This window comes from Homo sapiens, chromosome 19, assembly GCF_000001405.40.
Source record: "Homo sapiens chromosome 19, GRCh38.p14 Primary Assembly".
In the NCBI taxonomy this organism is placed as follows: Eukaryota; Metazoa; Chordata; class Mammalia; order Primates; family Hominidae; genus Homo; species Homo sapiens.
In genome coordinates, this window is record NC_000019.10 from 8,047,054 (window position 1) to 8,269,893 (window position 222,840).

General features: G+C 51.5%; 3 protein-coding genes, 1 long non-coding RNA gene and 1 pseudogene across 33 annotated transcripts, besides 30 other annotated features; 3 read left to right on the forward strand and 2 right to left on the reverse strand.

The window, feature by feature from the left end:
- Nucleotides 3,260–3,349: a silencer, noted in NCBI's record as "silent region_10009". NCBI's record gives its function as "represses an Ori minimal core promoter by ATAC-STARR-seq in GM12878 lymphoblastoid cells {active_cell/tissue: GM12878}" and the evidence as "EXISTENCE:reporter gene assay evidence [ECO:0000049][PMID:35858748]".
- Nucleotides 3,650–3,709: a silencer, noted in NCBI's record as "silent region_10010". NCBI's record gives its function as "represses an Ori minimal core promoter by ATAC-STARR-seq in GM12878 lymphoblastoid cells {active_cell/tissue: GM12878}" and the evidence as "EXISTENCE:reporter gene assay evidence [ECO:0000049][PMID:35858748]".
- On the forward strand, nt 5,288–15,597 carry CCL25 (C-C motif chemokine ligand 25). Of its 10 annotated transcripts, none has more exons than NM_001394637.1 (7): nt 5,288–5,467; nt 5,711–5,769; nt 5,947–6,069; nt 9,099–9,216; nt 9,313–9,446; nt 10,748–10,867; nt 15,165–15,597. In NM_001394637.1, exons 3-7 carry the CDS (start codon nt 5,997–5,999, stop codon nt 15,170–15,172), a joined length of 453 nt encoding a protein of 150 aa, NP_001381566.1. In that variant the 5' UTR covers nt 5,288–5,467; nt 5,711–5,769; nt 5,947–5,996; the 3' UTR covers nt 15,173–15,597. The 10 variants fall into 10 exon arrangements, with proteins under 10 accessions (NP_001381566.1, NP_001381567.1, NP_001381565.1 ...); NM_001394638.1 differs by having other exon boundaries at nt 10,751–10,867; NM_001394636.1 differs by having other exon boundaries at nt 5,288–5,457.
- Nucleotides 15,598–18,348: 2,751 nt separating this feature from the next.
- On the reverse strand, nt 18,349–102,539 carry FBN3 (fibrillin 3). Of its 10 annotated transcripts, XM_017027379.2 has the most exons (65): nt 101,694–101,816; nt 100,261–100,444; nt 100,051–100,133; nt 99,074–99,172; nt 98,790–98,885; nt 97,824–97,919; nt 94,887–95,084; nt 94,664–94,789; nt 94,404–94,529; nt 91,359–91,511; nt 91,088–91,270; nt 89,335–89,478; nt 89,137–89,256; nt 88,908–89,033; nt 85,931–86,053; nt 84,501–84,776; nt 84,182–84,235; nt 82,187–82,312; nt 81,975–82,100; nt 79,660–79,779; nt 79,415–79,552; nt 79,244–79,294; nt 78,839–78,964; nt 76,731–76,955; nt 76,411–76,536; nt 74,205–74,333; nt 71,844–71,969; nt 70,411–70,536; nt 70,116–70,238; nt 69,621–69,746; nt 68,462–68,587; nt 64,924–65,046; nt 64,595–64,717; nt 64,005–64,130; nt 63,792–63,914; nt 62,578–62,700; nt 62,174–62,335; nt 61,117–61,185; nt 59,055–59,180; nt 56,509–56,634; nt 55,671–55,820; nt 53,848–53,919; nt 50,236–50,361; nt 49,828–49,953; nt 49,391–49,516; nt 48,911–49,027; nt 48,322–48,450; nt 47,393–47,512; nt 44,412–44,537; nt 43,046–43,198; nt 42,841–42,906; nt 42,492–42,617; nt 41,007–41,126; nt 40,772–40,894; nt 40,024–40,158; nt 39,147–39,272; nt 38,310–38,516; nt 36,194–36,319; nt 34,305–34,427; nt 33,950–34,066; nt 28,230–28,358; nt 28,018–28,137; nt 26,010–26,244; nt 24,995–25,145; nt 18,349–19,207 (listed from the first exon to the last, which is right to left on the reverse strand). In XM_017027379.2, the coding sequence occupies exons 2-65, from the start codon at nt 100,425–100,427 to the stop codon at nt 18,866–18,868; spliced, it is 8,556 nt and encodes a 2,851-aa protein (XP_016882868.1). In that variant the 5' UTR covers nt 100,428–100,444; nt 101,694–101,816; the 3' UTR covers nt 18,349–18,865. The 10 variants fall into 10 exon arrangements, with proteins under 10 accessions (XP_016882868.1, NP_115823.3, XP_016882861.1 ...); NM_032447.5 differs by lacking the exons at nt 94,404–94,529; nt 101,694–101,816 and adding an exon at nt 102,396–102,539; XM_017027372.2 differs by lacking the exons at nt 94,404–94,529; nt 101,694–101,816 and adding an exon at nt 101,953–102,069.
- Nucleotides 46,119–46,319: a silencer, noted in NCBI's record as "peak3327 fragment used in MPRA reporter construct". NCBI's record gives its function as "represses an SCP1 promoter by STARR-seq MPRAs in K562 erythroleukemia cells {active_cell/tissue: K562}" and the evidence as "EXISTENCE:reporter gene assay evidence [ECO:0000049][PMID:32103011]".
- Nucleotides 63,865–64,365: an enhancer, noted in NCBI's record as "H3K4me1 hESC enhancer chr19:8175802-8176302 (GRCh37/hg19 assembly coordinates)". NCBI's record gives its function as "activates a minimal SCP1, AML or CMV promoter by ChIP-STARR-seq in primed H9 embryonic stem cells {active_cell/tissue: H9 hESC(primed)}" and the evidence as "EXISTENCE:reporter gene assay evidence [ECO:0000049][PMID:30033119]".
- Nucleotides 68,480–68,980: an enhancer, noted in NCBI's record as "H3K4me1 hESC enhancer chr19:8180417-8180917 (GRCh37/hg19 assembly coordinates)". NCBI's record gives its function as "activates a minimal SCP1, AML or CMV promoter by ChIP-STARR-seq in naive H9 embryonic stem cells {active_cell/tissue: H9 hESC(naive)}" and the evidence as "EXISTENCE:reporter gene assay evidence [ECO:0000049][PMID:30033119]".
- Nucleotides 71,807–72,624: an enhancer, noted in NCBI's record as "H3K4me1 hESC enhancer chr19:8183744-8184561 (GRCh37/hg19 assembly coordinates)". NCBI's record gives its function as "activates a minimal SCP1, AML or CMV promoter by ChIP-STARR-seq in naive and primed H9 embryonic stem cells {active_cell/tissue: H9 hESC(naive and primed)}" and the evidence as "EXISTENCE:reporter gene assay evidence [ECO:0000049][PMID:30033119]".
- Nucleotides 73,411–74,001: an enhancer, noted in NCBI's record as "OCT4-NANOG-H3K27ac-H3K4me1 hESC enhancer chr19:8185348-8185938 (GRCh37/hg19 assembly coordinates)". NCBI's record gives its function as "activates a minimal SCP1, AML or CMV promoter by ChIP-STARR-seq in naive H9 embryonic stem cells {active_cell/tissue: H9 hESC(naive)}" and the evidence as "EXISTENCE:reporter gene assay evidence [ECO:0000049][PMID:30033119]".
- Nucleotides 74,002–74,592: an enhancer, noted in NCBI's record as "OCT4-NANOG-H3K27ac-H3K4me1 hESC enhancer chr19:8185939-8186529 (GRCh37/hg19 assembly coordinates)". NCBI's record gives its function as "activates a minimal SCP1, AML or CMV promoter by ChIP-STARR-seq in primed H9 embryonic stem cells {active_cell/tissue: H9 hESC(primed)}" and the evidence as "EXISTENCE:reporter gene assay evidence [ECO:0000049][PMID:30033119]".
- Nucleotides 81,754–82,255: an enhancer, noted in NCBI's record as "H3K4me1 hESC enhancer chr19:8193691-8194192 (GRCh37/hg19 assembly coordinates)". NCBI's record gives its function as "activates a minimal SCP1, AML or CMV promoter by ChIP-STARR-seq in naive H9 embryonic stem cells {active_cell/tissue: H9 hESC(naive)}" and the evidence as "EXISTENCE:reporter gene assay evidence [ECO:0000049][PMID:30033119]".
- Nucleotides 94,358–94,859: an enhancer, noted in NCBI's record as "H3K4me1 hESC enhancer chr19:8206295-8206796 (GRCh37/hg19 assembly coordinates)". NCBI's record gives its function as "activates a minimal SCP1, AML or CMV promoter by ChIP-STARR-seq in naive H9 embryonic stem cells {active_cell/tissue: H9 hESC(naive)}" and the evidence as "EXISTENCE:reporter gene assay evidence [ECO:0000049][PMID:30033119]".
- Nucleotides 96,164–96,708: an enhancer, noted in NCBI's record as "H3K4me1 hESC enhancer chr19:8208101-8208645 (GRCh37/hg19 assembly coordinates)". NCBI's record gives its function as "activates a minimal SCP1, AML or CMV promoter by ChIP-STARR-seq in primed H9 embryonic stem cells {active_cell/tissue: H9 hESC(primed)}" and the evidence as "EXISTENCE:reporter gene assay evidence [ECO:0000049][PMID:30033119]".
- Nucleotides 99,754–100,725: an enhancer, noted in NCBI's record as "H3K27ac-H3K4me1 hESC enhancer chr19:8211691-8212662 (GRCh37/hg19 assembly coordinates)". NCBI's record gives its function as "activates a minimal SCP1, AML or CMV promoter by ChIP-STARR-seq in naive H9 embryonic stem cells {active_cell/tissue: H9 hESC(naive)}" and the evidence as "EXISTENCE:reporter gene assay evidence [ECO:0000049][PMID:30033119]".
- Nucleotides 100,726–101,696: an enhancer, noted in NCBI's record as "H3K27ac-H3K4me1 hESC enhancer chr19:8212663-8213633 (GRCh37/hg19 assembly coordinates)". NCBI's record gives its function as "activates a minimal SCP1, AML or CMV promoter by ChIP-STARR-seq in naive H9 embryonic stem cells {active_cell/tissue: H9 hESC(naive)}" and the evidence as "EXISTENCE:reporter gene assay evidence [ECO:0000049][PMID:30033119]".
- Nucleotides 107,037–107,086: a silencer, noted in NCBI's record as "silent region_10011". NCBI's record gives its function as "represses an Ori minimal core promoter by ATAC-STARR-seq in GM12878 lymphoblastoid cells {active_cell/tissue: GM12878}" and the evidence as "EXISTENCE:reporter gene assay evidence [ECO:0000049][PMID:35858748]".
- Nucleotides 107,207–107,256: a silencer, noted in NCBI's record as "silent region_10012". NCBI's record gives its function as "represses an Ori minimal core promoter by ATAC-STARR-seq in GM12878 lymphoblastoid cells {active_cell/tissue: GM12878}" and the evidence as "EXISTENCE:reporter gene assay evidence [ECO:0000049][PMID:35858748]".
- Nucleotides 111,512–111,806: a silencer, noted in NCBI's record as "tiled region #3488; HepG2 Repressive DNase matched - State 12:CtcfO". NCBI's record gives its function as "represses a minimal TATA promoter and a strong SV40 promoter by Sharpr-MPRA in HepG2 cells {active_cell/tissue: HepG2}" and the evidence as "EXISTENCE:reporter gene assay evidence [ECO:0000049][PMID:27701403]".
- Nucleotides 114,138–114,639: an enhancer, noted in NCBI's record as "H3K27ac hESC enhancer chr19:8226075-8226576 (GRCh37/hg19 assembly coordinates)". NCBI's record gives its function as "activates a minimal SCP1, AML or CMV promoter by ChIP-STARR-seq in primed H9 embryonic stem cells {active_cell/tissue: H9 hESC(primed)}" and the evidence as "EXISTENCE:reporter gene assay evidence [ECO:0000049][PMID:30033119]".
- Nucleotides 116,284–117,089: an enhancer, noted in NCBI's record as "H3K27ac hESC enhancer chr19:8228221-8229026 (GRCh37/hg19 assembly coordinates)". NCBI's record gives its function as "activates a minimal SCP1, AML or CMV promoter by ChIP-STARR-seq in primed H9 embryonic stem cells {active_cell/tissue: H9 hESC(primed)}" and the evidence as "EXISTENCE:reporter gene assay evidence [ECO:0000049][PMID:30033119]".
- Nucleotides 126,185–128,504, forward strand: LOC100422633 (ALG11, alpha-1,2-mannosyltransferase pseudogene; annotated as a pseudogene).
- Nucleotides 146,803–146,892: an enhancer, noted in NCBI's record as "active region_13906". NCBI's record gives its function as "activates an Ori minimal core promoter by ATAC-STARR-seq in GM12878 lymphoblastoid cells {active_cell/tissue: GM12878}" and the evidence as "EXISTENCE:reporter gene assay evidence [ECO:0000049][PMID:35858748]".
- Nucleotides 147,183–147,302: an enhancer, noted in NCBI's record as "active region_13907". NCBI's record gives its function as "activates an Ori minimal core promoter by ATAC-STARR-seq in GM12878 lymphoblastoid cells {active_cell/tissue: GM12878}" and the evidence as "EXISTENCE:reporter gene assay evidence [ECO:0000049][PMID:35858748]".
- Nucleotides 147,743–147,792: an enhancer, noted in NCBI's record as "active region_13908". NCBI's record gives its function as "activates an Ori minimal core promoter by ATAC-STARR-seq in GM12878 lymphoblastoid cells {active_cell/tissue: GM12878}" and the evidence as "EXISTENCE:reporter gene assay evidence [ECO:0000049][PMID:35858748]".
- Nucleotides 148,167–149,020: an enhancer, noted in NCBI's record as "H3K4me1 hESC enhancer chr19:8260104-8260957 (GRCh37/hg19 assembly coordinates)". NCBI's record gives its function as "activates a minimal SCP1, AML or CMV promoter by ChIP-STARR-seq in naive H9 embryonic stem cells {active_cell/tissue: H9 hESC(naive)}" and the evidence as "EXISTENCE:reporter gene assay evidence [ECO:0000049][PMID:30033119]".
- Nucleotides 148,403–148,502: an enhancer, noted in NCBI's record as "active region_13909". NCBI's record gives its function as "activates an Ori minimal core promoter by ATAC-STARR-seq in GM12878 lymphoblastoid cells {active_cell/tissue: GM12878}" and the evidence as "EXISTENCE:reporter gene assay evidence [ECO:0000049][PMID:35858748]".
- Nucleotides 149,021–149,873: an enhancer, noted in NCBI's record as "H3K4me1 hESC enhancer chr19:8260958-8261810 (GRCh37/hg19 assembly coordinates)". NCBI's record gives its function as "activates a minimal SCP1, AML or CMV promoter by ChIP-STARR-seq in naive H9 embryonic stem cells {active_cell/tissue: H9 hESC(naive)}" and the evidence as "EXISTENCE:reporter gene assay evidence [ECO:0000049][PMID:30033119]".
- Nucleotides 156,681–157,651: an enhancer, noted in NCBI's record as "NANOG-H3K27ac-H3K4me1 hESC enhancer chr19:8268618-8269588 (GRCh37/hg19 assembly coordinates)". NCBI's record gives its function as "activates a minimal SCP1, AML or CMV promoter by ChIP-STARR-seq in primed H9 embryonic stem cells {active_cell/tissue: H9 hESC(primed)}" and the evidence as "EXISTENCE:reporter gene assay evidence [ECO:0000049][PMID:30033119]".
- Nucleotides 161,998–162,917: a silencer, noted in NCBI's record as "silent region_10013". NCBI's record gives its function as "represses an Ori minimal core promoter by ATAC-STARR-seq in GM12878 lymphoblastoid cells {active_cell/tissue: GM12878}" and the evidence as "EXISTENCE:reporter gene assay evidence [ECO:0000049][PMID:35858748]".
- CERS4 (ceramide synthase 4) lies at nt 162,317–215,368 on the forward strand. 12 transcript variants are annotated; one of them, XM_017027304.2, is made up of 14 exons: nt 162,317–162,441; nt 163,653–163,809; nt 193,433–193,510; nt 194,288–194,404; nt 203,991–204,196; nt 207,446–207,563; nt 208,554–208,672; nt 208,769–208,826; nt 209,183–209,233; nt 209,565–209,657; nt 209,896–210,024; nt 210,826–210,932; nt 214,635–214,791; nt 214,877–215,368. In XM_017027304.2, the coding sequence occupies exons 5-14, from the start codon at nt 204,024–204,026 to the stop codon at nt 215,054–215,056; spliced, it is 1,185 nt and encodes a 394-aa protein (XP_016882793.1). In that variant the 5' UTR covers nt 162,317–162,441; nt 163,653–163,809; nt 193,433–193,510; nt 194,288–194,404; nt 203,991–204,023; the 3' UTR covers nt 215,057–215,368. The 12 variants fall into 12 exon arrangements, with proteins under 12 accessions (XP_016882793.1, XP_047295391.1, XP_047295389.1 ...); XM_047439435.1 differs by having other exon boundaries at nt 204,023–204,196; XM_047439434.1 differs by lacking the exon at nt 162,317–162,441 and adding an exon at nt 162,584–162,895.
- Nucleotides 168,126–168,627: an enhancer, noted in NCBI's record as "H3K4me1 hESC enhancer chr19:8280063-8280564 (GRCh37/hg19 assembly coordinates)". NCBI's record gives its function as "activates a minimal SCP1, AML or CMV promoter by ChIP-STARR-seq in primed H9 embryonic stem cells {active_cell/tissue: H9 hESC(primed)}" and the evidence as "EXISTENCE:reporter gene assay evidence [ECO:0000049][PMID:30033119]".
- Nucleotides 173,075–173,581: an enhancer, noted in NCBI's record as "H3K27ac-H3K4me1 hESC enhancer chr19:8285012-8285518 (GRCh37/hg19 assembly coordinates)". NCBI's record gives its function as "activates a minimal SCP1, AML or CMV promoter by ChIP-STARR-seq in primed H9 embryonic stem cells {active_cell/tissue: H9 hESC(primed)}" and the evidence as "EXISTENCE:reporter gene assay evidence [ECO:0000049][PMID:30033119]".
- Nucleotides 192,850–193,441, reverse strand: LOC107985282 (uncharacterized). Its single transcript, XR_001753859.2, has 2 exons — nt 193,281–193,441; nt 192,850–193,032 (listed from the first exon to the last, which is right to left on the reverse strand). It is a non-coding gene; the product is annotated as an uncharacterized LOC107985282 (long non-coding RNA).
- Nucleotides 193,463–193,512: a silencer, noted in NCBI's record as "silent region_10014". NCBI's record gives its function as "represses an Ori minimal core promoter by ATAC-STARR-seq in GM12878 lymphoblastoid cells {active_cell/tissue: GM12878}" and the evidence as "EXISTENCE:reporter gene assay evidence [ECO:0000049][PMID:35858748]".
- Nucleotides 221,923–222,252: an enhancer, noted in NCBI's record as "active region_13910". NCBI's record gives its function as "activates an Ori minimal core promoter by ATAC-STARR-seq in GM12878 lymphoblastoid cells {active_cell/tissue: GM12878}" and the evidence as "EXISTENCE:reporter gene assay evidence [ECO:0000049][PMID:35858748]".

Below are 222,840 nucleotides of genomic sequence, written 5' to 3' on the forward strand. Positions count from 1 at the left end.
AGATATTCTTTGAAAATGAAAACCGAAAGAGATCAGGGGTAGCTGTACTTGTATCAGATAAAATATTTTTTAAGTCAAAACTCTAACATGAGAGGAAGAAGGTCATTATAGAATGAAAAAGGGGTCAGTTCATCAAGAGGATAAAACAATTATATATATATGCACCTAACATCAGAGCACCTAAATATATAAAGGAAATATATATAAAGGAAATATGAACAGATCTGAACTGCAATACAGGAATAGTACTGCACTTTCAACAATGAACACCAGCCTGGGCAACAGGCCACAAAATTAAAAATATACATTTGTGGGTTGTGGTGGTGCATATCTGTAGTCCCAGCTACTTGGGAGGCTGAGGCAGGAGGATTGCTGGAGCCCAGGAGTTCAAGGCTGCAGTGAGCCATAACAACATCACTGTACTCCAGCCTGGTGGACAAACTGAGACTCTGTCTAAAAAAAAAAAAAAAAAAAAAAAAGGCAACGAACAGATCCAGGCAGATAATCAGTAAGGAAACATTGGATTTGAAATGCACTGTAGATCAAATGGAACTAATGACATATGTAGAACATTCCATTTGACAGCAGCGGAACGCACATTCTCCTCAAGTGCACAGGGGACATACTCCAGGATAGATCATGTTAGACCACAAAGCAAGCCTGAACAAATGTAAGATTGCCAGGTGCGGTGGCTCACACTTGTAATCCCAGCACTTTGGGAGGTCAAGGCGGGTGGATGACGAGGTCAGGAGATCGAGACCAGCCTGACCAACATGGTGAAACCCCGTCTCTACTAAAAATACAAAAAATTAGCCAGGTGTGGTGGTGGCGGGCGCCTGTAGTCCCAGCTACTTGGGAGGCTGAGGCAGGAGAATGGCGTGAACCCGGGAGGTGGAGCTTGCAGTGAGCCGAGATGGTGCCACTGCACTCCAGCCTGGGCAACAGAGTGAGACTCCGTCTCAACAACAACAACAAAAAAACAAATGTAAGATTGCGATTGTATCAAGTATCTTTTCTGACCACAGTGATACGAAACTAGAGATCAATAACAGGAGGAATTCTGGAAAATTCACACGTGAGAATTCAACAACACTCTCCTAAACAACCAATGTGTCAAAGAAGAAATTAAAACGAAATTAAAAAATATCTTGAGGCCAGGTGCAGTGGCTCACGCCTGTAATCCCAACACTTTGGTGGCTGAGGCAGGAGGATCACCTGAAGCCAGGAGTTCAAGACCAGCCTGGGCAACATAGTGAGACGCTCCCCCCATCTCTACAAAAAATAAAAATAATTAGCCAGGCATGGTGATGCTCACCTGTAGTCCCAGTTATTTGGGAGGCTAAGGTGGGAGGAACACTTGAGTTGGAGGCTGCAGTGAGCTACGATTGTGCCACTGCACTCAGCCTGGGTGATAGAGGGAGATGTTTCTAAAAACAAAATAAAACAAACAGAAACAACAACAACAAAAAACTTGAGACAAACTGAAATGGACATACAATATACCTAAACCAATGAATGCAGCAAAAGTGGTTCTAAGAGGGAAGTTTATAGCAATAAATAAATGCCTACATAAAAAAGAAGAAAGATCTTTCAAATAACCAAATTCTCTTTAAAAAGAGGTAACTGGAGGCTGGGCATGGTGGCTCAAGCCTGTAATCCCAGCACTTTGGGAGGCCAAGGCCAGCAGGTCACTTGAGGTCAGGAGTTCGAGACCAGCCTGGGCAACATAGTGAAATGTAGTCTCTCCTAAAAATACAAAAATTAGCCAGACATGGTGGTAGGCGCCTGTAGTCCCAGCTACTCGGGAGGCTGAGGCAGGAGAATCGCTTCAACCCGGGAGGTGGAGGTTGCAGTAAGCCAAGATCCTGCCACTGCACTCCAGCCTGGGCAACAGAGCAAGACTCTGTCTCGAAAAAAAAAAAAAAAAGAGGCAGCTGTGGGTACAACAGGAGTCCAGGCCTGGCAGACGGGGCTCCTGGGGTGTGGATTGCTCCCTACAAGACTCGTGACCATGCAGGGCAGTGGGGGCCCATCAGAAGCCAAGAGTCTCATCAGGGACCTGGAGGCACCAGAGTTCAGGAGAGCTGCAGGCAGCTGGGGTCTGATATGCAAAAGTGACTACAGGAGGACCCCCACTTCTGCCCATAGTGTTCTCCCAGTGCCCCTGAGCCTTTGCCGATGACCTCCCAGTCATCTGCTCTATGGCGCTTCCCCATTGGGGGACTGTCCTTTTCTTCACAGTATTTAAGAAATAAAAATTAGATTTTCCTGGCCAACAAAAAAAGTAAGTAACTTGGCTTCTCTGACCCTCAATCTCCTCCTTTGCACAGTTGGGCCAATGGTGAGCACCCAGGAGCATCCTTCATCCCACTAGAGGTGCCTGCCACTGGGTAGGGCAGATGTGGTGGTGGCTGGTGCAGGCTTCCCAGAACATCTCATCGCCCCTGCCCACCACCTGGCCACTGCAACCAACTGGGCTTGTCTAGAAAGACACCTGCCTACCCACCCAACCCTGCAGGCTCTGGGGTATTGGTCTCTGAATTTGGCTGAGCTACAGGATGGAGACCACCCTCAACTGCTCCCATCATCAGAGGTGCAGAACAGAAGTCGGTGTGGGGGGCACTTGTTCCCCCCAGCTGTGCTGATTTCACACTGGCGGAGAAGAGGACCCTTGCTGATAGCGGACTGCTCTTTTATTTTTTTATGAGATGGAGTTTTGCTCTTGTTGCCCAGGCTGGAGTGCAATGGCAAGATCTTGGCTCACTGCAACTTCCACTTCCTGGGTTCAAGCAATTCTCCTGCCTCAGCCTCCCAAGTAGCTGGGATTACAGGTGCGCACCACCATGCCCGGCTATTTTTTTTTTTTTTTTGTATTTTTAGTAGAGATGGGGTTTCACCATGTTGGCCAGGCTGATCTCGAACTCCTGACCTCAGGTGATCCGCCCGCCTCGGCCTCCCAAAGTGCTGGGATTACAAGTGTGAACCACTGCTCCCGGCCGATAGCGGATTACTCTTAATGCCCCCAGCTGCTGCAGGAGTGGAAGAGGCCAGTCCAGCCCCGACTGTGAAGGTCTGGCCTTTACTCAAAGCAACTGTGGTCCTCAGAACTCCGGGATCATCCCGTTTCTTGCTCCAACCCCTGGGTCCCAGGTCCCCAGCGCGCCCACCCCAGTGCTCCGTGCTTGCTGGTCCCTGGAGGGCCCCCTTACTGGGAACCCTTCCTCCCCGTGAAGGCTGCCGGCGGGACAAACAGTGAGGGGTGAGGCAGGGAGGGAGACTCACGTTGGGGACCTCCCCCAAGTCTGGGTAACACCGTCTTGGCCGCGGCCCGCGGGTTGGGAAGGTAGGGGGCAGTGAGCCGTAGCGGAGAGGCTGGCCCCAGCCCGCCACGCCGCTTCCCCACGCTCGCAGCCACGCGGAGCCGCGTCCTGGTCCAGCCTCACCCACCCAGAGCAAGAGGCGGAGGAACTGGAACAGCGCCCCGGCCCGTGGGCTGCCACTGGCCGCAGCAACGGGACGGGTGAGAGCACCTGCCCCCGACGCGTCTTAACTGCTCTGGTGGGGCGGGGCTGACCGTGCAAGCCCCGCCCCAGTCTAAGCCCCTCCTACAAAGCCCGGCCCCTTACCATAAGCGCCATCTGTCAGGCTCCGCCCACTGTCTTAAATCCCACTCACTCTGCCCTGCCCCTGACTCGGAGCCATATAGCAAGCCCCGCCCATAGCCATAAGCCACGCCCACCCAGCCCTGCCCCTGGGCTCTAAGTGTCATTTATCTAGTCACGTCCCCGGCTAGAAGCCACACCCACCAGGCCCGGCCCCACCTCTAAGCCCCACTCACCCGGCCATGTGGTTTGGGACAGGGAAGTAGGCTAGGGGCCGCCGCCTCTGGGCTCCCAGTGGAAGGGGAGAAATGAGAAAGGAGTTTAGGATGTGATAAATACCCACAGAGGTCAGATGTAGCTATGGATGCAGGCGATAAAAAGTTTAAAGCAATCAGCTGTGCGGCCTCTGCAGCGCTCCTTTCGCCCTCCCTAATCTTCACCTCGTGTCTCCCCCAGTCCCTGTGTCCTGGCTGGGTCCTGCTGCCCCAGGGAAAGAAGACATGCCTTCTCCCATCCTGGCTAACATGGTGAAACCCCGTCTCTACTAAAAATACAAAAAATTAGCCAGGCGTGGTGGCGGGAGCCTGTAGTCCCAGCTACTCGGGAGGCTGAGGCAGGAGAATGGCGTGAACCCGGGAGACGGAGCTTGCAGTGAGCCGAGACAGCGCCACCGCACTCCAGCCTGGGCAAAAGAGCAAGACTCCGTCTCAGAAGAAAAAAAAAAAAGACATGCCTTCTCGGTGAATGTTGCTTTGCTTCCTGAGGGCATGGCTACCCGGGGCTCCTGGCTTTTCTTCCAAAAACAAAACATTTCTTCCATTTTTTCTTTTTCTTTTGTTTTTTTTTTTTTTTTTTTTTTTGAGACAGAGTTTCACTCTTGTCGCCCAGGCTGGAATGCAGTGGCCCAATCTCGGCTCACTGCAACCTCCGCCTCCCGGGTTCAAGCGATTCTCCTGCCTCAGCCTCCTGAGTAGCTGGAATTACAGGTGCCCCCCCACCACACTCGGCTAATTTTTGTAATTTTAGTAGAGATGGGGTTTTGCCATGTTGGCCAGGCTGGTCTCGAACTCCTGACCTCAGAGGATCCGCCTGCCTCGGCCTCCCAAAGTGCTGGTATTACAGGTGTGAGCCACTGTGTCCGGCCACCGTTTTTTTTTCCATTTTTTGAGACAGGGTCTTGCTCTGTTGCCCAGGCTGGAGTGCAGTGGCATGATCACAGCTCACTGCAGCCTCAACCTCCAAGGCTCAAGCAATCCTCACACCTCAGCCTCCTGAGTGGCTGGGACTACAGGTATGCACTACTACGTCAGGCTAATTTTTTAAAAAATTTTTGTAGTGACGCAGGTCTCTCTATATTGCCCGGGGTGGTCTTGAGCTCCTGGGCTCAAGCAATCCTCTGGCCTCGGCCTCCCAAAGTGTTGGGCTTACAGACATGAGCCACCATGCCTGGCCTAGAGAGTTTCTTTCTTGTTGGGGTTGTTCACCGGTGGGAGGTGCACCATTGTGCCGTGCTGACTATATTCATAGAGTTATGTAACCATCACTCTCATCTAATTTCAGAACAAAAGGAAACCCATACCCTCTCACAGTCAGTCCTTCATTCTCCCCTCCCCCCATCCTGTGGCCACCGCTAATTTACTTTCTGTTTCTATGGATTTGCCTGTGATCACAACCAGAGGATTTCTGTGACATGCTAAGTTACCTAACCATGGTGTGGAAGGAGAGGGAAATGGAGTGAAGTTGGGGACCCACCAGGGAACAGGTGGCTTGAGGGCGGGGGGAGCATGAAGGTAAGGGCTTGTTTGGGGGCTCAAGGCAGTCTGAGCCTTGTTCGCAGGCAGCCAGTGTCCACCAGGTGTGTGCAGGTGAGGGAAACAGGGGAAAAGGCCCTTTCTGGAGACAGTAGGGGTGCTGGCTGGGAGGCCTGGGATGGGGAGTGGGGAGGCAAGGGGGCCTGTGGGTCGAGGTTGGAGCTTGCTGTAGAAGAGGGAGAATTCCAGAGGCTGAGAGTGCAGGTGGAGAGGAGGAGGAAGGGAGGAGGGCGGGCAGGGGGTGGCTGGGTGGGGCTCTGTCTATAAAGAGTGAAGCTCAGCGTGTTGGTCCTGCAGATGGGACAGCTTGGCCTACAGCCCGGCGGGCATCAGCTCCCTTGACCCAGTGGATATCGGTGAGTCTTTTCCTTGAACATGACTGAGATGAACAGCTTTTCCCTCCAGCACAACTTGTTCCTACTTTATACAACCTCCTTCCCTTGCCATATGCCTGGGGCTTAAGAGGGGGGATGTTCCCAGTACCCACTCCCCTCCTCTTCCTCAGTCCTTACCACTTCCCTCCACGACCCCAGGTGGCCCCGTTATTCGTCCAGGTGCCCAGGGAGGAGGACCCGCCTGCAGCATGAACCTGTGGCTCCTGGCCTGCCTGGTGGCCGGCTTCCTGGGAGCCTGGGCCCCCGCTGTCCACACCCAAGGTACTGTGTTCGGCAATGCCTACCACCAAGTGCCCCTCTCCCCATGCCCCCACCCCACCCCTTTTGTCTCTTATCTCCTCCGGAAGTCTCCCCAATCCCATCTCCACTGAATTCTCCCGCTCCTGACATGCAGGAACTCCTGGTGTTTGGTTAGCTCTTGGGATGGGGTCGGGGAGATGGAGAGTCCCCAGTTCCTTCTTCGAGAGCCCCATGGAGTCTTTTGCAAGACTCCTAAAGATGTGAGGGAGCAGAGGGTGGCTTCCAGCTGTGGGCAAAGCCAGTTACTGCCAGGGATGTATTGTAGAATCCTAATCCTGCCGAGCCAGGGGTGGGGTTGGAGATCAGGGCCCTGGAGACTGACAAGAGTGGATTCCCATCCTGGTCCCTCCATGCAGTCCAGCTGAGAGTTAGTTGCTCCTAAACCATTTTTTTTTTTTTTTTTTTGAGACAGAGTCTCACTCTGTCACCCTGGCTGGAGTGCAGTGGCGCGATCTTGGCTCACTGCAACCTCCGCCTCCTGGGCTCAAGCGATCCTTCTGCCTCAGCCTCCCAAGTAGCTGGGACTACAGGCGTGTGTACCATGCCCGGCTAATTTTTGTATTTTTTAGTAGAGATGGGGTTTCACTATGTTGGCCAGAGTAGTCTCGATCTCCTGATCTCAGGCGATCCGCCTGCCTCAGCCTCCCAAAGTGCTAGGATTACAGGTTTGAGCCACTGTGCCCGGCTTCCTAAACCTTTAGGAGCCTCCGTTTCCTCAGCTGCAAAGTGGGAATCTAAAATTCCCACTGCATGGCTCTGACTTGAGGGTCCAGTGAGCTCATGCCTGCAAAAGACTAGGCCTCATGTCTGGCGGCGGCAATAGTAACTGTTCCTGTTATTAATAGGGAACTCTTTCCTTCTTCCCCACTCCCTACCGCAGAGCAAGCACTTGAGGATTTCAGTCGCCAAAGGACAATTCCTGGGCCTGGGGTGTCCCCACGGGAGCCCTGACACTGGGTCCTACATCCTCTGAGTTTCAGCAGCTGGCCAAAGCAGGGTCCCTGGCTGGGCGGCAGACCCAGGGTCCCACCCTCCTTCCCTGTCTGCCCCCACCTGACCCACCTGCCCCTCGGCTGGGTCTGATGGGTCCAAGTCCTTGGCCTTTGCCTGGGAAGGGGGTTGGGCTGTGGTCTGATTGTTTTGCTATCAGAGCCAGGCCCAGCCCAGCCCTTCGATCCTGGCCTCCAGCCTTGGGAACTACCTGCCTGGCACTGCAGTCCGAGGTTCCAACAGAATGCGCTGCCCCTTGCCCTCAGAGGCCGCGGTTGGGAGACACCTGGAGGGCTCGAGTCCTCCCTTTCCCTGCTCCTGCTGGGCTGGGCTCTGCAGGGACTCAGACTCGGCCTCTGGAGGTTAGTTCTGGCAGAGGTGAGATTGCAGAGAACTCCAAAGGCCATTTAGGCAGAGAATTGCACCCCAGCTTCCTCCACTATCTCATCAGCTCATCCTCGGCTCATTCATTCCACCTGCTCATCCCCCCAGAACTTTCTGGCATCACCTCCTCCTCCTCTGGGCACCCCCCACAGTGCCTGTGCTTCCCCCTTTCTGCAGAGATCAGTTTCCCGGGAGCTCCCTGAAGACAACACTAGGTCTAATTCATCTGTGTGTTTCATCTCTGCTTGTCTAGACATTGACATTTACTGAGAGCTCTTTACTTTGTATTAAAACAATTTTTTGTTTGTTTGGTTGGTGTTTTGTTTTGTTTCATTGAGACAGAGTTTTGCTATTGTCGCCCAGGCTGGAGTGCAATGGCGTGATCTCGGCTCACTGCAACCTCCACCTCCTGGGTTCAAGTGATTCTCCTGCCTCAGCCTCCAGAGTAGCTGGGATTAAAAGCGCCCACTATCAGCCAGGCACAGTGGCTCACGCCTGTAATCCCAGCACTTTGAGAGGCCAAGGCGGGTGGATCACAAGGTCAAGAGATCAAGACCATCCTGGCCAACATGGTGAAACCCCGTCTCTACTAAAAATACAAAAATTAGCTGGTCGTGGTGGCGGGCGCCTGTAATCCCAGCTACTCGGGAGGCTGAGGCAGGAGAATCGCTTGAACCCGGGAGGCAGAGGTTGCAGTGAGCTGAAATTGAGCCACTGCACTCCAGCCTGGGTGACAGAGTGAGACTCTGGAAAAAAAAAAAAAAAAGGCGCCCACCACCATGCCTGGCTAATTTTTGTTTTTTGTTTTGTTTTGTTTTGAGACGGTGTCTCACTCTGTCGCCCAGGCTGGAGTGCAGTGGCGCGATCTCGGCTCACTGCAAGCTCTGCCTCCCGGGTTCACGCCATTCTCCTGCCTCAGCCTCCCGAGTAGCTGGGACTCCAGGCGCCCACCACCACACCCGGCTAATTTTTATATTTTTAGTAGAGACGGGGTTTCACCGTGTTAGCCAGGATGGTCTCAATCTCCTGACCTCGTGATCCGCCCACCTTGGCCTCCCAAAGTGCTGGGATTAAAGGCATGAGCCACCGCGCCCGGCCTAATTTTTATATTTTTTAGTAGAGACGGGGTTTCACCATATTGGCCAGGCTAGTCTCAAACTCCTGACCTCAGGTGATCCACCCACCTCAGCCTCCCAAAGTGCTGGGTTTACAGGCATGAGCCACTGTGCTGAGCTGCCAATCAGCTCATTTTTAGGAGGGAAGAACTTGGCTGGGGAGGGGTGGTGTTGGCCCCTCCTCACAGTGCACCTGCACTCCGAGTCACCCTTTTCCCCAGAGCAGGAGTAGAGGTGGCCTTGGTCCGTTCATTTGCTGGTTCCACACCCTTCCCAGCCGGGACCCAAGGGTCCTCTCCAACCTCTGGCTGTCCCAATATCCAGGGATAAGGGGTGAGCCAGGAGGCTTTTTCTTTCCTAAGGCTGTTCCTCAGCCTCTGCCGGGCCTGGAAGGGTTGTGGTATGAGCAGACAGGTATGCAGACAGGTGCCCTTGCCTGTGGCTGGCCCTGCCAAGTTAACATGCAAGGGTGCGAGTATCTGGGCGGCTGTGTGGTTGCAGGTGTCTTTGAGGACTGCTGCCTGGCCTACCACTACCCCATTGGGTGGGCTGTGCTCCGGCGCGCCTGGACTTACCGGATCCAGGAGGTGAGCGGGAGCTGCAATCTGCCTGCTGCGATGTGAGTGGGGCCGTGGGGGCTGGGGGGGTGGGGTGCACACACAGCCTTGCTGCCAGCCTACACCCTAACCTGGGCACCCCCCTCTGCTCACCACAGATTCTACCTCCCCAAGAGACACAGGAAGGTGTGTGGGAACCCCAAAAGCAGGGAGGTGCAGAGAGCCATGAAGCTCCTGGATGCTCGAAATAAGGTTTTTGCAAAGCTCCACCACAACACGCAGACCTTCCAAGGTGGGCAAGACCTCTGCTGGGCATCTAGGGGGCCTGCCCTCCCTGCCTGCAAGCCCATGTGTGGTTCAGACCCCGAGGGAGGGAATTGGAGACCAGAATACTGACACCTGCCTGAACCCCAAACAAAGCCAGTTGCTGGTGAGTGGGGCACCAAGTGAATGACCAACTGATTGAGTCATTGTCCAGTTTTTGTTTCTGGAGATGGGGTCTTGCTCTGTTGCCCAGGCTGGAGTGCAGTAGCATGATCATAGCTCACTGCGGCCTCAAACTTGTGGGTTCAAGCAATCCTCCCACTTCAGATTCCCCAAGTAGCTGGGATTACAAGTGTGTGCCACCAGTCCAGCTCTTTTATTATTATTTTGAGACAGAGTCTTACTGTGTCACCCACGCTGGAGTGCAATGGCGCCATCACAGCTCACTGAAGCCTTGACCTCCCAGGCTCAAGCAATCCTCCTACCTCAGCCTCCTGAGTAGCTGGGACTACAGGCATGCTCCACTAATCCAGCTCATTGTTATTTTATTTTTTATTTTTATTTTTTGAGATGGAGTCTTGCTGTGTCATCCAGGCTGGAGTGCAGTGGCACGATCTCGGCTCACTGCAACCTCTGCCTCCTGAATTCAAGCGATTCTCCCGCCTCAGCCCCCTAAGTAGCAGGAGCACAGGCCCACGCCACCACGCCTGGCTAATTTTTGTATTTTTAGTAGAGACGGGGTTTCACCATGTTGGCCAGGCTGGTCTCGAACTCCTGACCTCAGATGATCTGCCCGCCTTGGCCTCCCAAAGCACTGGGATTATAGGCATGAACCACCATGCCTGGCTCCAGCTCATTATTATTATTATTATTTTGAGACAGGGTTTTACTCTTGTCACCCAGGCTGGAGTGCAGTGGCACAATCACATCTCACTGCAGCCTTGTGTTCCTGGGCTCAAGCAATCCTCCCACGTCAGCCTCCCAAGTAGCTGGGATTACAGGCACACACCACCATGCCTGGGTAATTTTTTATTTTCATTTTGCAGAGACAGGTTGTGCCATGTTGCCCAGGCTGGACTTGAACCCCTGGACTCAAGCAATCCACCTGCCTTGGCCTCCCAAAGTGCTGGGACTACAGGCATGAGCCACTGCACCCAGCCAGTCCAGCTCTTTTAATCAGGACACTTTCCACTGGTACAGATGGAAAGCTCAAGCACATGGGAGACTCATTGGCTTAAATAACCAGTCAACAGCTTCAGGCTCAGCTGGATCCAGGAGCTCAAAGGATGATGGCAGAGCTCTTGCTTATTTCTCTCTCCATTTCTCCAGCAGGCCCTCATGCTGTAAAGAAGTTGAGTTCTGGAAACTCCAAGTTATCATCGTCCAAGTTTAGCAATCCCATCAGCAGCAGTAAGAGGAATGTCTCCCTCCTGATATCAGCTAATTCAGGTAAGGACTCTTGGTCATGTGACTGTCTCCCATCCATCACCTTTGCTGAGGGTTGAGGGCTCGTGATTGGCTCACACTGGGACAGGAGATTCACCTCCAGGACCCAGGAGAGGTGGTTGTGCGGTCAGTGCCGCAGATTCACAGGGGAGGGTCCTCGGTGGCTGTCCACTGCTGTGACTCAGCGCAAAGACACCACAGCAAGTGAGAAAGTAAAGCCCCAGGGGAGTGGCCCAAGAGCTCCAGGGCCCCCCAAAGCCAGCAATTCTCCAGCAGGGACCGGGTGGTTGTCCTGTAATTCTACTGAATTCTGACATTGTGTGTGTGTGTCTCTCTCTATATATACATATAAAATATATATAAGTAAATATATAATATATAAACATATATAATATATAAGTAAATATATAATATATAAATATATATAATATATATAAGTAAATATATAATATATAAATATATATAATATATAAGTAAATATATAATATATAAATATATATAATATATAAGTAAATATATAATATATAAATATATATAATATATATAAGTAAATATATAATATATAAATATATAATATATATAAGTAAATATATTATATATAATATATAAATAATATATAATATATAAATACATATAATATATAAAAATAATATATAATATATAAATATATAATATATAAATAATATATAATATAAAGTATATATAATGTATAAATAATATATAATATATAAATATATATATTTATTATTATTTTTTTTTGAGATGGAGTCTCACTCTGTTGCCCAGGCTGGAGTGCAGTGGCGCGATCTTGGCTCACTGCAAGCTCCACCTTCCGGGTTCACGCCATTCTCCTGCCTCAGCCTCCCGAGTAGCTGGGACTACAGGCGCCCGCCACCACGCTGGGCTAATTTTTTGTATTTTTAGTAGAGACGGGGTTTCACCATGTTAGCCAGGATGGTCTCGATCTCCTGACTTCGTGACCCACCCGCCTTGGCCTCCCAAAGTGCTAAGATTACAGGCGTGAGCCACCGCGCCCAGCCTAAATATATAAATATATAATATAAATATATAAATATATAATATAAATATATAAATATATAATATAAATATATGTAATATATAAACATATATGTAATATATAAATATATATAATATATAATATATATAATATATATAATGTATATATTTATATATAATATATAAATATATATAAATATATATTATATAATATATAATATATATAATATATAATATATATAATATATAAATATATATATTATATATAATTAATATTTTTTTATGGCAGGGTCTCACTCTGTTGCTGAGGCTGGAGTGCAGTGGTGCCATCTCGGCTCACTGCAACCTCCGCCTCCAGGGTTCAGGCGATTCTTGTGCCTCAGCCACCCAAGTAGCTGGGATTACAGGCATGCATCACCACGTCTGGCTAATTTTCATATATTTATTAGAGATGGGGTTTCGTCATGTTGCTTAGGCTGGTCTCTAACTTCTGGCCTCAAGCAATTCTCCCACCTCGGCCCCCCAAAGTGCTGGGATTGCAGGCATGAGCCACTGTGTCCAGCTGACATTGTCTATCTGGAGGTAGTGACACAATCCACAGGTTAAGGACTCAGTCCCACAAGACTGCCCCCATTTCAGATGCTGGTTGCAAGTAGCAAGTTGTCACTTTATTTCTGACTGATTGTCTGTAAGTCAGGGCTTCCACCTCTGGTTGGATCATTCGATAGAACAGCTCACAGGACTCATGGAAGCGCTCTACTTGTGTTTACCATTTTATTGTAAAAGATTACAAAGGGGCTGGGCATGGTGGCTCACGCCTGTAATCCTAGCACTTTGAGAGGCTGAGGCAGAAGGATCAATTGAGCCCAGGATGGCCGGGCGCGGTGGCTCATGCCTGTAATCCCAGCACTTTGGGAGGCGGAGGTGGGTGGATCACGAGGTCAGGAGATCGAGACCATCCAGGCTAACATGGTGAAACCCCAACTCTACTAAAAATACAAAAAATTAGCCGGGCGTGGTGGCAGGCATCTGTAGTCCCAGTTACTCTGGAGGCTGAGGCAGGAGAATGGCATGAACCTGGGAGGCGGGCCTTGAAGTAAGCCGAGATCAAGCCACTGCACTCCAGCCTGGGCAAAAGAGCGAGACTCTGTCTCTAAATAAATAAATAAATAATAAAAAAATTGAGCCCAGGAGTTTGAGACCAGCCTGGGAAACATAGCGGGACCCTGTCTCAAGAAAAAAAAAAACAAATTTAAATTAGCTAGTTGTGGTGGCATGCACCTGTAGTTTCAGCTGCTTGGGAGGCTGAGGTGAGAGGATTACTTGAGCCCAGGAGGTAGAGGTTGCAGTGAGCTATGATCATACCATTGGAACTTCAGCCTGGGGGACAAAATGAGACCCTGTCTCGAAAAAAGAATAAAAAGATATTACAAAGGATAGGGATGAATAAGCCAGATGGAAGAGATGCTTAGGTAGGCAAAGACTGGAAGGGACTCAAGTGTAGAAGCTTCTGTTCCCGTGGAGTTGCAGTACACCACCCCTCCCACACACGGATATGGTCACAAGACCCTGAACCCCATAGTTCAGGCTTTCTTTTTTTCAGAGATGAGGTCTCACTCTCTCCGCCAGGCTGGAGTGCAGTGGCGCAATTGTAGCTCACTGCCTAATTGAGCAGCTAGGACTACATAGCTCACCGCCTCAGCCTCCCGAGTAGCTGGGACTGCAGGCCAGTACCCTCAGCTTACCAGGGATTTTTTTTTTTTTGAGATGGAGTCTTGCTCTGTCACCCAGGCTGGAGTGCAGTGGCATGATCTCGGCTCACTGCAAGCTCTGCCTCCCGGGTTCACGCCATTCTCCTGGCTCAGCCTCTGGAGTAGCTGGGACTACAGGCGCCCGCCACCACGCCTGGCTAATTTTTTGTATTTTTAGTAGAGACGGGGTTTCACTGTGTTAGCCAGGATGGTCTCGATCTCCTGACTTCATGATCCACCAGCCTCAGCCTCCCAAAGTGCTGGGATTACAGGTGTGAGCCACCATGCCCGGCCTAATTTTTTTTTTTTTTTTTTTTTGAGACAGAGTCTCACTCTGTCACCCAGGTTGGAGTGCATGGTGCAATCATAGCTCACTGCAACCTCTGCCTCCAGGGTGGGTTCAGGTGATTCTCCTATCTCAGCCTCCTGAGTAGCTGGGATCATAGGCATGCACCACCACTGCCGACTAATTTTTGTATTTTTAGTAGAGATGGGGTTTTGCCATGTTGGGCAGGCTGGTCTTGAACTCCTGACCTCAAGTGATCTGCCCACCTCAACTGTCCAAAGTGCTGGGATTACAGGCGTGAGCCACCACGCCTGGCCTTCACCAGCAATTTTTTTGTTTATTTGTTTTTATTTTTAGTAGAGACGGCGTTTCACTATGTTGGCCAGGCTGGTCTCAAACTCCTGACCTTGTGATCCACCTGCCTTGGCCTCCCAAAGTTCTGGGATGACAGGCGTGAGCCACCATGCCCAGCCAACCAGGGAATTTTTTAGAAGCTTCATCACATAGGAGTGAAGGATGATTAACTCCATTGCCAACCTTCTTCCCCTTCCTGGAGAATGGGACCAAAAGCTCCAAGTTTCTAATCAATGGCTTGGTCTTGCTGGTGACCAGCCCCCACCCAGAAGCCAACCAAGAGTCACCTCATTAGAATAAAATATGTCCCCATTACCCAGGACACTCCAAGGGATCCAGAGCTCTGTGTCAGAAACAGAATTCAAAGACCAAATATTAGCACAAAAGGCCAGGTGCGGTGGCTCACACCTGTAATCCCAGCACTTTGGGAGGCCGAGGTGGGCAGATCACAAGGTCAAGAGATCAAGACCATCCTGGCTAACACGGTGAAACCCTGTCTCTAAAATACAAAATTAGCTACTAAAAATACAAAATACAAAAATACTAAAAATACAAAAATACAAAAAATACAAAAATTAGCCGGGCATGGTGGTACTCGCCTGTAGTTGCAGCTACTAGGGAGGCTGAGGCAGGAGAATCGCTTGAGTCCTGGAGGCGGAGGTTGCATTGAGCCGAGATTGCGCCACTGCACTCCAGTCTGGCGACAGAGCGAGACTGTCTCAAAAAAAAAAAAAAAAAAAAAAGTTAGCATAAAAGATTCTAGCACTCCTATTACTCAGAAATTCACAAGGGTTTTAGGAGCTGTAGGGACTGGAGGTAGAGACAAATGCATATAGTTACTATTATTTTACAGCCGTCAATTTTACTTCGGCCTCTCTCATTGCTTCTGCAGGACTGTGAGCCGGCTCATTTCTGGGCTCCATCGGCACAGGAGGGGCCGGATCTTTCTCCGATAAAACCGTCGCCCTACAGACCCAGCTGTCCCCACGCCTCTGTCTTTTGGGTCAAGTCTTAATCCCTGCACCTGAGTTGGTCCTCCCTCTGCACCCCCACCACCTCCTGCCCGTCTGGCAACTGGAAAGAGGGAGTTGGCCTGATTTTAAGCCTTTTGCCGCTCCGGGGACCAGCAGCAATCCTGGGCAGCCAGTGGCTCTTGTAGAGAAGACTTAGGATACCTCTCTCACTTTCTGTTTCTTGCCGTCCACCCCGGGCCATGCCAGTGTGTCCCTCTGGGTCCCTCCAAAACTCTGGTCAGTTCAAGGATGCCCCTCCCAGGCTATGCTTTTCTATAACTTTTAAATAAACCTTGGGGGGTGATGGAGTCATTCCTGCCTGTTACATTTCTTTTTTCTTTTTTTTTCTTGCCTGTTACATTTCATGATGAGGTGCAAGTTGCTGCTGCCCTGCCCTGGGGTGAAGCCAATGCGATCTTTGCCACCCCAAGCTCTCCTAACAGACGGCTCTCCAGGGGCCAAGCATTGGTCACTGGTTGCAGAATGCACTTCCCAGCTGGTGACCTTAAACCAATTGCTGACTCTCTGGGTACCTCTCAGCTTGTCTGTAGAATAAGAGTCACTGTGCTTGCTCTACTTAGATTCCAGGGCTGTGGTGAGTCCAGCCGATGGACACAGAAGCCCTCTGCAAGCTCTTATAGGCTGCCTGGAGGCCACTGGTAAGCCAGGACCAGACCAGGGACAGAGCTCTGGTACCAGGCGCTAGTGACAATTCTGCAGGTGGAGGCCTGAGTCACCACCCGATGATGCTGTCTTCAGTCCTTGGCAACCTCAGTTTCCATCACAACAGAGAATGATCTGGATGAAAACCAATGCACATTGGGCCGGGCACCGTGGCTCACTCTGTCATCCCAGCACTTTGGGAGACCAAGGCGGGTGGATCACCTGAAGTCAGGAGTTCAAGGCCAGCCTGGTCAATATGGTGAAACCCCATCTCTACTAAAAATGCAAAAATTAGTCGGGCGTGGTGGCAGGCACCTGTCATCCCAGCTACTCGGGAGGCTGAGGCAGGAGAATTGTTTGAACCCGGGAAGCAGAGGTTGCAGTGAGCCGAGATCACGCCACTGCACTCCAGCCTGGGTGACAGAGTGAGAGTTTGTCTCAAAAAAAAGAAAGAAAGAAAGAAAGAAAACCAAGCACATCATCTCTTAGGGGACACCCTGGTGGTTTGGGATCAGGGACCGGGATGAAGTTGCAGAAGAAACGGAGTCACGTTCAGTGTTCGGGCTCTACCGCGCACTATGTGGGTGACCCGGACAGGTTCCACAAGCTCTCTAAGCCTCAATTTTGCCCCCCTGGAAAATGGGGGTGATAATACTGCCTGCCTCATAGCGCTTTGTTGGAGACCAAAGACACTGTGATGTGTGACACGCACAGCACACAGTACATGCTAACTGTGTGTTTATTAACACAATGAGTACCCTGGCCATCGAATTGGAGTCCGCCTGGAACCATGCATGGTGGTGTGGGGGCTGATGGCCTGGGAACATGCCCACCTTTTTTTTTTTTTTTTTTTGAGAGAGTCTTGCTGTGTCGCCCAGGCTGGAGTGCAATGGCACGATCTCCGCTCACTGCAACCTCCGCTTCCCGGGTTCAAGTGATTCTCCTGCCTCAGCCTCCTGAGTAACTGGGATTACAGGCACGTACCACCACCCCTGGCTAATTTTGGTATTTTTAGTAGAGATGGGGTTTCACCAAGTTGGCCAGGCTGGTCTTGAACTCCTGACTTCAAGTGATCCAGCCTCCTTGGCCTCTCAAAGCACTGAGGTTATAGGCGTGAGCCACTGCACCTGGCTGCCCAACTTCCTCCCCTCCCCTCCCCTCCTCTTTTTTTTTTTTTTTTTTTGGTGGAGTCTTGCTCTGTTGCCCAGGCTGGAGTGCAGTGGCATGATCTCAGCTCACTGCAACCTCTACCTCCTAGGTTCAAGCGATTCTCCTGCTTCACTCTCCTGAGTAGCTGGGATTACAGGCGCCCACGACCACGCCTGGCTTTTTTTTTTTTTTTTTTTTTGTATTTTCAGTACAGATGGGGTTTCGCCATGTTGGCCGGGCTGGTCTCAAACTCCTGACCTCAGGTGATCTGCTCACCTCAGCCTCCCAAAGTGCTGGGATTACAGGTGTGAGCCACCACACCCCGCCAGGCCACCCAACTTTCAACCTGGCCTGACCTTGGCCAAAGTGTTTAACTTCTCTGAGCCTCAGTTTTCCCTGTAAAATGGGGATGGTAATAGCATCTATTCCGTGAGGTTGTAGTGACAATCAAAGTGGTCAATAATGGTAAAATACTTGGATACTAACACCTGTAATTCCAGCACTTTGGGAGGCCAAGGCAGTAAGACCACTTGAGCCCAGGAGCTCAAGATCAGCCTGGGCAGTATAGGGACATCCCCATCTCTAAGAAAAATAAATGTTAGGCCAGGTGTGGTAGCTCATGCCTGTAATCCCGGCACTTTGGGAGGCCGAAGCGGGCCGATCACCTGAGGTCAGGAGTTTGAGACCAGCCTGGACAACATGGTGAAACCCCGTCTCTACTAAAAATACACAAATTAGCCAGGTATGGTGGCACACATCTGTAGTCCCAGCTACTCGAGAGGCTGAGGCACGAGAATCACTTGAACTCGGGAGGCAGAGGTTGCAGTGATCCAAGACAGCGCCACTGCAGTCCAGCCTGGGTGACAGGGTGAGACTCTGTCTCAAAAAGAAAGAGAAAGAAAAAGAAATTTAAAAAAATTAGCTGGGTGTGGTGGCGTGCACCTTTGGTCCCAGCTACTTGGGAGAGGCTGAGGTGGGAGGATTGCTCGAGCCCGGAAAGTGGCGACCACAGGGAGCCACGATCGCGCCACTGCACTCCAACCTAGGCAACAGAGCAAGACCCTGCCTCAGAAAAAATAAAAAAAAAATCGAATGGTGTCTGGTATGTAGTACGTGGTCAGGAAGCGTGAGCCATTATTACCATTCTGGGGAGCCCATAAGGCCTTCTGCTTCCCCAGGCACAAGATCTGCCTCGCCCAGTCCAAGGGCAGCATCTACTTACTTCAAGAACTTGCCAAAGGGCAGGCAGACTTAACCCAAAATAACTTTATTATCGTCTCCACTTTTGATATAAAAGCATTCTCCAAATGGGGGGCAAATGTGGCAAGTCACTGTGGAGTCTGGGCCCCCTGTACACCCTTCTACTCCGAGGAATAAGCCCTGTGCCCACCCCAGTTGCCCATTGCCATGTCCTGCCAACCCCCTGCCCCCCGCCAGGGCAAGCCACAGTGCAGTACAGAAGTGAAAGCCTGAGATTGGCCAGACACGGTGACCACAGGGCCTCTTCCTGACCTTGGCTGTGGGGGCAGGGGGATTGCACATTGCAGCTTCTTGCTGTCTCCAGGAAAGACTGAGTAACTGGGGGGCCCCCGGGGCTGGCACAGAGGCCCAGGCAGAGGCCGGGCTTGCCTGAGGTTGTCGTGTAGCATTTCACTCTTCCTGAGTTTCGGGGTTCAATCTGGTCAGCCATCGCTTCTGGGGATCAGTCCTTCCCAGTTCCAGAATCCCCCTTCTCTGGACAGCTGGGGCCCACTGAGGCTCCTCCCAACTAAAGCAACTGCAGCTGCACCTTCAGCCTCAAGGCCTGGCCCCATGGCCCTGGCTGCCCCTCTGGCTGGACACCCCAGGGTCCTGCCATGTGGCTCACCACCTCCAGCCGGTAGGTTCCAGGCCCCGGCCGCCTCCGCCCCAGCTGCAGGGAGCTGACGCCACGGAGGTGATGCATGCGAAAGAAACCTTGCTCGTTTCCGCGGACGATGACGTAGCGGATCCGGCCCTCTAGACCCTCCAGGGCCGGCCGGAGCTCCAGGATGCGCTCGGCCCGGCCCAGGTGTGAGAGGTTCAGGCCCAAGGTCAGCAGGGCCTCGGAGTCAAGGGTGGCCAGGTTCACCTGGGAAGAAAGGCCAGGTGTGTGGTCAGAGCCCAGGAGAATCGGGATGTGGTGTGGGTAGGGGGTCCTCGGATTGTGGCCAAAGAGGAGATTCTGGCCAATCTCTAAAGTGAAGGAAAGAGCCATAAAAAGGAATGAAATCATGCCATTTGCAGCAACGTGGATGCAGCTGGAGGTCATTATCCTAAGCTAATTAATGCAGAAACAGAAGACCAAATACGGCATGTTCTCAGTTATAAGTGGGAGCTAAAAATTGCATACCCATGGACATAAAGATGGGAAGCACAGACACTAGGACTACTAGAGCAGGGAGAGAGGGAGGGAGACAAGAGTTGGGAGGCCGGGCGCAGTGGCTCACGCCTGTAATCCCAGCACTTTGGGAGGCCGAGGCGGGTGGATCACAAGGTCAGGAGTTCGAGACCATCCTGACCAATATGGTGAAACCCAGTCGCTACTAAAAATACAAAAATTAGCTGGGCGTGGTGGCGGGCGCCTGTAGTCCCAGCTACTTGGGAGGCTGAGGCAGGAGAATCGCTTGAACCCGGGAGGTGGAGGTTGCAGTGAGCTGAGATCACGCTACTGCACTCCAGCCTGGGCAACAGAGGAAGACTGTCTCAAAACAAATAAATAAATAAATAAAAGGAAAACTACCTATTGGGAACTATGTTCACTGTTTGGATGATGGGATCAGCAGAAGCCCAAACTGCCTCATCATGCAATATATCCATTTATTAATAACAAACCTGTACCCTCTCAATCTAAAAAAATAGGATGGGCACAGGGGCTCATGCCTATAATCCCAGCACTTTTGGAGGCTGTGGCAGGAGGATTGCTTGAGGACAGGATTTCTTTGTTTCTTCTTCTTTTTCTTTTTTTTTTTTTTTTGAGATGGAGTCTTGCTGTCGCCCAGGCTGGAGTGCAGTGACACGATCTCGGCTCACTGCAACCTCTGCCTCCTGGGTTCAAGTGATTATCCTGCCTCAGCCTCCCAAGTAGCTGGAATTACAGGTGCCTGCCATCATGCCTGGCTAATTTTTGTATTTTCAGTAGAGACAGGGTTTCACTATGTTGGCCAGGCTGGTCTCAAACTCCTGGCCTCAAGTGATCCGCTCACCTCAGCCTCCCAAAGTGCTGGGATTACAGGCGTGAGCCATTGTGCCTGGCCAAGGCCAGGATTTTGAGGTCAGCATGGGCAACATAGTGAGACCTCATCCACCCACAAGAAGTGAAAATATTAGTACTGGTGTGCACCTGTAGTCCCAGCTACTTAGGAGGCTGATGTGGGAGGTCCCAGGAGTTCGAAGCAGCAGTGAGCTGTGATCACACCTCTGCACTCCAGCCTGGGTAACAGACTGAGACCCTGTCTCAAAAATATATATATGTTTATTAGGCACCTACTGAATTCCTGGCAATCTTTGAGGCACTGGGGATTTAGCAATGAGCAGATAAAAATCCTTCCCCTCAGGGAGTTTACCTTCTAGTAAAGCAAAGCAGATAGTAGACAAATAAATGGAAAATGTAAAAGTGACAAGATGTGCTACGAAAAGACATGAAGTTGGCTGAGGGCCAAGGTGGACAGATTGCTTGAGCCCAGGAGTTCGAGACCAGCCTGAGTAACCTGGTGAAACTCTGTCTCTACTAAAAATACAAGAAATTAACCAGGTGTGGTGTTGCACACCTGTAGTCCCAGCTACTAGGGAGGCTGAGGTGGGAGGATCCCTTGAGCCTGGGAGTTCAAGCTGCAGTGAGCTATGATTGCACTGCTGCATTCTAGCCTGGGTGACAGAGTGAGACCCTGCTCCCCAAAAAAAAGAAAATAAATTGATTTTAAAAATCAATAAATAGGCTGGGCGCAGTGGCTCACACCTGTAATCCCAGCACTTTGGGAGGCTCAGGCAGGTGGATCACGAGGTCAGGAGATTGAGACCATCCTGGCTAACAAGGTGAAACCCCATCTCTACTAAAAATACAAAAAAAAAAATTAGCTAGGCGTAGTGTCAGGTGCCTGTAGTCCCAGCTACTCCAGAGGCTGAGCCAGGAGAATGGCATGAACCCAGGAGGCGGAGCTTGCAGTGAGTGGAGATCACGCTGCTGCACTCCAGCCTGGGCGACAGAGCAAGACTCCGTCTCAAAAAAAAAAAAAATCAATAAATAGGGTGGGCACGGTGGCTCATGCCTGTACTCCCAGCACTTTGGGAAGCTGAAGTGGGTGGATCACTTGAGCCCAGGAGTTTGAGACCAGCCTGGGCAACATGGTGAACCCCGTCTCTACAAAAAATACAAAAATTAGCTGGGCAGGTGTGGTGGTACATGTACCTGTGGTCTCAGCTACTTGGGGGATTGAGGCGGGAGGATTGCTTGAGCCCAGGAGTTCAAGGCTGCAGTGAGCTATGATTGCGCCACTGCATTCCAGCCTGGGTGACAGAGTGAGACCTTGTCTCAAATAAATAAATAAATAAATAAATAATAAATCAATAAAAAAATAAAGTGGAGGAAAATACTGCTTCCCTTGGCATCTCAAGTCTGGTTGTTCATCCGCAAGGTCAGCTGGATCTGTAGACTCAGTGGCATAAGGCTGAGGCTGCTTCTGAGAGAGGCAGGGAAACGGCCACTGTTACACACTACAGACCCCTAGTCCCAGCTGAGGGACCTTGCTCAGACCCCTGCCAGCCTGGGCCAAAGGTATCAAAGATTTGCTCTCAGAGACCCAGCAGCCAGGGGATTATTCAGATGACATTGCGACCCAGAGCCCTAAGGTCACTCAGAAATGTCTTGGGATGGCTGGTGTTAGGAACAAGGGCCTTTCAGCAGAAGCCAGCCCCTAAAAGAATGCCAGAGCTGACAGTGAGAGAAACGGGATGCCAAGCAGGGCTGGAGAGGAGAGCGTAAAGGACCAGACAGAAGAGCCGCCTGATAGCTTCCGCTGTGCTTCCTGCATCTGGCCCTCTTTGAGAGCCCCTTGTGTGCCAATGACAAACCCTTCTTTATTTAAGCTCCTCTGAAGTGCCTTCCTGGTCTTGGCAGCTGGACAGGGCCCTGAATAAGACAGCGAGCCTCAATGGCAGGCTACCCCAGGGCTGGGTGACGTATCCAACCCCACAGAAAGTCATCTGTGTTTTCTTTGCCTTTGTTTTAGGGAGCACTGTGTTGGTTTGGCCTCATTTACATGCCGACGGAGTGTTTTGCTGTTGCATTCAAGTGAAAGTTATTCCTGTTCCCCAGCCCCTCAGTTCTGGAGATCTCAGGCCTTCTTCCCACGGAATGTTGTTAAGACTTATGCTCTTACTGACCCCTGCTGGCAGTCAGTGGGTATTGCAGGCAAAGGCACAATACAGCCCTATTTTTGAGACAGGGTCTGTCTGTCACCCAGGCTGGAGTGCAGAGGTGTGATCACAGCTCTCTGCCGCTTTGAACTCCTGGGTTCAAGCAATCCTCCCGCCTCAGCCTCCCAAGTAGCTGGGACTACAGGCACATGGCACCACAGCTGGCTAATATTTTTACTTTTTGTAGGTGGAGGGGGTCTCACTATGTTACCCGGGCTGGTCTCAAAATCCTGGCCTTGACTGGGCACAGTGGCACACACCTGTAATCCCAGCACTCTGGGAGTCTGAGGTGGGCTGATCACTTGAGGCCAGGAGTTTGAGACCAGCCTGGCCAACATGGCGAAACCCCATCTCTACTAAAAATACAAAAATTAGCCCTTCTCTGTCTTGATCTACTTCTGCCCTGGGACCCTGACAACCACTCACTCACTCTTATTGAGTACCAAGGGGTACCAATACAGTAGTAAATCCTACAGACACAGCTCTACCCTTATGAAGTTTACAGAAAATATCAGTAACTATGGGATAATATATACATCCACAGTTTTTCCTAGCAAGGGGGAAAAAATAACTAGAGGGGAAAAAGGGCCTTTCAGTAATACAAAGTAATACACTCACATTTTATCTAATATAGAAAGCCTCTCAAGCCCAATAACCCTATCCCATGTCTCACTTTGTTTTTCCCCATAGCACTTATCATGTATCATATTTGTCATGTGTTATAAAAGATGATATGTTTTACATGTTGATTTCTTGTGTGTCTCCCTTTTAGAATATCAGCCTCACGAGGGCAGGTGTTTTTGTTGTTGTTGTTGTTCACTGTTGCTCCATTACAGTGCCCAGCAGTGGTATTCAGTAAAATCTGTGGAGTGAAGAAGCTTCGACCTAAATGTCTGCAGTGGGGGTGAGTTTGGGGTAATGGTTTCCATGCTCAGTGATAATTGTTTGGGAAACAATGTAAAGTGATGGCTTCGGAAGACAGAGGGGCCCAGGATGGCTGGCCATGGATGCCAAGGCTGCTTGTAAAGAGAAGTCCACGTGCCATATCCATGGAATCTCTGAACCACCACGTTCAAGTTCTGTAACTTGGGCATGTGCCCTAACCTCTCAGAGCCTCAGTTCCTCCATCTGTAAAATAGGGATAATAGTGGCATCTAGGCTGGGTGCAGTGCTTCATGCCTGTAATCCCAGCACTTTGGGAGGCCGAGCCGGGTGGATCACCTGAGGTCAGGAGTTCAAGACCAGCCTGACCAACATGAAGAAACCCCGTCTCTACTAAAAATACAGAATTAGCTGGGCGTGGTGGTGCACGCCTGTAATCCCAGCTACTCGGGCGGCTGAGGCAGGAGAATCGCCTGAACCCAAGAGGCAGAGATTGCGGTCAGCCGAGATCACGCCATTGCATTCCAGCCTGGGCAACAAGAGTGAGACTCTGTCTCAAAAAAAAAAAAAAAAAATAGTGGCATCTACACCTCCCAGGGTTGTCATAAACATTGAGAGGCTGTGAACAGAGAGCACTTGGAGTGATACCTGCATACAGCAGGTGTTTAATACATTTTTGGCTTTCAGATCCCTTGGGTGATGGCTGCAGGACTGACCCATAGTCAGGGACTCTTCAGTTGAGGGGCAAGCAGCTGGCATCTGTGGCAAAAATGCCCTCTCTGCACACCTTGATGGGGTGGCCCGAGAGGGAAGGAGGGATGGAGCCATAGGCCTGCCCTACGGCTACTGAGTGGTGTGTTGAAGATCCCTGAGATTCCTAGAGACAAGGCAGGTTCAGGAACTCCAGGAGCACCTCAGGCACAAGAGGGGTACAGGGCAGATGCTGAGTGGGTATGTCAGGTTGGGGCCCTGGGGCTCCTAAGGGGAGCCTCTGCTGGGGTCCCCAGAGAAAAGACTCACCTCCCCAAGGCTCAGACAGGGAAGGGGCTTGGGCTTAACTTGGCCTAAGGGTTTGTGAGAACAGCCCAGAGGGATGCACAGAAGAGTTGAGATGGGCAGAGCTGTGGTACAAAGGCCACTTAGGGCCCCATTGGAACTAAATCCCAAAAGGTCCCAAGGGAGGCCTTCACCAACCAGGAGGTGAGGGGGTGACAGATTCCAGGGTGCAGGCAGGGTTGGAGGGGCCCAGGTATTTCCCTGCATCCAAGTGCCTTTATAAAAGGGACCCATAGAAAGCATCACAGCCCGGCCAGGGTCTGTATGGAAGACGCCTGACTTGTCACCAGGAGTGAGGCAGAGTGTCCGGGAGATGTGTCCCCCAGAGACCCCCCCCAAGAAAAATCCCAGGGCTGAGAAAGCACAAGAAGGCCCTAAGCCGGCACCATGACATGGGGAACCTGTTGGGATCTGGAGCCTGGTGCTCCTTCTTGGGGGGGCTGACATGACTAAGTCGGGTCCACAGCCTCTTTCCCACACTCACCCATTCCCTGGCCACCCCTGCCTAGTGCAGCACCCATGTCACCTGGTGGTCCCTGTGGGCACTGCGTCGTGGCCGGTCCCGAGGGGAGAGGCCATTGATCTTGCATTCGTAGCAGGCTTCAGACGAGAGCAGCTCCTCTTTGTCCGGGGTGTCCTGGGGTCCGGGGCTGAAGCCCAGGCCGGAGACACAGTGCCTGGGCCAGGATGGGCAGGGTGGAGGGGTTTCAGAGGCGGGCTGATGGGACCTCCCCAGCCACGCCGCTCCACCCCATACTCCGTTCTGAGTCATGCTGCAAATGCCCACGCACACAAATGCCTCTGAGCATGTGCTGGTGTGGCTCCGTGTGCACGAGTGTGTGTGCACCACATAAGGGTGTGCATGTGTGTCCCTTGGTTCATTTGGGCATAGGTGTGAACACAGGAGTGAGAGGACGTGCACAGGCTGGGATGGATGAATGGACATGAGCATACCCAGGGGCATGTGCGTGTGCCAACCTGTGTGTTCACATGGGGAATAACTCATGCAGGCACATGTGTGCTCGTAGGAATGTGTGAATCTCCCTGAGTGTGCCTGGGGATGTGTGTATAGTGTGAGCACTCACAGATGGCTGACGCGTGCTTCCTCACCTGTGCAAACCAGGATGTAGCAATGGCACTGTGCCCCCAGGGATGTGGGCATGCATGAGCCTGAGTGCACACTGGGACATGCGCGCGTGCACACACACACACACACACACACGTGTGCATGCTGGGATCTGTAAATGCACAAGGGTGCCCACGCATGCTGGTACGGGTGTGTGCCATGTGGACAACTACATGTGAGTGCTGTGAGGATGTGTGTGAATAGATACAGGTGCCACTGTACCTCTGCGTGTCCAGGACTCTGTGCATATGTGGGCAAATGCCTGCATGCACAGGCTGAAGGAGCTCTTCTGGTAAATTCTTGGCATGCACAAAGCCCCGTGTGTGTGTGTGTGTGTGTGTGTGTGTGTGTGTGTGCGTGCGTGCATGGACGCTTGCGGGGCATGGAGTCTGCTTGCCCCACTCCAGCCTCTCACCCTTGCCCAGCCCGGAAGTAGCCTTGAGGACAGCCGCACAGGAAGCCACCAGGCGTGTTGGCACAGCTGTAGCTACAGGGGCCACGCCGTCCGGCGCACTCATCCACCTCCTGGCAGCCCCCGAGGGCCTGATCAAAGTCAAAGCCAGAGGGGCAGACGCAGCGGAAGCCACCAAGAGTGTTGCGACAGGAGGCGCTCCCGCAGGTGGGGGGCGACAGGGCACACTCATTCTCATCTGTGGGAGGAAAGGAGGAGGAGAGGGAGGACGCAGAGGTGGGGCAGTGCAGCCTTCACACCCCCAGAGCCCTCCACCTGGAATGCTGTATGTTCAGAGCCCAAGTCCAATGCCAAACTCTTCAGCAAGCTGGCAGTGAGCCCTGAGACTAGATCGGCCCCATAGCCCCGCTGCCCCAAACCCTGTGGTTCTCCTTCACAACATCTCTCAACACTTCCCCTAAACCCCAAAATGTGGGATGATCTAGAACAAGCTTTCTCACCCTCAGTGCTATTGACACTTGGGGCCAGATCATTCTCTAGGGAGGAGGCCTCCTTGCACTGTGGGACATTGAACAGCATCCCTGGCTTCCACCCGCTTGACACCAGGAAAACCTATCCGCCTCCAATTGTCTGTTTGGAGTTGGGAGTCTCACTCTGTTGCCCAGGCTGGAGTGCAGTGGTGCAACCATAGTGCACTGCAGCCTTGACGTCCTGGGCTCAAGGGATCCTCCTGCCTCAGCCTCCTGAGTAGCTGGGACTACAGGTGTGCACCAACATGCCTGGCTAATCTTTTAACTTTTTGTAGAGATGGGGGGTCTTGCTATGTTGCCTAGGCTGGTCTTGAACTCCTGGCCTCAAATGATCCCCCTACCTCAATATCCCACAAGAGTGAACTACCATGGCGGATCCCAATTGTGATGATCAAAAATGTCTCGCAGACACTTCAAAATGTACTATGGGGGTAAAATGGTCCTCTGTTGAGAACCTAGTTAGGGGTCTAATTAATCTCTGTTTCCTTTGCTGGACTGAAAAACTCAAGGCAGAAATGGTTTTTCAGCTCACTTCTGCATCTGAGCTCAGGGCCTAGTGAAAGGCAGGTCCTTGGCAAACAGTTGGGGAAAGAATGAATGAGTCAGTACGGGGGGAGGAAACAAGTTGAGGAAGAGTTGCCAGCAAAGGCCAATGGTCTGTGGGATCCCCAAGATCCCCAGGGGACAAGCAGCTTGCCTGGGGGGTGGGGTCGTGTGGTGTGGGAAGCCCAAGAAGAACTTAGCTAAAGACCCACCATGACAGACAAAAGGAGGGGGCAGAGAAGGCAGTGCCTGTGAGGCAGTGGGAGAGCAGGGATAGCCACATCACAAAGGCCACAGGAGAGAGTGTCCAGGAGCCTGAAGGGGCAGACTGTGGTGCCCAGAGCAGTGGAGGTAGAGGATGGAGGCCGAGGAGAGGTCTCAGGAGAGAGCAAGTGGGCCTGAAAATGGTAGAGGGTGAAAGCTGCACTGCAGTGGAGGAATGAAAAGAGCAGTGAAAGAGGCTGCTAGGAGGTCCTAGAGCAGCCAGAAGATGGGGGAAGGTTGGGGGGCAGAAGGCTAGCCCCCCAAATGGAGGGCCTCTGCAACAGCTATGGCAATGACATAGCATGCACACCTCCATTGCCCCTTGCAGCATCCATAGCAGACATCACTAATCACACTCGTGGCAGACATCACTAATCAATCACAGCACTCTTTCCCTGTGATCACAAAATTGCAGACTTCAGGTCTCAGAATCTTTCTCAACTGAGTCCTCCAGGCCACCATGCCCTAAGGAATGAACTCAGACACTTTTTGATGCTTATTCTGCTGCACCTTGACTCCCCAGCAGTGGGGAACTCACTACCTTCTGGGCTGGCCTGTTCAATCTTTAGATAATTGTGCTTGTCACATCATCTTGCAGGGTGGCGTCTGTTAGTCGCCTGCTCTGAGCAGATTCTGGTGGAGGGCCCAGCTTCTTCCCAGCCCTTTTCACTCACCCACACACTGGGCCCACTGGGAGTGCTGGGTGAAACCCTGGGGGCAGCTGCAGCGGTAGCCCCCTAGCTGGTTCTGACAGCCATGCTGGCAGCGGTGGGGCCCATCACATTCATTCACATCTGAGACATAGAGAGAGGGAGAGAGGGTTTACCAGACGGCTCTCAGGACCAACACCCCCAAACACTAGACCCCAGCCAAAGCTGGGCTGTACCTTCACAGCCATGGCCTGAGCTGACCAGGGTGAAGCCTTGGTGGCATTCACAGCGGAAGCTGCCCGGGGTGTTGTGGCAGTGCCCGTGGGCACCACATGGGCCAGGCTGGGCTGAGCACTCATCATTGTCTGCAGAGGAGAGAGATCAGGCAGGGTTGCCTGCTGGTTAAGGAACTCGTGTCAGGTGACACAATGCCAGTCCCACCACTGTGTGGCTTCAGGCAAGTTGCTCACCCTCTCTGTGCCTGTTTCCCACTCTGTGAAATGAGATCTGTAACAGTTCCTGACTCAGAATAGGCACCAATGTTTGAGATCCTGCACATAAAGAATCTCATCTCCACCGCCTCGAAGCTGTGTGTCCTTGGGCAACTTACCTACCCTCTCTGTGCCTCGATGTCCTCAGCTGTATATGGAGATGATAATGTCTACCTCATTGCATTTTTGTGTGCATGCGAGAATTAAATTAACCTAATCATGTAAAAGGCTTAGGGCAGTGCCCGGTAAAAGAGTAAAAGATAAACAAAGCCTCTTTTCCTTCTCCCATGGAAAAATGACATAGGGTTGCCTGTTGAGTTTTGTTCCCATGGAAACCTGACAATAGTGTGAGGTCAGCCGGTGCCATGGATTGAATGTTCGTGTCTCTCCAAAATCCTATGTTGAAGCCCTAACCCCCAGTGGGCTGGTATTTGGATATTAGGTCTTTGGGAGGTGATCAGGGTTAGATAAGGTCATGAGGGTAGGGCTTTTATGATGAGAATAGTGCCCTTATAAGAGACACCAGAAAGCTTGCTCTGTCTCTGCCAAGTGAGGACACAGCAAAAAGGTGGCTGTCTGCAAACCAAGAAGAGAGCCCTCACAGAACCAGCCGTGCTGCCACCTTGATCTTGAACTGCCCAGCTTCCAGAATGGAAAAAAAAATAAATCTCTGTAGTTTAAGCCAACCAGTGTATGGGTTGTCCGTGTGCGTGTGTGTGTGTGTGTGTGTGTGTGTGTGTGTAAGCTATTGTTTTAAACTGAATAGTCTGTGATCATCTTTCTATGTCTTTAAATATTCTTACTATTCTTGGGGGCTGGGTACAGTGGCTCATGCCTGTAATCCCAGTGCTTTGGGAGGCCTAGGGAGCCTCCGGATCACCTGAAGTCAGGAGTTCGAGATCAGCCTGACCAACATGGTGAAGCCCCATCTCTACTAAAAATACAAAACAATTTAGCCAGGTGTGGTGGTACACGCCTGTAGTCCCAGCTACTCGGGAGGCTGAGGCAGAAGAATCGCTTGAACCCGGGAGGCGGAGGTTGCGATGAGCCAAGATTGTTCCACTGCACTCCAGTCTGGGTGACTGACAGAGTGAGATTCCATCTTAAAAATATATGTATACATACACATATATATATATTTTTCTTACTATTCTTATTTGCATAATTTTAAATGGCCACCACATCTTCACTTGGTGTGGATTTGCTCTGCTTCATTTAACCAACTGTTAATTTTGGTTTTTTTAGATAGGATCTCATTCTGTCCCCTGGGCTGGAGTGAAGTGGCACAGTCTCAGCTCACTGCAACCTCCGCCTCCTGGGCTCAGGTGAGCCTCCTACCTCAGCCTCCTGGGTAGCTGGGACTACAGGTGCACAAGACCATGCCTGGCTAATTTTTGTATTTTTAGTGGGGACTACGTTGTCCACTATGTTGCCCAGGCTGGTCGCAAACTCCTGGGCACAAGAGATCCTCCCAACTCAGCCTCCCAAAGTGCTGGGATTACAGGTGCAAACCACTGCGCCCGGCCCAGTTTTTGGATTTGAATTTGCTAAATCCCACACTTGCAGTCTATGGTATTTTGTTATGGCAGCCTGAGCTGGCTAAAATGGCCAGGTTGCTACGATGGTAGGAGGGCATTGGTACAATGGCCAGAGAGCATTGCTACAATGGTGGGAGCCCATGGCTGGTATACTGCATTTGAACTGGGATTTTGAGGAATGAACAACAAATTCCTGGTGGAAAATCCTGCTTTTAGCTTCCTTGAGTACAGAGATTCTTGACACTAAGCACATATCTATGGAGATGTAGAGTCTCTCTTGGGGTCGGGCACAGTGGCTTATGCCTGTAATCCCAGCACTTTGGGAGGCCGAGGCGGGCAGATCACCTGAGCATGGGAGTTTGAGACCAGCCTGACCAGCATAGTGAAACCCCATCTCTACTAAAAATACAAAAATTAGCTGGATGTGGTGCTGCATGCCTGTAATCCCAGCTACTTGGGAGGCTGAGGTGGGAGAATCGTTTGAACCCAGGAGGCAGAGGATGCAGTGAGCCACGATCACGCCCCTGCGCTCCAGCCTGGGCGACAGAGTGAGACTCTGTCTCAAAAAACAAAAACGAGCAAACAAAAAGTGAATATCTCTTGGGAACAACAGACATGGGAACATGAAGCTTCTAAGTAGGAGTGGCCCCTGCGGCTGCCTGAGCTGTCACTTGAGGGGCCACAGAGAATAGCTCTAGACTCTGGCCAGAAGAAATGTCTGGCACAGCCAGGCACCGTGGCCTGCAATCCCAGCACTTTGGAAGGCCGAGATGGGCAGATTGCTTGAGCCCAGGAGTTTAAGACCAGCCCGGGCAACATGGCAAAACCCCGTCTCTACAAAAAATACAAAAATTAGCCGGGCGTGGTGGCACACACCTGTAGTCCTAGCTACTTGGGAAGCTGAGGCAGGAGGATCGCTTGAACCTGGGAGGTGAGATTGCAGTGAGCTGAGATTGCACCACTGCAATCTCCAGCCTGGGCGACAGAGCAAGACTCCATCTCAAAAATTAAAAACAGAAATGTCTGCCACCACCCACAATTTCTTTCCCTTACATCTAGCAAAGCAAACCAAGTGTCAGGCTGGCCTACTGTGGCCATGTGAGTTTGCTCTTCTATTAACAGTTTAGTCATTAGCAGACAGGAACACCCTGAGACAAAATCCAAGCCACTGTCTGTTGTATCAATAAAGTTTATTGGGACACAGACACGGTCTTTCATTTACGTATCTCTCCAGCTGCTTTGATGCTAGCATGGTAGAGTCCAATCGTGGCGACAGAGACCATCTCAACTACAAAGCTGAAAATATTTACTCCTCTTGAGCCCTTTGCAGAAAAAGTTTGTGACTTTTGATCAAGTTGAGCCTCACACCACCATCTGCCTGGCTGAGAATTTAAACTCATTTCTAGTGAGAGAAGCAGTCACGTGTGACCTTGCTCCACGGATGTTACCCATGTGATGCACGGCCCTGGTCCATGCAGCTGCTCACACATCCAGTGAAAACCTTACTTTTTTTTTTTTTAATAGAGATGGGGTCTCACTGTGTTGCCCAGGCTGGTCTCAAACTCCTGAGCTGAAGCAATCCTCCTGCCTCAGCCTCCCAAAATGCTGGGATTACAGGTGTGAGCCATTATGCCTGGCCACAGACTTTAATGTTGCAGAGAAACAGAAATGCCTCTTGTTTCAAGAGTCTTTGTTCAAATGTTCTCTCTCTCTCTCTTTTTTTTTTTTTTGAGTCTTGCTCTGTCCCCTAGGCTGGACTGCAGTGGTATGAACACTGCTCACTGCAGCCTCAACCTCCTGGGTTCAAGAGATCCTCCCACCTCAGCCTCCTAAGTAGCTAAGACTACAGGCAGGTGTCACCACCTCTAGCTAATTTTGTATTTTTTGTAGAGATGGAGTCTTGCCATGTTGCCTGGGCTGGTCTCGAACTCCTGGCCCTAAGCCATCCTCCCAAAGTGCTGGGATTACAGGCATGAGCCACAGTGCCCAGCCAAATGTTCTCTTTTGGTGATACTTGACCTGATCCCTCTCTTAAAACTGAAGCCCTCTCAGGAGGCTGAGGTGGGAGGATCACTTGACACCAGGAGTTTGAGGCTTCAGTGTGCTGTGATCACATTTGTGAATAGCCACTGTACTCCAGCCCGGGCAACAGAGTCATTAAGAGACTCCATCTCTAAGAAACAAAAAACAAAACAAAAAACCCAGATGTGGTGAGCCTGTAGTCCCAAGTACTAGGGAAGCTGAAGTGGGAGAATTGCTTGAGCCCAGGAATTTGAAGTTTCAGTGAGCTGCGATCACATTGCTGTATTCCAGCCTGGGTGATGGAGCAAGACTCCATCTCTAAAACAAACAAACAAACAAACAGACAGACAACATAACCAAAAACAACCACCACCAAACCTCTCCCTACCCTCCAAAACAACCCTGTGGCCCTCTCCTTCTTTCCTGAACTCCTGCTTTTACTTTTTCTTTCTTTCATGACACACATCACCTTTGAACACACTATTCTGTTAATTGTTTGTTTGTTTGTTTGTTTGTTTTCGAGACAGAGTCTTGCTGTGTCTGAGTGCACTGGCACGATCTCGGCTCACTGCAATCTCCACCTCCCAGGTTCAAGTGATTCTCTTGCCTCAGCCTCCCAAGTAGTTGGGATTACAGGCGCCACCACCACACCCGGCTAATTTTTGTATTTTTAGTAGAAACGGGGTTTTGTCATGTTGGCCAGGCTGGTCTCGAATTCCTGGCCTCAAGTGATCTGCCAGCCTCAGCCTCCCAAAGTGATGGGATTACAGGCATGAGCTACCACACCCAACCACACCATTCTGTTAATTTCTTGTTATGTCTGCCTCTAGTCTTGATTCTGTGCTAGAAGGAAAGTTCCATGATGGAAGATCCCTGCCTTTTATGTTTGTTGCTGTACCCCCAGGGTCTATAACAGGGCCCGACAAACCATTTCTGTTTCTGTAACAGGCTCTGTCCCAAGACTCTTCTCTGCCAATATAGTGCAAAAGCAGCCACAGGTGATTGTAAGCAAGCGGGCTTGGCTGTGTGTCAATCAAACTTTATTAACAAAAGCAAGCAGGGGGCCGGGCTTGGCTGGCAGCCTGGAGTTTGCCACCCTTTGGTCTAGAGCACTGCCTGGTACACAGTAGGTGCTGTCTGGGCAGATTAGTGGGCGCGTGAAAGGGGCCACCCTTGACTAGGCTCTGCCTTTGGGGAAGATTGTGTTCCCTGGGGGCCACGAGACACTAAGAAACAATGATGGTAGCAGATGCCCTTGTGGCTTTAGCTGTTGAACTGATTTCCTCCTGGGACTATGTGAGACCTGGGATTTCAGGAGCGCTCTGGGGAGGCTCTGGGAGGGAGATCCAGCAGGGACTTGTCAGGGGGAAGGCAAGATGCCATAAGCCAAGGCGAGAGGGCCTCTCTCCTCCCAAAGGAGAGGAAGGAGGTTCTAGATGCCTCCAGGAAGCGAGCACTAAGGAAGTAACGACTTTGTTCTGATCACCCCCATGTCCCCAATGTCCAATACACACCGGGTGCTTGATACTATTTTTTTTGAGACAGAGTTTCGCTCTTGTTGCCCAGGCTGGAGTGCAGTGGCATGATCTCAGCTCACTGCAACCTCTGCCTCCCGAGTTCAAGCGATTCTCCTGCCTCAGCTTCTCGGAGTTGCTGGGATTACAGGCACCTGCCACCATGCCAGGCTAATTTTTTTGTATTTTTAGTAGAGACGGGTTTTCACCATGTTGGCCAGGCTGGTCTTGAACTCCTGACCTCAGATGATCCACCCGCTTCAGCTTTCCAAAGTGCTGGGATTACAGGCGTGAGCCATTGCGCCTGGCCAACTTGATATTTTTTTGGTGAGCAAAATAACTAATGCTGGGGTCATGGGTCACCTCCCGGTGAGGGGCAAGGGTCACTCACCGAAGCAGGCCTGGTGGTGCTGGGTGAAGCCGGGCGGACAGCGGCAGGTGAAGGCGCCCACAGTGTTGACACAGAGGAACTGACAGTTGTGCTGCCGGGAGGTGCATTCGTCCAGGTCTGCAGCACGGATGGTCCAGCAGGCTCAGGGCAGGGCCCAGTGGGGGATTAGGGGCTTCCCAGGGGCTGCCCTTGCCACCTCCAGGCAGAGGGGTGACAAGAGAAAGACCTCGGAGATGGTGCTTGACTCCATGCAGATGGGAGGGGGTGAGATTGCAGGGGACATGTCTTGGGCATCCCTTTGGGGCCCTAGACTGCATGCAGTGGTGGGAGTGGGGGAGAGTTGAAAGGACATCACCTTTGCAGGTCCTGCCATCCTCCTCCAGCAGGTAGCCTCGGGGACAGCTGCACAGGAAACTGCCCTTCGTGTTTTTGCAGAGGAAGGTACATGGCTTGGGGACCTGGCTGCACTCATCCATATCTGGGGAAGGACAGCGTGGGTAGTGGGGCGGGGTTAGACAGACATTCCCTGGGGGTGTTCAGGGACTGAGGTCTCCACCAGACCCCGACCATCTGAAATCTGTGGACTTACACAGGAATGAACACTTCTTTCTGCAAAAAGCCAGGTGGGAAATACATTTGGTTTTGCAGGCCACACCATCTCAGATACAACTACTCCATGTGGCCTTTGTACTAGCAAAGCAGCCATTGAGGGTAAGCAGACAAATGTGCATGGCTGTGTGCTAATAAAACTTTATTGACAAGAACAAATGGAGGGCCAGACTTGACCCTCGGGCTAGAGTTTTCTTCCCGCTGACTTAGATGTACGCTTGCTACAAAACACAACTGAAAAATATCAGGATGTGCAAAATAAAAGGAAGAAATAACAGCAGGAAAGTGGCCCAAACAGGGTGGGGGTGGGAGAACGAAAGGATCCTCCCTCCCTCCCTCCCTCCCTTCCTTGTTTCTCTCTTTCTTTCTTGAGACGGAGTCTCGTTTCATCACCCAGGCTGGAATGCGATGGCGCAATCTCAGCTCACTGCACCCTCCGCCTCCCAGGTTCAAACAATTCTCCTGCCTCAGCCTCCCAAGCAGCTGGGATTACAGGCACATAACACCTGGCTAATTTTTTTTCTTTTTTTCTTTTTTTTAGTAGAGACGGTTTCATGATGTTGGCCAGGCTGGTCTCAAACTCCTGGCCTCAAGTGATCCTTCTGCCTCAGCCTCCCAAAGTGTGCTGGGATTACAGGCGTGAGCCACCTCACTTGGCCTTCCTTCCCTTCCTTCCTCTCCCTTTCTCTCTTTCTCCCTTTCTCTTTCTTTCTTTCTGTTTCTTTCTCTTTCTTTTTGTCTCTCTCTCTTTCTTTTTTCTTTCTTTCTCTTCTTTCTTCTCTTTTTTCTCTTTCTCCCCTTTCTCTTTGTTTCTTTCTCTCTCTCTCTCTTCCTTCCTTCCCTTCCCTTCCTTCCTTCCTTCCTTCCTTCCTTCCTTCCCTTTCTTTCTCTCTTTCTTTCTTGACAGAGTCTCACTCTGTTGTCCAGACTAAACTGCAGTGGCATGATCTCAGCTCACTACAACCTCCACTTCCTGGGTTCAAACGATTCTCCTGCCTCAGCCTCCCGCGTAGCTGGGATTATAGGCATGCACCAGCACGTGCAGCTAATTTTCGTATTTTTAGCAGAGATGGGGTTTCACCATCTTGGCCAGGCTGGTCTTGAAATCCTGGCTTCAAATGATGTGCCCACCTTGGCCTCCCAAAGTGCTGGGATTACAAGCATGAGCTACTATGCCTGGCCTGTTTTTTTTTTTCTTTCTTTCTTTTCTTTTGTTTTTCATTTTTTAAGAGACAGGGTCTCACTCTGTCACCCAGGCTGGACTGCAGTGGCACAATCAGCTCACTGCAGCCTCAGACTCCTGAGCTCAAGCAGCCTCCCAAGTAGCTGGGGCTACAGGCGCATGTGGGACTACAGGCCACCATCCTGGCTAATTTTTTTTAGCGATGGGGTCTTGCTATGTTGCTATGGAACTCCTGGTCTCAAGTGATCCTCCCACCTCGACCTCCCAAAATACTGGGATTACAGTAGCGAGCCATCACACCTGGCCCTCAGTTGTCTGTATGGTTTGGGCACCACTTTGTAAATGAAAGCCTAACATTGCAAAGTGGAAAGTCTCAGGGAAGTTGAGTTCAGGGGCTGCACAGAAGGTGGCCAGGCTGGGCCAAGGGTGCAGGTGCAGAGGGCTGGGCTCACCCAGGCAGGTAGTAGCAGTAGCATCCGGTGTGTACCCGGCCTGACAGTGGCAGCGGAAGGAGCCAAGGCTGTTGATGCACTCCCCATGAGCACACAGGTGAGCAAGCATACGGCATTCATCTACATCTGGGAAAAAGTAGGGTGCAAATGGGGCTGGCTGGCTGCTTCGCGCCTCCACCGAGGAATGTCTCCTTCTCTCTGCCCAGCAGCCGTCTCCTCGGAGGAAAGTCCAGCCTCCCTTCCACACCGGCCACTGCACCCCAGCCCACGTGGACCCCATCCTCAGGCTGCGGATGACACCTGAGCCCGCAGGACACGCCCATGAAGCTTCCAGGGAAGGGGACTCACACCCACCCCTCCCCAGCCTCAACAGCGACACCTCCTCAGTGCACCAACATGCAGAACAGAGACACACAGTGCATGCAACATGATACACTAGCCACACACCTAGATGCTCCTGCAGAAACACGGGAACACACGCCAACACTCAGGGACTCCCGAGTCTCCCCCCAGCCACACCCCCAAAAAGCCATTTCCTCCCCAGTCCTACTATTTTTTCTTTTTTTTTTTTTTTGAGACAGAGTCTCGCTCTGTCGCCCAGGCTGGAGTGCAGTGACACGATCTCTGCTCACTGCAAGCTCCGCCTCCCGGGTTCACGCCATTCTCCTGCCTCAGCCTCCCAAGTAGCTGGGACTACAGGCACCTGCCACCACGCCCGGCTAATTTTTTGTATTTTTAATAGAGACAGGGTTTCACCGTGTCAGCCAGGATGGTCTCAATCTCCTGACCTCGTGATCTGCCCGCCTCAGCCTCCCAAAGTGCTGGGATTACAGGCGTGAGCCACCGCGGCCCTCCCCAGTCCTGTTGATGCCACTGCTGGTCACATGGATAACCCATCTCACTATCAGTGACACACTCAGTGAGACGCACTGATGTCCTTATGCTCGCTCACACGCAGACACTCACATACCTGCCCTTGTACACTCACCCAAGTCCACAACACACAGGCCGCTGGCTCCCTCTCACTGCCTTCTACTTCACAGATGAACATGGTGTATACTTCTCACCCAGCTGACACACACAGACACACACCAGCTCCCACGCAGTCCGGAACGAGCTCTCACTCACAAAGAACACACACTGGGCCGGGCGCGGTGGCTCATGCCTGTAATCCCAGCATTTTGGGAGGCTGAGGTGGGCGGATCACTTGAGGCCAGGAGTTCGAGACCAGCCTGGCCAGCATGGCAAAACCTCATCTTTACTGGCCATGGGAGAGCCAGCCTCTCCCACGGCCCCAAAGAGATCCTTTGGGTCTGTTAAGGCCCTCTTGCTTTTTATTTTTATTTATTTATTTTTTTGGGACAGAGTTTCTCTCTGTTGCCCAGGCTGGAGTGCAATGGCGTGATCTCGTCTCACTGCAAGCTCTGCCTCCCGGATTCAAGGGATTCTCCTGCCTCAGCCTCCCGAGTAACTGGGATTACAGACACACGCCACCAAATCCAGCTAATTTTTTGTATTTTTAGTAGAGATGAGGTTTCACCATGTTGACCAGGGTGGTCTCAAACTCCTGACCTCAGGTGATCCGGCCGCCTCAGCCTCCCAAAGTGCTGGGATTACAAGTGTGAGCCACTGTGCCCGGCCTATTTTTATTGCTTTTGGAGACGAGGTCTTGCTCTATCACCCAGGCTGGAGTGCAGTGGCACTATCTTAGCTCATTGCAGCCTCAAATTCCTGGGCTTAAGCAATCCTCCTTCTTCAGCCTCCCAAAGTGCTGGGATGACAGGTATGCTACTGGGAGGCAGAGGTTGCAGTGAGCTGAGATTGCACCACTGCACTCCAGCCTGGGTGTCAAAGTGAGACTCTGTCTCAGAACACATACACACACATTGGCTCACACAACTGCTCCCTCAACCCCCCGAGTTCTTCCATGCATATGGTGCACACGTACTGGTTCTCATATCTGCTAGCACAAAGACACACACACACACACACACACACACACACACACACAGTGTGGCTCACACATTCCAGCACCTGCTGCAGTACAGACACATGACCCTGAGCAAACTCCCCCGTTTCTTGCCTCCCTGGGGGTCCTGAGGGCATGGGCACCCACCTCGGCCCTCAGCAGTGTAGCCTGAGCCATGGGGGCACAGCTTCCTGTAGGCAGAGGTGCCGGGCAGGGGACAGAGCTCGCAGCGGGGCCCCCAGCCCCGGCCACCCCCACAGCAGCACTCGGCCCTGGTGACAGCCTCACTGCTGCTGGACAGAGACCGGCACATGGTCTGCAGCACCTCGGCAAAGCAGGGCCCCTGCCGGATGTCTGCAGAGAACAATGGGAAAGACAACGGTCACTCCAGGAGGCTGGTTTGGGGGCAAAGACTGAGCTTGCTTTGGGGCAAGCTGTATTTTGGGGGTGTTGGGGACAGGGGTGTCCAGGAGGGAGTTGGATACACAGGACAGATGGCCCTAGTGGGTCACCGGCTGGGGTTAGCTCCCCAGAAGTGGGAGATCTGGGGAAGGTTGGTTCCGGGGTGTGGCGCCAGTAAGTTGGAGGAGGCATGGAGGGAGCGTCCCGCTCTTCCAGTATTTAACAGAAGGGACAGAGGGAAGAGGGGCAGCAGGGGAGCACTGGACATGTGTGTCCGGATTAGCTCAGCAACCCCCTGGGTTGCCCGTCAGTGCCGCAGGCCCCGTCCCTGCCTTGGAGGGCTCCCAGACAGTGGGAGGGACAGGCAGTGGGAGGGACAGGCAGTGGGGGGACAGGCAGTGGGAGGGACAGGCAGTGGGAGGGACAGGCAGTGGGGGGAACAGGCAGTGGAGGGAACAGGCAGTGGGAGGGACAGGGAGTGAAGGGGGCAGGCAGTGGGGGGAACAGGCAGTGGGGGGGGACAGGCAGTGGGTGCCACATGGTAGGTGGTTGCAACCACTGTGCGTGTCCAGCCACACTCACCGTGGCACTCGGTAAGGGTGGGGCTGGGCTGGAATCCCTCATCACAGTCGCACCGGAAGCTGCCCGCGGTGTTGACACAGCGGCCGTTGACACAGAGGTCAGGCTGAGCGTGGCATTCATTGTCATCTGAGATGGGAGGGGTGAGGCAGGTGGGCGGGGAGGCCACAGGCAGCCAGCCTCTCCCACAGCCCCAAAGGGCCCCTTTGGATCTGCCCAGGCCCTCTTGCTTATTTTTATTTTATTTATTTTTATTATTATTATTATTATTATTTTTTGAGACAGAGTCTCGCTCCGTTTCCCAGGCTGGAGTGCAATTGCCTGATCTTGGGTCACTACAACGTCCACCTCCCGGGTTCAAGAAATTCTTCTGCCTCAGCTTCCCAAGTAGCTGGGATTACAGGTGCCCGCCGCCACGCCCAGCTATTTTTTTTTTTTTTTTTGTATTTTTAGTAGAGACGGGGTTTCGCCGTGTTGTCCACCCTGTTCTCAAACTCCTAACCTCAGATGATCCAACCGCCTTGGTCTCCCAAAGTGCTAGGATTACAGGCGTGAGGCACCGTGCCCAGCCTTATTTTCATTTTTATTGTTTTTGGAGATGGGGTCTCACTCTGTCGTCCAGGCTGGAGTGCAGCGGCACTGTCCTCCCACTGCCTGTCACCTCCACTACCTGTCCCTCCCACTGCCTGTCCCCCCCCACTGCCTGTCCCTCCCATTCATTGAAGCCTCAAATTCCTGGGCTCAAGCGATCCTCTCGCCTCAGCCTCCCAAAGTGCTGGGATGACAGGTATGAGTCACCGTGCCCGGTCCAACCCTCTTGCTTTGACCTCTCCCTTCCACAAGGAGTTTCCTGCACCCATGAAGCTCCAGTGCCCCATACCTGTGCAGCCCTCCCCAGAGCCAGGCAGGGGCCGCATGCCTGGGGGACAGACGCACGCGAAGGTACCGATGAGGTTCTTGCACTCCATGCCCCGGGCGTGGCAGTCCTGCTGACCATCTGCACACTCGTCCACATCTTCGGATGACCAGAGACAGATGGTCAGTCAAGGCCAGGCACCCTATGGCTGTGGGGACCTGGATTCCACCCTGCGTCAGCCCTGTGGGACCTGAGTGAGTTCCCTGCAGACCCTGTCAAATGTCTATCCCTCTTAGGAAGGGAGCCCCCAGCTCCTGCCCAGCCCCAGCCTCCAAGAAGCTGAGGGAATCAGGAATTGTCCCCCAAAGCTTGCATCCCCTGCCCATGTCAGGGTCTGTGAGTCTGCTCATGGCCCCTGGAACACTGACCCTGAAACAGCCCCAGAGACACTGAGTCCCAGACCAGGGTCTCCCACGCTTGACACTATGAACATTTGGGATAGGAAAGTTCTTTGCGGTGGGCGGCTGTTCTGTGTGCATTGCAGGATTTTTTTTTTTTTTTTTTTTTTTTTGAGGCGGAGTTTTGCTCTTGTCGCCCAGGCTGGAGTGCAGTGGCATGATCTCGGCTCACTGCAACCTCCGCCTCCCAGGTTCAAGCGATTCTCCTGTCTCTCAGCCTCCCAAGTAGCTGGGATTACAGGCGTGTGCCACCATGCCCAGCTAATTTTGTATTTTTAGTAGAGACAGGGTTTTACCATATTAGTCAGGCCTACCTCGACACATGGCCCCATCCTCCCGCAGGGTGTAGCCGGCTGGACAGGTGCACAGGTAGGAGCCCTCGGTATTGTGGCAGCGGAAGGCACAGAGCAGCGGGTTCAGGGAGCATTCGTCGATGTCTGGGGAGGCCAGTGGAGGTGCCAGCTGGGTAGGGACTGAGGGCGGGACCTCCACTCCCTCCCCCAGGCATCTCCGTCACACGGCCCAGGTCCTGGGCAAGCAGAGTTGTACCCTCGCAGGTCATCATGAGGCCAGGCTCAAAGCCGTCAGCACAGGCACATTCGAAGCCTCCGATGACATTGGTGCATGTCCCTTGCCCACAGGGGTGGCCGACAGAGCACTCGTCTGTGTCTGGGTGGGAGTAAGGGGGTGGTCAGCACCTGCAGAGGGTCCCCCATCCTCAGTAGCATCCCATCTGCCTGCCTGTTGACCACCACAGATCGGAGGGGGCCAGATCGAATGCACCTCTAGTCTGGCTATGGGGCAGGCAAGCGGTATGTGTTTAGTGAATGAATGAGTGAATGTGTGAGCAAGTGGGCAGGTAAAGGAATGCATGAGTGAGCAAGGGAGTGAGTGAATGAGCAAGAAGTGAATGAATGAGCCAGTGAATGAAGGAGTGATTAAACCAGTAACTGAAACTGAGGCAGGAGGGTCATTTGAGCCCAGGAGTTCCAAAAGAGCCTGGGTAACATAGCAAGACTTCATCTCTAAAAAACATATAAATGAGTAAGTGAATGAATGGTTAAATGAATAAGGGAATGAGTGAGTAAAGGGGTGAATGAGTGGGTGAATTACTGAGTGAGTGAATGGAGAAATCAGCAAGGAAGTGAATGAATGAACAAGAGGGCAAATGAGGAAACGAATGAGTGACTGAATAAGTGAGTGAAAGCATGAATGAATGAGCAAAGGAATGAGTGAGTAAATGAATAAATGAGTGATTGAATGGGTGAATGAGCAAGGAGACAAATGAAGGAACAAATGAATGAGTGAACAAACAAGCAAGTGAATGAATGAGGGAGCAAACGAGTGAATGAGTGAATGAGTAAATGAATGAGTGAGTGAATGAATGAGCCAGTGAATAAATGAGGTGTGAATGAATGAGGGAGTGATTGAATGAACAAGTGAATGAATGAACAAGCGAAGGAATGAGTGAGCAAAGGAGTGAATGAGTGAGAGAATTAGCAAGTGAATGAGTGAGGGGGCAAATGAGTGAATGAGTGAATAAGTGAGTAAATGAATAAGTGAGTAAATGAATAAGTGAGTGAATGAGCAAGTGAATGAATGACGTGTGAATGAATGAGGGAGTTAGTGAATTAATAAGTGAATGAATGAACAAGTGAAGGAATGAGTGAGCCAAGGAGTGAATGAGTGAGTGAATTGGTAAGTGAATGAATAAGGGAGTAAATGAGTGAGTGAATGAGTGAATGAATGAGAAAATGAGTAAGTGAGTGAGCAAGTGAATGAATGAGTCAGTAAATGAATAAGTGAATGAGTAAATGAATAAGTGAGTGAGTGAATGAATGAGCAAGAAAATGAGTGAGCAAGTGAATTAATGAGTGAATGAAGCACAGAGGGAGAAAAAGTGAATGGGGGAGAGAGGCAGTGGTTAAGGACAGGATCTCACCCACTGCCTGGGGGTGTCTTCCCTGCCCTGCTCTGCTCCTTCCTGTCCTGGGAGGGGCCTGGGACAGAGCTGGGGAAGGGCTGGCCACTCACCCACACAGTTGATGCCAGTGAAGTCCAGGCTGTAGCCAAAGGGACACTCACAGCGGAAGGATCCATCGGTGTTGACACAGACGCCGTTAGTGCAGACGCCAGGGTTCTCTGCACACTCATTCACGTCTGCGGATGGCAGGCGTTGCAGACATGGCTTCTGTCACCACACAATCGCCAGAGCCCTGGCCACACTCAAGGCCCCAAGGGGACAAAAGCCCAAGCCCCAGGCTGGCAGGGTCCAGGGCCACCCAGGCTCTCAGGGGGAGCCTGAAACTCAGAGACCCAGGCAGTGCGGAGATGGATCTGGGTGGCCCAGAAGGGGCTCTTAGCATGTGGGTGAGGGGCTCACCTTCTCGGGAGTCATCCGGGCCTGGGACTGCCCCGTGGCCAAAGGGGCAGAGCTCCTGAAAGGCAGCTGGACGGAGAGGGGGAGGGGAGTCAGAGTCAGGGCCTAGGTGCAGCCCCCAGGTGTGTGCAGGGAAGGATGAGAGAAGAATGAGAGAGGAAGGTGAGGGCACATCATCCAGGGAGCCTGGACAGGGGTGGGCACTCACCGCTGCCCTCCTGGGGACACAGTTCGCAGGGGTCTCCCCAGCCCTCCCCAGGCCTCTTACTGCAGCAGCAGCGGGTCTTGGTGGTGTTGAAAGCTTTGGGCACCGAGCACTTCCCAGCCTCAAAACGGGTGAAGCAGAAACTCTGCCGTGTGTCTGTGGGGTGGGGGCTCCATTACCCTGATTGAAAGCCGCTGGCAGTGCCCACCTGCCCCTGTGACCTCCCGCACCCCAGTCCTGGTGAATGGGTTGTGCTGATCCTGCCAGTGGCCAATCAGAACATGCCATGCCCCTGGTCATGGTGATTGGTTTGAGTATGGACATGTGACCTACTCTGGGCCAATGAGGATCTGCCCTGGGTTTTTAGTTGTTGTTGTTGGTGGTGGTGGTGGTTTTTTTTTTTTTTCAGATGGAGTCTTCCTCTGTTGACCAGGCTGGAGTGCAGTGGCACGATCTCAGCTCACTGCAACCTCTACCTCCCAGGTTCGAGTGATTCTCCTGCCTCAGCCTCCCAAGTAGCTGGGATTACAGGCATGTGCCACCACACCCGGCTAATTTTTGTATTTTTAGTAGAGACGGGGTTTCACCACATTGGCTAGGCTGGTCTCAAACTCCTGACCTCAGGTGATCAGCCTGCCTCAGCCTCCCAAAGTGCTGGTATTACAGTCATGAGCCACCGCCCCTGGCCTGCCCTGGGGTTTTGAGGGGACAGCTGGAATCCCACCCCACTTCATTGCTTTGGGGTGTTCTCATGCCAGGAAGAAAGATCAAACTTGGTGGTTACTCTTGGATCAAAAACCCCTTCCTGGAGAGGCAAAACGACTGATTCCAGAAAGCCCGAGGATCCAAACCCCCAATCCTTGGCTCTGGACACCTATCAAGTCCTCACCAGCAGGCTGGGGTCCCAGCCTCCCAGAACAGCAAATATTCGCTGAGGTGAACTGCATGCTCTGCTCTCACCCTTATTGCCCCTGACCTGTGAGAGAACAGGCTGGCTCAAGCTGGGTGAGGTTAGCCCACAGTAGACAAGGCTAGCCCAGCTGAAACGGAGCCAGCCCAGAGTAGTCTAGGCTAGCTCAAACTGGACAAAACCAGCCCATTGACAGCCTACAGTCATGTGACCAATACAAGGAAAACCTAAATAAGCACACACCTAGCTCAGAATGGACCAGGTTAGCCCTCCATAGACATGACCTCTATAGCCAAGAGGTTGCTGGCACTAGGATAACTCTGCTAATGCAAACAGACACCTCTGCCTGGTCAGAGCTCCCAAAGGGTCACACAAGAAACCACAGCCCTCTTTTCTGGGCAATCTGACCCTTCCCCGCCCCACTTCCCACCCTCTTCCCTAAGCCCTGTGTGGACTTACCAAAGCAACGGTGCCCATTGTCAGAGAGGACAAAGCCAGGTGGGCAGAGGCACTGGAAGCTCCCAGGGCTGTTGGTACAGGTGCCAAAGAGGCAGAGGTTGGGCTCCTCTGAGCACTCGTCGATATCTGGAAGGGCAGGGACATGAGCTGGGTGGGGGGCAAGTAGGACCTCCATCAGTGGGGAGAGGACTCAGCTGTGAGAAGGGACAGATGGAGTGCAGGTCCAGCCAGGGGCTGCAGTGGGGCTGGGGTCCTGAGAGCTCAGTATGAGCTTCAGCACGAGGTGGGCATTGTGTGTGCACGTAGGTCCTTCCCGGAAGGCATCTCCAGAGTAAAGGTCATGGTCAGGAATAGTTCATGATTGGAGACTGAAACTGCACATAGTACAACCTCTATGGAAAACAGTGTGGCGATTCCTTAAAGAACTAAAAGTAAGGCCGGGCGCGGTGGCTCATGCCTGTAATCCCAGCACTTTGGGAGGTGGAGGCGGGTGGATCACCAGGTCAGGAGATTGAGACTATCCTGGCTAACATGGTGAAACCATCTACTAACAATACAAAAAAATTAGCCGGGTGTGGTGGTGGGCGCCTGTAGTCCCAGCTATTCTGGAGGCTGAGGTAGGAGAATGGCATGAACCCGGGAGGCAGAGCTTGCAGTGAGCTGAGCTCATACCACTGCACTTGAGCCTGGGTGACAGAGCGAGACTCTGTCTCAAAAAAAAAAAACCAAAAAACTAAAAGTAGAACTACCATTCAATCCAGCAATCCTACTACTGGGTATCTACCCAAAGGAAAGTAAGTCATTATATGAAAAAGACACACGCACATGCATGTTTATAGCAACACAATTCACAATCGCAAAAATCTGGAGCCATCATATTTATAAATGCCCATCAGCCAACGAGTAGATAAAGAAAATGTGGTATATAATACACCATGGAATACTACTCAGCCACAAAATGGAACGAAATAGGCACAGTGGCTCACACCTGTAATCCCAGCACTTTGGGAGGCCAAGGCTGGTGGATCACTTGAGATCAGGAGCTGGAGACCAGCTTGGCCAACATGGTGAAACCCTGTCTCTACTGAAAATACAGAAATTAGCTGGGCATTGTGGCGGGGCGCACCTGTAATCCCAGCTACCAGGAGGGTGAGGCAGGAGAATCGCTTGAACCCGGGAGGTGGATATTGCAGTGAGCTGAGACTGTGCCACTCCAGTCTGGGTGACAGAGTGAGACTCCACCAAAAAAAAAAAAAAAAAAAAAAAAAAGGAACAAAATAATGTCCTTTGCAGCAACTTGGATGGGGCTGGAGGCCGTTATTCTAAGTGAAGTAACTCAGGAATGGAAAACCAAATATCGTATGTTCTCACTTATAAGTGGGAGCTAATCTATGAGGATGCAAAGGCATAATAATGATATAAAGGACTTTGGGGACCCCCAGGGAAGGATGGGAGGGGGGTGAGGGATAAAAGACTACATACTGGGTACAGTGTATACTACTTAGGTGACAGGTGCACCAAAATCTCAGAAATCACCACTGAAGAACTTATCCATGTAACCAAAAACCACCTGTTCCCCCATAACTATTGAAATTAAAATAAGAAAAAATAGAAAAAAAAAATTTAAACCTTAAAAAAAGAAAATTGCACAAAGCTAACTGAGACTGGATATATTTACCCTACACCGGACAGGGTTAACTCATGTTGTACTAAGCTAGCCCAAATAGAATAGATCAGAATAGGCCGGGCATGGTGACTCATGCCTGCAATCCCAGCACTTTGGTAGGCTGAGGTGGGAGGATCGCTTGAGGTCAGGAGTTTGACACCAGCCTGGCCATCATGGTGAAACCCCGTTTCTACTAAAAATACAAAAATTGGGCCTGGCGCAATGGCTCATGCCTGTAATCCCAGCACTTTGGGAGGCCAAGGCGGGCAGATCACGAGGTCAGGAGATCGAGAGCATCCTGGCTAACATGGTGAAACCCCGTCTCTACTAAAAATACAAAAAAATAGCCGGGCATGGTGGCGGGCGCCTGTAGTCCCAGCTATTTGGGAGGTTGAGGCAGGAGAATGGCGTGAACCTGGGAGGCGGAGCTTGCAGTGAGCCGAGATTGTGCCACTGCACTCCAGCCTGGGGGATAGAGTGAGACTCCGTCTCAAAAAAAATAAACAATTAGCCAGGCATGGTGATGAGTGACTGTAATCCCAGCTACTCAGGAGGCTGAGGCAGGAGAATCTCTTGAACCCGGGAGGTGGCGGTTGCAGTGAGCTGAGAGTGAGACTCCTCTCAAAACAAAACAAACAAAAAACAAACAAACAAACAAAACAAAACAACAACAAAAAAAGGATAGATCAGAAGAGCCCAGGCCAGACTGGTCCACGTTAGCTCAGGTTATACAAGGCTAGCCCAGATGGAAGCCTGGATCAGAGGTATTCAGGCCAGACTGGTTCAGGTTAGCCCAGGCTAGCCCATCTGCTCAAGCCAGACTGGTCCAGGTTAGACCACAGTGAACAAAGCAGCCCATCTGCTCAGCCCAGGCTGGTCCAGGTTAGCCCACACTCTCTGAGGCTAGTCCAAGTGGATAAATGGACCAAAGGAGATTAGGCCAGACTTGTTAGTCCAGACTGCATGAAATCATCTCTATGGGTGATTACACCGGTGAAGCTTAGGCCAGACTGGTCCTTGATCTCCAGTTAGCAAGTGAGGAGCTCTACATTTGGGTGCACTGAGAAACGGTGAGACCCCACACCCATGTCAATTTATAGGATTCATGAGGAAGCCTGTGGGCACTAGAGACAAAGTCCTGAGTGCAGAGTCCAGAAACAATCAGAATGACAATAATAGTTTATGAAGCTGTGTTTGACGCTGCGTTAAGTACATCTCCACCTTCATCACAACCCTAGCTGGTATTCCCATTTTATGGATGGAGAAAGAGAGGCACTCCCTGGCGCCAGAAACGGGAGTGGGGCTGGACACTCACCAATGCAGTGGTCACTCTGCACCTGGAAGCCAGGGGGACAGATGCAGCGGAAGGAGCCCTCGAGGTTCTGGCAAGTGCCGGGTAGGCAGGTTCCTGCAAGGCTGAGGCACTCATTGGTGTCTGTGAAAAGGAGGAAGAAAGGTCCTTGTGCCAGCCAGGATGCAGGGGGCTCACTTGGGACTGGGACCAACACCTGCAATCACTGTGTGATCACTGAGGGCCCCAGGACAAGCCCTCCCAGTGGCAATTCTGGCTCCAGGGCAAGGGCTGAGACTCAGGACGACAGGGACAGCTGGGGAAGGATTATCTGACTCTCGTGGGGTTATAGGTGGGGCAGATGGTGTCCAGTGGAAAGAGGTAGCAAGATTCCTAATCTGGCACCACCAGCAGATTCCTTCCATGGTATCTATTTAGCGCTTCTACTATTCTTTGCTTCTGGAAAGTTACATTTTCAAGACAGCCTCACCCTACACAACAAACCCCATACATAGAAACATAGGTTTGATGTGCTGATTTTATAATTATTTTATTTATTTATTTATTTTGAGATAGGATCTTTCCCTGTTGCCCAGGCTGGATGCGGTGGTGTGATCATAGCTCACTGCATCCTCAAACTCCTGGGCTCAAGTGATTCTCCTGCCCCAGCCTCCTGAGTAGCTAGGACTACAGGCAATAGCCACCACTCCTGGCTAATTTAAATTTCTTTGTAGAGACGAGGACTCACTATGTTGCCCAGGCTAGTCTCAAACTCCTGGCCTCAAGCAATCCTTCTGCCTCAGCCTCCCAAAGTGCTGGGTATTTTTTTTTTTAAATCTTAAAATAAATGCTTGGGTAGTAAATGGATCTATGCTCACCCAGAAGTACCAAACTGTGGTGTACATGGAGCAGGGGCTGGCTGAGATGCCTCCGAGCACCATAGGCAGACTCACCCACACAGTTCTTCCCATCAGCTGTGAGCTCAAAGCCATCCTGGCAGAGGCAGTGGAAGGAACCAGCTGTGTTGAGGCAATGGCCAAATCGGCACACCTGCCCCACCAGGGTAGTACACTCATCAAAATCTGTAGAGGGGAGATGGGCAGGCCAGTTCACCCACAAAACTTGAAGGGATCAAACCTTCCTTGTACTTCTGTCCACAACTGAGTTGAGCTGACAGCATTGGCTTCAACTTGAGCACTCATGTATAGACTATGTATATTAGCCTTCTACCTATCTTATGAGGTAGTTGCTGATATTTTCTAATATAACCATGTAATGCTATGAATTTGCCTCTAAGTGCCCCCTTAGCTGCATCCTATGTATTTTCATATGTTATGCTTTCATTTTCATTTTCTTTTACTTCAAAATATTTTCTAATTTTCCTTATGATTTATTTGACCTATGGATTATTTAGGAGTATGTTATTTAATTTCTAAATAATCGGGGACTTTCTGGGCATCTTTCTGTGGCCAATTTCTAGATTCACTTCCTTAGATTCTGAGAACCCACTTTGTGGCCAGCCTGCCACCTGAGCCGACTCACCCACACAATCCCCATTGTGTGTCACCACAAAGCCAGGGAAGCAGAGGCAGTTGTAGGAGCCAATGATGTTCTTGCAGGTCCCATTTCCACAAGGCTGCCGGTCACACTCGTCAATGTCTGCAGAAGCAAAGCCGAGAGCCCAACCCAGCTCACCCAGGGCATTGGGGAACTTGGGGAGTGAGAGGCCAGCTGGACCTAGCACTCCTCCCCTGCACCTAGCCCTGCCTAGATGACTGGGCAGTGACCCCTGGCGGTGATGGCTGGGAAGTACTCCTGGTATGATATATCACCCCCATTTTACAGATGGGAAAACTGAGGCACAGGGAGGCAGATCAACCATTTACCCAAGATCTTAATCTCAGGACCCAAACTTGGATCTCTTTGTGAACTAGGATGGACAGAAACACCACTTCCATCCCAGGGGAGGTTTAGACCCCAGGCAGCCTGGCTTGAAAAGGAGGGGGAAGATAAGGGTCTCACCCATGCACAGGGTCTGGTCTGCAGAGGCCTGGAATCCACGGTGACACAGACACATGTAGCTGCCTTCTGTGTCCATGCAGTCACCATGGCTACAGACATTCGGGATCTCCCGACACTCATTCCGTCCTGGGGGTGCAGAGAGCATGGTGTTCCCAGGGCTCCTACCACAGTGTTTGCCTGAGCTCTCCCTACTGCAATGGGGAAGCCAGAATCTGCCTTGAAGTTCCCCACTCAAACTTCCACCAGGGGCGTCAGGCTGTCTGCATGGACCTGAGCTCTCACCTCTATCACATCCTATTAACAGACACTCTCAATACATCCCCCACCCCCCTAATAGTATAGAAAAGGAGAAAGACCTGGACAGAGCCATACCCCATCTAAGTCCCCATGGGTGACAGAGCCCAGCTCCCTCACCTCCTCCCAGGGACCCTGCTCACCCACACAAGCCCCGCCTGGCGACAGTTTGTACCCTCGGGTGCACTTGCAGCGGTAGCTACCGGGGATGTTGATGCAGTCAGCATTCTGCTGGCAGGGACTCTCCCTGCTGCCACACTCATCGACATCTGGGAAAATACAGCAAATGAGGTGGGGGTGACAGAGAAGCCCATCCTGACAGAATCAAACGTGAAACCCAGTCCACTGCTTCGGAGCAGGTGGTTTCTCTGGAAGCAGCCAGAGCTGGAGTAAGGGTGGTTATATGAGATGGAGGCCCTTGGAAAGGTGTTAGCCCATTATACATACAGGGAAATGGAGGCTTACAGAGTTTTAGTTACTCGCCCAGATTGCACAGTGGCGGACATGCATCCCACCCAGGCCCCAGGGCTGGGAACAGGGAGAGGTGGCACCTTCACAAGCCAGCAGGATGCTGTTGTAGTTGAAGCCTGCGGGGCACTCGCAGCGGAAACTCCCGATCTGGTTTATGCAGATGCCATTGGCACAGATGGCGGGGATCTCCCCACACTCATCAATGTCTGCAGAAGGCATCTGCCATCAGGGGCAGCCCAGCCCCCTGGGACTTCCAGCGATGCTGAGCGAAGGGACCCACTAGCCCTGCAATCTGGTTGAGGCTGTTGTGGCCACAAACCAGCACACACTCAAGAAAATCTTGCTGTGACCAAAATACATCCGCTCACACCAGAAAGAGGTGAGGAGTGGGAGGAAAGACAAGAGCAGAGAGACTGTGTGTGTTTTTCTCAATTAAAAATACACACTTCCTGTGACCCAGCAACCCTGCTGGAAAGAAATGGCCTTAAGCGTAAGCAGGACAGCGGTATGAGATGCTATTTAGCAAGAAACTGGAAACATCAACTGATGAATGCAGAGCAAAATATGGGATGTCTGTACCATGGAATATTCTTCAGCCTTATTAAGGAGTAAAGCCCTGTAACATGTGACAATGTGGTTGAAACCTAAAATCATTCTGCTAAGAGAAGCCAGACATGAAAGAACAATATTGCATGACTCCATTTAAAGGAAATGTCCAGAAGTAGCAAATCAATAGAGACAGAAAGTCGATTTGTGGTTGCCAGGGGCAGAAGGGAGGGGCTAAAGGGAGAGACTGCTAATAGGCACAGGGTTTACTTTTGTGTGATGAAAATGTTTTAAACTTAGATTGAGGCGATGGTTGTGTAACACTGTGAATGTACTCAAAACCACTAAAGAGGGCACTTTAAATGGGTGAAGTGTGTGGTATGTGAATTATATCTCAATAAAGCTGTTATATATAAACAATCTAAATGTCCATCAGTAGGGGACTGGAAACAACCTAAGTGTCCATCAAAAGGGGACTTGAAAGAACCTAAGTGTCCATCAATGGGGGACTGAAAACAATATAAGTGTCCATCAGTAGGGGACTGGAAACAAACTAAGTGTCAATCAATGGGGGACAGGAAACAACCTAAGTGTCAATCAATGGGGGACTGGAAATAACCTAAGTGCCCATCAATAGGGGACGGGAAACAACCTAAACAGGCATCAGTGGGGGACTGGAAACAAACTAAGTGTCCATCAGTGGGGGACTGGAAACAAACTAAGTGTCCATCAGTGGGGGACTGGAAACAAACTAAGTGTCCATCAGTGGGGGACTGGGAACAAACTAAGTGTCCATCAGTGGGGGACTGGAAACAACCTAAATATCCATCAGTGGGGGACTGGAAACATACTAAGTGTCCATCAATGGGGGACTGTGATGAAAATGTTCTTTTTGTGTGATGAAAATGAGTTCTAAACTTATACTGAGGTGATGGTTGCATAACTCTGTGAATGTATTCAAAACCACTAAACAGGGCACTTTAAATGGGTGAAGTGTGTGGTATGTGAATTATCTCTCAATAAAACTGTTATAAACAATATAAGTGTCCATCCAAAGGGGACTGGAAACAATCCACCTATCTATCAATAGGGGACTGGAAACAATCCAAGTGTCCATCAAAAGGAGATCTGAAACAACCTAAGTGTCCATCAGTGGGGGACTGGAAATTACCTAAGTTCCCATCACTGGGGGACCTGGGATGTATCTGCACCATGAAACACTTTTAGGCAGGGCAAAGAGAGAGGCTGCACAGCAGATAGTAACCTGGCCGGTTCTTCAAGACACAATTTGGACGAAAAAAGCAAGTTGTAACCAACATGTCAAGCATTACATCATTTACGTAAAATGCCCCAGAAACCAATGTCATATATTTTCAGTGGGGGACCTATTATGTAATGAAGGAAGAAAAAACTAGAAAGAAATATTCCAGCCATAAAGCATAAGAACGTCCAGAGAGGGAGAAAAGAGACAGAGTTGAGGTGATGACTGGAGGAGAAGTGGGTTTTATTTGTCATGGTTTGATTTTTTTTTTTTTTTTTTTTTTGCAACGGAGTCTTGCTCTGTCGCCCAGGCTAGAGTACAGTGGCACGATCTCGGCTCACTGCAAGCTCCATCTCCTGGGTTCACGCCATTCTCCTGCCTCAGCCTCCCGAGTAGCTGGGACTACAGGCGCCCGCCACCACGCCCGGCTAATTTTTTGTATTTTTAGTAGAGACGGGGTTTCACCTTGTTAGCCAGGATGGTCTCGATCTCCTGACCTCGTGATCCGCCTGCCTCGGCCTCCCAAAGTGCTGGGATTACAGGTGTGAGCCACCACGCCCGGCCGCCATGGTTTGATTTTTTTAAAAAATAAGGAGAATATATTCAGAGGATTAAAACAAATGAAAATGAATTCATCAGTTAAACACTGCATAGTTGACATTTGGGATGCAGGTGTTAAATTATGCAATACGTTGTTAAAAAGGGAGTATTCTGGCCAGGCTCAGTGGCTCACACCTGTAATCCCAGCACTTTGGGAGGCTGAGGTGGGTGGATCACCTGAGATCAGGAGTTCGAGACCAGCCTGACCAACATGGTGAAACCCTGCCTCTATTAAAATACAAAAATTAGCCAGGCATGGTGGCAGGTGCCTATAATCTCAGCTACTCGGGAGGCTGAGGCAGGAGAATCGCTTGAACCCAGGAGGCAGAGGTTGCAGTAAGTTGAGATAGTGCCATTGCACTCCAGCCTGGGCAACAAGAGAGAAACTCCATCTCAAAAAAAAAAAAAAAGGGCATGGAGCAATTTGACACAAACTGCAACACGGATGCACCTTGAGGACATCATGTTCAGTGAAATAAGCCTGACACAAAACAACAAATCCTACGTGGTTCCACTCACAGGAGGTCCCTAGAACCGTCAGATTCACAGAGTCAGAAAGTAGAATGGTGGGTTCCAGGGACTGAGGGGGATGGGGAGTGAGAGTTTCATGGGGACAGAGTTTCAGTGGGAGGAGATGAGAAAGTTCCGGATGGTGATAGTTGCAAAACAGTGAAAGTGTACTTAATGCCACTGAACTGCACACTAAAAATGGTTCAAATGATACTTTCTCGGAGACAAAAAAAAAAAAGTCTTACTCTATCCCTCAGGCTGGAGTGCAATGGCGAGATATCGGCTCACTGCAACCTTTGCCTCCTGGGTTCAAGCAATTCTCATGCCTCAGCCTCCCGAGTAGCTGGGATTACAGGCATGCACCACCATGCCCAGCTAATTTTTGTATTTTTAGTAGAGACACGGTTTCACCATGTTGGCTAGGCTGGTCTCAAACTCCTGACCTCAGGTGATCCACCCACCTCGGCCTCCCAAAGTGCTGGGATGACAGGCATGAGCCACTGTGCATGGCTCGAATGGTAAATTTTATGTTGCATATATTTTACTATCATTTTAAAAAATGGATAATGGTTTAATAAAAATAGTGTCATTCTTTTTTTAAAAAGAAGTGTTATTGAGGGCAGGATTCCTGGGGAGTTGGAGGTGTGTGGAGCGAGGAGGAGGGGAGGATGGAGGAGTGGATGTAAGGAAAAGAGCTGTTGAGGAGGGGAGGGGTGGGAGGAAGCAGACCCAGGTGGATGGGTGCCCAGGGATAGAGCAGGGACCACTCACTCACCAAGGGGCTTCCCCGTGTGGATGTCAGTGAGGAATCCCGGGGCCTGATTTCCACACAGGATCTGGTAGTCAGCTGCGCAAAGGGGAACAAAGCTGAGTCTGGGGCTGCAGGCCTGACCCCAGCCCGCTCCCAATCTGGAGGGGACACCTCATCCCTGGAGCCCAGCCCTCACCTGGCCACCTTGAACTTTTTTTGCTCTCCCCACCCTTTCCCTCCTTCCACTTATTTAATTTAATTTTTTTGAGACAAAGTCTCGTTCTGTCACCCAGGCTGGAGTGCACTGGTGCAATCACGGCTCACTGCAGCCTTAACCTCCCAGGTTCAGGTGACCCTCCCACCTTAGCCTCCCAAGTAGCTGGGATTACAGGCGTGAGCCACGACGTCTGGTTTTTAAAGCCACCTAGTTTGCAGTAATGTTTTGCAGCAGCTCTGGGGAATGAATACAGCTATAAGCCCCTAGAAGTCCCCTTCCCATCACTGTCCCATTCCTGCAGCTCCTCCTGGTGCCTGGGCTGGCTGCTAGATCATTCCAACAGGACTCATTCCTGCTGTCAACACACTCTGTTCAGTCCTGCCTCCAGGCCTTGGCTCCTGCTGTGCCCCTGCCTAGAACGCCTTCCCTCATCCTGACCGATGTTCCCATCAGGGTCCCAATCTTGGCTCTGAGCTTCTCCAGGTCTGCCCCTTCCCCAGCCCAGGAGGTCTATGGTATCTCTAACCAGCTGTGCTTTCCTCCCTGGCCTGGGACATTTACCGACCCCCTCCCACCCTATCCCAGCCCAGGAGGTCTATGGTATCTCTAACCAGCGGTGCTTTCCTCCCTGGCCTGGGACATTTACCGACCCCCTCCCACTTTATCCCAGCCCCAGCTACTCCTGTGAATCTTCAAGGGCCTTTCCCACCAATGAAAACTCCATTGATCCATCCTGAATTCTCGAAATCTGCAAAATGGAAGAAAAGCTGCCTTGCTCACTTTAAAATATTGCCTTCCATACATGGGGACTGACACAGTTTGGCTGTGTCCCCACCTAAACCTCAACTTGAACTGTAGCTCCCATATCCCCACATGTCACGGGAGGGACCCGGTGGGAGGTAACTGAGTCATGGGGGTGGGTCTTTCCCATGCTATTCTCGTGATAGTGAATAAATCTCGTGAGATCTGACAGTTTTATAAAGGGCAGTTCCCCTGCACGCGCTCTCTTGCCTGCCACCATGTAAGACGTGCTTTTGCTCCTCCTTCACCTTCTGCCATGATTGTGAGGCCTTCCCAGTTATGTGGAACTGCGAGTCCATTAAAGTCCTCCTTTTTTTTTATTTTTTTATTTTTTTTTTGAGATGGAGTCTTGCTCTGTCACCCAGGCTGGAGCGCAGTGGCATGATCGCGGCTCACTGGAAACCCCACTTCCCGGGTTCAAGCGATTCTCTTGCCTCAGCCTCCCAAGTAGCTGGGATTACGGGCCTGCGCCACCACACCCAGCTAATTTTTTTGGTATTTTTAGTAGAGACAGGGTTTCACTGTGTTGGCCAGGCTGTTTTCGAATGCCTGACCTCAAGTGATCCACCCGCCTCGGCCTCCCAAAATGCTGGGATTATAGGTGTGAGCCACCACACCCAGCCAAACCTCTTTTTCTTTATAAATTACCCAGTATCCAGTATTTCTTCACAGCAGTATGAGAATGGACTAATAGAGGGACAAAACTTCAACTCTCTGGCTCTCATCAGAACAAGGAGGATTAATCTAAGAACCCTAAGGGCACTGTGTTTCCTTAACCATTATGCTAGGAGGGGCCAGGCTGGGAAGAAGGTTGGGGAGGGTTACTCACGACTGATGGGAGTGGGGCAGGCCTCACAGGGTCTATTCCAGGCCTGGCCAATGTTGTAGGAGCAGCAACACATTTTCCGGGTCACGTTGAAGGCCAGCTCATTTTGACATGTGCCGTTATAGTGCCGGAAGCAGACACTCTTCCTCATATCTGTAGTTGGCACAAAGGAGAAGAATGTGGGTAAGGGTCACCTAAATCAGTGGAAGAGGGAGCCAAAGAGATAGGAACTCCTTAACTGATTCATTTGAAGATTACTGGCTTGTCCAGGCACAGTGGCTCATGCCTGTAATCCCAGCACTTTGGGAGGCGGAGGCGGGCGGATCACTTGAGGTCAGGAGTTTGAGACCAGCCTGGCCAACATGGTGAAACCCTGTCTCTACTAAAAATACAAAAATTAGCTAGGTGTGGTGGCACACGCCTGTAATCCCAGCTACTTGGGAGGCTGAGGCAGGAGAATCGCTTGAACCTGGGAGGTGGAGGTTGCAGTGAGCCGAGATTGTGCCACTGCACTCCAGCCTGGGTGACAGAGTGAGACTCTATCTCAAAAAAAAAAAAAAAAAAAGATTACTGGCTGGCTTGATTGGCTTGATGTCTCTCCCCCAACACACTTGGGGGATCCATTCACTTTTTTCAGCCTTTTTTGAGCAGTGCACAACCTGAGCAACTGTTCATGGCAGCTCTGGGCTCCTGAGTCCTGCAGCTTTGTTTACTGCCACATGTCAGCACTTCATATATGCTTACCCTCCCTCTCCATAGGCTTGAAGGCTCCCAGCAGTTCCTCCCATGCCCAGGTGCTGCTTCTGTGACTGCCAGTTCCCTAGGTCATCACGCTTCTTACCCATGCAGTTGTTGCCACCATTGACTTGGAGGTACTCTGCAGGGCAGACACAGGTGTAGTTCCCCAGGGTGTTGTAGCAGGTGCCAGGGCCACAGATGCCGGAGTGTGTGGAGCATTCGTCAATATCTGCAGGGAAAGAAGGGGTGGAGGGGAACAGTGGGCAGCGTCCAGGAATTGTCTGAATAACTCCACTCCAGAGACCCAGCAAGGCCACTTCACCAGGGACCTAAGTTTGGTTTCAAAATCAGTTTAAAACGCACACACATCTTAGTGATGAAGAAAGCTATAATATGGGCTGGGCATGGTGGCTCATGCCTGTAATCTGAGCACTTTGTGATGCTGAGGTGGGAGGATCATTTGAGCCCGGAGTTCGAGACCAGTCTGGGCAACATAGCAAGACCCCATCTCTACTAAAAATTTTAAAAAATTAGCTGGGCATGGTGGTGCATGCCTGCAGTCCCAGCCACTTGGGAGGATCACTTGAGTCCAGGAGGTTAAGGTTGCAGTGAGCCGTGATCACGCCTCTGCACTCCAGCCTGGGTGCAGAATGAGATCCTGGCTCTAAAAAACAAACAAACGAACAAAAACAATATGACATTAAGTGAAAAAAAAAAAAAAAAAACATTTACAAGCTGGATGCAGTGGCTCATGCCTATCATCCCTGCTTTGGGAGGCCAAGGCAGGAGGATCATTTGAGGTCAAGAGTTTGAGACCAGCCTGGGCAACATAGTGAGGTCCCATCTCTACAAAAAATGAAAATTTAGCTGGGCATGGTGGCACACGCCTGTGGTCCCAGCTACTTGAGAGGCAGAGGTGGGAGGATCACCTGAGTCCAGGAGGTCAAGACTACAGCAAGCTGTGATTACACCACTGCACTCCAGCCTGGACAACAGAGTGAGACACTGGCTCTAAAAAAAAAAAAAAAAATTCCTAAAAATAAAGTTGATGATGATACTGCTTCTATTAGGAACAAAATGACCTGAGTTCATGAGTCAGTTTTATAATCACCAAGAAAGGATCATCCATGTCTTCCTAATATGATATGATAGGAATCAAGGACCTTATGGATAAAGTATTCTTGGGGGAAAAAAATTGATTCTCAATCTGGTCATTACTCTAGTCCAGGGGTAGTAAGCTTTTTCTGTAAAGGGCCAGAACATTTTGGTTTTGCGGGCCAAACTACAGTGTGCCATGATTATTCAATCTGCCAATGTAGCAAGAAAGCAGACACAAACAATATGCAAACACACTGTGGCACTGGCTGTGCTCCAAGGAAATTTTATTTATGGACCCCTGAAATTTGAATTTTATATAACTTTCTTTTCTTTTCTTCTTTCTTCCTTCTTCTCTTTCTTTCTTTCTTCTCTTTCTTTCTCTCTCTTTCTCTCTCTTTCTTTCTTTTATTTTTTTTGAGACAGAGTCTCACTCTGTTGCCCAGGCTAGAGTGCAGTGGCCTCATCTTGGCTCACTGCAACCTCCGCCTCCCAGGTTCAAGTGATTCTCCTGCCTCAGCCTCCCGAGTAGCTGGGACTATAGGCATGTGTCACTATGCCCGGCTAATTTTTGTATTTTTAGTAGAGATGGGGTTTCACTATGTTGGCCAGGCTGGTCTCGAACTCCTGACCTCGTGATCTGCCCACCTCGGCCTCCCAAAGAGCTGGGATTACAAGCATGAGCCACTGTGCCCAGTCTTTTTTTTCTTTTTTTTTTTTTTAAGACAGGGTCTCGTTCTGTCACCCAGGCTGGAGTACAGTGGCACAATCACGGCTCACTGCAGCCTCGACTTCCGAGGCTCAAGTGATCCTCCTGCCTCAGCCTCCCAAGTAGCTGGGATTACAGGCGTGAGTCACCATGCCCAGCTATTTTTTTAATTTTTTGTAGAGACAAGGTTTTGCCATGTTGCCCAGGTGGGTCTTAAACTCCTGGCCTCAAGCAATCCTCCCACTTCAGCCTCCCAAAGTACTGGGATTACCAGCTTGAGCTGCCACGCACCCAGCCTTGAATTTCATATAATTTTCATGTGTCACAAAATGTTATTCTTCTTTTGGTTTTTTCAACCGTTGAGAAAAGTGTAATAAAGTATTCTTAGCTAGCAGGCAAAAATAGGTAGTGGAATATTAGCATGGTAAGAGTGATGTCACCAAAAATAGCAGAGCAGGGAACTCCAGGGCTCCATTCCTCCACAAAAGCAACTATTGAGCTGGCAAAACAGACAAAAATAAACTTTTGCAGAACTCTGGAATCAGTCAAAAGCTTACAACATCCAGACAAAGATATGGTGAAGAAGGAAGCTGCTGTACTTCATAAGGGAGTGTCGTGGCATTTTAAAGGGTCTATCTACCATCCCCCACACCACAGATCCACAGCAGCCATGAACATCTTAAAGGCAGCAAGAGAGAACTGACAGATCATGACAAAAGAGGAGGCAGGGGGCAGAAGCCTTTCCATGAGGCCTTCCCTCCTCTACCCTTGTGAGGCTTGGCAGGGCAGGAAGGCAGGGAGAGAGCGGAAGAGCCTGACCCACCCCAAAGAGAATCCATGCTCACCCTCACAGATGCGGGTGTGCTCACTGAGGTGGTAGCCAGGTGGGCACTCACACTGGAAACTGCCAAACGTGTTGACGCAGTCACCCCCCTGACACAGCCCTGGCAGCTCTTGGCACTCGTCGATGTCTGTCAGGAAGTAAGGAAGCCAAGCTTGGGAGCTAAACCCATGCAGAGGACTTAAGGGGCACCCACACCATGCTCTGGGTTCTCCAGGGCCCTCTCGAGGATCCCCAAGTGCTGTCCATGACTGATAGACATTTAAAGGGTCTATCTTGATGGCTGGACACAGATTCTCTTGAGTTAATGTTACCCTAAATTCAACTCCATTCCCTTCATCTGTTAGTCCATTCTCCCATCCACCACATAGTTTCCTCTAGATAGAGAAATAGATAGTTTTCTTCCTCTAGATGGAGAATAGTCTTCTCCAACCTTGTCACTCCCTATAGAAAGGATGGATGGGAGGATGGATGAATGGATGGATGAGTGGATGGATGCATGGATATGAAACAGTGGATGGGTAAATAAGCAAGTGGGTCAATGAATAAGATGATGAGTGAGTGGATGGATAGGAAGGTGGATGGATAGGTGAGTAGACAGGCAAATGAGTGAATGGGTGGATAAGTGGATGGATGGATGGATGGATGAATGGATGAATAGATGGGAGATAGAAGATGGATGGAAGGGTGGATGAATGGGGGAATAGAAAGGGAGTAGGGAACGGGTGGATGGGAAATGGGTGGATGGATGAGTGGATGGATGGATGTATTGAGGATGGATGGGTGAATGGGGGATAGATGGATGGGTGAATAGATGGATAGAAGAATGAGAGATAGGTGGGTGGGAGATGGATGGATGGGAGAGTGGGAAATAGGTTAATGGATGGGTGAATGCGGGCTAGATGAAGGATGGGGGGTGGATGGATGGGTGAATGGATGGATACAAGGATAGCAGAGGGATGAGTGATGAATGGATGAATGGGTGGATGGGGCATGGTTGGATGGAAGGATGGAGGGATGGATGGAAGGATGGATGAATGGAAGGATGGATGAATGGGTAGATAAAGGATAGTTGGATGGAAGGAAGGATAGATGAATGGGTAGATGGGGGATGGTTGGGTGGAAGGATGGATGGATGGAAGGATGGGTGGATGGAAGGATAAATGGACAGAAGGAGGGGGGATGGATGAAAGGATGGAGGATAGATGAAGGATGGGGGATAAATGGGTGAATGGATGGATAGAAGGATAGGAGGGGAATAAGTGGGGGGATGGATGAATGGGTAGATGGAGAATGGTTGGATGGGTGGAAGGATGAATGGATGAAAGGATGAGTGGAAGGATAGATGAATGGATGGATGGTCGAGTGGAAGGATGGATGGATGGATGGATGGATGGATGAATGGATGGAAGGATGAGTGGAAGGATGGATGAATGGATGGATGGTCGGGTGGAAGGATGGATGGATGGATGGATGGATGGAGGGATGAATGGACAGAAAGATGGGGGATAGATGAAGGATGGGGAATGAATGGTTGACTAGATGGATGGATAAAAGGATAAGAGAGGGATGAGTGGAGGATGGATGAATGGGTAGATGGAGGATGGTTGAATGGAAGTATGGAAGTATGGAAGGAAGAATGGATGGAGGATGGCTGGATGGAAGGATGTATGGATGTACTGGATGGATGGAAAAAATGGAAGGATGGATGGATGGATGGATAGATGGATGAATGGCTGGATGGATGGGTAGAAGGATGGATGAATGGATGGAAGGATGGGTGGATGGAAGGATAAATGGACAGAAGGATGGAGGATGAATGGAAGGATGGGGGACAAATGAAAAGATCAATAAACCAACAAGTGGAAGAAATGGCTGAAAGAACAGATAAAAAAAATTAAACACAAACTAAAAGCATAGTGTGGTCCTGCTGCTCAGCCTCCAGGTGGAAAGATCTGCCCCATCCCAGGACAAAACTACTCAACTCTACACTTTGGTGAGGTGGGGATGAGAGAAAAGTCAGTCTCTAGGCAGACAGATGGATGGATGATCTGCCAGGAACTCACCTTCCAGAATGACAGTGATGCGGTTAGGCTGGAAGCCCTCACCACCCGGGCACAGGGTTCTGTACTCAGCTGTAAAGGGAAACAGGCTCCTGTGAGGTGGGGTATTGGGGCAAAGCTTAGGGGAAACAGGGGAGCAACAGCAGGAAGCCTGAAAAGGGCTCAAGAGTGGGCTCCCATCCTTCTACTGTACTAACGACATCCCCATATCTCTTTAGCCTCTTGGGGCCAAGAGACTTTGGCCAGTCCTGGGGCTGCTTGCGTGTGTGTGTGCATGTGCGTGTGCATGCGTGTGTGTGTGTAAATGTGGGTTCCCATTCAACATGTGAGCAGAGTTATGTGGTAGTGGCTGGGGGTAGGAGGGAGAGAAGATTATTCCTTCTGATCCAAAACCATATCCTAGTGTAACTGCAAGTTTTCCCCATGCAAGGAAGACCTTGGACATTCACACACGCATACACCTGAATAGGTGGACAGGTACCTCCCTGTTTCACACCTGAGGCCTTTGCACATACTGTTCTCACTGCATTGCACATCATTCCCCCTACTCTGCTAGGAAAACTCCTACACATCCTTCAAAACCTCACTCAAGCCTCCTCCCCTGGAAAGCCTTCCCCAGAGCTTTCACTTCCCCACAGCTTTCTCCTGAGCTATGGGTATGCCTCAAAGAAAACCCTTAGGACAGTTCTACTCTCACAGTCCTGAAACTGTTGATTTAAGGGTGAGGGAGAAGCAGCGTGCAGAGGCTGTGGCTCATCCTTCTCTGAGTCCCCAGTCCCCAGCACATGACACAGAGGAACTCTCAATATTTGTTGACTGACTGAGTGATCAAGTGACTATAAACACAGAGAATTTACAGAAAGCGACCTTGGAGAGAGGCCCAGCCAATGAACTACCAAGACGTACACTGTGTGACCCAGGATGAGCCCCTCTCCTCCCCCAGTTCTTGGTTTTCCTGTCGCCTAAGCCCCCCACCACCGCCATTAGCAGAGGTGACCCCCTAAGCTCCCGGGCCTCGGTGGCTTAGGTCACGGTGTTCAACTGCCCCGCAGGGACTCACTGGTGTTGGCCATAGGGCACAGCTCACAGGGATTGCCCCAAGCCCGGCCCAGGGAGCAACAGCAGGAAGCTCGGGTGACACCAACTCCGATCTCGGCACTGCAGGAAATGCCACTGTCCCCTCGGTCATGCGTCTCCAGGAAACAGTTCCCGGCCCGAGTGTCTGAACAGGCAGAAGGGGATGGTTAGTAGGTGTCAGAGGGAAAGCTGTATGTGTGCGTGTGCATGCATGTGTCTATTTCAACAGGTGACAAGGACAACCACTCTTGCAGGAGACCAGCAGATGTCCCGTTTGTCAGGAGCAGGTAGATTTGAACACGTTGACATCTGAGTTAACCCAGTGGGGCAATCCCACCCACCTCTGCTGACCCCAGAACCCTGATCTGGAGTTGAGCATGGACTCACCCACGCAGCCCACTCCGCTGGGGTTCAGCTCAAAATCCTGGGGGCAGCTGCAGAGGTAGCTGCCGGGGGTGTTAATGCACACGCCGTTGATGCAGTTTACTGGGTCTGCACACTCGTTGATGTCTGTAGGGAGGAAGCGCGGTCCTCAGCAGGGAGCCCCTTCCTCGGCCCCCCTCCCTCCTAGCTTCATCCTGGGAAGCTACAGCCCTCGCTCAAGGTCAACTCCTGGGCACCAGATTGTGGGACAATGTCATGTCCTTCCCTGGGAAGAAACCTAAGGGGACAGGAGCCTCCAGTCTGTCCTGTCCCCTCCAACCCCATTCCCTCTCCTGCTCTGTTCTGCCTGGCAGAGTTTTGTTCATTGAACTCTACCTGCCCTGGGTTCCATGCAGTCAACATATGAAAATCATATCTATTTTATTTCCGTAATTTATTGATGTTTAGAGACAGGGTCTTGCTGTGTCGACCAGGCTGGAGTGCAGTTGCACAATCACGGCTCACTGCAGCCTCAAACTCCTGGGCTCAAGCGATCCTTCTGCCTCAGCCTTTGGAGTAGCTGGGACTACAGGTGTGCACCACAATGCCCAGCTAATTTTTTATTTTTACTTTTTAGAGATGAGGTCTCGCTATGTTGCTCAGGCTGGTCTCCAACTCCTGGCCTGGAGTGATCCTCCCACCTCAGCCTCCCAAAGTGCTGAGATTATGGGCATGAGCCACCACTCCCAGCCAAAACCCATATATAGAAAATACTTTCAAACCATGGGTTAGCAAATTCCAACCTGTAGGTCAAATCCGGTCCACCACCTGTTTGTGTCAATAAAGTTTTATTGGTACAGGGGCCACATTCATTCATTTACATATTGCTTGTGGCTGCTTTTGAGCTACAATGGCAGAGTTGAATCATTGTGACAGAGACTGACTGTGTGGCCTGCAAAGCCAAAAATATTTACCACCTGCCCATTTCTAAAACACACAGAGGTAGGAGACCCTTTCAGCAGCTAGCGTGGAGGGGCCACTTCAATCACAGAACTTATTTAGCAGGCGAACAGGAACGGGAAATGATGGGGACATCAGGCAAGGCGCCCCCCACCCCCCAGCAAGACTGCAGGGGAGGATGCTTGAAAAGAGATCTGAGGGCAGTGAGGGAGTGAGCCATGTCCCCTGCCCCAACTCCTGCTCTCTCCTCTCCCCTTCCAGCCCAGATGACCTCACACCTGTGCAGTTGCCACCCCCTCGGTCCAGTTCGTAGCCACCATTGCAGATGCAGCGGAACATTCCAGGCAGGTTCTCACAGCTCCCAAATGCACAGAGGTTCCCTTGCGCACACTCGTCCACATCTGCGGGGACCCTGGGTCAGCCTGCCCCACCCAGAGTCTGCAGGGGGGACCTACCCACTCTGTCCTCTGCCCTGGCGGGCCCAACCTTACCCTGGCAGGCCCGGTGGTCCTCGGTGGGGTCAAAGCCCATCTCACATTCACAGCGGTACCCGCCGGGCGCATTGAGGCACTGCCCGTTGTCACAGAGGTCCACGTTCTCGGCACATTCATCCCTGTCTGAGGGGCCCCAAGATTCGGAGGGCTGGAGGCCGGTGGACCAGGACCCACACAGGGTGGGCAGGAGGCCCCAGTCACTGGAACACTTCGCTGTCAGCCAGAGTCCCAGGCAAGTAGCCCTGGGGACTCAGTCCCTGACTTGGGGGTGGGAGGCGAGTGACCGAGGCAGGGACAGGGAGGGGAGAGGTGGTCTGGACTCTTGGACTCCAGAGAGGGGACCCAGTCTCTCTGGATCCAGGGAGGAGGGCAGCCAGGAAGGAAGCGTCTCATGCACTTAAGTGTTCAAGGGAGCCGTGGGCAGGCCGCAGCACCGCCTGGGCCGAGGACACAGCCTCTCCAGCACCCACAGAGCGGCGATTGAGTCAGAAGGAGTCAGGAGGTCGAGTGACCATGGCAGCCACCGTGAATTCAGCCCCCGTGGCTGTCCCTCTAGGGCCCCTGCCCTCCCACCCCTCTAATCTCACCTTCGCAGAAGAAGCCATCCCCGGCAAAGCCCTGGCGGCAGGTGCAGCGGTAGGAGCCAGGGACATTGAGACAGTCACCTCTTGGGCTGCACCGGTGCTCCTGGGAGACGCATTCATCCAGGTCTGCAGGAGATGGAGCCCAGACCCCCCACCCCATGGTGTGTGCATTGGGTGGGCGCAGAAGGGAGAAAGACCCATCAACCCTCCAACCCTGACTGCCCCCCTGCAGACACTCCCGGATCCCACCCTCCCACTGCCTTGCCCCCCACCGCCTTGCCCCCCACCTACCTCTACTGCTTTGCCCCCACTCCCTGCCCCCAGGTACTCACCGTGACATTCGAAGCCATCCCCCACCCAGCCTGGCAGGCACCTACAGCTGAAACTCCCCGGGATGTTGAGACAGGAGGCGTGACTGTCACAGTTGTGTCCTCCAACCTCGCATTCATCCACATCTAAAGGGAGAGGAGGCACGACGCCAAGACCCAGTCACAGAAGGAAAGACTCGATGCAATAGCAGCGGAAAGGGCAGGGACTCTTCCTCTCTAGGGGAGAGCTGGCCCAGAAAGCCTCCTCCCATTCACCTGGGGAGCTTCCATCTTTACCCAGAGCCCAAGAGGAAAACCCCGAAACCCAACAGACATGACTCTCAGCAGCCCTCAGAAATGGCCTGAAATAGCAGCATGAAAGACTTGGGGTAGATATTAAGAGTGACTGTCCAGCCGGGTGCGGTGGCTCACGCCTGTAATCCCAGCACTTTGGGAGGCCGAGGCGGGTGGATCACGAGGTCAGGAGATCGAGACCATCCTGGCTAATGCGGTGAAACCCTGTCTCTACTAAAAATACAAAAAAAAAATTAGCCAGGCGTGGTGGCAGGTGCCTGTAGTCCCAGCTACTCAGGACGCTGAGGCAGGAGAATGGCGTGAACCCGAGAGGCGGAGCTTGCAGTGAGCAGAGGTTGTGCCACTGCACTCTAGCCTGGGCGACAGAGTGAGACTCCGTCTCAAAAAAATAAATAAATAAAAAAATAAAAAAGTGACTGTCCGTATGAACACGCCCCTTTTCCAAGCCAGGATTTCCCTGTCCACCAGCATTTCCAATCCAGAGTCAATTATGCCTCACCCTTATGATCTCTGCCATGTTAAACCTTGGTGAGCTGCTGTTACTAAACATTTCTTTCCCACACTTCTGTTTTCCCTGACATAAATTGTGTTTTAAAAGACAATTTTGGATCAACATCAACAACCTCTAAGAAGTCATAGGCTTGATGCTCTGTTATGTAACACTTGTTTCTAATACACATTAAAATAACCATGTAACTGGAGTGGATAGAATTGTGTCCCCTTAAAAGGTATGCTCAAGTCCTAAACCCTGAAACTGGTGAATGTGACCTTATTTGGAAACAGGGTCTTCGTAGATGTAACTAAGTTAAGATGAGGTCATCCCGGATTAGTGTAGGCTCCCATCCAGTGATGAGTGTTCTTTTGAGAAGGCTGTGTAGCCAGATGCAATGGCTTACACCTGTAATCCCAACTACTTGGGAGGCCAAGGTGGGAGGATCGCTTGAGGCAAGGAGTTTGAGACGAGGTTGGGCAACATAGTGAGAACCTGTTTCTACAAAAACACTTTTTTTTCCCCCTGAGGCATGGTTTCACTCTGTCACCCAGGCTGGAGTGCAGTGCAATGGTGCAATCATAGCTCACTGCAGCCTGGATCTCCTGGTCTTAAGCAATCCTCAGCCTCTTGAGTAGCTAAGACTACAGGTGAGCGCCAGCATGCCTGGCTATTTTTTAAAATTTTTATCTCAAACACCTGAGCTCAAGAATCCTTCCACCTCAATCTCCCAAAGTGCTGGCATTACAGAAATGAGTCACCATGCCTGATCAACAAACACTTTTTTAAAAATTAGCCCAGCTTGGTGGCATGCACCTGTAGTCCCAGATACTCAGGAGGCTGAGGCTGGGAGGATTGCTTGAACCCAGGAGTTTAAGGCTATGAACTAGTTCATGAGCTATGATCACACCACTGCACTATAGCCTGGGCGACACAGCGAGACCTCATCTTTACAAATTAGATACTACTGGGTGCAGTGACTCGTGCCTGTAATCCCAACAAATTGGGAGGCCGAGGCAAGAGGATTACTTGAGTCCAGGAGTTCAAGACCAACCCGGGCGACATAGTAAAACACTATCTCTACAAAAAAAAAAAAAAAAATTAGCTGAGTGTGGCGGCACGTGTGGGAGGCTGAGGTGGGAAGATCACCTGAGCCTGGAGAGGTGGAGGCTGCAGTGAGCTATGATTGTGTCACTGCACTCCAGCCTGGGAGACAGAGTGAGACACTATCTCACAAAAATAAATAAATAATAAATAAAATGTAAAACATGAAAAATAAAAAAAAATAGATACACAGAGAGAAGAAGGCCGTGTGAAGATGGAGACAGAGACTGGAATGACACATCTACAAGCTGAGGAACAGCAAGGAGGCATGGAACACTTTCTGCCTCTGAGCCCCCAAGAAGGTACTAACCCTGTAGACACCTTGATTTCAGACTTCTGGCTTCCAGAACTATTATTCTAGAAGGAGAATCAATTTCTTTTTAATTAAAAAAAAGTTTGTTTTTTTGAGATGGAGTCTTGCTCTGTGGCCCAAGCTGGAGTGCAGTGGTGTGATCTTGGCTCACTGCAACCTCCGCCTCCTGGATTCAAGTGATGCTCCTGCCTCAGCCTCCCAAGCAGCTGGGATTACAGGCGTGCGCCACCACGCCCAGCTAATTTTGTATTTTTAGTAGTGACGGGGTTTCACCATGTTGGCCAGGCTGGTCTCAAACTCCTGACCTCAGGTAATCCACCCACCTCAGCCCCCAAAGTGCTGGGATTACAGGTGTGAGCTACCCTGCCCAGGCTAATTTTTAAAATTTTTAATATAGATGGGGTTGCTGTCTCTATTAATGTTGCCATATGGCCGTGTTGTGATGTATCCATGTCACCCAGGCTGGTCTCGAACCCATGGGCTCAAGCAGTCCTCCTGCTTTGGCCTCCCAAAGTGCTGGGATTACAAAAGTGTGAGCCACTGCACCAGGCGGAGAATCATTTTACTTATTTTCTTTTTTTTTTTGAGACGGAGTCTGGCTCTGTCACCCAGGCTGGAGTGCAGTGGCTCGACCTCGGCTCACTGCAAGCTTCGCCTCCTGGGTTCACGCCATTCTCCTGCCTCAGCCTCCTGAATTTACTTATTTTCTTTTGAGACGGGGTCTCACTCTGTTGCCCAGGCTAGAATGCAGTGGTGCTATCTTGGCTCACTGCCACCTCTGCCTCCCGGGTTCAAATGATTCTCCTGCCCCAGCCTCCCGAGTAGCTGGGATTACTATGCCTGGCTAATTTTTGTATTTTTAGTAGAGATGGGTTTCACCATGTTGACCAGACTGGTCTCGAACTCCTGACCTCAGGTGATCTGCCCGCCTCGGCCTCCCAAAGTGCTGGGATTACAGGCATGAGCCACCGCGCCCGGCCCAGAGAATCAATTTCTAAGCCACCAATTGTGTGATCATTTGTTATGGCAGCCACAGGGAACTAACACAGTCACTATTCAAATGTTTAAGTGTTCATCCCTGTATTGCATCAAATTATGAGGGATTCACGTTTCAGAAATGCTGCTGCAGACACTTGGGGCTTCCCTTCCTGAGCTGTTCAGGGGACCCCCCGGGGCACTGTATAGGACTCTGTTCTTGCTTTAACACAAGAAGCCATCCGTGGAAATCTATGAGAATGAATTCTGGCTGTGCTCTGCCCTGGGGGATGGAAACAGACCCCATGATTCCCAAAATGGCCCCGGGGAGTCCCCTCTGCCTGCACCGCTGACCGCCGGCTCACCAGAGCAGCCTGTGGCCCCCTTCCTGACCATGTAGCCCAGCTGACAGTGGCAGACAAAGGAACCCTTCGTGTTCTCGCAGTCCCCATGGAGGCAGATGTGAGGGTTCAGGTCACACTCATCCACATCTGTTGGGGAAGAGAGCATGAGGTCTGAGGACTGGGTGCAGGGGTGACAGGAGAGGAAGTAGGTGAGGGTGGGAGGGAGATCACCAGCATTCCTGACTGTCCCGCCGCACAGGTCCTCTCTGCTAGGACTCTCTTTCTTTTCTCCAGGGGCGGGGAGCTCCCTCTATGTCCACTACTGGGCAATTGGGAATGTTCTGTGAGCGTTTCACAGTGTACATTCCAAGGAACACACCAGGAATGTGTTTCCAAAAGTATTTTATGGTCAAATATATTTAGAGAAGGCTGAGATCCACAAAGCTAACCAGGGTTTCCTCCTGCAGGACTTTTCAGAGCCTTTATGCCAATATGCACAGTGGGTCTGCAACAGGGGCATGGAGCAGACTGCATTCCCTAAATGCATTTGTTCACAAGGCCCATCGCTGAAGCACTTGCTCTCTGAGACTCCTATAAACTGCAACTCTCTAAGCTCTTTAAGCTTCACTCGGTTTCTTGGCCGGGAGTTACATTGTTACTTCCCGGAACTTCCACACTCTGGCCTCAGCTTTGTCCTGATAGGGTATGCAGTACACATCTGCTCCCCAGGCCCTAGGACAACCTGTAGCCAGGTGAGGACAGCAGTCGCCACCTTAGAGAACAGAGTTCTGAGTCTCTTTCCTGCCTTGTCCACTGTCCTCTGCCAGAAACCCCTTTGTCTTCAGTGATCTTAAAGCACAGCCCTTGAACAGGACACAATCCTCTGATAGATGTTGGGTATGTCATATTAAACAAATGCCATTTAAAAGAGCAAGGTTTGGGGAATTCTGCTTCTGTTATATAAATGGGATCTCATGGGCTTTGGAGAGCAGACTTGGGGTGCTGGGGACCCTTATGTGGAGAAGCAAGTGCTGTTACAAAGCCTCATCTTCCTACCTGCGAATGGCAGGGGTGGGGCCTGGCATTTTTCATGCCTATGTGCCACCTTGTGGAAGACCTGGTGTGTGAATTCTGACACTGCCTCCTCCACCCGCCCCGCCCCACCGTCCCGGCTCCTCACCAACACATGTCCTCATGTCTGGCGTGGCCATGAAGCCATCATAGCACAGGCAGCGGTGACCCCCTGGCATGTTGGTGCAGTGGCCTTGGTCACAAACGCGGGGGTTCTCTTCACACTCGTCCACGTCTGGGGGAGCAGGGTTGGGGACTGTGCTTAGCTTTGCCCTGATAGACCACCCAGTACACATCTGCTCCCCAGGCCCCAGGACGACCTGTAGCCAGGTGAGGATAGCGATGGTCACTCGAGTAGTCTGGGGGCGCTCAAGCAGTTCTGAGGTTCTTTTCCACCTTATTCACCCTCCTCTGCAAAAATCCCAGGGGCTCTCCCACAGGGTGAGCAGCCTGCCTGGGGCCAGGACCACAGGCCAGGCAGGGGGTGCCTCGGGTCTGGCTGGCTTCACTATGCTGTGCTGGGCTCTGGGCCAGTGCAGGACCCAGCCAACACCTCCTCCTCACCCTCCACACCAGGCAGTGGGAAGAAGTTGTGCCCACCTACCTGCACATGCCCTTCCGTCGGGCATCAGCGAGTAGCCCTGCCCACAGCTGCACCGGTAGCTGCCCTCAGTGTTAATACAGTGCACGTCACACCCACCATTCTGGACCCGGCATTCGTTGATGTCTGCAGGATGCAGGGCAGACAGGGGCTGGGGCTGGGGGGAGGGGTCCAGGATGGGGAGGGGGCTGGTTTGGGGGTGGGAGCAGAGTGGAGTTGAGGTGAGGACAGGAGGAGCTACCACTATGTCTGGGACTGTGGTTGGTGCCCAGGGGCCAGCAGGTGGGCACAGTCTCACCCACGCAGCCCTGGCGGTCAGGTGTGCTCTGGAAGCCGGCATGGCAGGAGCACTGGAAGGCACCGATGACATTGACACACTGGCCATGGGGACACAGGCCATCACTCAGGGAGCACTCATCGATGTCTGTGGGGGAGTGCAGGTGAAAGACGGGCCTGTGCCCCATCTGCCGTCTGTGTGACCATGAGACACACTGGGGGCACACATGCATGCTAAGGAGCTCACACTGCCAGCATTGGCACAGCCCCGCATGTGCCTATCCGTACACTTGCATTCACTCACATGCAAATACACTCACTCTCCTATAAGCACAGACACCCATATACACACCCCACGTGCCCGCTCACACAGACTCACAAACACACCCTGGCACCCACTCACGTGTGAACACACTCACCCTTGACAGACACACACAGGCACACTCAGATACACACTCACACTCAAGTGCACACTCCTAAATTCACAACACACCTTATATCCACTTGCACACAAATACACTCACCCATGTGTAAATACACATCCACACCCAGGGGCACACTCACACCCATGTGCACACACAGACACACAAACACCCAATGCACACTCACACATACACACACACCCATGTGCACACTCACACAGACACACACATAAACACACCCTCAAACATACCTGTCCTTGTGCAAACACATGTCCACACCCAGACACCCACACCCAGAGGTACACCCACACAGACCCACTCAAACACATTCTCACACCCACTCACACACAAACACACCTCTATAAACATGCATTTGCATCCAACTACACATCACATTCTCTTACACACACACACACAGACTTACGTACAAACACACCCACTCAGAAATTAGCCAGGCATAGTGGCGCATGCCTGTAGTCCCACCTACTTGGGAGGCTGAGATGGGAGGATCACCTGAGCCCAGGAGGTGGAGGCTGCAGTGAGCTGTGATTGTGCCACTGCACCCCAGCCTGGACAACAGACTGGGACCCTGTCTCAAACAAAACAAAATGAAACACACCTACGCACATGCAAACACACTTGCCCTTGGTAGAGACATTCATAGCCAAATACACACTCAAACCCTCTTGTGTGTTCACACAGACGCACACACACACTCACTCCTCACATACAAACACTCCCCCTTGTACAGACACACAGTCACACAAATGCACAAACGCTTGCCCTTGTACAGACACTCACACATGTGCGTGTTCATCTAGACACACAAACACACTCCCGCCATCTTGCATATAAACCCACTTACACACACAGATACACACACACACTTGCACGCTCACACATAGGTATGGCCTCAGAAAGACAGATACACATGCCCACCCTCTCACTCATCCAGCCCACATTCACCAGACATCCACTCACTTTCACACACATGGGCTAACACTCACACTTGCACACCCAGATGCACACTTACCCTCACAGGCAGTGCCCTTGGCCGTCAGCTCATGCCCAGGGGGACACTGGCACTTGTAGCTCCCATCCGTGTTGGTGCAAGTGCCTCCCCGGCAGAGCAGCGGGTCCCTTGCACACTCGTCCACGTCTGAAGGTTTGTGTGGAAAGAGAGAGCAGGCATGAAGGTGCTGATGCAGGGAGGGGGTGATGAGGCTCATGCTGGCTTCTCTCCGCCACCTCCCCAGCCCCCTTCACCCCAGCGGGAGCCAGGAGAGCCTGGAGGCTCCGGGTTGGGATGACCCAGGGGAGTGGGGTCTGCACCAGGAGCAGAGACCAGCCAGATGGGGAGGGAGGCTGAGATTCTCAGAAGAACAAAGGCCACGAAGCTGACACTCTTGGGGCCACTAGAAACGGCACTAAGAGGCCTTCCTCCACTCCCTGCAGGACACGCCAGAAAGCTGAGGCTCAGTCCCGCCAGGACTCAGGGCAGGGAGCAGGCAGCCTCGCCATGGCCTCATCACTCTTCAGCCACAGAGGCATCATCCTTCCATCCCTCAGGCCCACCCCAGGGCCTTTGCACATGCTGTTCTCCAGTGTCTTCACCCTTTTCACCCCCACTCCATTCTTTCTTTCTTTCCTTTTGTTGTTGTTGTTTTTGAGATGGAGTCTCGCTCTGTTGCCCAAGCTGGAGTGCAGTGACACGATCTCGGCTCACTGCAACCTCCGCCTCCTGGGTTCATGCAATTCTCCTGCCTCAGCCTCCCAAGTAGCTGGGATTACAGGCATGCATCACCAAGCCCAGCTAATTTTTGTATTTTTAGTAGAGACAGCGTTTCACCATGTTGGCCAGGCTGGTCTCAAAATCCTGACCTCAAGTGATTCACCTGCCTCAGCCTCCCAAATTGCCAGGATTACAGGTATGAGCCACCGAGCCCAGCCTTTTTTTTTTTTTTTTTTTTTTTTTGAGACAGATTTTCACACTGTTACCCAGCCTGGAGTGCAGTGACACGATCACAGCTCCCTGCAGCCTCCACCTCCTGTGTTCAAACTATCCTCCCACTTCAGCCTCCTGAGTAGCTGGGACTACAGGCAGGCACCACCATGCCCGGCTAATTTTTAAATTTTGTGTAGAGACGGGGCCTCTCTATGTTGACCAAGCTGGTCTTAAACTCCTGGTCTCAAGCAATCCTGTCTCAGCCATCTCTCATCAGATCATGTGGCCCTTTTAAGGGCTTCTGACAGTGGCAATTTTGCATTTTTTTCTTTTCTTTTCTTTTTCTTTCTTTCTTTCTTTTTTTTTTTTTTTTAATTTGGAGACAGAATCTCGCTCTGTCGCCCAGGCTGGAGTGCAGTGGCGCGATCTCGGCTCACTGCAACCTCCACCTCCTGGGTTCAAGCAATTCTCCTGCCTCAGCCTCCTGAGTAGCTGGACCTACAGGTGCACGCCACCACACCCAGCTAATTTTTTGTATTTTAATAGAGACGGGGTTTCACCATGTTGCCCAGGCTGGTTTCAAACTCCTGAACTCAGGCAATCTGCCCACCTCAGCCTCCCAAAGTGCTGGGATTACAGGCATGAGCCACCATGCCTGGCTTTTTCCTCTTCCTTCCTTCCTTCCTTCCTTTTTTCTTTAGACAGGGTCTCACTCTGTCACCCAGGCTGGAGTGCAAAAGTGCGATTATGGTTCACTGCAGCCTCAACCTCCTGGGCTCAAGGGATCCTCCCTCCTCAGCCTCCCGAGTAGCACGCGCCACCATGCCTAGCTAATTTTTAAAAAACTTTATAGTGACAGGGTCTTGTTATGTTGCCCAGGCTGGCCTCGAACTCCTGGACTCAAGCAATCCTACTGCCTCAGCCTCTCAAAATGCTGGGATTACAGGCGAGGGCCACTGCACCCAGCCCAGTTTTGCATTTCCTCAGCGATTCATGTTATTCATGTCTGTCTTCCTGTTAGGCTGTGAGCTCCAAGGAAAGAGGGCTCCCTGGAGCTAGAGCTCCCTGCAGTGCCTCTAGCTCAGAGGATGCATGTGAAATGCTCATCAAATGAATAACGAAGTCAATGATGGGGACGAGAGGCCTCATAACCGGCAGTATTTCCCAGGCTTCTCTGAGGGTCCCTGTCCTCTACCCAAGCTACACACCCTCCCTGGGAGACCACACCCCAGTGTGCCGGCCACCCCCAGGTCTCAGGCCCCAGGTCTCTCTCCTAAGGACGAGGCCTCATGGAGCCCAGACTCACTGTACCTCAGCTAATTTACAGCTCCTCCCTCCTCCTGCCCCCTCCATCCACGTCCACACAGCAACAGCCGTCCCCACCCTCCCTCTCCTCAATGCCCTCCCTGCCCAGGGCGCCCACCACACCCCTGCCCGGCAGTCACCGACCCATGCAGTTCTTCATCAGCATGAAGCCACTCTCGTAGCCGGGAAAACACTCGCACTCAAAGCTGCCCGGCGTGTTGACACAGGTGCCCTGGCCGCAGAGGTCAGGAGAGATGCGACACTCGTCGATATCTGTGGGGAGAGGGGGCAGAGGCCGGAGGCGCCATGTGGGCCGCATCATGGGGCACGAGGCAGGGGGGTCCCTGTCCTTTGATGGAGGTGTGGGCTAGAGGAAGCCCATCTGCAGACATAAGGAGGCACAGGCCAAGAGGGGAGGCATGATGCAGGCATGATGGGGTGCCGTATGGGGTCATCGAATCTGTAGATATGACAGGCAGAACAGAAGCCCCCAAAAGGAGCCGAGGAAATGGAGGAACCCCAAACTAAACATGACAAGGGCAGGCAGTTTTCTCACAGACGGGAGTTCTCCATTTTCTTTATTTTGATGGTAGATTTGTTTGTTTGTTTTATTTTATTTTATTTTTATTACTTATTTATTTATTTACTTTTTTAGAGACAGAGTCTTGCTCTGTCACCCAGGATGGAGTGCAGTGATGCAATCTCGGCTCACTGCAACTTCTGCCTCCCAGGATCAAGCGATTCTCCTGCCTCAGCCTCCCGAGTAGCTGGGATTACAGGTGTGTGCCACCATGCCCGGCTAATTTTGTATTTTTAGTAGAGATGGTGTTTCGCCATGTTGGCCAGGCTGGTCTCAAACTCCTGACCTAAAGCAGTCCACCCGCCTTGGCCTCCCAAAGTGCTAGGATTATAGGTGTGAGCCACTGAGCCTGGCCTGTTTGTTTTTCACTCAGGCTGGAGTGCAGTGGTGTGATCACAGCTCACTGCAGCCTCAACCTCCCAGGGCCTCAAGGGATCCTTCTACCTCAGCCTCTCGAATAGCTGGGACTACAGTTAATGCAATAATAATTTTTTTATTTTTTGCAGAGATGGAGGTCTCGCTGTGTTACCCAGGATAGTCTCAAACTCTTGGGCTCAAGCAATCCTCCCACCTTGGCCTCCAAAAGTGCTGGGATCACAGGCGTGAGCCACCATGCTGGCCCTGGAGGCCTCTAAAGGTCACCTTTGCCAGCCCCTTCTTTTATGTTTTATTTACTTATTTATTTATATTTGAGACACAGTCTCGTTCTGTCACCCAGGCTGGAGTGCAATGGCACAATCTTGGCTTACTGCAACCTCCGCCTCCCGGGTTCAAGTGATTCTCCTGCCTCGGCCTCCCGAGTAGCTGGGATTACAGGCGCCCGCCACCAGGCCCAGCTAATTTTTGTATCTTTAGTAGAGACGGGGTATTGCCATGTTGGCCAGGCTGGTCTCGAACTCTTGACCTCAAGTGATCCATCTGCCTTGGCCTCCCAAAGTGCTGGGATTACAGGTGTGATCCATCGCACCTGGCCCAGCGCCCCCTTTTTTTTTTGAGATGGAGTCTCTGTCGCCCAGGCTGGAGTGCAGTGGCATGATCTCAGCTCACTGCAAGCTCTGCATCCCGGGTTCACGCCATTCTCCTGCCTCAGCCTCCCGAGTAGCTGGGACTACAGGTGCCTGCCACCACGCTGGGCTAATTTTTGTATTTTTAGTAGAGACAGGGTTTCACCGTGTTAGCCAGGATGGTCTCGATCTCCTGACATCGTGATCCGCCCGCCTCAGCCTCCCAAAGTGCTGGGATTACAAATGTGAGCCACCGCGCCCAGCCCAGCCCCTTCTTTTATAGTCAGGGTCCCTGCAGCCCAAGGAGGGCAATCACCTGCCCTAGGTCACACAGCACAGAGGCAGACACAAGAAGTGCCCAAAGAACAGGTGTTCGCCAGGCACAGTGGCTCACACCTGTAATCCCAGCACTTTGGGAGGCCGAGGTGGGCGGATCACCTGAGGTCGGGAGTTCAAGTCCAGCCTGACCAACACGGAGAAACACTATCACTACTGAAAAATACAAAATTAGCCAGGCATGGTGGCACATGCCTGTAATCCCAGCTACTTAGGAGGCTGAGGCAGGAGAGTCGCTTGAACCTGGGAGGCGGAGGTTGCAGTGAGCCGAGATCGTGCCATTGCACTCCAGCCTGGATAACAAGAGTAAAACTCCGTCTCGAAAAAAAAAAGAAGAAGAAAAAGAACAGGTGTTGTCTCTACGTCTTATTTGAGGCCCCTATCCCTGCCAAGGATCACGCTCTCTCCAAGAGGCAGAGGTGGCACCTACCTGTGCAGTTCCGTTCCTGGGCATCCAGGGCGAAGCCCCCCGCACAGGCGCAGTGGAAGCTGCCCACCGTGTTTCTGCAGGTACCGTGCGTGCAGAGGCCAGGGAACACCTTGCATTCATTCACATCTGAAGTACAGGGGCATCAAACCACCCTGACGTCCCCAAGCTCAGGATCCATACACCAAGCCCTCCCTGGGTTCTTAGTGCCTCGCCTTACCCACATCCCCTTTTCCCCCAAACACACTTCCCATCTCCAGGCTTTTGCCTATGCCGTGCCCCTCCCCATCCTTCCAGGGGCCTGACCCCTTCCCCAACCGCACCTTTATAGAATGGTCGGCCAGACAGGAAGTCCCGGCTGGCGAAGCCCAGCCCCCGCGGGCACAGGCTGGCGAACTCCAGAGACTCGGGATCCGGGCAGGCCTCGCACTCGACTCCCCACACGGCCCCGATGGAGCAGCAGCAGACGTCCATCCGGTACTTGCCAGGCAGGGTGACCCCACACTCATCCTCATCCCATCGCAGGAAACATGGTTCCAATCTCACATCTGCACGGGGGACAGTCACTGCGTCCCCACCCCTGCCACACTGTGCCCACTGCGGGACAGGCGTGCCGCTCAGTCACTCCCATCGGAAACTTTCTCCCGGACGTAGTCAGGTCGAGGGCCAGAGTGGAAAGGGGTGACTTCCTCCAGGCACTGTCTGGGAGGGTACTATGTGTACTGTTCTGTAGCACTGTTCTAAGCCCCTCTATCCATATTTTTTTTACGTGATTGATTCATTGGTTGATTGATTTCTTTTGAGACATAGTCTTGCTCTGTCACTCAGGCTGGAGTGCAGTGGCACAATCTCAGCTCACCATAACCTCCACCTCCCAGGTTCAAGCAATTCTCCGGCCTCAGCCTCCCGAGGAGCTGGGATTACAGGTGTGTGCCACCACACCCGGCTGACTTTTGTTATTTTTTAGTAGAGACTCGGTTTCACCACGTTGGCCAGGCTGATCTCGAACTCAAGTGATCTGCCCGCCTCAGCCTCCCAAAGTGCTGGGATTACAGGTGTGAGCTACCGTGCCTGGCCAATTTTTTTTTTTTTTTTTAGACGGAGTCTTGCTCTGTCCCCCAGGCTGTAGTGCAGCGGCACAATCTCAGCTCACTGCAACCTCCGCCTCCCGGGTTCAAGCGATTCTCCTGCCTCAGCCTCCCGAGTAGCTGGGATTACAGACACCGCTACCACGCTCACCTAATTTTTGTATTTTAGTAGAGATGGGGTTTCACCATGTTTACCAGGCTGGTCTTGAACTCCTAACCTCAAGCAATCCACCTGCCTCGGCCTCCCAAAGTGCTGGCATTACAGGCGTGAGCCACCATGCCCGGCCACTAAGGATTTTTAGGGCAGAGAAACTACCCTGTATGACACTACAATGGTGAACATACGTCATTATACGTTCGTCCAAACCCATAGAATGTCCAATACACCAAGGGTAAACCCTAAGGTGCTCTATGGACTTAGAGATGACAATGCTGTACCCGTGCAGTTTCATCCATCGTAACAAATGCACCTTCTAACCCCAGTGCAAGATGTTGAGAGTTGGGGAGGCTGTACGTGTGTGGAGGTGGGGGCTATGTGTTCATATTTGCTGTGAACCTAATACTGTCCTCAAAGATAAATCCTGGCTGGACTTCCAGCACTCCGGGATGCTGAGGTAGGGGGATCCCTTGAGGCCAGGAGTTTGAGACCAGCCTAGGCAAGAGAGTGAGACCCTGTCCCTACAAAAATATATATAGATATACCAATAAATAAATAAATTAGCGGGTGTGGTGGTGCACACCTGTAGTCCCAGCTGCTCAGGAGATCAAGGTACAAAAATCAGTTGAACCCAGGAAGTGCAAGTTGTAGTGAGATGAGATTGCGCCACTGCACTCCTGCCTGGGTGACAGAGTGAGACCCTGTCTCAAGAAAAAAGAAAAAAAAACCCACCCAAATGTCTTTCATGATATGTTAGCCAGAGGCAGAGGATCCCAAAGGATGCCTGAAATCTCTCCTGTTCAGGCCAGGCGTGGTGGCTCACGCCTGTAATCCCAACACTTTGGGAGGCCGAGGCGGGCAGATCACCTGAGGTCAGAAGTTCGAGACCATCCTAGCCAACATGGTGAAACCCCATCTCTACTAAAAATACAAAAATTAGCTGGGCGTGGTGGTATGTGCCTGTAATCCCAGCTACTCAGGAGGCTGAGGCAGGAGAATCGCTTGAACCCGGGAGGCGGAAGTTACAGTGAGCCGAGATTGCGCCACTGCACTCCAGCCTGGGCGACAGAGCGAGACTCCATCTCAAAAAAAAAAAAAAAAATCTCTCCTGTTCCTCAAGTCACTGCGGGTGGAGGGAACAAAGGAAGAACGTGTGGCCCTGTATGCGGACCTCGCCTGGACTCACCCACGCACAGCCGGCCTGAGGCGTCCAGCATCAGGCCCTCTGGACACTCACAGCGGAAAGACCCAGCAGTGTTGACGCAACGCCCGTTGGGACAGACTCCCGGGAAGGACTCACACTCGTTCACATCTGGGTAAGGAGGAGGGAAAGCCGGAGGGTCCAGGGAGGGGAAGGGTGCTGGCTGGCCATTCCCCTGGGGTCTCAAGTTGTCCTTGAGGAGGAAGGAAGGGGACGGGGACACGGGGACTGGGGACTTTCAAGAAGGCCTGGGGACCAGGTAGGGAGAACGTCTGTCCCCATCGCAAAAGACTCCAGGGCGGGGCCGGAGGTGGCACCCATGAGGGTGGTGCGCCTGGTTGTGTGCGGGCTCTGGAGTAGGGGGTGAGCTGGACACGGGCAGGCAGTTACCATCGCAGGTGACACCCGTCATCCGGGCAAAGCCCCGGGCACAGGCAGGGTCTGCAACTGGGAGAACAAGAGTGAAGAGAGGAGTCATTTTCTCATGCCAGCCCAAGGGGGGACCCGCCCCATGGAGGGCTTTTCCCATGGGTGCCTGGGAGGCCTCAAGGAGGATACTACCGATCTCGCAGCGTTCGCAGGGGCTCCCCCAGGCTGCCCCGAGGGTGGCGCAGCACTCAGACCGCAGGCTGGCTCCCTGAAGGTTCACCTCACAGCGGCTCTCCTGGATCTTCAGCCAGCAGGTGCCCTTGGTGCTGTCTGGGGAGAAGAGGCGGGTCACCTGTCTCACCTGCCGGCCCTACACCTGCACCCTGACCCATAGACGCCCAGCCTCTGGAACGCCGTCGGGCTCCGGGGCCGCTCACCTAGACAGAAGGTACCAGAGGGGTCCAGCCGGCTGCCAGGGCCACATTTGCAGGTGTAGGAGCCGGCCAGGTTCCGACAGACGCCACTCACACACGGGCTGGACAGGCATTCGTCGACATCTGTGGGGACAGCCCCCCACCAGGTCCTGAGCTGCAGGAGGAGTTGCCTTACCTGGCCAGGACCCCTCCTCCCCAAGGGGCCGCCGCAACCGGTGGCACGGGGTGCACCCAGATGCACAAGCATGCAGAGGGCACTGGAATCAAATGTGCATGCAAGCACATGTGTGTGCTGAGCTGTGTGTGTACATGCTGTAAGAGACAGGAAATGCCAAACTGTTTTTTTTTTGTTTTTTTTTTTTTTTTGAGACAGAGTCTCGCTCTGTCACCCAGGTTGGAGTGCAGTGGCACCATCCCGGCTCACTGCAACCTCCGTCTCCCGGGTTCAAGCGATTCTCGTGCCTCAGCCTCCCAAGTAGCTGGGACTACAGGCATGTGCCACCATGCCTGGCTAACTTTTTTTGTATTTTTAGTAGAGACAGGATTTCATGATGTTGGCCAGGCTGGTCTCAAACTCCCAACCTCAGGTGGTCCGCCCGCCTCAGCCTCCCAAAGTGCTGGGATTATAGGCGTGAGTCACTGCACCCAGCCAAAACTGTATTCTTACTCTCACCTTCAACACAACACAGAATACATCAGTGATCAGACATGGGGTTTTTTGTTTGTTTGCTTTTGCCAAGCTGCCCAATTCTCCGACACCAGCAGGGTGCCCTATAATTCAATTCTGACGCTTTCTGCCTGGAGTTAAAGTCTGACTCCACAGGTTGAGGGCTCAGTCCCACAAGACTGTCTTCCACACCAGATGCCAGTTGCAAATCGGGGCCTCCAGAATTTCTGCCTTCTCCTCGGGCTTGATCATCCGCTAGAGGGGCTCACAGGACTCAGGGAAATACTTAACTTACGTTTACTAGTTTATTATAAAGGATATCACAGGCTGGGCGCTGTGGCTTACGCCTGTCATCCCACCTCTTTGGGAGGCAGAGGCGGGTGGATCACTGAGGTCAGGAGTTCGAGACCAGCCTGGCCAACACGATGAAACACCATCTCTATTAAAAATACAAATTAGCTGGGCGTGATGGCACACGCCTGTAGTCCGGGCTACTTGGGAGGCAGAGACAGGATAATCTCTTAAACGGCGGGAGAATTGCTTGAACCCAGGAGGTGGAGGTTGCAGTGAGCCGAGATCGCCCCATTGCACTCCAGCCTGGGTGACAGAGCGAGACTCTGTCTCAAAAAGATAAAATAAAAAAAATAAAGGATATTACAAATGATGAACAGCCAGATGGAAGAGATGCACGGTGCAGGGTATCTGGGAGGAGATGTGGAACTTCCGTGCCTGCTCTCGGCATGCCGCCCTGCCAGCACACAGATATGTCCATCCACCTAGAAGCTCTCCAAACTCTGTAGTTCGAGTAGGACTTCTGGGATGTGTGTATAACTGTGTGCCCCTGAGTGTGTACAACCATGTGTGACTGGGACTGCAAGTGTGGGAAGTGTGAGAATGAGTGTATGGGCCAGGTGTAGTGGCTCGCGCCTATAATCCCAGCACTTTGGGAGGCTGAAGCAGGTGGATCACTTGAGGTCAGGAGTTCGAGACCAGCCTGGCGAACATGGTGAAACCCTGTCTCTACTAAAAATACAAAAATTATCTGGGCTTGGTGACGGACGCCTGTAATCCCAGCTACTTGGGAGGCTGAGGCAGGAGAATCGCTTGAACTAGGAGGCAGAGGTTGCAGTGAGCTGAGATCGTGCCACTGCACTCCAGCCTGGGTGATAGAGCAAGACTCTGTCTCAAAAAAAAAAAAAAAGAATACGTGTGTATGTAAATGTGAGTATATATGTGTCTTTGAGTGTGTATGTGTGAATGTAGGTACATATGCAAGTGTCTTTGAGTATGCATGTCTGTGTACACATGCACACAGCATGTCTGAATGTGTGTCTGTGTATACACGGCATGTGCAGCGTGTCTGGGTGTATGTATGCATGACACATGCAACGTGCATGTCTGAGTGTGGTTGTGTACAGGATGTTTCTGAGCGTGTGCATGTGTGTCTTGTGTACACACCTCATGCAACATGTGAGTATCTGAGCGTGTGCATATATGTGTGTGTGCACACTACATATAGCATGCGTGTGTGAATAGAGGTAACATGTAAGCATCTTTGAGCGTGTGCATGCCTGTGCGTGCACACGCCACATGCCAAGTATGTTGGAGCATATGTGTGTGTGCAAACCCACGTGAGCCCGGGACCCAGTACCTTTGCAGATCTCCGTGTCCTGCCAGAAGTGGAAGCCGGGGGGGCAGGAGCAGCTGTAGCTGCCAGGGCTATTCTGGCACCACCCGTTGTCACACAGGAGGCTGTTGAGGGCACACTCATCCACGTCTGTGGGGTGGGGGTGGGAGAGAGGGGTGAGGGGTCTGCAGTGGGAGAGGCTGCCCACACATCCGCCCGCCAGGTGGCATGCTCACCTGTGCAGTCCTTGCCTGAGGCACCTGCCTCATAACCCAGGTTGCAGACACAGCGGTAGCTGCCCCGAAGGTTCTCGCACACGCCATTGGCACAAACCTCAGGATCCAGAGCACACTCGTTGATGTCTGCGGCAGGAGGAGGGTGTGTCAGCAGCAGCAGAAGGAGGGTGTGTCCGAGGCAGGAGGAGGGTGTGTCGCGGCGCACCAGGGGTCTCTAGAAGTCAGATTCCCCAAGGCCATAGCTCCAGCCCAGACCCGGCCTCATTCTGCTCTAAACCGAGGTTTCTCAGCCTGGACACTGCTGACATTTGGGGCCAGATCATTTTTTGCTGTGAGGGGCCATCCCACGCATTTTAGGATGTCGAGCAGCTCCCGTGGCCTCCACCCATGAGATGTCAGTAGCACCCACCGCCCCAGTATTACTCCAGACATTGTCAAATGACCTCGGTGGGGCAGGGGCCAAATTATCTCCAGTTTGGAAATAGTGGAGCAGACATCCATACAGTGGCACTGTCATAAAAATAAAAGCAATTATAGGCCAGATATGATGGCTGTCACCTATAATCCCACCACTTTGGGAGGCTGAGGTGGGAGGATTGCTTGAGCCCAGGAGTTTGAGACCAGCCTGGGCAACATAGCGAGACCCATGTCTATAAAAAGCAATTTTTTTTTTTTTGAGATAGGGTCTCACTCTGTCGCACAGGCTGGAGTGCAGTGGTGCGATCTCGGCTCACTGCAACCTCCACCTCCCTCGTTCAAGTGATTCTCATGACTCAGCCCCCCAAGTAGCTGGGATTACAGCCGCCTGCCACCACGGCTGGCTAATTTTTCTATTTTTAGTAGAGATGGGGTTTCACCATGTTGGCCAGGCTGGTGTGGAACTCCTGACCTCAAGTGATCCACCTCCCTCAGCCTCCCAAAGTGCTGGAATTACAGGCGTGAGCCACCGCATCTGGCCATAAAGTAAATGTTTTAAAAATTGGCTGGGCATGGCAGCTCGTGTCTGTAATCACAGCACTTTGGGAGGCCAAGGTGGGTGGATCACTTGAGGCTAGAAGTTTGAGACAAGCCTGGGCAACATGGCAAAATCTCATCTCTACTAAAAAAAAAAAAATACAAAAATTAGCCGGGCATGGAGCTGCATGCCTGTAATCCCAGCTATTTGGGAGGCTGAGGCAGGAGAATTGCTTGAACCCAGGAGGTGGAGGTTGCAGTGAGCCAAGATCACGCCACTGCACTCCAGCCTGGGTAACAGAGCAAGACTCTGTCAAAAAAAAAAGAAAGAAAGAAAGAAAAGAAAGAGAAAGAAAGAGAGAGAGAGAGAGAAGGAAAGAAAGAAAGAATGAAAGAAAGAAAGAAAGAAAGAAAGAAAGAAAGAAAGAAAGAAAGAAAGAAAGAAAGAAAGGAAAGGAAAGGAAAGGAAAAGAAAAGAAAAGAAAAGAAAAGAAAAGAAAAGAAAAGAAAAGGAAGAAAAACAAATGAGCAGGTCATGGTGGTGAGTGCCTGTAGTCCCAGCTACTCAGGTGGTATCACTTGAGCCCAAGAGGTCGAGTTTGCAGTGAGCCGTGATTGCACCACATCACTCGAGCCTGGGCAATAGAGTGAGATCTCACCTCTAAAAAAGGGTGGGGGGAGTTTTGGACACAGACACGCATACAGGGAGAACACCATGTGAAGATGGAGGCAGAGATGGGGTGACGCCTCTATGAGCCAAGAAATGCCAAAGATTGCTGGAGCCACCACCAGAAGCTGGAGAGAGGTCCGGGACAGATTCTCCCTCAAAGCCTCCAAGGGAACCAGCCCTGCCCGCACCTTGATCTCCGACCTCTGGCCTGCAGGAGTGTGAGAGAATCAGCTTCTGTTGTTGAAGCCGTCTGGTCTGGGGCACTTTGTTACGGGAACCCCGGGCCAACTCCTACAGCCTCCCACCACAGCTCTCCCCACATCTGGTAGGGGCAGGCTGGCTGCTGTTTGGAGGGGCTGGGCTCCACTTACCTCGACCATCCGTGGTAATGCCAAGCCCACTGCTGCACAGTGCCTGGAACTCAGCTGGGGATGGAGGGACAGAGTGAGACGGGTCAGGGAGCTTAGCCATGGCTCGGATTCAGCCACAGGCAAGGATGAGGCCCTCTGGTCTTGGGCAAGAGTTTGGGACTAAGACACAACTCCAACCCCGGGGAGGGAGCAACTCCCTTCAGCCTCTTTTTGGGAAGAGCCCCCACTCCATGGCAGCCATGACCCCCCACCAGAAGCGAGAACCGATGGAGGCATTCAGACCAAGGAGGCGATGGGGACCGGGCAGCCGGATGCTCACCGGAGTCTTTGGCAGGACAAAGCTGGCAGGGCTCCCCAAAACCGTGGTCCGGATTGGCACAGCAGCACTCGGACTTGGTGACAGTGCCAGGGAAGGGGCGGGCACAGGAGCCCTTCTCGATGGCCCCATAGCAGGTGCTGCGCACGTGGGTGTCCACGCACACGCGGCCATCCGTGCCTACCGCCAGCCCCCCCAGGCACTGGCAGCGGAAGGAGCCCTCGGTGTTGGTACAGTGGCCGTTCACGCAGATGCCGGGCGTCTGGCACTCGTCAATGTCTGCAGAAGCAGTGGCGGCACGGGGATGGGTTCCAGCGTGCTCCCTTCCTCTCTCCCCTCCCCATCTCCCAACATTTCCATCTTCCCAGCCATTCTATTTCTTTCCTTTCCAGTTTCTTGTCTTTCCAGTTTCCTGTTGTCTGTGTCTCTGTCCTCTCCTCCTCTTGTCTCCTTCCTCTTCTCCTCTCCCATTATTCCCCATCTTTCTATCTTTCTCTCCACCTTTAAACAAATTTTTTAAACGCAGGGTCTGACTTCCAGACTGGAGTGCAGTGGCGTGATCATAGCTCACTGCGGCCTCCAACTCCAGGGCTCAAGTGATCCTGCTGCCTCAGCCTCCCGAGTAGGAGGGACTACAGGGGTTCATCTCCATGTTCGGCTAATTTTTAAAAATTTTTTATAGAGACGGAGTCTCATCATGTTGCCCAGGCTGGTCTCAAACTCCTGAGCTCAAGTGATCCTTCTGCCTCAGCCTTCCAAAGTGCTGGGATTACAGGTGCATGCTACCATGCCCAGCTAATTTTTTTTTTAGGTAGAAATGGCGTCTGACTATGTTGCTCAGGCTGGTCTCGAACTCCTGTCCTCAAGTGATCCTCTAACCTCAGCCTCCCAAAGTGCTGGGATCACAGATGAACCTGGCCCCTCCCCACCTTATAATGCATCACTTTTTTTTTCTTCTGAGACGGAGTCTCACTCTTGTCACCCAGGCTGGAGTGCAATGGCGCGATCTCGGCTCACTGCAACCTCTACCTCCCAGGATCAAGTAATTCTCCTGCCTCAGCCTCCCAAGTAGCTGGGATTACAGGTGCCCACCACCATACCTGGCTAATTTTTGTATTTTTAGTAGAGATGGGGTTTCACCATTTTGGCCAGGCTGGTCTTGAACTCCTGACCTCAAATGATCCATCTGCCTCGGCCTCCCAAGGTGCTGGGACTACAGGCGTGAGCCACGGCACCTGCCTCTTCTTTTCTTCCTTTTCTTCTTCTTCGCTTCTCCCCTTTTCCCTCCTCCTCCTCTTTTTCTCCCTGCCCCTTCTCTTCTCCTTCTCTCATGCTCGTCCCATCCCCGTCCGGTCCCTCTCCTCTTCCTCGCCGTCCCTCTGCTTCCCCATCTCCCTTCTCCCCTCCGCTGGCCAGTCTGGCTCCAGGCTCACCCATGCAGTAGTGGCCGCCAGGCGCCAGCAGGAAGCCGGGTTTGCAGAGGCAGGAGAAGCTGCCATCCTCGTTGAGACACACGCCGTTGACGCACATGGTGCTGGTGGCACACTCGTTGTGGTCTGGGGACAACAGCAGAGGCTGGGTCCAGGCAGGGACCACACTGGGACCCTCTCTCTCCCTCCTCCAGGCTCCAGGGCTGACCCCCCAGGATCCCTCCCTGGAGTGTGGGAGGCAAACAAGCTGTGGTTGTCTGTGACTGTGTGAGCTTGTATATTAGTCCGTCCGCTGGGACGTTGAGTTCCCCGGGGCACGACCCCTGTCTTACTCAGGCTGCAATACAGTAGGTGCTGCATAAATAATTGCTCAAAGCTGAATAAACGTGGTGGTTTTTGCACAACATTGGAAATTTATTAAATATCAGTGAATTGTTCATTTTAAAATGTTTAAATATTTTTTAAAAGACAACAATTTTTTTTTTTTTGAGACAGAGTCTCGCTCTGTCGCCCAGGCTGGAGCACAGTGGTGTGATCTCAGCTCCCTGCAACCTCCGCCTCGCGGGTTCAAGCGATTCTCCTGCTTCAGCCTCCTGAGTAGCTGGGATTACAGGCATGTACCACCACGCCCGGCTAATTGTTTTTGTATTTTTAGTAGAGACGGGGTTTCACCATGTTGGCCAGGCTAGTCTTGAACTCCTGACCTCGTGATAAGCCCGCCTCGTCCTCCCAAAGTGCTGGGATTACAGGCGTGAGCCACCGCGCCCAACCTCTTGTTCACTTTTAAATGATTAAATTTAGGTTGTGTGAATCTTACTTCAATTTCATAAAAAGGAAATGGAAATAAAGTTAGTAAGACCATGGTCTAATTTAATGGAAGGTGGCAGGGGCAGAAATGAGTTGTTTTCCAAAATGTCAGTTTTAAACAATAAAGGACTGAACATACATTTAAAAAAAAAAATGTGGCTGGGTGCGGTGGTTCACGCCCGTAATCCCAGCACTTTGGGAGGCCGAGATGGGCAGATCACGAGGTCAGGAGATCGAGACCATCCTGGCTAACATGGTGAAACCCCATCTCTACTAAAAATACAAAAAAAAAAAGAAAAAAAAAATCAGCCGGGCGTGGTGGTGGGTGCCTGTGGTCCCAGTTACTCGGGAGGCTGAGGCAGGGGAATGATGTGAACCCGGGAGGTGGAGGTTGCAGTGAGCCAGGATCACGCCACTGCACTCCAGCCTGGGTGACAGAGTGAGACTCCATCTCAAAATAAATAAATAAATAAAATAAATAAATGCATGAAATGCCACCACAAAAATATGCACATGAGCATTCACAGAAGCATTATGCCTAACAGCAAAAAGTGAAAACGAACCAGTGTCCTACTGAATGGATCGACACACTGTGGTCTATTCATGTAATGGAACATTATTCGGCCATGAAAAAGAATGAAGAAGCCAGGTATGCTGGCTCATGCCTGTAGTCCCAGCTACTCAAGTGGCTGAGGCGGGGACATTGCTTGAGCCCCCCAGGGCCCCTCCCTGGGGTGTGGGAGGCAAAGAAGCTGTGGTTGTCTGTGGCTGTGTTTGCTTGCATATTAGTCTGTCTGCTGGGATATGAGTTAAAGTCCAGCCTAGGCAACACAGTGAGACCCAATCACAAAAAAATAAATACATGGCCGGGCGCAATGGCTCACGCCTGTAATCTCAGCACTTTGGGAGGCCAAGGCGGGCGGATCACCTGAGGTCAGGAGTTCGAGACCAGCCTGGCCAACATGGTGAAACCCCATCTCTACTAAAAATACAAACGTTAGCCGGGCACAGTGGCGCACACCTGTAATCCCAGCTACTCAGGAGGCTGAGGCAGGAGAATCACTTGAACCCGGGCAGCAGAGGTTGCAGTGAGCCAAGATGGCACCACTGCACTCCAGCCTGGGAGATAGAGACTCAAAATGAATAAATGAATAAATATATAAATAAATATAAATATATATATTTTACATATATATATATATATTTTTTGAAACAAGGTCTAGGTCTGTCACCTAGGCTAGAGTGCAGTGATGCAATCACAGCTCACTGCAGCCCCGAACTCCTGGGCTCAAGTGATCCTCCTGCCTCAGCCTCCTGAGTAGCTGGGACTACAGGCACCTGCCACCATGCCAGGCTAATTTTTGGGTTTTCTGTAGAGACAGGGTCTTGCTGTGTTGCTCAGGCTGATCTTGAACTCCTGGCCTCAAGCGATCCTCCTGCCTTCCAAAGTACTGGGATTACAGTTGTGAGCCACCAAGCTTGGCATAAAAAAAAATTTTTTTTTTTTTGAGACTGAGTCTCTCTCTGTCACCCACACTGGAGAGCAGTGGTGTGATCTTGGCTCATTGCAGCCTCCGTCTCCTGGGTTCAGGCAATTCTCCTGCCTCAGCCTCCCGAGTAGCTGGGATTACAGGTGTCTGCCACCACGCCCAGCTAATTTTTTTGTATTTAGTAGAGATGGGGTTTCACCGTGTTGGTCAGGCTGGTCTCGAACTCCTGACCTCGGCCTCCCAAAGTGCTGGGATTACAGGCGTGATCCACTACACTCGGACTTCTTTTTTTTTTTAGGAGATGGAGTCTCGCTCTATCAGCCAGGCTGGAGTGCAGGGGCACGATCACAGCTCACTGCAGCCTCAACCTTTTCAGCTCAAGAGATTCTCCTGCCTCAGCCCCGCAAAGTGCTGGGATTACAGGCATAAGGCACCAAGACTGGCTCCAAAAGGTCCTTTTTTGTGATTCACGGAATAAATTCAGGAAGGAGGAAATGAAGGGGAGAGTCAGGGTGGTCAGGGGATAAGAAGAGTCTCAGGTGGGCTGCTGGGTTCAGAGGTGAGCAGAGGAGACGTCGTAGGGAGGGAGGTGGGTTTGGGGGCACAGTGAAGATTTGAGGTGGCTGTAAAAGGCAGCTAGTGGGGCCCGGAAGCCCCTGCCCACCCGCCCACCCCCAACTCACCCACACAGTTCTTGCCGTCAGGGCTGAGCTCGAAGCCTGCATTGCAGACACACTGGAAGCTGCCCTCTGTGTTGACACAGCGGCCCAGGTGACAAAGGCCACCACTGACAATGCACTCGTCCACATCTGCGGGGAAGGCAGGCGGGCAGTCAAGAGGTGCTCCCCACCCTCCAAGCCTGGGCCAGAACCCCCAACAACATCACCCCTACTCTTGGATGGACAGCCGTACCCACGCATGCCTGCCTGGTGGGCGTGGCCTGGAAGCCCGGGTAGCACCGGCAGTGGTAGGTGCCGGGGATGTTGACGCAGTCACCGTGGTGGCAGGGGCTGCTGGTGCATTCGTCTACATCTGAGGGGAGAGGACCCTGAGCCCTAGCACGAGCAGGGCAGTGAGAACCGCCCCCCCTTCCACCTGGCCGCGGCTCACCAATGCACTCGCCGCGCACGTCCTGGGTGTAGCCCACGTTACACTCGCAGCGGTAGCTGGAAGGCGTGGGCAGGCAGCGGCCATTCAGACACAGGTTGGTGAAGTGTCGGCAGATGTCAATGGTCTGGTTCAGGGTAGCAGTGCCTACGGGTGGGGCCGGCAGAGGCATCTGAGCAGTGGCTGGCCCCGCCCCAGTCTGGAGCCTGGGCTTCACCTCTCTAGGCCCAGATACCCCCTCTAAGGCTGGGACCCTGCCCTGGCTCAGATCCTGCCCTCTTTCTCATGGAGAGTCCTGCCTTAGATTCAGAACTCCAACCTGGGATCTAGATCCCTCCAACCTGGGACCTAGATCCCTCCAACCTGGGCCTGGATCCCTCCAACCTGGGGCCTGGATCCCTCCAACCTGGGCCTGGATCCCTCCAACCTGGGGTCTAGATACCTCCAACCTGGGGCCTGGATCCCTCCAACCTGGGACCTGGATCCCTCCAACCTGGGCCTGGATCCCTCCAACCTGGGGCCTGGATCCCTCCAACCTGGGCCTGGATCCCTCCAACCTGGGGTCTAGATACCTCCAACCTGGGGCCTGGATCCCTCCAACCTGGGGCCTGGATCCCTCCAACCTGAAGCCTAGATCCCTCCAAACTGGCACCTCGATCCCTTCAACCTGGGACCTGGATCCCTCCAACCTGGGGCCTAGATCTCTCCAACCTGGTGCCTAGATCCCTCCAACCTGGAACCCAGATTCCTCCAACCTGGTGCCTAGATCCCTCCAACCTGGAACCCAGATTCCTCCAACCTGGGGTCTAGATCCCTCCAACCTGGGGCCTAGATATCTCCAACCTGGGGCTTAGATCCCACCAACCTGAAGCCTAGATCCCTCCAACCTGGGACCTGGATCCCTCCAACCTGGGCCCTAGATCCCTCCAACCTGGGGCCTTAGATCCCTCCAACCTGGGGCCTTAGATCCCTCCAACCTGGAGCCTAGATCCCTCCAACCTGGAGCCTAGATCCCTCCAACCTGGGGCCTAGATCCCTCCAAAATGGAGCCTTAGATCCCTTCAATCTGGAGCCTAGATCCCTCTAACCTGGTCCCAGAGATGCCCAGACTCCCACTCTGGGCCCAAATCCTCATTATGGGGCAAGAACCCACCCCAGGCCTAAATCCTACATGACAGACCCCCACACCAGGCCCAAACTCCCCACCCAAAGCCCGAACTCTGACTTATTTATTTATTTATTTATTTATTTATTTATTTTTAGAGACAGGGTCTCACTCTGTCACCCAGGTTGGAGGGCAGTGACACAATCACAGCTCACTGCAGCTTCCAACTCCTGGGCTCCAGCAATCCTCCTGCCTCTTCCTCCTGAGTGGCAGGGACTACTGGTGGGCATCACCACACCTAGCTAATTTTCAATTTGCTGTAGAGACAGGGTCTTGCTATGTCACCCAGGCTGGTCTCGAACTCCTGGCCTCAAGTGATCCTTCCACCTCGGCCTCCCAAAGTACTGGGATTATAGGCATGAGTCGCTGTGTCCAGCCCAAAACCTAACTCTGAGGACCAGATTCTCCAGTTACCTCCATCCCCATCCACTACTAGCACTGTCATCCCTACTAGCCAGGCCAGGAGTTCCCCCTCCAAAGCCCTAACCCTCTCTCTGAGGCCTGGACACCGTCCCCTGTTTGGAGCTCTCTCCCCAGATCCAGGACCATCCTTCAAGTCTTGGAATGTTCCTCCCAAGCCCCAGGCCTCACCAATATTAGAGTTGCCAGGGCCCAGGCTGGGGATCCCACGCGCATCAGAGCCATGGGGGTTGAGTCGCGCTGGCCCAAGAGGGGGACCCATGCCATTGGATCCGAAGCCCAGGAGGCCAGGGAAGAGGCCAGGGTGGCCGGGTAGCAGCGGCAGCCGCTGGGCGCACAGTTGCTGGAATTCATCTGCAAGGAAGCAGGGTTGAGGCCAGGCCCTTGGCCCTCCCCTGTCCCCTCCTCACCCACAGCCCTGCAGGCTGCAGCTCTTACTCACTGGAGCCCCGAGGAGGACACAGCTCAGGGACCGGGCCAGCTGCCCAGCACCTGCCCCTGTCACAGCAGCACTGCCTGCGAGTGTAGTGGCCGGCGAGGTCTCCAGCACAGCGGCCCCCGAAAAGCACTGAGAAGCAGGCGCCGGCCCGGTAGTCTGCAAAAGATCAGAGGGTGAGCCCATGAGCACAGGACATCAGTGACCAGACCTGGATCCAAATTCCAGCTGTAGCAGCACTGCCTGTAGGACGGGTCTGTTTGCCGCTCTGTGCCTCAGTTTCCTCTCCATAAAATGGGGATGCTTGGAGCATCCACCTCACCCGGGAAAAGTATTACCTGGATGAAAAGTCTGACATAGTCCAGATGCAGTAGCTCACACCTGTAATCCCAGCACTTTGGGAGGCTGGGGCGGGAGGATCTCTTAAGGTCAGGAGTGCAAGACCAGCCTGACCAACATGGCGAAACCTCATGTCTACTAAAAATACAAAAATTAGCCAAGGGTGGTGGCAGGCACTTGTAATCACAGCTACTTGGGAGGCTGAGGCAGGAGAATCACTAATTGCTTGAACCCAGGAGACAAAGATTGCAGTGAGCTGAGATCATGCCACTGCACTCCGGCCTGGGCAACAGAGCGAGACTCCGTCTCAAAAAAAATAAAGGGCCGGGCGCAGTGGCTCACGCCTGTAATCTCAGCACTTTGGGAGGCTGAGGCGGGTAGATCATGAGGTCAGGAGTTCAAGAAGAGCCTGGCCAACATGACGAAACCCAGTCTCTACTAAAAATACAAAAATTAGCCGGGTGCGGTGGCGCACACCTGTAATCCCAGCTACTTGGGAGGCTGAGGCAGGAGAATCACTTCAACCTGGGAGGCAGAGGTTGTAGTGAGCCAAGATTGTGCCACTGCACTCCAGCCTGGGCCACAGACCAAGATTCCGCCTCAAAAATAAATAAATAAATAAATAGAAAAGTTTGACATATGGCCAATGCTCGCTCAGTGCCATCTCTTGTTACCAAGATTCCAAGTTATCGCACAGAGGTAGTGAGCTCCCCGTCGCTGCAGGCATCCAACCACACTAAGGAAGACCCATTGGCGGGGAAGGACTACCCCAGTGGGATACCAGGCAGGGACACGGAGATCTGCAGCTGTGTGTCTTTGCTTGCTGGCTTCAGGCATTATGCAGAAGCCTACGAGACTGTGAATTTCAGAGAGGGGCCCCAAGGAGTCGAGGGGTGGATTGACGGCTACAGCCCCCGGGGTGACTGAGGCAGACAGGCTCCCCAGGTATGAGAACCACCAACACTCTTCCACTTCCCACTGCGCCCTCAAGGTCAATGGCTTTATGCAGCGATCAGATTTCTCAGGCTCTGGCTTAAAGAGCATATTTTTAGGCTTAAAAATGCACAAACCTTGGCTGGTGGCCCACAGTTTAAAAAACTCCTCCCAGCAGCTGGGAGGGCCACTGAGAGCCACCCCTGACCTGCCCCGAGCTGGGAAAACATGCAAATGTTTCTACCTCCCTGGTCCCCTCCCCTTGCACCTGGGGGCCCCCCAGGTACGTGCGTGGGAGTCAGGGTTTTTCGTTCTCAGCCTTATCATAGCCCCTCAAAGGGGACTGGGCCTGCCCAGACGAGGAGAGATCAACAGACTCCTCCAAAGTCACACAGCTGCAAAAGCAAGAGGAGGACGGGAAACTCGATTTCCCAATCTCAGGGGACCCAACAGGCAACAGTCCCTCAAGCAAGAGAGACAGAATATAAGAATTTCAACAAAAATGCTCAGCCACAGTGGCTCATGCCTGTAATCCCAGCACTTTGGGAGGCTGAGGCGGGTGGATCACCTGAGGTCAAGAGTTTGAGACCAGCCTGGCCAACACAGTGAAACCCCGTCTCTACTAAAAATGCAAAAATTAGCCGGGCATGGTGGTGGGTGCCTGTAATCCCAGCTACTGGGGAGGCTGAGGCAGGAGAATCACTTGAACCCCGGAGGCGGAGGTTGCAGTGAGCCGAGATCGTGCCATTGCACTCCAGCCTGGGGGACAGAGTAAGAATGTGTTAAAAGAATTTTAACAAAAATGATCCTGTCATTGCTGTAAGTACATACTGTGAGCTAAGTGGCCACAGCCCCAACATTACCTGGTGTCCATGAATGTGTATTAAGTATCCTCTAGGTACCAGCCCTCTGCAAATTACTCCCCAAATGATATCTTACTCAATCTTCATTGAGCTAGGTACTGCTATTATCTACCATTTTACAGATGGGGAAACTGAGGCACAGAGCGGTTAAGTCACTTGCCCAAGGCCACAGGGTCTGTGAGCAGCTCTGGGTGGGAGCCCCAGACTGATTCCAAAGCCTATGTTCAGAGGCTGGTTTGTCCAATCCAAGGACTGGTCTTTAGCAGCTGAGAGAGGACCCCCCGCAGTCCAGGGGATGTATCCACAGCTACCCCCAATGCCAGCTGTGATGGCCCCCAGTGGTGGAGACCTAGAAAGTCTGGAGTTGGCCAGCCGGGCGCGGTGGCTCACGCCTGTAATCCCAGCACTTTGGGAGGCCGAGGCGGGCGGATCACGAGGTCAGGAGATCGAGACCATCCTGGCTAACACGGTGAAACCCCGTCTCTACTAAAAAAATACAAAAAAATTATCCGGGCGTGGTAGCGGGCGCCTGTAGTCCCAGCTACTCGGGAGGCTGAGGCAGGGGAATGGCGTGAACCCAGGAGGCGGAGCTTGCAGTGAGCCGAGATCGCGCCACTGCACTCCAGCCTGGGCGACAGAGCGAGACTCCGTCTCAAAAAAAAAAAAAAAAAAAAAAATTAGCTAGGCGTGGTGGCGTGCGCCTGTACTCCCAGCTACTTGGGAGGCTGAGGCAGGAGGATCTCTTGAACTGGGAGGCAGAGGTTGCAGTGAGCTGAGATCACACCACTGCACTCCAGCCTGGGTAACAGAGTGAGACTCTGTCTCAAAAAAAAAAAAAAAAAAAAGAGAGAGACAGACAGCTGAACAAGGGGTCTCTCTCCTACCCACTCTCTCCCGCTCCAGCCCCTCGGTTCACTCAGGCAGTGGGTGCCATCCAGGCTGCTGGCAAAACCTTGGGAACAGGTGCACACGTAGCTCCCGACAGTGTTGGTGCAGTCACCCCCAGAACAGAGGCCGGACAGGCTGAGACACTCATTCACATCTACATAAACAGGGACAAGGTCAGAACTGGGCACCTCACCAGCCTGACCCCTCTGCCTTCCTGCAGGGGAGCCTGAGCCCCCCAGGTCATGAGTCACAGAGGAGGTCTCAGGTTGTCCCCCTCCAGTCACCCACCTTCACATGCGGCGCTGCTGTCACTGAGCCGGTGTCCAACTGGACAGCGGCAATGGAAGGAGCCCACCATGTTGACGCAGCTGCCTCCCTGGCACAGGCCTGGCACAGCCTGGCACTCATCCACATCTGCAAGGACAAAGCCCGGCAGGGGAGTGAGAGGCCCATCGGAGGGAAGAACCAAGGCAGCTAAGGCCTCCCACTCAGCCCTGACCCCACTATTCACCTTGGCAGGCCCCCGTGTGGATATTGGGGATGAAGCCGCGGCGGCAGGGGTGTGGCTGTGCAGGGCAAAGTTCACATGGAAGGCCCCAGGCACGGCCCACAGTGGCACAGCAAAGTGCCTTGGTGCACACGAGGCCCGTCAGCTGATGCTGGCACCCCTCGGGGCCTACTTGGCCAAAGCAGGGTCCCGTCCGGTAATCTGCAGGGCAGACAGATGTGGGTACCTGGCTGAGGGCTGCCCCTGTCTGGAGATCTCTGCGTCTCTAACACCTTCTCAGCGGCCCCTGCACCCACAGACCAGGCTTTACTTATGCTGCTCCCTTACTAAATAGAATATCTTTCCTCCCCTTTCCCTACCTAACGAACTCCTATTCACCCTTCAAAACCCTTTTTCTTCAAAGCATTTCCTGACCAACTTCCAAGAGACCAGCACCTCCAAGCCAATAAAGCTCAGGGCCTGTGTGAACACCCTGTCTGAACTGATGGGACTCCTTCCCCAGGCCTATCCTCCCTTCAGGCCTGGGCAGGGACCCACGGATGCCCAGCTAAAAAGCATGTCTAGTCCTTGAGCACACGCCTGGCCCTGCCATATCGCCCAGATTTGGGGAAGGATCTGTTATCTGCCTAAATTCTCTGGACCCCCAACATCACATCCCCAATCCCCATCAGGCCCAGCCCAAGGTGACCGCATTGGTTCCCCCAACCCCAGTACATGAGCCCAGATGTGACTTCTTGGCTCTCTTCTCCCAGATGTTTCCAATAAAGGAGTTAGCTCTCAAACAAGGGCAGCCGCTCCCAAGAGAAGAAGCCAAACTCACCCCCAACTCAGGCCCCGTAAGGAGGAGGGGCTTCACAGAGACCCCCACCCCCCAGCTGTCCTGATGCCCCAAGCCAAAACGTAATTCCTGGCAGCTCCCCCACTCCCCCTCCCCCTCACTCTTCTGCCACCCAGAGCTTGGCCCGCCTCCAACAAGCCCATGTTCTAATTCTGCAGTTTCCAGAAGCCCACCCTCAAACCCAGGTCACTTCCCCAGCCCCTCCAGCTTCTAGTCCCCGGGTCGTGCCCATCCTCACCTTCCTGGGCTGAAACACCACATTAGGCACCCAGATGCCTCTGCATCTGAAAATCTCACAAGCCTGGATGTCCCTGACGCCACCCACTCCGGTTCTCTTTCTCTTTCTCAGCCTCCTGTGGGCTCGGTTTTTTCTGTCCAGGCTTAAATGCCCAGGTGGCTGTCTCTGCTGGCCCTTCCTTCTCTCACGGGGATCCTCAGCGGCACCCTGGGCTTCAGTCCCCATGGATGGGGCAGCCCACGCCGCCATCTCAGCCCCAGGCCTGAGTGTCCAGCTGCTTCCCAGACAACTTGCAAGTCCCTCGGCCAACACTGAGCTCAGAGTCCTCCTCCTCCCTGCCAGGGTGCGCCACTACCTTCCCTCCAGTTTTCACCAGGTCTTGGGTTCATCCTGACTCCCTCCTTCTTCTCTCCCCGTCCCTGCCACACCTCACTGCTCACAAGAAAGACATCACTGTGTCCGTTCTCCTTTTTTCTTTTCTTTTCTTTTTTTTTTTTTTTTTGAGACAGGGTTTCGCTCTGTCTTCCAGGCTGGAGTACAGTGGTGCGATCTTGGCTCACTGCCTCCCAGGTTCAAAAAATTCTCATGCCTCAGCCTTCCAAGTAGCTGGGACTACAGGCACGCGCTACCACACCCAGTTACATTTTTTTGTGTATTTTTAGTAGAGATGGCTTTTGCCATGTTGGCCATGGCTGGTCTCAAACTCCTGGCCTCGAGTGATCTGCCCGCCTCGGCCTCCCAAAATGCTAGAATTGCAGGCATGAGCCACAGTGCCTGGCCTCTTTTCTTTCTTTCTTTCTTTCTTTCTTTTTTTTTTTTAAGAGACAGAGGGTCTGGTTCTGTCACCCAGGCTGGAATGCAGTGGCACCACCACGGCTCACTGCAGCCTTGAACTCCTGGGCTCATGCAATCCTCCCACTTCAGCCTGAGACTACAGATATGCACCACCATGCCAGGCTAATTTTTTACTTTTTTTAGAGAGGGGGGGTGTCTCACTATGCTACCCAGGTTGATCTCAAACTCCTGGTACATCCACCCTCTTAATTTTGGTAACAACCTCTCAGCAGGTGACCCCACCTATCTTAGCCGTCTTAAAAATGGGATCATTTTTAAGAGTTAGGGTGACTGGGTGTGGTGGCTCATTTTGGGAGGCTGAGACAGGCAGATCACTTGAGGCCAGGAGTTCGAGGCCAGCCTGGCCAACATGGCAAAACCTCATCTCTACTAAAATTACAAAAATTAGCTGAGCGTGGGGATGCCTGTAATCCCAGCTACTCGGGAGGCTGAAGCGGGAGGATTGGTTGAACCTGGGAGGCAGAGGTTGCAGTGAGCCGAGATCATATCACTGCACTCTAGCCCGAAAGAGCAAAACTTTGTCTCAAAAAAAAAAGAGAGAATTAGGGTGCAATAAAGAGGGGGTTTGCCCATCTCATGAAGTCCAGTCCACCCTACCAGATCCAGCTGAGGGGTCCCCTCCTCCAGGAAGCCCTCCCTGACTCCCTTCCATGGAGCAGATGGTTTCTCTGTCCTTCACATGCTCCAGGGCTGCCCCAACCCTTGTCTTAGCCTTGACACCCCCAGATAAGAATCTTCTGCTTGCAGTTTCTTCTCCCTGCCCCTCAGACTGGCACATCCTCTCTCTTTCCTACCAGACTCCAACACAGGTGCTCGCTCAGAGCCAGTGAATAGCAGATGTTTTGGAGAACAGATGAGCAAATGAAAGAAATGTCCTCAGACTGCCCCAAATGCGGGAAGGAGGCCAGCTGGTTCCTTTCAAGGCCTGGCCATGTCTCAGGGACTTCCAGGAAACCCCCTTTCCTCCATCGAGTCCCCTGTCTACCTCCCACCCGCGCATGCTTGGTACCTCTCTCACATTGAGGTCCCATGAAGCCATACACACAGGCGCAGCGGTTGGGCCCAATGCAGCGACCCCCATTGTGGCAGCCGCGGTCACAGATGGCTGTGGAGGAGAGAGGGTGATGGCTGGAGGTCCCCCAGCAGCAGAGAGAGCTGGGGTTCACAGCAAGCCTGTCTTCACCCAGGAATCCCCAGGATCTGGCCCAGGTTGAATAAGACTGAGGCTGAGCTGAGTGGCTAGCGCCTGTAATCCGAGCGCTTTGGGAGGCCAAGGCAGGTGGATCACCTGAGGTCAGGGGTTCGAGACCAGCCTGTCCAATATAGTGAAACCCCATCTTTACTAAAAATACAAAAATTAGCCAGGCATGGTGGCCGGCTCTTTTAATCCCAGCTACTCAGGAGGCTGACACAGAAGAATTGTTCAAACCTGGGAGGCGGAGGTTGCAGTGAGCTGAGATGGTGCCACTGCATTCCAGCCTGGGCAACAGAGCAAAACTCCATCTCAAAAAAAAAAAAAAAAAAAAAAAAGGGCCGGGCACGGTAGCTCACGCCTGTAATCCCAGCACTTTGGGAGGCTGAGGCGGGCGGATCACGAGGTCAGGAGATCAAGACCATCCTGGCTAACACAGTGAAACCCCATCTCTACTAAAAATACAAAAAAATTAGTCAGGCAAGGTGGCGGGCACCTGTAGTCCCAGCTACTCGGGAGGCTGAGGCAGGAGAATGGCGTGAACCTGGGAGGCGGAGCTTGCAGTAAGCCGAGATCTTGCCACTGCACTCCAGCCTGAGTGACACAGCGAGACTCTGTCTCAAAAAAAAAAAAAAAAAAAAGAGACTGTGGCAATAAACGTCCCCTGCAATCTCCAGTCCAGGAAGAAGGAACCCTGGGCAGTGGGCAGGTGGCAGCAGAGACTAATACTCTGGGATCACAGTCCCAGGTGTGCAAAGAGGGGAGTCCCATGGGGATACTCACGCTGCCCACACACGGTGCCTGTGTAGCCCTTCTGACACAGACAGGACGCCCCCCGGCAGGTGCCCCCATTCATACAGCTCACACTGCACCCTGACCCTGGGGACAGGAAGGCAGGACGCATAGTAATGTGGAGATGGGCCCCGAGATGCCCTCCTAGGAAGGCTGCAGGACTAGGCATGCTCAGCCCCGCTCCTGTCCTTCAACAAAAGCAGCCCAGGCTCCTCGTGGCAACCAGAACCCTGTGAACTTCTTCTCCCTCCCGCAAGAGGCCGCTTCCCGCTCACCTCGGCTCACCCCGCAGCTGGGAGCCAGCGTCCCATCCGCACAGGTGCACAGGTTGGGCTGGGAGCAGAAGCCTTCACCGCAGGCGCGCCTACAGATGGCTGGATGAGTGCAGCGGGTGGCAGTCAAGACCAGGACCGAGCCTGGGCCGTCCCTGCTCCATTGGTGTCCGGGCTGGCCGGAACACCTCAGTGGACGCTGCTGGTCATCTGCATCCCCGGCTCTGCTCATAGCACACCCCACCCCTGTTTTCATGGGATGTCCCCCCACTCTCGGGCTGGGCTGGGCAGGGTGTGTGACCCAGGCTGTGGGTTGGGGACTCTGCTAGAGCCATGGGGAGAGAATGCTCTTTGGGCCAGAGCTGCTGAGCTGTGAGGACAGAGCTGGAGGTGCTGGGGTCCTGGATACTGAGGTTGGGTGTCTCCTGGGAAGTGGAGTCAGATTCCAGAGACAGAAACAGAAAGAGAGGGTGAGGCCAGAGAGAGACAAACAGAGAGAGACTCAGAGAAACAGAGAGAGAGAGAATCAGTTAGATAGAGAGACAGTAACCAACAGAGAGAGGCCAGGTGCAGTGGCTCACACCTGGAATCCTAGCACTTTGGGAGGCTGAGATGGGAAAATCGCTTGAGGCCAGAGTTTGAGACCAGCCTGAGCAACACAGAGACCCCCATCTCTAAAAATAATAATAATAAAGAAAAGAAACCAACAGAGAGAGACATGAGCAGAGATGAATAGAGAGAGGCAGAGACAAAGCAAGGGAACCAGAGAGACAGACAGACACAAGGAGGTTGTAGGGCAAAGGAAATGAACATGGCAGGTTGGCCTGGAACCCTGAGGACAGACGCAGATGCAAGGGCCATTCCTGTGGTTCAGCCAGAGGTCCCTGGCTAAGTCCCCGTGTAAACAGAGCTGAACCTGCAGGCAGGTAAGAGTGTCCCCGGCCTGTGCCCCCCCACCTCCAGACGGCGGTAGCACTCACGTACGACACACTGGCTCCTGCCAGGGAATGTCCTCCAGCCTGGACAGCAGTAGGCATGGAACCGGGAGCCGCACACATTCGGCCTTCGGGGACAGCGAGATGGGTCTGGTGAGCCCCTGCCCGTGTGGACATCCCCCCGGGTATTCCGCTGGCCCCAGGACAGCCCAATCCACACCGAAGGGGTCTCCCAGCATCCCAGGTACCACGCACCCCTGCAAGATGCCTGGGCTGCCCCGCCTCCGCACACGTCCAGGACCTGCAGCCTCCAAGGCCCCGTCCCAGCGGCCTTGGCCACCTGCCATGCACAACAGGGCCGACCAGGCCAGCAGGAGCCGGGCCAGGGGGCCCCTTGCCAAATACAGACCCTCCAGAGTCATGGCGTGTCCCCTGGAGGCTGCGGAGAGGAAGCAGAGTCAGCCCTAGATGAGCCCCCCACCCTAGCCATGGGGGACCCAACACAACGAGGAGGGCAGGGTGGTTGCCAAATGGGGCAGCCCCGGGGCCTCTGGGAGCCCAAGGAGGCATCCAGCCCCAACCGGGAAGCGGTGAACAGTCAGAGGAGGCTTCCTGGAGGAGGTGTGATGTTAGAGAAGGGTCTTGGGGCTGAGGGTGCACAGCCAAGGCAAGACGGGAGTGGGAAGTGGAAGGGAGGGGAGAGAGGGCCAGGTGGGGCCAGGTGGGGCCAGGCGTTGCAGGAGTGGGCATAGCAGTGTCATGCAGCTTTTGCTCATTCGTCAAGGACAATGAAGAGCCCTTGAAAAGCTTTGAGTGGGAGGAGCAAGGTCAGAAATGCATGTTAGGTGGTGTGGGGAAGGGCAGCAGGGTCCCGGGGGGGAAACAGGGTGTCAGAAGGCTGGGGGCTGTCCAGATGGGAGAGAGAGGAGAGGAATGGGAGGCTCATGTCGTGGGAGGTGGAGGGCATTGAGGAGATTCCCAAAGTTCTAGCTGGGACGGTGGAGCCCAGAGAGCGTCCAGGGTAGGAGGAAGATGGTAAGTCGTGGAAGGCAACAACCCCACTGTCCCTCTGTGACACAGATACCCCCACTCCTGCAATGCCTGGCCCCACCTGGCCCTGTGTCCCCTCGCCTCCACATCCCACGCCGGTCTTGCCTGGGCTGTGCACCCTTAGCCGCAAGACCCTTTTCTAACATCACACCTCCTCCAGGAAGCCTCCTCTGACTGTTCACTGCTCCCAGGTCAGGGCTGGATGCCTCCCTGGGCAGGGGGCCCAGGCAGGGGCTGGAACTTCCCAATGCAGAGAGTAACCCTGTGCCCAGCAGGGAAGGGACCGCTTCTGTGCCCATTTCACAGATGCACAAACTAAGGCCATCACACCATGAGTGAGGGGCTAAGCCGGAGCTTAAGCCCACGAAGAGAAGAAGGAGGGGAAGAAGATCAGGAACGGAACTCGCTCCTGCCCCCCTTGGCTGGGTCTTTCCTGGGCCATGAAGGACGGGAGGGAGAAGACCGGGACAGGAGACGACCGTTTGGAGGGTGGAGGCAAAATACTTGAGGGAGAGAAGCCAGACCAAGTGGCCTTCCTGTTCCATTCAGGTTCCAGGGAGGAAAGGAACCGGCCCTAGGTGGAGAATGGGCGGGGAGCCCTGCTGTGTGGTCTTGGCCACGCCCCTCTCTGGGCCAACCTGGTTGTCCAAAGGCCCCGGAGAAGGGAGAGACCCCTGTCAACGTTGGAGGGTTGGCTGGCTGGAGAGGGGCGCCCTCTTTTTCTTCTCAGTTGTCCGGGTCAGTCCGCACTCTGAGGCTCCGTGGACTCCAAGCAGCCTCGGGGCTTGCAAGCCCTCCTCCCCCACTCCCTCCGCCCCAGCCCCCTGCCTCGGGTCGGGTGGGGGAATTAGGTGGGGGGAGTCTCTGGCCTGATTTGCCTCGGTCCCCCCTACACACCGCTGCTTCTGCGAGCCACACCCTGGAGTTTGTGGAATGAATGAGCAGAGAAGGCGCGCCCGGCACGGGGTGTGGAGGCTGAGGGCCAAACAGCGAGGGATACCAAGCTTCGCCGACGGGGAGGGGGCGCCCCCGGAGCCCGCGGGGCGCGATCTCCACCCGGCAGGGCCCCCGGCCGCGACCACGCTTGGCTCCGCCCTCACCTGTGGGGTCAGGGGCCCCGCGCCCCGGCCGAGCCCCTCCCGCCGGGTCCCCGCGCCCCCACTCCCCACTGCGGCGGGCGCCACTAGAAGGCGGAGAGGGGAGGGGGCTGGGCCCGGGGCTGCCCGGCTGCGAACAAAGGAATCCTCTCCCCCTCCCCCTGCCGGCCCCCCCGCCCCCGCCTTCTCCACCCTTCAGCGCCCGCGATCTCGCCCCGCCGCTGGCCCCGCGCCTTCACCTACCTGCGAGGCGGCGCGCGTGGAGGCGGGCACGGCAGGCGGACGCGCGGGACTCAGCGCTGCAGGGCGGGCTCCTGCGGCGCCGGGGACCCGGGGCGGGAACGCAAAGCCGAGAGGCCGACCCCGCCGCGTTCCCAGCCCAGAGCTGCCACTCGGGGGGGAGTTGGGGGCGGGAGGAGTTGGAGGAGGGCGCGTTTGCACCTCTTAGCTCCCGGGGCGGGGACGGGGGGCTCCGATCCGGGGCGGGGAGAGAGGCTGCGGCTCGGGGGAGGGTCCGGGGCTCCGAGTGAAAAACTCCGATGGACTGGAGGGATGTGAGGGCGGGCTGGGGGCGCCTAGTAGGGGCTGCCGGGGCCGCGTTTTCGGATCGAGACTAAGGTGGAGGTGGGGCTCTGACTTTTGGAGGGCCTGGACGACAGCCTGGGCAGAGAAGTCCCGGGACTCACCTGGGCGGCCCTCTCAGGGCCTCCCAAGCCGCCACCCCCTCCCTCGAGCAAGGAGAATTGCGAGAGTGACGTTGGAAACTCACCTGGCTCTTGGAGCCTGGATTCTTAACTAGGCTGAGATCAGGGGCCCCTAAATATGTTGACAAAACATTGGGCAAAGCTGTATTTCCCAGGGAGAAGGGCCCAGGTTTTTCATCTGGTTCTCAAAATGAAGAGGTTAACAATTCAAACGGTGTAAACTTTCAAATCTCTTTGAACCTGTTTGTCCACCTACCAAAGGGACCAGACAAGAATTTTGGCTCCCTATCTGTTGTCAGTACTCCAAACAAAAATTTCTAGGCTTTTCCACTACCTTCATACCTTTGAGAATAGACCCTTAACATGGGGATCTGTCAGAAGCTGTGCGTTGGGCCTGAAGCTGTTACTCCATCCAGCAAACTCCTACGCATCTGTCAAAGTCCAGTTCAAAAATTCCCTCCCTATCCGCAAATTGTGAGTTTACTCTATTGAACTCCCAAAGCTGATTGTGCTGAATATCCCCCCACCACAGTACTTCCGGAATCTAATAAATAAGTAAGCCCAGTGGGCTTGAAACCAGGAGTTCGAGACTAACCTGGGTAACATAGTGAGACCCCATCTCTAAAAAAAAAAAAAAAAAAAAAATTAAAAAGAATTAGCCAGGCCTGGTGGCATGCATCTATAGTCCCAGCTACTCAGGAGGCTGAGGCAGGAGGACTGCTTCAGCCTAGGAGGTTGAGGCTGCAGTGAGTTATGATTGTGCCACTGCACTCCAGCCTGGGCAACTGAGCAAGACCCTATCTCCAAAAATTGGAGACCCTGTCTCCATTCCGGAAGTGCTATGGTGGGAGTATATTCAGCAAGTCAGCTTTGGGAGTTCAATAGGGTAAACTCACAATTTGCAGGGAGGGAGAGGATTTTGTTTATGTTTTGTTTTGTTTGTTTTTTGAGACAAAGTCTTGCCCTGTCACCCAGGCTGGAGTGCAATGGCACGATCTTGGCTCACTACAACCTCCACCTCCCAGGTTCAAGCAATTCTCCTGCTTCAGCCTTCCGAGTAGCTGGGATTACGGGCTTGTGCCATCATGCCCGGTAAATTTTTTGTATCTTTAGTAGAGACGGGGATTCACCATGTTGGCCAGGCTGGTCTCGAACTCCTAACATCGTGATCCACCTGCCTCGGCCTCCCAAAGTGCTGAGATTACAGGCGTGAGCCACCGAGTCTGGCCCAGAAGGGGATTTTTGAAGTAGGTTTTGACAGTTGCATAGGAGTTTGCTGGAGGAAACAGAACAGGCAAAGGCCTGGAGAAGGAGAGAACTTAGAACAAACATGCCTGGATGGAGTGAGGTTGGAACTTTAGGAGAGAGGAGAAGGGGAGGGAGCAAGAGGAAAGCAGGAAACATAAGAAGAGGCTAGAAGCACCGAGGAGCCCTCAGCAGGCTCCCCCCCCACCTCTGAGGGGAGACACGGTGGACTCACAGAAAGGGGAGGTTCTCCCAAGGCTCCACTTCCAGGTCTTAGACTGTGTCCGGGGAGCATTGAGGGCCCCAGGGCTGGGCTCGGGGAGCATGGGACAGACGCCGACTTCAGGGACAAGATCCAGTCATCCTGGCCAAGGGAGGGGCCCGTGGACCCTGTGAGAAGGGTCAGGTGGGGTGCTGGGGCATGGGGAGGGTGGACTGGGGAGGGAACCCCAGGATGGAGGTGGCCCAGCAGAGACAGGGGGGTGGGGTTCCTGTTGGAGGGTGGGCCCAGGGGCTATTGTGGACAAACCAGTTTCCCCGGCCACCTTGGACACCTCTTTCCAGGCTCCTCTGCCAAGGTCCACCCAGATTTGTTCTGCAACAAATGAATCTTACATGGGCACGGGGACAAGCACCGGGTGCCCTAGAAGCAGCCCAGCATAGGTGCAAAAGGTGGGGAGAGATTGTCCCATCCCAGGGACACTGCACAGCCACTGTTGCCATGGCTAAGTCTGGAGGAGGGCTTTCCTGGAAGAACTGTGGGCCAGGGAGCGACTCAGTCCTAGAAGTCTCCCTACCTGCCCTCCAGAAGAGAGGGGAGAAGGAAGCCGGAGGGTGTGGCAAGACCAGGATGTGGAGCTGTTGGAAGTCACCGCAACTGAAGTGCTCGAAAACGGCAGATAGTGGGCATTGGTTGTTCACAGCCCCCAACCCAAGCTACTGTCCACACCGCGTGCTGTAGTTTCAGACTTCCCATGGTGCCACCCTGGTCTGTTATGTTATTGCCAGTTATTGATGTGGTATCACAGACAGTGTCACCCCCCACTGTACCCTTATTACATCACACTGTTAAGAAGGGACATTTAGGCTGGGCATGGTGGCTCACGCCTGTAATCCCAACGCTTTGGGAGGCCGAGTTGGGCATATCACGAGGTCAGGAGATCAAGACCATCCTGGCTAACACAGTGAAACCCCATCTCTACTAAAAATATAAAAAATTGCTGGGCGCGGTGGGTCACACCTGTAATCCCAGCACTTTGGGAGGCTGAGGCGGGCGGATCACGAGCTCAGGAGATCAAAACCATCCTGGCTAACATGGTGAAACCCCGTCTCTACTAAAAATACAAAAAATTAGCTGGGCATGGTGGTGGGCGCCTGCAGTTCCAGCTACTCGGGAGGCTGAGGCAGGAGAATGGTGTGAACCCGGGAGGCAGAGCTTGCAGTGAGCCGAGATGGTGCCACTGCACTCCAGTATGGGCGACAGAGCGAGACTCCATCTCAAAAAAAAAATAAATAAAATAAAAATAAATAAAAAAATTAGCCAGGCACGGGGGCACACACCTGTAGTTCCAGGTACTTGGGAGGCTGAGGCAGGAGAATCGCTTGAACCTGGGAGGCAGAGGCTGCAATGAGCCAAGATCACGCCACTGCGCTCTAGCCTAGGCGACAGAGCGAGACTCCATCTCAAAAAAAAAAAAAGAAGGGACATTTAGGCTTTAAATCCTACCGCATATCACAGTCCCCCCACCCAGGACTGTACAAAACACATGCATGGTCTCTCCGTCAAAACTGCATCATCAGCCAGGCGCTGTGCCTCACGCCTGTAATGTCAACACTTTGGGAAGCCAAGGTGGAGGATCCTTTGAGGCCAAGAGTTCAAGGCAAGCCTGGGCAACATAGCAAGACCCCATCTCTACAAAAAAATAGAAAAATTAGCTGGGCATGGTGGCATGTACCTGTAGTCCCAGCTACTTGGGAGGCTGAGGTGGGAGGAGTGCTTGAACCCAGGAGTTTGAGGCTGCAGTGAGCTATGATGTTGCCACTGGACTCCAGCCTGGATAACAGATCATGAACCTGTCTCTAAATATGTATGTATATCATCATCATCACCATGTTCCTATTCTACAGTCACTTGTCCCTATGACCCTGTCTCATTGTCACCTGTCCATGTGACACCCTGCTCTTTTCTGGTTGCTCCGCTACCTGGGACATGCATGTCTCCTGTCACCTTTACACCTTCACCTTTCTGCTGTGACACAGTCCCCGGCTCATGGTCATACCATTACCCAGAATGTCAGGGTTCTTAACATCACAATTCACTGGCATCAGCAACAACCGGGCTCAGCAGAAAGAGTGACCAAGCGTGGTGGTGCCGCAGCCAACCACATTCACACACATCACATGCAGATCGGGCCCCAGGAAGACACCATTCATTACCATCTGGCACCCTAAGCCCTGATGCTGCTCAGTGATCCGAGATGCTGGCACCAGTTCCCCCCACCCTCAGTAAAATGAGGTCCATGGGGGCTCCAATGGGGATCTGGTGTTTTAAAGTTTTTGTTTTTGTTTTTTTGACAGAATCTTGCTCTGTCGCCCAGGCTGGAGTGCAGTGGTGCAATCTCAGCTCACTGCAACCGCCTCCCAGGTTCAAGCCATTCTCCTGCCTCAGCCTCCCAAGTAGCTGGGACTACAGGCACACATCACCATCTAGTTTTTTTTTTTTCTTTTTCTTTTTCCTTTTTTTTTTTTTTTTTTTTTTTTTAGATGGAGTCTTGCTCTGTCTCCCAGGCTGGAGTGCAGTGGTGCCATCTCGGCTCACTGCAACCTCCACCTCCCAGTTTAAGTGATTCTCCTGTTTTAGCCTCCTGAGTAGCTGGGATTACAGGTGCCTGCCACCACGTCTGGCTAATTTTGTATTTTTAGTAGAGATGGGGTTTCACCACATTGGCCAGTCTGGTCTTGAACTCCAGACCTCAGGTGATCCACCTGCCTCGGTCCCAAACTGTGGGGATTACAAGTGTGAGCCACCGCGCCTGACCCCTAGTGGATGTTCTCTTTTTTTGGTTTTTGTCCTCCCCGGACCGCCCCCGCCCCGAGATGCAGTCTTGCTCTGTCACCCAGGCTGGAGTGCAGTGGTGGGATCTTGGCTCACTGCAACCTCCTCCTCCTGGGTTCAAGGAATTCTCCTGCCTCAGCCTCCTAAGTAGCTGGGATTACAGGCGTGTGCCACCACACCCGGCTATTTTTTTTTTTTTTTTTTTGTATTTTTAGTAGAGATGGGGTTTCACCATGTTGGTCAGGCTGGTCTCGAATTCCTGACCTCATGATATGTCCGCCTTGGCCTCCCAAAGTGCTGGGATTACAGGTGTGAGCCACTGCACCTGGCCCCTAGTGGGTTTTAAAATTACAGTGTCACCTGTTGCTGTCACCTGTTGCCTTCCCATCATTCCCAGTTCCTGTGACGTTGTCACCTGTTGCTGTCACATTGTCACACTATTAATGTCCCCCAGAACTGTCCCCCCCCGCTGCTGCCACTGTCATCCCGTTAAGGTCACTGTGAGTCACGCCAGCCCCACCCTCCGTTTGACTTTCTGAGCAGCCATGGAGCCCCCCCTCATAGGCGGGACTTGACTGTGTGCACCCAGAGCCAGCAGACCCCAGATGTTCATTAGCATGAGCTCGAGGAAGGCATGGAGACAGGAGTGGGCAGGGTGTGCCCAGGAGCACAGGGTCAAGGCTGGGGACAAGGAGATGGGAGGAGGGACGGGGAGATGCCTGCAGTCTATGGTGTGTGGAGTGCGCTGGGCCAGCCTAGGCCAGGGTGGCTTGGGGACAGAGCCCTCTTTGTATAAGCACAGGAAGCAGCTGGGAGTCAAAGCATTGCATACAACGCCAGGAGTTTGGCCACGTGCCCAGGAATGAGGCTTGGAGCGGGGAGGGAAGCCGCAGAGGACCCAGGAAAGCTCTGAGGAAGAGATCAAGCTGGATCCTCACAAGAGACCCTGAAGACAGGCTCTGATATCATCCCATTACACAGATGAGGAAACTGAGGCACAGAGCCACCACATCGCCCACTGGGACCCCACCACCAGGAAAGAATACAGGCAAATCTGAACCCAGGCCACAAAGCTGGAACCTTCCCCGTGGCCTTGGGCCCCCAGCCACACCCTCACCCCATTGCCTTGATGTTCTAGCTGGGGGACCTGTCTAGGGTCCATATACAATATATTATTTCTCTTTCTAATAAACACACATGTTTGCACCTTTATACATTGTTCTGTATTTGCCCTATTTCCTCTTTGTAAAAATAATTAAAAACAAACAAACAAACAAAAAAACAGGGTCTCCCTCTGTCACCCAGGCTAAAGTGCAGTGGGGAAGATAACAGCTCACTGCAGCCTCGAATTGGGCTTAAGCAATCCTCCCACCTCAGCCTCCAGAGTAGCTAGGACTACAGGCACATACTACCTGTCTAATTTAAAAAAATTTTTTTTTTTAGAGATAGAGTCTCACTATGTTGCCCAGGCTGGTCTCGAACTCTGGGATCAAGTGATCCTCCCAACTCATCCTCCCAAAGTGCTGAGATTACAGGCATGAGCCGTCACACCTGGCCTCTTTCTCTTTCTTTCTTTCTTTCTTTCTTTCTTTCTTTCTTTTTTTTTCTTTTTTTGTTCAGACAGAGTCTCGCTCTGTCGCCCAGGCTGGAGTGCAGTGGTACACTCTCAGCTCACTGCAACCTCCACCTCCCAAGTTTAAGCGATTCTCCTGCCTCAGCCTCCTGAGTAGCTGGGAGTACAGGCGCCCACCCCACACCCTAATTTTTGTAGTTTTAGTAGAGACGGGGTTTCACCATATTGGCCAGGCTGGTCTCGAACTCCTGACCATGTGATCTGCCCGCCTCCGCCTCCCAAAGTGCTGGGATTACAGGCGTGAGCCACGGTGCCTGGCCTCTTTCTCTTTCTAATAAACACAAATGTTAGCACCTTTGTATCTTGTTCTGTATTTGCTTTTTCTCATCTTTGTAAAAAAAATATATTTTTTTCTTGCAAACTAAATCAATCCCTCTCAATTACCATCTTCTTTTTACTGTTTTCTTTTACTGAGATCAATTTCACACAACATAGCACTTACTATGTTCAAGTGTACAATTCAGTAGCGTTCAGTACACGCAGTATGTGCAGCCACCCCCTCTATCTAGTTCCAAAACGTACTCATCACCCCAGAATGAAATCCTGTCCCCATTAGCAGTTGCTCCCCATTCCCCATACCCCAGTCCCTGGCAAACACTAATCCACTTTCTATTCTCTGTGGATTTGCCTGTTCCGGACATTGCACGTATTTATTTTATTTTATTTTATTTTATTTTATTTTATTTTATTTTATTTTGAGATGAAGTCTCCCTCTGTCACCCAGGCTGGAGTGCGGTAGTATGATCTTGGCTTACTGCAACCTCCACCTCCCAGGTTCGAATGTTTCCCTGCCTCAGCCTTCCGAGTAGCAGGGATTACAGGTGCACACGGCACCGCGTCTGGCTATTTTTTTTTTTTTTGGTATTTTTAGTAGAAACGGGATTTCATCATGTTAGCCAGGCTGGTCTTGAACTCTTGGCCTCAAGTGATCCATCTGCCTTGACCTCCCAAAGTGCTGGGATTACAGGCATGAGCCACCGTGCCTGGCCTAGACGTTTCACGTAAATGGAATCACACACTAGGTGGCCCTTTATTTTATTTTACTTTTTTTTTTTTTTTTTTTTGTGACAGAGTTTCTCTCTGTCACCCAGGCTGCAGTGCAGTGGCGCGATCTCGGCTCACTGCAACTTCCGCCTCCCCTGTTCAAGCAGTTCCCCTGCCTCAGCCTCCCAAGTAGCTGGGACTACAGGCACACGCCACCACACCTGGCAATTTTTTTTTTTTTTTTTTGTATTTTAATAGAGACGGGGTTTCACCATGTTGGCCAAGATGGTCTCTATCTCCTGACCTCATGATCTGCCTGCCTCGGTCTCCGAAAGTGGTGGGATCACAGGCGTGAGCCACCACGCCCAGCCTCTTTTAACTTCTTATTACATCTTGGCAATATTTCCATGTCGAGCCGGGAGCGGGGGATCACACCTGTAATCCCAGCACTTTGGGAGGCCAAGGCAGGCAGATCCCTTGAGTGCAAGAGTTAGAGACCAGCTGGGGCAACATGGCAAGCTCCGTCTCTACAAACAACACAAAGATTAGCCAGGCCTGGTGGCATGAGTCTGTAGTCCCAGCTACTCAGGAGACTGAGATGAGATCACTTGAGCCCCAGATGTCTGGGAGCCCCAGATGTCACTGTAGAGGCTACAGTGATCCGAGATCACATCACTGCACTCCGGACTGGGAGACAGAGCAAGACCCTTTCAAATAAAAAGAAAGACAGAGAGATAGAGAAAGAGAGAGAAGAAAAAGGAAGAAAGAGGAGAGGAGAGAAGATGCGCAGTGGCTCACGTCTGTAATCCCAGCACTTTGGGAGGCTGAGGCAGGTGGATCATGAGGTCAGGAGTTCAAGACCAGCCTGGCCAAGATGGTGAAACCCCATCTCTACTAAAAATACAAAAAAAATTAGCCAGGCGTGGTGGTGGGCACCTGTAATCCCAGTTACTTGGGAGGCTGAAGAAGAGAATTGCTTGAACCCGGGAGGCGGAGGTTGCAGTGAGCAGAGATCATGCCACTGCACTCCAGCCTGGGCGACAGAGTGAGACTCTGTCAAAAGAATGGAGAAAGAGAGAGAGAGAGAGGAGAAAGAGAGGAAGGAAGGAAGGAAGGAAGGAAGGAAGGAAGGAAGGAAGGAAGGAAGGAAGGAAGGAAGGAAAGAAGGGAGGGAGGGAGGGAGGGAAAGAAAGCAAGAGAGGCCGGGATGCAGTGGCTCAAGCCTGTAATCCCAGCATTTTGAGATGCCAAGGTGGGCTTTGAGGTCAGACTTCAACTGGATTAGGATTAGCCCTGCTGGGAGAAGAGAGGACTCTGGCACCCACTGCCAGTTCTGCCATCTGCACCCATTTATCTGGGGCCCCAATGCCCGCCCAGCCTCTCTCCCTCTGGTCTCATCCTTGCGGGCTAAGGGTGCACTTGCAGCTTTCCACTCTGCCCTCTGAAACCTTAAGGGTGCCATTAGTTAAGTCAGACAAGAAGACTGACACTCAAAAATAAAGTTGGTTAAGTGCAAATTGTCAGACCCAGAAACCTGAATATCACTGATCTTCAGAAAACGCACATGTGCCAGGGCCTTCATTGGCACTCAATAAACGCTGAATCGATGGATCAGTAAATGAATGAATGGTGAGCAAATCTGATATGACCGGAAGGAAGGAGTGGAAGTTGCTTGTGGAGAGACGAGCAGGACTCAGATTGAAAGGAGTCTTGAAAACCAGGAGCGTGGACATGACCTGGCGGCAGCAGGGAGCCACGGTGGGTTCTAGGCAGGGAGCGACGCCATCTGATTTACCTTTGAGGACCTCATTGCCAAGAGGAAGTTAATCAAATCTGTCACTAGGGGGCACTCAAGTCTTCCCATAGATTGTTAGGTGGCCACTGGTCACAGGGAGCTTTTGAGCATTTGAACCAGTTCTATGGAGATATAAGTGTGAAATCCACACGGAATCGCAAGCACTTCATACAAGAGAAAGAATGTAAGATGCCTCAAATAGCAATGACAGGGGTGAAATGCTGATATTTTGGGTACACTGGACTAAGTAAATTATATTATTAAAATTTCATCTGTTTCTTTTTACTTTTTAAAATGTGGGTTCTAGGCCACTCGGTGGCTTACGCCTGTAATCCCAGCACTTTGGGAGGCCCAGGTGGGCGGATCATGAGGTTAGGAGTTTGAAACCAGCCTGGCCAACATGGTGAAACCCCATCTCTACTAAAAATACAAAAAATTAGCTGGGCATAGTGGCAGGGACCTGAAATCCCAGCTATTCGGGAGGCTGAGGCAGGAGAATCGCTTGAAACTGGGAGGCGGAGGTTGCAGTGAACTAAGATCGTACCACTGCACTCCAGCCTAGGCAACAGAGTGAGACTCCGTCTCAAAAATATATATATAAATAAGTAAATATATATGAAATAAAATGTGGGTTCTAAAAGAGTTAAGATTGTCTATGTCGGTTGCATTAGTTTTTATTTTATTTCTTTTTTATTAGGCAAGATCACGTTCTGTTGCCCAGGCTGGAATGCAGTGGTGTGATCATGGCTCACTACAGCCTCAACCTCCCAGGCTCAAGCAATCCTCCTACCTCAGCCTCCCGAGTAGGTGGGATTACAAGTGCCGCCACCACACCCGGCTAACTTTTGTATGTTTTGTAAACACAAGGTTTCATCATGTTGTCCCAGCTGATCTCAAACTCCTGGGCCCAAGCGATCCTCCTGCCTCAGCCTCCCAAAGTGCTAGGATTATGGACATGAGTCACTGAGCCTGACCTTGCATTTATATTTCTATTGGACAGCACTGATTTAGAAAAAGAAGTTACTATTTTTTTCAACAGTCATCAGGGGTTGAACTACCCTCTCTTTTTCTCTTATTTCCTCTTACTTTGGTCATTCTTCAAGTTAACAATCTACCAGGTTGTTCTCTTTGTTCATTAAACGAAGGTAGATATTCATAAATACATAGACCAAAAAGAGAGGATGGGGTCATTGTTTCATAAATATGGAATCATATTGAACATACTTTTTTATTCACAGGACTTTCTGGAAACTTCTTAGACCACCTACTAAAATCTGAATTCATTCTTTTTAATTGCTTGATAATCATCTATGGTGTGGATGAACCTTCATTTATTCAACCACATCCCCACTGATGAGTTTTCACTTGGTTAACAGGTTTTATTCCCCACCACTACCAAAAAGTAAGCAAAAAATGCTGCAACAAGAATTTTTTGGCTGGGTGCAGTGGCTCTCACCTGTAATCCCAGCACTTTCGGAGGCCAAAGGCAGGAGGATCGCTTCAGACCAGTTCAAGACTAGCCTGGACAATGTAATGAGACTCCTGTCTTTACAAAAAAATTTTTAAAAACTAGCCGAACATGATGGCATCTGTAGTCCCAACTACTTGGAAGTCTGAGGTGAGAGAATCACTTGAGCCTGGGAGGTTGAGGCTGCAGTGAGCCATGATCACGCCACTGCACTCCAGCCTGGGCATTAGAGCGAGGCCCTGTCTCTACAAAAATTAATTTTTATACCTATGCCCATACGTGCTGACGATTTTCTTTCCAAGGGAAAGATTTCTAGCAATGAGGTTGCTGGGTGAAGGATCTCTCTCTCTCTCTCTCTTTCTCTCTCTCTCTCTCTCTCTCTCTCTCTCTCTCTATATATATATATATATATATATATATATATATATTTTTTTTTTTTTTTTTTTTTTTTTTTGAGACCGAGTCTCGCTCTGTCACCAGGCTGGAGTGCAGTGGTGCAATATTGGCTCACTGCAACCTCCTCCTCCCAGGTTCAAGCAGTTCTCTGCCTCAGCCTCCCGAGTAGCTGGGACTACAGGCGCGTGGCACCACGCCCAGCTAATTTTTGTATTTTTAGTGGAGATGGGGTTTCATCATGTTGGCCAAGATGATCTTGCTCTCTTGACCTCGTGATCTGCCTGCCTCAGCCTCCCAAAGTGCTGGGATTACAGGCGTGAGCCACCGTGCCCGGCCTATATTTTTAATTTTAATAGATGTTGCCAGGTTGTAGATATTGACAAACTGATCCTAAAATTGATACAGAAAGACAAAGACTGAGAATAGCCTACAAAATATCAAAGAAGAACCAAGTTGGAGGACTGTCACTACCCAATATCAAGACGTTCTGGAAATCTGCAATAACCAAGACAGTATTGGCAAAAGAAGACACACAGATCAACAGAACAGAAAGTCCAGAAATAAATCCACACCAATATAATCAATTGATCTTTGACAAAAGCTCACAGGCAATTCAACGGAGAAAGGACAGTCTTTTTGCTGTCTATGCAATCAATGTGTTCCCTGCCCAATGCACATACAGGCCAATACATGGCACCAGCTTTTCAGAAAATAAAAGCTTTATTGCAAGTCGACTGCACGGAGACAGGAAGAAACATTCAAATCTGTCTCCGGGAGCTGCAGGCTGGGGCAGCTTTTATAAGCATAGGGTAATGAGGCGTGTTCTGATTGGATCTTGCACTGAGGTGATGCCGGGAGGCATGATCTGATTGGATCCGGCCATGGGATGATGTCAGGGCTCACTCTGATTGGATCCTGGGTCCTGTCATGCAGTGTCTGCTTCTTAATTCAGTCTCCACCCCTCTCTCCTCAGTGGGAGCACTTAGGTTCTGCCTGTGGTTACACAGTTGGTTCACCTGGACATGCTCAGGTTATGCGACCTTCTACCTGGGGGTCCGTGGCAACTGAAAAACAACTCACAACTCTGCTACATAAAAGTTGAACTGACCGGGCGTGGTGGCTCACGCCTGTAATTCCAGCACTTTGGGAGGCTGAGGCGGGCGGATCACCTGAGGTCGGGAGTGCAAGACCAGCCTGACCAACATGGAGAAACTCCGTCTCTACTAAAACTACAAAATTAGCCGGGCGTGGTGGCACATGCCTATAATCCCAGCAACTAGGGAGGTTGAGGCAGGAGAATCGCTTGAACCTGGGAGGCGGAGGTTGTGGTGAGCCGAGATCCTGCCATTGCACTCCAGCCTGGGCAACAAGAGTGAAACTCCTTCTTGAAAAAAAATAAAAAATAAAAAGTTGAACCATTGGGACCGGGCGCGGTGGCTCACACCTGTAATCCCAGCACATTGGGAGTCCGAGGCGGGCAGATCACGAGGTCAGGAGATCGAGACTAGCCGAGACCATCCTGGCTAACATGGTGAAACCCCGTCTCTACTAAAAATACAAAAACAAAATTAGCCGGGTGTGGTGGCGGGCACCTGTAGTCCCAGCTACTCCAGAGGCTGAGGCAGGAGAATGGCGTGAACCCGGGAGGCGGAGCTTGCAGTGAGCTGAGATCACGCCACTGCACTTCATCCTGGGTGACAGAGCGAGACTCCAAAAAAAAAAAAAAATTGAACCATTGGGAGGCCGAGGCGGGCGGATCACCTGAGGTCAGGAGTTTGAGACCAGCCTGGCCAATATAGTGAAACCCCATCTCTACTAAAAATACAAAAATTAGCCAGGTGTGGTGGTGCTCACCTGTAATCCCAGCTACTCAGGAGGCTGAGACAGGAGGATCACTTGAACTCAGGAAGCAGAGGCTGCTGTGAGCTGAGACTGCGCCACTAGACTCCAGCCTGGGCGACAGAGTGAGACTCTGTCTTCAAGAAAAAAAAAAAGGTGAACCAGATTGGTCTGGTGTGGTTACATTTTCCACAGATGGTGCTAGAACAATCAGATGTCCATACGCAAAAAATAGGCACAGACTTTACACCTTTCGTAAAAAATGAATGCAGCCAGGTGCAGTGGCTCACGCCTGTAATCCCAGCACTTTTGGGGGCTGAAACAGGAGAATTGCTTGAGCCCAAGAGTTCGAGACCGGCCTTGAACAAGTGAGAACCCCTCTCTACAAAAAATTTTAAAACTTTTTAAAAATCTAAAAACAAAACAAAACAAAAATGAACACAGACCAGGCACAGTGGCTCACACCTGTAATCCCAGCACTTTAGAAGGCCAAGATGGGTAGATCACCTGAGGTCAGGGGTTCAAGACCAGCTTGGCCAAGATGGTGAAACCCCGTCTCTACTAAAAATACAAAAATTAGCCAGGAGTGGTAGTGGGCACCTGTAATCCCAGCTACTTGGGAGGCTGAGGCAGGAGAATCACTTGAACCTGGGAGGTGGGGGTTGCAGTGAGTCAAGATCGAGCCACTGTACTCCAACCTGGGTGACAGAGTGAGACTCAAAAAAAACAAAAAAATGAACACAAAAGGGACCATAGTGAGGTACCTAGAATTGGAAAATTCACAGAGACAGAAAGTAGAATGGAGGTTACCAGGGGCTGGGGGAAGAGGGATGGAGTGTTATTATTATCATAATTATTATTATTTTGAGACAGTGTCTCACTCTGTCACCAGGCTGTAGTGCAGTGGCATGATCTTGGTTCACTTCAACCTCCGCCTCCCAGGTTCAAGAGATTCTCCTGCCTCAGCCTCCTGAGTAGCTGGGACTACAGGCATGCGCTACCACGCCCGGCTAATTTTTTTGTATTTTTAGTAGAGACGGGGTTTCACCATGTTGGCCAGGATGGTCTCGATCTCTTGACCTCGTGATCCACCCGCCTCGGCCTCCCAAAGTGCTGGGATTACAGGTGTGAGCCACAGCACCCGGCCAGTGCTATTATTTAATAGGTACAGATTTCCCGTTTGGAAAAAGTTCTGGAGATGAATGGTGAAGATATTATGGGAAAGGGCTCCCAGTTCAGACTCCAAGAGAGGGTTCTTAGATCTCGCACAAGAAAGAATTCAGGACAAGTCCATAAAGTGAAAGCAAGTTTATTAGAAAAGTAAAGGAATAAAAGAATGGCTATTCCATAGACAGAGCAGCCCCGAGGCCTGCTGGTTGCCCATTTTTATGGTTATTTCTTGATGATATGCTAAACAAGGGGTGGATTATTCATGCCTCCCCTTTTTAGAGCATAGAGGGTAGCTTCCTGATGCTGCCACGGCATCTGTAAACCGTCATGGCACTGGTGAGAGTGCAGCAGTGAGGACAACCAGAGGCCACTCATGTCGTCATCTTGGTCTTGGTGGGTTTCAGCTGGCTTCTTTATTGCAATCTGTTTTATCAGCAAGGTCTTTATAACCTGTATCTTGTGCTGACCTCCTGTCTCATCCTGTGACTTAGAATGACTTAACCACCTGGGAATTCAGCCCAGTAGGTCTCAGGCTGATTTTACCCAGCCCTTATTCAAGACGGAGTCGCTCTGGTTTACATACTTCTGACAGTGATGGTTGCAAAACAACGCGAATGTACTTAATACCACTGAGTTGCATACTTAAAAATGGTTTGAGAACTAAGCTCCGATATTTTTTATCTTGCCCAGATTCCTATCTAAGGGGCCTGCCCCACAAACCATAAATCCTCATCAGATGGGTTTTATTTAATCCTATATATCGTCACTTACTTTCCAACCTGACTCTGCCATAACATTATGTGGCAAAGAAGAAAATAAAAGTATTTTACCCCAAAACATGTTTCTTTACCATATTTTGAAATGGCCTTGGGCCAGGTGTGGTCGCTCACGCCTGTAATCCCAGCACTTTGGGAGGCGGAGGCAGGCAGATCACCTGAGGTCAGGAGTTCGAGACTAGCCTGACCAACACGGAGAAACCCCATCTCTACTAAAAATACAAAATTAGTCTGGCATGGTGGCCCATTCCTCTAATCCCAGCTACTCAGGAGGCTGAGGCAGGAGAATTGCTTGAACCCGGGAGGCCGAGGTTGCAGTGAGCCAATATCGTGCCATTGCACTCCAACCTGGGCAACAAGAGCGAAACTCTGTCTCAAAACAAACAAACAAACCTTGGTCTCCATAATCTTTTATCTGAACCTGAACATTTCCTTTCTATTAATCCCAGGTCTTTATTTTGTTTGTTTGTTTATTTATTTATTTATTTATTTAGAGACAGAGTCTCACTCTGTTGCCTAGCCTAGAGCACAGTGACATGATCTCGACTCGCTGAAACCTCCATCTCCCGGGTTCAAGAGATTTTCCTGCCTCAGCCTCCAGAGTAGCTGGGATTATAGGCACCTGCCACCATGCCCGGCTAATTTTTTTGTATTTTTGATAGAAACAGGGTTTCATCATGTTGGTCAGGCTGGACTCCAACTCCTGACCTCAAGTGATCCACCCACTTCAGCCTCCAGAAGTGCTGGGATTACAGAGGTGAGCCACCATGCCCAGCTTAATCCCAGGCCTTTAGACAAACTCAACCAATTGTCCACCAGAAAATGTTCAAATTTACCTATAGCCTGGAAGACCCGCCACCTCCTTTGAATTGTCCCACCTTTCTGTACCAAACCAGCGTATTTCTCAGATGTGTTTGATTGATGTCTCTTGCCTCCCTAAAATGTATCAAACCAAGCTGCTCCCGAACCACCTTGGGCATATGTTCCCAGGACCTCCTGAGAGCTATGTCATGGGCTATGATCACTCATATTTGCCTCAGAATAAATCTCTTCGAATATTTTAAAGTTTGACTCTTTGCGTTGACAGGTTAAAATGGTAAATTGTGGCTGGGCGCGGTGGCTCATGCCTATAATCCCAGCACTTTGGGAGGCCAAGGCGGTCGGATGACTTGAGGTCAGGAATTCGAGACTACCCTTGCCAACATGGCCAAACACCATCTCTACCAAAAATACAAAAATTAACTGGGCGTGGTGGCGCCCGCACCTGTATTCCCAGCTATTCGGGAGGCTGAGGCAGGAGAATCGCTTGAACCCAGGAGGCGGAGGTTGCAGTGAGCCGAGATTGCACCACTGCACTCCAGCCTGGGCGACAGAGCAAGACTCTGTCTCAAAAAAAAAAAAAAAAAAAAAAAGGGTAAATTGTATGCCATATATATTATACCATGCAAACAAACACAAAGAATTGTAGACCTATATGTCAAATACAAAGCTATAGGTGATGGTGCAAGAGGAAGGTGGAGAATGGAAGGGAGAGAAAACAAAAATAAGGAAGGAAGGAAGGAAGGAAAGAAAGGAAGGGAGGAAGGGAGGAAGAGAGGGAAGGAGGGAGGGAGGGAGGGGGAGGGGGAGGAGGGGAGGGGGAGAGGGAAGGAGGGAGGAGGGAGGAGGAGGGAGGAGGAAGGGAAGGAGAAAAAACTCTACAAAACTCTACAACTTCTAGAAGAAAATCTAGGTGATCTTGGCCGGGCGCAGTGGCTCACGCCTGTAATCCCAGCACTTTGGGAGGCCAAGGCGGGAGGATCACGAGGTCAGGAGATCGAGACCATCCTGGCTAACACGGTGAAACCCCGTCTCTACTAAAAATACAAAAAATTAGCCAGGCGTGGTGGCGGGCACCTGTAGTCCCAGCTACTCGGGAGGCTGAGGCAGGAGAATGGCATGAACCCGGGAGGTGGAGTTTGCAGTGAGCCGAGATTGTGCCACCGCACTCCAGCCTGGGCGACAGGGTGAGACGCCATCCCCAAAAAAAAAAAAAAGTCTCATTGGTCCTTTGGTTGTATAGGCAGCTGCTGCTATTTTCTTTTCTTTTCTTTTAGATGGAGTTTCACTCTTGTTGCCCAGGCTGGAGTGCAATGGCGTGATCTCGGCTCACTGCAACCTCCACCTCCCAGGTTCAGTTCTCCTGCCTCAGCCTCCCAAGTAGCTGGGATTATAGGCACCCACCACCATGCCCAGCTAATTTTTTGTAATTTTAGTAGAGCTGGGAAGTCACCATGTTGGCCAGGCTGGCCTTGAACTCCTGACCTCAGGTGATCCACTGGCCTCAGCCTTCCAAAGTGCTGGGACTACAGGCGTGAGCCACTGTGCCCGGCCAGCTTAGATTTTCTAATACGATTTTTATTCTTTATATATATTTTGTATTTTATATGTGTATCTATATGTGTTTAGAGATGGGGTCTTACTTTTTTTTTTTTTTTTTGAGACGGAGTTTTGCTCTTGTTGCCCAGGCTGGGGTGCAATGGCACCATCTCAGCTCACTGCAACCTCCACCTCCCAGGTTCCAGTGATTCTCCTGCCTCAGCCTCCTGAGTAGCTAGGATTACAGGCCTGCGCCAACACGCCTGGCTAATTTTGCATTTTTTAGTAGAGATGGGGTTTCTCCATGTTGGTCAGGCTGGTCTTGAACTCCCGACCTCAGGTGATATGCCCGCCTCAGCCTCCCAAAATGCTGGGATTACAGGTGTGAGCCACCGCGCCCGGCCGGGTCTTGCTCTTTTGCCCAGGCTGGAGTACAATGGCATGATCACAGCTCACTGAAGTCTAGACCTCTAGGGCTCAAGCCATCCTCCCACCTCAGCCTCCTGAATAGCCAACACCAAAGGTGCATGCCACCACACCTGACTAATTTTGTTTATCTTTTGTAGAGACAAGGCCTCACTATGTTGCCCAGGCTGGTCTCGAACTCCTGGGCTCAAGCAATCCTCCCACCTTAGCCTCCTGGGGACCTGGCATGCAATCACAGATGTGTGCCAGTGTGTCTTGGCACAGGATTCACTTGCTTTCCAGCAAATTGCAACAGGAGGTCACAGAGCAACAGAACCGAGATCTGATCCAAGTGTCTGTGGAGGGTGCAGCTGCCAGACCCTGTGGCGAGGTCAAATGTGCAGGTGGGTGGCTAACTTGGGTTCTGTCCCTTAGCCGTAGTAACACATGAAGGGGGAAACCCCTTTCCCTTGCTGCTTGGCCAGCTCTCTGGGGACACAGGAGCCAGGTAGGGCAGGGGAACAGACCCTAGGGAAAGCAAGGTGAAAGGGAAAAGCCTGGACTAGTGGCACACACCTGTAAGTCCCAGCCACTCGGGAGGCTGAGGTGGGAGGATTGCTTGAGCCCAGGAGTTCAAGCCTGCATTGAGCTATGGTTGCACCACTGCACTGCAGCCTGGGCACAGAGTGAGACCCTGACCCAAATAATAATACATAAAAATACAGAAAGAGAAAGAAATGACAACATGTGGAAGAGCCTACAGAGAAGAGAAACAATAAAGTGCTTCCTAGTTTGGGGGTCGTCAGAAGACGGGGCCCCACAGGAGGGGACTGGTCTTTCTGTGAGGTTCACTTGAGGCCAGGAGTTTCTCTGTTTCCTGATGTTTTGGCATCTTGGGCCTTGCTAATGCCGGAAAGACAGCTTCTCCCAGGGTTTGCCGATTTCTTCAGGGTTAGCTAATTTGTTGGAGAGTTTGCAAACAACTGGCTTGTCCAAGAGCACACGGTTCCTATGGAAAGCTCACACCCCACAACCACCTTTTTTGCAGAGCTGTGACAATCCAAGCCTGTTGCCCTGACCTGATTACTTTAGGGCCATGTGCCAGGCAATTAGGGACAGCACGTATGCCCCAGAGCCTGGAGAAATTATTCAAAATAGCCCGTGGCAACTTTCATCTGCCTCACTGTGCCTGTCCCATGGAAACTATAATAAAGGCTCTTACCCACATTTTCTCCTGCTCTCTCCGCCTCCTTTTTTTTTTTTTGAGACGGAGTCTGCTTCTGTTGCCCAAGCTGGAGTGCAGTGGTGCAATGTCAGCTCACTGCCACCTCCGCCTCCCAGATTCAGTGATTCTCCTGTCTCAGCCTCCTGAGTAGCTGGGATTACAGGCAGCCGCCACCATGCCCGGCTAATTTTTGTATTTTTAGTAGAGATGGGGTTTCACCATGTTGGCCAGGCTGGTCTCAAACGCCTGACCTCAGGTGATCTGCCTGCGTCGGCCTCCCAAAGTGCTGGGATTACAGGCGTGAGCCACTGCCCCAGGTCTCTCTCTCTCTCTTTTTTTTTTTTTTTTTTTTTTTGAGAACAGGGTCTTGCTCTGTTGCCCAAGCTGGTATGCAGTGGTGCAATCACAACTCACTGCGGCCTTGACTTCCTGGGCCCAAGCAATCCTCTCACCTCAGCCTCCCAAGTAGCTGGGACCATGGGGCATACACCATCATGGCCAGCGTGTAAAAATGGGATCTTGCTATGTTGCCCAGGCTGGTCTCGAACTCCTGGCCTCAAGCAATTCTCCCACCTTGGCCCCCCACAGTGTTGGGATTACAGGTGAGAGCCACTGTGTCTGGCCTCCTGCTACATTTTAAAATAAGAAGCAGGGGCCGGGCGTGGTGGCTCACGCCTGTAATCCCAGCACTTTGGGAGGCCGAGGCGGGCGGATCACGACGTCGGGAGATCGAGACCATCCTGGCTAATGCGGTAAAACCCCGCCTCTACTAAAAATACAGAAAAATTAGCCGGGCGTGGTGGTGGGCGTCTTTAGTACCAGCTACTGGGGAGGCTGAGGCGGGAGAATGGCGTGAACCCGGAAGGCGGAGCTTGCAGTGAGCCGAATCGTGCCATGCACTCCAGCCTGACGAGACTCTGTCTCAAAAAAATAAATAAATAAATATAAAATAAAATAAGAAGCAGGTCAGGCACAGTGGCTCATGCCTGTAATCCTAGCACTTTGGGAGGCTGAGACAGGCAGATCACCTGAGGTCAGGAGTTTGAGACCAGCCTGGCCAACATGATGAAACCCTGTCTCTACTAAAAATACAAAAAATTAGCTGGGCATGGTGGCAGGTGCCTGTAATCCCAGCTACTCAGGAGGCTGAGGCAGGAGAATCGCTTGAACCCAGGAGGTGGAGGTCGCAGTGAGCTGAGATTGTGCCACTGCACTCCAGCCTGGGTGACCAAGCAAGATTCCATTAAAAAAAAAAAAGGCTGCTGGTTGAGGTGGCTCACGTCTGTAATCATGTCACTTTGAGAAGCTGAGGAGGGAGGATCGCTTGAGGCCAGGAGTTTGAGACCAGCCTGGGTGGCATAGCAAGACTCCATCTCTAAATATAAGGTTTTTTTCAGCCAGGTGTGGTGGCTCATTCCTGTAATCCCAGCGCTTTGAGAGGCTGAGGTGGGTGGATTACCTGATGTTAGGAGTTCAAGAGCAACCTGGCCATCTCCAGCCTGGGCAACAAGAGCGAGACTCCATCTCAAAAAAAGCAAAACAAAAAAAATACTTTTTTCTAAGAGACAGTGTCACCTAGGCTGGAGTGTCACCCAGGCTGTGTCACCCAGGCTGGAGTGCAGTGGCATGATTTCAGCTCACTGCAGCCTCAACCTCCTGGGCTCAATCAATCCTCCCACCTGAGCCTCCTGAGCAGCTGGGACCGAAGGCATGCACCACCACACCCGGCTAACTTTTGTGTTTTTTGTAGATGCTGGGTTTCGCCATTTTGCCCGGACTGGTCTCGAACTCCAGAGCTCAAGACATCCTCCTGCCTTGGCCTCCCAAAGTGCCAGGACTACAGGCGTGAGCCACTGAACCCAGCTGGCTAAATAAACTTCCTAAATTGATTGAGACCTGACTCAGATACTTTGAGTTTACACAGCTCAATTCATATCTGTTCATGCATTAAATGAATGGATTTTCTTTTTCTTTTCTTTTTTTTTTTTTTGAGATGGAGTCTCGCTCTGTTGTCCAGGCTGGAGTACAGTGGCACTATCTCGGCTCACTGCAACCTCTGCCTCCCAGGTTCAAGTGATTCTCCTGCCTCAGCCTCCCGAGCAGCTGGGATTACAGGCATGTGCCACCATGCCCAGCTAATGTTTGTATTTCTAGTAGAGACGGGTTTTTACCATGTTGGCCAGGCTGGTCTCAAACTCTTGACCTTAAGTGATCTGCCCACCTCAGCTTCCTGAAGTGCTAGTATTACAGGCATGAGCCACCGCGCCCAGACTTTTTTTTTTTTTTGAGACAGAGTTTTGCTCTTTTTGCCCAGGCTGGAGTGCAATGGCACGATCTCAGCTCACTGCAACCTCCACTTCCCAGGTTCAAGTGATTCTACTGCCTCACCCTTCCGAGTAGCTAGGATTACAGGCACCCGCCACCATATCTGGCTAATTTTTGTATTTTTAGTAGAGAAAGGGTTTCACCATGTTGGCCAGGCTGGTCTTGAACTCCTTGACCTCCAGTAATCCACCCGCCTCGGCCTCCCAAAGTGCTGGGATTATAGGCATAAGCCACTGCACCCGGCCTAAATGAATGGATTTTCTGCTCCTGTTCAGGGGCTTGGGTAAAGCTGTCATGAGGATAAAAGGATCAGAGAGATGAAGGGGTTATAGAAGTGGGAGTAGTGCCAGGCACGGTGGCTCAAGCCTGTAATCCCAGCCCTTTGTGAGGCTGAAGCAGTCAGATCACTTGAGGCCAGGAGTTCAAAACTAACCTGACCAACATGGTGAAACCCCATCTCTACAAAAATACAAAAATTAGCCAGGTGAGGTGGCAGGCGCCTGTAATCCCAGCTACTCAGAAGGCTGAAGCAGGAGAATTGCTTGAACCTGGGAGGCGGAGGTTGCAGTGAGCTGAGATCGTGCCATTGCACTCCAGCCTGCACAACAGAGAGAGACTCTGTTTCAAAAGACAAGAAAAGACAAGACAAGGCTGGGCGCGGTGGCTCACACCTGTAATCCCAGCACTTTGTGAGGCCGAGGCGGGCGGATCATAAGGTCAGGAGATGGAGACCATCCTGGCTAGCACGGTGAAACCCCGTCTCTACTAAAAATACAAAAAATTTGCCGGGCTTGGTTGCAGGTGCCTGTAGTCCCAGCTACTCAGGAGGCTGAGGCACGAGAATTGCTTGAACCTGGGAGGCGGAGGTTGCAGGGAGGCGGAGGTTGCAGTGAGCCGAGATGGTGCCATTGCACTCCAGCCTGCACAACAGAGCGAGACTCTGTTTCAAAAGAAAAGAGAAGAAAAGAAAAGACGGTAGTTACAGGTCATAGGGAGTGGGATTCTGGGCGTGGGCTATGCCATATTTCACAGGGGTGTCAGCGGGGTTGGGAGCTCCGGGAATTGCCCTCAAGTCACAGGTTCCTGCTTTGTGGGTCCTGAGGCTTCCCTCTGCCAAGGAAAATTCGGGATTTCTTTCTGCTAATGTCTGGGATCATTGGCCACTGCCCAGGCTGCCTCAGTTTCCCCTGGGAGACCAAAAACACAAGGGTGGGGGAAGCCACAGAGCACGGGGTTTGCAGCACCTTTCTCAGGCAGGTCAGGGGCCTCTTGTGACTGGATGAGGCTATTTTGCCTACCCTGAATTCACACTAGGAGAAAATCGTGCCTTTCCCGGAGTATTTACCCACCAAAGAGGAGTAGGGCTGTGAACAGCGTCCGGAGTGAGGTGTCCAGGTATGAATTATGTCTCTGGCCACATGACACTAGACAAATTTAGAGATTCCCCCTAAGCCTCAGTTTTCTCATCTGTGACATGAGAGAAATAATACTAGGTTGGTGCAAAAATAATTGCGTTTTTTGCCATTACCTTTTTGTTTTAAAGACAGAGTTTCGCTCTGTTGCCAGGCTGGAGTGCAGTGGCATGATCTTGGCTCACTGCAACCTCCACCTCCCGGGTTCGAGCGATTCTCCTGCCTCAGCCTCCCGAGTAGCTGGGATTACAAGTGCGCGCCACCACACCCAGCTAATTTTGTATTTTTAGTAGAGATGGGGTTTCACCGTGTTGGTCAGGCTGATCTTGAACTCCTGACCTTGTGATCCACCTGCCTCAGCCTCCCAAAATGCTGGGATTACAGGTGTGAGCCACTGTGCCCAGCTTTGCCTTTACTTTTAATTGCAAAAACCGCAATAACTTTTGCACCAATGCAATATTTGCTTCTGGAGAGGATAGTGTAGGTTAAATGAGATGTTGGTGGATAACCCTTAGCAGAGGGGCTGGCATGATCCATTGTGGACCCTATAAATAGCCTAGAAAATTAGAAGAGAAGCTGGACGCAATGGCTGATGCCTATAATCCAAGCAATTTGGGAGGCCGAGACGGGAGGATCACTTGAGGCCAGGAGTTTGAGACCAGCCCGGGCAACATAGTGAGACCCCATCTCTAAAAATAATCTTTAAAAATTAGCCAAGATGGCCGGGCACGGTGGCTGACGTCTGTAATCCCAGCACTTTGGGAGGCCAAGGCAGGTGGATCACCTGAGGTCAGGAGTTCAAGACCAGCCTGGCCAACATGGTGAAACCCTGTCTCTACAAAAATACAGAAAAAAAATTAGCCGGGCATGATGGCAAGTGCCTGTAATCCCAGCTACTCGGGAGGCTGAGGCAGAAGAATAGCTTGAATCTGGGAGGCAGAGGTTGCAGTGAGCCATGATCCCACCATTGCACTCCAGCCTGGGCGACAGAGAGAGACTCTGTCTCAAAAAAAAAAAAAAAAAATTAGCCAGCCATGGTGGCATGCACCTATAGTCCCAGCTACTTGGGAGGCTGAGGTGGGAGGATCGCTTCAGCCCAGGAGTTCAAAGCTGCATTGAGCTATGACTGGGCCACTGCACTCCAGCCTGGGCAACAGAGTGAGACCCTGTCTTAATAATAAAAATACAGAAAGAAAAAGAAATGACAGTGTGTGGAGGAGCTCATAGAGGAGAGAAACAATGAAGGGCTTCCTAGTTTGGGGGGTCTTCGGAAGATGGGGCCCCATGGGAGGGGACTGGTCTTTGAGTTGTTGAGGTAATTTAATTCATTGTTCTTTCGTGAGCTAATTGTATGTGGAAATTTATGTAAATCTTTGGTAATCATCCTTTGAGGAATCTGCTGCTATCAAGAAAGAAAAAGTCAGTGTCAACCAGCAAAAAAATGGAAAAAATCAAATAGTGATTGCTGTTTTTTTTTTTTTTTTGAGACGGAGTCTTGCTCTTTCGCCCAGGCTGGAGTGCAGTGGCACTATCTCAGCTTACTGCAAGTTCTGCCTCCTGGGTTCATGCCATTCTCCTGCCTCAGCCTCCCAAGTAGCTGGGACTACAGGCACCCGCCACCATGCCCAGCTAATTTTTTGTATTTTTAGTAGAGACGGGGTTTCACCGTGTTAGTCAGGATGATGGTCTCGATCTCCTGACCTCGTGATCCGTCTGCCTCAGCCTCCCAAAGTGCTGGGATTACAGGCGTGAGCCACCACGCCCGGCCTTTTTTTTTGAGAGTGTCTCACTCTGTCACCCAGGCTGCAGTGCAGTGGCATGATCTCAGCTCACTGCAACTGCCACATCCTGGGTTCAAGTGATTCTCCTGCCTCAGCCTCCTGAGTAGCTGGGAGTACAGGCATGCGCCACCATGTCTGGCTAATTTTTGTATTTTTTTTTTTTTGTAGAGATGGGGATTCACCATGTTGACCAGGCTGGTCTTGAACTCCTGACCTCAAGCCATCTGCCCACCTCAGCCTCCCAAAATGCTGGGATTACAGGCATGAGCCACCGCGTCTGGCCTATTTGAATTTTTTTAATCCATACTGCAATGCTAGTGGAGAAGGAGAATGAGTTTTATGGTGTGGTTTCAAGAGCCCTGCAGAAAAAGTAAGTATCTTGAAGCAGGTTGTTATTATTATTATTATTATTATTATTATTATTATTATTATTATTTTCTGGAGACAGTCTCGCTGTGTTGCCCATGCTGGAGTGCAGTGGTGCGATCTCAGGTCACTGCAACCTCCGCCTCCTGGGTTCAAGCAATTCTCCTGTCTCAGGCTCCCAAGTAGCTGGGATTACAGGCCCAAGCCTCCACGCCCGGCTAATTTTTGTATTTTTGGTAGAGACAGGGTTTCATCATGTTGGCCAGGCTGGTCTTGAACTCCTGATCTCAAGTGATCCACCCACCTCAGCCTCCCAAAGTGGTGAGATTAAAGGTATGAGCCACTGCACACAGCCTATGTTGTTTGTTTGTTTGTTCGCTTGTTTATTTCTGAGACAGAGTCTCACTCTGTCGCCCAGGCTAGAGTGCAGTGGCACCATTGCAGCTCACTCCAGCCTCGACTTCCTGGGCCCAAGTGATCTTCCCACCTCAGCCTTCCAAGTAGCTGAGACTACAGGCATGGGCACAAAATGTTGAATAAAATAACACAGCCTTCGTTACCAGGAATCCTCAGTAAAGCAAAGCTCATCTACTACTATTTAGTTTTCGGTTTATTTGTGGACTCTTCGGTTCTTGCAGTGATGTATGTACTCATGATGAATTCTTCTTGGACACTGAACCATATCCTCTCACTGTGGAAAGCTGGGAATTACGCTAGTATTGTTCATCCACCACGTGGTATGCGGGCATTTCTGAACATTCCCTGACTTCAGAAAAAGATGACCCCAGGACATTTGGTGGTTTCTGTTGGCCAGTTCAGACCTGAAATTAATCTTCCTTTGCAGATCAGAGCTTTTGAGAAATAGTTAAACAAGATGATTGAGGCCAGGCGCGGTGGCTCATGCCCGTAATCCCAGCACTTTCGGAGGCTGAGGCAGGTGGGTTACCTGAAGCCAGGAGTTCAAGACCAGCCTGGCCGACATGGTGAAACCATGTTACTACTAAAAATACAAAAAACATTAACCAGGCATGGTGGCATGTGCCTGTAATCCCAGCTTCTTGGGAGGCTGAGGCATGAGAATTGCTTGAACCCAGGAGGCGGGGTTGCAGCGAGCTGAGATCGTGCCACTGCACTCCAGCCTGGGTGATAGAGCAAGACTCTATCTCAAAAACAAGATGGTGATTGAGTCACCTCCTTTATTGAAACCTGTTCTCATTAGAGATTGTTGTACCAAAGATGATGAGACTTCAGATGAACCAACTAAGAAAGCTGTCTGAGGATTTAGGAATTTTAAAAGGTGTGGAATTTCAAAGAAATATTCCATTTTGATGAAGTAAAGGTTAAAGAAGTGCTTGTCTGAAGAGACAGTTGATCTGCATACCACGCAGAACAAGTATTTTGGGATGGGTGTTGTGAAAGTTTTGGCCAACACAATTTTTTTTTTTTTTTTTGAGACAGAATCTTGCTCTGCCATCCAGGCTGGAGTGCAATAGCATGATCTCGGCTCACTGCAAGCTCCACCTCCCAGGTTCAAGCGATTCTCCTGCCTCAGCCTCCTGGGTAGCTGGGACTACAGGCAGGTGCCACTATGCCCGGCTAATATTTTGCATTCTTAGTAGAGACTGGGTTTCACAGTCTTAGCCAGGATGGTCTTGATCTCCTGACCTCGTGATCTGCCCACCTCAGCCTCCCAAACTGCTGGGATTACAGGCGTGAGCCACCATGCCGGCCTTTTTTTTTTTTTTAAGAGATAGGGTCGGTCCAGGCCAGGTGCGGTGGCTCACCCCTGTAATCCTAGCACTTTGGGAGGCCGAGGCAGGCAGATTGCCTGAGCTCAGAAGTGTGAGACCACGCTGGGTAACATGGTGAAACCCCGTCTCTACTGAAATACAAAAAATTAGCCAGATGTAGTGGTGTACGCCTGTAGTCCCAGCTACTCGGGAGGATGAGGCAGGAGAATTGCTTGAACCCGGGAGATGGAGGTTGCAATGAGCTGAGATCACTCCAGTGCACTCCAGCCTGGGTGACAGAGTGAGACTCCATCCCCCAAAAATATATATATAAATAAATCCAATAAATAAATAAATGAGATAGGGTCGGTTGGGCATAGTGGCTCACACCTGTGATCCCAGCACTTTGGGAGGCCGAGGCGGGTGGATCACCTGAGGTCAAGAGTTCGGGACCACCCTGGCCAACATGGTGAAACTCCGTCTCTACTAAAAATACAAAAATTAGCCAGGCGTGGTGGTGCATGTCTGTAATCGCAGCTACTCGGGAGGCTGAGGCAGGGAATTGCTTGAACCCGGGAGGCGGAGGTTGTAGTGAGCCAAGATCGTGCCACTGCCCTCCAGCCTGGGCGACAGAGCAAGACTCCATCAAAAAAAGAAAAAAAAGACTGGGTCTTTCTGTCACCCAGGCTGGCGTGCAGTGACATGATTATAGCTAACTGCAACCTCGACCACTGCGGCTCATGTGATCCTCCTGCATCAACCTCCTGAGTAGCTGGGACTACAGGTGCACACAACCACACCCAGTTAATTTTTAAAGTTTTTGTAGAGATGAGGTCTCAATATGTTGCCAGAGCTGGTCTCAAACTCCTGGGCTCAAGGAGTTCAAAAGTTACGAAAATTATAAGTTACCTTTTTGAGAGAGAGAGAAAGTCTTGCTATGTTGCCCAGGCTGGAGTGCGGTGGTTATTCACAGACAGGATCATGGCACACTACAGCCTTGAACTCCTGGGCTCAAATGGTCCTCCTGCCTCAGCCTCCCAAGTAACTGAGAATACAGGTACATGCCCAGCTAAAAGTTACTTTAATTAAAGGTAACTATCTAGGCCGGGCACAGTGGCTCACGCCTGTAATCCCAGCACTTTCGGAGGCCGAGGCGGGCGGATCACGAGGTCAGGAGATCGAGACCATCCTGGCTAAGACAGTGAAACCCCGTCTCTACTAAAAATACAAAAAATTAGCAGGGCGTGGTGGCAGGCGCCTCTAGTCCCAGCTACTTGGGAGGCTGAGGCAGGAGAATGACGTGAACCTGGGAGGCAGAGCTTGCAGTGACCCGAGATCACGCCACTGCACTCCAGCCTGGGCAACAGAGCGAGACTCCATCTCAAAAAAAAAAAAAAAAAAAAAGGTAACAACCTAGGCAGGGTGCGGTGGCTCATGCCTATAATTTCAGAACTTTGGGAGGCTGAGGCAGGCAGATCACGAGGTCAGGAGATCAAGACCAGCCTGGCCAACACGGCAAAACCCCATCTCTACTAAAAATACAAAAATTAGCTGGGCGTGGTGGCACCTGCCTGTAATCCCAGCTACTCAGGAGGCTGAGGCAGGAGAATTGCTGGAACCCGGGAGGTGGAGGTTGCAGTGAGCTGAGATCGTGCCATTGCACTCCAGCCTGGGTGACAGGACAAGACTCCGTCTCAAAAAAAAAAAAAAAAAAAAAAATCTATAGTAAATGCCTTCTAAAACCGTATCTTTATCACTGCCCTATAACTCTATATAGATTCTTGGCTACTAAGCCAATAGCTGGGATGATATAAATGTAATGCAGCTGCTATCTGAATAACAAGCATGGAAAAGTGAATATGTGTGTGTGCAGATAATGCTCTACAAACATACAACTTATGACATTTTCTGTAACCATAATCAATTTCTTGTAGTTCAGTGAGTTGACCCCCTTCATGATCAGTGTTAGGGGCATGTGAAAGAGGTGATTGGTTGATTGATTGATTGATTGATTGATTTAGAGACAGAGTCTCTGTCTGTCACCCAGGCTGGAGTGCAAAGGTGTGATCTTGGCTCGCTGAAACCTCCGCCTCCTGGCTGCAAGCAATTCTGCTGCCTCAGCCTCCCGATTAGCTGGAAATACAGGCACCTGCCACCACGCCCAGCTAATTTTTGTATTTATATTGAAGACGGGATTTCACCATGTTGGCCAGGCTGGTCTCAAACTCCTGAACTCAAGTGATCCACCCACCTCGGCCTCCCAAAGTGCTGGGATTACAGGCATGAGCCACCACACCTGACCAAAGAGGTGTATTATTCTTTTGCAATTTCCTTTTAACCAGCTGGTTTTGTTATCTACTTCTGATTATGTCGCTGATACAGGCCATTTTCTGTTATCAGATCAAAAAGCAGCAAAGCCAGGCATAGTAGTGCACAACTATAGTCTCAGCTACTCAGGAGCCTGATGGGAGAATTGCTTGAGCCCAGATTGAGGCCACATTGAGCTGAGATGGCACTACCATACTCTAGCCTGGGTGACAGAGCGAGACCCTGTCTCAATTAAAAAAAGAAAAGAAAAGAAACAGGCCAGGCGCGGTGTCTCACGCCTGGAATCCCAGAACTTTAGGAGGCCGAGGCGGGTGGATCATTTGAGGTCAGGAGTTTGAGACCAGCCTGGCCAACATGGTGAAACCCTGTCTGTACTAAAAATACAAAAATTAGCCAGATATGGTGGCAGGCGCCTGTAATCCCAGCTACACAGGTTGCTGAGGCAGGAGAATCGCTTGAACCCAGGAGGCAGACAGAGGTTGCAGTGAGCCGAGATTGCGCCATTGCACTCCAGCCTAGGTGACAGAGTGAGACTCCATCTCAAAAAACAAACAAACAAAGAAAACACAAAACTTTTATGGAATTCCAGAATCCTTTCTTCCTTCACTACTTCCTCTACTTTTGCTCTATTTCAAATTATTTATTTTTGACCTCATAATTTTTTGTGTGTGGATGGGTAGGCAGAATGAATTAACAGTACAAATCTTACCTCAAAGACTAGCTATAAAATAAGAAAAAGCGCCAAGCCAGAGTTTGAACTTCCAGGTTATAATACTGATTCTGTCATCAAACAGCTTTGTGACACCAAAGGAGTTTACTAAGTTCTTTGGATTTATTTATTATTATGTTAGATGGAGTGTCACTCTATTGCCCAGGCTGGAGTGCAGTGGCACAATCTCGGCTCACTGCAACATCTGCCTCCTGGGTTCAAGCGATTCTCCTGCCTCAGCCTCCCGAGTAGCTGCGATTACAGGCATGTGCCACCTTGCCCAGCTAATTTTTGTCTTTTTAGTAGAGACGGGGTTTCACCATGTTGGCCAGGCTGGTCTCAAACTCCTGGTCTCTAGTGATTTGCCTGCCTTGGCCTCTCAGAGTACTGAGATTACAGACGTGAGCCACTGTGCCCAGCTGGAAATGGATTTTAAATCTCTGAGATGTGAAAGCATTTTCTAAGCTTAAGAGCAGAGGGCAAAATGGTCAAGCAATGTACTGAGTTGTCTCTCTTTAAAACTTAAAGAGGAATTCTTAGCCAGGTGCTGTGGCTCATGCCTGTAATCCCAGCACTTTGGGAGGCCAAGGTGAGAGAATCACTTGAGCCCAGGAGTTTGAGACCAACTTGGGCAATGTAGTGAGACCACATCTCTGCAAAAAATAAAAATTAGCTGGGTATGGTCGCACATGCCTGTAATCCCACCTACTTGGGAAGCTGAGGTGGGAGGATCACTTGAACCCAGGAGGCTGAGGCTTCTGTGAGCTATGATAGTTCCACTGCACCCCAGCCTGGGCAACACAGTAAGACTCTATCTCTAAAAAAGAAAAGAGAATGAGACATCTTTTGTCTATTTTAATCTAACCTTTTTTTTTTTTTCCTGAAGACTCTTACCCCAGCTTGCAGCTTTTTTTTTTTTTTTTTTTTTTTTGACAGAGTTTTGCTTTGTCGTCCAGGCTGGAGTGCAGTGGCGTAATTTCGGCTCACTGCAACCTCTGCCTCCCAGGTTCAAGTGATTCTCCTGTCTCAGCCTCCCTAGTAGCCAGGATTACAGACACACACCACCATGCCCAGCTCATTTTTGTATTTTTAGTAGAGATGGGGTTTTGCCATGTTGGCCAGGCTGGTCTCAAACTCCTGGCCTCAGGTGATCCACCCTCCTCAGCCTCCCAAAGTGCTGGGATTACAGGCATGAGCGACTGTGCCCGGCCAGCTTGCTGCTTTTAGCATAAATTTCAGGCTTCTGGTGAGCTCTTGGCAACATGTACCAAGAATCATAACGTGTTTGCCTTTTTCCAGCCAGTATTTCCACTGCTGGGAATCCATGAGAAAGAAATATGAGAAATAGGCAAATATTTACATATAACAATGCTTCTGTTATTGTTATTTTAATATTCAGTTAGTGCAAAGCCTGAGGTATCCGGTACGCTGTGTACAATCACGTGATAAGATCCAATATGCAGTTATGAAAAATGTTTGTAGATTTTCTTTAACAATATGTAAAATATTTTCATACTATTTTTACAGAAAAAAGCAGGATATTGGGAGGCCAAAGCAGGCGGATCACTTGAGGCAAGGTGTCCAAGGCCAGCCTGGCCAACATGGTGAAACCCCATATCTACTAAAAATACAAAAAATTAGCAGAGTGTGGTGGCACAAGCCTGTAATCCCAGCTATTTGGGAGGCTGAGGCAGGAGAATTGCTTGAACCTGGGAGGCAGAGGTTGCAGTGAGCCGAGATGGCACCATTGCACTCCAGCCTGGGTGACAGAGTGAGACTCCATCTCAAAAAAAAAAAAAAAAGAAAGAAAAAGAAAAATGCAGGATATAGGATAAAACATTTTTTTCTAGATGTTGCCGTAATTAAAAATTTTGTTGCCTATATGGCCAGGAGTGGTGGCTCACGCCTGTAATCCCAGCACTTTGCGAGCCGAGGTGGGTGGATCACTTGAGGCCAGGAGTTCGAGATCAGCCTGGGCAACATGGTGAAACCCCATCTCTACTAAAAATACAAAAATTAGCCGGGCGTGGTGGTGCATGCCTGTAATGCCAGCTACTCGGGAGGGTGAGGCATGAGAAGTGCTTGAGTCCGGGAAGTGGAGGTTGCAATAAGCTGAGATTACACCGCTGTGCTCCACCCTGGGTGACAAAGCAAGACTGACTCAAAAAAAAAAAAAAAAAAAAAAGATGTTTCCTATATAGCAACAGGAAATCTCACTCTTTGCTGAGAGAAATGCCAAACAGTACAGCCACTCTAGAAGACAGTGTGACAGCTTCTTACAAAACTAAACATACTCTTACCATATAACCAATTAATTTCACTCCTAGATATTTACCCAAACGAGTTGAAAGCTCATGTCTACAAGAAAACCCGCACATGGGCCAGGTGCAGTGGCTCATACCCGTAATCCCAACACTTTGGGAGACCGAGGCGGGCAGATCACGAGGTCAGGAGTTCAAGACCAGCCTGGCCAATATGGTGAAACCCTGTCTCTACTAAAAATACAAAAATTAGCTGCGCGTGGTGGCATGTGCCTGTAGTCCCAGCTACTCAGGAGGCTGAGGCAGGAGAATCACTTGAACCCGTGAGGCAGAGGTTGCAGTGAGCCGAGATCACACCACTGCACTCCAGCCTGGGCGACACAGGGAGACTCCGACTCAAAAAAAAAAAAACAAACTGGCCGGGTGCGGTGGCTCATGCCTGTAATCCCAGCACTTTGGGAGGCCGAGGCGGGAGGATCACGAAGTCAGGAGATCGAGACCATCCTGGCTAACACGGTGAAACCCTGTCTCTACTAAATATACAAAAAATTAGCCGGGCATGGTGGCAGGTGCCTGTAGTACCAGCTACTCGGGAGGCTGAGGCAGGAGAATGGCGTGAACCCAGGAGGCAGAGCTTGCAGTGAGCCGAGATGGCGCCACTGCACTCCAGCCTGGGCGAGAGAGTGAGACTCTGTCTCAAAACCAAAAAAACAAAACAAAACAAAACCTGCACACGGATGTTTACAGCAGTATTATTCATAATTGCATAAAACTTGGAAGCAACCAAGATGCCCTTCGGGAGTTGAATGAATAAATAAACAGTGGTACTTTCAGACAATGGGAACTCATTAATTAAAATAAATGAGCTCTTGCTGGGCACAGTGGCACAAGCCTGTGGTCCCAGATACTCAGGAGGCTGAAGTGGAAGGATTGCTTGAGCCTAGGAGTTCCAGGTCAGACTGGGGGACAGAGAAAGACCATGTCTCTAAATAAATTAATTTAAATTACAATATATTTTTTCTTTTCTTTTCTTCTAACACAGAATCTCACTCTTGTCACCCAGGCTGGAGTGCAGTAGTGCTATCTTAGCTCAGTGCAGCCTCCGCTTCCCAGGTTCAAGCAATTCTGCCTCAGCCTCCTGAGTAGCTGGGACTACAAGTGCGTGCCACCACGCCCGGCTAATTTTTGAATTTTTAGTAGAAACAGGGTTCCAACAAGTTTGCCAGGCTGGTCTCGAACTCCTGACCTCAAGTGATCTGCCCACCTTGGCCTCCCAAAGTGCTGGAATTACAGGTGTAAGCCACTGTGACCAGCCTAAAAAAATTTTTTAATTATCCAGGCATGATGGTGCACCTGTAATCCCAGCTACTCAGGGAGGCTGAGGCAGGGGGATGGCTTGAGCTGGAGAGGTCGACACTGCAGTGAACTGTGATGGTGCCACTGCACTCCAGCCTGGATGACAGAGAAAGAGCCTGGCTAAAAAAACATATAACTAGCCGAGCAAAACTCCTTCTCAAAAAAAAAAAAAAAAAAAAAGTGAGCCCTAATGTAGGCTGTGGACTCGGGGTGATGAGGACGGGTCCCTGGAGATTCATCAAGTATAACCAATGCACCACTCTAGTGGCGGACATTGATAAGGAGGAGGCTGGGCTTGGGGAGCAGGGTAGATATATGGGAAATCTCTGTACTTTCCACTCAATTTTGCTGCAAACCTGAACTGCTATAAATCAGAACGTTTATGGGCTGGGTGCAGTGGTTCACGCCTGTCATCCCAGCACTTTGGGAGGCCAAGGCAGGAGGATCGCTTGAGCCCAGGAGTTTGAGACCACCCTGAGCAACATAGCAAGGCCCCATCTCTACAAAAAAAAAAAAAAGAAAGAAAATACAAAAATTAGCCAGGTGTGGTGGTGTGCATCTGTAGTCCCAGCTACTCGGGAGGCTGAGGCAGAAGGATGGCTTGAGCCTGGGAGGTGGAGTTGGCACTGAGCTGTGATTGCATCACTGCACTCCAGCCTCAGTGACAGAGCCAGACCTTGTCTTAAAAAAAAAAAAGCCCATGGGAAAACAAATACTGTTTTCCTCTGCTTGAGTGAAAGAAGCCAGTCTCGCTGGGCGCGGTGGCTCACGCCTGTAAGTCCCAGCACTTTGGGAGGCCGAGGTGGGCAGATCACCTGAGGTCGGGAGTTCGAGACCAGCCTGGCCAACATGGAGAAACCCCGTCTCTACTAAAAATACAAAGTTAGCTGGGCATGGTGGCGCATGCCTGTAATCCCAGCTACTCGGGAGGCTAAGGCAGGAGAATCGCTTGAACCCAGGAGGTGGAGGTTGCAGTGAGCCGAGATCGTGCCATTGCACTCCAGCCTGAGCAACAAGAATGAAACTCCATCCAAAAAAAAAAAAGAAAAGAAAGAAAGAACCCAGTCTCACAAGGCTATCCAGTGTGTGACTGATTCCATTTATACAACAGTCCCGGAAAGGCTAAATTATGGCGACAGAGAGCCGATCAGTGGTTGTCAAGGAGAAGGAAGGAAGGATGTGACTCCTAACGGGCAGTGTAAGGGAATTTTACGGGGTGATGAAGTTGTTCTTTTTCTTTCTTTCTTTCTTTCTTTTTTTTTATTTGAGACAGAGTCTCGCTCTGTCACCCAGGCTGGAGTGCAGTGGATCTCGGCTCACTGCAACCTCCATCCCCTGGGTTCAAGCAATTCTCCTGCCTCAGCCCCCCGAGGACCTGGAACCACAGGTGTGCGCCACCATGCCTGGCTAATTTTTGTATTTTTAATAGAGACGGGGTTTCACCACATTGGCCAGGCTGGTCTCAAACTCCTGACCTCAGGTGATCCACCTGCATCAGCCTCGCAAAGTTCTGGGATTACAGGCATGAGCCACCCCATCCAGCATTTTTTTTTTCTTTTTTTTTTTCTTTTTCTTTTTCTTTTTCTTTTCTTTTTTTTTTTTTCTTTTTTTTTTTTTTTTTTTTTTTTTGAGACAGTCTTGCTCTGTCGCCCAGGCTGGAGTGCAGTAGTGTGATCTCAGCTCACTGCAACCTCTGCCTCCCAGATTCAAGTGATTCTTATGCCTCAGCCTCCCAAGTAGCTGGTATTACAGGCATGCGCCACCATACCTAGGTCATTTTTGTATTTTTGATAGAGATGGGGTTTCCCCACGTTGGCCGGGCTGCTCTTGAAATCCTGACCTTATGTGATCCGCTGGACTCGGCCTCTCAAAGTGCTGGCGTTACAGGCATGAGCCACAGCGCCCAGCCAGATTTTAATTTTTTTTTTTATAGATAGGGTCTCACTACATTGCCCAGGCTGGACTCCAACTCCTAGGTTCAAGCAATGCCGCCTCGGCCTCCCAAAGTGCTGGGATTACAGGTATGAGGTGCTGCATCCAGCCTAAAAAATTGATTTAATGCAAAAAAAAAAAAGAAAATCCTGGTGCCTGACCCCTGGCTGTCCTCAGCTGGCCCATAAGACCCTGATGACTTTTGAGCTCTGAATCAAGGGTTGGCATATCTAGACCTGCTGCAAGCTACAGATACTCAGAACCATGCACGAGGTTGCAAATCCTACATATGATTTCCAGAATCCACATCCCATCTGCACTCTTTCTGGTAGAGCACACCTTGTTCCTGGGGCTCCAGGACAAATGGGTGCATCAAAGCTAACTTCCGGCCCTGGGCAGTGGCTCACGCCTGTAATCCCAGCACTTTGGGAGGACGAGGCAAGAGGATCACCTGAGGTCAGGAGTTCAAGACCAGCCTGGCCAACAAGGTGAAACCCCATCTCTACTAAAAATACAAAAATTAGCTGGATACGGTGGCCCATGCCTGTAATTCCAGCTACTCAGGAGGCTGAGGCAAAAGAATCGCTTGAACCTGGGAGGCGGAGGTTGCAGTAAGCTGAGCTCATGCCACTGCACTCTAGCCTTGGAGACAAAGTGAGATTCTGGCAAAAGAAAAGAAAAGAAAAAAAGCTACCTTCCACCAGCCACAATGGCTCACGCCTGTAATCCCAACATTTTGGGAGCCCAGGAGTTTGAGACCAGCCTGCAGCCTGGGCAACATAGCAGGAAACTCTCTCTAAAAAGGAAGAAAAGAAAAATTCGCCAGGCATGGTGGCGCACACCTGTAGTCCCAGCTACTTGGAAGGCTGAGGTGGGAAGCTGGCTTGAGCCTGGGAAATTGAGGCTGCAGTGAGCTATGATCATGCCACTACACTCCAGCCTGGGCAACAGAGTGGGACCTTGTCTCAAAAGAAAAATAAAAAGTCTACCTTCTACGTGGTCTCTCTGGCTACCTCAGTCATACTGATCCCTTGGCTATACTGATCATTCAGTCACATCCCACTCTGACCCCTGGACTCCCCTGGCCACTGACCTATAGTGACCTGCTCTCTTTGGTCCCTGCAGGGAGACACATTTGAAACCTACAAGTACCCAGGGGAAAAAAAAAAAAAAAGGCCATTACTTCCTTAATCTGTATCTGTTTTTAAGTGGAATTGTATCCATAAGCAACCCAGAGTGCTATTATGTTTCAAATTTATATAAACAGTATCACACTAAACTAACATTGCACAACTTGAATTTCTTTTTGAAACAGCACCACATTAAGATACATTTATATTGACATAGAGTAGAGCTGGAGAGAGTGAGAGTGAGAGCAAGGCAAGAGAGAGAAAGAGAGACACACAGACAGGGAGAGTTACTTATTCCTTTTCACTCCTGTTTAATATTCCATTACCTTACCATTACATTTCGTTCTCCTTTCATTTCTCTACTCCCTCATTGATGGACGTTCTGATAGTTTCTTTTTTTCTTTTCTTTTTTTTTTTTTTTTTTTTTTTTGAGGCAGAGTTTTGTTCTTGCTGCCCAGGCTGGAGTGCAATGGCGCGATCTTGGCTCACTGCAACCTCCACCACCTGGGTTCAAGTGATTCTCCTGCCTTGGCCTCCCAAGTTGCTGGTATTACAGGCATGCGCCACCACGCCTGGCTAATTTTGTATTTTTAGTAGAGATAGGGTTTCTCCATGTTGGTCAGGCTGGTCTCCAACTCCCGGCTTCAGGTGATCTGCCCGCCTCGGCCTCCCAAAGTGCTAGGGATTACAGGTGTGAGCCACTGCGCCCAGCCTTTTTTGTTTTTGTTTTTGTTTTTGTTTTTGTTTTGTTAGAGATGGGGTTTTATCCCGTCACTTAGGCTGGAGTGCAGTGGTGTAAACATGGCTGACTGCAGCCTCGACTTCCTGGGCTCAGGTGATCTTCCCACCTCAGGCTCTTGAGTAGCTGGGACCACAGGTATGCACCACCATGGCCAGCTAATTTTTAGTTTTTTTAGAGATGGAGTCTTGCTATGTTGTCCAGGCTGGTATTGAACTCCTGGACTCAAGCATTCCTCCTGCCTCAGCCTCCCAAAGTGCTGGGATGACAGGTGTGAACCACCGAGCCCAACCTAGTAGTTAAGTTTTGAGGAGTCAAAAGTTATATGTGAGGGGCTCGGCACAGTGGCCTGTCATCCCAGCACTTTGGGAGGTGGAGGCTGGCAGATCACTTGAGGTCAGGAGTTCAAGAACAGCCTGGCCAACATGGCAAAACCCTGTCTCTACTAAAAATACAAAAATTAGCCAGGTGTGGTGGCACGCACCTGTGGTCCAGCTATTCTGGAGGCTGAGGCATGAGAATCCCTTGAACCCAGGAGGCAGAGGTTGTAGTGAGCCAGGATTGTGCCATTGCACTCCAGCCTGGATGACAGAGTGAGACTGTCTCAAAAAAAGAAAAAAGAAAAAAAGTTATATGTGGGTCCAGGTGGGGTGACTCATGACTGTCATCCCAGCACTTTGGGAGGCCAAGGTGGGAGGATCACTTGAGTCCAGGAGTTCAACACCAGCCTGGAAAACATAGCAAGACTCCTGTCTCTACAAAAAATTAGCTGGACATGGTGGCAGGTGCCTGTAGTCCCATCAATTCGAGAGGCTGAGGCAAGAAGATCACTTGAGCCCAGGAGGTCAAGGCTGCAGTGAGCTATGATTGCACCACTGCACTCCAGCCTGGGTGACAGAGAGAGAGAGACAGAGAGAGAGCAACGGAAGGAAGGAAGGAAGGAAGGAAAGAAGGAAGGAAAGCGATAAATGAAAAGGAGGCCAGGCACAGTGGCTCATGCCTGTAATCCCAGCACTTTGGGAGGCCAAGGAAGGTTGATCCTCTGAGGTCAGGACTTTGTGACCAGCCTGGCCAACATGGTGAAACCCCGTCTCTACTAAAAACACAAAAACTAGCTGTGCATGGTGGTGGGCGCCTGTAATCTCAGCTACTTGGGAGGTTGAGGCAGGAGCATCACTTGAACCTAGGAGCCGGAGGTTGCAGTGTGCTGAGATTGTGCCACTGCACTCCAGCCTGGGCAACAAGAGTGAAACTCTGTCAAATAAAAGAAAAAAGAGAAGGAAAGAAAGAAAGGAAGGAAGGAAGGAAGACAGAGAAAGGAAGGAAGAGGAAGAGAGAAAGGGAGGGTAGGGAGGGAAGGAAGGAAAGAAAGAAAATGAAAAGGACAAAAACTCCAAAGGACAAATGAGTCTTTCACAAAAGGTGATCTCCAAATGGCTGATAAATGAAAGAGGGCTGACCTCATGAGTCATCAGAGAAATGCACATGAAACCCAAAATGCTAGCGGGGCGTGGTGGCTCACGCCTGTAATCCCAGCACTTTGGGATGCCGAGGCCAGTGGATCATGAGGTCAGGAGTTCGAGACCAGCCTGGCCAAGATGGTGCAACCCCGTCTCTACTAAAAAATACAAAAATTAGTCGGGTGCGGTGGCGGGTGCCTGTAATTCCAGCTACTCGGGAGGCTGAGGCAGGCGAATCACTTGAACCCAGGAGGCGGAGTCTGCAGTGAGCCGAGATCACACCACTGCACTCTAGCCTGGTCGACAGAGCAAGACTCCATCTCAAAAAAAAAGAAAATTTAATATCAAGTTATACTCCCACACTCTGGAGAGCGTGTGAAATGGTACAACCGCTTTGGAAAACCCTGGCAATATCCAGAAAGCTGAACAAACACCTACACAATATGAATCAGCATTTCTACTCCTAAGTATAAACTTAAAGAATATACATTGTTGCATTCATCCAGAAACTGGCCAGAATGTTCACAGCACCTGTGCTTATCACAGCCAGAAATTGGAAACAACCCAAATGCCTAAAAAAGTTTAGGTAAATAAACTGTGGTAAGTTCACAAAAGGGAAGACAGCGGTTCTCAACCGGGTGGTGATTTTTTTTTTTTTTTTTTTTTTTTTTTGAGACGGAGTTTCACTCTTGTTGCCCGGGCTGGAGTGCAATGGTGTGATCTCAGCTCACCGCAACCTCCGCCTCCCGAATTCAAGCGATTCTCCCTCCTAAGCCTTCTGAGTAGCTGGGATTACAGGCATGCACCACCGCGCCTGGCTAATGTTTGTGTTTTTAGTAGAAATGGGGTTTCTCCATGTTGGTCAGGCTGGCCTCGAACTCCCGACCTCAGGTGATCCACCTGCCTTGGCCTCCCAAAGTGCTGGGATTACAGGCGTGAGCCACCACGTCTAGTCGACTGGGTGGTGATCTTATCGCTTCTAAGGGAATATTTGGCAATGTCTAGCGATGTTTTGCGTTGTCAGAACCGAAGGGAGGAGTGTTACTGTCACGCTGTGAGTAGAGGCCTGGGATGCCGCTAAATACATACAATGTGTAGGAACAAAGATTATTCAGCTCCAAATGTCAACAGCAGTTGAGAAACCTTGCTATACCAAATGGCAACGGGCTGGACGCGGTGTCTCATGCCTGTAATCCCAGCACTTTGGGAAGCCAAGGCGGGAGGATCACTTGAGGTCAGGAATTTGAGACCAGCCTGGCCAGCATGGTGAAACCCTGTCTCTACTAAAAATACAAAAATCAGCCGGGCGTCGTGACACAGTCCTGTGGTCCCAGCTATTTGGGAGGCTGAGGCAGGAGAATCACTTGAACGTGGGAGGCAGAGGTTGCAGTGAGCTGAGATGGTACTCCAGCTTGGGTGACAGAGCGAGACTGTCTGAAAACAAAACAAAAAAAAAATGGCAAGGAACAATAACTGTAACCTACAAAAATATGGATGAACCACACAAACCTGGTGTTACACAAAAGAAACCAAACATAAAGGAAACGTCCTGCTTGTTTTCATTTATATAATGTTCAAATAGCAGACAGAGTGATTCTAGACTGTTAAAAATCAAGATAAGGGCTGGGCACGGTGGCTCGCACCTATAATCCCAGCATTTTAGGAGGCTAAGGCATGAGGATTGCTTGAGGCCAGGAGTTCCAACCCAGCCTGGGCAACATAGTGAAACCCATCCCTACAAAGAAATGCAAAAATTTGCTGGGCGTGATGGCGTGTGTGCCTGTAGTCCCAGCTACTTAGGGGGCTGAGGTGGGAGGATCACTTGAGCCTGGGAGGTCAAGGCTGCAGTGAGCCGTGATCGCACCACTTCACTACAGCCTGGGTGACACAGCAAGACCCTATCTCTTAAAAAAAAAATGGGGTTACCCTTTGTGGAGAGTAGCAGGGCAGGGTACAATGGGGGACTTCTAGGGGCTGGTGATGTTCTGTTCTTTTTTTTCCTTTTTTGAGATGGAATCTCACTCTGTCGGCCAGGCTGGAGTGCAGTGGCATGATCTCCACTCACTGCAAGTTCCGCCTCCCGGGTTCACGCCATTCTCCTGCCTCAGCCTCCCGAGTAGCTGGGACTACAGGTGCCTGCCACCATGCCCGGCTAATTTTTTTGTATTTTTAGTAGAGACAGGGTTTCACCGTGTTCGCCGGGATGGTCTTGATCTCCTGACCTTGTGATCCACCCGCCTCGGCCTCCCAAAGTGCTGGGATTACAGGCGAGAGCCACCGCGCCTGGACTGTTGTTTTTTTTTTTTTTTTTTTGGTTTTTTTTTTTTTGAGACAGAGTCTCACTCTGTCGCCCAGGCTGGAGTGCAGTGGCTTGATCTCGGCTTACTGCAAGTTTCGCCTCCCGGGTTCACACCATTCTCCTGCCTCAGCCTACCAAGTAGGTGGGACTACAGGAGCCCGCCACCATGTCCAGCCAATTTTTTTGTATTTTTAGTAGAGACGGGGTTTCACCATGTTCGCCAGGATGGTCTCAATCTCCTGACCTCGTGATCCACCTGCCTGGCTTCCCAAAGTGCTAGGATTACAAGTGTGAGCCACTGTGCCCGGCCTTTTTTTTTTTTTTTTTTTTTTGAGACAGAGTCTCACTCTGTCAGCCAGGCTGGAGTGCAGTGGTACAATCTCGGCTCACTGCAACCTCTGCCTCCTAGGTTCAAGTGATTCTCCTGCCTCAGTCTCCCAAGTTGCTAGGACTACAGGTGCCTACCACCATGCCCGGCTAATTTTTTTGTATTTTTAGTAGAGACAGGGTTTCACCATGTCGGCCAGGATGGTCTCAACCTCTTGACCTTGTGATCCACCTGCCTCGGCCGCCCAAAGTGTTGGGATTACAGGTGTGAGCCACAGCTCCCGGCCTATGTTCTGTTCTTGACCTAATCTAGGTCCTGGCTATACCCTACATTCACATGATAAAAATTCCTTAAGGCATATATTTATGATTTTGTTCTTGTTGTTGTTGTTTGTTTTGGTTTTTGTTTTTTTTGAGATGGAGTCTTGCTCTGTCGCCCAGGCTGGAGTGCAGGGGTGTGATCTCGGCTCACTGCAGCCTCCACCTCCTGGGTTCCAGCAATTCTCCTGCCTCAGCCTCCCAAGTAGCTGGGATTACAGGATGCCCAGCTAATTTTTGTATTTTTAGTAGAGACAGGGTTTCACCATGTTGGTCAGGCTGGTCTTGAACTCCTGACCTCAGGTGATCTGCCTGCCTCGGCCTCCCAAAGTACTAGGATTACAAGCATAAGCCACCACACCTGGCCACATTTATGAATTTATGCATTGTTTTCTTTACTAAAAGTGTGCTACACTTTTCTTCCTTTCTTCTTCTTCTTTGTTTGTTTTTGAGACAGGGTCTCACTCTATCACTCAGGCTGGAGTACAGTGGCACAATCTCCACTGACTACAAATCCCAGGCACAAGTGATCCTCTCACTTCAGCCCCCCTCGAGTAGCTGGGATTACAGGTGTGCACCACCATGCCTGGCTAATTTTTGTATTATGATAGAGATGGGGTTTTGCCATGTTACCCAGGCTGATCTCAAATTCCTGGGCTTAAGCGATCTACCCACCTCAGCCTCCCAAAGTGCTGGGATTACAGGCATGAGCCACCATGCTGGGCCTTATGTGTGCTATATTTAAACAAAAGCTTCTAAAAATTAAAAAAAAAATTATCCTATCTTCCTTCCACCCCTCTGTCCTGTTTAGACCTTACCCACGCTGCACTGGGTGACTTCACTTCTCCTACCTGCCCCCTCTCCTACAGCCCCTCCGATAGAAAACAACCAGGAATGGCCAGGCATGGTGGCTCTTGCCTATAATCTCAGCACTTTGGGAAGCCCAGGTAGGAGGATCACTTAAAAATTAGATGAGGTGGCATGCCCCTGTAATCACAGCTACTCAGGAGGCTGAGGCAGGAGGATCACTTGAGCCTGGGAGCTGGAGGCTGCAGTGAGCTACAATGGTAACACTGCACTCCAGACTGGACAAAGACAAATACACCCTGTCTCAAGAAAAAGAAAGAAGAGAGAGAGAGAAAGAAGAAGAGGAAGAGGAAGAGGAAGAAGAAGAAGAGGAAGAGGAAGAAGAAGAAGAAGAGGAAGAGGAAGAAGAAGAGGAAGAGGAAGCAGAAGGAGGAGGAGGAGAAGGAGGGGAGGGAGGGAAGGAAGGAAGGAAGGGAGGGAGGGAGGAAGGAAGGACCCACACAGTGGCTCACACCTGTAATCCCAGCACTTTGGGAGGCCAAGGTGGGAGGACCACCTGAGGTCAGGAGTTTGAGACCAGCCTGGCCAACATAGTGAAACCCCATCTCTAGTAACAATACAAAAATTAGCCTGGCATGGTTGTGCATGCCTTCAGTCCCAGCTACTTGGGAGGCTGAGGCAGGAGAATTGCTCGAACCCAGAAGGTGGAGTTTGCCCTGAGCCACGATCGTGCCACAGCACTCCAGCCTGGGCAACACAGCGAGACTGAGTCTCAAATAAAAAACAAAAAAAGAGAAAAGAAAATAAAGCAACCAGGGGAATTCCTGGGGCACACAACTAAGACTATGTTCCTTCCTGCTCTAAACTCTCCCATGGCTCCCTATTACCCCCAAGATTAGATCAAAGTCTTTATTGAGACTCCCAAGGACTTTCTCTACTTCAGCTCTGGTTGTCTTGCAGCCTGATCTCTACCTGCTCTTGCTGCTTCTCACATCATTAACCTTGGGCCCTGAAGGTGCAGCTTCCAACTTCTGGGCCTTTGCACCTGCAGTCAGCTTTGCATAATTGCCTGACTGCCCCTGGCACATTCTTGTTCTTTGAGATTCAGCTTGAATGCCTCTGCTCTGGGAAGCATCCCTCTCCTTCAGACCCTCCCTCCCACCCCTACCCGGATCTAGGGGCCCAGGAGGCTTTGGGCTGGGAAGATTAAGAAGACGATGATGAATAAGTTGGTTCTAGCAGTTCCTTCCTTCCTTCCTTTTTCCTTCGTTCTTTCTTTCTTTCTTTTTCTTCTTTCTTTCTTTCATTTTTCTTTTCCATTAAGCATTTAACCCCCTTGTACACAATTCACTCTTTTTAAAGAAAAAAACTGAGGCCGGGCACAGTGGCTCATGCCTGTACTCCCAGCACTTTGGGAGGCCGAGGTGGGTGAATCACAAGGTGAGGAGTTCAAGACCAGCCTGGCCAACATAGTGAAACCCCATCTCTACTAATAATACAAAAATTAGCCGGGCGTGGTGGCTTGTGCCTGTAGTCCCAGCTACTCGTGAGCCTGAGGCAGGAGAATCGCTTGAACCTGTGAGGCGGAGGTTGCAGCAAGCTGAGATCACGCCACTGTACACTAGCCTGGGCGACAGTGTGAGACCCAGTCTCAAAAAAAAAAAAAAGAAAGAAAAGAAAAAATTGAAATGTAAGGCTGTGTAAGATTTGTTTTGAAACTACACAGTGTCTTTTTTTTTTTTTGTACAGTTAATGCACTACTGAATGTGTCTTTAGATAGCCCTGTCCTGGTGGTATTTTCAACAGCCACTAACCTTGCCTGGTATAATATGGGGGTTGTAAATTGCAATGGAAATTTAAAGCAGGTTCTTGTTGGTGCACAGCACAAATTGGTTATATATGGGGATAGTAGGTTTTTTGGGTTTTTCGTTTTTTTTTTTTTTTTTTTAAGACTGAGTCTCGCTCTGTTGCCCAGGCTGGAGTGCAGTGGCATGATCTCAGCTCACTGCAGTCTCTGCCTCCCAGGTTCAAGCGATTCTCCTGCCTCAGCATCCTGAGTAGCTGGGATTACAGGCACCCGCCACCAAGCCCAGCTAATTTTTGTATTTTTGGTAGAGATGGGGTTTTCTCATGTTGGCCAGGCTAGTCTCAAACTCCTGACCTCAGGTGATCCGCCCACCTTGGCCTCCCAAAGTGCTGGGATTACAGGCACGAGCCTCCGTGCCTGGCCTAGGTTTCTTTTCTTTCTTTTTTCTTTTTTTTTTTTTTGTAGTCAGTGCACACATATCACACATACACTGGGGTTTTACAAAATAAGAGACAAAGCTCTGAGTCAAATGCAAAAGTTTAGATGCTCACTCCATGGTCCTTTCCTCCAGGGAAGTCCCCACTCCCTGAGCCACCCCAGGGGACTCCTGGGCTGGAAAGAACTGAGAAACCCCAGGCCTCTTGCTCCTCCAGAGTTGCAGGGGGACAAGGCAGAAACCCCAAAGGTCCCGAGACCCTGAGCTTGGACACTGCCCCTCTTTTCCTGCAGCCTCTTCCTGTGTCCCCAGCCCTGCACTCCCATCCCCTCCCCCAACTCTGCTGGCCCAGCCCTGGCCTCCCTCCCGCACTCATTTCCGGAGGATGCCCCAGCCTGTTGCAGACATGGGGGAAGTCCAGCCTAGTTGGGGATGTCACAAGGGGGTGGGGTTAGGGCTATTTCTTTTATTTTTTATTTTTTTATTTTTTTATTTTTTTTGAGATGGAGTCTCGCTCTGTCACCCAGGCTGGAGTGCAGTGGCACCATCTCGGCTCACTGCAACCTCTGCTTCCCGGGTTCAAGCAATTATCCTGCCTTAACCTCCCGAGTAGCTGGGATTACAGGCACACGCCGCCACGCCCGGCTAATTTTTTGTATTTTAGTAGAGATAGGGTTTCACCGTGTTGCCCAGGCTGGTATCGAACTCCTGAACTCAGGCAATCTGCCCACCTCAGCCTCCCAAAGTGCTAAGATTACAGGCATGAGCCACCGTGCCCAGTCAGGGCTGTCTTATGTCTAGTTCATACTCTAAATGTTCAGACTTGACATGCCCCAGCCTATCTCCAGCCACCCTCCTCCACCGCCCAGCCCGGCAGCCCACATCCTCACTGACACGGATATCAGGCAGGCTTCCTTCAAGACCGCTGTTTTTGCCCGTTCTCAACTAGAGCCCATAGCCTTGCTCAGACACACAGGCTTGGAAGGCCACTAACTCACTGCCAGACCTTGGGCAAGTCGCTCCACCTCCCTGATCCTGCCCTTCTGCATCTAAAAAGTGAAGTATTAAAGGAAAATGCATCTGTCTGCACGAAAGCAGAAACACAGCTCCTAGGTTCTGGTTCCAGCGGCTCACAGGCTGTGTGACTTTGGGCCAGTGTCCTAACCTCTCTGGGCTTCGGTTTCCTCACCTGTCAAAGAGGAATTAAGAGGACCCACCTCACAAGGCTGTTGCAGGATCAGATGAGTTCATTTCAAATAGTGTCTGCAGCCTGAGCAACTTAGTGGGACCCCATCTCTAACAAAATTTAAAATGTGGCATGAACCTGTAGTCCCAGCTACTTGGGAGGCTGAAGATGGCTTGAGCCTGAGAGCTGGAGGTTGCAGTGAGCTATGATTATGCCACTGTACTCCAGCCTGGGCAACAGAGTGAGACCCTGTCTTTTTTTTTTTTTTTTTTTTTTTTGTGACAGAGTCTCACTCTATCGCCCAGGCTGGAGTACAGTGGCATGAGAGATGAAACACACCCCAACCAGGTGTCTGCCTTGCAGCTGGGACTAGCTTCTCCCCATACTTCCTCCTGTCTTTACCCAAGGGGCCTTCAACTACCGTGCACCTCCCTTCTGAGCAGACACCAAGGACATCCTGTCTCCAGCCCAGACACACACTCTGAGCTTCCTCTATGTGCACCTCCCACAGCCCCCTGGAGATCTGCACCTTCTAACATCCAATGCCACATCTTCCCTCCAGATCTGCTTTCACCCTGTGCTCCCTGCCCAGAGATGGGCACCGAGCCAGGCCCGCCTGCCCAGCATAGTCCAGGCCTGGGGGGTAGACCTTCCCATCCTCTGCCTCCCCCTCCTCCCTTCCCTGGGTCCCCCAGACTCCAGACACCCTCATCTCGGAACCGGACTCTGTTTTGCTCCGTTCTCTCCACTCACCTCCCACCCTGCAGCCCTGGTCACTCTATTTTTTTTTTTTTTGAGACGGATTCTCGCTCTGTCACCCAGGCTGGAGTGCAGTGGCGCGATCTTGGCTCACTGCAAGCTCCGCCTCCCGGGTTCACACCATTCTCCTGCCTTAGCCTCCGGAGTAGCTGGGACTACAGGTGCCCACCACCACGCCTGGCTAATTTTTTGTATTTTTCCTAGAGACGGGGTGTCACCGTGTTAGCTAGGATGGTCTCGATCTCCTGACCTCGTGATCCACCCGCCTCAGCCTCCCAAAGTGCTGGGATTATAGGCATGAGCCACCACGCCTGGCTTAATTTTTATTTTTATTTTTTTGAGATGGAGTTTTGCTCTTGTTGCCCAGGCTGGACTGCAGTGGTGCGATCTCGGCTCACTGCAGTCTCCACCTCCCAGGTTCAACCAATTCTCTTGCCTCAGCCTCCCGAGTAGCTGGGATTACAGGAACCCTCCACCATGCCTGGCTAATTTTTGTATTTTTAGTAGAGAGGAGGTTTCACCATGTTGGCCAGGCTAGTCTCGAACTCCTGACCTCAAGTGATCTGCCTGCCTCGGCCTCCCAAAGTGTTGGGATTACAGGCATGAGCCACTGCACCTGGCCTTGTTGTTTTTTTGAGACAGGGTCACCCATGCTGGAATGCAGTGGTACCATCATAGCCCACTGCATCCTAGAACTGTGCTCAATCGATCCTCCCACTTCAGCCTCCCAAGTAGCTGGGGCCGAAAGCACGTGCCGCCAGGTCTGGTTTTGTTTGTTTGTTTTTGTAGAGATGGGGTCTCTATGTTGCCCAGGCTGGTCTCAAACTCCTGCCCTTAAGCAATCCTCCCACATTGGCTTCCCAAAGCATGGGAATTACAGGCATGAGCCACACTACACCGGCCCAACTTTTGTTTCAGTGGAGCCCCTTCTCTCCTCCACAGCTCCTCTTCACACTCACCCACCCCCTCAGCTGAGGGACACTTCCTCTTTGGGATCCTACTCATGCCTCGAACATCCTGTTCTCACCCACACCTCCCCATCAAACGCCCCCAGTACTGACCTGGATTGACCAAGGAGCCTGTTCATTAGCTTTGGCTCACTGATCCCAGAAAAGAAGCCCCCTCTAATTAAACACGCACGAAAACCCCAGAACAGAGGCAAAAAGCATTGATGGGAAAGAACTGTATCTTCTGGAAAGTACCAATATGACAATGAATCCATTCCATGCTGTAGTTAACAAGATGCGGGCTATAATGGAGATTACAAGCTAACTCTCAAAACCAAAAAAAGAAATAATTCATTGAAAGGTTTTTTTTTTGAAGGGAAGGCATTTTTTTCCTCTGCAAATTTGTATGCAATAGTTTACATTTAACTTTCCAGCATGATTCTAGAGAGTCAATTTTTGGAAAAATGAACACATTTAAAAAAAAATGCAGCCAGGCGCAGTGGCTCATGCCTGTAATCCCAGCACTTTGGGAGGCCGAGACGGGTGAATCACGAGGTCAGGAGATCGAGACCATCCTGGCTAACATGGTGAAAACCCGTCTCTAGTAAAAATACAAAAAATTAGCCAGGCGTGGTGGCGGGCGCCTGCAGTCCCAGCTACTCGGGAGACTGAGGCAGGAGAATGGCGTGAATCCGGGAGGCGGAGCTTGCAGTGAGCCGAGATCAAACCACTGCACTCCAGTCTGGGCGACAGAGCGAGACTCTGTCTCAAAAAAAAAAAAAAAAATGCTTGTAGGTAGTGTGGTTTGAATTGTGTCCTCCAAGGAGATTTGTTAAAGCTGGGCACGTGTGAATTTAACCTTATTTAGAAACAGAGTCTTTGCAGTTGTAACCAAGTTAAGATGAGGTTATCCTGGATTAAAGTGTGATATGATCCAATGATTGCTGGCCTTCTAAGAAGGTCATGCATGGCCTGACGTGGTGGCTTATGCCTGTGTCCCATCTACTCAGGAGGCTGAGGCGGGAGGATTATTTGAACCCAGGAGGTCCTGGCTGCAGTAAGCTATGATCTCACCATTGCACTCCAGCCTGGGCCACAGAGCAAGACACTATCTCTGAAAAACAAAACAACAGAAAGAAAAGAAACAAAAAGCCGGCCAGGTGCAGTGGCTCATGCCTGTAATCCCAGCACTTTGGGAGGTGAAGGTGGGCGGATCACAAGATCAGGAGTTCGAGACCAGCCTGGCCAACATGGCGAAACCTGTCTCTACTAAAAATACAAAAAAAAATGAGCCGGGCATGGTGGCTCGTGCCTGTAATCGTAGCTACTCAGGAGGCTGAGCCAGGAGAATCCCTTGAACCCAGGAGGTGGAGCTTGCAGTGAGCCGAGATCGCGCCACTGCACTCCAGCCTGGATGACAGAGCAAGACTCTGTCTCAAAAAAAAAAAAAAAAAAAAAAAGCCCTTCCCCACACTGAAATACACTCAAATTATTATTATTATTATTATTATTATTATTATTATTATTATTTTGAGACAGAGTCTCGCTCTGTCGCCCAGGCTGGAGTCCAGTGGCGCGATCTTGGCTCACTGTAAGCTCCACCTCCTGGGTTCACGCCATTCTCCTGCCTCAGCCTCCCAAGTAGCTGGGACTACAGGCGCGCCTGCCACCACACCTGGCTAATTTTTTTGTATTTTTAGTAGAAATGGGGTTTCAACATGTTAGCAAGGATGGTCTCGATCTCCTGAACTCGTGATCCACCCGCCTCAGCTTCCCAAAGTGCTGGGATTACAGGCATGAGCCACCGCACCCGGCCTCAAATTATTTTTAATTTTTATTTTTCTTCAGACAAGAGTCTCACTCTGTCACCCAGGCTGGAGTGCAGTGGTACAATCACAGCTCACAGCTCACTCCAGCATTGAACTCCTGGTCTCAAGCAATGCTCCCACAGCCTCCCAGAGTGCTGGGATTACAGGTATGAGCCATGGGGCTTAGCCGCAAAGGCTTTTTTTGGGGTAGGTCGGGGGCTGATGTACAACTGAATGCACAGGAAAGGCCTTTCTAAGAATAAAATAAACATAAAAGTCACCAAAGGGCTGGGCATGGTGGCCCAAGCCTGTAATCCCAGCACTTTGGGAGGCTGAGGCAGGTGGATCACCTGAGGTCAGGAGTTCGAAACCACCCTGACCAAAATGGTGAACTCTGTCTCTACTAAAAATGCAAAAATTAGCTGGGCATGGTGGTGCACGCCTATAATCTCAGCTACTCGGGAGGCTGAAGCAGGAGAATCTCTTGAATCCAGGAGGCAGAGGCTGCAATGAGCCAAGATCACACCACTGCACTCCAGCCTGGGTGACAGAGCAAGACTCCATCTCAAAAAACAACAACAACAAAAAAAAAAAATGGAGGAAGAAGATTGAAGCTCACAGAATAAGAAGTAATTTCTTTAATACTAAAAAGAGCTTCTATATATATTTTACCACAGTAAAAGTAAAGAGGCTCTATAAATCAATAACAAAAAGGCTGTCGCCTGCAGAAAAACAAACAAACAAACAAAAAAAAAACGTTTCCAGGGAAAGACTAGAGGTCCACGTTTAAAAATGTTTTATTTTAAAGGCCAGACATGGTGGCTCATGGGAGGCTGAGGCGGGTGAATCACCCGAGGTCAGGAGTTCGAGACTAGCCTGGCCAACATGGTAAATCCCTGTCTCTACTAAAAATAGAAAAAATTAGCTAAGCATGGTGGCGGGCACCCGTAATCCCAGCTACTTGGGAGGCTGAGGCAGGAGAATCTCTTGAACCCGGCAGGTGGAGGTTGCAGTAAACTGAGATCACACCATTGCACTCCAGCCTGGGTGACAGAGCAAGACTCCATCTCAAAAAAAAAAAAAAGTTTTACTTTAGAGACAGTGTCTTGCTCTGTTGCCCAGTCTAGAGGGCACTGGTGCAATCATAGCTCACTGCAGCTGCAAACTCCTGACTCAAGTGATCGTCCTCCCTGAGCCTCCTGAGTAGCTGAGACTACAGGCATGAGCCACCACGTCTGGACAAGATCCACTTACAAATGTGTATATAGAAAGACAGAACCAGGCTGGGCACAGTGGCTCACACCTGTAATCCCAGCGCTTTGGGAGGCTGAGGCAGGTGGATCACAAGGTCAGGAGATCGAGACCATCTTGGCTAACACGGTGAAACCCCGTCTCTACTAAAAAAAAAAAATACAAAAAAGTAGCTGGGTGTGGTGGCAGGCGCCTGTAGTCCCAGCTACTCGGGACGCTGAGGCAGGAGAATGGCGTGAACCTGGGAGGCGGAGCTTGCAGTGAGCTGAGATCGCGCCACTGCTCTCCAGCAGCCTGGACGAGAGTGCGAGACTCCGTCTCCAAAAAAAAGAAAGACAGAACCTAACTATTTCCCAGGCTCATCTCAAACTCCTGACCTTAAGCCATCCTCTGGCCTTGACCTCCCAAAGTGCTGGAATTACAGGCATGAGCCACCGTGCCTGGCTCTGAGATCCAGTTTTTAAACACAGAGATGTTCAACCTCACTCGAAATAATAAAAATGCAGGCCAGGCGCGGTGGCTCATGCCTGTAATCCCAGCAGTTTGGAAGACCGAGGTGGGCAGATCACCTGAGGTCAGGAGTTCAAGACCATCCTGGCCAACATGGTGAAACCCCGTCTCTACTAAAAATATAAAAATTATCCGGGCATGGTGGCAGGCGCCTGTGGTGCCAGCTACTTGGGAGGCTGAGGCAGGAGAATCGCTTGAACCAGGCAGGTGGAGGTTGCAGCGAGCCGAGATCACGCCATTGCACCCCAGCCTGGGGGACAAGAGAGAGACTTCGTCTCAAAAAAATAAATAAATAAATAAAATAAAAAATAAAAATGCAAATGAGAACTACATACTTTTAAACCTCTCAGTTAGCAAAGATTAGAATGTTTGATAACATGTGGAGGATGAGTCCTTTGTGGAGAAACCTTTGGCAATAGTTATCCACGATACACCTGCTCACACCCTTTGACAAGTAATTCCACTTCTAGGAATTTACTGATGAGATCTCTTCATGCTGGGTTGACATATGACCTCTACGGCAGGTTATTCAATTCATCGTTGCTTGGATCAAAAACAACCGCCTAGACCAGGCGTGGTGGCTCAGGTCTGTAATCCCAGCATTTTGGGAGGCTGAGGCGGACAGACCATCTGAGGTCAGGAGTTCGAGACCAGCCTGACCAACATGGCAAAACCCCGTCTCTACTAAAACCACAATAATTAGCCGGGCTTGGTGGCAGGCACCTATGATCCCACCTACTGGGGAGGCTGAGTCGGGAGAATTACTTGAACTGGGGAGGCAGAGGTTGCAGTGAGCCGAGATCGTGCCACTGCACTCCAGCCTGGGTGACAAGAGCAAGACTCTGTCTCCAAAAATGCAACCAAACAACAACAACAAACAACGAAAATCGCCTAGTCCATCAATAGGAAACTGATAAGCAAAGTCTGGCTCAACCGTGGCATCCTATGTAGCCGCTAAAAAGAACAATATGGGGACAGGTGCACTGCCTCCCACCTGTAATCACAGCACTTTGGGAGGCCAAAGTGGGAGGCTCACTTGAGGCCACAGGTTTGAGACCAGCCTGGGCAACACAGTGAGACCCCATCTCTACAAAACTTTAAAAAATTAGCTGGCCATGATAGTGCACACTGTAGTCCCAGCTACCCAGGAGGCTGAGGTGGGAGGATCACTTGAGCCCAGGAGGTCGAGGCTGCAGTGAGCTATGATCACACCACTGCACTCCAGCCTGGGCGAAAGAATGAGACCCTATCTCTGAAAGAAAAGAAAAAGAAAAACAAAACGAAACAGAAAAAGAGCAAAGTGGTTCCCAAAGTATGCATATATCAAAAGATCACACTGTACCTGGTAAGTATATACAATTAATATTTGTCAAATAAAAGAAGAACAAGATGGTGAGAACTGCTGAACTCTGTGAATGGATCAAAAACCTTCGACTTGAAAACTTGAAATAGGCAAACTGGATGGTATGAAAATTATATCTCTAAAGCTGTTACCAAGCAACACAAAGTAAAACACTCAGTTTCCCAAGAAAGAAAAAGGCAGGAAGGAGACCCCCATCTCTACAGAAAATAAATAAATACATAAATGAGCTAGGTGTAGTGGTGCATGCCTGTAGTCCCAGCTATTCTAGAGGCTGAGGCAGGAGGATCACTTGAGCCCAGGAGTTGTGGAGGCTTCTGTGAGCTATGATTGTGCCACTGCCCTCCAGCCTGGGTGACAGAGGGAGATCCTGTCTCAAAAAAAGAGGCCGGGCGCGGCGGCTCACACCAGTAATCCCAGCACTTTGGGAGGCGGAGGTGGGTGGATCACAAGGTCAGGAGATCGAGACCATCCTGGCTAACACAGTGAAACTCCGTCTCTACTAAAAATACAAACAATTAGCTGGGCGTGGTGGTGGACGCCTGTAGTCCCAGCTACTCGGGAGGCTGAGGCAGGAGAATGGCGTGAACCTGGGAGGCAGAGCTTGCAGTGAGCCGAGATCACGCCACTGCACTCCAGCCTGGCGACAGAGTGAGACTCCGTCTCAAAAAAAAAAAAAAAGCAAGCAAGAAAGAGGGAGATAGAGAGGGAAGGAAGGCAGGAAGGAAGGACAAAAAGAAGGAAAGAAAGAAAACAGGAATTCAGAGGGAAAGGGTGGGGAGGGAGGTGAGGGATAAAAGACCATATATCGGCCAGGCGCGGTTGCTCCTGCCTGTAATCCCAACACTTTGGGAGGCCGAGGCGGGTGGATCACCTGAGGTTGGGAGTTCAACACCAGCCTGACCAACATGGAGAAACCCCGTCTCTACTAAAAATACAAAAAAAATTAGCCAGGTGTGGTGGCGCTTGCCTGTAATCCCAGCTACTCAGGAGGCTGAGGTAGGAGAATCACTTGAGCCCCGGAGGCGGAGGTTGCAGTGAGCAGAGATGGCGCCACTGTACTCCAGCCTGGGCAACAAGAGTGAAACCCCATCTCAAAACACACACACACACATATCGGGTACAGTGTATACTGCTCAGGTGACGGGTGCACCAAAGTCTCAGAAATCACCACTAATCAATTCTTTAGTGGTTATTTGGCCATGTAGCCAAAAACCACCTGTACCCCAAAAACTATTGAAATGTTTTTTAGAAAGGATATTTTGACACAAAGAGAAAAAAACCCAACTGCTTCCAGGGTTACCCTAAAGTCCTCCCCATCGAGTCTAGGAGAGGGGATGGTGTCTTAAATAGGCGAGTGCTGGCACAGGGGCGCTTGTGGTAGCTGTGTGACCTTGGGCAAGTCATCTCACCTCTTGGTGTTGTACTTGAGCGAGTTAGAGAAAACGCCACACTTTGAGACGAATTAAGAGTCCGTTTATTTAGCTGGCGGCCAAGAGACGGCTAACGTTTAAAGTTTTCTTGGCCTTGAAGAAGGGACTAGATTTTCTTTTATACTTTGGTTTAGAAAGGGGAGGGGGGGTCTAGTTAAAACAATTTTACAGAAGTAAAGTAGGCAAAAAAGCTAAAAGGATAAATGGTTATAGGAAAGTAAACAGTTCTAGGTGCAGGGGCTTTAAGACTATTGCAAGGTGATAGACGCGGGGCTTTGGGCGTTATCAATCAGACGAATTCCTGGGAACTGCAGATATTGCTCGCCCCAGTATCTTATCGATTAATTGCATTCTTGGATGTGCTGGGAGTCAGCTTGCACAAGTTAAGTCTTTGAGGAAGAGGCTGCTAGTGAAAGAGCCAAGATGGAGTCTGTCTGGCTCTCTTAGCTAAGGGAGAGTCAATTCAGGTGGAAACAAGGCTAGGTGATTAAAGGAAAGGGAGAGTCTAAAAACAGGGTTAGTAAAAACAAGGTTGGGCATTACATTGGTAGGGTGACCAAGCGTCATGGTTTGCTTGGGACTGTCCTGACATTAGCCCTAAAAATTCCATGTCATGCGCATCCATGTGAAGAGACCGCCAAACAGGCTTTGTGTGAGCAGTAAAGCTTTTCAATCACCTGGGTGCAGGCGGGCTGAGTCCAAAAAAGGAGTCAGCGAAGGAAGATGGGGTGAGGCTGTTTTATAGGATTTGGGTAGGTAGTGGAAAACTACAGTCAAAGGGGTTTGTTCTCTGGTAGGCAGGGGCGGAGGTCACAAGGTGCTCAGTGGGGGAGCTTCTGAGCCAGGAGAAGGAATTTCACAAGGTAATGTCATCAGTTAAGGCAGGAACCAGGCATTTTCACTTCTTTTGTGATTCTTCAGTTGCTTCAGGCCATCTAGAAATACACGTGCAGGCTTGGACTCGGAGGCTTGACATTCTGTGTTGCAGGAAATTCCTCAGTCCCCAGAACGTGGGATAGCTGGTGACAATGCAGCTGGCTCCAGGTTTTGTTTTTGTGGTTTTGTCCTTTTTTTTTTTTTTTTTTTTGAGATGGAGTCTCACTTTGTCACCCAGGCTGGAGGGCAGTGGTGCGATCTCACTGCAACCTCCGCCTCCTGGGTTCAAGCGATTCTCCTGCCTCAGCCTCCTGGGTAGCTGGGATTACAGGCATGAGTCACCGTGCCCGGCCAAGGTTTTTCTTCTTTGCTGAATGGAGATAATGGCAGGCAGAGCTAGGTTAAAAGCACCTCCTCCCAGTTCATCCACCTTGTGGCTGTGTGGCTTTGTGTAGCTTCCTGCACCACTCTGGGCTCATCTCTAAAATGGGATTTTTCTTTTTTTTTTTTTCTTTGAGACAGGGTCTCGCTCTATTACCCGGGCTGGAGTGCAGTGGCGCAATCATGGCTCACTGCAGCCTCGACCTCCTGGACTCAAGTAATCCTCCTGACTCAGCCTTCCAAGTAGCTAGGACTACAGGTACATGCCAGCTAATTCTTAAAATTCTTTAGGCTGGGCGTGGTGGCTCATGCCTGTAATCCCAGAACTTTGGGAGGCGGGCGGACTACCTGAGGTCAGGAGTTTGAGACCAGCCTGGCCAACATGGTGAAACCCCATCTCTACTAAAAATACAAAAATTAGCCAGGCATGGTGGTGCACCCCTGTGATCCCAGCTGCTCCTGAGGCAGTAGAATCGCTTGAACCCAGGAGGCAGAGGTTGCACTCCAGCCTGGGTAACCAAGTGAGACTCCGTTTCAAAAAAGAAAAAAATGAAAAACCTCTTGGGCTCAAGCGATCTTCCCACCTTGGCCTCCCAAAGTGCTGGGACTACAAGGCTTGAGCCATCACAGCTGGCCTAAAATGGGAAGTTTAAGTGCACCTGCTTCACAGAGAGGGCCGGTCATATCCATCTTTTTACATCACTTTGCACAGGCCCTGGCACTGACCAGGTTGTCACTGCTCCAGGACAAGGTTTGCCACTGCCCTCTCCTCACCCAGGGTTCTAGGGCTGTGATTCCACTCAACCACTAGGAACCTCAGGTGGGTGCAGGGCCTGGCTTGGCAGGAGACATCATCAATGAGAACCGGTTAGCCTGCTTGCTGGACTCATGCTGGGTTGCCAAGTGCCCTGGGAAGCTGGGCAGGGGACAGGTGGCAGGTGGGAGAGATCAGGTGCCAAGTACCTATTCGGGTAGATGAGGATATTTAGGCATGGAGCAGGGGGGACCCTTGGAGAAAGGCGAGCAGAGGAGGTGGCCCTCACTGCCACCACTAGCCTCCCCTCATCGCCTGAGTTCTGGTAATTTTACCTCTAAAGCCCCCTGGAATCCCTCCCTCTTCTCCTATTCATCACCCCCGAACCAGGCCCCAGGTCCTCCCATCCAGCTGCCCACGGTAGAGTGACACCTTCCCAGCCTCCCACTCTGTTCTTTCCTAATTTTAAGTCCAATTGTTGGCCAGGTGCATTGACTCATGCCCATAATCCCTTGAGGGATCACTCGAGGTCAGGAGTTCAAGACCAGCCTCTCCAACATGGTGAAACCCCGTCTCTACAAAAAATACAAAAATTAGCCGGGCGTGGTGGTGTGCGCCTGTAATCCCAGCTACTCGGGAGGCCAAGGCAGGAGAATCACTTGAACCTAGGAGGCAGAGGTTGCAGTGAGCTGAGATCGTGCCACTGCACTCCAGCCTGGATGACAGAGTGAGACTCCATCTCAAAATAAATCAGTAAGTCCATTGGTGCCTCTCCCTGGAGAGAACCCAGGAGGGCTTATTGTGGCTGGGCCAGCCCTGCTGTCCTCCCAGGAAACTTCCTCTCAGTATAGTTCCCCCACCCGCTCATTTCTCAGGGCTCAGATGTCACCTCTTCCAGGAAGCCTGCCTTGAACACCCACTCACTCTCAAGCTTGGGGTCCGGCCTGAGCTCCATGGTCAGGGATCGGGGTGGAAGGTGAGGACAGGCGAGAAGCTGCCCAACTGCAGAAGGTGCAGCCTGGGTCCCTTCCTGCCTGGCTGACCCCAGGTGTCTTCCTCCAGCTTCCCAACCTTTGCCCCATGTGGTACCTTCCACCTGAAATCTCTCTCCAGCCCTGGCCTGCCCAGGTCCTCTTTTGAGCTCCCCTACTCCACTTCTCCGGAGTCCTGGGGCTTCTCCACTGGGGCGTGGACTCCACCATTCCACCATGTATCCTGTATTATATTATCGTTATTGTTTGTAGATACCGGGGTCTCACTATGTTGCCCAGGCTGGTGTCTCTTTTTTTTTTTTTTAATTGAGACAGGATCTCACTCTGTTGCCCAGGCTGGAGTTCAGTGGCATGATCATAGTTCACCTCAGCCTTGACTTCTGGGCTCAAGTGATCCTCCCACTTCAGCCTTCTGAGTAGCTGGGACTATAGGAGCACACCACCACGCTTGGCTAATTTTTGTATTTTTGGTAGAGATGGGGCTCTTGCCATGTTACCGAGGCTTGTCTCAAACTCCTGAGCTCCAGCAATCCACTCACCTCAGCCTTCCAAAGTGCTAGGATTACAGGTGTGAGCGACCAAGCCCGGTCATATATTATTATTAATACAAACAAATGCCATGCTCTGAGCACCCTGGAGTATGCGACATGTGATATTCAATAACTCCCTAGTCACAACAACTGAGAAGAGTTGCTTTATTATCTTTCTTTTCCAGGTGTGCAAACAAGCTCTTGGAGGGAAGGAGAGGAGAAAATAAACAGGTGAATATGGTGGGGGTGGGGTAAAGCAGGCAATGGAGGAAGGAGGAGGGGACTGAGGCTCAGGGAGAAGTATGTATGCATTTGAAAAGGGAAAGAGGCTGGGGCACAGTGGCTCTTGCCTGTAATCCCAGCACCTTGGAAAGCGGAGGCGGAAGGATCACTTGAGCCTAAGCGTTCCAGACCAGCCTGGGCAACATAGCAAGACCCCACCTCTACCAAAGTTTTTTTTTTTGTTTTTTTTAATTGAGACAGAGTCTTGCTCTGTCACCCAGGCTGGAGTGCAGCGGCACGATTTTGACTCACTGCAACCTCCGCCTCCTGGGTTCAAGTGATTCTCCTGCCTCAGACTCTCGAGTAGCTGGGATTACAGGTGCGCAACACCATGCCCAGCTAACTTTGGTATTTTTAGTAGAGAAGGGGTTTCGCCATATTGGCCAGGCTGGTCTCGAACTCCTGACCTCACGTGATCCACCTGCCTCGGCCTCCCAAAGTGCTGGGATTACAGGCATGAGCCACCACACCCTGCCTACCAAAGTTTTTTTATTTAAAACAAAAAAAAATTAGCCGGGCATGGTGGCAGGCATCTATAGTCCTAGCTCCTCTGGAGGCTGAGGTGAGAGGACTGCTTGAGCCCTGGAGTCCCAGGCTGCAATGAGCTGGGATCATGACATTCCATTCTAGCCTGGGCAACAGAGTGAGACTCCCATCTTTAACGAAATTTTTTTTGATAGAGTCTCACTCTGTTGTCCAGGCTGGAGTGCAGTGGCACGATCTCCACGCACTGCAACCTCTGCCTCCTGGGTTCACGTAATTCTACTCCAGGCTAATTTTTGTGTTTTTAGTAGAGATGGGATTTTGCCACGTTGGCCAGGCTGGTCTCAAACTCCTGACCTCAGGTGATCCACCCGCCTCAGCCTCCCAAAGTGCTGGGATTACAGGTGTGAGCCACCGCACCCAGCCTCTAACAGATTTTTTTAAAAAAAGAAAAGAGAAGGTCGGGCATGCTGGCTCACGCCTGTAATCCCAGCACTTTGGGAAGCCAAGGCTGGTGGATCACGAGGTCAGGAGTTTGAGATCAGTCTGGCCAACATTGTGAAACCCCCGTCTCTCCAAAAAAAAAAATATATATATATATAAATTAGCCGGGTGTTGTGGGCGCCTGTAATCCTAGCTACTCGGGAGGCTGAGGCAGGAGAATCGAATGAAACCAGGATGCAGAAGTTGCAGTGAGCCGAGATCATGCCATTGCAGTCCAGCCCGGGCCACAATGCAAGACTCCGTCTCAAAAAAAAAAAAAGAAAAAGAAAAAAGAAAAGAGAAACAGTGTAGCAGAGGGAAGGCCAAGTGCAAACGCCAGGAGTCTGAACTTGGAGGGACAGGTTCTTCCACACTTGCAACAGAGGTCTCCTGCCTCCCTGACCGCCCCGCCCCCCGCGCCCCTGTCTGTGTGAGGAAATCAAATCTCAGCTTGCCTAGGGCCCTGTGGCAGGGAGGCCCCAACTTCACCCCATGGGTCTTGGGTCTGCTGAGCTGAGTCAGAGAAAGGTTTATTATCCCCATTTTACAGAGGCTTATTGTCCAAAGGCGAAGCCACTTGCCCAGAGTACATGCGGTGGGCCAGCGACTATGAAAACCCCTGGGGCTGTCCTCTGTTCAGGGATCGCCCAGGCTCCCTGCCCCTGCGCGCTGCTGAGACTGGGTCATTTTCGGTTCTACCAGGCAAGCGGGGGACCCAGCCCCCACTGCTGCTGCCCTCAGCCAAAACCAGGGCTGCGCCACCACCCACCCGGCCTATCTCCCATCTTATCTCCCCAGCTCTGTCGCCTGACCCCTGCACCCCACCAAATCGCAGCCTTTGCCCGGTGCCCTCACCGCCTCGGTTGGCCCCCGCGCGCGCCTCGGGCGAACCCCTGGACTGGCCCTCCAACAGGGCCCCAGACTCGGGGTACCCAGGGTGGCCGCTGAGGCCTGGAGAAATCTGGGCCTCCCCTGTGCACCATCCAACTGCGCGCCCCAGAGGCTCAGGGCGCCCCGGGAGTGTGGGGGTGTGGACAGATGAGCAGAGCCAGAGCATCTCGGGCAGAAGAGGGGACCTGGGAGGGGGCCGGGGAGACAGACAGCGAACAGGGGTGAAGCCGGGGCCGGACGGAGCGCGCAGCGGACAATACTGGGTTCAAAGGGGAGAGATAAGGCGCAGACTAGAAACGCTAGGCTGGACCCGGGCCAGGCGCGCCGCGGGGCAGAGATGGGCGGAGCGGGAACGGGGGCGGGGGCGAGAATGGGGGGGCGGGGACGGGGGCGGGGATGGGGTGCGGGTGCGGGGTCGGGGGCCAGGGAGAGGCCTAGTTGCGTCGAGGGGGGCAAGCGCCTGGAGGACCCGGCGCCCGCTCCAGGCCCTGCCCCTCCAAGTCCCCCGCCCCGCGCCAGGCCCCGCCTCTCCAGGGCCCCAGCCCCGCGCCAGGCCCCACCGTTCCGGGGCGCGTGCCCCGCCCAGGCCCCGCCCCCACGGCCCCGCCCCGGGCTCCCCCCACTCAAGCCTTTTTTCCCCTGCTGGGGGCCGAGGCCCGGCCAGGAGCAGAGTCCGGCTGCCTGGGGCGGGCGGCGCGTGTCTGCAGCTGCTCCGGGTAGCCCGCTAGGCGCGCCGTCCCCAGCCCCGCCGCCGGCCCTCGGTGCGCCCGGCCGCCTGCACCCCCAGGTAAGCGAGCACCCCGCGCCGCGAACACCGCCCCGAACGCCACCCTCACGGCGGTCCCCGGCCCCGCCTCCGCGGCCATGGCGGCCCCAGCCCGGCCCCCACTCGCAGCTGGGCTCCAGCCCCCATCACCCCGCCGGGGACTGTCCCCCTCGGGGCTTCCCATCATGGCCGTCTCCCCGAGCTATCCGCGCTCCCCCACGAGGGCCGGGGCGCAACGGGTGCCCGAGGACGCGGCTGTGAAACGGGCTGGAGCGAGTAGGGGCGATCCTGGCCTCGTGACGCGGGGGAATCCGGATGTGTGAGCCGGGGGAGCGCCCCGTTTCCCCGACGTGCCAGGGCTGGGGACGCAGCTGGGGCCCTGGCCTCGGAGTCCGCAGCCCGGCCGCGTAGACGGCTTCTGAGAACCGCTTAAACACGTCATTCCAAGCCCGAGCTAACCCATCAGGCGGCCGGGGTGAGGTGGAGGTGCCCAGGCGGGGATAATGTCATTTGGCCTGGTTGGACCAGCCAGCGAGGGCTTTTTAGGCCCAGGGCCTAGCCGGGAGTGTGTGCGGAGCAGAAAAGAGGCCAGCCTGGCTGAAACGCGGAGAGGGAGGGTCTGAGGTGGAGAGAGGTTGGCCGGGGCCTGGGAAGCGGCGAGGAGAGTGTGGAACCCGTTCTCGGGGCGGTGGGGACCAGGGAGGCTTGGAACAGCAGGTGCATGGCGTGATCGGATTGTGTCTTAAGAACATCCCGTAGCCGCTGTGGGTAGGAGAGATGGGGATACTTGGAAGGGGGCTTCTGGCTTGACCTGGCTGGAAGGTGTGATAGGAAGTGGGTGAACTGAAAATTCGCTTTGGCAGAGTAACATCGTCTAATTCTGTCTGTTTGCAAGTGGAGCGTGGGGGACCGATGTTTCTCCTGGGTAGTTAGGAGTATATAGAAGAGGCTTTCATTGCTGGGTTGGGAGACTTGAGGAGAAGCTGCTCTGGGGGACACAGGAAGGTGGGCAGGGGGAGAGGCTGTTGTGGTTTGCAAAACCTACCAGATGGGGGAATGCTCCCATCGACTCCAGTCTGAGCTCAGGCAAGGTCTCAGGCATCTGAGCGCAGAGGCCAGGGTGACCCCACTGGGGCGACCTGGGTCTGTTATATGGGGATAGGGTTCCTGGACTGTGGAATTGTCTTTGAAGCCCTCGGCCTCCCCCAGCCTCAAATGGGTCTGCCTTCCAGGAGCAGCTGCTGTGAATAAACACAGAAGTGGAGCTGGGGGACTGATTAGAAGCCTCATTCAGTGCACCTGGGCCCCAGCAGGCCCAGCCAGGCGTGGAGGAAGAGGCATTGAGGACTTTCCTTACCTGTTTTTCCAGCTCACCCACTGCCAGCAGAGGTACTTTGAGCCTGGGGTGTGGGGGGTGGGGGGCGGCCTTGGTCGTTGAACTGGCTGTAGGGCCCCCAGGGAAAGGTTTCTGAGCTTCAGTTTACCCATCTGTAAAATGGGTCAGTAGTATCTGAGCCTGGGAGTGTTCATGGATCGATGAAAGCCGAGGCTAGGCAGATCTCGGTGGCAGCCACACCCCTAAGGAACCGGAGAGGGTTCTAACGCCCGGTGGGAGTTCAGGGGGATGTATGGGCTTCCATTTCTCCTCTGAGAAATTCACAACAGTGTCCACCTCCTGACCCAGGGCTGTCTGCAGGTTGAATAAAGCGGTTGACCCAGTGCGTGGCACAGAATGTCTTGGCTCAGGAGCCACTGGGATGCCTGTAGTTGGCAGCAGAAGTGGGCCCAGGTTCCCTCCTCCCACCCGTGGGATGGCACAGAAAGGCAGGTGCCTTGGGAGCTCGCTGCCCTGTCCCCTTCTCTGAGCACCACAAGCTTCTCCCTTTCCGACTGGCTGGGCTTGAGCCTGACCACCCCCCAGCCCTGTCCTGCCACTTTGAGTTGAGGGCCTCCGGGCTACTGACTTCACCACTTCCTGCTTCAGTTTCTCCACCTGTAAAATGGGATAATAGCAGTCATGACCTATAGGTAAAGAGCTGAACACAGTGCCTGGCTGGTTGTGAATACGTGCTAAACAGGCTATTAAAATATCACGAGAATATCACAGAGCTGGAGGCTATTAAAATATCACGGAGGGGCTGGGCGTGGTGGCTCACGCCTGTAATCCCAGCACTTTGGGAAGCTGAGGCAGGCAGATCACCTAAGGTCAGGAGTTCGAGAGCAGCCTGGCCAACATGGTGAAACCCCATCTCTACTAGAAATACAAAAATTAGCCGGGCGTGGTGGCATGTACCTGTAATCTCAGCTGCATGGGAGACTGAGGCAGGAGAATCTCTTGAACCTGGGAGGCAGAATTTGCAGTGAGCCGAGATCGCGCCACTGCACTCCAGCCTGGGCAACAAAGTGAGACTATCTCCAAAAAAAAAAAAAAAAAAAAAAATTCAGAGTCATGCCTGGGGTCAGGGGGAGTCCAGAGGAGTCACCTGACTCAGCCTAAGGAGGAGTCAGGGAAGGCCTCCTGGAGGAGGTGACAGTTGGCTGGGTCGCTAAGGGTAAGGAGGAGTTAACCAGGCCAAGAGACCAGTGGGCAAATTGCAGAGGAGAGAAACTGCCAGGGTGCTTGGATGAAACAACCACAAAGCCAGGGTTGTAAGATCCAGAAGAGGGGAGAGGAAGAAGGGCAGAGCCAGCCTGCCAGCCTTGAACAAGCATTTGGCATTATTTAGAGCTCAGGGAACAGACTGCAGGGGTCGAAGGCAGGAGCCTGGAGACCAGGATGGAAGGGACTGCACCAGGCCAGGGGAGTAATGGTGGGGCTGGACCAGGTGAAGGCGTGGACGGGTGAGACTTGGGTGGATCTTGGAGAGATATGGAGAGGCCGGGGGAGGGAGCAGCTGCTCATGGGGGAGAAGCTTTAGGTGTAAGTCAGCAATCTGTTCTCAGCATCTGGAAATTGCCATGCTGCTAGACACCCAGGTGGTACGGCGTAGGATGGGCTTTAAAGCAAGCTGGGAGCTTGGGAGACAGCAGAAAGAGGGCAGAAGGAAAACCAGGAGTGGGTGGCAAGCTGGGAGCCAAGGGAGCTGGGGCTGTCATAGGAGGAAAGGGTCTTGAAACCCCTGTTTGATAATTCAGTAGCAGGCATCTTACTGTTTTTTTAATTATTATTTTTTTTATTTTTTGGAATGGAGTTTCGTTCTTGTCGCCCAGGCTGGAGTGCAATGGTGCGATCTCGGCCCACTGCAACCTCCACCTCCCGGGTTCAAGCAATTCTCCTGCCTCAGCCTCCTGAGTAGCTGGGATTACAGGTGCGAACCACCACACCTGGCTAATTTTTATATTATTAGTAGAGATGAAGGGGGGTGGGTTTCACCATGTTGGCCAGGCTGGTCTCGAACTCCTGACCTCAGGTGATGCACCTGCCTCGGCCTCCCAAAGTGCTGGGATTACAGGTGTGAGCCACTGCGCCCAGCCCGTCTCACTTTCTTTTGTGGCTGCTCTTTACCAACCCTGTTCTGTTCCCCATGCCTTTCAGTACAAGCTCTTTTCTTTGCTTTTCTTTCTTGTTTTTGTTTTGTTTTTTCAAGACAAGTTCTGGCTCTGTTGCCCAGGCTGGGGTGCAGTGGTGCGATCTTCGCCCACTGCAACCTCCACCTCCCAAGTTTAAGCAATCAGCCTGGGACTACAGGCATAAGCCACCACACCTGGCTAATTTTTGCATTTTTTTGTAGTGATTTTGTAGAGTTTTGCCAGTTGCCCAGGCTGGTCTGAAACTATTGAGCTCAAACGCCTCAGCCTCCTAAAGTACTGGGATTACAGGCATGAGCCACTGCACTCGGCCTCTTTCTTTCTTTCAAAGGCAGAATCTTGCTCTGTCGCTCAGGTTGGAGTGCAGTGGCATGATCATAACTCACTGCAGCCTCGACCTCCTGAGCTCAACCTCAGCCTCCTGAGAGCTGGGACCACAGGCATGCACCACCAGGCCTAGCTAATCCTTAAAAAAAAATTTTATACACATGGACAGGGGTCTTACTATGTTGCCCGGGCTGGTCTTGAACTCCTGGCCTCAAGCGAGCCTCCAGCCTCAACCTCCCAAAGCACTAGGATTATAGGCATGAGCCACTGTGCCTGGCCAAGCGCAGGCTTTTCTTTGCCATCCTTGAATAGGCCCCTCAGACCCATCATGGCTCTGACCAGAGTAGCATAGAGAGGCCCGGCGCGGTGGCTCACGCCTGTAATCCCAGCACTTTGAGAGGCCGAGGCGGGCAGATCACCTGAGGTCAGGAGTTCGAGACCAGCCTGGCCAATATAGTGAAACCCCGTCTCTACTAAAAATATAAAAATTAACCCTGTGTGGTGGCATGCTCCTGTAATCCCAGCTACTTGGGAGGTTGAGACAGGAGAATTGCTTGAACCCAGGAGGCAGAGGTTGCAGTGAGCCAAGATCGCACTACTGCACTACTGCACTCCAGCCTGGGTGACAGAGCAAGACACTGTCTCAAAAACAAACAAACAAAAAACAGAGTAGCATAGAAGAGACCTTCCCCTCCCTGAGTCTGGACTTTATACCTTTGTTAATAGGATGCTGTCACACACACACACACTGAACCGCCTGGAGCTCAGCTCAGCTTTCCCTCCCTACCCCCTCCTGGACTCCCAGAGACAGATTTTAATCCAGGGTCCCATGACACTGTGTCTGAAGAGTGATCATTTCCTATCAGCTATGCCCTGGGGACCCCTTCTGCCCTGTGCCTGGCCCCACTTTCCTCCCACCCCTGTCTGTCTGTCTGTCTGTCATTTGTTCATTCAGCACAGACTTAGGAAGTGTCTGCAGTGGGAGGCACTGGGGACAGACAGCCACAGGAAGCCTTACGGAGCTGATGTCCCCGCAGGGAGAAGGTGATGGGGACAAGGATGAGGCTTGAAGGAGCAGCTAGACATCTGGAGGAAGAGTGCTCCGGGCAGAAGGCCCAGCAGGTGCAAAGGCCCTGAGGCTGGAACAGGCATGGTGTGTTGGAGGAATGCAATGAGGCTGGGGTGGCTGGAGCAAACTAAGCAAGGAGTCATAGAGTAGAGAGAGGAGTAGATGAAGAGACTGAAGGTCCTTGGGAACCCCCAGTCCAACCACAGCATACCCTGGAGAGTCCTTGCTCAAGGGGACTTGAGGAGTGAAAGGTTATGGGACCCTACTGCTTTTGCACGGTTACTTTGTCGTCCTGTATGTGCAGTGGTCACCTGTGCTGGGGTGCTCGAACCTTGAAGGCTGAGGAAGCTGGCAGGAGGAAGGAGAGGAGGACTACGCAGTGGCCAAGACTTCTCCTCCTCCCCTCCACACAATGGGGCTCAGCTGAACTGGGAGAGGGAAGTAGCCAGGGAAGGGTACTGATGAGCGTATGGAAGCAGAGGAGATGAAGGGCAGTGGGGAGGAGGTGGGAGGGGAGGAGGAAGAGGAAAGGGAGGAAGACGAGGGGGAGGAGAGGGAGGAGGGGGAGGAGGAGAAAAAGGAAGAGGAGGGGGAGGAGAGGGAGGAGGAGGAGGAGAAAAAGGAAGAGGAGGGGGAGGACGAGGAGGAAGAAGCAACGGCAGCAGCCAGTGGGCAAGCAGCCAGAGCTGGATGGAGGAGCCAGGACGTTCTCAGATAGGTGATGGGGGAGCCCTAGGGATGCAGGGATGGTAGCCTCGATCAGGGGCCTAGAGGACAAACAGCAAAAGCCAAGCAGCAGGGCCAGGCGCGGTGGCTCACACCTGTGATCCCAGCACTTTGGGAGGCCGATGTGGGTGGATCGCCTGAGGTCAAGAGTTCGAGACCAGCGTGGCCAACATGGCGAAACCCTGTCTCTACTAAAAATACAAAAATTAGCCAGGTGCAGCGGTGTGTGCCTGTAGTCCCAGCTACTCAGGAGGCTGAGGCAGGAGAATTGCTTGAACCAGGGGGGCGGAGGTTGCAGTGAGCAGAGATCACACCACTGCACTCCAGCCTGTGCAACAGAGCAAGACTCTGTCTCAAAAAAAAAAAAACAAAAAACAAGCAGCGGGTGTGTCTGGGGGATGGGCCAGCCTCTAGCCTGCAGTCGCTCCCTTCCCAGGCAAAAGAGAGAGAACTCGGTCCCCTCTCCCTGTACCCCACAAGAGCCTGGGCACCCTCCCCACTCCCACCACGAACCTGGGCTTCACTGGGAGGGAATTTAGACACTTGGATGCTGGAGCCTAGATCTGAGGTTCTGTTGAGCCACGGCACTGTGACCCGGACTGTCCCCTCCATCCCCGTCCAAACTGGGAGGGGGCATCCCTTGTCCCTGGCACTCCTCTGTGATCTGGCAGGTGTGATGAGCCACAGCAGGGACAGGGGAATAGGGGCTGGGCTTTTTAGGGTGATGGCACCCAGACGGTAACAGGACGGGAGGGAGGTGGTCCTCTGGGTTTTGTTTCTCCATCTGGGATGTTGGTGAGGGCAGGCATAAGCCACCTCTCTGTGCCTCGAGTCCAGGATGCCTGGCCCTGCCTCAGGGCCTTTGCACTGGCTCTTCCCCCTTTCTAGAATGTTCTATCATCAGGGTTTCCTCCCTCACCTCCCTACCTTCTCAGGGAGGGCTTCCTGACCTCCCTCTTTAAAATTGTAGCCCTGCCAGGCACCGTGGCTCACACCTGTAATCCCAGCACTTTGGGAGCCTGAGGTGGGCAGATCACCTGAGGCCAGGAGTTCAAGACCAGCCTGGCCAACAAGGTGAAACCCCGTCTCTACTAAAAATGCAAAGATTAGCCAGGCGTGGTGGTGGGCGCCTGTAATCCCAGCTGCTTGGGAGGCTGAGGCAGGAGAATCACTTGAACCTGGGAGATGGAGGTTGCAGTGAGCTGAGATGGTGGCACTGCATTCCAGCCTGGGCGACAGAGAGAGATTTTGTCTTGGAAAAAAAAAAAAAAAGAAAATTACAGCCCCCACTGCCTGACTCCTCATTCCTTTTCCTGCCTTATTTTTCTCTCCACCTGACAATAACAAAACAAACAAATTATCAAAATGCAGGGCCAGATCAGGTGGCTCATGCCTGTAATCCCAGCACTTTGAGAGGCAAGTTGGGCAGATCACTTGAGCCCAGGAGTTCAAGACCAGCCTGGGCAACATAGCAAGACCCCATTTCTGAAAAAAAATTAAGATATAGAGTCTTTGCCACTCCCTCATCTCCACCATGTCCAGAATATTGGCTCCATGGAGTGAAATTTCTTGTCTACTCTGTTCTCTGCTGGGATCCCAGTGTGTAGTTGGTATGCAGTGGGCACCCGATAAATGTGAAGTGATGTCAGCCATCCTGGGTCCTTATGGCTGCAGCCTGAGAGGTTGGACTTGGGGGGCGGATGGCGTTGGGGGTAGCGTACCTCGGGTGGCAGGTAACAGGCAGGTTCTGGAGACAGGCAGGCTTGGGTCCAAGTCCCAGACTCTACTCCCTACTTTATGACTTTGGATGACTCCATGCCTCACTTTCCCCAGTTGCAAAGTACAGATGACAGAGGGACCTGGCACTTAACACATGTCAGCTTCCCGGGGACCTTGCTGGAGTCTGGAAGGAGCTGGGGGCCAATCTGAGGCCTCCAGAGGGTCAGACTCTGAGACAGGACATTTATGACTTTCCCACCCACTCCTAGAATTTTCCAGAAATGTGATGAAGAGCAAGGAGACGTTACTTTATTTTGGGCAGTCAGGACCCCTCTGAAAAGGCGACATTAGGGCTGGGGCCTGAGTGGGAGTGAGTGATGGGCTGAGACAGGAATTGGACTTGTTTACTGCCCTCCCAGAGACCCCTCATTCAGTGGGGAGACAGACGTGTCTTTGGGCAGTTACAAGGCAGATTAACCAGGGTACAAGGAAAACAATCAGAGACACTGAAGGCAAGGAGAGGCTCGTTTTTTAATTTTTTTTTGAGACAGAGTCTCGCTCTGTCGCTCAGGCTGGAGTGCAGTGGCGCAATCTCGGTTCACTGCAATCTCCGCCTCCCGAGTTCAAGCGATCCTCCTGCATCAGCTTCCTGAGTAGCTGGGATTACAGGTGTCCACTACCACACCTGGCTAATGTTTTTTTTTTTTTTTTTGAGATGGAGTCTCGCTCTTTCACCCAGGCTGGAGTGCAGTGACTCCATCTCGGCTCACTGCAAGCTCCGCCTCCCGGGTTCATGTCATTCTCCTGCCTCAGCCTCCCCAGTAGCTGGGACTACAGGTGCCCACCACCACGCCTGGCTATTTTTTTTGTATTTTTAGTAGAGACGGGGTTTCACCCTGTTAGCCAGGATGGTCTCGATCTCCTGACCTCGTGATCCGCCCGCCTCGGCCTCCCAAAGTGTTGGGATTACAGGCGTGAGCCACCGCACCTGGCTAATTTTTGTATTCTTTTGTAGAGACGGGGTTTTGCCATGCTGGCCAGACTGGTCTCGAACTCCTGATCTCAAGTGATCTGCCCGCCTCATCCTCCCAAAGTGCTGGGATCTACATTTGGCCTTCTTTTTGTTTTTGCTTTTATTTTGAGACAGAGTCTCACTCTGTCGCCCAGGTTGGAGTGCAGTGGTGCAATCTTGGCTCACTGCAACCTTTGCCTCCCGGGTTCAAGCGATTCTACTGCCTCAGCCTCCCAAGTAACTGGGATTACAGGCACGTGCCACCATACCCAGCTAATTTTTGTATTTTTAGTAGAGATGAGGTTTCACCATATTGGCCAGGCTGGTCTTGAACTCCTGACCTCAGGTGATCTGCCCACCTTGGCCTCCCAAAGCACTGGGATTACAGGTATGAGCCACTGTGCATGACCAAGGAGAGGCTCTTGACCCAGGCTGGGAGTCTTCAAGACTTCCTGGAGGCAGCCACAGGCAAGCTGCCCACTTGAAGGTTTAACCATGCCAGGCATCAGATAACGGAATGCTGAACAGTGATTTAGAGGGAGCGGCCCAGGCAAAGGCCTGGCATCCGGGAATGGCATCGGAGCAACATTCCTAAAATTGAAGCAGACTCTGGGAATCCACCCGTGGAGACCCTAGGCTGAGAACCTCGGAGTCAGGGTGGCTGCGGGAGGGCAGACAGGGAGGCCAGGACAGGGCAGTGCGTTCGGCCAGGTCACAAAGGCCTCGAATGCCAGGTCAGGAGCCATGGGGAGCCTCCGAGGAGATCTTGAGATGGGGAAGGGACAGGCTGGTACTCAGAGCCACTGCTGAGAGAGGGATGGACTCCATCTGTGTGTATCCCAGAGGAGGGGCGGTCCTGGACCGTCATCTGAGAGGAAGTGCTTTGCCTCCAGTTACACAAACACCTCCGGTCCTTAAAGGGACGATAGGTAGCCTCTGCCTCCCCACTGGGGGCCCTTCTCTGTGCCAACCCATCCAACCCAGAGGGCTGATGGAAGACGTGTGCTCTGCAGGGGCTCTCTGTGGCTTCTTGCTTCACTGGGTGGATGGGTATCAAGATGGTGACTTGAGGCCGGGAGCCGTGGCTCATGCCTGTAATCCCAGCACTTTGGGAGGCCGAGGCGGGAGGATCACTTGAGGCCAGGAGTTCGAGACCAGCCTGGCCAACGTGGTAAAACCCCATCTCTACTAAAAATACAAAAATTAGCTGGGCATGGTGGCGGGCGCCTGTATTCCCAGCGACTTGGGAGGCTGAGGCAGGAGAATCACTTGAACCCAGGAGGCGGAGGTTGCCGTGAGCCTAGATCGTGCCATTGTACTCTAGCCTGGGTGACAGAGCGAGACTTCATCTCCCGCAAAAAAAGGTGGTGACTTGATTTCACAGAGAACTCCAGCTGCCTGAGCCACCCTGCAGGATAGGAGCAGGCTCTGAGGTCCACAGTTTGCTACTGTCTCAACCCACTGCCCCCAGCTCCTCTGAGACCCAGGCAGGACTGCAGGCCCATGTAGGTTCAGATGGATGCCTGGAGGCCGGACACGGTGGCTTGCACCTGTCATCCCAACACTTTGAGAGGCTGAGGCTCAAGTATGGCTTGAGGCCAGGAGTTCGAGACAAGCCTGGGCAACATAGTAAGACCCTATCTCTATAAAAAATATATATTTTAAAATTAGCTGGGTGAGGGCTGGGCACAGTGGCTTATGCCTGTAATCCCAGCACTCTGGGAGGCCAAGGCGGATGGATCACCTGAGGTCAGGAGTTTGAGACCAGCCTGACCAACATGGTGAAATCCCGTCTCTACTAAAAATACAAAAAAATTAGCCAGGTGTGGTGGCACATACCTGTAACTCCAGCTACTCAGGAGGCTGAGGCAGAAAAATCGCTTGAACCCGGGAGGTGGAGGTTGCAATGAGCTAAGACTGTGCTTCTGCACTCCAGCCTGGGCAACAAGAGCGAAACTCTGTTTCAAAAAAAAAAAATTAGCTGGGTATAGTGGCATGGGTGCCTGTAGTCTCAGCTATTCAGGAGGCTGAGGCAGGGGGATCATTTGAACCCAAGAGTTTGAGGCTGCAGTGAGCTATGATCATGCCACTGCACTCCAGCCTGGGCAACAGAGTGGAATCCTGTTGTCTCTTAAAAAAAAAAAATTTGTTAAGTGGATACATACCTGGGGACCCTGGAGCTCCACGGCTGCTGCCCTCACCCTGTTGTTTTCCTCCCTCTCGGATGATGCCATCTTAGAATTCCATGCCTGGAATTTGCCCACCGGCTCTCCTCGCCCCCTCCCACCCCTCGGCTGTGTGTCCCCTTATTCCTGCCCAAGCAGGCAGTTCCCAGATCTACCCCAGATACTCATCCCAATCTGCCACCCCCACCCCTTGAAGATACCCTACCCGGACCTCAGCACCCCTCCCCGAGGCTCCTGTCTCTGCCACCCTCCACCTTCAGCCTCCCTCTCTCTTCTTTTCTGGAGACAGCACCATGCTCTGTTACCCAGGCTGGAGTGCAGTGGTGCGATCTCGGCTCACTACAATCTCCACCTCGCAGGTTCAAGTGATTCTCTTGCCTCAGCCTCCTGAGCAGCTGGGATTACAGGCATGTGCCACCATGCCCAGGTAATTTTTATATTTTTAGTAGAAATGGGGTTTCACCATGTTGGCCAGGCTGATCTGGAACTCCTGGCCTCAGGTGATCTGCCCGCCTCGGCCTCCCAAAGTACTGGGAATACAGGCATGAGCCACCGCGTCCGGCTGAGCCTCCCTACCTGTTCTGACCCAGCTTCCCCACTCTGGCTGCTGTCACCTGCAAGAGGCCAGCCAGCCTCTGAGTGACCTCCAGGGATGGGACAACCTCCAAGGGCAGCCTGTGTTGCCAGGAGAACTCCCAGAATCGGTCCCTCCCGAAATCTCTGCCGCCTTCCCATGGCATCAAGGCTGAGGGCTTCTGTTACCACTGCTGTTTTGTGTTTTTTTTTTTGTTTTTTTTTTGAGACGGAGTCTCGCTCTGTCACCCGGGCTGGAGTACAGTGGTGCAACCTCGGCTCACTGCAAGCTCTGCCTCCTGGGTTCATGCCGTTCTCCTGCCTCAGCCTCCCGAGTAGCTGGGACTATAGGCGCCCGCCACGGTGCCTGGCTAATTTTTTTGTATTTTTTTTAGTAGAGACGGGGTTTCACCCTGTTAGCCAGGATGGTCTCGATCTCCTGACCTTGTGATCTGCCCGCCTCGGCCTCCCAAAGTGCTGGGATTACAGGCGTGAGCCACTGTGCCCGGCCTGTGTATTTTTTTTTTTTTTTTTAAACAGAGACAGGGTCTCGCTATGTTGCTCAGGCTGGTCTTGAACTGCTAGGCTCAAGCAATCCTCCCACCCCAGCCTCCCAAAGTATTGGAATTACAGGTGTGAGCCACTGTACCTGGTTCTGCTGCTGTGTCCTTCAAGGCATGGTAACAGACACTTGGTAACCTCCCCTTGAATCTGGAGTGCCCGAGGGCCTGGGCTGGCAGCCTTGCCAACATCGGGAACTGGTCAAGACTGCACTTTGTTTTGTGTTCATTGTATTTGTTTTCACGGCTAGCCTCTGCACGTGATGCCAATGCTGGCTTGCTCTTTCAGGGAGAGAGGGAGGGAGAGAAAGTGTCTTCTGAAAATAAATGTATTTCGGTAAACAAACAATGTGAGCCTTTTAACTTTTTTTTTTCTTATTTTTTTTTTTTGAGACGGAATCTTGCTCTGTCACCCATGCTGGAGTGCAGTGGCACGATCTTGGCTCACTGTAACCTCCACCTCCCAGGTTCAAGCGATTCTCCTGCCTCGGCCTCCCAAGTAGCTGGGATTACCATGCCCAGCTAATTTTTTTGTATTATTAGTAGAGACGAGGCTTCACCATGCTGAGGTCGAACTCATGACCTCAAGTGATCCGCCCTCCTCAGCCTACCAAAGTGCTGGGATTACAGGCATGAGCCACCACACCCAGCCTAAAATTTTATTTTATATTTACTTACTGACTTATTTATTTTTTTATGTTTTTTTTTTTTTTTTTTTTTTTTTTTGAGACAGAGGCTTGCTCTGTCGCCCAGGCTGGAGTGCAGTGGCATGATCGTGGCTCACTGCAAGCTCCGCCTCCCGGGTTCACGCCATTCTCCTGCCTCAGCCTCCCAGTAGCTGGGACTACAGGTGCCTGCCATCACGCCCAGCTAATTTTTTGTATTTTTAGTAGAGACGGGGTTTCACCGTATTAGCAAGGATGGTCTCAATCTCCTGATCTCGTGATCCACCCGCCTCAGCCTCCCAAAGTGCTGGGATTACAGGCGTAAGCCACCGCGCCCGGCCCTATTTATTTTTTTTTGAGATGGAGTCTCGCTCTGTCACCCAGACTGGAGTGCAGTGGCGCAATCTCGGATCACTGCAACCTCGGCCTCCCGGGTTCAAACGATTCTCCTGTCTCAGCCTCCTGAGTAGCTGGGATTACAGGCACCCACCATCATGCCCAGCTAATTTTTGTATTTTTTTGTAGAGATGGGGTTTCACCATGTTGGCCAGGCTGGTCTTGAACTCCTGACCTCAGGTGATCCTCTTGCTTCAGCCTCCGAGAAGTGCTGGGATTACAGGCGTGAGTCACTGTGCCTGGCCAGCATGAGCCTTTTTTATTTATTTATTTTTGTTTTTGAGACGGAGTTTTGCTCTTGTTGCCCAGGCTAGAGTACAATGGTGTGATCTTGGCTCACGGCAACCTCCGCCTCCTGGGTTCAAGCAATTCTCCTGCTTCAGCCTCCCGAGTAGCTGGGATTACAGGCATGCGCCACCACACCTGGCTAATTTTGTATTTTTGGTAGAGACGGGGTTTCTCCATGTTGGTCAGGCGGATCTTGAACTCCTGACCTCAGATGATCCACCCGCCTCGGCCTCCCAAAATGCTGAGATTACAGGTGTCAGCCACTGTGCCTGGCCAGCACGAGCCTTTTGAAGGAGAGCAGTGAGTGCCTCACAGCACAGGTGGAAGACGGACAGGTGGCCATGAGGGTGGTGGGAAAGCCTGAAACTGGAGCTTGGTTGTTCTCTGGAATCCTGGGTGCCCGGTCTCAGTTGAGCCTTTTACTCATTTGTGCAGTCGGTGGACAGTTTCCTGCTACCCGTTGTGTGTCAGGTGCTGGGAAAATGGAGAGGTCCTAATCACCAGGATATGGGGGAAGATAGTTGTCCCTGGCTGGGTGCAGTGGCTCACATCTATAGTCCCAGCACTTTGGGAGGTTGAGGTGGGAGGATCACTTGAGGCCAGGAGTTTGAGACCAGCCTGGGCAACATAGGGAAACCCTGTCTCTGCCAAAAAAAAAAATTAGCTGGGCATGGCGGCATGTACCTGTAATCCCAGCACTTTGGGATCCTGTTGAGGCATCAGGATCACTTGAACCCAGGAGTTTGAGACTAGCCTGGGAAACATAGTGAGACCTGGTCTCTACAAAAAAATTTTCTTTTTTAATTGGCCGGGCCGGGTGCAGTGGTTCATGCCTGTAATCCCAGCACTTTGGGAGGCTGAGAGGTGGGAGGATCACTTGAGCTCAGGAGTCCAAGACCAGCCTGACCAACATGTTGAAACCCTGTCTCTACTAAAAAAATACAAAAGTAGCTGGGCATGGTTGCACACGCCTGTAATCCCAGCTACTTGTGAGACTGAGGCAGGAGAATCACTTGAACCTGGGAGGCGGAGGTTGCAGGGAGCTAAGATTGCACCATTGTGCTCCAGCCTAGGCAACAAGAGAGAAACTCTGTCTAAAAAAACAAAGACAAAATTAGCCGGGCGTGGCAGTGCACGCCTATAATCCCAGCTACTCAGAAAGCTGAGGTGGGAGGATCACTTGAGCCTGGGAGGTCGAAACTGCAGTGAACCTTGATCATGCCACTGCACTCCAGCCTGGGCAACAAAGCAAGACCCTGTCTCAAAAACAAAAACACAAAAAACAGTTGCCCGTGGCTGGGTGCAGTGGCTCATGCCTGTAATCCCAGCACTTTGGGAGACCGAGGCGGGCGGATCATTTGAAATCAGGAGTTCGAGACCAGCCTGACCAACATGGTAAAACCCCGTCTCTACTAAAAATACAAAAAAAATTAGCCGGGCATCATGGTGCGTGTCTGTAGTCCCAGATACTTGGGAGGCTGAGGCAGGAGAATTGCTTGAACCTGGGAGGTGGAGGGTGCAGTGAGCTGAGATCACACCACTGCACTCCATCCAGCCTGGGTGACAGCAAGACTCCGTCTTTAAAAAAAAAAAAAAAAAAAAAAGGCCAGGCACGGTGGCCCATGCCTGTAATCCCAGCACTTTGGGAGGCCAAGGCGGGCGGATCACGAGGTCAGGGGTTCGAGACCAGCCTGACCAACATGGTGAAACCCTGTCTCTACTAAAAATACAATAATTAGCCGGGTGTGGTGGCACGCGCTTGTAATCCCAGCTACTCAGGAGGCTGAGGCAGGAGAATCGCTTGAACCTGGGAGGCGGAGATTGCGGTGAGTAGAGATTGTGCCACTGCACTCCAGCCTGGGTGACAGAGCGAGACTCCATCGCAAAAAAAAAAAAAAAAAAATTGTTGCCCCAAAAGTTCTGAGAAAGATGAGGTAGGAGAACCCAGGAGGGGAGTGTCCCCTAACCCAGCCCAGCGGCGATTGGTCGGCCCTCCTAGAGGAAGTGTCTGTTGAACAGAGTCGTGAAGAGCTGGGAGGAATTTGGCAGGCTGAAGGGAGGGCATTACTGGTAGGGAATGGCATGTGCCAAGGTCCATTTGCTGGGGAGCACCGTGCCAGGCCAGTGGGAGCACTTGCAGGATTCAAAGCTGCGGGTCTGATTTGCAGGCAAGAAGAAAGACCTGGGTGCTGAGTGGGGAGGCGGCCACCATGATTCAATCAAGAAATGGGAGCCGTGGAAATCGGGCAGAGGAGGGACTGTCGCGGGAAAGACGGACGTAATCGTAGGGCTTAATGAGGAGCTGAGTGCCGAGAGGGTGTGAGATGGAGTCAGAGATGACTCTCAGAATTTTGTCCCTGAAGACTGGGTGGAGGGTGGGATCTTGGCCAAGAAGCCAGGGGAGGAGGAAAGAAGGCTCTGTGGGAGATGACTTCAGCCCTGACGTGTCTGGACAGCGCGCAGACGGGAGGTATTGGGGCAGCAGGTTTGGCTTTGGCGGGATGGTGACCTGGGAGCAGCAGAAATCTGGAAACTGACAGCATGGACGTGCTGGCCGCAGCTTCCAGGCAGGTGAATTTCCCAGGGAGAGCAGATGGTGTGAGGGGATCCAGGACTGGCATAATTTAGGGAGAAAAACCAGCACAAATTAGAGAAAACAGCAGAGAGGAGGGGAACCAGGAGGTCATGATTCTGGGAAGGAGGGATGGACAAGGGGAGGAGATGCTACTAGAGGGTCCCAGTTTCATGCTTAGAGGAATTGACCACTTGGGATTGGCCATGGGAGGCTGCGACTGATGGCCAAAAGCCAAAGGCTGGAGTAGTAGGGTGGGGACAGAGAGGTGGCAGTGGACAGTGAATAGAAGCAGGAAGGCAAGTCCTGTTTTCCAATAATTCTTTTTTTTTTTTTTTTTTTTGAGACAAAGTCTCACTCTTGGCCCCCCAGGCTGGAGTGCGCAATGGAGCGATCTCGGCTAACTGCAACCTCCGCCTCCCGGGTTCAAGCGATTCTCCTGCCTCAGCCTCTCGAGTGGCTGGGATTACAGGTGCCCGCCACCAAGCCCAGCTAATTTTTGTATTTTTAGTAGAGATGGGGTTTCTCCATGTTGGCCAGGCTGGTCTCGAACTCCTGACCTCAGGTGATCCACCCACCTCCGCCTCCCAAAGTGCTGGGATTATAGGCGTGAGCCACCGTACCCGGCCGTGTTTTCTGATAATTCTGAGGCTACTGCTGATGAGCTGAGTGTCTCTGGGCCCATGTCTGTCTGGAATGCCTGGTGCCACAGAGCTGGGGTCAAATTACTGCCTGGCCATTTGTCAGCTATGTGACCCTGTGTAGGTGATCCGGCATGTCTCCAAGACTCAGTTTGTTCATCTGTGAAATGAGAATGGTGACCGGGCAAGGTGACTCACGCCTGTAATTCCAGCACTTTGGGAGGCCAAGGCGGGCGGATCATTTAAGTACAGGAGTTCAAGACCAGCTTGGCCAACATGGTGAAACTCCGTCTCTACTAAAAAATGCAAAAATTAGCCAGGTGTGGTGGCGCATGCTTATAATCCCAGCTACTTGGGAGGCTGAGACGGGAGAATCGCTTGAATCCGGGAGGCAGAGGTTGCAGTGAGCCGAAGTCACACCACTGCACTCCACTCCAGCCTGAGTGACAGAGCAAGACTCTGTCTTAAAAAAAAAGAATGGTAACAGTATCTTCCTCAGGGTGTGACTGATATTTCCAATGCAGGGAGGTAAGGGCTTGTCCCTGGGTAAGCGTCTGATGGATAATACCTGGGATGGTACCAACGCTATTGGTCACTGGTGCCTTAGGATAATCCTGGTGTGGGTGTGGGCAAAAGCCTGCTCTCCCACAGAACAGTCTGGCTTTGCACCTGCTTGGCCCTATATGAATCTACCTCCATGTATGCTGTCACCAGGGAGCAGCACAGGGGCCCAGCCAACAGCTGGTGGGAGGAGGGGCAGATGTTAGAGCAGGTTGAGTGAAGGAAGGATCCCATCAGAGCATAACCCAGATTTCACAATTATCTCCACCCTGGAAGGTGGGCAGGGACATCACCAAAGGGGCTGATCTTGATGGAAAATTGGTTTCTTGGCCCGTGTAGTGGCTCATGCCTGTAATCCCAGCACTTTGGAAGGCCGACGTGGGCAGATTGCTTGAGCAAAAGAGTTCAAGACCAGACTGGGCACAGTGGCTCACGCCTGTAATCCTAGCACTTTGGGAGGCTGAGGCAGGCGGATTGCCTGAGGTCAAGAGTTCGAGACCAGCCTGGCCAACATGCTGAAACCCCGTCTCTACTAAAAACACAAAAATTAGGCCAGGCGCAGTGGCTCACACCTGTAATCCCAGCACTTTGGGAGGCCGAGGCAGACGGATCACCTGAGGTCAGGAGTTCGAGACCAGCCTGACCAACATGGAGAAACCCTGTCTCTACTAAAAATACAAAATCAACTGGATGTGGTGGTGCATGCCTGTAGTCCCAGCTACTTGGGATGCTGAGGCAGGAGAATTGCTTAAACCTGGGAGGTTGATGTTGCCGTGAGCCAAGATTGCACCATTGCACTCCAGCCTGGGCAACAAGAGCGAAACTGTCTCAAAAAAAAGAGAATTGGTTTCTTAAGTAGTGAGGTGGGGGTAGAGGGCTCATTCCCTACCAAAAATGCCCCCTCTCCTGTATCAACCCTGTCTCCTGTATCAAACACACCTTCAGTGGAAATCTTTTCATTTTCATGTACTATAATTTTCTATTTAAAAAGTCACCCTTAATATATATACATACACTGGAATATGATTCAGGTTTTTTTTCTTCTTTTTCCTTGAGACAGAGTCTCACTCTGTCACCCAGGCTGGAGTGCAGTGGTGCGATCTCGGCTCACTGCAACCTCTGCCTTGATCTTGGCTCAAGCAATTCTCATGCCTCAGCCTTCCAAGTATCTGGGACTTACTTGGAAGTAAGCTGGCCACCACGCCTAGCTAATTTTTGCATTTTTAGTGGAGATGGGGTTTCACCATGTTGCCCAGGCTGGTCTCGAACTCCTGATCGCAAATGATCCACCCGTCTCAGCCTCCCAAAGTGCTCGGCTTACAGGCATGAGTCACTGCACCCAGCCTGATTCAGCCTTAAAAGGGAAGGATGTAACATGTCATGTGGGTGAACCTTGAGGACATTATGGTACATGAAATCAGCCAGTCACAAAAGGGGAGATACTGTGTGATTCCACTTACATGAGGCCCCTAGCGTCACCAGATTCACACAGAGAGAAAGTAGAATGGTGGGTGCCAAAGGAGAGGGAACAGGGAATTATTGATTATTAGGCATGGATTTTCAGGTTTTTGTTGCTGTTGTTTTGAGACGGAGTCTCACTATGTTGCTGGGCTGGAATGCAGTGGCGTGATCTCGGCTCACCGCAACCTCTGCCTCCTGGGTTCAAGCGATTCTCCTACCTCAGCCTCCCGAGTAGCTGGGATTACAGGCGCCCGCCACCACGCCCAGACAATTTTTGTATTTTTAGTAGAGACGGGGTTTCACCATGTTGGCCAGGATGGTCTCGATCTCTTGACCTCATGATCCGTCCATTTCGGCCTCCCAAAGTGCTGAGATGACAGGTGTGAGCTACTGTGCCCTGCCAGAGTCTCACGATCCGTCCGCCTCGGCCTCCCAAAGTGCCGAGATGACAGGTGTGAGCCAACGTGCCCTGCCAGAGTTTCAGTTTTACAACATGAAAGAATTCTGGAGCTGGATGGTGGTTATGGTTACACAACCATGTGAAATATTTAATGCCACTGAACTGTATAATTAAACACGATTAATGGTAAATGTTGAGTATTTTACCACAATTAAAAAAAATTTTTAAATATGTCAGCCGAGCATGGTGGCTCACACCTATAATCCCAGCACTTTGGGAGGCCTAAGTGGGCAGATCACCTGAGGCCAGTAGTTTGAGACCAGCCTGGCCAGCATGGCGAAACCCCATCTCTACTAAAAATATAAAAAATTAGCTGGGTGTGGTGTAGGTGCCTGTAATCCCAGCTACGCAGCAGGCTGAGGCAGGAGAATTGCTTGAACCTGGGAGGCGGAGGTTGCAGTGAGCTGAGATCCCGCCGTTGCACTGCAGCCTGGGCAACAAGAGCAAAACTCCGTCTCAAAAAAAAAATTTTTTTTTTAAGAAGTCACCCTTAAACCCACTCCTTATAAAAAAAAATCAGTGAAGGCCGATCATGGTGGCTCATGCCTGTAATCCCAGCACTTTGGGAAGCCAAGGTGAGAGGATCACTTGAGATCAGGAGTTCAAGACTAGCCTGGCCAACATGGTGAAACCTTGTCTCTCCTAAAAATACAGAAATTAGCTGGGCATAGGGGCACATGCCTGTAATCCCAGCTACTTGGGAGGCTGAGGCAGGAGAATCACTTGAACCCCTGGGGCGGAGGTTGCAATGAGCAGAGATTGCGCCATTGCACACACCAGCCTGGGCCGGTGAGACTTCATCTAAAAAAAAAAAAAAATCCATGAATGCCAGGTGTGGTGGCTCATGCCTGTAATCCTAGTACTTTGGGAGGCTGAGGCAGGCGGATCCCCTGAGTCCAAGAGTTTGAGACCAGCCTGGCAACATGGTGAAACCCCATCTCTACAAAAAATTAAAACAGTAGCTAGGCAAGGTAGTGCACACCTGTAATCCCAGCTACTTGGGGAGCTGAGCTGGGAGTATCACCTGAGCCCAGGAAGTGGAGGCTGCAGTGAGCTATGATCAGTAAAACACAAGACAGGTTCACTGGCTCCCATCCCAACCCGGACCAGCTCCCTAGTATAACAACTCACATGCATGTGGACTATACCCTTAGAGCCTTCTTCTTCTTTCTTCTTTTTTCTTCTTCTTCTTTCTTCTTTTTTCTTCTTCTTCTTCTTCGTGTGTCGCTCTCACCCAGGCTGGAGTTCAGTGCGATCCCAGCTCACTGCAACCTCCGTCTCCTGGGTTCAAGTGATTCTCCTGCCTCATCCTCTGGAGTAGCTGGGATGACAGGTGCCTGCCACCACGCCCAGCTATTTTTTTGTATTTTTAGTAGAGACAGGGTTTCACCATGTTGGCCAGGCTGGTCTCGAAATCCTGACCTTAGGTGATCTGCTGCCTGCCTTGGCCTCCCAAAGTGCTAGGATTACAGGTGTGAGCCAACATGCCCAGCCTTTTTTGTTTTTTGAGAAAGGGTCTCACTCTGTCAGACAGGCTGGAATGCAGTGGCATGTTCAGGACTCACTATAGCCTCAACCTCCCAAGCTCAAGTGATCCTCCTGCCTCAGCCCCTAAAGTAGCTGGGACTACAGGCATGTGCCAACACACCCAGCTAGTTGTTATTTGCTGTTGTTGTTGTTTTAATTTTAGTAGAGACAAGGTCTCACTGTGTTTCCCAGGCTGGCCTCGAACTCCTGAGCTCAAGTGATCTTCCCGCCTCAGCCTCCCAAAGTGCTGGGGTTACAGGTGTGAGCCACCACATCTGGCCTTACAGCCTTCTTCTGTGTGTTTATGTGCATATATGTAGCCATAGGGAAAAAAATCAAAATCCTTTGGTGTTCTTTCTTATTTTTTCAAATATTTCACCTGCCCCATTCTCTTTCCTTTCTCCTTCTAGTACTCCCATTGCATGCAAGTTAGACCTTTTTTTTTCTTTTTTTTTCTTTTTTTTGAGACGGAGTCTCGCCTGAGCTGGAGCACAGTGGTGCGATCTCAGATCTCGGCTCACTCCAGCCTCTGCCTCCCAGGTTCACATGATTCTCCTGCCTCAGCCTCCCGAGTAGCTGGGATTACAGGCATGTGCCACCACGCCTGGCCAATTTTTGTATTTTTATTAGAGAGAGGGTTTCATCATGTTGGCCAGGCTGGTTTCAAACTCCTGGACCCAAGTGATCCGCCCAATTCAGCCTCCTAAAGTGCTGGGATTACAGGCGGGAGCCACTGTGCCCAGCCATAAGTTAGATCTTTTGATATCATCCAGAAAATACCAAGGCTCTATACAGTTTCTAAATTGAGGTAAAATATATGTAATATAAAATTAACCATTTTAAACATGTTTAAGTGTGCAACTTAGTAGTATTCAGTACATTCAAAGTGTTGTGCAACCATTACCACTATCCATTTTTACTTAAACTTTTTTCTTCTCTGTTCTTCAGTTTGGATATTTGCTATCAATCTGTCTTTAAATTTGTTAGCACTTTCTTTTATCATCTCCAATGCGCTATCAAGCCCAAACAGTGAATTTTTAAATTTCAGATTGTGTATATTTTTAAGTTTTATAATTTCCATTTGTTTTTTGTTTTGTTTGTTTGTTTGTTTTTGAGACAGGGTCTCACTCTGTTGCCCAGGCTGGAATGCAGTGGTGCAATCACAGCTCACTGCAGCCTCAACCTCTTGGGCTCAAGTGATCCTCTTGCCTCAGCCCCCCAAGTAGCTGGGACTACAGGCTTATGCCACCACGCTCAGCTAATTTTTGTATTTTTTGTAGAGACGGTGTTTCACCATGTTGCCCAGCTGCTCTTGAACCCCTGAACTCTAGTGATCCACCCACCTTGGCGTCTCAAAGTGCTGGGATTACAGACATAATAGCTGCCTCAAACACCTTTCTGCTAATTCCAACATCTGGGTCACCTCAGAGCCAGTCTCCTTTAACTTCCTTCTTTCCTGAGCATGGGCCATGTTTTCCAATTTTGTGAGATGTCAAGAAATTTTGGATTGAGTGCTGGATATTGTGGAAGATATGTTGTAGAGTCTCTGGATTCTGTTATGTTCCTTTGAAGAGCAATGATTTTTTAAAATTTAACTATTTTTTTATCAGGCAGTTAACCTGGCTGGACTCAGACTCCAAAGTCTGTTTCTCCTGTGGTGGGTAGCAGATGAAATCTTGGCCTAGTTCTGTTAGCCTCAGCAAGGCTAGTTGGAATACGTTCAATATCCATGGGCTAAGAGTCAGCAAGAGATGTACACAGACTTTTAATGTAGAATATGGGGCTTTCCATCTCTGGCTCTTTTCTTTTCTTTTTCTTTTTTGAGATGGAGTCTTGCTCTGTCGCCCAGGCTGGAGTGCAGTGGTGTGATCTCGGTTCACTGCAAGCTCCACCTCCTGGGTTCACACCATTCTCCTGCCTCAGCCTCCCGAGTAGCTGGGATTACAGATGCCCGCCACCATGCCCGGCTAATTTTCTTTTTGTATTTTTAGTAAAGACAGGGTTTCATCGTGTTAGCCAGGATGGTCTCGATTTCCTGACCTCGTGATCCGCCTGCCTTGGCCTCCCAAAGTTCTGGGATTACAAGCATGAGGCACTGTGCCCAGCATTTTTTTTTTTTTTTTTTTTTTAGAGACAGTCTCCCAGGCTGGAGTGCAGTGGTGCAATCATAGCTTCTGGGCTCAAAGGATCCTCCCACCTCAGCCTCCTGAGTAGCTGGGACTACAGGCATGTACCACCTCACCCAGCTTTTTCTTTTTTTTTTTTGGTAGAGACAGGGTCTCACTATCTTGCCAAAGCTGGTCTCAAACTCCTAGCCTCAAGTAATCCTCCCACCTCAGCCTCCCGAAGCAGTGGAATTATAGGCATGAGTTACGACACCCGGCCCTATCCTCTTAATCTTTAAGCCAGTTTTTATCTCCAATGAATAGCAATAAAAATGAGAAATTCACCCAGTGCCATTTCTTTCTTCCATTTATAGATTCCCTTCCGATTGCTACTTGTTTTTCCTCTTTAGAGTGATACTGTCCAGTAGAATTTTATTTCTTTTTTCTTTTCTTTTTTTTAAGACAGAATCTTGCTCTGTCACCCAGGCTGGAATACAGTGGTGCAATCTCGGCTCGCTGCAACCTCTGCCTTCCAGGTTTAAGCGATTCTCCTGCCTCAGCCTCCCTAGTAGCTGGGATTACAGGCACGTGCCACCACACCCGGCAATTTTTTTGTATTTTTAGTAGAGACGGGGTTTCTCCATGTTGGTCAGGCTGATCTCGAACTCCCGACCTCAGATGATCTGCCCACCTCGGCCTCCCAAAGTGCTGGGATTATAGGCATGAGCCACTGTGCCCGGCCTAGAATTTTCTACAATGATGGAAATGTTCCATATCTGAATTCTGCAAAGTGGTAGCCACTGGCTACATGTGGCTATTGAGTATACAAATGTTGTTAGTGCAACATATTTATTAAAACCTTTTTATTTAAACCTTTTTTTTTTTTTTTGAGACACGGTCTCACCCTGTTGCCCAGGTTAGAGTGCTGGTGGTGTGATCACAGCTCCCTGCAGCCTAGATCTCCCAGGCTTGTCATCCTTCCACCTCAGCCTCCTAGAGAGTAGCTAGGACTACAGGGAGACACCACCATGCCTCGCTGATTTTTTTTTTTTTTTTTTTTTTTTTTGAAGTGGAGGTGAGGTTTCACTATGTTGTCCAGGCTGGTCTTAAACTCCTAGGCTTGAGTGATCCTCCCGCCTTGACTTCCCAAAGTGCTGGGGTTACAGACATAAGCCACTGCAGCCAGCCTGAATCTTTTTATTTTATTTTTTTTAAGAGATGAGGGTCTCTCTATGTTGTCCAGCCTGGTCTCAAATTCCTGGCCTCAAGCAATCCTCCAACTTCAGCCTGGGATTACAGGCAAAAGCCACCACACTCGGCTAATTTTTTTTTGGGGGGCGGAGTCTTGCTCTGTCACCCAGGCTGGAGTGCAGTGCTGTGATCTTAGCTCACTGCAACTTCCGCCTCCCAGGTTCAAGCGATTCTCCTGCCTCAGCCTCCCGAGTAGCTGGGATCACAGGCACGTACCACCACACCCAGCTAATTTTTTGTATTTTTAGTAGAGACGGGGTTTCACCATGTTGGCCAGGCTGGTCTCAAACTCCTGACCTCAGGTGATCCGCCTGCCTCGGCCTCCCAGAGTGCTGGGATTACAGGTGTGAGCCACCGTGCCTGGCCCAGGTAGTTGTTTTTTTATATTTAGCTCAGTGTTTATCATTGTTATCTATGAAAGAGCTGGCCTGATGTGGCTGACTTCACCATTACCAGAAGGAGAATTCTTGTGGTTTTCCATTGTATAAATTATCAGGCCATTAGTGTCTCTCTGTACTTTGCTTTTATTTTTTTTAACTCCATAATCCTCCCAAGCCATTGAACATAGCTCTTCCTCCACCCCATACCTCCTTTAGTAATTTTTAAAATTAAAAAATTTTTTAATTGTGGGGCCGGGCGCGGTGGCTCACGTCTGTAATCCCAGCACTTTGGGAGGCCATAGCAGGTGGATCGCTTGATTCCAAGAGTTTGAGACCAACCCGGGTGACATGGCGAAATCCTGTCTCTACAAACAAACAAAAACACAAAAATTAGCTGGGCATGGTGGCACACGCCTGTAGTCCCAGCTGCTCAGGAGGCTGAAGTGGGAGGACCACTTGAGCCTGGGTGGTGAAGGTTGCAGTTAGATAGCACCACTGCACTCCAGCCTGAGCAACAGAGACCTCGTCTCAAAATAAGAGAGTCGGCTGGGCGTGGTGGCTCACGCCTGTAATCCCAGCACTTTGGGAGGCCGAGGCGGGCGGATCACGAGGTCAGGAGATCGAGACCATCCTGGCTAACACGGTGAAACCCCGTCTCTACTAAAAATACAAAAAATTAGCCGGGCATGGTGGCAGGTGCCTGTAGTCCCAGCTACTCGGGAGGCTGAGGCAGGAGAATGGCGTGAACCCAGGAGGCAGAGCTTGCAGTGAACTGAGATTGCGCCACTGCACTCCAGCCTGGGCGACAGAGTGAGACTCCATCTCAAAAAAATAAATAAGACAGTCTCCCTCTGTCTCCAAGGTTGGAGTACAGTAGTGCAGTCATAGCTCACTGCAGCCTCCAACGCCTGGGCTCATGCAGTCCTCCCGAGTAGCTGCACCACAGGCATGAGCCACAGCCCCCAGCTTCCAGAACCTTTTTGTTTTCCAAAACTGAAATGCTGTACTTTACCCATTCAATTTTAACTCCCCATTTCCCTTCCCCTGGCACCCACCATTCTATTTTTTTTTTTTTTTTTTTTTTTTTTTTGGAGACAGAGTCTTGCTCTATCCCCCAGGCAGGAGTGCAGTGGCTTGATCTAAACTCACTGCAACTTCTGCTTCCCGGGTTCAAGCAATTCTCCTGCCTTAGCCTCTCAAGTAGCTAGGATTACAGGCACGCATCACTATGCCCAGCTAATTTTTGCATTTTTAGTAGAGGTGGGGTTTCACCTTGTTAGCCAGGCTGGTCTCGAACTCCTGACCTCAGGTGATCCACCTGCCTCGGCTTCTCATAGTGCTGGGATTACAGGCATGAGCCACCACGCCCGGCCCCATTCTACTTTCTGTCACTATGAATGGGACTATTCTAGAGACCTCATATAAGTGGAATCATACAGGATTTGTCCTCTTGTGACAGGTTTATTTCATTCAGCATAACGTCCTCAAGATTTATCCATATTGTATCTTTCTCTTTTTCTTTCTTTCTTTCTTTTTTTTTTTTTTCAGACAGAGTTTCACTCTTGTTGCCCAGACTGGAGTGCAATGGCAGGATCTCGGCTCACTGCAACCTCTGCCTCCTGGGTTCAAGCAATTCTCCTGACTCAGCCTCCCGAGTAGCTGGGATTACAGGCACACACCACCATGCCTGGCTAATTTTTGTATTTTTAGTAGAAACGGGGTTTCACCATGTTGGCCAAGATGGTCTTGATCTCCTGACCTCGTGATCTGCCCCCCTCAGCCTCCCAAAGTGCTGGGATTACAGGCGTGAACGACCGCACCTGGCATAATAGGGACGAGGTTTCACTATGTTGGTCAGGCTAGTCTCAAACTCCTGACCTCAGGTGATCCACCTGCCTCGGCCTTCCAATGTGCTGGGATTACAGGGCCATCTTTTTGCTTTTTTTTCCCCATTTGCTGTTTTAAAACTTCTAGTTCAGGCCGGGCATGGTGGCTAATGCCTATAATCCCAGCACTTTGGGAGGCCGAGGGAGGTGGATCTCCTGAGGTCAGGAGTTCGAGACCAGCCTGGCCATCATAGGGAAACCCTGTCAAAAAATAAATAAAAAATACAACTTCTAGTTCAGGCTGGGTGTGGTGGCTCATGCCTATAATCCCAGCACTTTGGGATGCCGAGGTGGGAGGATTGCTTGAACCTAGGAGTTTGAGACTAGCCCAGGCAACATAGTGAGACCCTCCCCCCAATCTCTATAAAGAATTTTAAAATTAGGCAGGCTGGTGGCATGTGTCTGTGGTTCCAGCTACTCAGGAGGCTGAGGTGGGAGGATCACCTGAGCCCCAGGTGGGTTGAGGCTGCAATGAGCTGTGATCGTGCCACTGTAGTCCAGCCTGGGTAACAAGAGCAAGACCCTATCCCAAAACAAAAACAAAACAGGCCGGGCGCGGTGGCTCACGCCTGTAATCCCAGCACTTTGGGAAGCCGAGGCGGGCAGATCACGAGGTCAGGAGATCAAGACCATCCTGGCTAACACGGTGAAACCCCGTCTCTACCAAAAATACAAAAAAATTAGCTGGGCATGGTGGCGGGCACCTGTAGTCCCAGCTACTCCGGGGGCTGAGGCAGGAGAATGGGGTAAACCGGGAGGCGGAGCTTGCAGTGAGCCGAGATCGCGCCACTGCACTCCGGCCTGGGTGACAGAGTGAGACTCTGTCTCAAAACAAACAAAAAAATGCCTTCTAGTTGAAAAGGTTTTACATGTCCTATTTCATGACTTGTCATTTGGTGTACCAGAGTTTTGTTAGTTCAAATCGAGAAAGACGTTTCCTAACATGACATATGCGTTAGTAAGGTTTTCTTTGGAGGGGGAACTCTGTATATGCTAGGTGTTTCTTAAACTTTCCCAAGAGTTTGGGTCAAATTTCTGCTTATGGCTGGGCGTGGTGGTTCATGCCTGCAATCCCAGCACTTTGGGAGGCCAAGGCAAGAGGAACGCTTGAGCCCAGCCTGGGCAACATGGTGAAATCCCATCTCTACAAAAAAGTACAAAAATTAGCTGGGTGTGGTGGCACCCGCCTGTAGTCCTAGCTACTTGGGATGCTGAGGTGGGAGGATCACTTAGGCCCAAGACGCAGAGGTAGCAATGAGCCGTGATCTCGCCACGGCACTCTAGCCTGAGCAACAGAACCAGGCCCTGTCTTCTAAAAAAAAAAAAAAAAAAAAAGAAAGAAAGAAAAAACAGGGCTGGGCGTGGTGGCTCATGCCTGTAATCCCAGCACTTTGGGAGGCTAAGGCAGATGGATCACTTGAGGCCAGGAGTTTGAGACCAGCCTGGCCAACATGGCGAAACCCCATCTCTACTAAAAATACAAAAATTAGCCAGGCATCGTGGCATGGACCTATAATTCCAGCTACTCAGTGTGGCTGAGGCAGTAGAATCGCTTGAACCAGAGAGGTAGAGGTTGCAGTGAACTGAGATCAGGCCACTGCACTCCAGCCTGGGCAACAGAGCGAGACTCTGTCTCAAAAAAAAAAAAAAAAAAAAAAAAACGAAAAGGAGAAAAGAAAGAAATCTGTTTATTTCTTAGCTTGCAAGTCACCTTGCTGTTAGTTCTCTCACAGTTATCTGCCCCAGGAACACAGAGACGATTATAGATAAAGATCCTGTTACCTTGGACCTGGTAAAGGCTGCTGGACTAGGTGTAGCTCACTCAGCCTCCAGCTTTCTGTTCATTATCTTGATTGAGGGGGTGATTTCATGGGTGTGTACATATGTCAAAATGTGTTGGAACTGCTGGGTGCCGTGGCTCATGCCTGTACTCTCAGCACTTTGGGAGGCGGAGGCGGGCAGACCACCTGAGGTCAGGATTTCAAGACCAGCCTGGCCAACATTGTGAAACCCCATTTCCACTAAAAACACAAAAAAAGTTAGCCACGCATGGTGGTGGATGCCTGTGATCCCAGCTACTTGGGAGGCTGCGGCAAGAGGATCACTTGAACCCAGGAAGTAGAGGTTGCAGTGAGCCAAGATCATTCCACTGCACTCCAGCCTGGGCATAGAGACTGCATCTCAAAAAAACAGAAAAAAGTAGGCCAGGCATGGTGGCTTATGCCTGTAATCCCAGCACTTTGGGAGGCTGAGGTGGGTGGATCACAAGGTCAGGAGATTGAGACCATCCTGGCTAACATGGTGAAACCCCAACTCTACTAAAAATACAAAAAAATTAGCCGGGCGTGGTGGTGGGCGCCTGTAGTCCCAGCTACTCAGGAGGCTGAGGCAGGAGAATGGCGTGAACCCGGGAGGTGGAGCTTGCAGTGAGCCGAGATTGCGCCACTGCACACCAGCCTGGGCGACAGAGCGAGACTCCGTGTCAAAACAAAACAAAAAAAAGTGTTGGATCTCACACTTTAAACACGTACAGCTTCTTGCCTGTTGATTATACCTCCGTAATGCTGTTTTTATTTTTATTTTTTTACCATTAATAGCCCAAGTGGGCCCCCTCACACTCCCACGTGTATACTTAATCCTGTCTCTGTGCGAGTAACAATCAGATGGTAATCCCCCCCCACAATCCCTGCTCCACTACTCCACCTCTGGGGCTGGGGACTGCTCATTTTTTCCCTCCAACCCCCCAGAGACCAGATCCTCTCTCCTCCCTCACGGACCTCCCCACTTTACTCTGGGATGCTGGGGGCCCCTGGAGATCTCACCCTGGCCTGACCATCACTAACTGGGGAGAGACTTAGAGGCAGACTTGAATACTCCAACCTCCAGGGAGCCAGGGCTGGCTCAGAAGAAAGGTCTAGGGGCAGGGAGGGGTATTGGCTGGGGAGGGGACTCTGCCTAGCATAGGAAGAGCAGGGGAGGCCTCTTAAATAGGGATTTTAATCTGATCCAGGACTTGAAAGGCAAGTGGGAACTGGCCCAGGGAAGAGGGCGGAGGCATGTTGGAAAAAGGGCACTGATGCAGAGGCCTGGAGGCTTGGGGCTGGTCTTGGGAATCATACCATCTGGATGGCATGGGGCTGAGGTAACCAGAGCTTGAATAGAACTGCAGAAGAGACAGATGATTCCAGAAGGGTAAGGAGGTGGAGGCCCCTCTTTACTTCCTTCCCACAGCAGGCACCAGGCCAGAGTTGGGTGGGCACCTGCTGGGGGATCCTCATGGTCCAGTATTGGTTGTAGGTTTTGAGGGGGCTGACAGGAGAGGTGGTTGCCAGGGAATGGTTCCAAGAAGATGCAATAGGGGAGGAGGCTGGGGATACCCAGGGGACATGGCCCAGCTTACGGAGGCTCCTGAGCTTCCAGGGGCATAGACATTAAGAAATTGCACGCTGAGCCCGAGTGTGGTGGCTTGTGTCGGTAATCCTAGCACTTTGGGAAGCCATAGTGGGAGAATGGCTCAAGACCAGGAGTGCAAGACCAGCCTGGGCAACATACCAAGACCCTATCTCTACAAAAAAATAACAAAAATTAGCTGGGTGTGGTGGCATGCTCCTGTAGTCCCAGCTGCTTGGAAGGCTGAGGCGGGAGGATCACTTAAGTCCAAGAGTTCAAGGCTGTAGTGAGCTGCAATGGTGCCACTGCACTCCAGTCTGGGCAACAGAATGAGACCCCATCTCTTTAAGAAAGAAAAATTGTGGCCAGGTGTGGTGGCTCACACCTGTAATCCCAGCACTTTGGGAGGCTGAGGCAGGTGGATCACCTGAGGTCAAGAGTTCGAAACCAGCCTGGCCAGCATGGTGAAACTCCGTCTCTACTAAAATAAAAATTACCCGGGCATGATGGCAAACACCTGTCATCCTAGTTATTCAGGTGGGTGAGGCAAAAGAATTGCTTGAACCCGGGAGGCAGAGGTTGCAGTGAGCCGAGATCGCGCCACTGTACTCCAGCCTGGGCAACAAGAGCAAAACTCCGTCTCAAAAAAAAAAAAGAAAAAGAAAAAAGAAAAATTGCATGATTAGCTTCTAGTACCCCGAAAGCTTAGAGGGCAAGTAGAAGGAGGAGCTTGCTTTTTGGGGAAACTTTAATCAGCAGAGGTAGGCCTGGGGAGGCCTCCGCAGGACCGTATGAACCCTGAGCCCACTGTGGGAGCAGAGCAGCCCCCTCCTCACCCAAGGAAGCTTCTATCCTTGACTGTCCCCCTTGCTGACTGAGTGACCTGTGATCTGTCTCTAGTCATTTCTTGCTTTGAGCCTTGGGCTTCCCAGTTCCCACGTTTCCTTTATGGGAATGTTTATGGAGATCAAGCCAACCATGCCTGTTAAGGGTGGGTTATTTTTCTAGAGAGTTTGACCACCTGAGCTAACATCCTTGCACCCTCCCACCTGTCCATCTGTCTATTCTACTCATTCATCCATGTAGCAAACATTTATGTGGCATCTAATGTGTCCAGCCCTGTCTGAGGCTCTGAGGATACAGCAGTGACTCAAACAACATTCTTTTCTTTCATGAAACTTATGCCTTGGGGTGAAGAAGACACCCCAATGAAACAGATCAACTGGGACAAGAGGGTTGAAGGAACTACACAGGATCAGGAGACAGAATAATATGGTGGCCTCTTTGGTGGTAGTCTGAGAAGTCTTCTTGGAGGAGGTGACATTTGAGCTGAAATAAGAATGATAACACAGTCAGACATGTATGTGACTGTCTGGGGTGCAAACATGGTACAAGTGAGCTTGGTGAGTTGGAAGCCCAGCAAGCAGCAGTTGCTATGGATTAAGCTGGGGAGGCAGAGGTGGGGAGGCAGCAGGGCCAGAATGTAGAGGGCAGGAATGTGTGCAGAAATAAGGGGCTCAGGTAAGGCGGAACCTTGAACTTGGGGTCCACCTTGGGGTCTTTGGGGGGAGTGGTACCTCAACCGGCAGCATCTCTGGTCACTAACACCCTGTGGGACCTCTGCTCAGAGAGGCTCAGAGTGGAAGAGACAGGTCCGTCTGGAAGGGACAGCCAGGACCCGGTGCAGAGGCAGGCTGTGGTTATCTGCAAACAGCCCCCTTCCTTCCAGCATGTCACGTGCTCCCGCCTGAGCCTCTGGCCGCAGGAATCAGGTGACCCCAGGCAGCGGGCCAGGCTGCAGGGGCGGGTGAGTGAGTCAATGTATGCAAGTGTGTGTGTGTGTGTGTGTGTGTGTGTGTTTTCATCTCTGGGAGGCCCAGACATCTGGGGTCTGAATTAATTGCCTTTTTCACAACCATGGACAAGTCCTGTATTTCCAGCTAGATTGAAAGCAAAACAAAACAAACCTATGTGCATAGCTCTGATCTGCTGAGCAGTGCCAGGGTCCTTGGGGGTTCGGGGAAGCCGTGGGAACCAGTCCTTCTCACTCAGACCCCTGAAGAGGGGCAGGGATCCTCTACTCATGCCCCCTAACCCACCTCCCGTGTCAGTACAAAGCCCCATTCTCTCTCTTTCCCCCAATCTGGGGCTATTTTTAGCCACTAAGAAGGATTATCAGTTTGGTTCCCAGGTGGCAGGGGCCAAGCTGGGAGTGGGGCCAGGGAGGCTTCAAACAGCAGCCAGGCTTGGGGGCGGGTGGGGTGAGGGGAGAAGAGGCTGGTCACACTGGCCCTGCCACCCACGCGGTGGCTCTGCAGATGACCCTGAAGCTGCTGTCGTCCAGCCCAGCCCAAACACTTCAGCTGCAGCTTTAAGGGAAGGTGGCAGGGGCAAGGAAAGCTTCCAGCAGCCTTAGGCACCTCAGATGCTGGAAACCGTCCTAAGGGCTTGGAAGAACCATCTAGAAGCCTCCATAGGCCAGCACCCCTTCTTTCCAGACCACTCCCCATCCTGCCCCCACCTCCTGTCTAGCAGTAACTATCACAGTCTAAGCTGTTTTTTGGGGGGTTTTTTTCCGAAACAGGATCTGCTCCGTCACCCAGGCTGGAGTGCAGTGGTGTGATCACAGCTCACTGCAGCCTCAAACTCCTGGGCTCAACCAGTCCTCTCACCTCAGCCTCCTGAGTAGCCGGGATTACAGGTGTGTGTCACTATGCCCACCTAATTTTTAAATTTTTTTGTCTTGCTATGTTGCCCTGGCTGGTCTCGAACTCCTGACCTTAAGCAATCCTCCCACTTCGGCCTCTCAAAGTGCTGGGTGTGAGCCACTGCACTCGGTCCTCTAAATTTTACTAGGTGCTCACTCCACCTCAGGTGCCATTCCGAACCACTCCATGTGGAAGAGGGGCTATTGTTTGTTCCATTTTACAGATAAAACTGAGGCACAGATAGGCCACGTTCCATGCCTGGTAAACGGGTGAGGCAGGAATCAGGAATCAGATCCGTTGTGATATCAGCATGGAGTGTTTATAAACTGCCCGCCTGCCCTGAGCCTCACAATAGCCTGGTAGAACAAGGAGGGAATCTAGCTGTACCCATTTTTCAGATGGGACAACTGAGGCCCAGGAAGACAGAGGATGACAGGGAACAAACAGAAGAACTGGATCCAAAAGAGAAAAGCTAGAAATTGAGGAACACATCCCTCAGCCTCATTTCCTCCCTTCCCTCAGGAGAAGTTGAGCCTTGCTGGCCTGAGGTGCCTGGTTATAGCCATGCCTGAGCCCCTCCCATATGCCAGACTCTGCCTCAATGCCCCAGGTGCAAGGTCTCTGAGCTGCTTAACCACCCTTCAGGGAGGGCACCTGTCCCACCAACAGGTGACGAAATTGAGGCTCCCAGGGCTTTGAAGCATTGCAGCTAGGACTCCAGCCAGTCTGCTGGGCTCCAGACCCTGTTCTTTTCTCAAACCACAGCATCTTTTATTTATGCTTTAAGAGGGAGAAGAGGGAAGGGACGAGACAGAGACAGGTTGGTGAGGTTAGTGAGAGAGTAGGACCTCTGGGGCCAGACCTCTGCAATCAGGGCATATCAGTCTGAAGCCTCCTTGGAGAGCTCCCTGGTTTAGAAAGTGCATCTGTTCCCCTTTCTGTGCCACTCAGGAAGCAATGGGCATGATTCAGCAGAGGAGAGGAGAGTTTAGAACTGGTTATGCTTCCTTCTCCAACCCTCCCTGCAAAAACACTGGCCAGCTCCTGACATCACAGTAAGACAGGGTTGCGGGAGGGTGCTTTAACAGGATCCAAAGCAGGGCAATTGGGCTGCTTTCAGGAGGAGGTGACAACTGAGCTGGGTTTTGAAGGATGCATAGGAGTTTGCCAAACAGAGAAAGAAAGCGTTTAAGCTCTTCAGGGCAGAGATGTTGCTTGTTTTCCCCACCATTTTGTGTCTTCAGCACCCAAATACTAAATGAGCATTCTAGGCAGAGGCCAGTATTTGTAAAGGCTAGGATGTGTGAAACGATATGGTCTGGTGGGAGCAGAGTATCAGTCAGTAAACTGGTGGGCATTGAAGCTGGGCACATCAGCAGAGGCAAGGCTTGAGATTGTGAGAAGCCATTGCTCCTGTGGTTCTCCCTCATCCCCTACACTCATCATGACTTGAATGTACCAAGGTGTGCAAGGATGCATCCAAGACCCTTGGGTGAGGGGAAAACATGGAGCTGGGGGTCTGGATGCCTGGGCCTTCCTAGGACACCTAGTCCCCTTCCATCTGCACCTTGGGGTCTGTCAGAAAGGTAGCAGGGTCTCTGAGAAAGCTGCACCAGTGACTCAGAAGGCTGAGGTGGGAGGATGGCTTGAACCCAGGAGTTTGAGGCTGCAGTGAGCTATGATCAGGCCAGTGCACTCCAGTCTGGGTGACAAAGTGAGACCCTGTCTCTAAAAAAAAAAAAAAAAAAAAAAAAAAAAATAGGGGATTGCAGATACCCTGCAGTGGTCATGGCTTTGGCTGTGAGAGCTGAGTACAGTTGGGACCAAGAGTGCCAAGCTGGCCATGTGTCCTTGAGCCCCCACGGGCACACGGGATCAAGCCAACCTTGTCTGCTAGTGAAGATGATTTCTTTTTCTTGAGAAATCAACCACCTGGGCTGAAGTCCCCACATCCACCCAGCTGTTCATGTGTCTACTCTGTCTGGGATGCCTGGGCCTCGTTGTAGGTCTAGACTAGCTGCTATCCCACACCCTTGACTGCTTGTTGGGTCACTGACTTCTAGTGCCCCTCCCCAACCAGAGTATCCAATGCTAGCAACAGCTTCTAATACTTCACTGATGCCTAAATGTCAGTTGCCCCATAGCATGGTACTTAGCCTGCCCCTTCATGTGCAGTCTCTTCCTTTTTTTTTTTTTTCCCCCAAAACAGGGTCTTGTTGACCCCTTGCTGATAGATAGAGGATTCCATCCATCTTCATGGATTTCAACAGCAGCCACTCACTGACAAGTCCTACCCAGGCCCCACCCACCCCAAGCCTGTGCCCCAAACCTGAGTAGCTCCTGCCTCCTCCACACGCCCACGGGAACATTTTAGCTGCCCTCCCCCACACCCACAATTTGTGTTGTCTGACACTTAGCCTGACTCCTGTCCTGAAATCAGCTCATCCATTCTGGTTCATCCAGTTCTTCAGACTGGAAGGCTGACAGCTTCAGTGGCCAAGTGGGGTGAGGCTGAAGATGGAATTAAGGTTGTTAATCAGCTGAGCTTGAGATGGGAGATCATCTGGGTGAACCCAGTGTCATCACAAGGGTCTTAAAATGAAGAAGACGGAGGCAGGAGAGACACTGTCAGAATGACAAGGTGGGAGAAAGACCCAACTAGCCACTGCTGGCTCTGAAGATGGAGGAAGGGACCAGGAGCTGGAGGGTGCAGGCAGCCTCTAAAGCCAGAAAAGGCAGGAAATGGCTGGGTGTGGTGGCTGGAGCCTGTAGTCCCAGCTACTCGGGAGGCTGAGGCAGGAAGATGGCTTGAGCCCAGGAGATCGAGGCTGCAGTGAGCTATGATTGCACCGCTGCATTCCAGCCTGGAAGACAGAGTGAGAGATTGCCTCCCTGCAGAAAATGTAGTCTCTTAGCAATTTTCCAGTATATACTATATTATTAACTAAAATCATCATGATGTACAGATCTCTTGGACTTACTACTGCTGCTAACTGAAATGTCATATCCTTTGACCAATATCTTGCCAATTTCCTCTCCCAACCCTTCTCTTTTCTGGCTCCACTTTGGAAAGCATTTGGCTCTTGGGGGGCCCCACCTCTAAAATGTCTCTGGAATCCCCTTATCTCTACCTTATCTCAACTGGACATGCCAGAGCACCCTCTTCTGGCCTCCAAAATGCTACGCCCTGCATGGCAACCAACACCTGAGAATCCCTGCATTATTCAAAATAGAACCAAGGGCAACGGAACCCTCACATTCTCCTGCTGGGAGTGTAAGATGGTGCAGTCCTGCCTTGGAAAGCAGTTTGCCCACCTTGGCCTCCCAAAGTGCTGGGATTACAGGGGTGAGCCACCACCCCCGGCTGCCCCCTAGGCTGGTCTTGAACTCTTGGCTTTGGCCAGGCGCGGTGGCTCTCACCTGTAATCCCAGCACTTTCGGAGGCCAAGACAGGTGGATCACGAGGTCAGGAGATCTAGACCATCCTGGCTAACATGGTGAAACCCTGTCTCTACTAAAAATACAAAAAATTAGCCGGGCGTAGTGGCGGGCACCTGTAGTCCCAGCTACTCGGGAGGCTGAGCTTGCAGTGAGCTGAGATCGTGCCACTGCACTCCAGGCTGGGCGACCGAGCGAGACTCCATCTCAAAAAAAAAAAAAAAAAAAAAAAACACTCTTGGCTTCAAGCAATTCTCCTGCCTCAGTCTCCCAACGTGCTGGAATTACAGGCATGAGCCACTGCACCTGGGTCTATTTTTTATTTTATTTATATATTTTTATTTTTTATTGATTTACTCTGTTTTTGGAGACAGGTATCACTCTGTCATTTAGGCTGAAGTGTGGTGGCATGATCACAGCTCATTGCAGCCCCAAACTCTTGGGCTTAAGCAATCCTCCTGCCTCTGCCTCACGAGTAGCTAGGATTATGGCCACATGCCACCTTGCCCGGCTAATTTTTGTATTTTTTGTAGAGACAGTTTCGCTATGTTGTCCAGGCTGGTCTCAAACCCCTGGGTTCAAGCAATCCTCCTGCCTCAGCCTCCTAAACACTGGGGTTATGGTATTTTTATTTTTATTTATTTTATTTATTTTTGAGATGAAGTCTCGCTCTCTCACCCAGGCTGGAGTGCAGTGGCACAATCTTGGCTCACTGCAGCCTCCGCCTCCCGGGTTCAAGCAATTCTCCTGCCTCAGCCTCCTGAGTAGCTGGGATTACAGGTGCCCACCACCACCCCTGGCTAATTTTTGTATTTTTAGTAGAGACGGGGTTTCACCGTGTTGGCCAGGCTGGTCTCAAACTCCTGATCGCAAGTGATCCACTCACCTTGGCCTCCCAAAGTGCTGGGATTACAGGCTTGAGCCACCATGCCCGGCCTATTTTTATTTTGTAACATGGCAAGGTTATCATGAAGAACTGACAAAACTAAGCTTTGATGACAAAAAAAAAAAAAAAAAAAAAAAAAGCTGGTGGGGGGCAGGGCAAGGTGGCTCATGCCTATAATCCCAGCAATTTGGGAGGCTGAGTGGGGAGGATTGCTTGAGCCCAGGAGGTCAAGTGTGCAGTGAGGTATGATGGCACCACTGCACTCCAGCCTGGGCCACAGAGTGAGACCCTGTCTAAACAACAACAACAACAAAAAAACAAAAAAACTGGAATGGTTGTTACTTTTGGATGACAGGACAGGGGTGGAGGTTGACTGGGAAGAGGTATGAGGGAAGTTTCTAGAGGAAATATTTGTGATAGGAGACTGGATTAGTCAGGTACATAGTTTTGTCCAAACTCAGTGACTGTACCCTTAAAGATGTGTGCGGGCCAGGCGCAGTGGCTCATGCCTGTAATCCCAACACTTCGGGAGGCCAAGGCGGGAGGATCGCTTGAGCCAGGGGTTTGAGACCAGCCTGGATAACATAGGGAGACCCTCTCTCTACACAAAAATTTAAAACATTAGCCAGTCATGGTGGTGTGTGCCTATGGTCCTGGCTCTGCGGGGGCTGACATGAAAAGACCACCCGAGCCCGGGAGGTCAAGGCTGCAGGGAGCCATGATCGCTGCATTCCAGCCTGGGTGACAGAGTGAGACCCTGTCTAAAAAAACAAAAAGTCTGCATTTCACTTGGGTAAATTTTACCTTGAAAGGAAAAACCCATAAGCAAATATTGAACCCTAGTTAATGATCTGTGTGCTGACATGTGTAGGGGCGATGTGGCCTGAGGTCAGCTGCCTACTTTGAAATGCATCGGGAACAAGCAGATAGACTGATGGTGGATAGAGGGATGGATGGGCAGAGGCAGATGGGTGATGGAATAAACAGAATGGAATGCAAAGGGGAGAATCTAGTGGTGGGAATACAGGTATTCACTGTAAAATTCTTTCAACTTTTGTGTAGGTTTGAAATGTTTATTATAAAACATTGGGGGAAGGCCGGGCGCGGTGGCTCATGCCTATAATCCCAGCACTTTGGGAGGCTGAGGCGGGCAGATCACTTGAGGTCAGGAGTTTGAGACCAGCCTGGCCAACATAACAAAACCCCATCTCTACTAAAAATATAAAAATTAGCCAGGCATGGTGGCGCATGCCTGTAATCCCAGCTACTCGGGAGACTGAGGCACGAGAATTGCTTGAACCCTCAAGGTGGAGGTTGCAGTGAGCTGAGATCGTGCCACGGTACTCCAGGCTGGGCGGCAGAGTGAGACTCCATCTCAAAATGTTGGGGGAAATAATCCAGATTCTTCCCTGCGGCCCCCATGCCTTGCAGGCTCTGTGCTGCCCCTCATCACCTCCCTGCCCTCCCCTCCTCCCTCTCTCCCCCTTGCTCACTGCACCAGCCACACGGACCTCCTCACTGTTGCTCCAACATCCCAGGCATGGTCCTGCCTCAGGGCCTTTGCACCTGCTGCGTATTTATCTAGAAAGCCCCTCCCCCAGCCCCACCTTCTTGTGTGAAAAACCCACAACCTTCTCATCTTTTTTTTTCTCATAGGGTCTTGCTCTGTCCCTCAGGCTGGAGTATAGTGGTGTGATCGTAGCTCCCTGCAGCCTCAAACTCCTGGGCTCAAGTCGTACTCCCACATCAGCTTCCTGAATAGCTAGAACTACAGATACGTGCCAGCACACCTGACTACTTTTTAAATTTTTTGTAGAGACAGGGTCTTGCTATGTTGCCCAGGCTGGTCTTGAACTCCTGAGCTCAAGTGATCCACCTGCCTCGGCCTCCCAAAGTGTTGGGATTACAGGCATGAACCACTTTGCCTGGCCTGACCTCCGCATCTTTTTTTTTTTTTTTTTTTAAGATGGAGTCTTGCTCTGTTGCCCAGTCTTGAGTGCAGTGGCATGATTTCAACTCACTGCAACCTCTGCCTCCCAGGTTCAAGTGATTCTCCTGCCTCAGCCTCTCAAGTAGCTGGGGTTACAGGCACATGCCACCACACCTGGCTGATTTTTGTATTTTTAGTAGAGATGAGGTTTCACCATGTGGGCCAGGCTGGTCTTGAACTCCTGACCTCAGATGATCCACCCGCTTCAGCCTCCCAAAGTGCTGGGATTACAGGTGTGAGCCACCGCACCTGGCCTGACGACCTCATCTTTAAGTCCCAGCTCAGGTGGCGCCTCCTTAGAGAGCCTCTCCTTGATCACATTTAAAATCACGCCACTCTGTTATCTACCCGGCCCGTTATACTTTGGCATCTCATTCATTTATGAATCTGTTTACTTGTTTATTGGCTGCCTTCTCTGTTGGTCTGTGAGCTGGGCAGGAATGTGTTGGCTTTATTCCCCTGCTGTGTCGCCAAGGCCCAGCCCTGACCTGACATGTACAAGTCAATTGGAGAATATCTCTTGCCTGGATGGATGGATGGACAGACAGACGGATAGATGCAACGACAGATGGATAAATGGATGGATGGAAGGGGAAATGGATAGATGGAAGAAAAGATGGACAGAAGGATGGGTGGGTGGAAGGACACACAAGTGAGTGATGGATGATGAGCGGATAGATGTTTAGATGGGTGGACAGATGGATGATGAATGGATGGATGATGGGTAGATGGACAGATTTTTGGATCAGTGGATGGATGATGGCTGGGTGGACAGATGTTTAGATGGGTGGACAGATGGATGATGGATGGATGGGTGAATGGGTAGGTGGATGGATGATGGGCAGGTGGACAGATGTTTGGATGAGTGGATGGATGATGGGTGGGTGGACAGATGGATGGATGAATGGATGGGGAGATGGATGAATGGGTGGGTAGATGGATGACAGATGGACGATAGGTGGATGGACAGGTGTTTGGATGGATGGATGGATGATGGGTGGATGGATGAATGGGTAGGTGGATAGATGATGTTTGTATGGGTTGATGGATGATGGGTGGGTGGACAGATCTTTGGATGGGTGGGTGGATGGATGGTGGGTGGGCAGATGTTTGGATGGGTGGACATATGGATGATGGGTAGATGGATGAGTGGATAGGTGGATGATGGATAATGGGTGGATGGACAGATGTTTTGATGAATTAACAGATGAATGATGGGTGGATGGACAGATGTTTGGATGGGTGGATGGATGGATGATGGGTAGATGAGTGGATAGGTGGATGATGAATAATGGGTGGATAGACAGATGTTTTGATGGGCGAACAGATGGATGATGGGTAGATGGATGATGAGTGGGTGGACAGATGTTTGGATGGGTGGATGGATGATGGGTGGGTGGACAGATGTTTGGATGGGTGGATGGACGATGGGTGGATGGATGATGGGTGGGTGGACAGATGTTTGGATGGGTGGATAGAGGGATGGATCGGTAGATAGATGGACAGGGGGATGCGTGGACAGACGAATGAACGAACAAACTTTCTGAGTGGGAACCACTGTGGTAGGCTGGACCCTTGGCTCAAGATCTCAGGGAAGGGAGCAGCTCTTTGGGCTCCTCAAGCAGGCTGGGACACGCTGGCCGGAGCTGCCCCACCTCGACCGCCACTCCATTATCAGGCAAGCTCAGTTATGCAGTAGGCTCTCTTACCCTCTTGCTTTGTGGGCTCTGGGATAGCAAGAGACCCCCCTGAAATTCCCACCTAGAGAGGAGCCTACCTTCCATAGATGGCCAGGAAAGGAACTCTGGATTTTTTTTTTTTTTTTTTTTTTGAGACAGAGTCTTGCTCTGTCACCCAGGCTGCAGTGCAGTGGCCTGATCTCTGCTCACTGCAACCTCCGCCTCCCGGGTTCAAGCAATTCTCTGCCTCAGCCTCCCGAGTAGCTGGGATTACAGGCGCACACCACCATGCCTGGCTAATTTTTGTATTTTTAGTAGAGACAGGGTTTCACCATGTTGGCCAGGCTGGTCTTGAATTCCTGACCTCGTGATCCACCTGCCTCGGCCTCCCAAAGTGCTGGGATTACAGGCAGTGAGCCACTGAGCCCGGCCTCTGGATTTCTTTAAATCCTTCATCTTTGGGGGCTGCTTCAGAGGCAGCTTCCTGCAGTGGAAAGAAACCTTCCTGGACGTTTGAGGACTCAAGTTCTTTTTTTTGAGACAGTTTTTCTCTGTTGCCCAGGCTGGAGTGCAGTGGCATGATCTCGGCTCACTGCAACCTCCTCCTCCCGGGTTCAAGCGATTCTCCTGCCTCAGCCTCCTGAGCAGGTGGGATTATAGGCGCCTGCCACCACGCCCGGCTAATTTTTGTATTTTTAGTAAAGATGGAGTTTTGCCATGTTGGCCAGGCTGGTCTCAAACTCCTGACCTGAAGTGATCTGCCCACCTCAGCCTCCCACAGTGTTGGGATTACAGGCATGAGCCATGGTGCCCGGCCACGACTCAAGTTTCTGACCCCAAGCAGCCACTCCCTTGACTTCTGGCTACCATCTTGGCATCAGTTAAGTGCAGAGTAATAACTACTATTTTGGGCTGTGTTATTATTACTCTTGTTAAAGATCAATCGGCCAAGCACTTTAGGTTGAGAAGCCTGGGTATTACTGTCTCTGTTTTTTTGTTTTGTTTTGTTTTGTTTTTGAGATGGAGTCTTGTTCTGTCACCCAGGCTGCAGTGCAGTGGCACGATCTCGGCTCACTGCAACCTCCGCCTCCCAGGTTCAAGTGATTCTCCTGCCTCAGACTCCTGAGTAGCTGGGATTACAGGCATGTGCCACCACGCCCAGCTCATTTTTGTATTTTTAGTAGAGACAGGGTTTCACCATGTTGGTCAGGCTGCTCTTGAACTCCTGGCCTCGTGATCCACCCACCTTGGCCTTCTAAAGTGCTGGGATTACAGGCGTGAGCAACTGCGCCCGGCCTACTACTCTGTTTTACAGATGAACTTGAGGTTCAGAGAGGTCAAGTCATTTGCCTGAGGACACACAGCCCAACTCTGCCTTTTAACACTGACCAGGCAATGGAGTGGGAGTGATGAGAATGAAGTGGTGGCTCTTCTGGGACCAGAGGACAGTTCCAAAGTCCCAGGCAAGGGGAGTTCCATCTTCCAGTCCTGCCTCCTGGTTGTCAACTGCGCTGATAGGGGCCCGAGTAGGAGTTCTGAGGCTCCAGCCTCTCAGGCCCCACTTGCCCCACCCATTCTGCTTGCAGACCTCCCAGCTAACTGGAACCTGTGTCCACAGAATGCTGTCCAGTTTCAACGAGTGGTTTTGGCAGGACAGGTTCTGGTTACCACCCAATGTCACGTGGACAGAGCTAGAAGACCGGGATGGCCGTGTCTACCCCCACCCCCAGGACTTGTTGGCAGCCCTGCCCCTGGCGCTGGTCCTCCTGGCCATGCGCCTTGCCTTTGAGAGGTGAGTGTCTGCCCTGCCGCAATCCATTGCCCCCGCAGTCGCTCCAGTATGTGCTCGTGCCCTGTGTGCAATTTGCCATTGCAGCATGTCCCGAGTAGAAGCTGGCTTTGCACCAAAGCGCGTTCCCTGGCTCCAGCCTGCCCCCAGCCGCCACCACCCACACTTCTGGCCTCTGATGGCTGGTTTATAGGAACACTGACTGCAGCTGGTTTATAGGAACACTGCACTGCCTGCAGCCTGCAGCTGGGTATGCCAGCATCTTCATAAAACAGGGATGGGAGGCCGGGCACGGTGGCTCACGCCTGTAATCCCAGCACTTTGAGAGGCTGAGGCGGGTGGATCACTTGAGGTCAAGAGTTCGAGACCAGCCTGGCCAACATGGTGAAACCCTGTCTCTGCTAAAAATACAAAAATTAGCTGGGCGCAAACCTGTAATCCCAACTACTCAGGAGGCTGAGGCAGGAGAATCGCCTGAACCTGGGAGGTGGAGGTTGCAGTGAGCCAAGATTGTGCCGCTGCACTCCAGCCTCGGCAACAGAGCAAGACTCCATAAAAAAAAAAAAATGTGAGCTGGGGTGTTATCCCATCCCAAAGGCATCCCAGGGCCTCTGTGAAGGACAGTGGGGTGGGCGGAGGGTTTTCCAGTTTCAAACGCAGGGGTTTTAGCCCTTAAAAAAAATTTTTTTTTGAATCTAGGCCAGACGTGGTAGCTGATTCCTGTAATGTCAGCAATTTGGGAGGCTGAGGTGGGTGGATCACTTGAGTCCAGGAGTTCGAGACCAGACTGCGCAACATGGTGAAACCTCATCTCTATTAAAAAAAAAAAAATACAAAAATTAGGCTGGGTGCAGTGGCTCATGCCTGTAATCCCAGCACTTTGGGAGGCCAAGGTGGGCGGATCATGATGTCAGGAGTTCAAGACCAGCCCGACAAACGTGGTGAAACCCTGTCTCTACTAAAAGTACAAAAAATTAGTTGGGTGTGGTGGCACATGCCTGTAGTCCCAGCTACTCAGGAGGTTGAGGCAGGAGAATTGCTTGAACCCAGGAGACAGAGGTTGCAGTGAGCTGAGATCATGCCAGTGCACTCCAGCCTGGGCAACAAGAGCAAAACTCCATCTAAAAAAAAAAAGAACAAAAGCCTCATCCCCACCAGTAGCTGGGACTGTAGGCATGCCACCATGGCTGGCTAACTTTTTTTTTTTTTTGAGACAGAGTCTTGCTCTTTCACCTTGGCTGGAGTACAGTGGCACAATCTCAGTTCACTACAACCTCTGCCTCCCAGGTTCAAGCGACTCTCCTATCTCAGCCTCACAAGTAACTGGGATTACAGGCATGTGCCACCACACCTGACTAATTTTTGTATTTTTAATAGAAACGGGGTTTTGCCATGTTGGCCAGACTAGTCTCAAACTCCTGACGTCAGGTGATCCACCCACCTTGGCCTCCCAAAGTGCTGGGATTACAGGCAAGTGACACCACAACCCAGCTAAATTTTGTATTTTTAGTAGAGACAAGGTCTCACCATGTTGCCCAGGTTGGTCTTGAACTCCTGAGTTCAAGCAATCCTCCCGCCCTCCACCTCCAAAATGAGACTTTAAGAGGCAGGAGGCAGGAACAAAAACCAGAATCCTGAGTTCAAATTTCAGGTCTTTCACCTGCTCACAGTGTCACCTTGGGCATGTCTCTGAGCCTCAGTTTACCCATTAGGACAATAGGAACTGAGTTAGGGTTAGACGAGCCAATGTATCACATGGACTTGGCCCCATGCTTAGCAGATAATAAGCGCTCATTCTCTCCGCATCATGATTTATTCTGCAATGAGTTCCTTGCTAGGCTGCTCTGAGCCTTTCACCAAATGAGGCAGGATGTTAGGAGGGATGGTGGATATAAAATTCGGTCCCCACCTGTGGTGTTGGCGCGCCCTCTTGTGGGCAACGTGGCCATTGACCAGGGTCCCTGATCTCCAAGCCTCTACCCCGGAATGGGGGATGCTGGGAGGAGGGGCTTGGAGCGGGAACAGCCCCAGCCCCTGCCCATGGGGAGCCCCTAGACTGGCGGGGGGTCAGACCAGGACCCAGGCCACAGTGAGACAGGCAGTGAAGAGACTCTTGTCCCTGGTTTGGGATTGGGCAAAGGTACCTGGGTACCCCAAGAGTTGGTCTGCACACCCTCACCCTACAGACAAAGGTCCAGCTGCCTTTTTTTTTTTTTTTTTTTTTTGGGGAGACAGAGTCTTGTTGCTCTGTCACCCAGGCTTGAGTGCAGTGGTGCGATCTCGACTCACTGCCAGCTCCGCCTCCTGGGTTCACACCATTCTCCTGCCTCAGCTCAGCCTCCCAAATAGCTGGGGCTACAGGGGCCCGCCACCTCGCCCGGCTAATTTTTTGTATTTTCAGTAGATGCAATCCTGGCTCACTGCAACCTCCACCTCCAGGTTCAAGCAATTCACCTGCCTCAACCTCCCGAGTAGCTGGGATTACAGGTGCACGCCACCACACCCAGATGATTTTGTATTTTCAGTAGAGACAGTGTTTCACCATATTGGTCAGGCTGGTCTCGAACTTCTGACCTCACGTGATCCGCCCACCTCAGCCCCAAAGTTCTGGGATAACAGGCATGAGTCAGCTGCCTTTCTTATGTTTGGTCTAACGCAGCAGCCAGGCCACCCCTCCAGGGCCCCAGGGGATGAGGCCAGGAATAAGTGGAAAATCGAGTCCTGCCCCACGAGCCTTTCTGACTCTGGGCCTCCAAACCCTCTGATCAGATGGAAAAGAAAGACCAAGTCTTAGGCCGGGCGCGGTGGCTCACCGCTGGTAATCCCAGCCCTCTGGGAGGCCGAGGTGGGCAGATCACGAGGTCAGGAGATCGAGACCATCCTGGCTAACACAGTGAAACCCCGTCTCTACTAAAAAATACAAAAAATTAGCCGGGCGTAGTGGCGGGCGCCTGCAGTCCCAGCTACTCGGGAGGCTGAGGCAGGAGAATGGCGTGAACCCGGGAGGCGGAGCTTGCAGTGAGCCAAGATCGCGCCACTGCACTCCAGCCTGGGTGACAGTGCAATACTCTGTCTCAAAAAAAAAAAAAAAAAAAAGTCTTACACACCCTGCCATGTGCCAGCTGTGCTCTCTGAGCCTGTAACTTTGCCCCTCCGAGACTTGGTTATCCCACCGGCAGCATGTCTGCCCCCACACACAGGCAGTCCCATCTCTTCACCTGGGCTGATAGGCTCTGTCTCCTTTGCACCCAGATTCATTGGCCTGCCCCTGAGCCGGTGGCTGGGTGTGAGGGATCAGACCAGGAGGCAAGTGAAGCCCAACGCCACGCTGGAGAAACACTTCCTCACGGAAGGGCACAGGCCCAAGGAGGTGAGAGCCCCCCATGCCCTCCGACCCGCACTACTGCCCTGGGGGTGGGGCGTGGGGATGGTGTGTGGCCCATTTGTTGGGGCAGGAGAAGCCAAGGTGGCTGCAGGCACCCCTGCAATGCCCCTACTTTCCACTCTTCATCCTCAATTCCCTGGGAAAGGGCTCTACCCCCCAGCCTCCCTGGGAAACGACGCCCCACCCCTCCCAGCATCCCTGGGACATGGAGCCCCACCCTTCCAGCCTCCCTGGGAGATGAGGACCCCCCCCTTCCCAGCCTCCTTGGGAGATGGGGCCCCTCCCCTCCCAGCCTCCCTGAGCCTTAGTGGGCACAGTTGCACAATGGACAGATTCTAGGAGAGTGAGAGTAGTTGCTTGCTCTCCTATCCTGGGGAGGAATGGAAGGTCTGAGCTGATAGGGAATGGAGTAACAGAAGCAGCCCTGTGACCCTCCCTCCATTCCCGTCTCTGGTGTGGCTGCCCGCTGGACAGGGTCTGTGCTGTGGAGGCGTGGCTGCGTCCTGAGTGGGGTGGGGAATGGTGAAGACCACATACCCTAGAGGCGACAGGGCAGCTTCCGCAGAGCTAGACGTGACTCCCCCTTTACTTGTCAATTTCCCTCTTCAGGTAGGGCTTGGGGCTGGGGCAAGGTCTCAACTGCCTGTCTAGGTTGGAGGTGAGAACTGACCGTTCTGGAGGGACGCAGGGAAGCCTATCCGGGGGTAGGGGATGCTGCACGCCAGCATCTCTCTTAATCCCATCCCCGTCAGCGACCTGCCTGCCCTATGAACAGGATTTGCTTCTCTTAGGGCCCAAGTGTTCTGCAGGGCCCCACGCTGGGACCCCCAACACTGCCCCTCCATATAGACATGGTCACCCTGTAGGCAAGATGTGGGCCTGCAGTGGAGAGGGCAGAGCCAAGTCCTGTCTGGGGACATGGGGGAAGCCACCACAGGGCCTCTGTGACCCTTGTCCTCATCACCCCCTCCCCAGCCCCAGCTGTCTCTCCTGGCCGCCCAGTGTGGCCTCACGCTGCAGCAGACCCAGCGATGGTTCCGGAGACGCCGGAACCAGGATCGACCCCAGCTGACCAAGAAGTTCTGTGAGGCCAGGTAAGCCCAGGATGGGGCTTCTGGGGTGCAGGGAAGCGGGCCGGGGTGGGGCGGGGCGGGTGTCTGCTATTTTCACAGCTCCCTCCCCATCCACAGCTGGAGGTTTCTCTTCTACCTGTCCTCCTTCGTGGGCGGCCTCTCGGTCCTGTACCACGTGAGTATACCAGAGTATAGCTGACTGCTCACCTGCCCCATCCACCTGGCCTAGATCTGGCAGGAGTGGGGGTGTGGAGTGGTGCAGCCAGAGAGGAAAACATGCAGCTGAGGAGAGAGCGAGCTTTGCAAGATGGTGGTGAATGTTCACTCAACAGGTATTTGGATTTACTATGCACCAAAAGTTGGGGTTCTGCAGTGAATGAGCCCCCCAGTCGAGAGTGAGAAGCAGGAAAAAGCAGGGCTGGGTGAAGGTAGCATCTATGTGACTGTGGAAGGAGAACCAAAGAGACCGCAGACCCAGGGTGGGAGGTTGGATTCTCACCTCTGCACAGCCTGACACCCATTTCCCTGCAGGAGTCATGGCTGTGGGCACCAGTAATGTGCTGGGACAGGTACCCAAACCAGGTGAGTGGCAGAGTGTGTGTGAATGCTTGGAGGGTGAGGGCGATGATCACAGTTGCTGCAGCCATGGGCATGGGACCCGAACCCTGACACTACACTGTCATTCCCCACTGAGTCCCACGCTCTTTGATTCCTCTGGGGAATAGAGAGGGGCCAGAAAACCAAGCAGGAGCTTCCACCAAACCACTGCCCTTGATTACCTCCAGGGATGGGGAGCTCACTCATTGGGATTCAAGTATCCTGGTTTTGAGCAAACGGAGTGGGCCCGGAGCCATACCCCTGCCCGATTGGAGCCTTCGCTCCCCACAGCTAACCTTGTCCTGTCCTGCTGCAGACTCTGAAGCCATCCCTGTACTGGTGGTACCTCTTGGAGCTGGGTTTCTACCTCTCACTGCTAATCAGGCTGCCCTTTGATGTCAAGCGCAAGGTGAGGCCAAATAAGAGTCTGGAAGACCCAGTCTCTGGCCGGGATGCTGGGGTGCTGGGGGGTAGGGCAGCCTTACAACCGCACCTTGAGAGCTCCCTGGTGCCTCCTGCAGGAGATATAGAGGCCATGGGCCCAGAGGCCACACCAACCCCCTGAAAGGACCCACTTCTTGGCCCATAGGGTGGGGGACCTTCCAGCATCAAGCCTCGTCCCCACTATGACCCACCGTCTACTGCAGGATTTCAAGGAGCAGGTGATACACCACTTCGTGGCGGTCATCCTGATGACCTTCTCCTACAGTGCCAACCTGCTGCGCATTGGCTCTCTGGTGCTGCTGTTACACGATTCCTCTGACTACCTGCTGGAGGTGGGCCCGACCCCTGCCTGACCCTTCCCAGCTGCTGTACCCAGCCCTCCCAGGTGCCCCAGAGATGAGGTCCCATTCCTCCCAACCTTCCTGGGAGATGGAGCCCCACCCCTCCTGTCTTTCTCGGGTGATGAGGCCCTGCCCCCTCTGTCTTCCAGGCTGATAAGGCCCCACCCCCTCTGTCTTCCTGGGTGATGAAGCCCCACCCTTCTTGGCTTCCTTGGGCAGAGGCCCCCGCCTTCTCAGCTTCCTTGGGAGATGAGGCCCTGCCCCCCATCTTCCTGGGAGATAAAGCCCTGCCCCTCTCAGCTCCCTCCTTGGAGGATAAAGCTACACACATGTGCACACACGCATGTATTCACATTTTTTTTTTTGAGACGGAGTCTCACTCTCTTGCCCAGGCTAGAGTGCAATGGCACACACTGCTCACTGCAACCTCTGCCTCCCAGGTTCAAGTAATCTCCTGCCTCAGCTTCCCAAGAAGCTGGGATTACAGGCACTTGCCACCATGCCAGCTAACTTTTGTATTTGTAGTAGAGATGGAGTTTCACCATGTTGGCCAGGCTGGTCTCGAACTCCTGACCTCAGGTGATCTGCCTGCCTCAGCCTCCCAAAGTGCTGGGATTACAGGCGTGAGCCACCATGCCCAGCCTATATTCACACTCTTTACCTTTCCTGAAAAGGTAGGTAGTTCCTGGAAACAAGGCCCCACCCCAACTCACCTGGTCCCATCCTATAGCACCTTCTCTTTGAGACCAGGGCCCTGGTCCTGAGCCCATTTCTCCCTGCTGCCCTTTCCAGGCCTGTAAGATGGTCAACTACATGCAGTATCAGCAAGTGTGCGACGCTCTCTTCCTCATCTTCTCCTTTGTCTTCTTCTACACCCGACTGGTCCTCTTTCCCACCCAGTGAGTCAGCCCTCCCATGGGGGTCAGGGAGGTGGGAGGGCGTGTCTGAGATTCCAGGACTGCCTCACCATTGGTACCCTGCCCCAAGGAGCTGGGGATCTTGGCTGGGAGAGTTCCAGGAGGAGGCAGGGAAGGGTGTGCCAGGCACAGGGCACGGCATATGCAAAGGCGCAGAGGTGAGACAGAGAATTATTATTACTCAGCGTGCCTGGACCATGCAGTGGGAGGAAGGGTCAGGGCTGCCAGCGCACCAAAGTCTGCCCAGTAAATATTTGTGGGGGCCTCTTGAGTGTGCTGGTAACACAGCAGAGGCCACAGTTCAAAGATCCCGGCCCTTGTGAGCAGACATTGCATGGGTGGGAGCAGATGGTAAGTGAGGCAGCCACGTGAACTGCACAGCATGCGAAGGAGAGATTTACTAACAAGAAAATAAATTTGACGGGCCGGGCGTGGTAGCTCATGCCTGTAATCCCAGCACTTTGGGAGGCTGAGGCGGGCGGGTCACTTGAGGTCAGGAGTTCCAGACCAGCCTGGCCAACATAGTGAAACCCCATCTCTACTAAAAATACAAAAGTTAGGCTGGCCACAGTGGCTCACCCCTGTAATCCCAACACTTTGTGAGGCTGAGGCAGGAAGATCACGAGGTCAGGAGTTTGACACCAGCCTGGCCAACATGGTGAAACCTTGTCTCTATTAAAAATTAAAAATTAGCCGGACGTGATGGTGCATACCTGTAATCCCAGCTACTCGGGAGGCTGAGGCAGGAGGATCACTTAAACCCAGAAGGCAGAGGCTACAGCGAATCAAGATTGTACCACTGCACTCCAGCCTGGGTGACAGAGGGAGACTTTGTCTTAAATCAAATTGGCCAGGTGTGATGGCTCACGCCTGTCATCCCAGCACTTTGGGAGGCCAAGGTGGCTGGATCACCTGAGGTCAGGAGATCGAGACCACTTTGGCCAACACAGAGAAACCCTGTCTCTACTGAAAACACAATAATTAGCTGGGCATGGTGGCACACGCCCGTAATCCCAGCTACTCGGGAGGCTAAGGCAGGAGAATCACTTGAACCCAGGAGGCAGAGGTTGCAGTGAGCTGAGATCACACCACTGCACTCCAGCCTGGGCGACAGAGCAAGACTCTGTCTCTAAATAAAAAAAAGTCAGGAAGGGAGCAGGAAGTATGGGAGAGGTGGGTAGTTGGAATTAGAATGGCAGGTAATGCCTCGCTGGCAGCGTTTGTACCGAGAGATGGGAGGGAGGTGAGGGACAGAACCACGTTGATCAGAGGGGAAGTGTGTTCCAGGCAGAGAATAGCATGTGCAAAGGGCCTGAGGCAAGACCATGCCCGGCATGTTAGAGGAAGAGCAAGGAGGCCTGTGTGGCTGGAGCAGAGTGGGTGAGGGGGAGGGTAGGCAGGAGATGGAGTAGGCCGTGCAGGTCCTTGAGGGCTGTGGGCAGGACTTTGGCTTTGACCCCGGGGGAGATGGGAGCCATGGAGGTTATAAGCAGAGGGATTCAATCTGACCTAGGTGTTCTGGGTGCCCTTTGGCAGCTGCAGGGGAAACATCATGGGAAGTGTGGGCAGGAGTGAGGGGACCCAGGGTAGGCGAGAGAAGTGGGCAGACTTAAGGGGATGCCTCTGGGATCAGGAGGTGGGAACAAGCACAGAAGGAACTGCTCGAGGCAGCAGGAGCTCAGCCCTGCTGGGTTTGAGGGGTCTGTGGCCTCAGAGGAGACATGGAGAAGGCAGTGGGCATGCCAGTCTGGGCTTCTGGGGAAAGAGGTAATGTAGGAGTTGTCAGTCCATGGCTGGTATTTGCAGCCAGCAGCCTGGATGGCATCACCTAGGGACCAGGTATGGACAGAGAGTCTCAGTCCTCGGGCTTCCTGATGTTTGCAGGTCGAGAGAGGAAGAACAGGGCCCATGGAGCATGAGAGTCAGATTACATCCCTCCTCTGGCTGCCATCCTCCATGGCTCCCACCTGTCTTGGTTTCAAGGCCTGAGGAGATTAGGCAGAAGTGGCTGTGAGATGGGGAGATGGTGGGGTGCGGGGAGCCAGAGAGGGAAGGGGCCCAGGGAGGAGGGAGGGCTGCTGGCAACCTGTTGTGCCAGCTGGTGGGGCTGCAGGGCTGAGCACTGTGGAGTGAGGAAGGCGAGGTCGCTGGTCACCCTACAGCTGATTGGGGGGTAGGAGAAACACAGCAGCTACAGCCAGTACTTTTTGAGATGGAGTCTTGCTCTGTCACCTAGACTGGAGTGCAATGGCGTGATCTCAGCCCACCACAACCTCCGCCTCCCGGGTTCAAGCAATTCTCCTGCCTCAGCCTCCTGAGTAGCTGGAATTATAGGCACACACCACCACACCTGGCTAATTTTTGTATTTTTTTTTTTTTTTTTAGTAGAGATGGGGGTTTCACCATGTTGGCCAGGCTGGACTCGAACTTCTGACCTCGTGATCCACCCGCCTCCACCTCCCAAAGTGCTGGGATTACAGGCGTGAGCCACTGTGCCCAGCCCAGCCAGTACTTTCAAGGAGTTCCAAGGAAAAAAAAAAGCCTACAGGGAAAAGAAATAAGTTGGTGCCCAGAGGGGCAGAGTAAAGAGTGAGCTTTTTGTTTTTTTCTTTCTTGTGTGAAATAACAGTGGGATTGGAGTTGATGATAAAGAACCAGCAGGAAGGCTGGGTGCGGCGGCTCACGCCTGTAATCCCAGCACTTTGGGAGGCTGAGGTGAACAGATCACTTGAGGTCAGGAGTTCCAGACCAGCCTGGCCAACATGGCAAAAACCACCTCTCTACTAAAAATACAAAAATTAGCTGGGCGTGGTGGCAGGGGCCTATAATCCCAGCTACTTGGGAGGCTGAGGCAGGAGAATCGCTGGAACCTGGGAAGCAGAGGTTGCAGTGAGCCGAGATCACGCCATTGCACTCCAGCCTGGGTGACAGAGCAAGACTCCATCTCAAAAAAAAAAAAAAAAAAAAAAAAAAACAAGAACCACAGCTGAGTTTGAGAAGAGGATGTGGTGGGAGCTGGGCTCCAGGACAGTGTCCCAGGCAACAAGCAAGGAGGAGTTCGAGGGAAGGAGCAGTGCTGGGGAACATTCTTTCCAACTGGCTTGGGTTGCACAGTGAAAATGAAGCCCCGCCCCTCCCAGCCTCCGTGGGAGACAAAGCCCCACCTCTGTCCGGCTACCCGGGAGATGAGGCCCCACCCCTTTTTTACTCCTTGGGAGATGAGGCCCCGCCCCTCTTAAACTCTGGGAGATGGAGCCCTGCTCCCTGTGTCTTCCTGGGAGATGAGGCCCCACCGCCTGCCTTCCTGACATGAAGCCCCTCCCCTATGAGGTGAGTAGGCAGTCGCCTGCTGATGAAGGGGAGGTGATGGGGGTCTGAGGAGTAGAGAGAAGCTGCCAGAGTGCCACCCAGGAAAGCAGCTGAGTTCATAAGTACCCGCTTGGGTGGGGTTCATAGTCATGAATGGCCAGTCAGGGAGCTCGTGTGTGTGTTCTGCTCATTTAGTACAAGCGAGAGGGGGCCTCGCGTGCCCAGCTCAAGAGTGTTAGGTATCATGGGGTGGGGGGCACTAGGGAGCCATAGGTGGTTATGGAGCAGGGAAGGCCATGCCAGTTAGAAATTCTTAGGACTGGGGGCTACAGCGGCTGGTCAAACCCCAGCCTCCTCCTCTCCCCCTGGCTGTAGGATCCTCTACACCACATACTACGAGTCCATCAGCAACAGGGGCCCCTTCTTCGGCTACTACTTCTTCAACGGGCTTCTGATGTTGCTGCAGCTGCTGCACGTGTTCTGGTCTTGCCTCATTCTGCGCATGCTCTATAGCTTCATGAAGAAGGGCCAGGTATGGCTGGACCTCCCCGGGGGCCCCAGCCCTAAGCTCCTCCTTCCTCCCTGCTCTGAGCTCCATCCCTCTCTCTGTTCCCCAGATGGAGAAGGACATTCGTAGTGATGTAGAAGAATCAGACTCCAGTGAGGAGGCGGCGGCGGCCCAGGAACCTCTGCAGCTAAAGAACGGGGCAGCTGGAGGGCCCAGGCCAGCCCCCACTGATGGCCCTCGGAGCCGGGTGGCCGGGCGTCTGACCAACAGGCACACAACAGCCACATAGCCGGGCGGGGCTGGCTGTAAGGGGTTGCCCCCCCGCCAGTGCCTTGGATATTTCTGGGGTGACTGGACTGGCGCCCCTGGGCCACCTTTCTGGAGACAGGGAGGGCCCCACCCGGGGTGGGTGGGAAGGCTGATGATCTGTCTCCAGCCCCTTCCTTCTGCCCACCCACCCTTCTTCCCTCTGGGCAACTGGACAGATCTGGGAGCCAGCAGCTGGATGCTGTGGCTGGCCAGAGACACCTCCAGGCTGTGGCCTGGGGGCTGGGGGGAGCCCCAGGCTGAAAAGGGTCCAATTAAAACAAATGGAGCCAAATTTTCTGCCTGAGAACTTGGGTCCCTATCAAAGTTCCTTCTTCATCCCCAGAGACCCCCGAGGGAGCCAGGCCTCTGCTTACATACCCCACCTACGGGATACTCACTGCCACCCAAGGATGCAGGGCCCCAGGGGCCCCAGACAGCAACAGAGCTCAGAGACCACCCGCTCCCCACGCTGTTCCCAGATGAGCCCCTGACTCGCCAGCCAGTGACTCAAACAAGCCCCTCCCTCCACCCTTAGGGTACCCTTGGGTCAGCCTCTCAAAGACCCCCTTGCAGACTAGCTCTGAAAGGTCAAGTCCTTTGCCCAAGCTCACAGGTAGGTCACAGACCAGGCCTGTCTCTGCAGTCCTTTCTTAAGTCCGGTAGATTGCCCACCTTTGTGGTCCCTGGATCCTTCCTTGGGACAGTGGAGGGAGTGGGCTGAAATCCCACAGACTTCCCAAGGGTTAGCCTGGGGAGGTCACTGTCTCTTCAAGAGCTCCAAAAATAAACAGAGGCCAGGCCTGGTGGCTCACACCTGGAATCCCAGCACTTTTGGAGGCTGAGGCAGGGGGATCACTTGAGGTCAGGAGGTCAAGACCAGACTTGGCAACATGGTAAAACCCCATCTCTACTAAAAATACAAAAACTAGCAGGGCAGGGTGACCCACACCTGTAATCGCAGTCACCTGGGAGGCTGAGGCAGGAGAATCGCTTGAACCCGGGAGGTGGAGGCTGCAGTGAGCCAAGATCACGCCACTGCACTCCAGCCTGGTCAACAGAGCAAGACTCCATCTCAAAACAAAACAAAAGCCAGGCGTGGTGGCTCGCGCCTGTAATCCCAGCACTTTGGGAGGCCGAAGCGGGCGGATCGTGAGGTCAGGAGATCTAGACCATCCTGGCTAACATGGTGAAACCTCACCTCTACTAAAAATACAAAAAATTACCCAGGCGTGGTGGTGGGCGCCTGTAGTCCCATCTACTCGGGAGGCTGAGGCAGGAGAATGGCGTGAACTCAGAAGGCGGAGCTTGCAGTGAGCCAAGATCTCGCGCCACTGCACTCCAGCCTGGTTGACAGAGCAAGACTGTCTCAGATAAACAAGAAATTGGACAACAAAGTATTGGAGAGAATGTGGGGGGTCAATAATCTCACATTATCGGGGGAATATAAATTGTTACCAACACTGGAAAAACCATTCAGCATTGTGTATAATAGTTGACCTTTTATAAAGCTCAAAAGCAACCCAAATGAGATAATATATAGGCATGAATACCTAGCTAGTAGAACTGTAATAAAATATAAACACAAAATTCAAATTAGTAAATTACCTTTGATCTGGGAAGGTAAGGGAATGGGATTCAGATAGATATCAATTACTATCACTGTTCTAGTTTTTGAAGTGAGGTGAAGTTTTTTTTGTTTTTTGAGATGGAGTCTCTTTCTGTCACCCAGGCTAGAATGCACTGGTGCCATCTTGGCTCACTGCAACCTCTGCCTCCCAGGTTCAAGTGATTCTCCTGCCTCAGCCTCCCGAGTAGCTGGGACTATAGGCACGTGCCACCACACCCGGGTAATTTTTGTATTTTTAGTAGAGAGGTGGTTTTGTCACGTTGGTCAAGCTGGTCTCGAACGCCTGACCTCAAATGATCCACCCGCCTCAGCCTCCCAAAGTGCTGGAATTACAGGCGTGAGAGAGGTGAAGTTTTTGAAGTGAAGTGACACACTCATTAAATACAATTTTTAAAGGGATATGACAAGCTACAAAATGGAAGAAAATATTTGCATATGATATATCTGAAGAGGTTCTAGCATCCAAGATATATAACTCTTACAACTCAATAACAACAAAAACCCTAATTTAAAAAATGGGTGACTGGGCACGGTAGCTCATGCCTGTAATCCTAGCACTTTGGGAGGCCAAGGCAGGCAGGTCACCTGAGGTCAAGAGTTAGAGACCAGACTGGCCAACATAGTGAAACCCCATCTCTACTAAAAATGCAAACATTAGCCAGGCGTGGTAGGGGGTGCCTGTAATTCCAGCTACTCGGGAGGCTGAGGCAGGAGAATCACTTGAACCTGGGAGGTGCAGGTTGCAGTAAGCCGAGATCATGCCACTGCACTCCAGCCAGGGCAACAGAGCCAGACTCCATCTCAAAAAAAAAAAAAAAAAAGGGGGGGGGGGCAAAGAGACCAGGTGTGGTGGCTCACCCCTATAATCCCAGCACTTTGGGGGCTTAGGCAAGAGGATCAGTTGAGTCCAGGAATTCAAGACCAGCCTGGGAAATATAGCAAGACTCCCTTCTCCACAAAAAAAGAAAAAAATAGGCAAAGGACTTGAATAGAAATTTCTCGACTGAGTGTGGTGGCTCACACCTGTAATCCCAGCACTTTGGGAGGCTAAGGCAGGTGGATCACCTGCGGTCAGGAGTTCGAAACCAGCCTGGCCAACATGGTGAAACCCATCTCTACTAAAAATACAAAAATTAGCCGGGCATGGTGACACGTGCATGTAATCCCAGCTACTCGGGAGGCTGAGGCAGGAGAATCGCTTGAACCCGGGAGGCAGAGGTTGCAGTGAGCTGAGAGCGCGCCACTGCACTTCAGCCTGGGCAACAAGAGCAAGACTCCATCTAAAGGAAAAAGAAAAAGAAAAAAAAAATTCCCAAAAAGAAATGGCCAATAAGCACATGAAAAGATATTCAACATTGTTAGTCATTAGGAAAATGCAAATCAAAAACACAATGAGAAACCACTTTACATCCACAAGAGTGGGTATAATAAAAGAAGTGTTGGCCAGGTGCAGTGTAATCCCCTCATGCCTGTAATCCCCAAACTTTGGGAGGCTGAGGCAGGTGGATCACCTGAGGTCGAGACTTCGAGACCAGCCTGACCAACATGGAGAAACCCCTCTCTCCTAAAAATACAAAATTAGCCGGGCATGGTGGTACATGTCTGTAATCCCAGGTACTTGGGAGACTGAGGCAGGAGAATCACTTGAACCTGGGAGGCAGAGGTTGCAGGGAGCCAAGATCATGCCACTACACTCCAGCCTGGGTAACAAGAGCGAAACTCTGTCTTAAAAAAAAAAAGTGTTGGCAAGGATGTGGAAAAAATGAAACAACTGTATTCACTGCTGGTGGAAATGTAAAATGATCACTGTGGAAAATCGTTTGGTGGTTCCTCAAGAAATTAAATAGAATTACTATATGATCCAGCAATTCCACTCCTAGGAATAGACCCAAAAGAATTGGAAGCAGGTACTCAAATATTTACACATGAATGTTCATAGCAGCACTAGTCACAATAAAGGTAGAAACAGCTGATCACAATGGTTCACTCCTGTAATCCCAACACTTTGGGAGGTCGAAGTGGGAGGATTGCTTGAGCACAGGAGTTCAAGACCAGCCTGGACAACATAGTGAGACATGGTCTCTGCAAAAAAATAGAAAAATCAGCAGGGTGTGGTGGCATGCACGTATACTCCCAGCTACTCAGGAAGTTGAGTGAGAGGATTGCCTGAGCCCAGGAGTACAAGACTGCTGTGAGCTATGATCATGCCACTATACTCCAGCCTGCGCAACAGAGAGACCCTGTCTGGAGGGGTGGGGGGAGAAAAAAACACCATAGAAACAACCCAAATGTCCAATAACAAATTGTAGTCCATCCATACAATGGACTACTACTCAGCCATGAAAAGGAATACAGCACTCACATATGCTGCATGTGAATGAACCCTGGAAGCATTATGCTCAGTGTAAGAACCCAGACATAAAAGGTCACACATTTTATGATTCCACCTATATGAAATATCCAGAAGAGGTAAACCTATAAAAATAAAATGTATATTTATAGCTGCCGGGGGCTTCAGGGTGAAGGCATAGGAAGAAACTGTTTAATGGGTACGGAGTTTTATCTTGCAGCGGTGGAAATGTTTTGGAACTAAAGTCGTGGTTCTACAACATTGCAAATGCACTCGATGCCACTGAACTGTTCACTTTAAGATGGTTCGTTATGTAAATTTCATCTTAATAAATGCATGAAGAAAGGGATTTGTATGTATCAACTACAGTGTCTCATGAAGCAAAGATTATAATTATTCCATTTACCTGGTGTTTCCCTATCCAATAATTCCCATTTCCTCCAAAAAAACAAATAATAGGAACCTCATGGGTTGAAAGAGAGCCCATAATGAAGATTAGAAAATACACTCCTATAGATGAATAGCAAAGGCCGGGCACAGTGGCTCACGCCTGTAATCCCAGCACTTTGGGAAGTCAAGGTGGGCGGATCACGAGGTCAGGAGATCGAGACCATCCTGGCCAACATGGTGAAACCCCGTCTCTACTAAAAATACAAAAATTAGCTGGGTGTGGTGGCACATGCCTGTAATCCCAGCTACTCGGGAGGCTGAGACATGCCAGCACTCCAGCCTGGCAACAGAGTGAGATTTTGTCTCCAAAAAAAAAAAAAAAAAAAAAAAGATGAATAGCAAAAATATAAAAATATTACATGTCAATGTTTGTGGAGTGTAGCTTAAGCAATCCTTTGGAGGAAGTTTGCAGCCTAACAGGCTTATATTAGAAACGAAAAAAAAAAAAAAGCAGCCTGGCGTGGTGGCTCACACCTGTAATCCCAGCACTCTGGGAGGCCAAGGGGGGTGGATCATGAGGTCAGGAGTTTGAGATCAGTCTGACCAACATGGTGAAACCCCGTCTCTACTAAAGATACAAAAAAAAAAAAAAAAATTAGCCAGCAGTGGTGGCACGTGCCTGTAATCCCAGCTACTCAGGAGGCTGAGGCAGGAGAATCGCTTGAACCCAGGAGGCAGAAGTTTCAATGAGCCAAGATTGTGCCATTGTACTCCAGCCTGGGCAACAGGGTGAGACTCAAAAAAAAAAAAAAAAAAAAAAAAAAAAGAAAAAGCTCAAAAATAATTAGCTAAGCATTTAAGAAGATTTTAAAGAACAGTAAAATAAGCTCAATAAAAGAAAAAACAGGATAAGTGTTAAAATTAGGATCATCAAACCTAAAAGTTAGTTATTTGAATGACTAACAGACGAACATCTGGCAAGATTAATAAAGAAAAATAAAAGAAGTCACAGAAAAAAATATAGAGACAGGCCAGGTGCGGTGGCTCATACCTGTAATCCCAGCACTTCTGGAGACCAAGGGAGAGGATCACTTGAGCCCAGGAGTTCAAGATCAGCCTGGCAACATGGCAAGACCCCCATCTCTGCACAAAATTTAAAAATCAGGCATGGTGGTATGTGCCTGTAGTCCCAGCTACTCAGGAGCTCAAGGCAGGAGGACCACTTGAACCAGGAGTTCAAGGCTGCAGTGAGCCGTGATCTTGCCACTGCACTCCAACCTGAGGAATAGTGGAAGGCCCCAACACTAAAAAACAAAAATAAAGCATCATACATGTCAAATGTTATATTTAATGTCATATTTAATTGTTGGGTACATAACCCTTAAGGTAAGAAATAAGACAATAGCTGCTATCGCCACCCTTATTCAAAATTATTCTGGGAGTTCTAGTTAACAATAAATCAAAAAAGGCCGGGCGCGGTGGCTCACGCCTGTTAATCCCAGCACTTTGGGAGGCCGAGGCAGGCAGATCACCTGAGGTCGGGAGTTCGAGACCAGCCTGACCAACATGGAGACACCCCATCTCTACTAAAAATACAAAAAAATTAGCCGGGTGTGGTGGCGCATGCCTGTAATCCCAGCTACTTGGGAGGCTGAGGCAGGAGAATCACTTGAACCTGGGTGGCGGAGGTTGCAGTGAGGCGAGGTCACGCCATTGCATTCCAGCCCAGGCAACAAGAGTGAAATTCCGCCAATTAAAAAAAAAAAAACCGTAAAACAAAAAAAGATATCAGTAGGAGAAATAAAGAGAATAAAACTGCCCATTATTAGTCTATGACATATCTATATCAAAAACCCAGGATGTAGAAGGCAGCACAAGATAACAGAATAGAAGGCTCCACCAACCATCCCTCCAACAAGGACACCAATTTAACAGCTACACACAAAAAAGCACTTTCCCAAGAACCAAAAATCCCAGCCGGGAGCAGTGGCTCATGCCTGTAGTTCCAGCTACTCAGGAGGCTGAGGCAGGAGAATCACTTGAACCCGGGAGGCAGAGGTTGCAGTGAGCCGAGATCGCGCCACTGCACTCCAGCCTGGGCGACAGAGCAAGACTCTGTCTCCGAAAAAAAAAAAAAAAAAAAAAAAAAAAAAAAAAAAAAAAAAAAAAAAAAAAAAGAAGAACCAAAAATCAGGTGAGCACTCACAGTACCCGGTTTTAACTTTATATCACTGAAAGACACACTGAAGAAACACACTGAAAGTCCTGAATCTCTGACACCACCTCTCCGCCACCCCTGGCAGCATGGTGTGGAGAGTGCCTTTGTGTGTTGGGGAGAGGGAGGGGGCAGCAATTGTGAGGCATGGAACCCAGCGCTGTCCTTTTAGAGCAGAAAGAAAAACCCGACCACACTCAGCTGATGCCCACCCATAGAGGGTGTGGGCGGCAAGCCACCCAGGTGCCGAGGCAAGAGACTGAGGGCACAAGTTGTTCCAGTAAAATAAAAAATATATATAAAATAAAAATAGTTACACCAGAAGACAAGAGTGCGAGCCCTCTGTTATGCCCGGACAGGGCCACTAGAGGGCTCCATGGTCTAGCGGTAATGCCGGCGCCTGGGAAGGCACCCGTTACTTAGCAGACCGGGAAAGGGAGTCTCCCTTTCCTTGGGGGAGTTAGAGAAGACTCTGCTCCACCACCTCTTGTGGAAGGCCTGACATCAGTCAAGCCCCCACCATCCCCACCTGCCAACAGCCATCCAGAGGCCTAACAGTCTAGCCTCTGTCATGCTGTGCTTCAGCGGTCACGCTCCTGTTTCACTTTCATGTTCCACCCTGTACACCTGGCTCTGCCTTCTAGAAAACAGTAGCAGAATTAAGTGAAAGTATTAAGCCGTTGACCTCTCCAAGAAATAATGACATAAGCTGTCCCCTCTCTCTGCCTCGGCTACCAAACAGGGAAGGGCCCCCTGTCCAGTAGACACATGACTCACGTGACCTTACCTATCACTGGAGATGGCTCAACACTCCTTACCCTGCCCCCTTGCCTTATATCCAAAAAATAACAGTGCAGCCAGGCATTCAGGGCCACTACCGGTCTCTGCGTCTTGGTGGTAGTGGTCCTCCAGGCCCCAGCTGTCTTTCCTTCTCTTTGCCTTGTGTCTTTATTTCTACGATCTCTCATCTCCACACACGAGGAGAAAAACCCACAGGCCCTGTAGGGCTGGTCCCTATAGAGGGGGCATTTAAACCAGCCCTAACAAGAGGGAAATTATGGATCCCAGTGGAATTTGAGTTCCTGCAAACTTTGCGACCCACCATGGGCTAAAGTGCTCTGGGTCTCTAAGTAAATTTGAAAGTCAGTCTAGGCTATCAGTGCAACTCCTAGGCAAGTCCTA

What these genes read in the sequence shown, in the direction of transcription:
- CCL25 (XM_047439203.1), top strand. Translation starts at nt 5,387, where the DNA reads ATGAAGGTAAGGGCTTGTTTGGGGGCTCAAGGCAGTCTGAGCCTTGTT. An exon ending in AGGCAGCCAGTGTCCACCAG is followed by an intron (nt 5,458 to 5,710) that starts GTGTGTGCAGGT and finishes TTGGTCCTGCAG; the next exon opens with ATGGGACAGCTTGGCCTACA. An exon ending in CCCCGCTGTCCACACCCAAG is followed by an intron (nt 6,070 to 9,098) that starts GTACTGTGTTCG and finishes GTGTGGTTGCAG; the next exon opens with GTGTCTTTGAGGACTGCTGC.
- FBN3 (XM_017027379.2), bottom strand. Translation starts at nt 100,427, where the DNA reads ATGACTCTGGAGGGTCTGTATTTGGCAAGGGGCCCCCTGGCCCGGCTC. An exon ending in CACCAGGCAGGCATGCGTGG is followed by an intron (nt 89,034 to 89,136) that starts GTACGGCTGTCC and finishes CCTTCCCCGCAG; the next exon opens with ATGTGGACGAGTGCATTGTC. An exon ending in AGACATGAGGACATGTGTTG is followed by an intron (nt 68,588 to 69,620) that starts GTGAGGAGCCGG and finishes CTTCCCCAACAG; the next exon opens with ATGTGGATGAGTGTGACCTG.
- CERS4 (XM_047439433.1), top strand. Translation starts at nt 203,814, where the DNA reads ATGAGAATGAAGTGGTGGCTCTTCTGGGACCAGAGGACAGTTCCAAAG. An exon ending in AAGAAGTTCTGTGAGGCCAG is followed by an intron (nt 208,673 to 208,768) that starts GTAAGCCCAGGA and finishes CCCCATCCACAG; the next exon opens with CTGGAGGTTTCTCTTCTACC. An exon ending in CTGGTCCTCTTTCCCACCCA is followed by an intron (nt 210,933 to 214,634) that starts GTGAGTCAGCCC and finishes CCCTGGCTGTAG; the next exon opens with GATCCTCTACACCACATACT.